The sequence below is a fragment of the Eretmochelys imbricata genome, chromosome 8, assembly GCF_965152235.1.
Source record: "Eretmochelys imbricata isolate rEreImb1 chromosome 8, rEreImb1.hap1, whole genome shotgun sequence".
NCBI lineage: Eukaryota > Metazoa > Chordata > Testudines > Cheloniidae > Eretmochelys > Eretmochelys imbricata.
This window is the reverse complement of record NC_135579.1, coordinates 31959204-32244958: the sequence shown is the minus strand read 5'-3', so window position 1 is coordinate 32244958 and position 285755 is coordinate 31959204. Positions and strand designations below refer to the sequence as shown.

The window sequence follows — 285755 nt, the reverse complement described above, 5'->3', positions numbered from 1 at the left end:
ACTCCCTATGTGGACAGTCTTAAACCAGTTTTTAAACTCCTTTAGTTAAATCAATGCAATATGTATTTAGACAAGATCTAATTGGGAATCTCAGGAAAAAAATGTAGGTCTTTGGCCTCTCTCTTCCTCCAGATGATGAATGAATGAAATCTTGATTTTTGACAACCAAAGCTGTGTTGTTTTCTCCATTAAAGATTTGTGAGAAATCTGCGTGAAATGAGGATCACTTTTAGAGTTCAAGATCACAAAGTGTCTTTCAAAAGGGTCTTCACATTTCAACTCCTAATTTTTTTTTTTATGTATTGAAATATTGACTTCCAAAATGCAAGCTATCTTGCGAAGATAAAATTCAGGATAGAGAAATAATCACACCATCCCATTTATTCCATCTGATAGTGTCAGGAATGTTTACGAAGGAGGTCCATCCAAGGATCACTTTCACTGTTTTGTCTCAGACAGAAAGAAGTTCCGTTCAAGACTGGCCCCAAGACAGACTCGCAAAAGGACAACAGTGAAGGAGCAAGGAGTCTTCCTTAGGGCTGTTTGGCACAAATAGCAAAACAGGCATTGATCCACTGTGTGGGTGCCGAGTGCTGTGGGAATACGTGATGATCAGGAGAACCTGCTCCTGCATTGACAGGAGTGCTGCTGCCTTGTACGCTTCTCTATGATGCTCATCTGCATAGTGTCTGGGCAACTCCCACGCAAATAATGGGGGTATCTTTGCAGCACCCTTGCGAGACAGGGCATATTGATATCCTCCTTTACAGAGTGGGAACAGAGGCACGGAAAGGGGAAATGACTTGCCCAAGGGCACACAGGCACTCTGAAGCAGAGCCAGCAGGTGAAGCCAGACTTCTCAAGGCCTAGTGCAGTGCTATAACTCCCAGGCCATCCATCCTCTCTGTAGCAGACAGAGCACTCTCTCCCACACTACATTATTGTACCCGGCACTGGAGATCGTTTCACTTCCATCCTAATCCACTGGGTGGTAATCAGGGATGGGGAGCAGCTGGCAGGGGTGAGGGAAGGAGGTGGCACACTCCCTGGGCAGCTCTGGGTCCCCTAATCCCTTCAAGTAACAGAGAGGTCTGAGAGGGAAGAAAAAGCTGCCCAGGAGCCAGTAGGAAATGTTGGATGGGGAGACCTGCAGCGGGGAGCCTGCAGGCTTGCATGACACCGTTTTTACAAGAGGAGTGTGGGCTCTGGTGGGAGCAGAGCTGCTGGGCTCCCTCTTCACTTTCTCCCCTCATCCCCCCCATGGTAGCTGCCCAGCCTGCTCCCTCTCTTCTCCCCGTCCATACCCTACCACCAGCTCCCTCGGGCCAGTTCTGTTCTTGCCCTGGTAGGCTTCTGCTCCTCAGGGACCCAAAACGGCCAGTGGAAGTACAGCCTCTGAGGCTATTCTAGGGTACTACTGTTGGGGGTGTGTGTGTGTAAGAAGGGGAAGCATTAAATTATATTTGGGGTCAGAAAAAATCTCCATTAATTGAAGAGATGGCTTTACATATAGTTATTATAAAGAATAATGGGAAAAAGGTATTCTGAAAAATGTGTTTAGGAGATTATCGCCTATGTACAGTAGTCTGATTTGGATTTCTATGCTCGCAAAGGATTTAAAAATGGAGGCATGTGTTATCAGTTCCGATCTAGCATTACAGCATCTTTGCAGTTTCAGCTCTGGCTCACAAAAAGAGAATTAATTGCCAGGCCAGACCATGCAGATAAAATCAGTTGGCTTCTACTGCATATATTTTTTGTAAGTACACTTTGTGCCAGGCAAACGCTCTGCTCCCAGCAACTACACAAGGGCATCAACTTCCACTCTTTCTTGCCATGAACAGCAGCAAAACTCAGACGATTGCCAAAATCCACCTACAGAAATCTTGTTTGATTCTTTTGTTCAGCCTGGGAGAATATACAGGTAAATCTCAGTCTAGACAGCTCAACACCTACAGGGGAGACTCAGATAACGACACAAGCACACGGGCATTTCTGAATCCTTCAGAGCTCCTTTCAAACCCGAGATATTGCTGCCCAGTTTTTGCATTTTCAAAGGCAACTGTCAAGCCAGTCCCACTGAATAATTTATCTTTCCAGGTTGTTTTTCTAGAAAATAGTTAAATAACCAACAGTAGGTTTTTCCATTGAGAGACTGAAAATATAGGCTCCAATCCTTTATATTTTGTTGAAAGGAAAGTCATTCTTTACTGTAAGGGCCAGCTAAGGCAAACTCCAGAGCCAAGCAAATGTCTCTAAAGCCGCAACCAAAATAACCATTGAATTGGATTGAATTAGATAACCATTACATTGTGTAAACTGGGCTCATAGTAGGAATGGGCAAACTGATAAAATAAGAACATATCTGAATCTCAGACCAGACCCATCAAGCCAGGCTGTAAAATGTTTGGGTCAAGGACTGTCTTTTTGTTCTATGTGTGTACAGCAACTAGAACGATGTTTGGAGTTCCTAGGAATAAATAAATACACATTCTGAAACCTTTTTTCAGGCTTGAATAAACCCAAATGAGCGCCACTTCCTCCACAATTTCCTTTGCTGCAGCCAATATATGGTCTCAACAGTTCTGGACATGGTTTGGTTCTTACATGGTCTGGTTCCTGTCTTCAAATGATCTGAATTCTGGGTTTTTCCCCATGCAACCCCTGTTCACCCAACCACCACTGGGCCACACGCCTTCCATATCCACCCTACCCCACCTTCCCCCAACCACAACTAGGCTAGACAGCCCTCCATCTCCATTCAGGCCCCATTCACCGACCCAGCATTAGGATACACAGTCCTCCATCCCCACACAACCCCTCTTTGCCCGAACACCACTAGGCCACACAGCCCTTTGCCCACACAATCCCCCTTCTGTTGTTTTCTTGTCTAGAAGGCCGATGATCTCCTACCCTTATCCCCATCCAGTGTCTGTGGTAAATGAACCAGTCTTCTGTATGGTTTCATCAGAGGGAGCCGTCAGATAGTACAGCTGCTTCCCTCACATCCTGGATACTCATCTAGGGGTGACGGCTGCAAGTGGAAACCCTGCTCTGTATACTGCAGGAGCAAGCAGCACAGAGTGGCTCATGGCTGGTTCAGAGAGAGCTCACAAAGCCCAGACACCGTCTTTATGGAAATGAGAGGACAAAATAGCTTCTACTAGTGCTTCATGACTGTAGCGGGGTGGACACCCACTTGGGCCCAGAGGGGTTTAGAACAGCCCTGAGAGAGGGCTGTTGCAGAAGGAAGGTAGTAGGGCTCATTGGGGAAGCAGCCTCAGCTGCGGTCCATGCCCCAATCAGGGCCCAGCTGGCTCTATAAAGGCTGTGAACCAGAAGCCCAGGGAGAGTCTCTCTCTACTTAGAGAGAGGGGCGGGGGCGGGAGCTCGAGCTCTGGCCTAGGAAAGCCCCAGGCTTAGGACCTGGTAAGGTCTATTAGGTACGGGGGTTGCAGGGGCAGCCACAGGTAGACAGAGGCAGCAGGTCCAAGACCAACCTTGTCGGTGATGAGTAGCTCATACTGCAGTCTGCCCCAAGGCGCGGGGGCTAGCTGGTGACTGGCAGGAGCCTATGACTGAGGCAAGGTAGGGATAGTGGGTGGGGGGTTCCCCTGGAAGGGGGAGACCCAGAACTGTGGGTACTGCCAGGGGGCAGCACCCAGTGAAAGGGGCACCGGGGTCCTGGGAGGGACACGGGAGCCAGCAGGAAGGTGAGACACCGGCCTGAAGAGGGTGCTCTGGAGGCTGGAATGCTAATTCCCAAGGATAACCAGTAGGAGGTGCTGTTGGTGAGTCTGTGCCTGGTTACAGTGACCATACGCAGTAGACTCAGCTTATCAAGGAGCTAGAACCAATACCATGTGATCAATCACAACCATCCAACCCTGCTTGAAATAAAAAAGTGAAAAATGGCTACCAAATGTTTGCAGCTCTTCAAATGTATTTCAAGGTCACACTGGGAATTTGTGGAAAAATGGAGTCAGACTCAGATCTCCTGAGTATTCAAGTTCTGGTGTATCACAGAGGAACAGTAGGCCTGTGGTTAAGATGTTAGTTTGTTGCGTGTTGCCAATTCTGCTAGACTCCCTGAGTGACTTTGAGAAAGTTACTTAACTTCTCTGGGCATCAGGCAAAATAACTATCCTCTGCATCCCCATGATCTTTAGAGATGAAGTGGTGATAAATTTAGCACCACTCTTGGTAACTGCCATTCTTGTCAAGAACTCAGGTCTTATGTAGAAAAAATTAACTTCAACTTCCAGCCATTGAATCTTGCTGTGCCTTTCTCTGATACCCAACAATAGGGAGCTTAGTCTATCTCCTCTACCTTTTGTAAAGTGCATTAAGATCTACAGATGAAATGTACGACGGTTAGGCAGTATTTATGGACACTACATGAAGGTTTGAATGACGCATTGCAAAAGTGATAGCTGAGATCCATTCACAATATGAAGCCTGTATGGTTTGTCTTGTATTTGGGTAAAACTATTACATGCACGGATACTTTATGAACTGGTGAAACAAATGGAGCACAGAAAACAGGGGTACTCAGGGTTGGCCTAACTCTTCTCCCATTGAATACACTGAAAGCCTACTTAGCTCATTGCTGAGCACTTTGGACAATCCCAGCCTAAATAATAAATTATCTAGGACATGGACTATGTCTGTGTTCTATGTGTCTGTAAAACACATTGCACATTCTGATCTATCAATAATCAGTGATAACAATAATGGGAAACACACATCACAGGTATTCTGTTGACCTATACAGTCTCATGCTTTAACATTTTTGTTGCATGATTATACTCCTACAGGTTCAAAAAACACCATAAATAGGAACAAAAATGCTTGATTTATATCAGATATGGTTTAACTGCTGCACTTGAAATGTCATTTAACTATTTCCCTGATGACCTTAATAATTACAACCTGAAGGGATTAGTTTATCTGTCTGCACATCGGTACTGAATGTTCGTGCCCAGATGCATATGGGATTTTCTAATTAAATTTTTGTTAATAAAGAAAGCACATTTTAAAACAACAATGGGTCAGTACAACCTGTTGCTAGAATAAGGCACAGCACATAGACAATGAATTGGTTAATCAGTATTAGGAGCACAATACTCTGTTGCCATCTCAAATCAATACACAATAGTTACTTAATCTTAGCTCCAAATCTTGAAAGGTATGAGCTATTTCCATTAGAGTTTCTCAAATTATATTACATATTGTTATTGAAATCAAGGGAGCTATGCTGACTTGCACCAGATGAGGATGTGCCCCATTATTCATTGGAAATCTTTACATGTCCTTATTAATAAAGGGTAGAATTCACTCCATGCAGAAGGCCTACACACCACGTAAACTGGTTTGCAGGGTTAAGTTGGATGTACTTTGTGCATCTGTTTTGTGCTGTCTCTTCACTGGGATGAATCTCTGGAATGAGAGGGAGGTAAAATCTATTGGTATTGGACTTTTTTAGGATCCACCCTGAAGACCAGCATGAGAAGATGAATTGTAACAAATCTTCATGCTTTCCCCCTCTCTTTTTTTAAAATTAAAGTAGGGACTACAGCCAGTTTGAAAATGTTGTTTTTTTCCTGTGAAAAATTATGATTTTTGGGGAGAAATGCAAATCCTGAAATTATTAATTTAGAATGTTGCCAATGTGCTTTATGGGAGTGGCATTTGTGTGCCTCATGTTCCCTCTGTCCTTTATAATCCACACTCACTGGTTGGATAGCATCTCCCATGATGCCCGATGGTAGCATTGGGAGGCAGTGCTTCATAGGAATCCCTGGCTGTCATGTGTCATGGGAGGTGTGGTCCAAATGGAAGCCTGACCCAGAGAGGAGACTAAGGATGAAAGGCAACCAAACTACAACTCCCAGGAGGCACTGGAGCCAGCATATGCAAATCAAAATGTTATGGTTTTGGAGCATTTGGCTTTTCAGTTTAAAAAAAAAAAATCCAAGTTTTCTGTGGAAAGTAGACACTTTTTGTGAAAAATTTCATGTAGTCAAAAACCTATTTTTCTGCCAAAAAACAAGTTAGATTTTTTTAAAATCAGCCCTATTAGGGGGATCATGGCTTGGCCATGTATTATCGTCAATTGCCTTTCTGATATAGCTTGTGTTACTGTACTACACCCACTTTACACATGAAGATATCTTCACTGAGCTCTGCCTGATGATGCCTATAACTTTTCCCTGAGTGATTATAGATAATTCAGAGCACTCCATGTTACAAGCTGTTTAAATTGCTCCTTCCTATGTGCACGGCTTTGCATTTGTTTATGATTAATTTGCTTTTGTCATCACAGTGCACATCTTCCTAGTTTTGTTAGATCTTTCTCGAGCGTCACACAGTCTTCCCTAACACACTAATCTAAATCATTTTGTGTCCTCAGTAAATGTTGCCACCTCACTCACCTGTAACTATGTAATAAATAAAAGGCATTGTTATTTGTTTTCTGTGTACTGCACTTTTAAACACATAAGAATCCATCTGTAATCAGCATAGACAGCTGCCATTTTGTGTCTTGGTTTGGTGTAGAATGCTACAGAATGAATCATGGTCTCTCTCATTCTCTCAGATGGAGAGGTAGGAGCAGAGTTTTTGTTAAGATTAAATAAAGGTGATCTAGACTGAAAATGTATGTTCTCACTGCATATGGATAATATATTTTGGAGGTAATACGAACCTAAGGTCCTGATGACTTGTGCATGCATTAAAAATCCCATAGCACTTCTAGCAAGAGCAGGCTTGTTGGTGTCTAGTTCATAGTCTATTTTCTGTAATTAACTACAGTCTACCTACATGACAGGTTCTTAATTTGAACTTGAAAAGGTAAATTTCATGTCTTGCCTTGAACTTTTGTATGGAGTTGCAGTGCTCTAGCTGCAGTGTTTTGCTCCTGAGACTGCTGCATTTTGGTGGTGGGTAAGAAGCTCCCTGTATATATCCTATGAAGTGAGCTGTAGCTCATGAAAGCTTACGCTCAAATAAATTGGTTAGTCTCTAAGGTGCCACAAGTACTCCTTTTCTTTTTGTGAATACAGACTAACATGGCTGCTACTCTGAAAGCTGTATATATTTTTGTTATCCCTACTGCAACTATGAAACTGTAATACTTTGCACAGCTGTAGCACCTTTTAGCTGAGGAGCTCAAAATGCATTATAAACGTGAATCTCAAAACACCATGTGGAATATGAAAATAGTATTATATCATATTTACAAAGCAAGGCACTGAGATGTTCAATGTCTTGCTGAAGGCTACTCAGTGGGTCATATATAGGCCTGAGTCCTGCAAACATTTATGCATGTAGATAGTTCTGATGGAGTTAATGAAACTACTTACATGTTAAAAGTTACTCATGTGCATAATGTTTGCAGGATCAAGGCGCAAGTTCATACATCTGTTACCTGTATAAAGCGTTTTATATTCTTTGGAGGAAAGGCTCATCTGAAGACAGAAGTAGCTGCCCTTCTTGGCTGGTTTTGGCAGTAGAGTTTACGTCTTGTGCCTCAATGAGCACCTGAGGAATGAGCTTGTCTCACAAAAGTTATGCTGTGACAGCTTGTTATCCATAAAGCATTCCCATTCAGTCCTTGGCCCAAACATCTTTTCCATTCTATAAGGCAATTGCTATAGTGATTTTTGGCCTAAAATCCTTGACTTGGGCATGCTCTTCTGCTCATGCACAACTTAAGCATATGGGGAGTGGATGCACACACTTCTGTGCATACACTTTTAAAAATGTAGGCCATACTCCACAGTCAACTGATGTTCTGGATATTTCACAAGAGGCAGCCTTTATGGATGTAGTTATGATTCAATGATCATCTTAAGCCACCTCTAGTAATTTGCTCTTTGTGTTCAGATCTTTAGGGCCAGATCCCCTCAGCTGAAGTAAATCAGAGTGGTACCGTTGACTTCAACTGAAGCTACACTGATTTACCTCAGCTGAGAATCTGTCCATATGTGGTAGGTTCTCTTTGTATGTTATAAATTCTATTTAAGTGTTGTCTACTGGTCAGAGAAGCATTCCGGGATTTTACTCTTGTCTCTGCCACTGAATTGCTCTGTGACCTTGCATAGTATTATGGTTAGCAGTTGTAGTAAATACATGGCTCTAGTAATTAAAAAAGCTTGAGGGGATGGGTGTGAGGAGGTTAAAGGGTTTACTACAGATCTTGCAAAACTTTAATTGTAGAGTATTTTAAATAGTTACTGGGATGAATTATGTGTCTTTCCCATGAACTAAATTTTTTTTATTTCCAAGAGAAACAAACGTAGGTGAAAAATTGGTGCTAGGAGATCACATAGGTTTGTTTTGGCATTAAATTAAGTAGCTGTAGTAGATGCAGCATGAAAAAAGGAGACTAGCTTATTAACTAGAATAGATGAAGTTTAATAATCTCAAAAATGTCTTGTCAGTATGACAGTGCACTAGAGAAACATGCTTTGTGTTTAACTATAGTTCCAACTGTTAAGAGGCATTAAGCAATACATTTGCCCTTATCAACATAGCATAGTGGTAAGGATAATGTGCAAAGGACTTGTCTATTGTCACAATATGAATGAGGAAGTATTGCTGTATCTAATTTACTGCATTCCAAGGTAAAACATTACCTTAATTTTGAAAGGCGACAGGATGTAAAATAGATTGGCTAAAATGTACAATGGGTTTTAGGGATGGGTGAACTGCAAAGAGCTTGAAGGTCAAATTCAGATACTGAGATTGTCACTAAATATGTATCATGCCAAGGTTTTTGATTTTATTGCTGTAGTTATGGTATAGCTTAAATATAAGAATAGGAAATACTGTGGTAAAATTGAATACCATGATGGTTTATTATCCCCACCCCAGGGGTGGGAGGAGACAGAAGGGGAGGAATTCTAATTGAATGGGGTTTCTCTGAGGCATAATGTCTCTTGGGGTTACTCCTAACAAACATTGTGGAAGGGACATAACACCTCCTCTTTCAGGATTTAAACCAATCTCTAGCTATTAGGGATCAAGAGGAGACCTCCGTGGGGGCAGATTATCCTACGCCGGCCACATGCAGGATTTCTGGCACCTTCTTCTGAAGCATCTGGTGTTGCCAGTTGGACTTGATAGACCACGGGTCTAATCCAATCTGGCAATTCCCATGTTCTAGGGGTAATGCTACTTTCACACCAGGCCTTCCGCAGGGCTGTGCCTAAAGGCACAATCTAACCTTTAACATTTGCCGTTTCCATGTACAGTTCTGCTAGTGAGCATGTACATGACAATACTTACACAGGAAACAGAAGAGTAGGAAATAACCAAAGAACAGCTGCAAAAAAAAAAAAAATCAGGTTAACAATGTTAGCCGACTTAGCTACTTTTGCTAAGATCTTCATTCGGCTCTAGTCTCAGAATTGTAGCTGCTTTTAATAAATTGATTCAAGTTTTGTGGTGAACAGTTGTGTGAACAAGTTGGAACTAGGGAGATTATGTGCATTTGCGTCACACCTGAGACCTATCTGATTCAGTCAGAGAAAATGTCTGGTATTTTTACAGGAACTATGGCCTGTTTACTGTTGAACCTGGAGACAGGTCAGATCACCACACAGGAACCTAAATCCTGAGGGAAATTATGTGTGATGTCTCAAAATATACCACAAAGTCAGTACAATGGAAACTATCAACGACCAAACGGAACCCTTGCAAAGGGAAGTTCTAAAAGAACTTCATTGTGAAAACATTGGTGATTAATGTTGTGTTGCTGAACATCATGTTCCAAGGCAGAAGGGATAGCACTGTCCTAGTGTAAAACTGACAAACCCTGGTCGTTGGTGGGCGGGATTGAATCTGGGGCCTCTGGCGCTTAGTGCATGAGCCTCTACTGCATGAGCTAAAAGCCATATAACTGTTAGCTAAGGCTGTAGAACAAATTCATTAATCTCTCTCTCTAAGTGGTCTCGGTGCCACTAGATGGACAGAACACCACATCCAGAAGGTGTGCGGGTTACACTAGCATTGAGTAAAAAGGGGGAAAAATTATTTGCAACCGTATTCAGTCACCTTCTTAATAGAATTTTATTTCTATTATGTTCGGAACAATTGTCATTTCAATGTTCATGAACACAAAGTTTTGTTCTTAAGCATGTACTTGAAAGGTAGATTTTGAGCCCTTTGCCAAATTTGGCAAAATGCTAAATCTATTCAAGGCTGTGATGAAATATGTATCTGGAAGGAAAACTTGATATGAAGGAAATAATCTTTCTGATGGCTGTAACTGATGTTTGACTGTTTTGAAGGACCAGAGCATGCTATTGCTCCATCTGGTAATGGTTGATACCTGATAGCTCTAAGACAAAAGATCATAATTTAGCCTATTAACTATGTAGTGCTGTACACAGGGGCAAAAATCCTTCCTAATTCCTGCAGGCTATGCCCCAAAATGACATTTGACTGCCCCCATCATTATCTTAGGTTTATGAGCTATAATATTATTAGTTGTCATAAAACTACCCAGCCCCTTTAAAAAAAGTCCAGCCATGGTATTTGAGTTTGAAAAAGTGAAACAAATTTTATAGGGTGCCATCTTTCATTAAAGGGAATACTCTTGAATTCATGGAAGTAAACTGGAAAATTAAGAGTGAGCAAATACTAACAGGTGTTGGGCTTAAAAACAGATAGGTCAGGAAACCCTGAAGACAATTTGATAACAGTGCAGTCAACATCTCCAAATCATGATTGGAACTCAAGAGTTCACTTTGCTGGTAGAGCATGGATGGCAGGCTAGAAACCTCATGGAGAAATGACCCATTTGATCTAGCTAGATTGGGTATTTCTACATATGTTACAATCATTTATAGATAGATTAAAGTTAACTCAAATAACAATAGCAGTGACACCATGGTAGCAACTGGGGAAGGTACCCAACATCCCAGGTGAGTTGGGGCAGGCTGTGCTGCTGTGTTCAGCCACAACTTCACTGCTATTGCTACTCAAGCTAACATTGATAGTTAGACTGCAGCCAGCTCAGGTATGTGTACACATGCTGCAATCACACCTACAAATTGCAGTGTAGACATACCCTGAGTATATGAAAGGACATTATTAATAACTACTACTGCATCACTAATATCTACTAACTAAGCATTACTAATAGAAATATGCCCAAGCCTTCACTCTACAGACAAACATTCCAACACTTATGAAAGTGAATCCAAAATGGGGCCTGGATCTGAATTTTCCGTGTGGCCTCTATCTAATCATGAGTGAAATAGAAATCCCAGAACCAAACTTCAGGGCAGTTGACATCCAGATCACCTTCAGCCTATCACTAATTAATGAAGTCAGCCTCACAATAACCCTGTGATGTAGGTTGGTATTAAAATCCCATATTTGAGAGCTCATAACACAGAGGCTCAGAGAGGTGAAATGATTTGCTCAAGGTCAGGGGGGCAGTGGCAGAGGAAATAGAACCCAGCTTTCTTGACTTTGAGCTGTGTGATTCAACCACTAATGTCATGTTTTCTAAGTGAACAACATTCCCAATCGAGTATGAATAAATGTCATCAAGCAGAGACCAGTCATTCTGGATGACACGGCATTTAACCTATGGACCTAAGTCACAAATAATAGTGACTTTGGTGGAGCAGGATCCTAGGCACCAGTGCAGTTTTTTTCCCAGGTCACAAAAAACACTCCACAGTTTAGCAAGGATGTGTTGGCAATATTTTAACAAGAAGTTTCAAAACAGCTCTCCCTTACTGTGTGTGTCCAGTGCTGCTGAGAAGAAAGCTAAAGGAACAGTGGAATCTAGTCAATGGCACCTGGATCTCAGATGTGGCCTCTAACCTCCACTATAATACAAATAATAATACACACACTTTATTTCTTGTCATTGGGCCAACATCTGTGACTTCCTTTTATTTTTCCTTTTCTGTTACTTCAGCCTTGATCCTGCAACTTGTGCCAATCAGCGATTCACCTGCATGGAACAACTTGCAGGCTCAGGATCTTAGTGTTAAAACATAAAAACAGAAAGGGTCTGTTCTGGTGTGGGAGTGCAAAGAGGTGAGAGATGACCCAGGGAGACTCATCCCATTCCCCTTGAGCAAGGTGCAAGGGCCATTTTGGTTCTTATGCTCCCCGCTTGCAAAGACCTGGGCACTTCAGTGCTGTCTTTGGTGGCAAAAATGCCATTGGGTGCAGAGAGGAGAGGGACCAGGGTGAGGCCATGTTCTCCCCCTTCCACACTGGGCCAGCAGGGGGAGTGTTGCTGCACCTTGTGAAAGGGCTTTGCAGAAGCTGATGATGACAGTAGCTTCAGTGCTTCTTAAGATGCCAGGCCCAGTTCAGATTCTACACCGGTGCATCACCCTTAACCTCAAGGACATCTAGGCCAGTGACCAGTGGCCAGACCCTCAGCTGGTGTCAATTGTCAGAGCTCTATTGAAATTGCGTATAAGGATTCAGGCCTAGCTCTAGTGAAATCAATGGTGCTAGGACGATTGAGACCGGCTGAGGATCTGGCCCCCATCATGTAGCTGCTGCTGCCAGACAAGCCCTCTTCAACCCCAAAGTGTGTAGTAACACAAAGGCAGCCTATCCCCTACACCTTGGCAAATCATAGGCATTAACTGTGGTACGTTCAACAGCCACAAATATGCACATACACATCTATGTAACTTATTAGCACTGTCACAAAAATGGCTTTGTAGCTTTTATTCCAGCTTGGCACCTTTGGGTGACTGAAAGCCTTAATACACAGCTCTTAGATTTCATTAAAGTGTGGGAACAACACATTGACAATGTGAGAGTCTCCGATCACTCATTTTAGCTGCTGAGATGCTGTAGAGGCTTGGGTTAGGTGTATCATTGCAAGTTTGAAGCAGTAATGTCCCTTGGGGCAAACTGATACCTGCTGTGGGAATATTGTTCACTATTTCATGTTATATGTTACATGAGAGTTTATGCTCATAATTGTCAATGCAGTAGACTGGCAATCAGGATTTCTGGGTTATATTACTGACCTTGCCACTGTCTTTCTTTGTAACCATGGGCTTCTCACTTACCCTTCCTGTACCGCTATATCTGAACTACAAAATGGGTATTATAGCAGGTGGTTGCTATTGCTTGCTATTGCTGAGATTTCAAAACATTTTCACTTATAAAACCCTGTTTTCAAATACAGCAGAATGCCTGTTTTACAAACTAATGGGGGAATTGATGAGTCCATAAAATCAAGATGTTCATAAAATTGAACATCTCAAAATTACAGGAGGTGAGGTGCATAAGTTGCAGTATGATGCACTGCATCACTTTCTTCTTGGCCGGCATACTGCTGCAAAGCTATTTTAATACACTGATGGTATCAAAATGTAAAGCGACATGGACTTGATCCTCATCGACATCAATGTGGTTGTGTGGTTTCTTTCTTTTTCATCAGGAAATACAGTTTGCACAACTGGTTGCTTGTAAGATTTGTGTTCGTAAACACTGAGATTCCATTGTACTCCTAGCACTCAGCTATCTTCTGCTTGGGGTGGGTGGTCTAAAATTTCCAATGCTTAGCCCGGGGGTGGCCAACCGGTGGCTCCGGAGCCACACGCGGCTCTTCAGAAGATAACATGCGGCTCCTTGTCTAGGCACCGACTCCGGGGCTGGAGCTACAGGCGCCAGCTTTCCAATGTGCTGCTGAGAGCTCACGGCTCAACCCCCGGCTCTGCCACAGGCCCTGCCCCCACTCCACCCCTTCCCGCCTCCTCCCCTGAGAGTACCTTGCCCTCGCTCCTCCCCCCCCACTCCGAGCCTCCTGCACGCCACGAAACAGCTGAACAGGAGGTGCAGGGCAGGAGGGGGAGATGCAGGTTGGCGGGGCTGCTAGTGGGTGGGAGGTGCTGGGAGCAGGGGTGGGGGGGGGAGCTGCTGGGGGGCTGCTGACGCATTACTGTGGCTCTTTGGCAATGTACATTGGTAAATTCTGGCTCCTTCTTAGGCTCGGGATGGCCACCCTGGCTAAGCCTATGCCCCAAGGTGAGGTTTTTTTGTGCAAAGTTTGAGCAAAAACTATTCAGCTATTTGTGAGTGGGGGAAAAAAACAAAAAAGAAAAAAATACACCCCCCCATTAGACAAATTCTTGCTGTGTTCCTTTTTTCAACAGGCCTATGCCCAAAACAGCAGTCATTTGAAAGTGGCTACATGGAACATAAATAATTGCGGAGCTCACTTGATTAAAATCTCATGTGGGAACCATGCCTCACACAATGTGGCCTACCATTACACCACTTTATTGTTTCTTTGCCTACAGGCCCCAGTTGAGATCATGGACCCATTGGGCTAGACACTTTAAAGCAGATATTAAGAGACAGTGCATGTCTCAAAGCACTTACAATTGAAACAGACATGAGAGACAAAGGTGGGAGAAGAACCAGATGTTTGCCTAAGGTTACACAGCAAGTCAGTGACCAAACTGGGACGAGAACCCAAGGCCTTTGACTTCCAATCCAGAGTTCTACCCACTCGGCCAATAATAATAAATCCAGCAAGGTGCACACAGCTCCTGAGGCTATACTGGCTGAGAACATAGTGGATCAGCTGGCTCATGCTAAGTAGATACCTGGCTCAGCCTCAAAGTGATAAATCACATGAGGAAATGAGACCCGTTTCATTCTGTAAAGTGATTTAAGATGTCATATGGTTTGGATATATGGTCATGACAGTAGGGTTCCCATCATCAATCACCGAAATCAACTCAACCATTTGTTGCTCAGTTGTACAGAGCAAGCCACTAAAGCCATCACAGATTCCACCCACAGATGCTCAGAAACCAACATTGTGTGTGTGTGTGAGAGAGAGAGAGAGAGAGAGAGAGAAACACACTCTGAAATTAGGGCATTTCCAGCACTTGAGTGTGCCCTTGGGTGGGCCAGTCTGGAATAAACGGTTAGCCATGGCCAGTTCCATTGTAGCCCTTTCATGGATTCATAGATTCCAAGGCTGGAAGGAACCATTATGATCCTCTCGCCTGACCACCTGTATAACACAGGCCATAAAACTTCCCCAAAATAATTCCTAGAGCAGATCTTTTAGAAGAAACATCAAGACTTTATTTAAAAATTGCCAGTGATGGGAAATCCCCATGACCATTCCTCTGATCAAGCCACTTGAAACATGGACAAAGAGAACTTGCTTGCTTACCGATAGCAGTGCTGGATTACAGTGCTTGACAGCTATTGAACTGAGCATGATCTACTGCAGAGGTTCTCAAACTGTGGTCTGCAGATCACCAGTGGTCCGCGAGCTCCATTCAGGTGGATAGTTCCCTCTAAAGTGCGCACCTGGGCAGCTGAATACAAGAGAATGAAGGGCCACCCACCTAATTAGTGGAGTCGCACAGATGTGGCTCCACTAATTAGGTGTCTGGACCCTGGACAAGATGCACATGTAAGGTGAGGTGGTGGCCTTGTAGGAAATAGATAGTAGGTGGGAAGGGGCAGTGGGGTAAGAAGAGTAGGTGGGGGGAATTTGGGACGTGCAGGGCTGCAGCGGCCAGAGAAAGAGGTGACTTTCCCCCGCTCCAGGGCTGCAGCTGTGAGGGAGAGATGGTCCTCCTTCCCAGCCCCAGGTCGGGGACTGCCACAGTGGGGGGGGGGGGGGGCACATCCATCGCATTAGAAAGGTAAGACTACTGATATTAAAATATGAGTTGCGTGCTTTTATTTGTAGAACAAAAAAAGTTAATTATTTTTTTTAAGATAGCGCTTTTATCCAAAGCACTTTACAATAGTTAGTTAACGGTACAAACGACATTTGGAAAAGATCATTAAGTGGTCCGCCGATACCCTCAGCAATTTTCAAGTGGTCTGCAAAAAAAAAAAAAGTTTGAGAACCACTGATCTACTGGACTAAGTATGGGATTCAGGTGACAGCAGTGTCAAGTACTTCAATGACTTATTTAATATTCACCCTGCCTGTCTGTAAGCCCAGGATACACATTAGTGACATGGTTTTACAATGTATAATTTGCATTTTCTTTTAGGTCTCAGGAACCTGTGCTTTTCCATCCCTAGCAACCAAAACCTAAAATCCAAATGAACCAATTCAGGGCTCTATTGCACTGCTGAGGGAGAGCCTGGCATTGGGAGTGGTGCAGAGATGCTTGCACGAGCAGTAGCTCAGGAAGGCATTGCACAGGAAGAAGATTCAGTGTCTCTGGGAGTTCTGAGGAGCATGGTCACAGAGCCATCCTTGAAAAGAAATGTGTTGAACTAGTTTGCAACCGCATGCAGCCATGAACTACGCTCTCTGCTGCCCGGCATTTCATTCTGCGGATTCTTCTACAGAACTATAGCACAATTGTGCAGCCACTAGCAAAATATTTTCCCCTTCCACTTTTAGCTTTGCCCTGGTACTCACCTTACTACCAAATACTAGGCACTCTCTGAATCCACTAACAGCCAACTCAGTCACTGAGGCTAGCCATGACGAGTCACCCTTTTTGCAAACAGGAGTTCCTACTGAAAATGACCTGAATGACTTCCTTGGGTGGATGCTGCTTGTCATACAGATAAATGAACTTTGGAGGCATAGCTGGAAAAAAAACGTAGAGCTGATGCTGAGGAGTGGGGGATTGGAGGGGAGACTGCTGTGTAAGGAATGAAAAACTTGGATGAAAACCTGGCTTCGTTGAATTAAATGGCAAAACTCCCATTCAATTTAGATGGGGCCAAGATTTTGCAACATCTCTTAGCATAGAAAGCACACTGTCAATTAACAGACCCAGCAATTGCTGTCATTATTTATTACAAGCAGAGCTGGGTTAAATTTTTTGACTCATTTTTTTTGGCAAAAATTGCAGATTGCAGAAATGTTTTGATATAAATATTTTGCAAATTTTTGTAGAGTTCAGAAAATTGTTTCTGTTGAGGAAAAAATCTAAACAAGTCAATGTTTTGTTTCAACATTTTAAAAGTGAAACATTTCACCTTTTTGTTTCAAAAATACTTTTAATTTTATTTTTTGATAAAAGGAAAAAAGCTCAAAATTGCTTCATTTTAATGTGTTCAGCTGAAAATGATTTTTTTGACTTTTGATTTTGCCAAACATTCTGAAAAATTGCATTTTAGGGTTGATCCAAAATGAATTTTTTTTTTAATTTTTCAGAACTGCCAGCAAACTAAAAAATCCATTAATCACTTAGCATCAGTCAAGCACCAGTCTGAAAATCTAGTCACTATGGAATACACACACTGGGTCAGCATGCAAGGAAAATGAGCTCCAAAAAACACCTGCCTTGAAATACAAGCCTCCCCTTCAAGCCACCAAAAATAATCTACCCAGTCAATGCCTAGCTGTCCTGGAAAAGAGAGACTCCTTGCAGCTAAGGATATCATAGACCTGGAGCAGAGCCAGGTGTCTGGGTGACAAGCATGTGACCAATCCTGAGGAAAAGAAGAAGAGCTGTGTTCCTGCTAATGCAGAGGGACACAAAGGGACTCAGGGTTTCTGAATGACAGATTTCAGCAGGCAGCAAAGAACCTATGATATATTATCCCATCTTCACCTGCTCCTTCCTGTGCATTCTCAGGAAACTCCACCCCTACCTGATAGCAGGTACTGAAAACAGAAATCTCCAGGTCATGCATTTCATGCCCATATAGTCTGCAAGTCATATTTCTGCTGAGTTTTCTTCTAGTGCACAGGTTACAGCTAGCCTGAACATTGGTACATTCGATAAAGCTGATTTGCACAACTTACCTCTGTGTCAAGAATCTATCAACATACTCTATTTCACTATCAGTGCATCACTAGTTCAGTAATGGAGAGACACACATGTTGGCTGGAGCTGCTGGAGGGAGCAGGCCCAAACACAGCTGGAACCTGGCACGAGGGGATTGGCCTAGGGATCAGGTAAGGGGCATGGACACAGCCAGGCTGCAGGAGCAGCCTAGACTCAGAACAGAAGTCATGACCAGCACGGTGATGGACACCACAGAGACTGGGATTCACCCCTCGAGCCTACCCTGCACCCAAGCACCCATGACCAGCAAGTGGTGGGATGGCCCCTGGCTGGGACTAACAGTATGGGGCTGGGGGCTGCATGGACTGGGTCACAGAGCATCCCTCTGCTTAGCTGGGCACTAGGAACTGTTCCTGCGGGGAGATATGTGTGACTACCCATAGCACCCCCCAGTGGTCCCTTGTTCTAACTGGGGGTTTGTCTCCACCCAGACACAGGTGCTGGTTTACAGCTGAGTGCAGGGCTAATCCCTGCCTTCTCAAAGACTGTGGAAGGGAAGCAGGGTGTTTGGGCCTTATGGGAGGCAACAGGGTTCTCTCAGGCATGTGACTTGGGAGTTGACAAACCCGGGAGGGCTCTCACCCAGCTTATGAGAACTCAACAGAGGCTCCGACACAAAATTCTCTCTAACCAAACCCCATCCTTTCCTAACCCCCATTTTGAGGATATGCCTCAGAAATGGCTGAGTTTCCAAAGGAATTGTGGGATTTTGACCCCTTCTCCCATAATTCCCTTGGACTCCACAAAGTGTTACAAGATGCCCCTTAAGCCATTGCTTCAAGAAGTTCTGCCAAAGAATGTAAGATCGATACCCAGAAAGCAGTGCAGCTACTACTATGGATTTGATTGCCATGTGTAGGCACCGGGTAGAACTGTACTTGAAAGAGCGTGTTTTGTGTGGATACCCTGTACTAATATGTTTCACTCCACTGCATTCCCACCAGCTCAGTTACCAATAGCATAGACACAGCATTACTCTCTACTAATCTCTGGGTACCTAGGGCCCAGATACCACCACGATGGGTGCATTATAAATACCTACCGAGAGAGGAGGAACATAGAAAAGGACAAGATAGATAACATTTATAATTTTTTTTCTCCCCTAAGTGCTAAATAAAATCGAAGGAGACAAGTCCCAGCAGCGGCACAGGGAGCGGGTTTGCTTCGTGTGTCTGTGTAAACACTGAGGCTGAGCCCAGGTATGGGGGCAGGGGGTTCTGACTCTTGATTTCCTCCTCTTTCTCTTGGACAAACTACATTTCACTTTTATTGAGCATCTTAAAACGCTTGCCAGGCATTAATCAATTAACTCTTGCCGCACCTCTGTAAAGTGGGCATTGAAAGGAAGGATGATTCAGCGGTTAGGGGGCTAGCCTAGAACATTGGAGAGGCCTCCTCGTCTATGAACTTCTGTGACCATGGGCAAGTCACTTAGCCACTCTGTGCCTCAGTTTCCCACCTGTAAAATAGGGCCAACAGCACTGCCCTTCCTCACAGGGATGTTCGGAAGATAAACACACTGAAGACTGTGAGGTGCTGTGGTGATGGGGGCTACATAAGTACCGTTGGTAGATCATTACCTCATTTCTCACCGCTTGTTAATTGGGCAAGCACAGTTTCCACTAGCACTATATCTATCCCCTGATTTTTACAAAGTCAAATCCATAACTTTGTTTTCACCTTGTTATCCATTAACTTGCTCTCTAATTAGTGCAACTCTTAGCTATTCAAGTCCATGTGACTTAGCTTTATTACCTAAATCTTTAATATAATGATCCAGGATGTCACCAGACAGCTGAATTTGGAATTGCCAGCAAACCAATAAAACCCTGTTACTCACCCAGCTCTTCTCTGGTCCTGACACATGTACAGCTGTGGAGGATTTCATACACACTTCAACTTCTCCTCAGTACTGCTTACTTCCAGAGAAAATGGGAAGTGTTGCAAACACCTTCATGAGATCATAGCCATGTTCATTTCCAGGTGAGTAGATGAATTTGCTCTTTTTTTTCTGGATGACAGCTTTTTTCGGATGCCATGTAAGAAAGGTGCAACAAACAGGAGTGTCACCAAGACACTGAAATTGATTTCCTGTGCCAGCCCCCTGTCATGGGTCAGGGATACAAAAGATTAACCATCCTGCCGCATGGAAGGGATGAGTATCCATTACAGCCATGTCACCAAAACAATTCTTTTCAGTAGAGCTGGCTGGAAAATGGAATTTCTGTCCAATGGGAAATTCCGAGATTTCAAAATTTGGTGTTGTCGCAAATCAGGCTGAAAAGCTGAAAGCTGCACATCTTTTGTGAAATGACACATTTTGAACTATTTCATTGTTATTACTTTTATAGTCTATTATGGCTTATAATATAACAAAAGTCCAACTATGTTGATTTTTACATTGTTTTATGTCATAAGTCAAAATAAACAAATTCCCATCAAAAATGTTGATGACATTGATATATTCCCACAAAACATTTCAGTGTAATCAAATCAGCTTTTTCTGACAGAAAACTGTGCCCTTGCTCTAAACATTTCAACAAGCTCTGCTTTAAATGGACTCAATTGAACATTTAAAAATGGGTGTATAGCACTGTTAGGTTTTCCTCATCCCTACTGCTTATTGCTTTCATGGCTAGTGAGGGGTCTTTATATCAATTTGAAGGCTGTTGTCACAAGGCAAAAGGCTAGAAACATGCTTTAAAAAAAGCAGAGCAGCAGAGATTCAGTTTTACTTTTCTAGATCACCTGCCCCAAGCCTGAGGAGCCCAAGGTCTGGCTTTGCCAGGAAGCAGCTGCTGGGGGAAGGACCTTCTGCATGGGGAGAGAATGTCTGGAGGGAAGAAGGGACGTCAAAGGATTTTGCAATGAGGATCTGGGCTGACCAGAATGATCTCATTCCCACAGTAACTTTCTACCAGGGTTCATGACCGTGAGCAAGTTTTGTCAGTACCTGGATGGATTTGCTATCCCAACAAAACTTGACAACAGGGCTGGTTTCTTAGGGTGGCCCTACTGCAAACCCAGTTTTGAGCTCACACCTGGTTGAGGGTCCAAATTCCACCACTTAGGGGTAAATTCCTGGACCCACTGAAGTCCATGGAGATTTTGCCACTGACTTCAAAAGGGCCAGGATTTCACATTGGCTGTTGAAGTATCTGAACTGCAAGTTTAATGGACCATAATATCTTAGGCTTGGTCTACACTACAAAGGTAGGTTGACATATGCCGCATTCATTGTCATAATCATGCTGCCATTATGCCTCTGGAGTTTAGGGCAGTGACAAAACTCCTCCACTCCTGTCTGTTTCTGGAAAGTCTTTCAATAGTTCCCCAGCTGTGCCCCAGGTTTTTCAGCTCAGCTTCCACAGCTCTTCGCCATGTTGTTTTTGAGTGGCCTCATTTTTGCTTGCCTTCAGGTGTCCATCTTATTGCTACTCTGGTGATGGAATCAGTTTCCATCCGAAGCACATGACCGATCCATTTCCTGCACCTCCTGACAATGATGGTGCTCAGATCCTCTTTGCTGCACTGTGTCAATAGACCTTGGTTTGAGATTGTTCTGGGCCAAAAGATAGGAGGATTTTTCTGAGGCAGGTTGTATGGAATGAAAACAGTTTGGACATGTCATATTTTCTCATTCCCCAGCATTCTGCACTATAAAGTGGTGTTGAAAGTACACAGCTCTGATAAAGCTTGAGTTTGGTTTTGGTGTTTTATTTTGATGATTTCCAGACTGTATTTAAGCTTCTGAAGGTGTTCCTGGTTTTATTGATTTTGTTCTGTATGTCCTGGCTTGTTCCACCATCCTGGCTGATGATTCTGCCCAAGTATGTGAATGTTTCTACATTAGTGAGAAATCCTTTATCTGTACTGGTGATGGTGAGGCAATATTAAAGGTCATGATATCTGTCTCATTGTGGTTGATTTTCAGTCCAAATATGCCGTGTTAGGTCAAGTTAATAATGTATGTGTCTACACTACCGAGTCCCTTCCGCCAACCTAAAGGGCTTCTAAAATCAACTTCTGTATTCCAGCTCTGTGAGAGGAGTAGCGCTTGAGTCGACATCCACATGTCTACATGGGGATAGTGTAGACACTGCATTGTGTAATTCTAATGAATTGGCTCCAGGAGGTGTCCCACAGTGCTCCGCTGTGACCACTCTGGAGAGCACTTTCAACTCCACTACACATCAGCCAGATACACAGGAAACTAGTTAAAGCCCTGGGAACGTTTGAATTTTCATTTCCTGTTTTGTTGGAGTGGAGAGCTCATCAGCACATCTGACCATGGATGCGTAAGGCCGCAAACGTGCTCCAGCATGGAGCAAACAGGAGGTGATGGATCTGATTACCGTGTGGGGAGAAGAGTCTGTTCAGGCACAGCTCTGACCTAGCAGAAGAAATGCTAACATCTATGCCAAAATCACGCAGGGCATGGAGGAGAAGGGCTACAGCAGGGACAGGCAGCAGTGCCGCGTGAAAATAAAGGAGCTTCGCCAAGTATAGCAGAAGAGAAGGGAGGCAAACAATCACTCTGGTTCTGAGCCACGGGCGTGCTGCTTCTATGAGGAGCTGCATGTGATTCTTGGTGGTGACCCCACCACTACCCCAAAACGATCCGTGGATACCTCCCAGGAGCCCTGGGTGACCTTAGGCAACAACGAGGAGGACATTGTTGATAAGGAAGAGGAGGAGGAGGAAGAGAATGCGACGCAGGCAAGTGGACGATCCATTCTCCCCCACAGCCAAGAACTGTTTTTAACTCTGGAGCCCATCCCCTCACAGGACCAACTGCTGGCGGAACGTGATGCCGGGGAAGGCACCTCTGGTGAGTACACGTTTTCAATCAAACTGTAGAGTTTACATGCTTTTATTTTTAATGTTGAATCTGAATACAAAAAATTGGGGTAGTGGTTATCATTGGCAACTCCAGCTACACAGAGAAGTTCCCTGAAAAAGACTGTTTATGGGCAATGGGGTGGCCCTGGAATCCTCCCTGGAGATCCTAGGAAGCTTTCATGGAGGTACTCTGCAATCCTTTGCAGAAGGTTTATGGGAAGGGCTGCCTTATTTTGTCCACCATGGTAGGACACTTTTCTGTGCCACTACAGTATTAACTCTTCTGGCATCATTGCGGCACACAACATTGCAACATAAGGACTGGATCTGTACCCAGACGCTTGCAGCATCTGCTCCCTTTCCGCCTCTGTTACCCTCAGGAGAGTGATATTGCATACGATCACCTAGGGGAAATGGGGGAAGTTTTAAATGCTAGCCCTTAAACCGCAAGCAATTCGACAAGTGAATTCTGGGTCACACAACCACACTTTCCCGAGCATGCCCTGGTTGTGCTGGGAAGGGATCATCACATATTGCATCCAGCATTTTAAAAAAGGGGGTGGGGCTTGCTTCCTGTTTGTCTCCTTTCCACCCCAACCCAGTGCCACTTTTGTAAGAATCAAACTATTTGTGGGGCTTTACGCTGGTGCCTGTCCTCAAGCACCATCAGGGTTGGTGTGGGAAAGGGGGCTATTCTGAGGTTGGAACCACTGATCCCTGTTGTCTTAACAAAAGCTACAGCACAAGACCATTCTCCCATGCCGCCTGGCCTTACTCACCATGGCTGGAGCAGCAAACCAATTCTTGCAGTAGCCAGCGGTTCTGCTTATATTGTGGCTTGCAGGGGAGTGCACCGAGGGGTGTTTCTTTTATAAAAAGATTTAACCTTGCACCAGAAACAATGTATGCACTGTCAATGCTACCCTTATGCTTTGTGTTCCTTGCAACTGGAACCTTGTCCGTCAGTACATCCTCCACACTGGGACAGGGACTTTCCCAGATTAGAAGAAGGAAAAAGAAGACTTGGGAGGACATGTTCAATGAGTTAATGCACACCTCCAAGAGTGACAAGATGGAGCTCAGAGTATGGAGGATTGCACTGTCTGACAGCCTGTACAACGACAGCGAGGAGAGGAGTGCATGCAGGGAACACGAGCCTGACACGCAGGATGAGATGGTGCGGATTATGAGGGAGCAAACAGACATGCTGAGGTGTCTGGTTGAGGTTCAAGAAAGGCAACTGGATGCTAGAGTCCCGCTGCAGCCAATGCTGAACCTGCTGCCATCATTGCCAACTTTCATATCCTCCTCCTGCAAACGTCCTAGGATGCACTCAACACCAGGGGAGGGTACAAGGACCAGAAGGCGCCCATTCCCACACCTGTGATTGCGGTGCAATTGTAAGCAAGCTGTCCTTCTCCCCCCTGCCGCCCCGGGTTATCAGCCCTTTTGCCCCAGGTTATCTTACTTTTTTTTGCTGTCTCTCATTGTTTGTGTGCATAATAAAACTTAAAAGGATTGAGGAGAAAAGGTTCTTTATTCATTCAGCACACTGTGGTCAGTAGGGATGTAGTTTACAGGGTAGTACTTGCAATGAAGGGACAGCTCGATAAGGAACAACACACATAAGTGTAACATCACTGTGGGTCACTGATGAAACTAGTTTTCAAAGCCTCACAGAGACACAGTACCCCTCAATATGCTGTTCTTATTGCCCTGGTGTCTCGCTGCTCAAAATTGGCTGCCAGGCGATCTGCCTCAATCTCCCACCCCACCGGAAGTTTTTCTCCCTTTGTTTCACAGATATTATGGAGCACACAGCAACAACAATGGGCATATTGCTTTCATTGAGGTCTAACCTAGTAAGCAAACTATGCCAGCAGGCTTTTAAAAGTCCAAAGGCACATTCCACCACCATTCTGCACTTGCTCAGTCTATGGTTGAACCGCTCCTTGCTGCTCTCCAGGCTGCTTGTGTATGGATGCATGAGCCATGGGAGCAAGGGGTAGGCTGGGTCTCCCAGGATCATGATTGGCATTTCAACATCACCAATGGTTATTTTGGAGTCTGGAAAGAAAGTTCCTGCTTGCAGCTTTCTGACCAGACTGGAGTTCCTAAAGATGTGAGCGTCATGCACTTTTCCTGACCATCACACTTTGATGTCAATGAAATGGCCCCTGTGATCCACGAGCACTTGCAACACCATTGAGAAGTACCCCTTTTGGTTTATGTACTTTTTGGCAAGGTGGTCTGGTGCCAAGATAGGGATATGCATTTCGTCTATCGCCCCACCGCAGTTAGGGAACCCCATCACGAGTAAACCATCCACTATGTCCTGCACGTTTCCCAGAGTCACTATCCTTCTCAGAAGAAATCTGATTGCCCTGACAACTTGGATCACAACAGAACCCACGGTAGATTTACCCACTCCAAAATGATTCCCCACTGACTGGTAGAAGACTGGCATTGCAAGCTTCCACAGAGCTATCGCCACTCGCTTCTCCGCTGTCAGATCAGCTCTTACTTTAGTATCGTTGTGATTCAGGGCTGGGGAAAGCTCTTCACACAGTTCCACCAAAGTGGCCTTACGCATTCGAAAGTTCTGTAGCCACTACCTCGTCATCTCATAGCTGCATAACTATGCATTCCCACCAGTCAGTGCTTGTTTCCCGGGCCCAGAAGCAATGCTCCACCATGTCAAGGTGATGCATGACTGTCACCAGCATCTGCAAATTGCTCTGTTCCATGGCTTCCAGCACGGCTGCTTGTGTGGCATCACAAATGCTGCAGAATAAGGCACGAGGTGTTTGTAATGCTCACAACAACAGGGTACAGCTGAGCGGGGTCCATGCTTGCCGTGCTATGGCATTTGCGTGTGTAACCCAGGCCTAGGAAAAAAAGGTGCGAAAAAGACTTGGTTTCTTTGCCATTGATTTCAGGGAGAGAAGGAGGGAGGGAGGGAGGTAAATGCATCATGGGACACTAACACCATGTTCCCATAACCACCCGCACAAATGCTTTGGTCCCATAAGGCATTGCAAGCCCAACCCATAATTCTACTCGGCTACATGCTCTGTGGAATAGCTACCCGCAGTGCAGCTACCCAAGTCCTGCCAGTGAGGATGCACTCCGCTGACACTATGAGCGTAGTGGCGACACGCAAAATCAACTTGCTTAAATTGGAGGCTCAATGTCAACTTAAATAAAATCTGTCTAAATTGGTAGTGTAGACATACCCTTAGTCAGCATGATGCAACTGAAGCCAAGGGGAAACCCCTCAAAACAGAGATAATCTCCTGTAGCTGGATAGATTCAGGAGGCTGCTGTTATTTCACAGGCCTCTGACTTTCCCTCTCCACCAATGCACCACCTAAAGTACTTTAGCTGCAGAATGTAGGGTGCCAGATACTCAGCAACACCAGTGTAAATCCAGATTGACTCCATTGACTTCAGAGGATTTACTGGAATTACACATGTGAAACTGAGATCGAAAGCTGGCCATGCAGTCAGATATTGTGGCTGGATTTGAAGTTTGAGGGTTTTCTGAGATTTGTGTTTGTAAAGAACCTCCCAAGTAAAGCTGTAGGAGTTGATTCATTGCCAGATTTTGCCACCAGAACCGGCACCCCAGATTCAACTTGTGCAGCTTCCATACACTGACTGCTGCAGAGTTCAGCTAGCCCTGCACATGGCACTAGAGGTGAACAAGGGAGCAGATTTTTGCTTCAGCTTAAAATCTGTGCACATAAAAAAAAATGCTTCCTAGTTCTTCACATTTTACCTGCTCCAGGTATCTGAATTTTAGACACATTCAATAATTATTTAATGGACATGCTAGTACAAATTATATGGTGTGATGATTTTTTAAAAATGACTTCTCAAATCCGGACATGCAAAATTTGTTTAAACATATATTTGTTAGCCACAATTTGACTTAGCTCTGCATGACACTTGGCGCTATCCCTCAAGTAATCAGATCAACTTCAGCAATGCAATCTGTTTGCTGGCTATTCAGTGAGGTTCCAGTGACATCTAGTGTTACAAATGAAAACTGTGCACAAAGTAGTATATACAAGTTTCAAGCGCAAATATTGGTGCTATTGTATAACCCGGTATATAGTTGTCAAGGTTCCTCCCCCACTCTGAACTCTAGGGTACAGATGTGGGGACCTGCATGAAAAAAACCTCCTAAGCTTATCTTTACCAGCTTAGGTCAAAACTTCCCCAAGGTACAAAATATTCCCCCCCGTTGTCCTTGGACTGGCCGCTACCACCACCAGACTAATACTGGTTACTGGGGAAGAGCTGTTTGGACGCGTCTTTCCCCCCAAAATACTTCCCAAAACCCTGCACCCCACTTCCTGGACAAGGTTTGGTAAAAAGCCTCACCAATTTGCCTAGGTGACTACAGACCCAGACCCTTGGATCTTAAGAACAATGAACAATCCTCCCAACACTTGCACCCCCCCTTTCCTGGGAAATGTTGGATAAAAAGCCTCACCAATTTGCATAGGTGACCACAGACCCAAACCCTTGGATCTGAGAACAATGAAAAAGCATTCAGTTTTTTACAAGAAGACTTTTAATAAAAAAAATAGAAGTAAATAGAAATAAAGAAATCCCCCCTGTAAAATCAGGATGGTAGATATCTTACAGGGTAATTAGATTCAAAAACATAGAGAACCCCTCTAGGCAAAACCTTAAGTTACAAAAAAGATACACAGACAGAAATAGTTATTCTATTCAGCACAATTCTTTTCCCAGCCATTTAAAGAAATCATAATCTAACACATACCTAGCTAGATTACTTACTAAAAGTTCTAAGACTCCATTCCTGGTCTATACCTGGCAAAGACCAGCATACAGACAGACACAGACCCACAGACCCTTTGTTTCTCTCCCTCCTCCCAGCTTTTGAAAGTATCTTGTCTCCTCATTGGTCATTTTGGTCAGGTGCCAGCGAGGTTACCTTTAGCTTCTTAACCCTTTACAGGTGAGAGGAGCTTTTCCCTGGCTTTACCCTTCCCTTTATATTTATGACAATAGTCATACTATTATTCACTGCTTGAACAAACATGGAATGAGCAAGATCAATATGAGTTCTCTGGGTTCACAAGATTAGTTAGTATTCCCATGTTTTTCTCCCTCCACAGGAAATTCATTTTACAGAAACCAAACCCGTTTGTCTAACTAAAGGGGAGTTGATGCTATGGGGAAGCCTGAGCTTTGTACTAAGGATACAAGAAGCTCTTAGCAGTAGTAATTAATGTTGTGTCAGTAGGATAAACGTGATGACCTGGAAACTATGGGTTGGTTAGCCTGAGATCAGTCCTGGGCAAAATCATGGAAAGGTTGATATGGGGAACAAATCAGTAAAGGATTAAAAGATGGGAGAATGATTAATGCCAAGCAACATGATTTTAAGGCACATATGACGTGTCAACCAAACTCGATGATTTTTTTTTTTTTTGAAATGGGAAGAAAAGTCTGGTTAGTAAAAACAATTGTATTGCCAGGCATTTGATTAGCCCTGCATGACATTCTGCTTTTAAAAAATGAGTAGTAGACAAAGTCAATGTAGCCCATATTAAATGGATGAACCCTAATTAACTGATAGCTCACAAAAAGTAATTGTAAGTGGGGAATTGACATTGAATGGGCATGTTTCTGGGGGGCTCCCACAGGACTCTGTTTTTAGTCCAATGCTATTCAATAACTTTATCAATGTTCTGTAAGAAAATATACAATCCTGGCTGGGAAAATTTGTTGATGACACAAAAATCAGTGCAGTAATAAATAATGGGGACAAATCAGTTATACAGACTGACTTGGTTTGCTTGGGAAGGTGGGCTCATTTGAACAACACGCATTTGAACTAGCCAAATGCAGGGTCATACATCTAGGAATATAGAATGTAGATCCCATTTATAAGATTGGGGATTGTGGGGAGACTATATCCTGGAAAGCAGTGACTCTGAAAAGACCTTAGGATTCTTGGTAGATAGCCAATTGAACATGAGCGCCGAGTGTAATGCTGTAGCTAAGCAGGAGAATGTGTCCTCAGAGGTATAAATATGGGAATATAAAGCAGGAATAGGAAGGTGAATGGGACACTGGTGAGACCATTACTGAACTACTGTGTCCAGTGCTGGGTCCACATTTCAAAAAGGATATTGAAAAATAGAAGGGGGTTCAGAAAAGAGGTACAAGAGTGATTTGAGGATTGGAATATGGTGAGAGACTAAAGCAGCTCAATTTATTTAGTTTATCCAAGAGCAAGTAAAGAGATGACTCGATCAGGGTCCCCTCTATTCGGCACTGGTGAGGCCACATCTGGAAAATTGCACCCAGCTTTGGTCCCCCCACTACAGAAAGGATGTGGACAAATTGGAGAGAGTCCAGCTGAGGGCAACAAAAATGATTAGGGGGCTGGGGCACATGACTTACGAGGAGAGGCTGAGGGAACTGGGCTTATTTAGTCTGCAGAAAAGAAGAGTGAGGGGGGATTTGACAGCAGCCTTCAACTACCTGAAGGGGGGTTCCAAAGAGGATGGAGTTAGGCTATTCTCAGTGGTGGCAGATGACAGAACAAGGAGTAATGGTCTCAAGCTGCAGTGGGGGAGGCTCAGGTTGGATATTAGGAAAAACTATTTCATGAGGAGGGTGGTGAAGCACTGGAATGGGTTACCTAGGCAGGTGGTGGAATCTCCATCCTTAGAAGTTTTTAAGGTCAGGCTTGACAAAGCCCTGGCTGGGATGATTTAGTTGGGGTTGGTCCTGCTTTGAGAAGGGGGTTGGACTAGATGACCTCCTGAGGTCCTTTCCAACTCTGTTATTCTATGATTCTATGATTCTATAAGTAATCTAGCACAAAGAGGCATAATGAGAGCTTATAGTTAAGAGTACAGGAGTACTTGTGGCACCTTAGAGACTAACCAATTTATTAGAACATAAGCTTTCGTGGTCTACAGCCCACTTCATTGGATGCATAGAATGGAACATATAGTAAGAAGATATATATATATATACATACAGATAAGTTGGAAGTTGCCATACAAACTGTGAGAGGCTAATTAGTTAAGTTGAGCTATTATCAGCAGGAGAAAAAAGCTTTTGTAGTGATAATCAAGATGGTGCATTCTATGCATCTGATGAAGTGAGCTATAGCCCACAAAAGCTTATGCTCTACTAAATTTATTAGTCTCTAAGGTGCCACAAGTACTCCTGTTTTTGCGGATACAGACTAACACGGCTGCTACTCTGAAACCTATAGTTAAGAGCTGCAACTAGATAAATTCAGACGAGAAATAAGCTACACATTTTTAACTGTGAGTGTAATTAACTATTGGAACAACTTACCTGGTGACATCGTGAATTCTCCATCACTTGGAGGTGGGGGGGGGGGGGAGAAAACCTTTTGTAGTGATAAACACCCATTTTTTCAGGGTCTGTGTGTATAAAAACATCTTCCGTATTTTCCACAGTATGCATCCGATGAATTGAGCTGTAGCTCATGAAAGCTTATGCTCAAATAAATTGGTTAGTCTCTAAGGTGCCACAAGTACTCCTTTTCTTTTTGCGAATACAGACTAACACGGCTGTTACTCTGAAACCCATCACTTGATGTCTGTGAATCAGGACTGGATGTCTTTCTAGATGCTATGCTATAGCTGTAGTTATGGGCTGGATGCAGAAATTACTGGGTGAGGTTCTGTCATGGACTCACAGGTCGTGCCTACTCTTGGCCCTGTGCGGTCCCTGGCGGGAACCCCCTTCAGTGTGACAGCCCTTCTCAGGGGTCCACTCTCTCTCGGGGGTTAAGCCCCTCCGCCTCCTGGAACCGCACCTTTCTGAGCCTTAGCATGCCCATCTCTCACCGTGGGCCCCCTCAGGGAGTCCACTCACTCTGGACCCCCAGGTCCTCCCATCCCAGAGGGAATAATGCAACCCTGTTCTCTGGACCGGAGTGACTCTCAGCCAGCATAAAACAGGAGGGAGTATAGAGCGTCTGAACACAGCATACGAAACTCTCAGGAACCTCAGGCCTGGCCTCCCACAGCACAGCACATCCAAGTCTCCCCTGCATCCAGATGGGCTCTGCCTGCTTTCTCTCTCTAGTCCCAAGCCCCACTGCTTCCCAGCTGGGCATCTGATATCACCTCCACTAAGTCTCGCCTCTGTCCGTTGTTTTCTACCCTGGTAAACAGGGTTGCCTGGGCCTCTTCTCCTCTCTTCCATCCTCTAGCCCACTCTGGCTGGAACTGGCTGGTCAGATCACCAGGATCCTCTCTTCCCAGCCCATTGTCCTCCCACTGGCCAGAACCGTCTGTGACTCCTGAGCTGGGCCTCCCGGTCACCAGGTCACCAGTTGCTGAGGTATCCATTCTCCAGGCCATTGGCTGGGGTCCCACGTTCCATTGCCTGTCCTCTGTAACAACAAACTCCCTCTCCCATCACCTTGTTAAACCAGTAACACCCAGGGAAACTGAGTCCCACCCCCTCTGCATGCAAACCATTGGAAAAAACAAAGACAAATCAAGAAAACCCCCCACTTCGTCACAGGTTCTTTGAACTGTGTTTTGGAAAAGGTCAGACTAGATGATCATGGTGGTCTCTTCTAGCCTATGAATCTAGTTATCCTAGCTCATTTTCACTCACGCTTCTAAGCAGAATGTGCGGCCAATAAAGTTTTAGTCAGAGTCAAATGATTTTACTCATGATGGTCAAGCAAGGCTGAATTTATTGCAAACAAGTTCCCTGTTCCTTGGAAGAATTATCCAAAGGCTGGTGCTGGTAAAAAAAAAAAAAAATCTCAGAAACTCACCAGAATCCAGTAATCCAGGGACAGATCTTCAGTGCTTCAGCCAAAGAGTAGTCAGCACAGCTATGAGGGTAGAAGGCAAAGGAAGCTTTTGGACACCTTTATCTTGGTCATGGAGCATCCTGGCAGCTAGGCTGGTCCAACGGGCATAAATTAGAGCAGTATCTAGACTGCTATAATTTACATTAGAAAGCAACAGTCCCATGGGGCCATTCTGAAAGGGACTCCCATAACCATGCCCCCTGCACAGGTAGATGGGAGAGGGTGGTGTAGGAGAGATTATGTTTGCTCCACATTGTCCAAGTGTGAGGGAATTAACATATATGAGAATATAGCCTTGGTATAAATTTATAATTATTTCTGGTTAAAATGGAATGAGTGGGCTTTAGCCCACGAAAGCTTTTGCTCAAATAAATTTGTTAGTCTCTAAGCTGCCATAGGTTCTTCTCGTTCTTTTAGTTATATTTGTATCTGTGTGGGAGGTGACAAGGGAAGGAAACAGATTGGCCACCACTGAATGAAATGTAAGTAGGAAATCTCCATTGCCCTTGAGACTGTGATCTAGATATAAATAATAATTTGGTATCAATCCTACAATATTTACCCACCTAAGAGTTGATGTCACTGCCATGGATAAAAATTCTCCATTGGTGGTTTGTAACTAAACAAGCAGCTACATCCTTGAACTTCCTGTTTTAGGATTTATAAGGATTTTCTCTGTTAATCTCATGCTTTGCCTGAATTGATGACTTTAAATTGTAAGGACAGACTTACCTACTGAGAGTTTCTCGAGAGGATCTGCCTTCACAATCCCAGCCTGGTTTTCTTGCGGGGAATTGGGCTCATTTGCTGCACAGCAGGAATTGAGCTTGCTTTCTACCTGGCCAGCATCAGGGTTCTGAGAAGATCCTGGCTTTCTGGAAAGAGGATTCCCGAGTTTGCTATAAATATGGAGTCTGTGTGCCATAATGAATGCATTGTGTGTATGCAAGTGTTTTCAAATCAATTTAACTTGACTTAATTTGGTTTAACCCCTCATGTAAACAAGCCCTTAACTGCAGTATTGCTGCTAATTTGTTTATTTGACATGACTTTGACCTCAATTTGATTATAGTTTAACCCTCAGTTAAAGAAGAGTTTTAAGTGGTGTAACCCTTCTGCCAGGTGGAACCAGCAGCAGCAAGCGCGGGGTTCAGTATCTAGGGGTTCCTTTTCAACAATACAACACAAAACTGGCTGCAGCCCCCACTCAGTGACCTGGGACAATTATACAGCACCCCCTGGGCACCTCGAAGAGGCAATACTTCCTCTCTCGCAAGCAGAGTCTGAGTGTAGCAAAACCTTTTAATAAAGGGAGGGAAGTAGCTCAGCATTAATTTGGGAAAACACCGCAACTAGGGTTCATAAAAACAAACCATGAGCAAAAGACCCACCCCTAAGTCCCCCTTTCCAGCAACCCAAAAGTCCCTTTAACGTGCCCATTCCTTCTCTGCACCCCACTCACAGTTGCTGTCCTTGGCCAGTGCAGCCCCAGAGTTCAGAGGCTCTGCAGAGTTCACCTCCCATCCTCTGTGTGGGGGCGGGGATGGAGGCACCTTCCACACTCTGCTGCTCGGGCACTCGCTCCTTGCCCCAATGGCTGATTGGCACGCCTCTCTGCAGCGCTCTGCTCTGGCTTTCTCCACCAGCCACCCTGATGGCCGCTTGCCACGCTTCTCTGCCAGCTGCCCTGCTGGACGCTTGCCGCACCTCTCTGCCAGCCGCCCGGCTGGCCACACACCAAAATGTCTTCAGCCCCACCCCCACTTAACACAACTCTCTGTGATTTCAGCTTGCAGTGATTTCAGCTGTTAGTGGGGGAGCCTCACTGCTGGTGCACGTTGGGAAGTCTCTTGCACTAGAGACACTGTCCCAAAGTAGGTCTAATACTTAGACCTAGGTATCAGTGATTTCAGCTCTGCAGCATGTAACAAGACTCTCAATTGAATCTAAATTAGCTCTTTTATTATACCATGGAGAGAGGAAGGGTATCTGGCTGGTGGATCTTGCCCACATGCTCAAGGTTCAGCTGATCACCATATTTGGGGTTGGGAAGGAATATTCCTCCAGTGCAGATTGGAAGAGGCCCTGGGGTTTTTTTGCCTTCTTCTGCAGCATGGGGCACGGGTCACTTGCTGGAGGATTCTCTGCACCTTGAAGTCTTTAAACCATGATTTGAGGACTTCAGTAGCTCAGACATAGATGAGAGGTTTATTGCAGGAGTAGGTGGGTGAGATTCGGTGGCCTGCATTGTGCAGGAGTGAAGGGTTCATGTAGCGTTCATGCACCTGGAAACAGTCAGGGCACACCCTGACTGTTGTGTAAAAGCAATGCACACATTGCTCTGTCCAAGGACATGGACCATGGGAACATGGACCATTAAAAAGTCAAAATAAGGACATCAACCGTGGAAAGCTTCCTTGGCCTAGGCTCAAAGCCTAAAAACAAAAATTGTAATAAATAAAGGCTAATAAATAAAAATATCAATCAAAATCATATTATTTCGTTCGTTTGTTAATGCCTTTTGCAATCAAAATATATAATGCGCAAAAAAAATAAATAAATAAAAAAACTAACAAAAGCAATCCCGTCAGCAAACCAGCCTGCTTACTTGCCTAAAGCCGTGTCCTGTCTTGTATTAAACCGCCACATAGGAGGTCAGACTAGATGATCATAATGGTCCCTTCTGACCTTAATATCTATGAATCAATGAATCTATAAATGGTGCCTAGGACCCTTAAACAGGGCCCACACCACCAGGTACAGATCCCTATCCCCACCCTCTCGCAACTCATTGGGCTTTGGAACCCATGTCCCCTGCCTAGCGAGTGCCATTCAGTTAAGGGGGAGTCCCTCCATTGGGATATCCCAGGTACAGTTCTGCTGCCCATGGTTCACACAAGAAGGATAACAACCCTTTATTTCTCTGTGACGTTCCCCTTGGGTGTTATCTGGACCGGTGATCTGCTAGGTCACTCCAATCCTTGACTCTGGGAGCCAGACTTACCCTGCTTTGCTGTAAGAACCCCCACTCCTGAGCTGTTCATGCACAGCCTCTGGCATATAAGCTGCTCCTTGGATTTTTGTAACCGAATGACACTAGGCAATATCTCCGGTCCCAGATGCAACTCTAGGAAACTCCATCTTGCAGTGTCCAGTTATGCCCGCTGGACACTGAAAGCTTATATGAGTTAGTACATATCAATTACTTTGTTAAATTGACAAAGCTTGTTCTCCCAAGGGGAGTTTCTGACACGCATCAAACCAAACACACTGCTTTAGGTAGAATAAACAAACAGATTTATTAGCTATAAAGATAGATTTTTAAGTGATTATAAGTCAAAGCATAACAAGCCAGATTTGGTCAAATGAAATAAAAGCAAAACGCATTCTGAGCTGATCTTAACACTTTCAACTCCCTTTCAAACTTAGATGCTTCTCACCACAGGCTGTCTGGTTGCTCTTCAGCCAGGCTCTCGCTTTTGATCAGAGCTTCAGTCACTTGGTGTAGTGTCTGTAGATGTACATGGAAGAGAGAGGACGAGCATGGCAAATGTCTCTCCCTTTCTTTCTTCTTGGCTTTGTCCTCCCGCACCACCCTGCTTCAGAGTCAGGTGAGCATTACCTCATCGCAGTCCCAAACTGACCAAATAATGTGGGGGGTGACTCACTGAGAGTCTAAGAAATCCTTTGTTACTGTCTAGGCCAGCGTTCTTTGTTCCTGTGAGGCTGGGCTGGGTTTGTCCCATACCTGCCCTGATGAGGTGTGAAGTGCCTCTCTGCTCTTGGAGAGTTTTTGTCTGGGCTTATTTTAAGCCATGAGGACACATTTTCGGCCTCATAACTATATACATGAAATTATAACATTACTGTAACAATTACTATAACGTCACTATAACAACGTTATGTGTGTATCATGAGCATTCCAAAGACACCCAACATGACAAATTTTGTATTGTATACTACACAATCATTTTACAAGGATGAACATGGGAGCGCTGGGTGTTCCCCTGAGGTAGAGAGTGTCACATACTTCTGCCCCAATAACAAGAAGACTGAATATCCAACACCAGTTACAAGTGATCATTTGGGCAAGCAATCCCATCATGCTGAGCACGTAGGCAGGGTGGGTGTGTCCATGCAGCCGGAATTAGCTTCTGAAGTCTTTTTCCACAGCTGACCACTAGATGTCAAGGGAGAGCTCATTCAGACTCTGCTTACAGTGGTTTTCGTTTTAGGGATAGGATTTATTGATATTATTTTTAATAACTTTTATATCAAGGAGTCATTTTTCTTTCCACTAGCAATCCAGGTTGGAACCACTGAAAATCTTTGTCCATAGTAATTGAGTCACCTAGGAGTCTAGTTAGTGTCTCTAAGTTAACCCTATGATGTGCACACAAGGATCGTCCCAGGCAGGATGTGTCTGGCTCCACTGGGTTTAGTTTTGCTTTGCAACATCAGAGTGGTGCAAAGAAGCTGAATGGTGCAGAACCAAGCTCATAAGATACTGACTGAAACTGGTAAAAGACTAAAATTGAGGAAATAAGTTAATTTAAGATAACAGTGGTCTCCAGGGGACAGTGTTATCTTCATAAAGAGCAAGATCACAGTGTTACCCTTGCTGATGGGGGTTGTGAGTGCTCAGTTGCACTCAGGCACCCATGTTGGTTGCTCCATGTACTCTTTTCTCCAGTTATAGCTATTTCAGCTGGGGTGCAACTTCAGGCTGCCCTTACATATGCTGCATGATGGATTGATCCTCAGCATCTCCAGAATCAGGCAGCTGCAAGCATAGGTGCTGGAACTAGACGATGCTGCCTCACCCCCTGGCTTGAAGTGGTTTCCATTATAGACAGGCTTCACAGTTTGGTTCAATGGCTCTCAGCACCCCCACTATAAAAATTGTTCCAGCACTCTGGCAGCAAGTCAATTCCCTGCTCTGCCTGCACTGGCCCTACGGCTGATGCAGGGAAGAATTAGGGCCTATGGCTCCTGACTGGAATTATCTCTGGCTCTGATTGGTCTGGTTGCTGAATATGGAGAGCAAAGGGAGAACATATCCTCTATTTTTTGTAGAGATTCCAGCTATTATGCTTGCCTCAACAACACATGTAATCATTACTAGTATAACACTTTGTAACATCTGCACTTGGTAAAGAAACTCAGCCCCTCACCCCCATCCCTGTGTGTCTGCCACTATCTTCCCCATTTCACAGCAGGGCAATCGGAGGTACAGAAAGGTAAAGTAAATTGCCTCACGTACCAGAGGGTGAAACCACACCACTGATGCCCCATATAAACCCTTAGCGCAATGATTAAATAGCCCTGCACATGGGTTGTCTAATCTTTGGCCAGATGTAGCCCAAGGATTTCTACCAGAGCGCATCAATGGTAGAAGCTGAATTGGCTCAGACTCTGTTTGTACCTACTAGCTCACAGCCCAGCTCAAGTTCCCCCTTCTAGTAGTGCCTAAACTACAGAGCCACCATCTTAGCGCGAAGGTACACTCTTTGGACAGTTCCCAGGCAGAACCTCAATCTCACCTCCAGGTGGTGTAGTGGGTGTCAACAAGCTTCCAACAGCACCCAGGCCTATCTCATGACACATCCAGCAATCCAGCCCCCTGGCTTTGGCCTTCCCGCCACCTTTGGGTAAGTTTCAATTACTGCTGATTTGGGGCGATCGGCTCTGCTGCTAATGACTGTAAGTGGGGATTTGGTAATTCCTCCTTTGCTGTTGTGGCCAGTTAGAAGAAGTAGGCCACATACTTCCAGGATGCACCCATCTGGCAAGGACTGCCTGGCTCCTTCACGGTCTTGCACAATGCTTTTCCCGCAGCTACTGAAGACAGACTAACACGTTTGATTTGATTGTCTATATAGATGCAATTGCTCTTTTTCGCTATCTGTGCCTAATTCTCACTTTCCTTGCCAGACTCACTGTCTGGGGATGAATGTATTGTAGACTACTCTGTGAATTACACATACAGATCAGGACAAGGGCAGGTGATGATTTTTGTTTGCTTCTTGAAGTGGAATTGTGTGTACAGAAATCCTGGCTGGGCCTGCTCCTGTTATACAAACCCCTCCCCTTTGATTTCAGTGTGACTGCACTATATGAGAATGGACTGCCAAGCCAGTCTCTCACTTAAGCAAAGCCACTGTTTATTCCAAGGCTAACTGCTCACATCTGCCACCGTGACCAAATCTGCCTCAGCTTTTAGCTATTGCTCCTTTTGCAGCAGCACCAATTTCATACAGAAGTTCTTGGGAACATGCTTTGCAGAGGTATATGGAAACATGTGGTTTTAGTTTGGCTACAGGGAGGGGCAGCTAAACAGCAGAATGAGCCTGATCTTCTGGTCTGAGTGGGAGGGGCTGAGGAATAAAATGAGAAAGACAGCATGGGCATGTGACTGTATGGTGCAAACTCCACTGTGCCTTGTCATTCCTACAGGCAGCCTCCTGGTAAAAGTTACTTCAATGCTAATGAAAAGTGCTGGATTAGCCCCAAACCCTTTTAAACCCAAGAACGGGTAGAAGGCAGGCAGCATAAGTGCAAATTTCTCCACAGTGACAGGCCAACGTACCTCACCCCGTCTATTGCAGACAAGAGAGTACTGCATTCTTCATGGCCACCCAGTGCCTGCCTAGTCTGCTGAGAATTGGCCAAAGGAGGGTGTCAATCAAGGTAGTGCAGCCACCGATCCATTTGGAAGTTGCATCAGACCAACAGCATATTTCACACAGCTAACTTCTGCATGTATGCAAGAGAACCCTTTCTCCTTTGCATGTCTGTATATATTTCAGGCCCTACAATATGTAGCTTAGCAAATATGTATAATGCAAAATGTTGTCTGCATTTATCTAAGTGTCAGAATAGCTATTTAGACTGTGGCTAAAGGGACATGGATGGGTCTTCTTTTTAGCCCAAGAAATAGATTGTTTAGATATTTTCTTGACATTATTTCAATGAAAACAGCCAAAATAGTCACAAGAAATAAGCCTTACAGTTTCACTAGCCCAAGGTGTTACAAATGATACAGGTGAAGGCATTGATTAGTATCTATATTTGGGGAGAAGAATTTCAAAGTTAGCTGCATGCCCCTGCACCCATACACTGATTCATCCCTAAGTTAGACACGCACATAACCCATGTGTAGGTAAATGTTATGCTCACAGTGCTGGTTCAGCAATACCACTTGGCACATACACAGGTATATGTGTTTGGAACAGGGGCCGGTCTTTAAAAAAAATCTGGTCCAGGATTTTTAACCCCCCAGTGCCCCTTCAAGACCTGAGCACCCGCAGGCTACAAAAAAGACTCCCTTCTGTACATCTTTTATTTTTATTATTAAACTCAAAATCTTTAAAACTGTTCAACAAAATATCATACAAATTGCCATTGGATAATAGCATTTGTGAAGCAATGCATTGCTGCTCCAGTAAAATGGCTTCAGTTAGCACAATTTATATTATTTGCCCATACTTCCTTAAGTCCATCATGGTCCTTCCACGATGAAGAAAAAAGTTACACTGCTGCACGCACATCGACAGAGTTCTTAGGCTGACACAATGGTGGTTTGTCGTTCAGCATGTGTCACAATCCAGGGATGCCAATATTCTGCCTAGAGCATCTGAACGTTGCCATTTCTCATATGATATCAGTATCATCATGGGTCACATTATTCATGATTACTCACAACATTGCAATGCTTTCAAAGTAACAGGAAAACTAACATCAAAAGTAGCAGACACATTACATTTGTTGCATCATTATTGACATTCTTATTTTCAATAGATTTGTTGCCTAATATGCATGTTATGTGCTTTAAAACTGCTGGCATGGTTATGTAGATTAACTAATGAATTAAGTCAGACAAATCATCTGGCCATTATTTAAACATTCACAATTTTGAGAAAACGTGTACAGCTGATAGCACTGATGGATATTCTAACTGCAACTGAGAAGCCAGCACAATAACTGCCTTCCAAATACTGGTAGTAGGTTTCATGATGGGATGAGATCAGACTGTCACAGTATGTTTTATTTAATAAGCTGTAGTAGTAAGTATTTGCCATAAATACTGCAGACCCCATTTATGAATCATGGAAGGGTTTGCAAGTTTACAAACTAACATTCATAGAGGATTTAAAACCAAAAGACATTTCTAAGCAGAATAAAATTCTCTCACAGTTACTGGCTCTTTTTCATCCATGCGTGCTTTGCACACAGTTCATAAAGAGAAGGCTTACTGTGCATCGATGCATACCAGCCTATGGATGAGACATTGCCAGATAAATTGTGGGATGAGATACAAGATACAATGGACAATACATGGGTTCTTAAAGAAAGTTACTCTGTCACCATTTGAATTTCCAACTAGAACTGTTCAGTAAGGGGGAATGACTTCTGATACTTTCTACAGTATACGTGAAGATACAGCTGTCAGATGTGCTAATCCTGCTATTTTAAGTATCAGTAACAGTAATTGGAACTGAAGTATTAACCCAGGGTGGAAACACTATCATGCTGTCATAGGGCCCAATCCTGTACCACTAAAATCAAAGTGAGTTTTACCATTGACTTCAGCAGGAGCACAATTAGGGCCATGATGTTCTGTGGCCACCCTACACATACAGAATCCATGGTTAATGGCAGTAACAGAATCAGGGCCTTTGGCTCCCAAAAAGAGAAGCTAAAGCAGCATTGCCACTAACTCAGGCCCTAATTCAGCAACATGCAATCATGAATGATCCCAGTGGAAGCCAATGGGACCTGTCATGTGCTTAAGGTTGTGTGTGTTGCTGAATGGAGGCCAAACTCAGCAGAAGGTACTTAAAAACATTAGAACAGTCTGGACAATAGTGCACCCTAGTACAGCAGTGACTCCGTACATGGATTAACAAACTAACACACTACAGTTTTGTCTCCAGCTAACAAGAAGGTAACCTGCATTATCAATACAGCAGTTCTGAAAGTTTATACCAAGAAAAACATCAGGGGCCGAACTCATCACTGATGTAATTCTACTGAAGTCAATAGTGTTACCCAAGAAATTAATTTGGCCTTAGGTATTGGGGTGTGGCCTCAGGTACTGTGCTTATAATGGTCTGAAAACAGTGGGTGGTTATCAAAGCTACTGGTCTAAGATTATGATAAGACAGTGCCTAAAATGCACCCCCTCTTTGTGAGCTGGCTTGATTTAGACTTTTTCCCCAGTCTGTGGCCCTCGTGACATCTCCCATTCCTCACACAAACACAAACACTTTGGGTGTATGTAACTGACAACTTTCATAAATAATCTTATTTTTGTATGCAGTTTGTTGTAGCTGCGTTGGTCCCAGAATATTAGAGACAAGGTGAGTGAGGCTGAAATAAAGGAGAGCTCTGTGTAAGCTTGTCTCTCTCACCAACAGAAGTTGGTCCAATAAAAGATATTACCTCACCCACCTCGTCTCTCTAGTAATCTTATTTTGCGTACTACACCTTTACATTTCTAGGAGTCCACAGGCTGCAACTGCCATTTTGTGAGCAGAGTTGATACAGCATGTTACAGAAAATACACACTGCCTGTCACTTTAAGTCACTTTTTTCCTTTTTTTATTTGGCTGTTTTCTCTTAAAATGAAATTAATAATTCGGATTGAAAACTTGTAGTTGCACTATGTGTAAATAAATTGGCCTTGTATTCAGAGCTGGCCTTACCATGAGGCGAACTGAGGCGGCTGCCTCAGGTGCCAGACTGTGCGGGGGGGCGCCACTAGGGCCCAGAGTTTCAAAGTTTTGGCCCAAGCAAGGGGGTATGGGGGTGTCATTTGAGCTCTCTGCCTCAGGTGCCAAAATGTTGTGGGCTGGCCCTGCTTGTATTAAATCTAAGCTTCTGTACCTAAGGTGGGATTGCAAGAAAAATGAAGAGGCAATAGGATACAATTTCTGATTTATTCCACCTTTGATTTACTACATACTTATTCATCAAGATAATAGCTAGATGGAGGAGACATAGTACAACTGGACTGTGCTACCCTCACAGCATCTCACCCCTTTGCAAGGCACAGCACACTGGTGGGAGTTGCCATGTCCTACATCTTTTGAAGGAACAAACTCATTGGTGGTGTTTGGTGTGAGGTAGCCAGAAAAGCAGAGTAAGGCTCCAGTCCTGCTGGCACTAAAACTTTCCTCACTTGAATAGCACTGCTAACTTCAGTGGGGCTCCTCACATGAGTCAAGCCCAACGCCTGTGTAAGCCTGTGCCAGGACGTGTTACAGGAGCATCCTCAGTGGTGGTGCAAGCACAGCATCGCACAGGTATTAATCGGATCTATGTCCACATCAGCAATACGTCTGTGGATCAATAGGTTTTATAAAATATAGGGCTATAGAAACAAGTGATTTATAATATGCAAAATATATGGGAAAGTTTCCACTTACCTAATATTTAAAATATAATTTCAGTGCTGACGGTATATTTGTAATATAGTCTCTAATAAAAATATAGGTGTTTCCTATATGGTAGGCGTATGGCAATCCTGGACTATGTTAGGTTGTTCTCTTTTTCCTTCTTGGTTCCTCTGCCTTTAGCTGCCTGCCTGTCACAACTGCTTTCTGCTGTACAAGTGCAATCAGCCTTCCCAGTGCCCTCTGTGAACCTGTGTGGAGACAGTTACTTGATCAGGGCCTTATTCTGGACTGTTGAGTACTAAGATTTAATTTGCCTCGCTACGTTTGGCCAAACATATGCCCTTACTCTCGCAGCCAAAAGGGGTCTCAGAAGAAAAATTTAAAAGTTCAAATAAATCCAAACATTGGGAAATACCTTGTTTTAAAACTATGTAAAACTACAAATGATGTATTTATTAAGGGTGTTCCAAACCATACAGAAAGGACCATGGTCCATTGTAGCTGTTCAGGTGGGAGATGCATACTGTATACTAGAGGCCCACTTTGTGGCTGGGAAAACTGGTGGGCATTTAATGGTAAAAGCATGCCCCGCACAGTTCCAGCCTGTTAAAATCATCTTGTCACACAGGAACTCAATGTTACTCAATGGGATTCATTCTGTAATGTAGAAATTGTATATGGAAAAGTATATTCTTCTCCTCTAATGTATATCGGCTTGATGCTCCTCTGGCTGGTGTATATTAGAAGCAACTCCATGAAATTCAATGGAGTAACACCAGTTTACGTAAGAGAAAAATCAGGAATGTTGAGTAAAGTGGGATATATGGTTTTTAAATGAATTGGACCCTCCATTTAATATAGTAAATAAATCTGGTGTTAGTTTTCAAAATCTAAACAGAGATGTCCTGGTAGATTAGGTTTCTGCCAAAGCAAAATAAAGAGGACATTTATAAAACACGTTGTTCTATGTTGGAATGGACTGAGCTTCCACTCACAATAAATGGCTTAGCAAGCTCTTGATATGGTGCTACCAGATGTAATCAAGTTTGATAGATTAAAAGCAGCAGAACTTGTGACTAGCAAACAGAAGGTTGTATATTATTCATTAACTTTAAGCAGCAGGTCTCACTCATCAGGTTTTATTAAAATATTAGCATGCTTCCAAAATGAAATAACTTCCAGTCAGTATCTCTTGGGGAGGAGAGATGGGAGTTTGTTGCATTCGGAAACGAAGCTCGGTTGGAGATGCCTTACACAATCCTTGTTCACGCAACATAGCAGAGTTGTAAAAAGCCTTCATCCAGAAAGAAGGCATTCATTACGTACAAAGTCTCCGGTTCCTATGCTGCATTCCAGATGCTGTTACATCACATTCTCAAAGAGCTGTAAGGACCTCATAATATTGTCATCCTGGAAGCAATGAGAAAAACATACACTTAAGAGTGGTATTGAAAAGCTGTGTTCTTAAAGCTTTCTATGGCACTTTGCAGCACAGCCAGTACCAAATATTTATTGCTGCAGGATGTGGTGGCTACATTTTTGTAGCATCCTAGGTGAGCCTGATTCAATGCTTACAAGCTTAGACCTGGATTCAGCACAGCACTTGGGCTCATTAGGCAGCATGCAGTGTGTCTCTGTACGACTTAGCATATGCTTGAAGTTAAACACAGGTTTAAATTCTTTGCTGAATAATGAGAGACTGAAGCACATGTTTCAGTCCTTTACTGAAGTGGGGCCTGTTCTTAGCTTCGTGTGGGCAGACTTTGCAGCCTGCATGGAGCCCCATTGACTTTGAACACTTACATGTGTGCTTAACTTTACACACCTGAACTGTCCAATTGAAGTCATAGGCCTTAAACTGATGTGCAAACTGTACCCAGGGTTTACTTGATCCACCACTAAAGTGCAGTTACTTTCTGATTGAAATACATGAAATCTCAAATGCCATTGATTTCCACCTCCTGAATCCAAATGACAAAATTAGGGTTATACCTGGGGAAAAACTGATTTAAAAAGTTTCTCATGAGGCAAATTTACTATAGAGCTTGATGTTTGATATACCCAAAACTGAGTCAAATGATAGAGCTTTATATTTCCGCCCACCTGTCTCTTTAAATCCGTGACTTTGGTCTGATCTACCATGCATTGTGAACTAGCTGAGCTGCAGTGCAAGATACCAGTGATCTTAGCCTTGGTTGGCAGCCATTTATCAACGACCCAGGGAAAGGTCTGTGAGGAGGTAGCAGAGCAGACTCAACCCTCTTTCCCCTCTTTCCCCTCTTCAGCAACAGAGGAATTTTTGCTTCTCAAACACACTCCTTTCTCTGCCAACTCATCCCCAAGTCCTTTCCTTGAATGCCTGGGCAAGGGGAAGGAGGCAGGAGTTGAACTGAGGTTGGTCCCTTGTTCTCCATGGACCAAGGAAGAGCCCCTGCATCCTACCACAGTTAAGTCAAATACTATTATACTATCAGATATTATCAATGTTTAGACAAGGGAAGCAGGTTTTACTAGTCAATGGTAATGTGACATATATTTAGTCTTCAGTTGAATTGCATGATAAAGCAGAGGTCTCTAATTTTCTCTATTCTGCCTTTAGAAGGCATGATCTCAATTTGTTCTTCTTTCAGATTAGGCCAGATTTACAAATAGAGGCTGTATATTTTGAAAAAAGAAAATAATATTTTGCTGTTAAATTAAAAACAGTTATAACACTATGCAAGTTGAATTACTGATGTTATAGCTGTGTAACGCCTAGACACACCACGATCAGGGTCTCAGTGTGAGAGGTGCTGTAGAGACACAAAGTAGAAGACAGTCCCTGCCTCAGAGGGCCTAAAATCTGAACAGGCAACTCCCACACAGCGTGGCTGGAAGGAAATATCTTCCTCATTTTACAGCTGGGGAACAGACATACTCCAATTAAATGACTTGCTCACAGTCACACAGGGAATCTGTGGCAGAGGTGGGAATTCAGTGCCGATCTCCCAAATCCCAGTTCAGTGATTTACCCACAAGATCATCTTTCTTCTTTGAATGATATGATACCTGAGGTTGGGCAATTGCTGCAATGGACACAGTCACAAACACCGATGGAATCATTCATGCCTATACAGATTTTGCAATATAAAACCTAGAGAAATCACCCACTGTTAATGAACATGGGAGAAACTCAGTACAAATTCCACATGGTCTCTGCAGCACAATCCTTTGCATCTGCAGGAAAGAATTGCTTTTGAATCTGGCCTAGAACAAGCAGTTCCTTTAGTCCCATGTAAATGCTAACTTTGTTTCCCACATCTGATCTCTCACCAGCAAACATCCATGCATGCATCTTCACTGGGCTAAGCACAGCCGGAGAGAGCAGTCATTCAGTGTCATCCAACCAGAGGATGGTAGCTTATCACTTTTCCATTTACAGTACTTCCAAATCAGGTGTGCAAGGGGTGACAGTCTTCAAAACCCAACATCTAAAGGTCCAGCAGATGCCAAACATTTTTGTTCCAATTTTTATCCATCATTTAAACCTGTGCAGTCTGATCTGGTAGCAATGTGCCCTCACTTTGCACAGGTATAAATGTTTACACAGGTACAATTCAGTGGAGAATCAGGGCCCCTGTTTTTAGGGCAACCACTGCTCGAATTCCCAAAAACAGAGCCTATGATAGGAACATACGCATTGCCAGACTGGATCAGGCCTAAGGTCCACCTAGTTCAGGATCTAGTCCATCCAGTCTCCAACAGAGGATAGAACCATATGATTCATAGGAAGGTGTAAGAACCCCCACAAACAGGCATATAATCTGGGATAACCTGTCTCCCTCCCTACCCCATACGTCTCATCCAGACCTCTAATAGTTAGAGATGGGTTTAAAGTTTGAAGTAAAAAGCTTGATAGCCCTGCCGAAATTTCTATTATCACTGATTATAACAACTCTGAATATTCTTGATATCCATATAAATATCTAATCCCCTTTTGAATCTTATTAAATTCCTGGTGTCAATGACTTCCTGTGGCATTGAGTTCCACAATTTAATTACAAGTTGTGTGAAAATGCATTTCCTTTTATTGGTTTTGAATTTCCACCTTTTAATTTATTTTAATGTCCCTTGCTCATGTCTTATGAGTCAGGGACAACAGAAGCTCCCAACCTATCTTCTCTAGACCACTCATTATTTTATACACCTTTATTGTGCCCTCTCTTATTTGTCCCCTTTTTAAGGTAAGCAACCCCAATCCTTTCAATCTCTCTGCATGGAGAGTTTTTGCAGGCTTATGACCATTCTTGCTGCTCTTTTCTGAACCTTCTGCAATGCTGAAATGTCCTTTCTGAGATGAGGTGACCCATACAGCGCACAGGATTCCAGGGGAGGCTGCACATTAATTTATATAAAAGGCTTCAGTTTTGGTATTATTCTCTATCCCATTCCTTATGCATCCTAACATCATTTTAGGGATTTTGACCACAGTTGACACTGAACACAGGATTTAACTGAGTTTTCTTCACTGACACCCAGGTCCCTTTCCTGAGTTGTTACACCTTATAGATATCTAAATTAACTACAAGAGTAGTTTAGTTTTTCCCCCTCCAGTGTGCCTTATTTTGCATCTGTCAGCATTAAATTTCATCCGCCATCATGCTGTCTATTGATCTAGACTGTTTAGTTCTCTAAAATTCTTCATAGTCTTCTCCGGTCCTGATTAACCCAAATAAATTTGTATCATCTGCAAATTTTGCTACCGCAGTACTCAGCTACATGGGACCTAGTACGAATCTTGAAGGTACCCAGCTGTTAACCATTTTGTCATGATAAAAATTGACCATTTAATCCTACTCTTTGCTTTTTGACTCCTACCCAGTTTTTAATCCAAGAAAATATTTCACATCTAACACCTTTTCAAAGGCTTTTGGAAGTCTAAATAAATTATGTTATCTGGTTGTCCTTTCTGCACCCATGTTACTGACATAGTCAAAGAATTCTAAGAAATTAGTGAAACATGATTTTCCTGTGCTGAATCCATGCTGGTTGGACTGTATCCAATGTGTTGTTACTCTATTTTTAATGTTTGATTCAACGAGTATGCCCAGTACAGATGTAAAATTTACAAGTCTATAACTCCCCAGATCATCCCATGAACCTTTTTATAAATATGCAGAAACATTTGCTACCTTCAAATACTCAGAAAAAGTGGCTATTATTAATGACAGGTTTCAGAGTAGCAGCCGTGTTAGTCTGTATACACAAAAAGAAAAGGAGTACTTGTGGCACCTTAGAGACTAACCAATTTATTTGAGCATAAGCTTTCATGAGCTACAGCATCCGATGCATCCGATGAAGTGAGCTGTAGCTCATGAAAGCTTATGCTCAAATAAATTGGTTAGTCTCTAAGGCGCTACAAGTACTCCTTTTCTTTTTATTATTAATGAGTGGTTATATTGTTTTGTTAGCAGCTCAGGTGCTTTATACTTCAACTCCTTCAGAACTCTTGGTGTATACCTTCTGGGCCTGGCAGCTTACTATATTTTAAATCAATTAATAATTTTCTCCAGCACAAATTCAACTGTCACCTCTATCTCTGAGTGTACCTCATCTTTGTTACCAGGAAAGATCAGGTCGGTCCAGTGCTGGTGGTGAAAACTGATGCAGAGATATCATTTTGCTTCTCACTAATGTTTTTTCTCACAATGTCCCTAATTGCTCCCTTTAACTCTTTACAATCCAGTGGACCCTTTGATTTTTACCACAGACTTCCTGCTTCAGAGAATCTTTTATTGTCATCCCATACTCATAGGGTAATTTAGATTTCCCCCCACAGTCACCAGAGGAACTGTTTAAGGTCCAATACAATCCAGTTTTTCTTCACCCCCATTTTTGCAAAGAAATAGGATTCTCTCTGCTGGATCCATTTCCCATCAGCAGCAGATCAGTCCTGTGGAGGCCTCCAACAATCCCGAACACTGACTCGATGAAACAGAGAGCTCTCACAAGATCAGTCTTCCACAGGTAGCAGATTAGAGGCCAGCATAATCCCACTCCCTCCCTACCACACACACTTTTAATAGGAGGAGCAGCATACCTCTGCACCAGCCCCAAATGAGCATAGGAGTAGACTCCAGCTACTGATGTGACTCAATTTAGTAGGGGATGGTGTGGTGAAGTGCAGTACGTGGCATGGGACGCCATATACACAAAAGATTAATGACTACAGATTTAACTGATGACAAAGCAAATCCTCAAAGACACCTGGCATCTGCAGTTCCCATTACAGGGTTATTTTTTAAATTAAAAAAAGATAAATCTAAATTTTGGAGTCTCCTATTTGAGAGGAAACCATCCTTGTATTGTATCAGTCTACAACATGCATTCCAACAGCAAGGTATTTAAGCACTGAACAGAAACCACAGTGCAGAGTATTTAAAAAAAATCTCAAAGGAAAGTGAAGCAGCTTAATTTTCTCGTATCAATGATCGTACACATCTAGCCCAAGGCAAACCTAGTAACCATAAGACAAGTCAATCACCAGTAAAAAGATTAATACTCCACTGGTACCAAAAATGGGGACTAAACCAACAGATAAAAAAAAAATGAAGGAGGGGGCCAAAACCCAAGCAAGGAAACAGAAGACATCAAAAATAAAGCAACCAAAATGAAAAGACATTGGATTAGTCATCTAATAATTAGGGATGAGTTGCACACTCCTGAGTAGAGCTGGATGAAATTTTTCATCTAAAATTTTTTTCACCAAAAAAATGCAGATTTGGGTGACCGAAACATTCTGCGAATCTGCCCAATTGCTTTGACTGAAAACTCCCTCTTCCCTCTCTACCCTGCCCCCACAAAAAATACCTGAAGAATTGAAACGTTTTGATTAGAGAACAAGGATTAGTTTCTAGGGAAAGCTTGATGCTTGGTAAATGATAATTAGTGCTGTTTTAAACTCTATACAAGGCACAGGCTTTTATTGCACGGATTAAATACTGGAAACATCCCTGACCAAACAGTCACACAGTTAACTGGAGTCCAAGAAAACAGATGTTGGGCTAATTGCATGTTAATGCAGATGCTGGTCTTTGTGTAGGCACTAAAAATAACAGTAAATAATTACCACAGCCAGTTTAATTTATGGAATTTGCCAAAGATGTTCATTTTGGAAACATCATCAGTTTGATTACAGCACTTGTTTTTAACATTTGACCTTGAACATCAATGAGTTTTCTGAGTCAGTGTTGTAACTGAAAGGTTCCTAGGCAGATTTTATGCTTTTGGACAGCACAGACATTGTGGTAGTCCCTGTTAATGTTATCCAGAAAAAAAAAAACACTTGTGTATTTTTCTGTTTTTGAGAGGCTGAAAATGTCTCTCTACATAAGTTAAAGGCTATGTGAGCTTCCCTAAGAGTTGTGTACAGTAACAAGAAATCAGGAATTCACATGGGAAAATAAAAGCACTGGCCATCAGCACTGGAAATAAACAGACTGTATTCAGTGACCAGTTTGCACCAAAACCATGTAGGTTCCAAGCACTCTGATCTTCAGGAAGATTCACAGATCAGAACCCAGAGCGGAATTTTTCAGCTGGCTTGAACATCTAATAGAATGAAACCTGGGATCCTGAGCACCCAGAGACTTGGAGTGGATTGAAATGCAGAACAGATATGAACTTTGTGGCATGAGACCATCTTCTCTGCTTTCATGGCAGCAATATGATTGTCCTTACCTCCTGACATGATTCAATAAACTCATCTAAAGTTACAACACCATCTTTGTTTTTATCCATTTTCTGCAAAACAAAACAAAGAAACATTTTTAGTTCTCATAACATGGATATATTTTTGCATATGTAGCATGTCATTTTATAACTTGCATAAAACTACAGTACCTTCCAAACTTAGACAGAGGCTACCACTGAAATTCAGAATGATTGTCATTGCTCAGGTTTTGCTGGTAGCTACGTGGCAAGAGAAACGCATTAGAAATCAACTAAGTACCTGGAAGAAAACTTCTACATGCAGTCTCGGAGCATCTTCCTTGAGAACAGGATACGTGTACTTGCCCATCATATCATAAATTGCCTTTACTATATCCATCATTTCCTGGAGTAGTGACATGCAAACATACAACAGGGAAATTAATACAAACAAGCCATACATTATTTTCTTTTACTGAATAAGGCCCAGTTCTTTGCTCTCTTCCTAATATTAAGGAAGGCCTAGGTCTTACCCTTAGCATTTCTATTATAGTTCCAGATAGCACAAACCTCTGTTGGTATACACATGGTCATCATCATACATATGCTAGTCTACAAATGGATCTCTCTTGCTCTGCTATCACTTGTCAATCAGTCTGCAAAGGCTCCTGTGAGGCCACTATAATTCCCCCAGTTTCACATCTTTAGATCTTGCTTGGGAGCACTGCAGCAAATGCCATCTCAGGCCTACGAAGAAGGCTGACTGTTCAGTTTGTGAGTCTCCTCACTCAGTGCAACGGTTACAGCTAGTGTTTAGTCTCAAACAATGTGCTCAGTCCTCAGCCCAATTACTATGACACAGTGATATTTTTGTACAACTTCCCTGGGCAAATCAGTCCCCTGAAGGCAGTGAATCTTCATCCAGTGATTGGGAAGAATCACCTCCAGCACTATCCACAGAGTCGGATCAGAACTGGCCCCACAACAGACCTTGTGGTCTTTTGACCATGTCTATTATGGTGGTGACTAAGGACCAACCAAGAATGGTGCTCCATTGTGCTAGGAACTGTACTGACACAAAGCAGCAGTCAGTCCTGTCCCAAACATCTTACAATCTTACTCCACCTTTCTCAGTTGTCTCAATGCGCTTATTATTGCTAAGCATTTTTGTAACACCACAGATGAACACAGTGCTTTAGATAATATAGATCAAGACATAATTCCTCTTGGAAAGAGCTCAAAACTGATCACAGACCAGCCAAAACACTGAACAACAGCACACTAAAAGGAGGGTGGGCAGAGACGGTCAGTGAGCACACTACAAAGAGTAGGAAATTAGCTACTGGCAGTCTTTCAGAACCTAGTGTAGACTATGGGCCTTCCTGAAATCTTTTGGATGCTGAGATTTGGTCTTATTTGCATATATGCCTTTATACAGCATTTGGACACATTAAGGTGAACATATTTCAAAGTAGGGCTTCCAGTAGGCAAAAGGAGCAGGGAATACACATTCAGTAATCTTATACACTCTTGGACAGCAGATCTGTGTCTGAGAGCGGCAATTTTGGCAGGATACCTGTGTTAAACCACAGTTTTTCAGTTGCATGATCATTAACTTGCATGCAGCTGCCAGAGCCATGCATAAGGAAGGGAAGTTTAACATGCCATCAGGAGGACATTAGGCAGGTGCACAGGCCTTATCTTAGGACTGGTACCAAATCAATTAACTAATTGCTCATCTGTCCTGCAGGTTGAAGCTGGGGTTAATGAGGCGGCCAAGTGGCTGAAGGCACAACCAGAAGTTAGATCAGAGCACTCTACATAAACAGCACCTTGGCAGTCAAAGGGGGGACAGCTTTAGATGAGGTAATTTGCTGCGACTGGCAGCTGAAGAACTGGCCAGTGGTGGAATCTGAGCTAGGCCCTTGTTTTTTCTTTTCTCTTTGAATACTTGTATCTTTCTGTTACAACCCACATTCCCAAAGTTTGAGGATAAAATATTTGGATGAAGCTCTTTTGAGCTGGGGAAAGGATTTTTCTTTGTTGCTGAACCACTATCAAATGTGACAAATCTTCTCTAATAAAGACTTGATTAAAGGGAAAGTTCAGGTTACTTTGAAGAAAATGATCAAAATTAAGCTTGGGATAATCTTCTTTATCTATAACCTGGATGTGCAAAGGCAAAAATAATCAAAAAATGAGGAGGGGTTGGGTTGCTACTTGACTACAAATACTTCCAAACCAAACTAACATGCAGAAAGAAGCAAAGGGCTGGAAGGAGGACTTTTATTTCAAAGTAGATGCAACCACTTCCAGCTAGTTTTGGGCTCGTCATGTGTTTGATCATCCTACTCTGAAAATGAGATTGTGCAAACAGCGTGCAGATGCATCCCATCCCATTTGTTTTGGTCTTCGTATCTATAAATCCAACCATGCTGCAGTAAAGCCATTACATTATTTGCTTGCTTAACTTTCATCGACAGAGATGCTTCAAAATAATTTAGACTGTCTTCTTTCGGTGATAGGAAAAACAAAGAATAATTTGACAAGGGCCCTCACTCTGGTGTGAACAGATGTAAATAACTAGTTCAGTTTCTAGCTGAGAGTGACAGCAGATGTCAAGGCCCTGTATATCACCTTTCTATTGGAGGAGGAATCAGTAACGTGGAGTCTGGGTATATTTTTAGTGTAACTTATTTTATTTATACACTATAGACATCATTAACCTCCTTCCTCTGATACAGTTTATGAGCCAAGTCTGTCTTTCCCCTTTGCAGTTCCCTAGTGCCAAATATTTGAAATCCAAGGATGTCAAAGTCTTTCATTAGATATTAAGAGCTAGAATTTGCCATCTTTACATTAAGTAGTACTATATTCTGTGGGCTGTCCTATTGAAATAAATTTGGTGCAATAATGTGGCATAATCTGGTTGATTTGATTAAGCCCCACCAAACATTGGAGAAGTAAACATTGTCACCCCTCTGAGAGTGACAGCAGGTGTCAAGGCCCTGTATATCACCTTTCTATTGGAGGGTGAATCAGTAACGTGGAGTCTGGATATATTTTTATTTTATTTATACACTGTAGACACCAGTCCTGGAACAGGTATGCTCACAAACAGCATGTAGGCAAATACCTCTTTCAGGGATATCAGCAAAACCTAAATGCCTGATTTCCAGAAGTTGACTAGTTAAGGAGATTAAGACAAGAGTAAAACATCCTGCTGCTTCCCACAGCTCCCCCAAAGATACTTACCAGGAGAAAGAACCCTCAAGACCAAGATTAAAAGCTTACTTGCACAAAGAAAAATGTGAAAGACTTCATGTAACAGCACCATCTGGTGGCAGCTGCCACAACAGTATCAGCCTCAATATTCAAATAAGGAAATTGAAGAAGAGAAAAATTAAGAGACAGATGTTACTAACCTGCTCTCTGGTTTTGTACCTGCAAGTAGTTGTGTAAATTAATGTGACCTGGATGACTAATCATTTGATTGTGCCCACACATTCAGATCAATAAATATCTAAGTGACATTATTTCTGTCTATATTTTCTAGGTGTAAAAAAATCTATTAAGGCCCTTATCTACCCTGAATTGCCTAAAGTTATCCAGGAAGCTTGAAGCAGAGCCAATAATAAAACCTAGGTCTATTGACTCCCACTTGTATGCTTTAGCCATTAAACCACCCTTCTTCAATTCTGCATGTATATGACTGCCATTGTAAACAGCGTACATGCATCAGGTGGAAGAATTCAGCAGCACTGTTCAATGCACATTCTCCAGAGAATATTTTGTTGTAGATCTAGTAAATCATTCGGGGGTCAAGCTTGTGGGGAGAGAAGGCACTGTGCTTTTTACAGAACGGGCAAACACTCAGCTTTTTCTAAGTATATCAAGGCTTCAGAAAATCTCTAGCTAACACTAGGCATGCTCAGGGACGTACAGGCATTAGCATAAAGAAAAGGAGTACTTGTGGCACCTTAGAGACTAACCAATTTATTTGAGCATGAGCTTTCGTGAGCTACAGCTCATAGTCACTCTCATACCAGTAATTTGATACCTATCCCAAGAGTTACCTTTGTGAATCAATAGATACCTTTATGAATGCAGAATTTGCTCCTGGCTAAATAATTTTTTTTAAAACACATCACAACATAGAAAAAATATAGGCTCTACAATTATGCAATAGAAAGTAACCATGCACTTTTTCTTGAATACTAATAAAAGGAAATGCTCAAACCCAGTGCTGACTGGCACTTAATTAGCTGCATGAAACATGAATTACACGGTACAACATGAGCCAGTCAGTCCTTTTAGAAATTAAACAGATGTCAATGCCATAAAATGCCTTACCTCCTTGTTTATATATCCATCTTTATTTATGTCATAAAGATTAAATGTCCATCTTAGCTTTTCATGAACTGTTCCTCTCAACAAAGTTGATAGTGCCATCACAAAACCCTGGTTCAATGAAGAAGAAATAATTTATTTTAAGCCTTTTAAAAAAAGGTAACTTCTTAAAACATCTTTACTTCCTGTTCGGAGAATATTGTCACCATAAAACTCTTTCCGCTAAATGTATAAGGGCTCTCTTCTCTCTCCCCACACCCTCCAGTAGCCGCTGGGCCACATAAAGAGGTTGATCAGATTGCTACAGCCTTGACTAACAGAAAAAGTTCTTTTTAGCTCAGGCAGCACAGGCTTATGCTTTAAGTTCTAGAGATCCCAGGTTCAATGCCCACTGGCCACGACCCCACAAAGGGCTTGGCATTACAGCAGCAGCCCGTAAGAAACTTCACTCCTTGGGCTCAGGGAGGAATTAGGATTTGCTGAGCTTTCGGAAAAGCTCAATAATGGGGACAAACTAATAAGCATTAAAGATAGAGAAGGTGTATCATTAACTATCTAAGCATTTAGTTTGGTCTGAGTTTATTTAGGTTTCTAAAAACATCTAATTCATAATGGACATGCTCAGAGGATAACTCAGATATTAGTATAATTTTTGCCATATGATTAACTTGATAGCTAACATTATATAGTCCACCTCACATCCACACAGGTGTTGTCACAGAGAACCACTCTACTCATGTGGTACCTTTTCCACCACACACATAATAAATGGAACAACATATTTCTGCCCCTTCTAGAACATACTAATATTCTTGGTCATATGGTAGAAGAGTACAGCTTTATGCTGGGACACACAATGAACTGTGCTCCAAACTCGTAAGTCCTTCCTGCTTAGATCTATCACTTCATGCCCATGTACCACAAATGCTTGTATACATAGAAGGGTGAATTTTAATAATAGAATTTTGTAGCTGGAGCACCAAATCAACTTTTGCTTAATGAATGGATGTTTTCTCCTTCAGCAGCCAGAGGCCTGAAGATGGCTGCTCAATTAGTTAGTTATACAAATAAGCTTATTTTTGAAAAAGGAATCCAGAAGACAATAAATCTAATTCTAACCTACATCTGCATGTTCAGCAGTAGCCTCAACCACTATTGAAGTCATAAGTATCACAGGCCCTTCTGTTCCATCCATGTCACTGACATCTACCACTCTGCATCTTCCTCCCCCACTCTTGTCCCTCTCCCACTGATTCTGCTGTCAAATCTCTCTACTGCTCTCTCTTCTTCACCTTCGACAACTAACTTTTCCTGTGGTGCTGATAACATTAAACATGAGAAAGAGAAAACACAACGCCACCTACAGAAAAGATCTGCTTGATTTTTGTCTAAAGACTCCAACAATTTATCCAGAAAATACTAATAGTTCATAGTGAAGAGAGGATGTGGAAGATGGTCTCAGAAAGATGACCAAAATATGATGTAAGTTAGTTACCTCAAACTTCACTGATCCAGTCTGTGCAGTGTCAAACGCATTGAAAAGATAATGGGCATACATACTAGCATCTGAAAAATACAAAGACATTGATTATCTTGAAACTTATTATGCACACACTTTCACTATTGACAATAGCAACATTCATGGCCTCATTTTCCTCCAGTAACCAATGTGGTTTCTTTGGAAATTGTTTCTGTAAACTGGTATAAAGAAGTGAAGAATTACAACTCAGGGCTCATTAACAGTACTTGGAAAAGACCCTTGAAATAAACAAGAATTTATCAGCATGGCAATGATCTAGATTTGAAGGCTGGGAAAATAAGAAAATAAGAATCACTGTCTGGAGGGAAAGGAAACCTAAGCCCATGGGGCAATTCAAGTATGGCAACAAAGAATTCAGCCCATATGTTGGCTTCACATCCATCTTTTTCTATATATAAAATGCACTGGAGGTATTCTAGAGTTGCAATACTCTAAAAGGCTGTATACTGATACCAAATTTTGGTGCTAGCCTTCACTGGGATGTGACTCGAAAGGAATTATGAAAACAAGAATATTCCACTAGCTCACAGATTGCTGGGCAGTCCATATAACCAACTGACCCACAGGTACTTTTTAAAAGCCTTTCACTATCTAATCCAGTTGTTCACTAAATCAGCAAATCCTATCTCTAATGGAGGCCCATTGTGCCATACAACAGAACAGGTGGTTGGCTAGAAAGGAAAAATACTAGGGACATCTGAACTCTGGATTTGTCCTGTTTACTGAGTATTTTGACACCAGTCACTCTAGTTTCATTTAAAGCAATAAGATAATGGCTGAAAAGCGGAACAGATTTTATTGAGACCTCGAGAAGTTCCAGAGGACTTCCACAGAGCCTGCACTGAACCTTAAACATTGTTAAAGATGGTTTTAGAAGTCCTTACATCTAAAGCAAGAACAGATTCTAAGGCCAGATGAAGGGCAGCTTTTAATAGCAGAAACCACAACAATATGAAGAAAAATGAAACATGTACGACATGATGACCTTCATTTGCTTGTGCTCTACTTTGAGAGGTGATTTATATTTCCTTCCAGAATTCCTACAGGCCACCTTTAGGAGGTGGAACCATTTGGAATGAAAAAGGTGTTACAATTTCTAAAGCAACACTCAATTACTACCATTCACATAGTAAAACAAGTAAGAGTGCAATACAAAACTGGCTGCTGCATCTTTAAGCTAAAAGTTGTATAAGTAAATACTTCCATAAGAATAAAAGAATTATCAGTAATGCACCCTTATGAAAAGACCTTATTACACAATGTTAAACTAAAAGGTTTTGTTTCAATGGCATATAACATACATCGAGAAATACTAGACCACTAGTACTGTTTGATAGATGGCAAACCGTATACGTGAAGTCTTGTGAAGAACAGAAGCTTTTAGTGTTTAGTAACAGAGAGAATAGGCTGTGATGATAAAATCACACAAATGCAAAATGTTTGTAATTCATAGAAGTTTTATTATACCCAGGATGTACAATTTCATATGTAAAGAGTTGTAAAAAATAAGAGAAATCTGAAACATCACACTGTATGGGATTGTAAAATGACACACACACTCTGAAAATCAAGTGAGGAGAAAAAAATATGGGCAATGTCAAAACACACTTTTAACCCTAATGCTGTGTTACTAATGCGTGTAAAAGGAGTCTTCCCAGGCCTAACTTTAGTAGAGAACCATGTATCCAGGGAATGGGTCATCAATTAAAACCATAATAGAGAGCTTGCATCAACCTCAATAGAAAGAGCAAGTGATGGAACAGATTTCAATATGCCTTCTCCAAGACACTGATACTGCAAGTCTGTAAAGGAGCTGGGCACATAGATGAGCTTTTCAACTACTAGAACAGTTCATTGAAATATATCTATTAAACTCAAGTACTCTGTAATCCTGAAAAACACACACACATAGACATTAATGCATATATATTAACACAGGTGCATACGTAATCCACATATAGACATATACAATGTTGTGAGATTTGTTTCTGCTATGTTACTGATATTCACAAACACATGCATGCACACTAACATACACATGCTACTAGGAGAAGGAAATCTACTTCTACTAGCATTCTAACATCATTCCCTGATGAAGAGCTTCAGACAAATACTATAGGACAGCAGCGGTACCAGTTGGGGTCTCAAGAAGGGAAGGTGAAATCAGAAATTTATTGAACATTTCTGAAAATTCTCCCAAACACTGTCAGTGGCAGAGATGGGAGATTGGGGTAGATTCCCTGGTTGGGAGGGGGTGAGGATTTGGGACTGGAGTTGGGTGGGTCAAAGGAGTGGGGGACAGACCTTACCAGATCTGATCCTTAGCCATGAAGTTGAATTGTTGGGTGAGGTTGGTGCTTTTCTTCACCATCCCCCAACCCTGTGCTAGGGCTCCCTGGTGGCCAGGCTGGGACCTTTGCTCTGGGCTGACACCTGGGACTGAGCCAGCCTGATCCTGCACCATTGCTAGAAGAAAGTGATGGAGTTGGGGTCCTGGGTGGTCCCCTGCAGTGAAAAAAGTCTGGCAGTGGCAACACCATTCTCTGGGCCACCATCCCCCTCCCTGGAACCAGCATCCCCAAAGCCAGATCCTCAGAACCTCTCTCCCACACAGCCCCCCCAGGAGCAGTTCCAAGTCCTCAGCATTCACCCTCCCCCTTGGGCAGCATGCAGGGACCCTAGAGTGGCACCTGTGCTCCCACCAGCTGGCAGCAGTAGTGACCTGAGCTCCTCTGCCACTGCTGTTCTCTAGGGGGAAGGGATCTGTGGCTCCATGTTGCACAGCCTCCCAGGCTGCCAGGGCAGCAGCCCTACCAGCTGGGGGAGTGGGGTGGGGGAGGCCTCTGCCCCTCCCCCACGTGGCACCCATGCAGGGCAGCATGTGTTTAGTTAAAGGGAAGGTAGCTTAAAATATTTTAAATGGCCATCATAAGAACAGGCGTACTGGGTCAGACCAAGGTCCATCTAGCCCAGTATCCTTTCTTCTGACAGTGGCCAATGCCATGCCCCAGAGGGAATGAACAGAACAGGTAATCATCAAGTGGCCCATTCCAGCTTCTGGCAAACAGAGACTAGGGACACCATCCCTGCCCATCCTAGCTAATAGCCATTGATAGACCTATCCTCCATAAAAATTTATCTAGTTCTGTTTTTGTACCCTGTTATATTCTTGGCCTTCACAACATCCCCTGGCAAGGAGTTCCACAGGTTGACTGTGCATTGCATGAAGAAATACTTCCTTTTGTTTGTTTTAAACCTGCTGCCTATTAATTTCATTTGGTGACCTCTAGTTCTTGTGTTATGAGAAGAAGTAAATAACACTTCCTTATTTACTTTCTCCACATGAGTCATGATTTTATAGACCTCTATCGTATCCCCCCTTAGTCTCTTTTCCAAGCTGAAAAGTCCCAGTTTTATTAATCTCTCCTCATATGGACATCACTTGTTAAAAATATTTAGAGTTATAACATCTGATTTTCAAATATGAAATAATTCTTGTATCAAAACCTATGAGTTAGAATGGTTAGATTCCTGTTATTGCTGGAAAGGCCATGGAAGCCTTATTCTATTTGTGAGTTTAAGAGGCAATATGTACTCCTGGATTATGCTATTATATTCAGTGTAATCCATCTTAAATATTTGGTGACGCAAGGAACTAGTGAAAATTGATTATGTAATTAGGTTGATCTGTCCATGTCAAACTGTGCGGCACTAGAAATGTTGGGAGGGCTTTAAACTTGTCTCTGGTATCATTTGTGTGATAGGGAGCTCGGAGAGCTGGATAGCATAGTGGGATGCAACACTGGCAGGGTCCTCCCTGCAGTGAGTCTAAGTTGCTTCCCTGAGCTACTTCCTACTTATAGATCCCTTCAGTTTGGGGCCTGGCCCCTGTTGTCCAAACAGGCAATCCCCTCCGAACAATAGTCCAAAGGAGAAGCACTCTACAGGTTCTCATAGGGGTGGGTGGGTAGAGAAGGCTCTGCCCAAAGGTCTTACCCACTTTGTGGTCCCCTCTCAGGTTCATTCTTCTGTCTGGCTTCCTGGAGAAGGATTCTTCTCTCCTGAAGCCTGTCCAACACCCTTTGCCTGGGCTTCTGAGGTCCCTGTTAACCTGCTCCTCCAGTCAGTGCATGCTTGGCAGGTCTGGTGAGTGGGGCTACCTGGGTCCAGTATTGCCTTTTACACCGTTCAGTCACAGTATGGGGTTTGTATACCCCATCACGGTTTTCATTACAGTAACACCTAGGCTCAAATCAAGATTGAGACTGTGACGTTGCACTCCATATGTTTATGGAAATAAGCTTTTGAGTGTGAATATAATGTAACTGGAATATGCTTTATGCAAAAGGTCTCTTGTAAGGTATCATTAGAAAGCTTATAATCTACTGAGTGTGTTCATCCTATTTGTACGCGTGTATCACTGTTCTATCTGAAACTAGAAATTTAAAGTATTACTCTGAGGTCCTATTGTAATTATGCAAAGTGTGGGCCATTAATGGTGGCTTAGAATCTTGATAGCTCCCATTGACTAGGACAATTGACTGTAGATGGTTTATTTACCTGCAAGCCTTCTTGTGGACGTGGGGGCCAGCCTGTGGATGAAGAATGAGGTCTACAGTGACATGTGGCCATGTCACCTGATACTGGAATCCATCTTAAACCTGGTACTTTTCCATTTAGAAGGAAGGGTGGGAACCCAGAGAGAGAAGGAGGCCTGCCTTGCTATAAAAGGGGATGGAATAGAACAAGGGTGGTAGCAGTCATGAGAAATCCCCAAGTTACCACCTGAGCTGGAACTAACAGGAACTGTACCGGGGAAAGTATTGGACCGAGACTAAGAAGGAGTCTAGTCTGTGAAAGAAGCTTATTGGAACATTTCTGAGGGTGAGGTTTACCTGTATTCAGTTTCTTAATGTATTAGGCTTTGAATTGCATGTTTTGTTTTATTTTGCTTGGTAACTTACTTTGTTATTACTTGGAATCACTTAAATCCTACTTTTTATTCTTAATAAAACCACTTTTGTTTATTATTGAACCAGAGTAAGTGATTAATACCTGGGAGCAAACAGCTGTGCATATCTCTCTATCAGTGTTATAGAGGGTGAATAATTTATGAGTTTACCCTATATAAGCTTTATACAGAGTAAAACAAATTTATGTGGGGTTTGGATCCCATTGGGAGCTGGGTGTCTGGGTCCTGGAGACAGGAGTACCTGCTGAGTGGTTTTCACTTAAAACCGGCAGCTTTGGGGACATGGTTCAGATCCTGGGTCTGTGTTGCAGCAGCCTTGCAGGTCTGGCTCAACAAGACAGGGTTCCCAAGCTGACAGAGAAAATGGGCTCAGAGGTAGTTTCAGCATGTCAGGTGACTGTCCCAAGGGGGTCTCTGTGACCAAACCCGTCACAGAGACTCCACTGTACTAGGTGCTGTAAAGACAATTGTAAGAGAAGTCTGTGCCCCAAAGCGTTGATATTCTATACAGAGTGGAGAGATTGTGTGTGGTACAGGAAAGAGGCACAGAAAAGGGAAATGACTTGTTCAAGGTGATGCAGGAGCTGGGAGGCAGAGCAGGGATGAAACCTAGGTTTCCTAACTCCCAGTCAAATGCCCTAACCACTGTACCAGTGTTCATCTTAAAAAAGGAGGTTGACCCTGGTAATGATCTTTAGTGCAGGCTTACCTGTATTTCCATGCAATAGGTATTCTAGGGGGTCTATATTTATTTTCTTATTCATTTGTATTTTCATATTTAAAAAAAACTCAGTAAAACTTAAAAAATTGATTCAAAGTTACAGTATGCATTAGCTGAAATAGTTTTGCTGCTAGCTGGCAGACATGAATTTTAAGACATGCTTCAATAAGTCTGACAGTCACAAAGCACTTTACTCACCTCCATGTGGAAAAAACTGTGCATAGATCTGTTTGAACGTTTCTTCATTAACAACCCCACTAGGGCATTCCTGTTGGAAAACCAAGAAAAACCCTGTCAAGATTCATTTGCAGAGAACTACATGCCCAAAGAGAGCATTTACACAATTACATTCCTGTTCCTGCAGCATACTGTATGCATGGTTTGTGCAGCTGAAGAAATTAAAAGACTTAAGGCTAGAATTCTCTAGCTCCCATAAGCTTGGCTCACAATTTAAAAGAAAACCAACAACCCCCCGCACAGTTCAATCCCCATTTTGTCGGACAACCTTGGAAGTTGACTCATGTCTTTTGCCATGTAAGGCCTTCATAGAATGATAATAAACAAGATTAATACCAAGTAATATTTCATCTTCAATGTCCTATAGAAACATTAACTCACTAATCTTCAAAGTAACACTGGTGGTAAGTTAGTGATGTTAGCCTTGTATGGGGTTAATAGTAAGTATTATTAAGTCCTTGTAAATAATAACGCCCCTGTGGGTCTGGGGACAGAATAGCCCCACTGCTCCTCCTGCATGTTTCATTGAACAACTGTATGCCAAGGCCAGCCGTGCAGTTCTTGTCAATGGCACAATAGGAGAGTGGTTTCGCACCACTGTTGGAGTCTGGCAAGGTGCCTTCTTTCGCCCACACTGTTCAACATCTACTGGAGCGCATAATGACTGATGCCCTAGAAGATCACATATGTAGAGTCAGCATTGGGGGGCGAACAATCTCAAATCTTCAGTTCGATGATGACATTGATGGCCTGGCAGGCAGCGAAGATGAACTTGCCAACCTTGTGAAACGATTGGATGTAACCTCCGCAAAATATGGCATGGAAATCAGTGCAGAGAAAACCAAGCTGATGACAAACAAACATGATGGGACCAACTCAGATATCACTGTCAGTGGACAATTGCTGGAGACAGTGAAACAGTTCAAATATTTGGGGGCAATCATCACTGATGAAGGATCCAAGGCAGAAATTCAGGCAAGAACTGTGCAAACAGAAGCAGCAGTGGCAATGCTAAAACCAATTTGGAGGAATAAGAACATCTCCCTGGAATCCAAACTGAAAGTGCTGCACACATTGGTCATCTCCATTTTTCGGTACGTGTGCTAGACATAGACCCTTACAGCAGAACTTGAATGGAAAATGCAGGTACTAGAGATGAGATGCTTCTGTAAAATTCTGGGCATCTCCTACTTTGACCATGTCATTCATGAAGAGGTCTTCAACATCAACACCCAATGCGCTGTGTCATTTGAAGACCTTCTGACAACTGTGAAGAAGCGCAAGCAGAAGTGGTTCAGCTATGTAACAAGATCCTCTGGCCTATCCAAGATCATCTCCAAGGGATAGTACAGGGGAAGAGAAGAAGAGGTAGACAGGAGAAGAGATGGATTGACAACATAAAAGAGTAGACAGGAATGGACTTCGTGGAGACTCAAGCACTGACTCACAATCATTAGGGGGACAATTGGTTGACTGCTCATCAGTGATGGTTTCCCAATGACCAGTGAGGTTTTGGGAGTGATGGTGATAAATAGTAACCACTATTAGACCCAAAAAGGTTAAGTAACTTTCACCCAAGGCTACTTCATTGAGAATCTTTCCGTTGACTTCTGTGGGAACTGGGTCACACCCATAGAGAGATATTGCCAGAGCCAGGATGAAAACACAACTGGTTCTGACTTCTGGTCTGTATTCAGCCCACAGCCCCTCTAACTTCTGCAGTTACAGCTGCTGTTTTCTAATATGGGTCCCAGTGCTCTGACAAACTATAAATTGATGGTATTTCCTAGGTTTTACAACTGAATTGTAGACAGAATTATTTGTCCTATCTACCCAATAAACCACAGTTAGATTTGTATGAAATCAACAAAAAAGATACAAGTCACTTGTCTGATCTATGTCCTAGTAAGATTTTGTTTACATTCCAGGATCATAGCACTGGTTCGAATTTGGGTAATGCAAACTTTCAGAATGAAGCCTGAAAATATGTAGGTTTTTCTTAGTTCAGGAATTGAACGAACACTCAAACTTGGTATAGGTTTGCAAACCTGCACTGAGTTTTGAGAAAATGTATAGGCTGCAGGGGTTTTTTGGGTGCCCTGTTAAAGAAAACTAATGTAGAAAATAAGACGAAAGTTTCTAGTATTTTGGGTTGTGAAGGCACCTTTCACTCGTACTTCAGTCTCCTTTAAGTCAATGCACTGCTATTATGCTTCCTCTGCAGAAAGACAGAAAAATCTTGCCCTTTCATTTTAATGGATTGTGAACTTCAAAGCCTACTTCCGGCCATTATAGTCAAACCCTTTTAAAGAAGTTTGTTTAAAAAAGGTCACCCAGCTTGTGGCAAAATAAAATGTTCTGGAATTCAATTATAATGCTTTTTATGTTAACATACAATACAGTTAGCAATTCTTTGTATTTTGAAGTGAAATGTATTGCATTTTTAGCCAGTTAAATTACTGCCTAAGTACTTCAGTGAGATTCAATAACATTTTGAACCATGATTTAGCAATCCAACATTCCCAGACATTTCAAATGTTTCCTGATTCATTTTCCTTCCCACAATTCTGGCAGTTCAACCAATTTTGAAATGGTTCATCTGAAAATATTGGATATCAATATTGCTATTATCTGTGGCATTAACCTGTTTTCACGAGGCAGGGGGTAACATTTTAGATATGGAAAAGCCAAAGTAAACAATTGCTTATGTCTCATATTAACAGTGCAGTTCCACCCTTGGATATGCACACACAAATCTCAGAGGATCAAATTCTGTGCTGACCTATATGTGACATACAATCCCATGGAAGTCAGCAGAAAACTTGACTTCCATGAACACCTCACATATATCTGAAGATGAGAACTGACTAAAATCATGTATAAGATATTGATGTCCACACACTGTACAGACGTCTAGGTAACAGAAAAGCTGCCATTGGCAAGTGTTTATCAAATTCAAAGCATGTAGAAACAATAATTTTATATTATAACAACCTGGGTTCAAGGCTCTGCCAGAGGCATCCTGGGTACCTTGGGCAAGCCCATTCAACCTCTCTTTGCTTCAGCTCCCCATCTGTTCAATGGGTTTAATATTTCCTTACATCATAGGGGTGTAGTGAGGCTAAATACAATACAGATTGTGACATCCTCAGATACAATGACAATAAGTACCTTTGACAGATAAAATACGATAGCCTTACTATGATGAAGTTAGCAATATCCATCATGAAGTTGTGAACCATTTATGGCCTGATTGCACATTTGTCAACTCAACAACAGCAAAGCATTCCACCTTGATTATGGTACAATGTATACTAGATCTTTCCACCTGGATGAATAGGTAGTCTCCTCCCCATCCAAACAGCACTGCTTATTTTTATTTTACAGTTGTGCCTAGAGGCTACAACCACCAAGATCAGGCAGGTGCTATAAATACATAGTCAGAAAGTGAAAGAATTGTCAGTCTAAATAGACGATATAAAGGGTGGGAGAAAAGAGATACCAATCCCCATTTTACAGATGGAAAACTGAGGCACAGCTAGATCAGTTCAGAAGGTGGCGATGAGTGGGTGATCTAGGGTTATGATGACAACATCCCACCTGGGTACTGTCCTAACAAAGGGCCCTTTTTAGAATTCCTTGCATACTCAACCCCACCACTGTAGTCAGTGAAGGATCATGCCTGGTTTTGATTGAAAAGTTTAATTCTGCAGAAAGCCAGATGGCAGGCCCTGCAAAGCTCAAGGCCACAAGTCTTCTGATTTGCAGGATCTAGAAATGCCACCTCAATTTTCAATTTAAAAAAATGTCCAGCCCTTTTTTGCATGACAACAGCCCGGGAAAATCAGTCACCAAGACTGTAAGGAACAGCAGGAGGACTCTAGGCTGCTGGTGAGGGACTTCATATCCTGGCCAAGTCAACCTTAAAAGAGTCAGTTAAGTTTGGAGTTATGAAAATTGTTTTGCAGGCCCTCCCAAAAATGTTTCGGCCAGCCCATCTATGGACAAAGCTTGGCTGGTTCCACACAACGGGAAAAAAATCCATTGTGTTTTCATCCTATACTTGTCTTTGACCCAAAAGGAAAGACATTCATAGAATCATAGAATATCAAGGTTGGAAGAAACCTCAGGAGGTCATCTAGTCCTATCGCCTGCTCAAAGCAGGACCAACCCCAACTACATTTATTTATGAATGCATTCCTATATGCCAATACATCCAAGAAGGTTAATTCTCAAAGACAGCCAGATGCATTCTCAAGCAGCATAAGAGTGCCTAATTAGGGATGGATAATATTTAGAGATCTGGGATCAAATCCATTTTACTTGCAACCACAAAAAAAGCTGGGTGGGATAGCCAGGTCCGTGATTTACTTATCTTTGAGTTCTTTAGTTATCTTTAAAGAACATAAAGTTCTTTGACATAACATTCCTGCATAAAGCACAGAATATGAAGGAAAGAAAATGCATGAAAGGGAGAATTTTAAAAGCTCTCATTTGCTGACACCACATGCTGACAATGTGCATGTATAAACCAAAGAGTAGAGGGCATCTGAACAAGTGGACTGAATTAATCATCTCAAATCACCTTGCCTGTGTAAACCACTGAAGATAATGTCAAAGGGGAGAAAGGAGGAGATTTGTATTGGATGTTGCCAATGGACAGATACGACTCACATACAAGTTCATATCCCTCGTCAACTGAAACTAGTGCAAGAAGATCCCAGTCTCTTAGACCATCTTCCTCCTGTACATAAAGAAATCTAAAACTGGTCCACCTACTATCTGGATGTCAGTAATTTAGGACAGATTTCAATGAAATAAAAAGAAACCAGCCTTTCAATGACCCTGAATTAATATTTAATTGTGTCTGCATGTCATGACATTTGTCCTCTCCTTACTCTAGCTCAAGTGCCACAAAAATCAACCCTCAAACTCAGCATGAGATCTCATCCTTTCACGTGCTGAATGCCCCCAACAGGAGTCTTCAGCACCTTACAGAATTAGGCTTTCAGCAAAGAATAAAAAGCCATCTTGTATCTCACTTCATTTTGGCAGCAGGATCACGGCCTTGTTTTTTCCTTTTTGCCGAGACTGAATGCTGAATGATGATTGCTAAATACAGCAACTGTATGGCAAACTTCCAAGTTAGACCACCATCTTCTAAGTGAGAAGCTCCTAATAAAACATCTACTCATGATGTCTTTTGAAGTGGGCTATTGTATGTTTCTTTCTCCCATTTTTGTGTCTTTCAAAACTCTAGAAGGCACTTGAAGTGACCTAAATATTTGGTTACAGCAACAATTCTTCACCGCTCTCATATTTTCCTGCTCTGCAACAAAGAAAGAGGGGTGTCATTCTAAGCCCCAAATCCATAAGCCCATCTACATTTGAAAACCAGATTTGAAAACCAGCCCATCTCTATTGAAAAGCAATGATTCAAAAGAGAAATTTTCTAGTGGGTGCCTTATGACAGTGACGGCAAAAGTCTTAAAACATGGCTTCTAAACCTGCACCTGATTTTACACACACATCCATTGGCACACTCAACTCTCTCCCCGACCCCAGCACACACACCTAGCACTTGCTCACATATGGCCTGGCTGAAAAGCATTTAGCACTTTGGTATTTAAAGGCTAATCCAGAAAACTCAGGTCATTTTGACTTTGGTTCCAACTATGAACATAAGAAGAACATAAGAACGGCTATACTGTGTCAGACCAAAGGTTCATCTAGCCCAGTATCCTGTCTTCCAACAGTGGCCAATGCCAGTTTCCCCAGAGGGAATGAACAGAACAGGTAATCATCAAGTGATCCATCTCCTATCGCTCATTTCCAGCTTCTGGCAAACAGAGGCTAGGGACACCATCCCTGCCCATCCTGGCTAATAGCCATTGATAGACCTATCCTCTGTGAATTTATCTAGTTCTGTTTTTGTACCCTGTTATATTCTTGGCCTTCACAACATCCTCTGACAAGGAGTTCCACAGGTTGACCGTGCGTTGCATGAAAAAATACTTCTTTTTGTTTGTTTTAAACCTGCTGCCTATTAATTTCATTTGGTGACCCCTAGTTCTTGTGTTATGAGAAGGAATAAATAACACTTCCTTATTTACTTTCTCCACACCAGTCATGATTTTATAGACCTCTATCATATCCCCCCTTAGCTGTCTTTTTTCCAAGCTGCTATTCCAAGTCTTGTTAATCTTTCCTCATATGGCAGACACTCCATGTCCCTAATCATTTTTGTTGCCCTTTTCTGAAGGCCCAGCTCTTTATTGTGACAGTGAATAGGTTGAAGGGCCTCCCGGTGTCCTGACAGAGGATCACCACCTGCATTCAGATCTGTTATGATCTGGCTCAGGCTGAGCCGCTGCCTATAGTGAAGGCCCGCTCAACCAGGGCTCAAGCATCCTCAGCGGCCTTCTTTGCATATGTCCCTATTCAGGACATCTGCAGGGCCGCGACATGGTCTTTGATACACACATTCATGACCCATTATGCCATCACCCAGCAAGCGAGAGATGACACTGGCTTAGGAAGAGCTGTGTTGCAACTGACACATCCATGAACTCCTACCCACCTCCAGTGGTACTTCTTCGGAGTCACCTACAATGGAATGGACATGAGCAATCACTCGAAGAAGAAAAGACAATTACTTCTTTTTTTTGTAACTGGTGTTCTTCGATATGTGTTGCTCATGTCCATTCCATGACCCGCCCTCCTTCCCCACTGTCGGAGTTTCCAGCAAGAAAGAACTGAGGATGGGAGGACCGTCAATGCTCCCTACACTACGGCATTCGCGTGCCACTCAAGAGAGCACCAGAGCCAGTCCCCCACGGATACCACTGAGGGAAAGACTTCTGGCACCGGTGCATGTGGCGAGCACACCCACCCACAATGGAATGGGCATTAGCAACACATCTCAAAGAGCGCCAGTTACAAAAAAAGGTAACTGTCTTATCTGTGTCTTTTGTGATGACAGATAAAACAGTCTGTGACTCAGTTTGAACAGCAGCATTTAAGCAGAAGTATAGGATCAGTGTTGTTATGCTCTGCATTTTATCTTGTTCCTGTTACGGGGCCGATTTGTACTGGCTCTCTTGCGCATTTATCGTTTCTGTGCCTATGGAGAAATATTTGTTTCTTCGCACAGTTTTAACTGATTTGCACAGTAGAATGTATCTACTTTTTTGTTCCCCTGTAAGATCCTAATTTTATATACACAGAGCTACTGAATCTATTCACAATAACATGTGGCCCAGACCATCAATGACATAAATTGTGTTCAGATACAGCATAAGATAGAAGCATAACTTGGTTTTTAGTTTCCCAAGCATTTTCTTTCTAATTCTTATTAAAATAGGCTTTTGCCTTTTGTTTGGAACTTCCCAAACAGGTGACAGATACCTGCAAGTGGATCTGATTTAAATGTTTCTGTAATGCTTGCAGATAGGTTTATAGTTTGATTTCCTCTAGCTGTGTGCCACACGAACTATTGCAATGTCCATTAGTGGTAGATTTAAACACATAACAGAAGCACTGATGATAATGTGTTCATTCCTTACTAAAATGCTACGTTATTATAGAGAGAGAGCCAAAAGTCTGCAGGGCATTATTCGATTATAATTTTGGACTGTTCTTGTAGAATAACATGGCAATTAGTAGAAGGGATAGGTTAACACAGGGGTACAATATTTTCCCAAAAGTGCTAATGGTAGCTTGCAGTGGAATATAGGGGCATAGGATCTGATCAGTCAAATCTAGTTTCCACCAATAGTTATTCCAGGGAAATAAATTCTTTCCTGACCCCTAAAACGATAAATTTATGCCTTGAAGAAGCTAATTGCCTTTACTGTTGGCAATAAACATATCTTCAAACATATTGATAATTAAATTAACCATTCTTTCTCAACTTCAACCACTTTACAGTATGTGGCTATGCCTCCTACAGTACTGAGTTCTGCAGGTTGGATATATTATGTGAAGATTTCTTTCTTTTTTTTTTGTTCAAAAATGTACCTGCCATTATTTTCATCCAGCAAATATAACTTTAAAACAGCTTAAAATGTAGGAACTGATCAGTTGTCACTCTACCTTTCATAATTGTAAATGCTTCTCTGAAGAGTCTCCTCTAACCTCTTCCTTTTCCATGATAAATTAACAATCCTGGCTTGATAAAAGCCCCATCCTGCCACTAGCCCCCTTTGTGATCGACATGCTGCTGTGAAAGCCTGAAAAGACTAGAAACTGCTGCTGTGGGTGCTTACTATGTCAACTCTTCTATAAGAAGCGGCTCGTGTTGTGACAGCAGTTCTGGCCTGCATGCATGATTACACTTCTTGAATTCCCACATGATTATTTTTTGCTTCTGACACTCCATCTGGAAGCTGAGTGAGGCCTTGAATCAAACCTTGAGGAATGCTTCAGAAAGGCAATGCTGCCATTGATCATCCTGTTTCAGCTTTCTGTAACTGGATTGTGTTCCGATGTGTATGCTAGTTCCAATTCATTTGCACTTAGTTGATCACAATTTTGTTTTATAAGAGCCAAATAATGCTCAAGAGTCCTCATTAGTGCTTCAACATGACATAATCAAGCTGACTCAAAAGATGTAGCTCTTGTGAAACAAAGCAGGTATGCTCCATGCTCAGTTTAAATTCCATGGTAGGCAGAAAACGTTTACCTACTCAAGAATAGTTTCAGCACTTTGGTTCACACTGAAAGGAATTGGTGTTCCAGATGTTCTGCTATATCGGGTGCATGATATTTACACTGGTACTGGTGCGAGAGTACATGTGGGTTCATGACTTTTGCCACATTTCTACACAACCTGTGGTGTGCAGCAAGGATACATTCTCACCCCAGCACTATTCTGTCAACCATCAACTGGATATTAGGACTTGCCACTCCACACATTGGAATCAAGGTTGGTCGAGAAGCATTCACTGACCAAGACTATGCCAATGACACTGCTTTGCTTGTGGAGAAGTCAGATAATTTCAGCCCCATCCTCCAAGGTCTGAAGTACACCACCTACATTATGGGTTGAATGTCTCATGGCAGTAGACCAAGGTCCAGAACCTTGGAACTGGGCCACCAGAAGCCCTGCTGCAGGTGGGGTCGAGTACTGTGGAGATCACTGATGAGTTAATCTACTTAGGCTACAAGCATAGTTCAAATGGTCACAGCAAACTGGACTTTCTTTGATGAATAGGTCTCAACACCTCCTGCACAAAGTCCATGTCTCACTTATGGATACAAAAACATCTTTGCAATGAGACAAAGTTCAGGATTGGTCAGATCTGTGTACCACAATGCATTGCTATATGGGTCAGAAACTTGGACCCACTTACACACAGAGTTGGGGTGGATAGAGGCATTCCATATGTGCTGTCAGTGCCAACTGGGGAGACCAGAAAGCAAGTGTGAAAAATCAAGATGGGGTGTTGGGGGGTAATAGGCGTCTATATAAGAAAAAGCCCCGAATATCAGGACTGCCCCTGTAAAATTGGGACATCTGGTCACCCATGTGCCAAATCCTTAGCATGAAGTGGGTTGACTTTGTACTAAATGTTACAATCGCCCAGAGATCTGGCCTTCCTTCAGTCACTCATTATATTCAAAAGTGGCATTGCAGGCTCTACAGCCATATCTCCAGGATGGATACAAACACCCCAGAACACTGTGCTCTTCAACTCTCCATTGACACACAAAGGAGTGCATGCCCTGACCCTTCCTGGCGCCACCCAGATGGCGGCCCCAAAGATTCACAGATTTACAGGATTCAGGAACTTCACTGCACAATGCCTGGTGTGATGCCATCAACAGTGGTCATTATTATTGGTACAATAGTCCTCAGGACATTGTGTGTGTTTGATGTTTGCAAGGCTAAGATTTTATCACAGTTATTTTTAGTAAAATGTTATGGACAGGTAACAGGCAATAAACAAAAATTCACGGAGCCTGTGACCTGTCTGTGACTTTACTAAAAATAACCTGGAGGCAGGGCTAGGCAGGGTGGAGGAATGGAGTCTCATGGGGGGGGGATTGACAGGCCAAGCTCCCTGCCAGCAGCTGCAGTGGGGGGGATGCAGCCACAGGGGGCACACAGTCCCTGCTCCAGAGTTGGCCGTAGCTGTGGGACAGGGGTGTGTGGCTTTGGCTGCGGCCTCCGCCAAGCCTGGCACAGCCGGCGGGCCAAGGGGTGCATGGCCCTGGGAAGCCGTGGGCAGGGGGGCACACAGCCCCTGGTGCTGCCACTGTGGAAAGCTGAGGGGCTGGGGATCACAGCCCTGGCTGCAGCCTCTGCCAACCCTGGGACACCACGGGGCTGAGGTGTCCGGCCCCAGCTGCAGACCCCCGCCAAGCCCAAGGACACCACAAGACTAGGGCACGTGGCCCCAGCTGCAGCCCCTGTCAACCCTGTGACACCACAAGGCTGGGGCACACAGTTCAAGCCAGCCCCAGTTGCAAAGTAGGGACACACAGTCCCGCCTCCGCCTCCTGAGGCCCTAGATGTCACAGAGGTCCGGTAAATTCACGGAATCCATGACTGCCATGACCACCATGACTAAATTGTAGCCTTAATGAGTTGATCATTTGGATAGTTTCTTGGCAGTATTAATGCACATCTAGTAAGGAGTTACAATACTATTTGCAGGGCTGAATGCTGCACTATTTAAGACATTGGGAACATTACCCTTGACTTGAATGACAATGGATTATTTTTTTAGCTGAACGTTGCTTCTTTTTTTATTTGCACTCTTCTTACATATCTAACAAGGTGTCTAAATCCATAGAAGAATGAGAAAAGTGACCACTAGCGGCTTTGCTTTTTAAGGTGCTGAAACCAAATGCACTTTTTCCAGAAACCCACTAACTACTGAACATAAACAATACCACAGGGCAGGTATGCAAATCCAGCATCTTGCACTGATTTTGAAATGCTAAACTAAAGAGCTGAGTCCACATAAAGAGAATCAGTTGCAATTCTTTTTGCTGTTTGAATAAGAAATCAACATTACCCATTACTTTCAAGGACAGTCAAGTGATGTCAAAAGATGACTAGCAAGTGCTTAGAGTGGATGAAAAGAAAAAAAAACACCTAGCAGTGTTCAAAAGTAAGTGTACACCGGGACTATGTACATACCAAGGAGCACTAAGAAGTCAACACTTATCTCCACTGAAATGGAAGACACTCATTGCTATCATCTCAGTTATCTAAAAATGGGTAACAACAGCTCTGGATTGTATTGTCTTGTCTCTTTCAATACAGCTTTGGAATTTACGTTAAAATTGGTAAACCCTCAGATTTTGCTACCTTCGCTTTTGTTTCCAGGGGCTAAAATTTATTGTAGGGATTATATTCTATTGGAACACCAGCTTTTCATATGGCTCTTCATTTCAGTCTTCAAAGATGTGATTTTCCGGACGACACTAAAGCATTGCTTTGACTTTATACCAGATCTGTTAGCCATCACCACTACGACTGTACTGACATTCCCACTGAAAGGAAGACCAGAACATTTGGAATAGGGGCTGATGGTTCTGTAGTTTTGTTTTTTGGTTATTTAACATTAAAGAAAATACTTTTTGCAGTCAACAACTGGTTTCCTTAACTACCCAGAACCCTTCACAAATCAGTAGATCAACTATAAAAGGCCCAGCCATTTTAGATTCATACAATCAATCCCCAAAGAAGTAAGACTTTAAAAGAGTTTCTGAAGGGCCTTGTTTCCCCTAGGGGAGCAGTCCACTACCCTGGGTCCTACCTTTCTCTTTATGCAGGCTGCTGACTGCAAATTCAACACAACTGGAATCAGACCAGTTGTGTACAGTTTAATCTTGCCCCTTGTTTATACCCATTATGAAAGCTGGCTAACTCTAGGGGTGTAAATAGACTACTCTGAACATGAGAAAGACAAGGTGGGTGAGGTAATATCTTTTATTGGATCAACTTCTGTTGGTGAAAGAGACAAGCTTTTGAGCTACACAGAGCTCTTCTTCAAGTCTGGGAAATGTACTCAGAGGGTATGTACACACTGCAGTTAAAAACCCATGGCTGGCCTGTGCCAGCTGACTTGGGATGGGACTGCAGGGCTGTTTAATTGCTGCCAGGCTGTTTCAGTACATTGTAGACTTCGGGGCTGGGCTGCAGCCTGAGCTCTGGAACCCTCCCACCTCGCAGGTTCCTGGAGCCCAGGCTCCTGCCCAAGCCTGGAAGCCTACACTGCAATTAGGCAGCCCTTTACCCGTGCCCTGTGAGCCCAAGTCAGCCAGCACAGGCCAGCCTTGGGCATCTAATTGCAGGGTAGACATATCCAGACTGTCACAGCTAAATAAAAGGTGGAACAGGTTGTTCAGCATAAATAGTGAACACATTTCAAGGGACCATTGAAGGTGAAGTGGCCCGTTAAAAGTTCTCCAGTCAGGTGGTGTAGGGACGCAGGAAGGATAAGGGGCGGGGCGGGGGGGGGAAGCAGAGAAAAAGGCGTAAGTGATTGTTGTCATAAATCTGGTGTCTCTATTCAGTCCATGATTTTTAGTACCTTGCAAATTATGAATATAAGCGCCCAGATTTGTGTTTTGACAGTGTTGTGCAGGTTTTCTTTCAGGATGAGGACCAGGGTCAGGTATAGAGTGATCGTTTTGTGAAAAGTGTTCACCCACAGGTGATATGGCATTTTGGCTTTTATCATTCTTCTGTGTGAGTTCATTCAGGAGCGTAGGGAGTGTCATGTTTCACCCACATAGTTGTTATGGGGGCATTTAAGTCACCGAATGAGGTACATTACATGTTGTAATAGCATGTAAAGGACACCTGGATCTTGAAAGGTGTGTTATGGGGGTGCTGAATATCATAGGAGTGGAGATATGTCTGCAGGGTTTGTATCTGTTGTTCTGGCAGTGTCTGGTGTTGCTTTGAGTTGGTGTCTCCTAGGCTGTGGAGATTTTACTTCTGATAATGAGCTTGGAAAGGTTGGGGGTAGTAAACTGGCTCAGGTTAGAGCAGCCTCCAGGATGCTCTAATCTGGATTTAGGGCCAAGCAGAGTGTCAGTGAGCCACTCCTTGATAGACCTTTACTCCCATTTACTTCACCCAGTTTAAATTGGATGTAGCAGACAATCTGGCCCATTATATGCACTTGTAAAGTGTCCATCATTGTAACAACTAGGTGCCATCATGTAAATTAAGCAGGACCACCACAATCATCCAAGGAAAGGAAATAAGTAGAAGCAAGATATAGAAAAGCGACCATATATCCACTGGGAATTTGAATCTCCAGATGGCACTGTAACACCATCACAAAAAACAGATGGCTAAAAGCTATAGGAAATAGGGGAACAGCTAAGTCAGTGCGGCCGCCATGTATAATTACTCATCCCATCTCAATAATGATTTATTGAAAAACTCTAAAGCTGCCCTTTTGTTTTGTCTGAAACACAACATATTAATACTTTAAGCATACTGAGTGCTTAGCAGAAGAAAAGGATAGCATTAATATTGCTTTGTCCTAACAATCTGGAGCAAAACAGGATTGTGGTGGCGATGTGAATTAATACCAATACCTTCAACGATGCCGAATTTAGAAAATGGGCAAAGTCACTGACTAAATGAACTTGCTAATAATTATTCTTGCTGAGTAGTAATTTCTCCATATTGCAAAACAATAGCACATTTACTCTCTGAACAGAAGTGGTAGGGGCCAAGAATCAGATGCATTGAGAGCGCTGCCATGCTGAAATTTGCAGTACCTGTCCATTTTACAGTGCACATGGCTGAATCATTCACACTGATGAGCAATGAAATTCAGCAAAGTTGAACACACACAGATTTCGCCACCAATATAACAAGGTATTTCAGAGACCTTAGAAACATACAACAATTCCTGATCTCCTGTGGCTAATGCGGGGAAAAGTGTTTTGTAATGTGCTTAGAACAAAGTAAAACAAACATTTAATGGGGAAAAATTACACAGAGAAATTGAAGGCTAGGTTCTGTCCTTGGCTTACTCAGCTGAGCAAGGAAATATGGGTTTACCTTACACCTTATCACTCAGCTCTTGGGTCTGTTGAAAAGTACACCTGTCCACCCAATCTTTAATATTCTCCCTAGAAGTAAATGGGCAGGAACTGGTGTTGTTTTGGCCACACCCACCCTACACATGCTGGGAGATGTGAACGGCATCCTTTCAAGTAACAGTGTAGTAACTTGCTTCCCCACCCTACGGAGCAACTGTGGCTCAGACTGGTTTGTCAGGCACACACGCCTCTTAGGGCAAGTGCTGAGGTGAGGCAGCTTGCACAGGACCCCGTGCTCAGGTCACAATCTAGCCCAGGGTAATTGGTTTGATTTCAGCAGAATTCACAAGTTAGAATGCAGCCAGTGTGCTATGGACAGACAGATTCCACCCACAAGCAGCATTCTGCAGTTGTAGGGTGTGGTTAAGTTCTTCCTCAAAATGGGGGCTGCCTCTGCAGACTGATTCCACAAACCCTTGCTCCTGAGAGTAATACTTAGCAGTGGAGTAGTGCTTGACTTCTATGGGATTACCTTTGGTAAAAAGAATCTAACACAGTGGTACTCAGATTGAGGCTTGTGAGGTGCAAGTGGCTCTTAAATGTGTTTCCTGCAGCTCTTTTCCACACATGATATTAAAATACTGTGTGATTTAAATGATTAACCAGCCTAAGTTATTAACCAATCAGGATGCTTTTACTATGTTATTAACCAATTATAGCTCACAAAATAATACTTGGTCAGTCATTTTGCTGTGAGAATTATATATATATATATATATATATATATATATATATACACATACACACCCACATGCACATACACAAACACACTAAATATTTCCTGTCATACTGTCTAAATATGAATATATAATACTACAGTAAATGAAACAATGAATTCACACTGCTGTGCCTCTTTTGGGTAATGTTGATCAGTAATTTGGCTCCTGAACCACTGTAATCTGAGTTTCACTGGTCTACGAGATCGGGCTGAGTCCCACAGAGCTTTCATGGGCCAGCAGCCAGGGCTTGCAAACTGGAATTTCCATGGGACAGGCAGGTCAGGAGATACTACTGACACTGAGCCAGATTTGCCACTTAAATCAATTAGAATGGGCAGAGTGTAAATTACCATAGCATATGGCCCATTGTGTATATGCTGCATGTAAAATTTATGAAGAGCTATAATTTTTTCTTTGAAAACTCAACTAAATGAAAGAACTAATAATTCAGTCCAACTCTGTCCCAGCAAATCAACATATTAAGAAGGTATTCTATGTATTTAAAAAAGTACCAATGCATGGATAGATAAGCAGGAAATACACATGCAAAATACATATACTTCCTGTGGCATATATATGGCAAAATACTCTATGAAAGGAGAAATGTTAATGAAAATATATGATCAGTGCAGAGTGAAATTTAATTTATATTATAAAGAACATATCTGTTTGGCAGAGACATTTGATGTACTTTATCATAAGTGAATCTGCTTGCATCCTGAATCAAATGAGCAGAGAAAGTGTGATATTTTTTGGGCATGTATGTGAGTAGAGGAGAGCAGAGACAACAGGAATGGGGCACAGAGAGAGACAAAGCAATCATCTTTTATATTAAGGTGAAGGTCCCATTTACAGTTAATAAATGAATAATAGATGTGTTAATACATAAATTAATAATTATTAGAGAGTCCAAAAGTTTGCTTACCAGCCGTGGCTTATAACCATCTACAATACCTTCTACTAATATGCTTATAACAATCTATAAAACAACCTAGTCATGTATGTAACATGCTAACCACATCTACCATTGATTAACCTTTCATATGTAGAATCTTAGTGTGAAGTATGATTGCTGTATTTAAGGGTTCTGGGGATCTGCTCCGGTTCTAGGGTGACCAGACAGCAAGTGTGAAAAATCAGGATGAGGGTGGGAGGTAATAGCAGCCTATATAAAAAAAAGACCCCAAAATCTGGACTGTCCCTATAAAATTGGGACATCTGGTCACCCTATCCAGTTCCAGCCACTGATGTAACTTTACCCATCAACACTATGGATTTACCATGCTAAAGCTGCAATTTGGGGTAAATATCGACAGTGCAAATAACACTAAGCCACATGAAGGGGGTATACCAGTGCAGATATGCAGATGGCTGGAATCAGGGGAGATCTATGTGTAGACAAAGTTTTCTCACAGAGCTGTGGTGGCATTATGTCATAAAAAGCTCAGAGTATTCATTTGAATTTAAAAATTCATTTTCTCCTAGGCCTGCACATCTTGTTTTTACTGCCTGTGAGTACTCCGGTAACAAAGTGTTACTCCAATGAATACTTGTGGAAAAGGATTATCAAGCTTGCATGTGTGATCTCCTAGCACTGGACAGGATATTTGTAATGAGATAGGGCAGTATTTGACACAGCACAGGGTGGGAGGGGTGCCTGGCACACCCGTCACAGTTATGACCTATCCAAGAGAAATGTTGATATATATTCAAATAGTTAATAATGTGTTAGTATATGGGTAGGGCCTACCAAATTCATGACCATGAAAAATGCGTCACAGATAGTGAAATCTGGTCTCCCTCCATGCAATCTGGTCTATGCTATACAGATTTCTCGGGGAAGAACAGCATTTCTCAAATTGGGGGTCCTGACCCAAAAGGGAGTTGCGGGGGGGTTGCAAGGTTATTTTAGGGGGTTCATGGTATTGCCACCCTTACTTCTGCGCTGCCTTCAGAGCTGGGCGGCCGGAGACTGGCGGTTGCTGACTGCGGGCCCAGCTCTGCAGGCAGCAGCACAGAAGTAAGGGTGGCAATGCCATACCATGCCATCCTTACTTCTACTACTACTGCTGCTGGCAGCGGCTCTGCCTTTGGAGCTGAGATCCTGGCCAGCATCCACCACTTTCCAGTTGCACAGGAAAGGCTGGGCCGCTACCATCAGCAGTGCAGAAGTAAGGGTAGCAGTACCACACTCCCCCCCGCCCCCTCATAACCTTGTGATCCCCCCCCCACAACTCGTTTTTGTGTCAGGATCCCTATAATCACAACACTGTGAAATTACATATTTAAATAGCTGAAATCATGATATTTACAATTAAAAAAACCTATGACCGTGAAATTGACCAAATGGACCGTGAATTTGGTAGGGTCCTATATATGGCATTCCAGCATATTTAGCAACTAACCAAGAGAGCTCAGTTTTTAATACCAAGAACCAATTACTCACAGAAAACTCTGTGATCTATCCAAAGAGTTAAAAAAAATCAGAAAATAATATTGTGAGTTAATTTCAACCTACAAATGCATTTGAGGAAATTGCTATGTGATTGCAAATATTTGGGAATAAGGGCAAACCACCTAAATTTGCTGAGTAAATCACATGATAGATATTCATTCAGTTCTAGTTTTAAGCAGATCATGATGCCAAGAAAAAATATTTATAAGGCTTTTCTCATGTATATTTCACTGTGGTTGGAGGGTTAGAACTCAGATCCTTCTGCTTCAAAAAGCCCAGGCCTCCAAAATGAAATCTCTGTGTCATTGTTACCAGGATAAAAGCTATGGAACACAGGTGAGTAGTTTGGATACCATGCAGCAGAGGGATGGTGATGACATATACATTAGCCAATTCATTGCAATGCTTTGGTTCTTACATTTTTAAATCCTCTGTAAAGCACTTGAAGTTCCCTCTTTGTGAAATTGGTTTGTGTTTCAAGCTGTTCCAGTCCTTCCGGCCGATAGCACACCGTGGTCATTTCCAGTTCATCTTCAATTTTATCTAAAAGAAAAGACATGGAAATATTTACTTTGATTGCTACCTTTGCTATATTAAAGAGACAGACAGGTCAAATAACTGGAATATTAATGTATCTCGAGAACAAAAAGAAGAGAGAAAAGCTAACACGGAGTTTCTCTATACAACTGGTTTCAATCCTTTAAAAGCAAAATTAAAACTAAAGAGTAGAGAAATACCCCAAATTCCTTATTGGGGGTAAATATTTAGTATTCTGCTCCCAGGGCAGAAATTGAGGACATGAAGAGGAGGACAAGTAGCTAATCACAGTTCCACTAAAGAAATGGTAGAAGTTACCTGTTTAAATACTTGCACAGTGCAAAGGAGTAATCCTAGGGTGCTAGTCACGAAAGCTTATGCTCAGATAAATTGGTTAGTCCCTAAGGTGCCACAAATACTCCTTTTCTTTTTGCGAATACAGACTAACACGGCTGTTACTCTGAAACCAGTCTTAAAGAAGAGCATGCAAGCATCAGTGGTAAGTGACAGAGCAGACATGCTTAAACGTATTATACTAAGACATGACATTACACTGAGTGGAAACAGAAAGAAACTCTCTCTCTTGTACATTATCAAAAGAGCTTGAAGTGTTAAGGACATTATGGATCACATTCATCCCAGGTGTAATTCAGGTTAAGTCCAATGGAGTTGCATCCAGGAGGAATTTGGCCCTCTGCTTACATGGCCTTCTGGGTGAAATAGGTAAGCCGTGAAGTGCCCATGTGGATTTGGTGTAAAAGTTTTTTTCTTATGAAAGTACATGGATTTGGACACATGCATACATGCTTCCACCCAAATCCTCCCATGTGACTTGTAGGTTATAGAAATCTCATTTCGCTAGCAGTGCCCAAAAAAGCATAGATCTGAACAGATGGTTACTGTATGCCAGTCTGAGATTATCAATAATACTCCTGAAGCCAGATGTGACTATTCATCACAGCTGTCCCAAAAGCACCAATCCTCCCTAAGCCATGAACCCTCACCACCTCTATGGTATAAAGGTCAGTGAGCACTTCCAGGATGAACTCACCTTCAGAAAAATTTCATTTTTTCTAGACCTTCAATGACTGTAGTACACGCTTATGGCAAAACTACTCCGTTCATATCCTGTAAAAATCATTTGGGTTCCTATGGTGAATTACGGTTGATTCCCGCCCAAATGCACAGAGAAATGATAAACTAATTGTCAATATGAGTTTGAGAAGGAAAATTCTCCTGGTCTACATTGGAGCTTTGAGCAGAGATCAGCCCTTTAAACCTTGCTGGTCATTGATCCTATGTGCTAGATTTCTTGTGAATTTAAACTGGCCTCAGAGCATGGGGGGAATCTTTCCATCCTCTATGTCTGTGTTCTTCAGAAGTCAGAATCTGTGGGTGCTGAATTTTAAAATATTCAAATCCAGGTCCAAATTTTGTCATCTCCAATCTAAGCTATCAACAGCAGATCATTACAGAAAATATAAAGTAGGGTGATCCAATGCTTTTAACTATGCTTTTCATGGCTTTCCCACTATAATAGTATGTACACATAGTTTTAATGGCTGGGTTAATGACATCTACGGAAAAGATCAAGTAAGCTTTGACTATTTGTTTTTAACCTAATTTCCTCTTGGACCATGAGTCTTAGGGTACATCTATACTGGAATTATCGGGCGTGATGGCAATTTGCATAGACATACCCAAGCTAGCTTTAATCTAGTGAGCTCATGTCATAGAATAGAGAAGCTGCAGTGGCACACACTTCAGTGCCAGCTAGCCCCATGAGTAATTACCCAAGAAGAGGTAATTACTCATTCTACAGAGGCTTGTGTAGCCCCGGTTCAACGCATGCTGCCACAGCTTCACTGCTCTGGGACCCAACCAGCAAGATTAAAGCTAGCTCTGGTATGTCTACCTGAGCTGCAATCACACCCTGTGATTCTAGTAGAGACATACACATACTCCTAGTCAATAAAAACAGGGCAATAAGGAATAGGCTTACGGTACAGAAAAGAAAATTTAGCCTAAACTTTGGTATATGTATAACTCTTCAAATAGCTCGGTAGTGGAATGAACTGATGTGGGGAGTTTTTAAATGCTATCAGACTTGACACTCACCCACTCATCAGCAATAGTAAAATCAGTCCTGCCAAGATGAGAGGGCATGGACTTGAATGAACTTTGAAAAGCCATGTCAAAGAGACTGTGCATTTTGATATAGGAAGCACTACAAGACTCTCCCTGTCACTAAGTATTTCTACAGGACACTAGATGCCACAACCTAGAATATTCTTATTCCTGACTGGAAAAGAGAAATTTGAATATCTCTGCTGTGTTTTCCTCTTTCCCCCTTATCACAGTTAACTCAGTATTCAATCTGCATGGATCTAGTAGTAATTTGAAGACTGACAATCACATTACCAGTCCGTGTCATTATGAAATATGTATAATCAATAGCCGTATACGTCCCCTCACCCCCACAGCACCCCCACAATGTGTGTTCAGCAGAAGAAATTTCAGGCTGGTCACCAGTATGCTTCCAAATATGATAATCATTTTATGGGATTGTGTAGATTAATTAAGATGAATGCCACTGCACATAATTGCAACATTTGTCTAATGGGGATGTTTAGCACTCAGCTTCAGATAATTTTAATTGAAACACTACAGCAGAGGGAGACATCTTGTCAAAGGGATCCTCAGAGACTGACAGGGAGTAGAGGCATAGGGAATTTTTTATAAGGTTAGTTACATCGAGAAGAGCATATCTGAGAGGCAGTAGCAGAAAGGAAATTGTGAGCAGAGCGCAATGGTCTGCAGAAGTGGATGAAACGGTGAAGGGGAAAGAAGGGTTGGGACCATCAGCAGAGGGAGCCAGAGTCCTGGAAAGGAGAAGAACGAAGAGACACCACTAAAGACCACGGAGAGGAGAGAGTCTGGAAGAGATACTGTTAGAAGGAAGAGTAGGGGGATGGAGAAGAAAGGAAAAAAGAAGAGGCTGTGAGATGAGAAGAAAGACAGAGGTCATTGAAAAAAAGGATGGGTGGGGAAGAAGATGTCCTAAGATGAAAGGTTTCAGAGTAGCTGCCATGTTAGTCTGTATCCGCAAAAAGAAAAGGAGGACTTGTGGCACCTTAGAGACTAACAAATTTATTTGAGCATAAGCTTTCGTGAGCTACAGCTCACTTCATCGGATGCATTCAGTGGAAAATACAGTGGGGAGATTACCCATTATTTCATGTTCTCTATGTATATAAATCTCCTTTTCTTTTTAAGATGAAAGGGTGGAATATGGGGGAGGAAGGAGGGGAAAAAAAGAGTGCGGTGGAGAAAAAGGTCTTAAAGTGGGAAGGAGACAATAAATGGGAAAAAGAAAGAAAGAGAATATCAGTCATCAATGGATCCAACCTAGGGAGACCCACCTCTAGTCTGAACATGATTTTTCATGAGTGCCTTGAAATAAATTAATTAAAAACTTTACATTTTCAATCTGCCCAAACATGTCTGGGTTCTCTTCTGCTATGTACAATCAGCCAGTTTGTACCTGTCACAGTCAGTTGTATATCCCACTCCCTTCTCATGTTTTAATAAACTGTGCAGCACAAAGGCAATATTTAGGATTAAGCATTACTCACTCTCTCTCCCCCTCCCCCTTACTGAGTTCACATTCTCTGAACTTATCTCCTTTAGTACTGCTCAGCTTCCACACCCTTTTCTGTGACTTCTCATGGGTCAACATTCTAGTAGTATTGCCTATTGGTTTGATCTAATCTAAGGTATTTATAGAGTGTCAATCACTGTGGAAGCTAGGTGAAAAATGCAGGTGGAATATAAGCACAAACAATTAATTTGACTCGACTTTTGCCCAACAAGGATTTGGCTATTTAAACTTGACTTTTTAAAAAATAATTTTTCCTGCATCTCCCAGATCTTGCATATCTTACTTGGTGACAGACAGCGCTGCAATCCAATGAGGTATTTGAACTCAGGTCCTTTGATTTAAATGAGAGGCTGTAGGTATTTTCCTACAGGGGGCTCTCACCTGTGGAATATGCTTGTCCCACCTTGGTTCTCCAGAGTCTGCTTTAAGGTTACTGACAATTCAGAAGGACAGAAGCTGGAATGCTTATGGATCAAAATACTAACTGATAAATCACAAGATGGGGTACCAGTAGGGATGTGCTATAGACCACTAGATCAGACAAAGGAACAGGATGAACAGCTCTATAAACAGTATGTGCTCTTTTAAATATTATTTGAAAATATACAAATTAATTGTTGTGCATCCTAGCATATTAGAGAACTGTATACATAAAATTACTGTACTCTAAATTATTTTTCAAAACTAATGGAGACCTAGGAATGTACCAGAAAATTATAAAAACTAAATCTAGTGCCAATCTTCCTCAAAAATAAAACTAAAAAATCCTACACTTAATATCATTTGAAAATCTCATTTTGATTCCCAATAAAATAATAAAAGAAATACTGAAAGAGAAAAGTTACAACAATGTTTAGAAATCAGAGGAATGATAACTTTTCTGGCAACAGATTAGACTCACTGGATCCAACTCCCTGCTGTTTCACACCTTGTGTTGTCATTTACATCTTTGCAAAAGAAGTTAAAAAATGCTATGAAGTCAGGATGGTAGCCTTTTACAACTCCTTGGCACAGCTGTAAGTGACTTCAGCAAGATTTAAGGCAGGCTCATTGGAAAGCAATTGTCAGGTTGATTCATTATTTTTGGAAGACTGATACCATTTATAAAATTATGTATTCACATTATCACTGGTTTCTCCATTGTTAGGCGATCAGTTTCCTAAATTAGTATTTGGTATTTATATTCTAAAAACAAACAATAATTAAAGGGAAAGATCTGGGAGACTTTACCTATGCAAAACTTCATTTGCAGCCCCATGTTTGTTTTAAATGAATAAGGTCTAACGGCCTGGGGATTAAAAAACTTATTTCTTTTGCTTATGAAGCCATATTTTGCATGAACTGAAGAATGAATACCAGCATCCCAGCTATTAAAAATATTCCCATATCAAAGAATACTTGGTAAACACAATATTTCAGTAGTGACATGCTACATTTTGATAAATCCCAGCCTCATTCAATGGGAATATCATTGTCGTTCATCTATTTCAGCCTCTCCTGAATGCACAGATTCTTTCCAATTCACAACCTTTGGTCCCAGAGGACAGATATTTTCTTATTAAAAGTCAGGCAGATTTTTGCTGTATATAATGACTTTCTCCACTCCCTACGCTAAGAAATCATAGAACTGGACGGGACCTCGAGAGGTCATCTAGTCCATTCCCCTGCACTTATGTTGCTCAACTTCTCTAAACTTTTTTCTTTTTAAAAAATTCCAGGACTAAGGTTAGGGAAAATAAGAATCCATTCTTTTAAAAAACACATTCCTTTCTACATTCAGGAATCAGTATCTATCACTCAAGTCTATGATGAAGACTGTATGAGCTATCCCTTTCACATTCTACTGACTCATCCTGCACTAGATGACCTCTTGAGATCCATTTCAGCCCTCTATTTCTATAATTTCCATGATCCTTTCCTTCAAGAGGCATTTAAAAACGTTACCAAAACAAACGTGACCACACTGAAATAGAATCAACTATTTTCAAACCCATACATTCTGAAAATGGCAGACAGTAATTCTCATAGTAAAATCAATCCAGAGTATGTGGTATATCCTAATAATAATAATCCACTTCTCCTTTGGTGAGGATTTGAACATTTGGGTTCATCCTACTACTACACACCAACAAGATGTCATTCTGACAGGACAACAAGCGTCATTTCACGGAATCACACTGTATACAGCAGAGACAGAAAAGGCCTACTGCGTTATTTTGTCTTCCCTTTGTCACTTCAAAGCTGTTTCATGATCACTTTGTCCAGTCTGGTTTTTAAAGGACCAAAATGATGTGGCCTCCAAATGCTCCCGTGTGAGTAACTATTCCCCATTATTCCAATGGTTCTCACAAATAGTATTTTTTTTATATATACATCTGATATTTACATTTGAACTTTGCTCAGTTGGATCCCATTTTTTATAGTTATTTCCACCGGTGGCTTTATAAACTCCTCCTCTCCCTTTTTAAAGATGAACTCTGTAGGGGTGTTGTGCACCTATATGCAGGCAGCCAATGAGAGCTGTGTTAGTGATGGTAATATTTATATTTATTTATTTATGCATTGTGACAAAGTTCCTGCTCTACCTTGGTGGGTCTTGCGCTTACTGGAGGATTTGCTCGCCTTGGAGCTTCACGGCAGCCCTCAGCTTGGCCGTTTTTCTGAACCCACAGTCCAGGTCGACTCCTCCTGTGTCTGACCAGGAGTTGGGAGGATTTAGGGGGAACCCGGACCCGCCCTCTACTCCGGGTTCCAGCCCAGGGCCCTGTGGAATGCAGCTGTCTAGAGTGCCTCCTGGAACAGCTGTGCAACAGCTGCAACTCCCTGGGCTATTTCCCCATGGCCTCCTCCCAACACCTTCTTTATCCTCACCATAGGACCTTCCTCCTGGTGTCTGATAATGCTTGTACACCTCAGTCCTCCAACAGTCCACGTTCTCACTCTCAGCTCCTAGTGCCTCTTGCTCCCAGCTTCTCACATGCATGCCACAAACTGAAGTGAGCTCCTTTTTAAAACCCAGATGCCCTGATTAGCGTGCCTTAATTGATTCTAGCAGTTTCTCGATTGGCTGCAGATGTTCTAATCAGCCTGTCTTAATAGTCTCCAGAAGGTTCCTGATTGTTCTGGAACCTTCCCTGTTACCTTACCCAGGGAAAAGGGACCTACTTAGCCTGGGGCTTGTATATCTGCCTTCTGTTACTCTCCTATAGCCATTCTGCCCGACCTTGTCACAGTATTTAGGCCTGTTTATTTGCCAGAGAGAGAATTTTGACGTTTTTCAAATATACTTGTTTGTGCCTTATGTCCTTATCAACATATGTGAACAAGGAAGAAAGAAGTGTGTTGGTTCTGCCTACAACAAGATGGTTTTTTTAGTATAATAAAAAAAGATAAGAAATAGAGCTAAAATGTTGCTGGATATGGTTGGAGATTAATATACAACTGCCTTGACTCCTTTCCCAAGACAAGGTCAAGCAACCAGTTGGGAGGGGCAAGGTATGAGAAACACAAAAAGCCAAAGAAAAAGTAGCCTTGGCCAGGACACAACCTCACTCTTCTGGTACTGAAGCATCCAGACTCAAGACCCTCCAAAACGGAACATGACCATAAATTGTAAGGGGTGGGACCAGGGACGGGCACTACCAATATAATTAAGCCTGCTAAGAAGGAGGAGGGGAAAAGGAAAAGCTCTACTGGTGTACAGAGCTATGGTTATGCTTCCTTGTTAACTCCAACAGGCATTGCATTGCCTGCACTTTGGACTCTGGCCTTCTGCTTTCTGTCTGCGTGACAAGAACTCAGGGAGGGCAGCGGAGCCCTAATAAGCTGCACGTGAGTATTCAAGGACAGAATTTGGCCTTCATTGTTTAGACTCTTCAAAATTCTTACAGTGTTTTCACAGCATTTTTTAGTCATTGCTTAGTTTTTTTCATTCATTTCTAGGTCAGTTTCTCCAGGCCTTTATTCCTTCATTTCTCGCTGGGTTAATCAACGTTTTCCTGAATCTGATCACGGTAATCTCAATATTCTTATTTTTGATACAATGCTCCTGCATATCGTCTAAAAATCACATTGTCTTTATTAAATATATTGCATTAAATCACATTGTCTTTATTATATGTACACCTCCAATTTGCTATCCACTATCACACATCAGCTCAGTCTTTTCCAGACTCTCAGCTTTTCAAGTACGTCTCTGTGTATAGAAATTGGGTGTGTTTGACCCTCAGAGGTACAAAGCTGCATTTTTCCTACACTGAATCTCACTTTTTAGTGATGTGTGAACATAAGAGTGTCTCACAAGGTTTTCTCTCAATATTTATTCCATCGTGTTACTGGAGACTAAATGCCAGGAGTGATTTTTTTTTAAAGAAAAATTTCAGTAACACAGTTGCTCTTTTCCAATCCTCGAGTGTATCATTGGTTCTTCAGCACTTTTAAATAAATAATTGCCAGTGGTTTAATAATGTCATTAGCTAATTATTTTGTTAGCCCAGAGATATCTATCATGCAGACTTGATGATTTATTCATCTTTCCCACTCTTTCCCATACCTTATTTTTAGAACAGTAGCTATATCGACTAAGTTTTCCTTTCTTCCTAATTTCCTATACATCTTTTTTATTTTTTCTGGTTAAAATAAGATTTTTAACAAGCAGGTAGTTCATCCATTTTGGACGTGTCACTGGTGTGGTCTCTCTCCTCACTGTGCCTACTTTCCCTCCAAATGAAGTTGTAAAAGCCTTACTTGTTCTCCTTATTTCATTTGGTTAGCATTAACTAAATGTGCTTCTTTTTTAGTCCTTATGTTTTCCACGCAAGCCTTGATTAACTAACTAACCTTGTCTGGTTCCTTCCAACTTTGTCCCTTTGTAGTACAGCTTTTTTTGTAGTTCCAGGTCTTTCAATAAATTGCTCATGAAGCCATACTGGCCAGTTTTGGTTTCCTGTTTTTCAGTGGTAACAAAATTTCTTGCAATTTAATTCTCATGTTTGTTTGAACATCCTCCAGTCATCTACCACACTCATGGAATTTAATATGTCCTTTTATAGAACCTTACTGCTTCATTTTTGTACCTACACATGTTCTTAGCTTCAGGGATACACACACATATAAGTATTTGTTGAGGACCTCGGTTTCTGATATCTTAGAATAGTCAACTGAATTCTTACACTTTGAAGTGCCCAATGAATCTATTTCTTAATACAGTTTGTCGACAGGAATTTGTGGTCACTGTGTACTCTCAAATTCTCCATCAGTTCCTCTCTATGGGTAAGAATATATCCTGGATGGGTTCTCCTCTGGGTGGATTTTCTATTTCCTGGCTCATAGTTCTCCTCTACTTCCTGTTCCTGACATATCTATTTGAGAATCCATATTTAGCTGTATGTGTCACCCCAAGTAGGAATACTCAAAGTACTGTTCCCTATAACTCTGAATGTCATGGTTGGTCATGACACTCTAAAGTATTTGAAACTGAAACCTGGCGCTTTTTCTTTGTTTTCCATTGATACCATTTCCTACTGCTTTCGTTATCACCTCTTTCCTTTTATGTTTCACCCATGAAAACTTACTGCACTCACCATTATGAACATTCCACCAGTAAGAATCATTATAGAGATGTTGTCCTTGAACAGACAGTTTTACTTAATTACTCAACGTGGAGTTCTTGTTGGGGCCCTCAGCAGCTGCTGGAGATGCAGACAACCATAGTAACTAAGCAGTATGTTTCCCCATGTGTGCATAGTGATTAATGTTGCTAACTTTTTCTTTTGGATCTAGATCTTGCAGCAGTGATCTGTGCCTTTGACACTTCTACAGTGGACTCTATGTGGAGCTATTTCTAAAGACAAGCGGGAAACTCCACCAAGTGTACAATGTGATTATCCATTTGCTTAGCAGTCCTTCTTGCAGAGAATAGACATTACAACTGTTCTCTCTGATCAGCATTTATTCCTTTATCGAATCATAGACGTGTAGGACTGGAAGGGACCTTGAGGGAGTCATCTAGTCGAGTCCCTGGCACTCAAGGCAGGAGTAAGTAATAACTAGACTATTCCTGACAGGTGTTTATCTAGCCTGTTCTTAAAAACCTCCAATGATGGAGATTCCACAACTTCCCTAGGCAATTTGTTCTAATGCTTAACCACTCTTACAGTTAGGAGGTTTTTCCTAATGTCCAACCTAAACCAACTCTGCTGCAATTTAAGCCCATTGCTTCTTGCCCTATCCCCAGAGATTAAAGAGAACAATTTTCTCCCTTCTCCTTGTAGCAACCTTGTATGTACTTGAAAACTTATCTCTCTTTCCCCCCAGTCGTCCCCCCCATCCTGTCTTCTCTTCTCCAGACTGAGCAAACCCAATTTTGTCCATCTTTCCTCATAAGTCATGTTTTCTAGATCTTTTATTATTTGTGTTGCTCTCCTCTGGACTTTCTCCAATTTGTCCACATCTTTCCTGAAATGTGGCACCCAGAAGTGGACACAATACTCCAGCTGAGGCCTTGTTAGCACAGAGTAGAGCAGAATAATTACTTCTCATGTCTTGCTTACAACACTCCTGTTAATATATCTCAGAAAGACATCTGCATTTCTTGCAACTGTGTTACACTGTTGACTCATATTTAGCCTGTGGTCCACTATGACCCCCAGATCCCTTTCTGCAGTACTCCTTCCTAGGCAGTCATTTCCCATTTTGTATGTGTATGACTGATTGTTCCTAAACAGAGTACTTTGCATTTGTCCTTATTGAATTTTGTCCTGTTTACTTCAGAACATTTCTCCAATTTGTCCAGATCATTTTGAATTATCCTCCAAAGCACTTGCAACCCCTTCCAGGTTGGTATTGTCCGCAAACTTTATAAGTGTAGTCTCTACGCTATTATCTAAATCATTGATGAAGATATTGAGTAGAACCGGACCCAGAACTGATCCCTGTGGGACCCCTTTTGTTATGCCCTTCCAGCTTGACTGTGAACCACTGATAACTACTCTCTGGGAGTAGTTTTCCAAACAGTTATGCACCTGCATTATAGTAGCTCTATCTAGGTTATGTTTTCTTTGTTATGTTTCTGGATGTAATTCGTTAGTGTTTTTTATGAATACAGATCAAATTGGTCAGACTCCTGTAACCTTGAAAGATCCTCATGCCATGCCATAGCTTCAGCACCTTAACTTAATTGTTACTTGCTACGATCAAACTGGTTTAAACAGGTGGAATTGGCAGCAGTACCTTCCACTCTGGAATTTGCTTTCCTCTTAATGGAAAGGAGCCAGAGCCTACTGACCTTAAGGGCATATTGGAAAACTTATCTTTCTTTTTCAGGCCTTTGCCTGTAAGAGACAGAAGAGGACATTATTAGCCTGGTGGATGGGGTAAGAGGAGATTTTCTTACTGGTCAAGACTGTAATTTTTGGTATATGTATTTTTTTCATAAATCAAACTGAATAAATAGTGTCTTTACTTTACAAAGAATAAAAACCCTGACACTGTTACATAAGCATGAATGTTTTATGGATTGCTGCTGGTGAAGATTATTGCATTCTATTGCTTTTGCTGTTTGCTTGAGAATGGAGATGGAGTTTTCCTTAAAATAGATCAAACATGATATTTTAACTACACACACAGTTTGGAAATTATTTAACAGGGTTTGTTTTTCAGATCTGATTTATAATCCCCTATATTTATTCTAATTATACCTTTGTTACCTTTAAAATTTGAGCATTTCCTTACCTAGATCCCCTTGAAAATGAGTCTCTCAAAGTGAATTTCACCATTGTAAACTACACTGAATGGAATTTACATTTTTGTAAATCTCCAGTACCAGAAGAGAATAATTTAAGCCTCTTTCTGTAAGAGCCAAAATAACATCAAATTGTCAACCTATGTACACATCCACACACATCCTGACAAAATATATAATTTCATCATGAGGGAAAAAGATTTTTTCAAGCACAAATGGAACTCGCTATTTATACACAAGATCTGACAGAAGGGTACAATCCTGCTCCCACTGACACCAAAGGAAAAAAATTCCATTGATTTCCAAGTGAGCAGGAGTGGGTCCAATATTTCATCTTTCCACACAAATCTTTCAGTGCCACTAGAATTAAGGCTTCTATATCGTGTCCTTCAAGAAAAGAAAAATGTTTAACTGTCATATTAGACAAAAAGCCGTTTATTGAATTTCCTTGGTTAATTAATTTTAATTTCTAAAAAATGTAATGCATATCAGACATTTGCCTACATATTTCCAGGTCAAACAGAACAGTCAGTTACCATGGCAGGCGGTATCCATGAAATAGAAAAACATTAATTAATTCACTACTTCTACCACTAGAGGGCAGATAATATACCACCAGTCTGAAAATAAGATACCGCTGCTTTCAAAAACTTTGTTGGGATTAAATATTCAGGTATATTTATTTACTTATTTTGCAAACTATGAAAGAATGCCTAATCAATGTTCTGGGTTAAGATACACTTAATAAATAAATAGACCCATCAGTCTCCTCAGATGAAATCAGCAACAACATCACCTGGGCATGTGGCAGATGTTAGACTCAGATATAGCGTCACAACAGGTTGTATAAACAGCCCCCTGCCATGGTCACTGTAACCAACCAAAATAAGTGACTGAGTGGTTGTCCCTAATAGGGCAAAATCTTGAATAAAGATGTTTCAAGCCATGCCACAGTCAGTAAACTCTTGTGAAGCAGTACTCTCTTGATCATCAAACACCGCTCTACTGCTGATCTGGGTACATAACCTATGTCAAGACATGTCACCTTAGTTTCCCCATCAGAAAAATGGTGATAATGATATGTTCCTTTGTCAAGAACTTTGAAATGTATGGTTTCAGAACCCCAATGAGTGGTCTCACTGAAGTTAAGTGAGGTTCCAACATTAATAAGCTATACACCCAGTAGTAAGTGTTTGCATAAATAGAAGTGAGCCTTGGGGCTTGTCTACATGGCAAGTTAGTCGTAGCAAGCAAGGGTGATAGTCTACAGCGCATTAGCTTGCTGCACAGAAACTCACTCTGTGGACCCTGCTTCAGGCACACTAACAGTTCTGTAGTCCACTTTGAGTTACTCCCATTTCAAAGAGCAGTACATCAAAGTGCACTACAGACTTTCTGTATGTGGTAGCAGGGACTGCATGGCAAGCTAGTATGCTGTAGATTCACACCCTGGCTTATAGAATCATAGAATCATAGAATATCAGGATTGGAAGGGACCTCAGGAGGTCATCTAGTCCAACCCCCTGCTCAAAGCAGGACCAATCCCCAATTAAATCATCCCAGCCAGGGCTTTGTCAAGCCTGACCTTAAAAACTTCTAAGGAAGGAGATTCTACCACCTCCCTAGGTAACACATTCCAGTGTTTCACCACCCTCTTTGCTGCACACTGACTTGTTGTGTGGTCAACCCTCAGTTTTTGGCCTGATCCGGCAAACACGTAAAATTGGGTATGCTTGCAGAACTAGATTGGGAGTCAGCTATGGGCTCGATCCTACTCCCATGGAAGTCAACAAACTATGATGTTTTCCAGACTTCCAGTTTAGGTGACGGATTAGGAAGTCATATTGATGTATCACACAACCTGGAAAGGGTTAAGTAGGATTTCCTTATGGTAAATGTTAATTAAAAAATTGCATCAAGTACCCACTAAAATATAAATTTAATATGAAACATATTTAATTAAAGTTGAACTATAATTTATTAATAACTCATTATTATTGCCTGGTTGGAGAGATTAATTTCTATACCAAAGAGACTCTAATTCCTTTTTGTTTCTACATTGGCCTCTCAATATCCACCCCGTTTCTTGGAAACATCAAAGATCATTTCAGCTTAATTTTCCCCATTAAATCAACAGCACTGAAATTAATTACACAAACAGTTAAGCTTAATGAACATATGATGCCTGTAAGAGGCTTGGTGAAAACCAACTGTGGAGAAAGGTTGTATTAAAATGTGACATAGAACATAGGAAAATACAGTCTGGGAATCCTTTTGCTAATACTTGCAATGACTCATGTAAACTTATCTTATTCACAAACACTTTGCCTTCTGTTTCCTTTTGGTACATTTAATTCTTTTATATGCAGGAGAGCTGGAATGATTCAGACACTTGTTCTCTCCACACTTTGAACTGTGGAAGGTGCTCTGAAATTATTTTATACACTTTCCGTATTCACTCTATGCATTCCCAAGGTCATCGAGATCACTATGAGTCCTCCCATTGATTCCAGCGGGTTTTGGATCAAGACCTTATGTTCTTCTCTGCCTTTCTTCTAAATTCCCAGCTTTTTTCCACAGGGTGAATTATAAGTGAAAGTCAGAGTAAGTCTGAATGAAAGGGGGCAGGGAGAAGAATTAGTCTACACATTTGTAGGTGGTTTCCACTTGTACCAAACGAAGCCCTAAATAAATGAGCTAACCTGCTGCATCTAACGCTGCACAGCATATCAAAGAATAAATCATGGAACAGAAAGAAGAATGGATGACTGCAGATTATGGCTACACACAGGACACTTCTTACCCAGGTACGGGGAATTGCGCAACCTGAAAATATACCCTGGGAGGTAGGTAATCTTCAACCACCTTTACTTCATTTGCTAACAAACATGTGAAGGGGGAGCAGAGCTGATCAAGTAGTACCTTGCTCTTGCTTAGGAAACTGCTTCCTTTGAAAGTTAAATGACCAAGATAGTCAAATTGGTTTAAATTTTACCTCTCTGAGACAGGTAAGACCATCGGGCGAAGTCTAGGAAAAAGTAAGAAAACAATTTAACAAAAATAAAATTAAAACCATATACACTATTGTCTTGTTTTTTATTTTTGTTTTTTTAAGTGAAGCTGGATGGGCCCTTAAAGAGATCCGGGATCTTCTGGTTCTTATTTGGATGTGCCATATCTCAGTCCGTTGCTTCTCTCTCTTATGCAGAAGGCCAGTTAAGGAAGTCAGGGTTCCCTCTCCCCTGTATGACAATGAAACACAGGAAGTTGCATGAAGGAAGATGTGCAATGGTCATGCAACCATGCGATCAGTGGCAGAGATCAATGAGGTGGGGATGCAACATGACACCGAAGGAGCAATACGTTCTGATACTGAGCGCTTCTGAGAACAAATCCTCTCCCTCATGCAATCTTAAAAGTTTGGACAGAAGGGCTCCCTTTTTCCAATGGTGGGAGCCTTGCATCTTCTTCTTCCTCATCCTGGTCAGAATACTTCTTTGGCTGTAGAAATGAAAATCGGTTAGTGGAGGAATAACAAAGTCCATGGGGCTGGTGGCCTGTTCAGAGTCACCACACTTGCAGCACAGTAATTTGATACAATTCTCATGCACCTTGGGAGGAAGTGTTATTAGTAAATTAGGTTTAAACAAAAAGAGTTAGGTTGGCTTTTTTTGTTTGTTTTAGAACTGTATTTAGTTCCACTTTGTCTCACTCTCTTTACCTTAGATTTGGTCTGCAACCATTTATGAAGAGTCACGTAGATCTTTAGAGCATTTCTCAGTATATCAATGTACACAAGTTTCCCGGCCTTCATTCCATGCTGTGAAGCTCCTACCTCTGGATCAGTTCAGCTTCCATTTGTTTTCTTAGCTTCCATTTAGTTAGTGCCACACAAAAATACCTAAATTGTATGCAATGCTTTCCTATGTTCCCCTTCATCACATTCTTCAGTTCCGAATACCTGATCTCTTCCTGGCCAATCACTGTGCACCACCAGAAAGATCTCTGGTGGACTAACAGAACACACAAACGAGCACAACTTGCTCAGCAGCTGCTGATAGGTGAATGTGTCACCATCTGAATTATATCTGAGTTAGGTAGGAATTCCCTTGCCAGTTTGAGGCCAAAGATCAAATGGGCCATAGACACCAAACCACACAAGCTCATCCCTATGGGAGCAGCCCTGCAGGTAAGCTGTATGGGCAAGGAAGTGTGTGTGAAGGAAGCCGGTGCTGCTACGGCACATCTGTGCCTGCCCTTACTGTTCTCATAGCTCCATTGATGAACTTACACGAGCTGAAGGTCTGCCCCCTAAAATCCTTAGGCCACGCTGAATTTCATGGAATAACATTGAATTCTTGTAAAAAACACAAGCAGACATCCCCTCCCTTACAAAAGGACAAATGGAATTATAAGGACCCATGACAAGGCAAAGGTGAGCTTACATTTTTATTCATATTGCCCAAATATATTATTCAGTTGTTGAACCGTTACAGGAAAGGGGCTGAGAGCTAGGCAATCATCACAAGCTTTCCTATTTCACTCTCCCCTGAGCCCAACTTGATGGATGGGGTTTCAGCTAATTCTAGACTCGGGTGCAGACAACATGATTAGATGACAAAGCCTTTAGAATTATAGTTGTGATTGCATATTTAATACTTGCAGGAATGGAAATAATTTAGTATCTGGCCCTAGACCTAATTGATTCATTTAAACACAAATTATTATTTTTAATACTTTTACATATTTTTCTGCAATTGTATAATAGCTTTCTCTTCAGAAAAAAACTGCCAAAGTCCAGCTCATTCTCAATTATTCTCTGTGCTATACCCTTCAAGAAATAAAGTGAGGGCTACTGAACAAACCAACCACACACCAAGATGAAAAATGAATCTGATGCTAACTGAGTCTGTAACGTCACATGCTCCCTCCTCCCCCCCCCCCCCCCCCGTATATATTTCATTGTGTAGCATACATAGGCACTGAATCAAGTTCTGGGAATAGATGTAAAAACACATACAGTTTTGAAAAGGACCTTCAGAAAAACAGCAGAGGTGCAGACAATGTCCATGAAAGTTTTCATAAGAACATGAAAAGAAAGCAGTGGTGTAAAGTAACAACCCTAAAACCCAAAGACAAAGACAATACATCACCCAACAAGGAGAAGGTTCCTCAGAAACCCAAATGCAAATAGCTGAATGTGAAATATCAGAATCCATTTCTTATCCCTTGGGACACACCCAACTGAGTTACATGAATGCTTCTACCAGCCACGAATGAACCCACAATAGAGAGGCTCCAGCCAATTCCCCCAATTCCCCTGTCTTGCACACCGGAACTGTACCATCTTGCCCTGGTTAGAGGCCTGGCCAGTGTAAGCTCATTACCTAGTTCACCACTTCTTCATAGGAAAGTAGACATGCACAAGCATTTGTAACCTGTACTGAGATTTGCTAAGCACTTTAGACAAACTGACTGGTAAGGCTAAAACATTAAAATAAGTTTATTAACTATAGAAAGATCAATTTTAAGTGATTATAAGTGATAGGCATAAAGGCCAGAATAGTTACCTTAAGAAAATAAAAAGTAAACATTCATTCTAAAGCCTAAACTTTTAGTCTAAGCAACAGTTGAATCAAACAGCTTTTCTCACCCTGACAGATGATACAAGCAAGTAGGTTACAGTTCCTCAATACACAGGCTGGGACTACCTTTCAGCCTGGGACCAAAGTTCCTCAGTTCAAAGTCTTTGTCCTCCAGATGTTGTTCCCAGTGTTGAGTTGGGGGGAGGGGGGAGAGGCCAAGTTATGATGTCATTATCTCTCTTTTTATGCCTTCTTCCAGCTTACTAGAAAGATCCTTGTTGTGAATTCCCAATCCTGAACTTCCATTCTGCAACACCACCTGTGAGCTACAGCAGTTCATTCTAACAGTAACAAGGTGCCACTGAAAGACTAGCTAATACATGTGTTTACTTCGTCTCCTGTGGAGGATGCCTCTATGCATCTCCTGAATAACTGCAAAGATTTTCAATTTATCTTTGCTCATTTTGTATAACAGCACTTTGGAGATCCAAACACATGGAACCCCCATACAAAAGCCTCCAGGGCACAGCTGTACTGTGGAAGTTACAGCACAACATAAAATATCAGATAACTTCATTACTTGTGATACAGTAGCTTTCAAAGATAGTTGGAAACCATGCTATGTGATGCATTTTGCTGCTTCTCTGAGCAGGAATAATACATGCATACATACACCATTTGCCTACCATCTCTAGCTGATTTTCTGGGGATGCACACTAGCTGATTTAGTGGGGACTGGACAAACCCTCGGTTAGCAACCCACCTTTTGTAGATGCTATGGACAGTTCCTGCCCTGTTGCTTGCACAAGTGATTAAAGGGAACCTACATACTCTGTTGAACAAAATAAGGTAGGATTTTAACTTGATTAATTTACATCTAGTGAGGGGACACAACTGATTGGAGATATACAATTATATGAGGGTCTCACCTTACTTTTGGCAATTACAATCTCTAAGCCACTGCCCCATCCCATCCTGCACTAGAAACATATCTGTGGGTGAACAATTCTTTACAAGTGCTCCCGCCTTTCCAGTCCTATTTAGTTTTGAAGTATCTTGAGAATGGGGTAGAATGAAAATGTCCCATTTCTCAGTGTTTCCCTGTATTATTTAAATACGTTTGACTTTGCCTGCAGAGTCACAACAGTATCAGTTTACACTATTAATGATAATAGAAGCCCTAAACTCTTTTGATTGTGTCTGTCAAGGTTCCTCCCCAACTCTGAACTCTAGGGTACAGATGTGGGGACCTGCATGAAAACCTCCTAAGCTTACTTTTACCAGCTTAGGTTAAAACTTCCCCAAGGTACAAATTAATTTTATCCTTTGTCCTTGGAATAACCACTGCCGCCACCAAACTCTAACTGGGTTTACTGGGAAACGTAGTTTGGACACGTCTTTCCCCCCAAAATCCTCCCAACCCTTGCACCCCACTTCCTGGGAAAGGTTTGGTAAAAATCCTCACCAATTTGCATAGGTGACCACAGACCCAAACCCTTGGATCTGAGAACAATGAAAAAGCATTCAGTTTTCTTACATGAAGACTTTTAATAGAAATAGAAGTAAATAGGAATAAAGGAATCACCCCTGTAAAATCAGGATGGTAGGTACCTTACAGGGTAATTAGATTCAAAACATAGAGAATCCCTCTAGGCAAAACCTTAAGCTACAAAAAAGACATACAGACAGAAATAGTCATTCTATTCAGCACAATTCTTTTCTCAGCCATTTAAAGAAATCATAATCTAATGCATACCTAGCTACATTACTTACTAAAAGTTCTAAGACTCCATTCCTGTTCTATCCCCGGCAAAGCAACATACCAACAGACACACAGACCCTTTGTTTCTCTCCCTCCTCCCAGCTTTTGAAAGTATCTTGTCTCCTCATTGGTCATTTTGGTCAGGTGCCAGTGAGGTTACCTTTAGCTTCTTAACCCTTTACAGGTAAGAGGATTTTTCCTCTGGCCAGGAGGGATTTTAAAGGGGTTTACCCTTCCCATTACATTTATGACAGTTAAACAGGGACAGCACACTTTGTATTTTGTATGACAGTTAAACAGGGACAGCACACTCTTTTAAACAGGGACAGCACACTTTGTATTTTGAAACAAAATGATGCAATGCCATTTGGCACCACACCAGTCTCAGTAAAAATGAAATAAAAATGAACAACATTTACATCGCAGCTCTCTACACAGTTGAATAATTTTTGCATGGTTTATTAAGCTAATGTATTTCCTACAATATCCGTATTTCACAGACCACAGAATCTAGCAGCACCTTTAGTTTCAGTCTGTTAAAGTGAAAAGCTGAATACGTTCTGCATCACATCTTCAATTCAATTTTATGCATCTCTCTGCACCGAAGGTAGCTCAGATTGACACAGGGTAGCATTAAGAAAATAATTCAACATTGTGCTTTTTACCTAGATCTTAAAGGATAATTTCCCCAAGTTTATATTGTTTTAGCATGGTACAAGTTTATACCTTAGGGCGCCATATGGAGTCCCTAGCAAAAATAAAAATCTGTGTAATAATATAAAGCTCTTAAGCACTGCCATCTCCAAGACAATGTTCTTATTAGGATGTAGATTGGTGTAAGTAGAAACCTTTTCACAACTGGGGTACTTGCTGGCTCTGGGAGGCTGCAATTTGTCTCTAATTTACCAAGTCCAGCCCAGCTAGGTAATTGCTGTAAGCCAACTATTAGTGAGTGATGTGAAATGGGGTCTGACTTTCAAGAACACCACTTCACATGTTATTTCTACCTGAAAGAAACCACTAAGTCTCAGTGATCTGATGAAGTAATGGGTGAAAAACAAGAGAATCTAACAGTTCTTTTTTATGAGAGTTATGGTATCCACAAGTTAATAGAACATTAGGTCTGATTTAACATTCCCACCAGTTTCAGATTGGTGTAGCCCCAGTGACTCCAGTAGATTTATATCATAATCAAACCTACTGGGCCTGGTTCTGGAATCACTGGCCCCTTTACAGTGGCTCAGCCATCCAAAAGAGGCCACAGAGCTAGCGTGGTACTGGGAACTCTCCCAGTGCAAGAACAGCGTAACGGCAGCCCTGCATAACCCAAAGTCTATGGACATGCTGAGAAAGTGGTCAAGGAGGAGGAGGTACTGTTGGGGGAAGTGGCCAAAGTGCTTTATGCTTCCAACTATTTTGTGCTGTGGATTAGTCCGTTGATGGCCATGCCAAACTGCTGTAAATTACAGCAGTCTCTGCAGTTGCTCTAACTTCATTCTAGTAGTTGCCATGACCATGGGCATAACTGTTGGTATGACTGAGTAGTAAGACCTCCTTCCAAAAGGTAGGTAATAGAATAACAAACCCAAAAATGTACGAAAATACTTATTAATATTTATCTTATGGGACTTAATTGTCATTGTCATTCAGAAACATTACTAATAGTTTTGCAGATACAGTGTCTTTCAGTGGGTTTCCTGGCTAAGACAAACTCAAGGGAAGTTCTGATCCCTGGGCGCTTCATGTATTGCAATCCAGCAAAACTGACCATTGTGGGAAAATTTCTGCATATGTAGTCTGGATCCTTTCTTGATTACAGCAATGGGGTGTAAAAATTATCCCCAACAAGTGACTCTGGGGATCTGTTTATCATTGCAAGCCATCTTTTGAACCAAAGGGTTTGATTATTTGTTCATCTACCCATCCATGGTTTACTTTTTGAAATATCCCCCATGGCTTAGAAAGACAATTAGGCAAATGAAGCAAAGACTAAATGAACATCAAAGAGCAATAAGAAAGAAGGCAGTTAAATTATCCTGCTGTTGATCCCCATTTGTACGCAGCAGGACAGTCAATCTCTGCTCTTAGATATTGAAGCACAAAGTATATTTGATTACTAAAATTTCGTAATTTAGACCATGAAAGGGAAAGAGAATAAAATAAAGACACTGAATTCTAGTGGGTTAAATGGAGAGCTTCAAACTGTCTCAAAATGAAGAGACTGTCTAGAGCCTAGGAAGACTTCAAATTAATTGTCTGATGGCTAATATTTGTGGTGAGGATTCTTGTGTGGATTTACTAATGTTCTGAGATGGTTCTCTCTTCTCTCAGATATTGATGGGCTAACCTATGTCTCTCCTCCAAATGTTAATCAATCACTAAGCTGGATGCTCTACAGAGATCAACAGAAAGGTCCATATGGGACTCTGAAGAACACACTCCATTTTGGGCTAGATCCAACACCTGATGCTCATTAGGTGTTCCATTTCAGTAAGCAATGTGAGAGTGGGTCCATAATAAGCATTAGTTTCTCCAACTTTTGCCTCAGCTGCAGACCTTATGAGTGTTGTTCTTTCTACAGACTACAGGACCCTCTAACATGTGAGAAAGAGCAGCATCCTTACAGAACCATCATGGAGTAAATACCACACACAGCCCCTTATTACCCATCCTCAAATCATTCAAAGGGCATCTGATCAGAGGTTTTGTGCTTCCATACCAACTCCATGAGCCCCATTCCCTGGAAGAGTAGCCTCAGCAGCCTTAAACTTCCTTTTAAAGGTGGCTCTGTGGAAAAGCAATATACAGATCCTGGGCACGCATTTGCCAAAGCCACTAGGGATTTTGGGTCTCCAAACTTGCAATACCTTAAAGGGGGCCTGATCTTTAGAGGGTAGGTGGCTCAGTGCTTTCTAAAAATCAAAGCCCTTTTAAAGTCTTCTCAAGTTGGGCACCCAAATTCATTAGTTTGAAAATCTTGCTCTCAAGCTCGATAATTTCTACAGGGTTGGTGTGAGGGATGGTGTACCCAGTCCCAGGATGTGGGTGAAGAAACAGAGACACATTTCATCCATTCAGGAGTGCCCACTTTACAGTATCTGATGGGTATTCAGTTTATAATCCAGCTAGGCCATAACAACTTTTTCTATACTATTGTGAAGGAGGCTATCTTCCCAATGGCTACATTTCTGTCCAGACCATACTGATGTTCACCAGCCTGAACAGTGACATCCTCCAAGTTCAGAACATGACTTATAGAGCTGAGAATCCTTTTGTTCCAGAGAGACTGCTGAGAATGACAGGGAGGAGATGGGATAAGGAGTGGTTTCATATAGTCTCTGTCAAGCCAGTCTCAGTAGGGCATGCCTATATTATCTTTATCCCAGTACAGGCTGTATGCCATTGTGATTAGGTACTGATATAGCTTCAAAGTGGGATTCAAAATACTCTCTTTTTTGAATGGGGAGACATTTTCACAAAGGAAATTCTAGATCTTTTGACCTACCTCTAATAAAATTCTGCAGCATGTTATTTATCTTTGAAATACAATACTTGGGAATGTATATTAGAATTGAATTGAAGATGAATATTAACCCAAAAATAACGTTGATGTATTCATTCATCTTTATCAACATTAGCTTTCTTGGTAAAATCAATGTACAATTGCTATATCGTTTTCCCCTAAAATATTATGCATCAGTGTGCCTTTTTATTAACAGTGTTAAGTTTTAAATAAACCTCTTGTGTTATTTTATCTGAAGTGCAGTTTTAACTAATCAAATTATTTATGTGACTTGAAGTCTTTTTCTGGGTAGTCAATGGATATTTGGCAATTATAATCATGTTTGGTGGTGTTAATGTTTTACAGCTTGATTTTAGGAGTTCTGTGTGTACTATGATGAATATTTGCTATATATTTTTCAAACTAAAGCGGGTTCTTTTTTAAGTAATTCTCTCTGCCTCCCCCCAATAAAAAATATAAAAAAAAAGAACTGTCTTCATTTTATACTGTCTGTAGAATATACTGTCCTTCACTAAGAGTTTTGCAAAACCTCACAGGAAACACAAAATATTTTATGTAAATAAGCTCTTCAGATGTGAAAAAGCATCTCTGGAATACACAAAGGGGAATTCATCTAGCAGGACATGAACCACAGATCTCAAAATCCAAAAAAAGGCAGGCTAACCCTTGCACAATAACAGAATACCCTGCAGGGGCCATGTTTGATAGCACTGATAGCTTCTTCCATGCCTCTAGTCACCACAGCAATATTATCCTAGGGCCATGTCTATGCTATCGTGGCATAGTCATGGCATCGCAGATGTGCTGCTGTGGCACAGTAGCGTAGATGCGTCCTACATTGACAGAAGGGGTTTTTCGTTTTATATAGTTAATCCATCTCTCTGAGAGGCGGATTCCAGGTCAACAAAAGAGTTATTCTCTCAACCTAGCCAAGTCAACATTCTATGTTAGGTTGATCTAACTACAGTGATCAGTGCACAAAATCTTTCACAGCCTTGAGTGACATAGCTAGGATAATGTAATTTTTAAGTGTAGATCAGGTGTGACCCTAGGCATTCCTGTATTCACACCTTATGCACTACTGCAATGACTTCTTTGTACAAAATATGGCTTGTGAGGTATTTGAAAACTAATAGTCAATAATATCATTGTAAAATATATATAACAATGCTACAAGTGAAATTATGGATACTCACTAATATTATGCTTTAAAGTCTGTGACTAAAAGATGTTTAAGCCAGGCATGCCAAGGGGAGTTGATAAACAGGTTTTCTCCAAACAAAGGAAAGAGGCGGACACTTCAAACCAGGTGTGTCCAAATTCAATGTGCTATTCATTTGTATCACAGATTGCAGCAGACGGAGATAATTGGCATAGTAACAACCACTAGAGGGTAAAGAACCAGTAGGGAGCCTTATCTTCCAGACCTCCTGGCTCTTTAACTCAGCATGAACTAATGAACTTTCTCTGGGGGAAACCTTCAGAACAATCCATTTGAAAGGTTCACTGGACTGTAAAAGAGAAGGGCAAAAAAACCCAAATCATCTTTCACCCAAGAAGACAAAGAAACCAAGCACTTTGGACTTTGTGGGAGATCCTGACCAAGGGTGTAACCAGCCATCTAGCTGGAAGGAGGTCGGTAAGAATATAACATTTATTTCCAGATGTTTATTTTCCAAACTAAAGCTGCTGCTTTTTAAGTAACCCCTCCCCACAAAGAACTGGCCTTCATTTTGTAGTTTTGTTAAGTCAGTCTCTAGAAATCCTTTTCACTTTTATTTGCTTGTAACCATTTCTGACTTTATCCTTTATACTTCAACTCACTTAAAACCCCTCTCTTGTTAATAAACTTGTTATTCTTTTAATCTAAACCAACTTGTGCTGTGCTTGCTCCAGTTAAAGAAACAAACTGCTGTGTATTTGTCTCTTGAAAGGAACCATGGACCTTATTACTTCTCTAAATGTTTCAGGAGAGGGCTGCACATTTCAGAGCAGATGGTTTTGGGGAAATTCAGGCCTGGGTTGTGTGTTGGGGTCACTTGACTAGTAGTAACTCCAAGGCTGGTGAAGACCAGAATGTGGTTGTCCTGTAACAAACAGACTACTGGAGTCAAAGTTGTTGAACCGAAGTTGCTTAACACACAGACATTCAGTGCATGATTGTATGATGGCTGGGAGCATCCAGACAGGCAACTACAGCAGGAGAGCATTTTAGGGCACTCGGGGTTACAGGACAAGCCATGACACTACCTCTTACTGGTTTGGGTTGCACCCCAAAAACATAACACCAGATCTGACTGATTTCTCAAAGTAACATTAAGTCTAAACAGAGCTATTTCAAGATATCCAAAGTCTGGTGGAGTCCCTTTCAACACAGCTGTGAATGAACTATCTCCGCAGCACTTCAACAGATCAGGAACTGATCAAAGGACATTTTGTAAATCTTCATTGGTTTAATGAAAATAATAATGCTTACACACTTTGAGATGCATCAGAGCTTCACCAGCCTTAACCGACCTCATACGTACATTCAGAGCTGTCCCATAGAAATCCCCTACAGCTTTGCTGGCACTCACACAACCAGTGCAAATAAATCTTTCCTCATTCCAAATGGGTAATTCTGTACCTTAGTTACCACTTTGTAGGACAAAGCACCATCCATTACAGCAAGGCTTCCCGTGATATGCATTTTTTCAAAACCTAAATTGGAATGTAGAAATCAATTCAGTGCTTAAAACACATGCTAGTTTCTCCTAATCAGCTCTTGGATTGCTGTTTGCAGTACATTTAGGAACTGATCTAATAATACTAATGAATGAGGTGGGAATCAGATGACTAATTAATAGTGCTGAAGCCAAGTATGGATTTGATTAAACTAAAATAACCATGGTGACCCAGTTTGAAGAGCTGCAGTAGATTCTTTTTTCACATTTCAGAATCCATTGCTTAGGAGTCATAGTACACTGGCTGCGATTGTTCTTTGAAAGAAATCTCTTTTGAATCTAATATTAGCATAACACAAACTTTTGATCAGACTTACTTAGGTTATTTGGAGATATACCACCCTCTATTTCCATGTAAATGTAGTAGGAATACTTACATGTATCCATTCACTTATCTAGACATTTCCAGTGTGCCCAGCAGTCTGATATCGACTCCTGGAGGAATTCTGCACCACTGCACAACTCAGAATTTTGCAGAAATTAATGTTATATGCACAGAATTTCCTTCCCCCCGCCAGAAATGGGCTGTAGAGACGTTGGTCTCCACTAAGGGCCGCTGGACTCGACAGATCCCAGCTCGCAAGTAGAAGACACTGCAGCGGGAAGCTGAGGGAGCTGGAGGGTTCCCAGAAGCTGCAGTTCCCAGTACGCCCTGAGGGAAGGAGGTGGTGGTACCCAGGAAACTCCATGCAAGCCCGGGACCCAGCATCAGGTTGTTTCTCCCTCTGGATCTCTGGACTGTAGGAGGGTTGGAGTGTGAGTGTCTGGGCTGGGGGTGGGGGACAGAGGAGGGTCCGCAGCTGGGTTCTAGGGTTAGGAGGGGGTGTGTCTGCCCCCCCAGCTGGGCTTTAGGGGGGTGAGGGCAGAAACAGGAATTCGGTTGTCCTAGGGCTTTCTTTAACTCTCTGCTCCTGAGGGAATTTTTGTGTGTGCCTGTATTGTTACAGAAATACTGGCTGACAGGTATTCTGAATTAAAAAAATAAATATTTGAAACTGGCTTTTATAGGCTTTTATACTGGATTTTATAGTGTTATTTTGACAAAATTTGCAGAATTTTGCAGAATTTTAAAATATTGTGTGCGGAATTTTAATTTTTTGATGCAGAATTCCCCTCGGCATATATGACAAATGATGTTCAGACCTGTGTCCCCCTCCATCTGAAAACATGTAACATTGAACATTTACTGAGATGGTGCTTACAGGATGTGGTTAGTTTTCATCATTTACATGAGGTCTAACTGCACACAGCATGCCTGGTCAAGGCACAAACAATGCTGGTCCCTGCGGAGGTACAAATGCCCTACGACATGCATTGTAGTTGACAATTACTATAGGAGTCTATTTTTTTCTGCACTTCTCAGTGTCTGGGCAGGAGATATAGCAAAAAGTAATACTGAGAAATAGCTCGATTCTGTTTCACGCATTATAGCTAACAGCTGCACACTCCTGGCCCCAGTATAGCTTGCAAGCCTCTTCCACTCCTGCCATGCTTCTGGTGAACAAATTCAGCATGCATCTCAATGGCCTGCCCATTGCCTTTTTGAATGACCATTATCTACCTCAGGGATTCTCAAACTTCGTTGTGCCGCAACCTCCTTCTGACAATAAAAATTACTACAAGACCCCAGGATAGGGGACTGAAGCCTAAGCTCACCCAAGCCCTGACACCCCGAGCCAGTGGGCCAAAGCCGAAGCCTGATCCCTGCCGCCCTGGGTTGGGGGACCAAAGCCAAACCCCAAGGGCTTCAGCCCTGGGGGAGAGGAGGCTGTAACCTGAGCCCTGCCACCCCGGCTAAGTCTTTGGCTTCAACCCTGGGCTCCAGCAAGTCCCACTTTGGGGTCCTGACCCACAGTTTGAGAACCGCTGCTCTACCTCCTATTCACCCAACTCAGTGTACTGTCATCAACAGAGACGATGGTCTAAAGAGGATGTAGAAGGGATTACTATCCAGATTGCCCTCCATAATCCCCCCCTTTACACTTCTGACACCACAATAGAACCTCCAGGGCACAAACAAAACTGCAGAACCAAACCTGGATCATAGCTCCAACCACTCCACCTCCTTCCAGAAGCATAAAAGCATTTACAGCAAACTGAAAGGCAAATGCACCAAGCACGCTCTGCACATGCAGACCACTTAACATTTCTGAGGTTCCCCCAAGAATGAGAATGAGTTTTGGGGAGGTAAGGTCACATATACTACTAAAGAAAGCTATTATGACCTGTCTGGAGTATGAACAATAAGTCACTGTTTTTCCCCCCCCTCTGCTCCCACAGATACAGCACCTTCAATAGCTAGACCAACAAAGACAGGGCTTCTGTGTACTGCTGACAAGCTCGCTATCCTGAGGAGGAGCAAAAGGAAGACTCGGGACAAGATGTTTGCAGAAGTCATGGCAGATAATAGAGGAAAAGCAAGTTGGCTGAGAAGTGGAGGCTATACATGAGCATCCAGATGAAGAAAGAAATAGAGCTGTCCAGGAGATCATGGTAGATCAGAGACAGAACCCAGGGAAAGCGTGGCTTTGGCCAAGGACAGCACAATCATGGTGAAGAAGAGCATGGAAAAAGACAGAGATGCAGAGGCAATGCATGGATGCTACCCTGAACTAGAATGTCCTCCCACAAAACATGCCCCTGCGAGGCCAGCAGTCCCTGCAGGCCCATAATTTGAGACCCAGACATGTTCTACAGCCTTGGACAATGCTGCCTAATGGGACCAGCAGGAACCCCTAGCTTCCGCATCCAGCAGCACTGCTCACAGAGGCTCCCATTTACCATCAGATCCAACCTCTGGACACTTTCATTTGGGAGTCAGCTCTTTGGAGCCCAGCAATGCCCCTAAGAATTTTGAACCAAGGCACTCAACCCCAGAACTTATGTGGACAAGAAGAGATTGAGCCAAGACGTATACTTGCCTTTAACTTTATGCATGCTCTCCAAATTGTTATATTTGAAATGTTCTTACCGTTGCACTTTGAGTTTTGATTGCACTGTTGCCGTAATTAAAGGTTTGTGTAAAGTTCATTACTTAAGAAGAGTGGTTAGTTAAATGTATTTCCAATTACATAGAATTTATTTTCTATTAGTTTCATTTAAACTCTGTTATTGGGTATTCTTCTTTCATAACAAAGCCATTACAATATATCCATTATGAGTCATCTTTGTATTAAACACAGAAAATCTTTTAAATAAAGCTACAATAATTCATAGGGTTTACCAAAGCACATAGGGAATGTTAAACTTCAGCCACCCACACTCAATGTCCCAGTGCTGGCAACGTCTCCATCCCAGCCCCCCATCATCCTGATGGACTAACATGCTCAAGCATGTGACTCAAAACACAAACAGCAGGCATCCTTGACAACATTCTCAAGGGTGTTTGTGTTCTCTCTAGGATGCCTTGCTAGCTGCTTGAACCTCTGATCAAGTCTCTGCACCTCAGTTATGCTTTCCCCCCTTGCTCTCACAAATACAGCACAAAACACAACGTGCAGTTATAATGGTTAGGAACTCTTTCTGCTGCTTCAAACCTATTCCATAAACAGTATCACCTGCCTTTCAAATGGCCAAATGCACACGGGACTACTATTGTGCAACTACTCAGGCAACAGTTAAAATGTTCCTTCTGTGCATGTGACCTCTATATGGTTTCATTAGTTACAGCATTGGGAATAAGACAGGTCCCCCAGAATAACTGGACCAACCTCCACACTACTAATGTCCACTGTTCTCCGGGGGGCAAAAAGTCCTGTCTCCATTAATTTAAATATTACCAAATTCTGAAAGTCCCTAGCCTCATGGACTCTCCTGACCACCCCGGATTCAGGTCTGTAAACCTGCCACATTGGTCCACCGGTCCTTGGAGCACCATGTAGAAATAAATTCTGCACCCTGTTGGTGTGTGTGTGTGAAAATGATGGCACATGTTCCATCAATTGCCCCATTAGATTCTGGGAAACTCATGCATGTAAAGCCATCAATAATCTCCTGAGCATTACCCAGCTTCACGGTCTGGTTACATAGCACCTTATCAATGCCCTGATAGGCCTGCATGAAAATGGCCCCAAGAAGTTGATCACCCCAAGCCAAATTGTTTGGCTGCAGACTGGTAACATTCTGGGGTGACCAGCTTCCAGATGACAATGACGACCCATTGCTCCATGAGTATGGAGCACTGCAAATTGGTATGCTGTTTCTCAAGCTCTGGGATACCTCCAGAGAATGCTACATCAGTTCTGCATACATCGCAAGAAAGGTAGCCCATCCTATCCTGAAGTTCTCTGAATGCTGCTGGTCATCCCAGCTCTGCCCCACCACAGTCCATACTGGTTTCCCAGGTGTAGAAATGGCAGTGAATGCTTTGTAGCTAATCCAGGAACTCGTCCTCTTGTTCCAACACATCAGTGTCCTCTTGTTCTTCTGCCTCATCCTGCTGTCACCTCTGCAGAGTATCCTCCTGTTGCTGCCATAGAATAATCTCCTGTTCCCACATCATCTTGTCAGTGGTGTGATGGGCAAGGTCCACTGCAGAGTCTATCTAGCTCTGAGTGCTGTAGTATAGGCCAAGCAGCCTGTGCATGATTGCTCTTGTAACCATAGTGGCCTGGAGAATGGTATGAGCCAGCACAGAAAAGAAGTATAGGGTGGAGACAGTAGAAACGTATTTTTAAAAAAACTGAACCTGCTTGGCTTCCCACAATTCACAGTGAAAACAATCCCAGGATGCATGCTTCTCAGTAGCTAAAGCAAAAGACCATGGGACACCTCCCAGGATGCTATATATTCAGTTTGCAACAAACAGCTGCCACGTGTTTACACAATGCAAATTGAAAATGGAACAGGTGTTGCGTACACACTCATGTACGATGACTTACCTGATGCATATCAAAAAGCTTCTGCTTACCCTGTATCACTGTTTAGCTGGACAGCTTACCAACTGAAATAACATAACACACATTGCTAGCAATTGCCACCAAAGTGACCTTGTTCCAGACTATTGATGTGGGTTTGTTCTGCTCATCAGAAGATTGATTCAGGAACAAGTTCTTCTGTTAACATTTTGATTTAAGGTGAAAAAGGTAAGCGAGTGCATGGAACCACTTCAGTATTTCTATGCAAGTGCCAATGCAGTGTAGTTACAGGAGTTGGGCTTTATAAGTCAATAAATGTGTTAATAAATATCTTTCCCTGTGGAGTAAAAACAGGAAAGTAAAAGTGAAGATGGTAGAACACAGTTAGACTGATGGATGGGGTTTGATATACCAGCACCGTACCAGGGCCTGCTCCTGCAAAGTGCTTGGCACCTCACTGGAGTGGCGGTGCCCCTCACCCAAATTCTGACTGGCTGCAGGATTGGGCAGGACAGTCATCTATACACTATTCATTGTAATAATGAACATAAGCTCCTTTGGGTGGAGGCCTGCATATAAAGCAAGTTGCATCCCTACGTGCTTTATAAATAAAGTGATAGGAATAATGTAAGTCACTAAAGTGAGGACACACAAGGTTTGTGCTGGTTGGAAAGAAATTAACATCTGAAACTTGACATGATTCTCATAAGGAGGTTAGTTTGGGAGATGCATAGATATCATTTGTGTAATCCTCATTGAGTTTACCAGGGTTCCTGGGTTTGTGTGCACTTGTAACGCAGGGAAAGTCTGCTAGGAAACCAAGAGGGAGAAAGGAGAGACACTGGTTCTATGAATGGGCATTCCTGCAGCTCAGGGGAGTGATAGGAGGCATTCCTGGATGACCACTAGCATATCTGTTCAAGGGAGGAGCAGTGTCTGAGAGAAGGGGGAGAGTTCAAATGATTGACAAGAAAAAGCCCAGGAACGTAGAGCTAGCCTGACCAATAAGGAAGGTCCTCAGTGAGATGCCCATGCCCAGGAGTACTGTGAGAGGAGAAAAATGGAGAACTGGCCTTTGGGCACCTGGAAGCAATATCCCCAAACTTGGTTGTTTCCTGTTCAAGCTGACTCCCAGTTTATACAATTGGGTTGGGAAAACTCCCCATCCCATCAGGCTAGGCTAGTCCTTCAGCTCCCTAGGTAAATTAGTCACCACATGGCAAGTACTGCTCTGGCTGCTAGTTCAGGGCTGCCCACCTGCTGTGACTGTATCAAAGCTCCAGGGCTGGAGATTAGGAGTTAGGATTTTTAGTATACATTATTATAATCTGCACCCAATCCCTGCATCCCTTTATGGGGAGGGGCTGTCTCGGGAGCAGAAACAGCCTGACTCCTGTATGAAGAAGACACCTGCCAACTGAGACTGTCAGTCCCTCTGCAACAGCTGAGGACTCAAGATTCAGCTCTGAACTGGAGGATCATTCACAGAGTTGTGAGCGCACCATCTTTTAGATAGACTGTCAGGGAAATTGTTTGGGACACCCCCTCCTCCCTGAACTGTATCCTCAAGCCATGGGGATTTCATCGTCTACTGTCTATTAAATTTATGGAGTGACTTCCCATCTTAGCCCCACTGAGAGTCCTTTGGGCTGCACTGAACCCAGTCAGCCAAGTTGCTTATTGCTGCTACAAAAGATATTGTCATCACAGGTCATCAAGGGCACCTATGAAGTATTGGTATCAACAGAACACTAAATTTTAGTCTTGTTATATCAGGTCATGTGAGTGAGGAAATTCATGGGTATTATCAGAACAGGGAGGATACCAGTGACTCTTTACCCTATTATGTTACATTTACTTCCTTTTTAATACAATTACTCTTGTGAATATATTGTGTATATTTGCATTATTCCCTGGGAGTCTTCAGTTATCTGCCAAGAAACTCAGGGTCACCCCGTGCTTAGAATTTTCCTTCCAAGCTTCCCTGGTGATCTTCCCAGGAAGAGGTAAGAGGCGGGTGGAGGTACTGCCAAGTAAATACATCTGGGAAGAGAAGAAGGAAGTTACACCCTGCTGTGCTGGAATCCCAATGAACCCAGGCCCATCCATCCAAACCCATAAGGAAACTGGCATTAAAGGAGGTAACTGGGTGGATAGGGGTGTTACATTTATATTACAGTAGTACTTACAGGCCCTTATATGGAGATCAGGGCCTAATGGTGCTGCATGCTGTAAAAATACACAAATACATAATAAGGGACAATCCTACAATGTCTACAACGTCTACTCTGCAATGAATAACCCATGGCACCGAGTCTCAGAGCCCTGGTTAGATGAGTGAGACTTGCAGGCTTGGACTGCAGGGCTCTAAACTAGCAGTGTAGACATTTGGGCTCAGGCTGGAGCCTGGGCTTTGAGACTCTCCCCTCTCATGGGGTCTTGGTGCCCAGACTCCACCCTGAGCCTGAACATCTACACTGCTGTTTTATAGTTAGTCTGAGCCAACTGAACTGGGCCAGCTGCGGGTTTTATTGCAGTGTCAAGATGCCCATGGACACACAGGGAGCCTGTAGCAGAGCTAGGAACTGAATCCAGGTGTCCTGGATCCTGATCCAGAGCTTTAAGCACATGACCATCCTGCTGCTAGGATAAATCTTAGACTGGGATTCACTACCTTAAAGAACAGTTTCTAAAGGGCTTGTCTTCACTACGGGGGTAAGCTGATCTAAGTTACACTACTCCAGCTATGTGAATAAAGTAGCTGGAGTAGACGTAGCTTAGGTCAACTTATCCCGGTGTCTTCATGGCACTGAGTCAAGGGGAGATGCTCTCTGGTCAACTTCCCTTACTCTTCTTGGGGCAGGTCCACACTATGGGGATAAGTCGACCTAAGTTACGAAACTCCAGCTACGTGAATAATGAAGCTGGAGTCGATATACCTTTAGGTCGACTTATTGCTGCGTCTTCACCAGGCTGGGTCAAAGGGAGAAACTCTTTCATTGACTTACCTTATGCTTCTCGTTCCGGTGGAGTACCAGAGTCTATGGGAGGGTGATCGGCAGTTGATTTAAAGGGTCTTCACTGGACCCACTAAATCGACCCCCCAGGGATCTGTCACCACACGTTGATCCCCAGGTAAGTGGAGACAACCCCTTGGAGAGCTAGAGTCCCAGGGTCAACCGGAGTGTACTCTGCCATCTATTTAGCAGGTCTTCACTAGAGGCAGACGCTTTCTTAATGTAGAAAAAAATAAAAAATGAAATAAGGAGGCCAATTTCTCCACTGAGCCTTCACTTGTTGCTGAATAAACAGCTGGCTTTTGAAGGGACCTTCTTCTAGAGGCGCTTTCAAGTAACTGATGCAGGGTTAAGCTCAGACCATGAGTAAAATAAAACAACCACCACCTCCTGCAATTCCAATTTTAAAACAGCACCAAAAAGTGAGGCAAGGAAGAATATGTCAAGCTACAAAACTGCTCGCTTTTGAGAACTAAGCCTGGGAAACTCTCCACAATGCACTTATTAAATGAAACCCTCGCAGAAGCACTCTGAATTATAAATGAAATAATTCAACTTTAATTGTTTTTTTTCCCTCTCTTGGAAAGGTTATTCATCAACTACCTATGATGAGCCTAGGCAATCTATTACAAATGGACTTTCTCTCTCTCTCTGCAAAACTTCAGCAGCGATAATAGTTCTACTTCACTGAAAAGCAAATCAGACATTCTGAGTTTCCTGATTTATTAATGCATTGATTTCTATAAATGTCAGCATGTTTTAAGCTTTCAGGCAGAGAACTGGGGGATGGGGGGGGAAACAATCAATGGATGGTAAATACCATGTAGGATGAATCAAGCTACCAGAAGAAATAATTAAAGCCTTGCCTAATTCAAGGACGTATAGCCCTTGGGTTATCAGTGCTCCTGGAATGGAAGAAAAAATATATAAAAATTGATACATGCACTCAGAGAGGTTTTAACTTGAGTTTTAAAGATAAGTCACTTCACCTCAGACCTTGGTGCTTTCATACATTTCATTGCACTATAACAGAGGTTGAAGGAAAACTGAAGAGCAGAGCTTGAGCGCTGGAGACTGAACCAGCAATGGAAAGTCACTGGTTGCTGAACATCTAATTCATTAGGTCCCTTTGAAAATCTCAGTCTTGAGGTCCAATTCACCATAGCCCTGTGTCATGTGCATGGCTTTACATCTGGGCCAAGTGGGTGTAAAACACTGCCAAGTCAGAATGGTAACACCCTGCACTTGTATAAGGTGACGACACGAGGTGGAGGACAGTGGTGAACGTTGCCCTTCCCAACCAGGACTTCGGTGAAGTTTAGATGAGTCCATCTCTTTAAAGGCCTGGCACCCTGAATCTGATCATCAGTCAACTGTAGGGAAGTCCGGGTCTGATCTGGATCCAGTCTTTGCAGCTCAGATCCATCTCTACTGAAAAATCTTCAGTTGCTGGAGCGTGTGTCTATAGAATAGTTCAGGAGTTCCCAAACCAAGGTAGGAACATAGGAGGAGTTTGGAGTTAGTCTTTGAATGTGTGTGTAAAGAGGACTGGTAGAAGTACCGTTAGGTGCTTTGACCCCAAGACAGGGCCAGACAATTACAGGACCAGTCCCTCCCATGAGGGCCTTCATCGTCACCTGTATTTTTGGAAGGTGCATCAAACATGGGGGTCATGATCCCACCGCCTCCAGTGGCTAGAAGTGAGAGAAGAATTTTTTGGACTAAATTTTGAATTATTGGCGTATTGGCAAGATAACAACCTACTGAAACAAAACAGGTACCTCTGCATGCAAAATATGCAATTGTGCATCCAAAGTAAGTAATTGCACATGTAAATGAACAAATTCCATGGGGAACTATTTATACAGCAACAGTTCTCTGCTGCTATTAGACTGTGGAGTTCTCCAGTTGCATGATTTTTTGATTTTGAAACTGTGGAAGTAGGCAGTGAAATCGGCAGGGAGACTCTTTTTATTAAAAGTGATACACAACTTTAAGCAGCAGTATCATGTATTTACATTATCCCACAGTCATGTAAAATAATATAACTGCTCTTAGTGGAGATTAATGCTGCATGTGTGGAAAACTATTTTTGCCATCACTTGTACTACTCACTATCGAGGAATTTTCAGCTTGTAAAGTTTATCTTTTTTTGAATTATGTGGGTGAAAAAATACCTTAATCTTCACAACAGAAACAAGATTTTTTTCCCCAACCCCATAAACTAGACTGCTCAAATTTACAAAATCATCTTTGGGTTGAGGATTAGCATGAAAAAGTTCAGCCAATAAGGATTTTTTCCCCTAGAAGGCCCTGAGCATATGAAAGTAAGGACTTAACATGTGATTTTCAAAATAACTGTAGCAGGATTCAGGTTTTAGGACCATGCACAGAGAGAGAGAGAATTGCTGGCTCACCCTGGAATCAGAGCATGAGGGTCCTGTGAACTCCAATCCAAAATCATTAAAGTGTTTTTAGATGTTTCTGAGGCAGAGGGGACTAAGGGAAGAGATATAGTTGTCAATTTATGGACAGCCAAACCCCAGAAAAAGGTTGGTGTTTTGTTGTTTCTTTAGTCAAAACCCCAGAAGGCATAAGTCTGGATCCAAACCCATGCACTTGCTCTGTTAGGAGATGGTATAGATTACCCTCTGCTTACACTAACTGGAATAACAACAGTGAGTATCAGCCACAGAAAAGTAGAAAAGGAAAATTATTCTGGTAAAACATGGCTCTGTTTTGTTATTTATTGAGCACCTCGAGTATTAACAGTGCTGAATAAAACACAGAAGACAACCTAGTTGGCTGAGAATTTCAAAGGTTCCTAGAGTGTTTAAATGAACAACTCTCATTAATTTCAATGGGAACTGTGCAGCTAACTGTGCTTACATAGCTCTGAAAACCTCAGCCATTGTCTACTAGCCAAAAAAAAAAAAAAAGAGGGAACCATTCTCCCCTCTCTGGAAATAACCCGCATTGGAGAATGGAATACACAAGTTTTAATTTGCAGGTCTTGTGAAATCTGCACTTGTCCCTCTATATCACACCCCAAACTCAGATTTCCATGGAAACTCTGTGGGTAAGGGTCCTCTGCATTGCTGCTTGGTCCTCATGTTGAGACCTCATGGAAGGGCTTCTGTGTAGTCAGGGACAAGAGAGCAACATACTGCTGAGGTGGCACTCCCCTTGAGTACCCTGACAGCCTCAATCCATGAGAGAGGGAGCACAGGATAAATACTGCAAATCAAATAATACAGCATATGTCACATAAAAATGAGACAACATCCTCCAAAAGATTATTTCCTTCCATTCAGCAAAGCTGGTGTTTAAGTTAAGCAGATTGTACCAAAGCTGTTCCAAAACATGGAGTCTAATTAAATGGAGCATAAGTACCAATTAAGCTCTGTTCGCCCACAGAGAAACTGCTTGGAAAATACTGTCCTAATTTTCCATCCTGCCAGAAGCTTTTGAAGGGCCATGAAGAATTCTGACAAAGATATATATGCATACACAATACATATATATGCTGTACACATACAGACAACACAATCACCGGCTGAACTGTATCGGTTCAGGGACAGAACATCATAACTCCACTGACTTCAGTAATGTCAACTTCATTAAAGTCAGTGGAGCTGTGACAATTCAGACCTGCTGAGGATCTTTCCCTTGGCACAAAAGAACTGTCACCGACTGGAGCAGCAGTGGGGTGCACTGTCTGTAAACCAGGGCAGTACCATGTGCATTAGAGCGGTTAGATCCCAGCCAGCAGATGGCAGCGGTAAACACTGGTCAGTAGTAGGTAAGGAACGCTTGTACCAAACGCTTTTGCTTGTACCAAATAGGAGTGCCCTACTTTGACTCAAGAAGCAAATCAACACAAAGGAGGTTTGATGGCAAAACCTGCAGAACAACCCCATAAATCAACATATGTAGCGTATTTGGAGCTGTGTCGGTTCAAGGCAATTAGAGACAAGGTGAGTGAGTAATATCTTTTATTGGACCAAGACCTGAAGAAGAGCTCTGTGGTTCGAAACCTTGTCTCTCTCACCTACAGAAGTTGGTCCAATAAAAGATATTTCCTCACCAACCTTGTCCCCCCATAAATTAACAAATCAGTTTCATTCACAGTCTTATATCAACTGTGATTTTTAACATGTATTTCATAATCTGCATTAATTCAGCAAATTATTTGTATTATCACATGCATATTCACATGAAATAAAGAGACATTAGACAAGCATTTAACTGTTTTGGTAAAAAATTCCAAAAAAGTTAGGCATCAAAATCTGTATTTTGGTATCTAAAGGGCAGTTCACCCAACTTTGAAATTCTCAGTCCAAATAAATGTCATTTTCTATTATTAATTACAAAAAATCATTCTAGAGTCGTTGTTGATCGGTATGGCTTCAGCTTGAAAGAAATAACATATTGCAATTCACTTGAGGGGAATTTTATTTACTGTACAATGAAGTACTTTTATCCTTTCACCAGGTCCATACTTTGTCCATTGTAACATTCCTAGAGTTAGTCATTTCAGATGCAGTTATCGGTTTAATATTTAATATTTCACAGTTCAGATATGCTTACTGACAATGGCTTTCCTACCTTATCTAGCCACAAGCATGCAAAACAGCAGCCTGCTCTGAACACAACTGCAGAGCAATCACATTTTAAAAAAATCTGGGGTGGGACAGACCAATAGTGGGTCAGAATGCTTTGCTTCTCCACTCACATGGATGAGGACAAACAGGATTGTAAGAATATTATGGGAAATATGTCCCCTTATTATCCAAAGTGATTGTACCTATGAACAGTGACAAAAGAGACAAGTCTCAGGCAGTGAAGGATACCTGGCTTACGTGATTACTCTCTCTCTATTCTGCTTCCTAATGCTCCTCTGTACAAAGAAAGCAACAATTTTCAGACAAATGTAATACAAAAGTTCCTCTAAAGCTCAACAACAAATAATGTAATGTGTTGCAAAGGGCCTAGAAGTTGTGCTAGTCAATAAGCAGCTGAATGTATCAAAGAATCTTTGAAATTTCATATGGAGGCAAGAATGAATCTCATGGGAGCTTTTCCATCTAGTTCTAAGAGTTCTGAAGAGTGATTGAAAGAGGATGAGACAGATCCCCTAAGAATTAAGGTGGGTTTTACTAAGCGTTACTAAACAGTATTCGGTACAAATAAGGACCCAGGGAGCTAACGGCTTGTAGCTATGCTCTCTTTCACAGATTGAAGATTTCACATCTCCATCACTTGGGATAGCTTGTTTTGCAAAGCTCAAGTGTTCAGCCAGAATCCCGGAGTGATGTGTTGTATGGCGGAAAGCATAAGGCAAATGCAAACACTATGCATTTATGAAGGTGTCCTTGGCCAAAACAAAAGCTTTCTTCGGTCTTAAACAAAAAAATAAGCTACATTATTGAGAAGAATGGAAACTTTTTGCCACGTTTTCACACCCCACTGAGATGTTTGCCCCCAAAATCTAGGAAATATTATGAAGATTTGAAAGCAAGAATTACTTTGGTTTGAATGCACTGCTAATTGTTAACTTCTGCTTGCTGGACAAGACTAATTTCTACTGAACAAAAAAGTAATGTTTAAAACAAAAGTGACAAAAATCATCCACTGATATAGTAACGGAAGAAGCAGGATGAGGGGTCTGATTCTGAGCTTACTGAAGTCAATGGCAAAACTCCCATATACTTCAATAATCAGAATCAGGCCTGACGTGTTTTTATTTCCCTATGGTGTCACTAGACCTTTGCAAACCACGAGCCAAATTCTGCCTTGACTCACACCACGGCCACAGTGTTCAGAAGGCCCTATCTCCCACAGTTGGCATCAGCTTTTCTAATTGCTCAGCTCCCATTTAGGCTCCAAAATCCATGGCCAGATTGCCAGAAAGGCCCAGCAGGTTGCGCACTGAGCTTGAATGAAAATTTGGTCAACGGTTTTGCAATGGAATCTGCTGGGTGCTGAACACTTTTGAAAATCTGGTCCTATGTCGGTGCCTCACTGAGAGAAGAGCTCTTGAAAACCTGGCCTAGTGGTGGGTGGTAAGCACTTGGAAACCTGGTCCCACGTGCTGCTTTAATGCCTTCAGCAAAGGATGTCCAGGGTCAACACAGAATTTGATCCCATTTGCCCAGCTGGGCTTTTGCTTGGGGGGAATCACACGGGTAAGAGCTAAGATTCCAGCTTAGTGATGAGTGCTTTATGGCAAAAGCCATGCTGAGATATGAACATAACTAACCATTCGGCTTGATGAACCACAATGGGGCTAAATGAATGATTTAAAAAAAATTTATTAGGTTAAATGAGGCCAGAATTAATTAGTCCAGATAGTTGGGGAACACATTAGAGAGCCTTCAACTCTCTGAAACCTATTAATCTTGAGATGAGCAGGAGGTGGATTGTGTTTGTGGGGTTTACTGAGCCGCTAAACCACTGATGTGACTTCCCAGTGTGGAGCTTGGCCTCTGGTGTCAAAGCTTAATGATCAGAATCTGTCAGAAGTAATGTAATTTGAGGTCTGGACAGTTTAAGATGCTTTATGGAGAGGGTGAGGTCACTGAAGCCAAACACCACATATGTTTGGTGTCTCTGAATGAATTTAGCTTCTACTGATGACATTTTGCATCCAGCTCAGCACCCAATCCTGTCAGATGACCCCAGTACAAGTGAATGGGAGTCCATTTAGATGCAAAGGTCTGATTGTATGAATCCAATTGTAAAAATGGGTTCCAAAATGTACAGGAAATATCAAGATTTATTACAATTTTCTGGAGAGTGGGTTCTATTAAATTAGCAGTAATTTATTTATACTTGTGACAGTGCTCACAAGTAGCTAAAGAAAATGGCTTTTTAATTAGTAGAGTCGATCAAATGTTTCAACTCAAAAAATTTCCTCCCAAAAAACTGGAGTTTTCTGAAAAAGGACTTTTTTGTGGGAAAAAGAGATTTCTAAATGAAATGAAACGGAAAATTTTCTTTAGTTTTGAAATGAAATCTTTTTTGTTTTCAAAAATGAAATTTATGATGTTTCCCCTCATTTCTTCTCCCTTATTGCCATTAGATATAATTAAAATAGAAAGCGTACCTCCTTTCCCCCACACTTTTTCTCATTTTTCCTTTGTCAGCTAACTTCAAAACTCCCTTAACTTTGGAAAAGTTACCCAGTGGAAAAGGAAAATTGCAACTTTGTAACTTTGCCCCACACTATTGCAAAAGTTGAGGAAGTTTGAAAAATTAGAACTGAAAGTGAAAAACCAGGGCATTCATTTCATTACATGCAGTAGCAAAAAGGGGAAGACACATGCAATTTTGAAAGTCCAATATTTTATGGAAAAACAAATCACAAAATTAAAAATTGTTCTGTTTCAAACCCTACAAAATAGACAACTTAAAAAATTTGTCATGACACTTTCTTCAATTTTCAACCAGTACTAGTGATTAATTATATCCTCAGTAAACTTCAGGTATGCCCCATTCACACAAAGAAGAGCTCTGTGTAAGCTGTCCCTCTCTCACCAACAGAAGTTGGTCCAATTAAAGATATTACCTCACCACTATCTCTCTCTAATACCCTGGGACCAACAAGGCGAAAACAACATTGCAGTCATTCACACAAAGTAAGTTATCAGTGTTTCTGTGGGGATTTCCATGGAGCTAAAGTGGGAAGACTAAATTTACCTCTCGAGAACCATAGGCAGGCTGTGAATCTGCAGTTCAGCCCCACTGAAGCTGGAATAACAGCCCCGATACTCTGCAATCTCTCTGGAAGGGTCTGCACCAATGAACATGTGTAATCATGGCTCCAGCAAATCCCCCCGATCCCAAGTCCCTTATGCATAGCCTATTCATACCTCTTGCATGGCCCTTTCTACCCCTCCATGGCTTACGGGAAGCCCTCTGCACAATAAGTGAACTGCATGCATCCGATGATGTGAGCTGTAGTTCACGAAAGCTTATGCTCAAATAAATTTGTTAGTCTTAAGGTGCCACAAGTACTCCTTTTCTTTTTGCGGATACAGACTAACATTGCTGCTACTCTTAATTCTTTCCTTTATGTATCAGTTATATGCTTAGGTAGGTTTCTTTGTACTTAGTGTATCCTGGCTTTGCTGTAGCTCTCAGACTTACAGTTCTTTAAGATTCCACTGCTGTTCTGCAACAGAAAAAGGAGGCCTGTCTAATCATCTGAGGGCAACATTCAGAGAGCTTTGGAGGTAACCAGTGGGGATGGAAACATGGGACACACTTGGAAGAGCAAAATGTACAGAAATATTAAAGGAATACTGTCAGCATAAAACTCTTGGAGAAATATATTCCTAGTTGAAATCAGGAAACAATATCTTAAATTATTCAAACTGCAAACTCAGGCTCATTTTGCACTGCTTTGAAAAAAACACTGAAATTGCCATTTTTGCTGTTACTTTTAAATATCACAGCTCAGGCAAAGAATATAGACAGGCTGGTTTCACTTTTGTCCTAATCAGTTTCACATTTAGCACCTCATGAACAAGCACAGGCGTTCTCAAACTTTGATCCATGGACAGATCATCCACAGAGAGACTTCTGTTATAATGGTTAGCACATGTCAGTCTTTGAGCAAGGATACTTCTTAACCATAGCTCAATCAGGAACGTGTTGTATCAACCAGGCAAGGTACTAACAAGCTTCAACAGGACTTTACTTTCAAAATGGAAATCTCTTTACCAAGCTGCTACTGCACCCTCTGTAGCTTTCTCACAGCCTCTCAACTCCTCCCCCCTCCTTCCTGTTTCCTGTCCTTTCAGACTCCCAACAGCCAGTGCTCCCAATTCTAATAATTACAAGCAACATCTAAACACCACATTCCCTCCTCTCTTAAGAAACTCTCCCAATTAAGATAAACATTATTGCTTTAACCACAGGAACAAATATGAAACAAGACACTATACTGTTAGCAGAAATATTACACTGAAAACACTGTAGATGCTACATAACATAGTCTCTAGTCCAGACAGGTGGTCGTCTGGGTCTGACAGGCCATCTCTCAAGCCCCGGTTCCAGTGCAATGTCTTGTTGTGTTGATACTATGGTGAAGTCATCCAATGCAGACTGGGTGTTGGCATAATCTCCTCTTGGTGCATAGGCAGGTGCAAGATAAGAAGCATTCCATACCCACCCATCAGAAAGTCGATAGGCTTCTTCTCTATGATTTTAAGAGGAGCTGTGAATTTATGGTCCCCTTTGCGTAAAATTCCAGGTTTTTGTATTCTAACGAAGGAACCACACTCAAACTTTGGTTCCTTAGCAGGCCGCCGCTAGTCTGTGAAAGCCTTAGTCTTAGCTTGGTTCTGTTCAACTGTTTTTCTCACATCATCCTCAGTTGGGGCATCAGGTCATGCCTTTAACAAACCAGCAATGTTCAGTTTAGTATTCATTTGTTTCCCATGCAATAACTCTGCGGGTGATCTTTGCATTGTGGCATGTTGTGTAGCTTGATATGTTTGCAAGAAATCAGTAGTGAAGGGTATCCACAATCGCCCTTCCAGTTTATCTGTTTGCAAACTCTCTTTCAAACTTCTGTTAAACCGTTCAATTTCCCCATTGGCTTGAGGGTAATAAAGGGATGACGGTCTATGTAAAATGTTCCTCTGTGCTAGAAAAGTTTCAAACTCCAGGGAAGTAAATTGACTACCATTATCTGAAACCAGTCCTTTGGGGTTACCTTCCCTGCTAAAAACTGAAGAGAGGAACTTAATTACCATAGCAGAAGAGATTTGTGATGTAAACGCTACCTCAGGCCATTTACTGAAATAGTCTATTAAAGTGATGGCATAACGGCAGTCACTTGCAGCAGTATCAAAGGATCCTACAATGTCAATCACCACTTTTTCCCATAAAGATTCAGGAAGAGGAACAGGCTGTAATGGAGGGGTACATGTCACTGCTGTCTTATCATGCATTTGGCAAGTTACACAGGATTTTATGCTTGAGAGTCCATCCCTGGCCACCAATACAGATCCCATAGTCATTGTTTGGTTCGGACAATTCCTTGATGAGTATCGTGTGCCAGGTGTATGAGTTTTGACTGTACTTCTTCTGGCACAAGGAGCCAGTGTGTACCTCGTAGCACACAGCCATCAAGCAAAGAAAGTTCATCCTGAACTCTAAAATAAGGCAGCAAAACTGGGTCAAGGTTTTTAGGGTGACTGGGCCATCTCTTTGTCAGAAATTCCCATAGTTTTTGTTGAATTGGACATGCTGAACAAGAAGCTTGAAATCGTTCTCTTGTAACTGCAGTGAGAGTGCCTGTAATAAGTGCAACCTCCACATCCTCATCCTCCAGTGGACCATCTGGTGAAGGCAAAGCAGGTGAAAAAGGCAATCAGTGACCACATTTTGGTTTCCAGGTTTATATTCCAGTTCATAATTGAAAGGCAATCAGCGACCACATTTTGGTTTCCAGGTTTATATTCCAGTTCATAATTGAAAGAGAGTAGTCTTGCAGACCATCCTGCTTTTCCCAGTCCTTTCATGGTGAGCAATGTTGTTAAAGGGCTGCGGTCTGTGCGCAACTTGAATGTGCGGCCCCACAGGTAAGTTCTCCATTTTTCAGTAGCCCAGACACAAGCAAGTGCTTCTTTTTCGACTGTAGAATATTTTCTCTCAGCATTACTTAGTGTCCTTGAAGCAAATGCAACAGTCCTCTCTGTGCTGTCCTCATGCAGTTGTGTGAGAACAGCCCCAAGTCCACAATCAGAAGCATCAGTAGTTACAATTGTGGGCAACCCAGGACTGAACAGTGCAAGTACTGGACCATGTACAATCAAGTCTTTTACTGTTTTGAAACTAGCTTGTGCATCCGTTGTCCACACTAAGGTTGAACTTCTCTGTAGTAAGTCCCGTAATGGTTCAGTGACAGAAGCATAATTGGGAATGAATTTTGCATACCAGGAGGCAAGACCCAAGAAGGAACGTAAGGTTTGCAAATCTGTTGGAGGAGGAGCATTTGAAATTGCCAGGATATGATCTGGATCAGGTTTTAGTCCAGCCTGTGAAATTGTATGCCCCAGAAAGGAGAGTTCAGTTTGTCTAAATTTGCATTTGGACCTATTGAGCTGGAGACCTGCTGTGCTGATGCAGTTTAGTACAGACTGCAGGTTATTGTCATGCTCCTCAGAAGTATTTCCAAACATGATAATATCATCCAGATAGCACTGAACTCCACGTTGATTCTTCAGAATCAATGACATCATTTTTTGAAAGGCACTTGGGGCAGATGCGAGACTGTATGCAACACGTTTAAAATTAAATAGACCCTCATGTGTAATAAATGCTGTGAGGTCTCTGCTATCTTCATGCAACATAACCTGATGGTATGCACTCTGCAAATCAAGACTAGAAAACATCTTTGCTCCATGGAGTTCTGCAAACACTTTTTCTTTGTGAGGAAGAGGATGGCTGTCAATCACAAAGACAAATGCCTCCACCCTACTTCTGTGTCACTACTATAAGTGAAACCCATTCTGTCGATATCTTCAATAATGTCCTTTTGAAGAAGTTTTCTAAGTTCCTCTGAAACAGCTTCCCTGACTGAAAATGGTAAGTGCCGTAACTTCTGTCATACAGGCATCACATTATTCCGCATTTTAACTTTATGCAGAAACCCATAAGCATAGCTGAGTTTCTCCTCAACCTGGTATTGGGTCCCAGCTGAAACTGGTGTGTGTACCACAAGAGTGCTTTGCTGAGGAAGATCAATTTGTCCATTAACTACCCTGAGATTTAAAGCAACCAATAAATCTCTGCAAAGGAAAGGAGTGCCTTTGTGGACAATGTAGAACTCCGCAGTAACACAGCAATCACCAAAAGTAACTATTGCTGGCAGGCAGCCATGTACTGGAATATGTTTTTTCAAGTAGCACACCAAGTCAAGTTTGGGTTCAGTAAGAGGCACATCTTTAAAGTAATGCAGATAGATGGAATCAGGTAGTATAGATACTGCTGAGTCAATGTCCAACATTAACTGAATAGACTGTGGTTTGCCTGAGGGTATGGCAGAAACATTTACAGTGTACTTTATCTGTTCTGGAATATGTGCAGTAGTGATTTCGTCCATGCTCAGAACATAAACATCTGGTATTGTAACAGCATGCACCTGTTGATTGAACTGGCTACTGCGACATACTTTAGATTGAAAATGTCCAATCTTTTTGCAGTGATTGCACTGCGCTACTTTTGTCACACATCCTGTGTAGCTTGCAAGGCGTTGTGGGGATCCACAGTGAAAGCATGCTTTTACTGTATTTTGAATTTGCTGATTTGGTGGTTTTTCATTACTTTTCCTCTTGCAATTGTGTGTCTACAGTGGTAGTGAACTTTTCTGCAAAGGAGTGACAGCCTGGACTGTGCCTCCTGTATCCATGCTCATTATTTTGGCTTCAACTGTAGCTGACTCAATCTGAGTAGCAATGGTTATTGCTTTTTCTAGTGTAAGGTTCTCGAAGTAAGCGTTCTCTTACACGAAGCATAGTTGTTTTCTCAATGAGCTGGTCTCTAATCATCTCATCTGCCATATTCCCAAAGTCACAAATTACAATCAGACTCCTCAGGGAAGCAATATACTGCATTATAGTTTCCCCTGGTTTCTGCTCACACTGGTGAAATCTGCAGCGATTAGCTACTACATTCACTTTTGGCACAAAAAAATTCATTAATGCAGCGAGTGAAGTCTCATATTTATCATCTGCAAGGGGAAAAGTGTAAAATATACACTGCCCTTCTGCTCCAAGGCAGTGGATTAGCAGAGCATGCTTTCTTACTTCAGAAATCTCTGTAGCAGTGACTGCAAGCAGATAAGTCTCAGACATATGGATCCAGGTAGTAAACGCAATTGGAGGCTCACCTGGGCTTTGCAGAAGGGTGCAGGGGGGTTCAGAGGCAGAAGATCCATCCTCATCGCCAAAATGTTGTATCAACCAGGCAAGGTACAAACAAGCTTCAGCAGGACTTTATTTTCAAAGTGGAAACCTCTTTACCAAGCTGCTGCTGCATCCTCTGTAGCTTTCTCCCAGCCTCTCAGCTCCTCCCTCCTCTTTCCTGTTTCCTGTTCTTTCAGACTCCCGACAGCCAGTGCTCCCAATTCTAATAATTACAAGCAACCTCTAAACACCACAGAACGTTAGTTAGGGTGTTCAACGCATTTTTTCACCAGCTAAACTAAGCAGTTCCTGTATATCCTGAGCAGCTGCTTCATATTTTTCTCAGGTATCCTATGGTTTGAATTCAACCTTGATTGAAAAAAACCCAAAACTTGCAGATGACAAAACTGGAATAGCAGTAGCAGACACACAAGGAAATCAAATTAAACTGCAAATTGACCTAAGGAGAATAGATCAGTGGAGGAACACAAACACTCCAGGCACTTCTAAATACTAAATTCTTGTTTGGCCAGAAAACAAGAATTCTGTTTCATGAAAAATGTTGAGGTTTTAACACTTGTTTTCATTCCACACTAAAAGGAAAATTACATCTTTCAAAAATTTTCACATAAACCAAGAGAGAGACTCTATAGCCCTGCTGTGCCAGATTTGGTGTAGGGATGTGAACCTGGATCTCCCACAACCCGGAGCAACCAGTGTCTGTTGCGCTCTCCCCTGTTTTGACCAGAGATTCCATCCTGGATGTGAGAACCCTTCCATGACATTTTCCTTGAAACCAGTACGTTTCCACAAAACGTTTCAGTTTTCCAAGTAAAAACATTTGATCAATAAATTCCAAACCAGCTCTACTGACAACTGTCAAATCTTACAGTCAATGAATCTACACCAGTTTACACCACTTGAGGATCTGGTCTGGGAAAGGAAATAAACAGCATTTATGATGTAGACATGACCAAATAACTGACCCCATCACATTAAATACAGTTTATTTTCACATTGCCTCCTGTTACTTTTCATGTAATCAAGCACTTAGCAGGAAAGGTGTGGAATTCAGATTTAGGAGCAAAAGGACTCACAAGACAGTCTCTATTTTAGGGAAACAGGAACTCCAAGTGGTTCTTTTCCTGAATCTTTGCCTAACTCACTTGGTGGTGGCAGCAGTACCCATCCAAGGACAAGAAAGGATTTGTGCCTTGGGGAAGTTTTTAACCTAAGCTGGTAGAAATAAGCTTAGGGGGTCTTTCATGTGGGTCCCCACATCTGTACCCTAGAGTTCAGAGTCGGGAGGGAACTCTGACATGGTGGCAGAGCGGTGGGATCATTTTGAACCAGAAGCACAAACCTCAGGATATTAAAAGGACATTTTTTTTCTTTTGGCTACTTGGAAAGCAGGGAGGCTTTTGTTGTTGTTGTTTTGTTTTTTAAAGGACTTTTTTTTTCTTTTAGCTGAGAGCAGCTGGAGTTTTTTTTCCCCTCTGCCTCAGGGCAGAGTTGTTAAATCCTGCAAGGGAATTCACAAGCTGTGTTTTTTTTTTTTTCTTTTTAGCTCTTGGGTTAAGCTAGGCTAAGTGCAGAAAGACTAGGATGACAGAAAGTGACGCCCAGAAAAAACTGGAATTAACCAGATTTGAAGCTGAGGAAAGACAGAAGGAACATGAAAGACAGCTGGAACTCAGATAGATGGAGATTGATGCACAAGTGGCCAGAGGAAAAATCTGCTAGGGAGGCAGAAACAGCCAGAGAAGAGGCTGCCCATGAGAGAGCTATGGAGGCCCAGAAGCATGCTCAGGAGGAGAGGGAATGAGAGAGGAAGCATGAACTGGAGTTAGAGATGGCAAGGGCTAAGCAAAATATACCAGACAAACCTAGCAATCCTTCTCCAGGTACAGCTTCCCCTCCCAAAGTGTTCCCCATCTACAAGGTAGGTGATGATACAGAGGCCTTCTTAGAAAATTGAGTACAGCATCAGACCAGTACGTGGTAGAGCTGAGGCCGCAGCTCAGTGGACCCTTAGCAGAGGTGGCAGCTGAAATGCCTAAGGAACACAAGAACAGGTATGAACTTTTTAAAAAATAGGCCAGAATCAGAATGGGGCTAACACCCGAGCAGGCCTGTCGGCAGTTCAGAGCCCTAAAGTGGAAACCGGGCGTGGCATTTTCCCAACATGCCTACAACATTGTGAAAAATTGGGATGCCTGGATATCAGGAGCAAGCGTTAAATCTCTGGAAGATCTGTCTCTCCTAATGCAAATGGAGCAGTTCTTCGAGGGTGTTCCTGAGGAAACAGAAAGGTACATCCTAGATGGTAATCGAGGTGGGGGAGATTGGAACCAAATGGATGGAGGTGGCAGAAAAGAAAAAAACTAATAGCAGTTGGAGCGGCTATCAGAAGGGGCAACCCGAGACAACACCCTATCACCGGGGGCAGCCCAAGGCCCCACCTACATCCCAAGGAAAAACCCAAACACCTTATCGTCACCCCACACCAGTCTCCAGCAACCCACTTTGCCCTAGTGACCAGTCAGCTGGGTGATGTTTTAAATGTAATGAGCTGGGGCATGTGAAGGCCAACTGCCCCAGGAACCCCAACAGACTTCAGTTCATTGCACCGGAGTCACACCAAAGGTCCTCAGGCCCAGATGCCTCCCAGGTACCCTCAGAGCGAAGGGAAACCGTGAGTGTGGGCAGGAAGAAGATTACAGCATGGAGGGACACTGGAGAACAGGTGTCAGCTATCCACCAATCCTTAGTGGACCCCAAATTCATCAACCAGAGGCCCACGTGACGATTCAACCCTTCATGTCAAAATCTTTAAATTTGCCTACAGCTGAATTGCCTGTCCAGTACAAGGGTTGGTCAGGAATGTGGACTTTTGCAGTCTATGATGATTATCCAATTCCCATGCTGCTGGGGGAAGACTTGGCCAACCATGTGAAGCTATCTCAGAGGGTGGGAATGGTCACCTGCAGCCGGGTTAAGCAAGCTTTTACACCTATCCCTGTTCCTGAGCCTTCCATCAGGGCCCCGTCAGTGTTACCAGAGACCCCGATGGAGGTGATGGAACTGGATCCCCTGCCAACAACTGCAACAGCCGTAGTCGATCCAGTCCCAGAGACCCAGCCAAAGCCAGTCCCAGAACCGGAACTGGCAAAGCAACCAGCACTAGAACCATTGCCAGGACTGAGTCCAGCACTTGCAACCCCATCTACAGCTCCAACACCAGAGGGCCCCACTGAGCCTGCACTGGCAGCAGCAGCTTAAACCTGTGCAAGAGGTTCAGCCAGAGCCTGAACCCCAACATAGTGCACCAGCGGAGAGTGGTTCACAGTCAACAGAACCAGCCCCACCACCTGCATCGCTTCCAGAGGGACCAAGCCCAGGTCCACAATCCAATGAGGAACTGATGTCTCCAGCATCAAGGGAACAGTTCCAGGCCAAGTAGGAAGCAGATGAAAGCCTCCAGGGAGCTTGGACAGCGGCACAGAGCAACCCACTGCCTCTCAGCCCTTCTAATCGATCTCGGTTTGTTGTAGAAAGAGGAGTTTTATACAAGGAAACTCTTTCTAGTGGACACCAGGAAGACTGGCATCCTCAAAGACAATTGGTAGTTCCAACTAAGTACCGGGTAAAGCTCTTGAGCTTAGCCCATGATCATCCTAGTGGTCATGCTGGGGTGAACAGGATCAAAGACTGTTTGGAGAGGTCATTCCATTGGGAGGGAATGGGCAAGGATGTTTCTACTTATGTCCAGTCTTGTGAGGTGTGCCAAAGAGTGGGAAAACCCCAAGACCAGTCAAAGCCCCTCTCCAGCCACTCCCCATAACTGAGTTCCCTTTCAGCGAGTAGCTGTGGATATTCTGTGTCCTGTCCCAAAAAAGACACCCAGAGGAAAGCAGTACATACTGACTTTCATGGATTTTGCCACCCGATGGCTGGAAGCAGTAGCTCTAAGCAACACCAGGGCTAAAAGTGTGTGCCAGGCATTAACAGACATTTTTTGCCAGGGTAGGTTGGCCCTCTGACATCCTTATGGATTCAGGAACTAATTTCCTGGCAGGGACCATGAAAAGCCTGTGGGAAGCTCATGGGGTGAACCACTTGGTTGCCACCCCTTACCACCATCAAACAAATGGCCTAGTGGAGAGGTTTAATGGAACTTTGAGGGCCATGATACGTAAATTCGTAAATAAGCACTCCAATGATTGGGACCTAGTGTTGCAGCAGTTGCTCTTTGCCTACAGGGCTGTGCCACACCCCAGTTTAGGGTTTTCACCGTTTGAACTTGTGTATGGCCACGAGGTTAAGGGGCCATTACAGTTGATGAAACAGCAATGGGAGAGTTCTAAGTCTTCTCCAGGTACTAACATTCTGGACTTTGTAAACAACCTACAAAACACCCTCCGAACCTCTTTAGCTCTTGCTAGAGAATTACCTAAAAGATGCCAGAAAGCATTCCTTCAAAGTAGGGGACCAGGTCATGGTCTTGAAGGAGCTCCAGGCCCATAAGATGGAAGCGTCATGGGAAGGGCCTTTCATGGTCCAAGAGCGCCTTGGAGCTGTTAACTATCTCATAGCATCCTCCACCTCAAACCTAAAACCTAAGGTGTACCATGTTAATTCTCTAAAGCCCTTTTATTCCAGAGAATTAAAGGTTTGTCAGTTTACAGCCCAGGGAGCAGATGATGCTGAGTAGCCTGAAGGTGTCTACTATGAAGGAAAAAGTGACGGTGGCGTGGAAGAGGTGAACCTCTCAATGACCCTCAGACATATGCAGATCAAGGTGTTGTGCACTAGCTTCACACCAATGTTCTCAGCCACCCCAGGACTGACCGAACAGGCATACCACTCCATTGACACAGGTAATGCTCGCCCAATTAGAGCCCAACCTTACTGAGTGGCTCCTCAAGCCAAAACTGCTATAGTATGGGAGATTGAGGACACGCTACAGATGGGTATAATCCACGCCTCCAACAGTGCGTGGGCATCTCCAGGGTTCTAGTTCCCAAATCAGATGGGGAAATATGCATTTGCGTGGACTACCGTAAGCTAAATGCGGTGACTTGCCCAGACAACTATCCAATGCCTCGCACTTAGGAGCTATTGGAGAAACTGGGACATGCCCAGTTCATCTCTACCTTGGACTTAAACAAGGGGTACTGGCAGGTCCCGCTAGATGAATCCGCCAAGGAAAGATCAGCCTTCATCACACATATAGGGCTGTATGAATTTAATGTGCTCCCTTTCGGGCTGTGAAATGCACCTGCCACCTTCCAGAAACTTGTAGATAGTCTCCTAGTGGGATTGGGAGAATCTGCAGTTGCCTATCTTGATGATGTGGCCATATTTTCTGACTCATGCAACCACACACCACACAACAAAAACGCTAACCCAGGAACCTATCCTTGCAACAAAGCCGGTTGCCAACTCTGTCCACATACCTATTCAGGGGACACCATCATAGGACCTAATCACATCAGCCACATTATCAGAGGCTCGTTCACCTGCACATCTACCAATGTGATATATGCCATCATGTGCCAGCAATGCCCCTCTGTCGTGTACATTGGCCAAACCGGACAGTATCTACGTAAAAGAATAAATGGACACAAATCAGACATCAAGAATTATAACATTCAAAAACCAGTCAGAGAACACTTCAATCTCCCTGGTCACTCGATTACAGAGCTAAAAGTCACAATATTACAACAAAAAAAAATCAAAAACACACTCCAATGAGAGACTGCTGAATTGGAATTAATTTGCAAACTGGACACCACTAAATTGGGCTTGAATAAAGACTGGGTGGATGGGTCATTACACAAAGTAAAACTATTTCCCCATGCTTATTCCCCCCCACACACACACACTGTTACTCTCACCTTCTTGTCAACTGTTGGAAATGGGCCATCCTGATTATCACTACAAAAGGTTTTTTCTCCTGCTGATAATAGCTCACCTTAGTTGATCACTCTCGTTATAATGTGTATCGCAACACCCATGTTTTCATGTTCTCTGTGTATGTATATATCTTCCTATTGTATTTTCTACTGCATGCATCCAGTGAAGTGGGTTTTAGCCCAAGAAAGCTTATGCTCAAATAAATTTGTTAGTCTCTAAGGTGCCACAAATACTCCTCGTTCTTTCTATTTTAGGAAGTGGTTGACAACGTGAATGAGTTTGGAAAGCAATAAATGTTGCTGTTACAGCTCTCTAAGTTCACAACAGTGCAGGAACTTGTTTAGATGTTTGAACAGCTGGTGTCAATTATTTAAGTAAAGAGCCATGGGAACATTTCTGTCATGTTAGGTTTTGTAATTCCCCATCCTCAATCCTTATTTTAAGGAAACTACATATTAGGCCACAAACTAAGATGGATATCCTTTTAAAAAGCGAAAAAAAGGTGAGCAGTTAAAGAAGTGAAGAGGTAGGGGAGAATAAAAATGTAATCATTGCAAAGAACAATAACAAAAATTAGGCAAAGGAAAAAACCATGCATGTTTAAACTAAAATATTGTCTCAGGGTCTGATGTGCCAATGGTATTATACACCCGGCTGTTCTCATCTAGTTTGTCATTCACATCAGCAAAACTCTGTAACAGATCAAGGACTGAGGAAATAGGGGTTGTTGATGGACAAGAAAGAGATCACGGTGACATGCTAAGGACAAACTCTTCAGCATGCTATCCCTGAGACATCCTCAAACACTGAACTCTTAGAGTACATGAGCCCTTTGGTGGTCTCTCATTTCACACTGAGCTCTGACATCTATCTGTCATATTATCACATTTAAAATGGGAGAAAACCCAGATCCACAATTCATAGTGCTGGTGATAAAGTGATATTTAATATTTATCTGGAGAAGTCTGATTAAAGTATCCATAAGATGAAATCAGAAGCACTCAAAATGAGAGTTTTCCTTTTTTTAATTCTCTCATCCCCCCCAAAATATTAAAAGTCAAGATGTGTTTTGCCATACAGTGCCTCATGGCCCTTGGTATTTTCCATTCTCTCTCTCTCTCCTTTCTAATAGTCATGCTGAGCCTCTCAATCTTAGAAGACGTGAAAAAAGACCACTGGCTGTATAATCTAGCAAAGTGGGATCACGGACACTTAGTGCAGTTGTACCTAGGTAACATGTACTGCTGTATAAAATGGGCAAACTGTACTTCTGTTCAATTAAAAGGACAAAGGGTATTTGCAGTAAAAATGATCAAAATAAATAAAGCCAATTAAAACAAACTTGGATCTGCCTTCTCTGTTCAGAGCTCCCATATGGGGGTTTAAAAACTATAGGAGGGGCATTTAGTGCTAATTTAATCCAATTTAAGCAGACAATGTCAATGATCCAGTTTTGAACCTCCTTATCTCAATTTCCTCAATAAAAGTTGTTTTATGCTGAAGTTTCCATTTGCTATAAAGCCCTTCCCATCGCACTCCCTGCCCTCCCAGGTTAAAGACATTTGGACTACGCATACTGGATATGTCAGATCCTGAAAACGTGTGACGTTATATTAGAACAGTTTTGGCCCTGTGGCCTTGAGACTCCAGTACGTTTAGAAAAAAATGGATACGCTTTTTACTCTCCTGACTGTGCAGGTAGGTTGAGTCAGGATTTTGAAGCCTCACCATAGTACAACTGAAAGGAGATTGAGGACCTCACTAGATCCTAGCAGAAGAAGCTGGGCCCCAGTGTCCATTAAGAGAGAAATCAAAGGCACGGGAAGGCCTTGGAAATCAGCAGGTGAATGGGGAAGAGCAAAAAGGAGACCAAGTGAAATGGAGCATAAGGAGACAGAACCACTAGGAGGATTGTGGGAAGAGACAGTTAACGGCCAAATGAGGGAGAGCAGCCTTTTGTCAGCCAGCCATGATTCTGGCTGTCTCCCTTCCTTCCCAGTCATTCCACAGCAGGCATCCTCCTTTCTGTTCTGGAGCTGTGTTTCTCAATTTTTTCCATAGCATAATCCCATGTTACAAGAGAAAAAGGTTGCACGCCCTTTCCGTCCCCCATTTAGCCCTAAAGGAAGGAAGGAAGGGTGATTGTTGGAAGACCTGTTCACTACCTCCAGCTCGAGAAGCCATGTGCTAGATCAATTCACCACCTCCTCTTTTCACTCTTCTGGAAGTGTTACCCTTTCAGAGCTGGAGTAAAGCACCAACCCCACCGCTCCCCATCAGGTGCAACGCTTTCAGTGCCAGAGATCATGCACTTAGTCTTAACAGGTACAATCCCTTCATACCCATTCCCTTGCCTAACACCTCCCTACACCACAGTCTTTTATCTGGGAATACCTACCTGTAAGATCACTTAGTTATTACACTGAAAACGGAAGCTGAAATGGACAAACTTATTTTCTATAAAGGTATTTCTTACAGAGAGTATGTAGCTTACAGAGGATGGTTCCAATTACATTAACTGTAACTTAAATGGAGGATCTCAGCCTATACTACTCTGCCTTTCCTATCCTTTATGAGTAATGAGGTTTGTTACCACTCTGAGGGCACAGTGGTCTTATCCAACACATTTTTTCATCTTGGCTGATTAAATTGTAATTGAAGCAGATCTGAAGCTATCCAGTTAAGAGAAAAATACCACAAGCTGCAAAGATGTGGTCGCCACATTTCAAAAAAGATATATTAGAATTGGAAAAGGTTCAGAAAAGGGCAACAAAAAAAGATTAAGGGCATGGAATGGCTGCCATATGAGGAGAGATTAATAAGACTGGGACTTATCCGGTTGGAAATAAAAGATGACTAAGGGGGAATATGATAGAGGTCTACAAAATCATGACTGGTATGGAGGAAATAAATAAGGAAGTGTTATTTACTCCTTCTCATAACACAAGAACTAGGGGTCACCAAATGAAATTAATAGGCAGATTTAAAACAAACAAAAAGAAGTATTTTTTCACACAACGCACAGTCAAGCTTTAGAACTCCTTGCCAGAGGATGTTGTGAAGGCCAACAACTATGACAGGGTTCAAAAAAGAACTAGATAAATTCATGGAGGATAGGTCCATCAATGGCTATTAGCCAGGATGGGCGGGGATGGTGTCCCTAGCCTCTGTTTGCCAGAAGCTGGGAATGGGCGACAGGGGATGGATCACTTGATGATACCTGTTCTGTTCATTCCCTCTGGGGCATCTGGCACTGGCCACTGTCAGAAGACAGGATACTGGACTAAATGGACCTTCGGTCTGACCCAGTATGGCCATTCTTATGTTCTTTAATCTCTACTGCCCTTCCACAGCTGCAGCCCTCCACATTTTCCTCCTCCTAGAAGAAACTATTTATAGAGGGAAGAACTGGTTCTGCAAAGTTTTGAGCATTCTCATTGACATTAATGGAAGCTGAGGGTAACTGGCATCTCACATGATGGGCCTCACACATCTTTCAACTGCTATTTTCCCACTAACAAAATGTCAAAAAGCCAGTTAAAAAAAGTGCAGATTTCAACATTCCAGCAACATAGGGTTAGTGCATGAGAGCCAAATGTCAGAATGTGACTACAAACATAAATGAATCTATATTTCTATGGTCTATATTGGAACAAAAAATAAAGTGCCTAACAGATGAAATGCAAATGAGATCTTTAAAAAATCCTTTCATCTGTAATAATCTAAGGTGTTACTGATGGCACAAGATTTTTTTAAACAATGGTTTTTAACCTGACAGCATCCCTTTAAAACTCACCTACACTTCTCCATATTAAAGTAAGAGTTTCTGTCCTGTCATACAGAGACATTAAAAAAACAAACCAAACATTCGGCATTATATTCCTCTCTGCTGCAAGGACAGGACATATTTCTTTCATAAATTAAATCTACCACCATTATTTATAAGCAGACAAAGAGCTTCTGGGTGGAATTGGAATTTGCTACCTGAAGCTCCAGCTGTATGGGGAGGGGGAAAAAATCCTGGCGGTAGTGAAATTGGTGTTTGAATACCATGATGACAGGCACCTTCAAAATACCAGAAGGAAGGGGGCAAGGGGAACAGGACAGAGGCAGATAATTTGTCGGATTCACAGAAAAGTATTTCTCTTCTTTGCTCCAACTTTTGTGGAAAAACTAAAGTCAGATTTTCTTTTTCTCACATTTACAGTCTGTAGAGAACACCCTTCACTGATGGGTGCTAGGAAGCTTGTGCAGTATCTGCCCTATGATAGAGGGCTTTATTCTCTAGGGATGTTAATCTGGCAGCTTTAACAAGCACTAAATGTTTTGTCTTTTCTTCCTTCTTTGAAAGCAGTGATGTTTTTCTCAGCTTGGCAGTTTTATTGTTCCTAGTGAACAGATTTTTGCCATTCTAAATTGGTGACTACCTGTGAAGCAGAGATGAACAGGTTCATAGATCTACAGAACTGATGAACTAATAGCAAAGATATATAATGGTCTTTAATTCCAACCATTTTAAATAACACAATGACTATGCTTTTCTTTTTAAATGGAAGCGGAAAACAAACCAATTTAGGTGCATTCAGCCATGTGATCTTTATTAACCCTTCTCTATTTGTCTACTGCTTCCACTGTGATTTTCAAACTCACTCATGTCATGTTGCTCAAGATTGGATTTTGCATCCCTTACTCATTCAGTTGCTACCACTTAAATCACAGAATCAGGCCTTTAGATCATAAACTCTTCAGGGCAGGTACTGTGTCTTTTTTGTCTGTAAATCCCCACACACAGCCAAGGTGCTGTTCAACTCAGGGGTTCTCAACCTTCTCTTTCTTTCTTTCTGAGGCTCACCCAACATGCTATAAAAACTCCAGGGCCCAGTGGGGCGGGGAGCAGGCTCAGGACTTCAGCCACAGGCGACGGGGCTGGAGCCTTGCGTCTTTAGCCGCAGGGCTCAGGACTCAGGGCTTTAGCCCTGTGGGGTGCTGGGGCTCCAGCCACTGGGTGCTGGAACTCATGGCTCTGGGCTTCTCCCCTGCAGGGCACAGGACTTCTGCCCTACGGGGCGCCAGGACTCTGGGCTTTAGCCCCACAAGTGTGTGTGTGGGGGTCCAGGCTTCTACCCTGATGGGTGCCAGGGCTCGGGCCTCTGGGCTTTAGCCTGGTGGGGCAGGAGGCTCAAGGCTTCTGCCCCACAGGATGGCAGAGCTCGGGGCTTTAGCAACCCAATCCCGATATTGAGAAAGAGAAGGTGGGTGAGGTAATATCTTTTATTGGACCAAATTCTGGTTGTGAAAGAGACAAGCTTTGGAGCTAGAAAGAGCTCTTCTTCAGGTCTCGAAAAGATACTCAGTGTCACAGCTAAATACAAACCAATGGGACAGATTGTTTAGCATAAGGGGGAAATATGTCCCAAGAGACCATTTAAGATGAAGTGGGCAATTAATACTTCAGGACCAGACAGCACCATAACAATGACAACTGCAAAACCTGCAGACATATCTCCACTGGTAAAATGATCAATACCCCCCACAACACACGTTTCAAGATCCCAGAGTCCTATATGTCTATTTCAACATGTGGTGTACTTCACCCAGTGCATCAAATGCCCCACAACCATTAAGTGGGTGAAACCAGACAAAGCACTATGCTCTCAAATGAACTCACACAGAAAATGTCTAAAAGACAAAGACACCCTATCACCTGGGAGTTAACATTTTTCACAAAGCAATCACTCCATATGGGATCTCTCATCCTCAAAGAAAACCTGTACTACACCTTCAAAAGATGAGCCTGGGAGCTTAAATTCATAACTTTGCTTATTAACTCTAAAAGTCATTGACTCAACAGAGTTACTGGTTTTACAACATTCTGTAACCCACTAACCCTCCCTTGTCCTAAGACTGCAGATGTGTTAATTTCCCTTCATAGTAAATGGTCTCTTGCAACATGTATTTCCCCTTCTGCTAAACAATCTGTTTCTCTCTGTATTTAGCAGTGACACTGAGTGCTTTTTCCAGACCTGAAGAAGAGCTCTGTGTAGTTCCAAAGCTTGTCTCTTTCACCAACAGAAGTTGGTCCAATGTAAGACAATACTTCACCTACCTTGTCTCACTCATATCCTGGGACCAACAGGACTACAACAGCACTACAAATAATCCTAATATTGTTAATAGCAATTAGATCAGGGATGGCCCATAAAATATTAATATACATTGTAGCCTATTTTATTTAAAGCAAATTTAGTAATGTGGTATTACACCACCACGAGTTCTGCTCTACAGTGGCCACAGTTTCAAGCTTACCAGAGTGAAAGTCATGTCTGCTACTTGCTTTTAAGTTAAAGTCTCTATGAACACATACAGATCAAGGATAGTGACCACACATACATTCACAAATACAAGGTCTAGTTTGTTTCACAAGTTTTATTGAAGTTGCAATTAAAATTATGATTACCTAAGCATATATTCTATAAAGAGCTATTCCAAAGTTTCAAATATAGTTATACTCACATCCTTAACAACAGTATTAGTGTCTGATGGGTCTCTCATAGATTGATCATCAGTAGAGGGATGGTTCCTGCTAGCATTTCCTGTAGGGAGCTCAATTTTCTCCTGCTAACTACTGACCAATCTTATACTTCTGTAATCCTACAACTTAATTCTATTTAGCATACAATGATTATATATGATGTAACATACTAGTTAATCATAACATCACACAATAAATGATCAACTAAAATCATTGGGTATAATATGAAGTAGTTAGTTGGGTGAGCAACCCGAAGTCCCACTCCTTTCCAAAACAGAAGATCTAAACCTGCAAAATCTCACTCATGAGAATAAGTCCAATAGCTTTCAGTAAGAATTATGTGAGGGGATGCAGGCCCTGACTCTGAGAAACAAATTATATGAGTCAGTAAATATTTAAAGCCAGAATGGATCATTAGATCATCTAGTCCGACTGGGTGAAAGCTAACGGCCTGTGATATAAAAAGTCAGGCTCGATGATCTAATGATTACCTGTACTGAGCCCAATAACTTCTCTGACTAAAGGGTAACTCTGTTTGGTGAAAGCATATCTTCATGGAGGATACACAATCTTGACCTAAAGACATCAAGAGATAGAGAATCCATCACTTCTCTTGCTAATTTTTTGCAATGGTTAATCACGCTTGCTGTTAAACATTTGTGCTTAGTTTCTGATTTGAATTTGTCTGGCTCCAGCTTCCAGCTATGGGCCCGTTATTCCTTTCTCCCCTAGACTAAAGAGCCCTTCAGTACTTTCTCCCTGTGAAGGTACTTATACGTATCCATCAAGCCATCTCTCAATCTTTTGTTTTGATAAGCTAAACAGATTAAGATCTTTAAATCTATTAAAACGAAGAATTCACAGTTAACAAGAGTCTATACTATGGTGCTCAGATGGCACAGTGATTTGACCACACAACCGCCAAGATAGATATGTGACTGTATGTCTCCCATTGTTTTGGCATAATGCAGCTCATTATGGAAGTCATTAATGTGCCATTTCATTGTACTTGCATATTACAAGATTCACATGTCCCTCTAACTTTGAATTTTCATGCTTTAATCCATTTTTGTATGCATTGTAGTTACCTGTTGGCCTACTTTCAGTGGTCTGTGTATTGTCATGTTTTGTTGTAATCATTTTAAGTACATAGGATAGAACTCAACACCTCTTTAATGGCCATGCAATTAGATTAAATGGAAGAATTAAGATCTATTATATAATTCAAATCCATAGAAATGTAATATATGAAAAAAATCTTTGTACCTATGTTGTATAAGAGAAGCCTTTCATAACTTCTGAAACTTCATCAGACATGTATTAATCATAAAAAGAACACAATCTTTACCTTAGCCATTTTAGTGTACAAAAACCAAGTTACACAATTGTATGACACCAAGAAACAATGATCCAATGTAACTGAACACAAAGTACTCTTTCAAAAAATTTAAATGTGATCATGCAATTGTGATCATGAAGCAAAATGCTAATCTCTACTTCGGCCACTCCAGTTTGGCTAAACAGAGTTTGCTTTATTAAACTTTCGTCAGAGATATGCCCTCTGAGAATGAAATCTAAACTGCCAAACTTCAGACCTGAGTACATTTGTGCAGCTGAGTTATGAATTACTATGAAGAGGCATGGAAAAGAATCTCTATTTTTACATTTTACTTCCAAAACAGCCTTTCTCCTTTACTCTCCAACTTCAGGCTTCTCAGGTTATGACAAATAAACTGAAAATAAAGCTCAGGTTTGGCTCCTATAAATCCATCTCAGCAAGCTCATATCATACAGGTGATAAAACCAACCTTGGTGATGGATTGCTGGGCTTGAAAAATAGTCATTTGATGATGCACCTTCGCTTTGTGACAACAATACCAGCCTACAATACAATACAGTATATTATCTGAAAAACTGTGCTTAGATTAGTGCTGCAAATGTCATCCATTTATTATGAAAGACAGTATGGTGGTTAGTGTGTGAGTCCTAATGGGCTCGGTGCTGAGTTGGACTTGTTCTTATGACTGTTAACTAGACAACTTTATTTCAGAATGCAGCTCAGATGTTTATATGAGACACAGAGGAATGACCAGAACTACCACAAGATTGTAGTATGTTACCATGCACGATTGTTGCACTTTTGCCAGTACAGAGATGCAAGTTAAGATTTAAGGGGAAGTCATGTGTGGAAGTTTTGGATAGATATTTTTTTCCCACATGTGGGCCTGTAATCTTGCACTTTGCCAGAAGCTGGGAATGGGCAACAGGGGATAGATCACTTGATGATTACCTGTTCTGATCATTCCCTCTGGGGCACCTGGCATTGGCCACTGTTGGAGGACAGAATACTGGGCTAGATGGACCTTTGGTCTGACCCAGTATGGCTGTTCTTATGTTCTTAAGGCTACTCCAGATGAATAATAATACCACCTACTATACATGAGAGTGTGTTTTAATTTAACATTCTCTTTGCAACATCTAAATTGATTAAATTGGTTCTCAGATGCTTTGTACCATCCAGGTATGATCCTGGCACTTTTGCTGGTCTTAGGTCAAAATCCCTTGGTGGTTTAGTACAGCCTTGCCGGCCCAAGGTCAGATTTGCTTCAACTGCTTTGACACGTGCAGTGTGTTGCAAAATTGCTTCCTCGGTCTCTTCTTTGCAGCTGGAGGTGTTAAGAGCTCCATATAAGGAGCTACACACAAAAAGATATTTGCTGTGAACAACCCCTATTGTTGGGTCTATAAAACCCAGGAACTGTGCTGCATATTACCCAGGACCAAGTATGGGCATCTTACCTATTAAACTATGTATATACAGACATCTTTCACATATAAAGAACTCTCACAAGAAGAGCCAGCTAAAAGTTCTCTTGTGGCCAAGTATGGCATCATTCTGGTGGCTGACTACCTGGAGAGATCTGCAGTGTGCCTCTCAAGTTACTGCAGGAAGAGACTTCATACTCAACCAACACCAGTTAAATAAGCATTTAAATTGAGATGTTTGATTCCAAAGGCAGGCCTAGCAGATTCCTAAGTGTTCTTGTTGCTTCCCTCCAGGGCAGCTGCTGGCAAAAACACAACCCTAGGAATCCACTGTAACCTTGTACTTTGTGTAATGACCATTCAAATGCAACACTTCCTCTTTGTGGTAACATTTCCATGGGCTGCCGTGGGAAGGGATGCCGAGGCACCATCAAGCCTTAGCTGTTATATATCGTGTTTCATATATCAAGTTTTCATTCCTTTCAAGGAGGAGACTAAGCCCCCCAGCTCTGCTCTTCTTTGGCAAAAGGCATGGGAATGTTATGATGGGCTCAAACAAGCATGCAATTCTCCTCCAAGAGCCTGATATTATAGATGTTACAAATATATAATAAATACATAATAAAAAATAAATGGTGCCTGAATTTTTCCAAACAGGGACATTGTGCAGCCATGCCATCTTTCCTCACTGTGACATCACTGTAAAGATGTGGCCTCAGTCTTGACCAGCAAAAGCCCAGATGATTCAGGTAGGAAATGGGAATTATGAAATGTAAATGGGAAATGGGAATTATGCAACAGATAAATGGACGCTGAAGGCCTGATTCTCCTCTTAGTTACACTAGTGTAAATCAGGAATAACTCCATTGACGACAGTGGAGTTAAACAAGTGGGAAACCAGTGTAAATGAAAAGAGAATCAAGATTAAGATGAGGCCAATTTTTTATATATTTAAGCCCTTCACCATATTTCATCCTGGGTTCACAGAAATGAAAAGCTAGTAATCCACCAGTGTAATTTCACTCCATAGTTTTTTCAAGGCTACATATTATTCACTTTCTGCCCTAAACATCTGTGCACCTTAAATTCCATAGTGTTTATAGACTTGAAAAAATTCTAGCGTAGGCACTCTAAAACATACAATATTGCATTGTGACAGTCCCATGGATTCCAGATGAGTGGAAGGCTGTGTCATCCCTGCAACCTTGGTTGCCTTACAATGCCTTGCTGCAGTAGCTCCCACCTGGGTTGCTCGCAAACAGCCTTCCAGCATGCAAGCCACATCCTCAGTGAGTGAGTGAGTGTGTATAACTTCAGGCTGCCAGCCACATGTGGGTCATACTCCAGCTTTTACCAGCCTCGATTACTGCTGCAGGGTAACCTCAACACACTCCCAGTCCTGGGTTTTCCCCCCAAAATATATTTTCTGTACTGTCCAGCCCTTTCCTGAACAGTCCAGAAACATTAAGCCTATTGTTCCTTTAAAGGGAACAATTCACAACAACTTGCCACCTTAAATGGAGTTACCCAGGCAATTTAACTTACCAATACACAGATTAATTTCAATTAAAGAATCAAACAAGTTGAACTATAAAGAGATAGATTTTAGGTGAGTACAAGTAGTGAGGCATAAGTATTAGAAATGGCTATATGAAAAATAAAGATAAAATGCTTCCTAGCGCCTAACTTAAACTATACTTGATTCAAAGTTCTTATGACATCCTTCTAACATTACTGACCAATCTTTTCAGGTCAGGACTCCTCATCCAAAATCCAATGGTTGTTTCTTTTGTCTTCTTAGATGCAACGAGGGGGATAGACAGGGAGAGAGATCCCTTCGGGTGTTTGCCCCTCACTTTTATAGTTCAGTCCCCACTATAAAGTTCTATCCAGCTGAGCAGAAGACCTGGTGTCTAGTAGGAAAGATGCTTCATGCTGTTTTCTTTCACCTGTGTGTGCTGAGATGCAGATTTTCTTTGTCTCCATTCTTTTCTCTCACACTGTGTGAGGACTCTTTATAGCTTATATGGAAACTAAGGTAAACATACATCCCTTTGTTTAGGACTTGCTTGATTAGGTATGCCTAATTGGGGCTATGTGAGTTTGAAGAGGTCCTTTTAACATTATATGCAGGGGTGGGATTTCATAACTTTACATACGACACGGCGACATAAATTTCACAATGATATTATGGACCAGTGAGTTATTTATTTTCAAATGACGCTTTCCAGTGTGTAGGGTGTGAATACAGGGGTGCATTCTGTCACATACTTACAGAAAGATAACTCTCCTAAGGCTTTTAAAGCCATCCTGTAGAATTCTATAGCAGAAATAGATTTTTTCATTGAATTCTATAGAACTTTCCCATAAACCTATTGTTGTGTGCTGTGATCTTCATCCAGAGGTGATACATGTTAGGGGTAGGTGAACTGTAGAGACGCTTACAAAATACTTTGGTATCTTTCAGGCAGATAAATATATTAAAAAAAATTGCATCATGATAGTGTCCAAAGTCCCAAGTGTTCTAGATACTGAATGGAGTAAAAGAAGGACCCTGCTCCAAAAGCTTGCAGAATAAAGTCAAGACAAGACCCCAAAACATGTGTAACAAACAAACTGAAGGAATGAGGGGAAGAATGAGAAACTGTGCTGAGAATATGTTCACACTGACCCAACAAGTTACATATCAGGACTCCCTACTGGGCATTTACCTAGCTGTTATTAGCAGTTCCCTGTAGGCAACTCAGTATTGATGGCTCTTGAGAGGGATTAAAGCAGGTCAGGCTTTGCTGCATTGTGCAAGAATAGTGTTCCACGTATAAGAGGCAAAACTGAAGTAAAGACAAAAGTGTTCACGGAAACCATGGCAAAACAGACGATGGAGACTGGCATCATTGTGGGGATGGAGGTGCAATGCAGGAATGGATTAGTAGGGAGGGATTCAGCTATAAAGGGCCTCAAAAGGAAAGAACAAGAAGCTCATGTTGCATTGTGGAGAAGAGTCAGTGGAGGGATTTAAAGGGGTGTCATAAATATAAAGGGAAGGGTAACCACCTTTCTGTACACAGTGCTATAAAATCCCTCCTGGCCAGAGGCAAAATCCTTTCGCCTGTAAAGAGTTAAAAAGCTAAGGTAACCTCGCTGGCACCTGACCCAAAATGACCAATAAGGGGACAAGATACTTTCAAATCTGGAGGGGGGACAAAGGGTTTGGTCTGTCTGTGTGATACCTTTGCCAGAAACAGATCAAGAATGCAAGCCTTCCAACTCCTGTAAAGTTAGTAAGTAATCTAGCTAGAAAATGTGTTAGATTTTCTTTTGGTTTCTTGTTGGCTTGTGAAATTCGCTGTGCTGGAGGGAATGTGTATTCCTGTTTTTGTGTCTTTTTGTAACTTAAGGTTTTGCCTCGAGGGATTCTCTATGTTTTGAATCTAATTACCCTGTAAAGTATTTACCGTCCTGATTTTACAGAGGTGATTCTTTTACCTTTTCTTTAAATAAAATTCTTCTTTTAAGAACCTGATTGATTTTTCATCGTTCTTAAGATCCAAGGGTTTGGGTCTGTGTTCACCTGTACCAATTGGTGAGGATATTATTATCAAGCCTTCCCCAGGAAAGGGGGTGTAGGGCTTGGGTGGATATTTTGGGGGAAAATGTCTCCAAGTGGTCTCTTTCCCTGTTTTTTGTTTAAATCGCTTGGTGGTGGCACCACATCAGGTTTTTAACCTAAGCTGGTTCCAAAGGCAAGAAAAAAAATCTGTGCCTTGGAGAAGTTTTAACCTAAGCTGGTAAGAATAAGCTTAGGGGGTCTTTCATGCAGGTCCCCACATCTGTACCCTAGAGTTCAGAGTGGGGAAGGAACCTTGACAAGGGGCCTATGTATAGAGTGACATGGCTAGAATTACTAGAGCTAGCCAAGACATTTTTAACTAAAAATGTTTTTTCATTGGAAAATGTTGATTCATCAAAACCAAAACTTTCGGCAGAAACATATCCCTTTTGACAAACTTTATCAGGAAAGAAAAAGAGAGAGACACCACACAGTAGTTAAAAGCCCAGTGGCTAGGGCATCTATTCATCTGTAGTATGGGGAGATGGTTCAAGTTCCCACTCTGTGATTTAGAACAGGGACTTGAACCTGCATTTCCCAAATACCAGGTGCATGGCCTAACCACTGAGCTATTCTGGAGCTAGGGTCAGTTTCTCTGCCTCTTCCTTGCATGACAAATCTCAGGTCTTGTTTTCATTCCATATTGGAAGGAATACAAATTTGGAAACCTTAAAATTTTTCGCAAGATGGAATTCTGCTTTTCCAGGTAACTCTAAGAATGCTGGTTCAGAAACATGACCTTGGCAGCAGTATTTGGGACATACCTGATGGAAGAGAGGAGAATGTTAGGGAAAAATTGGTTGGAGCAGTCAAGGCAGGAAGTGATGAGGGCTTGGATTCTAGGGGTGCAGACAGAGAGAAAAGGCCCATCATAGAAATCTTATGGATGAAGAAATGGCAAGAGTTGGACATGGCCTGGATGTTCTAGAGAGGGCATAGTCAAAGAGGATAACCATGCTTCAGGCCTGAGTGATGGGATTAGGGCTGAGTTTTCAACCATGATGGAGAAAGAAAGAAAGAACGGAGTGGGTTCAGAAGGGAAGACACAGAATGCAGTTGTGGACATGTTAAGCTTAAAATGATAGCCTGTCTGACATTTCCTACAGGATGTCATGCTTAGATTTTTTATTATGGGTGTACTAACCTACAAACACATTTCTAGTTCTCTGTTGTATTATGTGCCTAATCTGCATATCATTTATGCCTACCCAGAAAGTCCATTATTCATTAGTTATTCCATCTCCATGGAAGGAGGAAGTAGCCCAGTATAGACAGCGTTTAGGTCACTATAATATGCATTGCTCAGGGGGGCGTCTGTTTCACAACCTTGATTGATATAAGTTAGATCAACTTAGGTGGTAGTGTAGACCTGCCATAGGTTTCAAACCAGAGCAACAAAGTAGGCAAACACCCTAATTCAGGGGTCCATAGATAATTTGATATTTTGTCAGCCTGCTCCCTTGACCATCATTACTTCAGTATTCCCTCAGCTGAGCGAGCTCTCATCCATACCCCAGTCTTCTTTGGATGGGGTAAATTATTTCACTGCTCCAAATGGACTGGAACAGATGAAAACACAGAGCTCAGTGTTGTCATGTCATCAGCACACTGTAACACCACACCCTATATTTCCACACTAACCCACTGAATAATCTTGTTGAGTAGTTAAAAGTAAGGGAACCCAAACAAGAGTCCTCAGGATACCATTCTACCCTTTGCAGTCTTGACCTTCCAGAAGGAGGGATTGTTGTGTGGCTAAAACACAAGACTAGGGGCCAGGAAATATGAACTCTATACCTAGCTCCGCCACGGATTTCTTTCAGGGAAGTTCTACGGCCTGTGTTATGCAAAAGGTCAGACCAAATGATCATAGTGGTCCCTTCAGTCAGTCTGCAGGGAAAAGGAATGGAGCCACTCAAGCTGGCTCTATCTACTCCTTTGGGTGTACACATGTATGTCAACATCACATGGTCAAAAGGTATCCAAGGTAGTTGACAGAGCTAAAAGAATCAGCAAGGACATTCCATGTCCCTCCTACACCCCATATAGTCTCCATATTGTACTAGGCCTCAAACCTGACAGGGCATCAGAGATCTGATGGTTCCAGGCACTTCTCACCAGTCTTTTGCACATAAAAAAGGGTTAGCGGCAGGGTGATGTTTGGAAATACTTTCAGTGCCAAGGGTCTAACAATCACTTCCTTAAAATGCTGACATCTTGCCCTCCCCTATAGGTGTGGACAATTGACTCCACTAATGGCCCCCAAACCTTCCTGCTGACTGTCAACAGCCAAGTGAGGCACGAATCTCACTCAGGTATAATAGCTCTCACTTCCCCACTGTTCCAGACCTCAAAAATGAGATCCTGCTACCACAATACAAACAACAATAATAAACAACAAACAGCAACACCAGCAGATACGAAGTCAGAGAACATCCCATTAGTCTTAGTTTGTGTTTAGCAATTTTTAAAATTCGTGTTCCTCACCTGCTAATTAATTAGGATTAAATTTGTCGGTGAAGGTATGTTGCACAGAATATTGTACATAACCCATGAGGATTAATAGATAAAAACAAGAATGTGAAGTCCAATCTCTCACCTATGTTGATGCCATGCAATTGTGCTTCTCCAAACTATCTGAAAGAAAAACTTCCTGGAAAAAATAATAAAATTTCTTGAAACACTTCCGGTTATATTTACAATCCCTTTTAACTGAGGGGAGCAATTTTTTGGTTAAGTTGTTCAGAAACAACTCCTACTGAAACTCGAAGTAAATGTAACTCATGAAATTGATGTACTGTACAGTATGACTCACTCACCATGAAATAGGACAGTTGGCCAAAATACATGTTGGGATGAAAGTCTCAAAGAGGGGCAATAAATGACATGGGAGGGAAGGCTGAGCAATAAATAAGAAGTTTACCGAGGTTAATTGACCACAGCACAAATTTAGAACATCCTATGAAAAAGTCCAGTCCCCACTTCAGTTGCATTAAGGAATGTTTAACTAAGTCGTCTAGTTCTTCTAAAGCTGATATATGCAGACTAATTTTGGCAGCTTTTCAGGCATAGGTTTGCACTTTTCTTCAACAATATTCTTGATATTCCCCCAAAGAACTGAGTGAATAATTGATTTTTCAGTTTGGTGAACAAACTCAAAAACAAAATGCTTTATTTGGAACCAAAACACTAATTTTTTCCAGTGTTTTGTTTCAGTGACGCTCCAAGAAAGAACACTTTTTAAGTGACTACCACATTAAGCAGCAGCACATACTCATCTTAGGTCCAATAATTTATTTGGGTGCTTTGATATGCTGACAATGGTTCTCATCTGTACCAAGTTATGACAACCTGTGTCTGTTGAAACTTTCACTGAAAAACCCAACAAAGATTAGGGATGGATTGTGGCTAGCCCAGCATGGGTGCGCAAGTAGAGGGAACGTGAGGAGAACGCTCAGGGTACATCTACACCGAGAAAAAAAAACCACTGCAGAGAGTCTCAGAGCGTGGGTCAAGTGAGGTGGGCTTGTGAGGCTAACTGTATGGGGCTAAAAATAGCAGTGTAGATGTTCCCTCTTGGGCTGGAGCCTGGGCCTGAAACCCAGTGAGGGAGGTGGGTCTAGGCTAGACTCCAGCCTGAGCTTAAAACATTTACACTGCTATTTTTATCCCCATAGCATGAGCCCTGACAGCCCGAGTCAGTGGACCTGGGCTCTGAGACTTGCTGACATGGTTTTCGTATTTTTTGTAGTGTAGACATACCTGCAAAGCCTTCTGCCCCCATGTGTTTGAGCAAAGGGTGCCCACAGACTCAGTCCCTTTACTCCCCAATATGCAAGGACTAGAAGTATCTAGAGTGTTAACACTGGTGCTAGACATTCTGCAGTGAACACAGCACACAAGCCAATGGATGAGGACAAGGTGAGAGCACCCTATAAAAAGGTGCCACAGCTCTTACTCTGGCTAACGGCTAGCTGAAAAACAAACTAACTCATTAAATTACGTTTTTCCCCAACATCATTTTCATTTTGAAGGATTCAAAAGTCTTTTTTGGCCTTTCAATTTTTTTGAACTCTTATGAATATAAAAAAAGATTACCAACATTTTGTTTAACAAAAGCCTAGCATTCAGTAATTGAAAAGTGACAATAACATTGTTTCAATTAAAATTTGAACAATTTTCACAAGACACTTCATTTTCTAAAAAGGCCATTTGACAAAAATATTTTGTATCAAACATTTTGACCCTACCCACTGCCCACATCCTCCATAAAGCATCTGTCTGTAATAAGTCAGAATAAATCCCTAAATATTCTTCTTACTATGAGAGTTACACCATATAATCTTTTGCAAATCACCAGAAGAAAATAAATCCCCCAGTGATCACAGGGCATTAAGAAAAAAAATAACCTTGCTTTGAAATATGGATTTTTAAATTGAATACAAGAACATAACTTTTCAGCAAGCTTGTGCTCATTTTAGTTTTGAATTAATGCAGGTAATATTTACTTTTTATTTAGTGAATTTCCTTCTTTATTAGTTATTTCTGATTGCTGGTTGTATTTATACAGAAACTGATTCTGCCAAGTTTTGCACAGGTCTATATGCTACTAAATCAGAACAGAGTTTCTTTACGAAAGTTACAAATCTCTTTTCAAGTCCTACCACCTAACAGAAACAGAGGGCCAGATTTCTGTTTTAAATGTAGACATGACAATATGGGTAAAATCCATTTGCAATTACAGGCCTTATTTGAATTTGCATTTACCACAATTATGGATATAAATCTGGGAATTGTGTGAGATATTTAATACTTCGTGCATACAATAGTATGTGTTCTTTGCGTACATAATTTGAAAACAAGCATCTCAGGAGTTTCTTGTTCCAAGCTATGTTCAGTGAAATAACTAAGACACTTATGTCAGCTGATGCATCAATATCTCACATGTAACCCACTGCATTATTCTAACCATTAACAAACTTCTGAGTCAGCTCAAAACTTAAATTTTTCAAACAGCTCATGTGTATGGCACAATAAGCACTTCTAATTAACAGAGTAATTAGTCTTTTACCTCCCTCTTTAGCACTTTATTAGTCACTCTGGAAATAGGTCCATTTATTTTTCTGGTCAACATTCAGAAGATCCAGGGAGGTTCCTTAAAGACTTTGGGGCATGGCAACACCTCTGAAATGTTATGCTGAGTCTGTTGTACTCGACCTTTATGTTGATGGCCCATGTTACATTTGTTAATGAGTAATTTGCTCTTTCAAAAGCAAGTTCTTCCTCATCTGTAATTTCCAGGTAGCTCTGTTTGACTTACGCATCTTTCTCCACTGCATACTGGTGATTAGTTCTGTCTACCAGAATACAGTGAAAAATCAAAGTATTATATGGTCCCTAGGTGCTACCACAATATAAATATTAAAATAACTACCATTTTGTTCCTATAGTGCTTTCACTTAAATGGTATAAGCATAAATGAACAGTGGTCTCTTAATGTGTAGGTCTCAAGATACTTTACTTTTCACAGATGGAGCAATTGAGGCACAGGGTGGTCATGTGACTTCCCCAAGGTCCCTGTCAGTGTGAAGTTCAGTTGGGAACAGAATCCAGATTTACTGAATCCCAGTTCTGTATGGAGAGAAAACATTCTGCTGCCTCAGTGGATGTGTTATGGACATGTACCTCTACAGTACTTATTAAATTGCATGAAAATCTGACTTACAGGACCACATACAAGCATAGCTTGTTTCTCAGACAAGAATCTTAGAATACACAATGAATATTTCTTCTTCTCATAATAAACGAGAACAGTGGTTCTCAACCTTTTCCACAACAGGGCCATCTCAAGACTCCCCTCCCACCTAGCAATATGGGACGGGCTGAGCAATTGCAACCCTCAGGTTGAGATCTGATGGACGAGAACTAGAAATTATACAGTGCAGCTATCTGGGCAGTTACTCAGTTCAAGAAAGAAGCCAAAGTTTCAGTGGGAATGGAGAGTGAACTCTCCACTTGCTTCTAGGACAATGCAGTTAAGAAGGAAATCCAGTGCTGTTCTTGAATACACATAAAGGAGAATCACAGGTTAATGTGCTACCTAACATACCTTTGGTAAACAGTGTGGCAATTCTGGATATTGTAGTTTAGAAAGGATATAGAAAATCTAGAGGACAATGAAAGTGATAGAAGACAAGATAGTTAAGACACATGGGGAGTTATTGAAAAAGCCAGGCTTATTTAGTTTAAAAGAATTCAGGGGTTGCATATGCACAGCCAATAAATATCTTTAATTTAACAATATCAGTGAAGAAAGAGTTACTCAGTCTCAGCGATGGCAGAACAAGGTACTACAGCGGGCACCTAAAGAAGGAAAAAGCTTAGGATAGATATTAATAAAAAGTTAAGAGTAAAAGCTTGTGCAATTAGTCAGAATAGACTCCCAAGTCGGGTGGTCAAGGAATGGTTGCAAAAGATTCAAGACCACAACCTCCACTAGGGAATATCAGCATAGTTCCATTGGCTCTATACAGAGGTAAAAGGATCTGACAATCTCATTGTCTTCCTTCAAATCTCTTTTTAAAACAAGGACTTATAGATACAAGCTATTTATTAACTAATTGCCACTACAGCTATTTTCATTATTGTAGCATTTGGGACCCTATTTTGCTAGGCACTGTACAAAACATAACAAAGACACGGTCTCTGCTCAAAAGAGCTTACAAACTAAGTATAAATCAAGACACAACAGGTGGATGCAGACAGATGAGAGGATTATAAGGAAATAATGAATCAATGCTGTAAGCATGAAAAAGCAGCAATCACAGTAGGCCAGCTCCCTTGTCACTGTGGAGTATTTTACAGGCATCACAACAGAAGAGAGTTTCTAGAGATGGTCGCTTCAAGATAGAGATGAAACAATGTTGTCAAGGAAGTTTACCCTGTCATTGCTTATGCTTTACACATTTGTCCTTCCTGGGGTTAAACAGAGGAATACAGTTTCTAGTGTTATACGTATGATACTATTTACAGGCAGTAAAATGACTTTTAGAAGTTTCCCATTTGACAGTATGATGATCAGTCAACCTGTGGTGATACTCGAGCCTATGAACTGATGGCTCTGAGCTGGTCAGTGAATCAAAGAACAATGTGACTGTGGCACATCCTGGGCTACATACTGCCTTTGCCAGATCATTGGGATACACACATGAATCAAAGGTGGTACATGGCCCACAGTGCATTGTTGCTGCAGTGCTGGGAATAATATCAGTTAAAAGTGTGTTATACACTTTCATAATATCATTCACTACAGATAGGTTTACCAAAAACCAGGGAACAAAGATAAAGCCAAAACATGGGAGGAAAACATGGCACAAAGCCAACGAAACAGGATTTACATCTAGAGAAACAGAAAATAAATTTTAAGTTAAATAGGAGTCAGAAAGGGATGTAGTTACACCTTGTAGTAATAACACATGTCATCAGAATTATTAAGTTTGAGTGTTCAGACCAGAAGCTACTAACCCCATAAAGATAAATTGAACAAAAGTATGACCTTAAATGGGTCAGGAAGATCAATGCACTATATGTCCCAAGTAACTGAAATGGATGCAATTTAAAAATTACCAGTTTTGTCTATTTAGTTTGCATTAGTGCTGCCTAAGAATAAGAATTCAAAACACGAAGTGAGAAAGGCAAAGCTGTGCTTGGGGAGAGAGAATAATCAAGGAAGAAAAACTGGAAATCCGACTGTAACATTTTCAAAAGCATTGAAACCTCTGCAGTTAAGAGCTCTGATTTCCATATGTTTGATAGAAAGAAGAGACATACAATTATGAATTGGCACACAGAATGAGAAGTGGTAAGGCAATGTCACATTTCTAGAAGATGGAGCAAACCAATAGCTCATGTCAATGAGCTCAGATGGAAATAACACCTTGTTATCTGGGCATCAGGTGTGAAAGAGCTATAGAACCCTGATTTTATTGGACATGGTGGGAAAAAGCAGTAGCAGGTGATTTGCAAGCTAGAATGGAGGCAAAATAGCAACTGGCTGTATGCGAAGGAAAACAGCAAGATTGCACTGACTAGCAGATTTGAAACCACAGGATGTGTGCACACACACGTACACACAGAGAGAGAACATAAAGGTGCTGAAAAGGCAGTTTTGGGGTAGTAACATTGTAAATGAACAGAAAATTACTGTTTTAATAGAAAGGTTAACAGCAGTGCAATTATGAGAGATTGAAGTATAATCATGACTGTAGCTCTACATGAATCATTTTGTAAGCAAGCACTAATGAGTTACTGCTACACTTAACTGAATTAGTATAGATTCCTACAATAGAAGCAGAACCAGATCAGTCTAAGAAACTCAAGAGTAAAAAAGCTGGACTTCCTTCCCTGAAAGAATGCCAAATGCCTCAGGGTTAAACAAAACACAAAATAAAAGGTATGAACAATTCAAATGAAGTTCCCAAAATGTGGTCTGTGACTCTGCAGTTAATCCACAAAGTCAGATCCCTCCCTATATCTTTGGCATAGCTGAAACTGAGAGAAAAGTCATTAAACACCAGAAGCGACCTTCGAAAGATAATCTGGAAAGACTTCTCAAGTGCTAACAAATGTCACCAGGACTGGGAAATCAGGAAATGATGTGCAACATATAGAATTCCCTTCCATTCACTGATCAGCAGGCAACAGGCAATGCTGGGTATAAGCCAATCAATCCTTGGCAGTTTCTGCAATAGACTGTCTAATGAAGTCTAGCAGCCAGAGAATTATATGAGAGATAAAATATTGAAAGTTGAGAACACTGAGAGAAATCCAGATATTTCATTAAAGGAACCCAGCAGTGATTAGCTAGAATAACTAACAGCTAAATAATAGAATATAATTCATAAGTGCATATATACTGTGCTGGGGCAAGGCCAGATGGCTATAGAAAAGTAGTGGGAGATAGATATATTAGCTCCAGGCTAAACAAATCCCTGGTACCAGAATAAGTGAAATGGCAGCTGCTCCAGGTCAATTAAGACACCTGGGGCCAATTAAGAACTTTCCAGAAGGCAGGGAGAAGGCTAGGTTGATTGGGACATCTGAAGCCAATCAAGGGCTGGTTGAAACTACTTAAAAGCCTCCCAGTTAGTCAGGTGGGTGTGCATGTCAGGAGCTGTGGGAGGAAGTTGTGCTGTTGGAGAGGCTGAGTCGTACACACCATATCAGGCACAAGGAAGGAGGCCCTGAGGTAAGGGTGAAGTGGAGCTTGAGGAAGTGAGGGCTGCTGTGGGGAAAGTAACCCAGGGAATTGTACATGTCATGTTTCTAAAAGGTCAGCTACCATAGCTGATACTATTAGGGTCCCTGGGCTGGAGCCCGGAGTAGAGGGTGGGCCTGGGCTCCCCCACCACCTTTGCCCCCTGATTAATCACGGAGACTGGGAGACAACAGAGACTGTGCAAGGAAGGATAACTTCTCCTCACCTCCCTCGCTGGCTTATGATGAAAATGGCTCAGTAGACTGTGACCCTTGTCTCTAGAAAGAGAAGGGTTATGTGCAGGGTCTTGGTGAGCCTCTGAGGCTAGTGAAATCTGCCAGGAAACGCGGGACGCACGGAGGCAAGGACAGAGCTTTGTCACAATACACACACCAGCTACTCATACAGAACACCTATCTATGTAGAAAGAATGTCAAGGTTGAACATATGAGAAATCAAAGATTAGGAAATGCCAAAATTAAGGTTGCCTGCACAACCTTAGCTCTTCTCCCTGATTTGTATACTTTACAATATTGTATTTTAATCATGAGTAAACCATATCGTAATGAGGACAACATGCACAAAGAGTTAAGATTGTACAGGTGACCCTAATTCTGGCATTTCCTGACACGAGTGCTTCACTTATCTTAATATATTTTTTTCTGGACAGTTAAGGAGCCTCCATTAGAACTGAGTTATTATGTATATACATATGTGTGCGCACACACACACAGAGAACCACTTACACTGACATTTCCTGCACACTTAGATGCACTGTCAAATATTATTTTCTAAGATACTTGTCACTGGTGCATCTCAATTACAGTCACTATTTCACTGATACTTTCCTGAAGGAAGTCCAGCCTGCTGCTGAAGCTAGAGGCACAGGATTTGAATGCATGAGAAAGGAGAATTTCATAACTGTTGTAAGGTATGTGGCTTTATTTTTTAGAAAAGCCTCCTGGCTAATTTAACTTTAAAAAACTTAGATTACCTCACCCCACTCTGGCATTCCGTAAAAACATTGAGGTCCAGAGAAGCTGCTGGGATGTAATAGTCACAATAAGAGTTTTAGACTATGTTCCTTATGGACTGAATTGATGTATCCCCCCTATAAGCAGGGAGAGAACCATATCAATTCACCAAGAATGATACACTGTAGAGCAAAATAATGAAAAACAACAAAAATAAAATCTCCATCGTATAGCACAGTTTGCATCTCTTCTGCAACACTTTACACTGAATAAAAAATGGCTGCCCATCACAGCAGACAGCAGAGTCCTTAAAAATATAGAGGTTTATTACACGGAAAATAAAGTTAGGACAATTACCTAGCTAAATAGACCAGTTTTTTAAAATTGTCATTTCAAAGGTATTTTACAATAAAGTTTCCATATTTTACCATTGGTTAAGTTCTCAAATGGGTAGTTTAACAGTGTTTATACTTCAATTAACTCCCCCCACCCCAAGAAATAAGTAAACTTTTACCTTAAAAAAGTTTTAGAGTCTCCTGCCTGTCTTCTATTGTGAAATACTGAGCTGCATTTCATGTGCCTCAAACTACTGTGTGTCAAACTGCCATGATAGCAGGTTCCTGCATGAATGAACGCTATTTTTCACTTAAAAACCCAAAACTTGTTATTCATTTACTCCCCTTTGTTCTCAAAGACAGAGACCAGAAGGAGATTTTTTTGTATTGTGAATTGTAGTTTTCCTTTCACCTGTTGAAGCAGGTTCAGAAAAAAGAAGGTCCAGATAGAAAAATGAAGTTCAAGAAAAACAAGATGCAGAAATACCCAGGAAACCCAAAGTGTTGCAATAAGCATTAGCCAGCAAGAGAATGTCAACAGGTACATCAAAGTTTATTTCTACCTCCTACTAACTAAACAACTATAGGGGTGAGGCAGGGGGAGAGACTATAGCAAGCGATCATCATAAACATGATTCTGTAGTAAAAGCAACTGAGAACCAGATTACACACTGCACCAGGTCATCTAAGCAGCTACCCCTGATCACCACCACCCTCAACCTCAGAGAGGATTTGTTGTAATAATACATTGCACTTTTACAGCATCTTTCATTTCAGACTCTCAAAGAGCTTTATGAACATTAATTAAAATTAAGCTTCTTAACTTCCATTTGAGGTAAACAGCATTGCGCTGATTTAACAGACAGGGAAACTAACGTAGTGGGACACAGAACCAGAGCAGAGCTAAGTGAATAACTGATTTTTTGGTTGGTGGCTGAATGGAATAATTCGCTTAGTTTCTAACTGAATTTTTTCAGTTTGTTTCACCAAAATGAAAAACCAGAAAAATTTTGTTGGTTCAGTTTGGAATGACTTTTTCTAAAGGAAATGTTGCTTTGAGATGACATTTTTGAAAATGGTTATATCTCAAGAAGAAGTTGAAATGGTTCATTTAGAAAACGTTGAAATGAACTGGTTTGGACTTTTTTGATTTTTTTTTTCTTTTTTATTCAGTCAAAACTATTCACTGAATTAAACCTGAATTTCTTAAATCACTTCAGTCACTCTGAAACTGCAGTTTTTGGCAAATTTACTACTCCTCCAAAAATTTTGTGCAGCTCTAAACCCAGAGTCCTGTCTCCATGTGCTGCTCAGCCCACTACTAGCACTAGATTGTCCTTAAATATTATGGTGATTGGTACCTTAGAAAGAATCTAACAAAGCCTTCTTTGTATGAATGTGGTGAGCCTAAGTTCATCCCCAGTTTCTTGCAAGGGCCCACTTGGGTTCTCAGTATGCTAGGATAACACAAAGTGGAGGCACTGTTCCTTTCTCACATTGAGGGGTGGGCTTACAATAGGCCAACAAAGATGGAAAAATGAGCTGCTGGGGAGGGCACGTGGTCAGAGTAGTTGGGGGATGGACTGATTCAGTACATCTATGACAGTGGTGGGCAACCTGTGGCCCATCAGGGTAATCCACCAGTGGATAGCCAGAGAGTTTGTTTACATTTGCATGGCCACCCATAGCTCTCAATGGCCGCCGTTTGCCTTTCCCGGCCAATGGGAGCTGCTGCTGCTGCTTCCTGCAGCTCCCATTGGCCGGGAACGGTGAACCGCAGTCACTGGGAGCTGCAGACAGCCGTGCAAATGGAAACAAACTGTCTGGCGGCCTGCCAGTGGATTACCCTAACTGGCCACGTGCGGCCCTTGGGCCACAGGTTGCCCACCACTGATCTATGACATAGCCTTTTTCAGCAGGCCGCTGTGCAGCCTCATACACTGCTGTCCCTAGGCAGAATCCCCAGAAGGAGGGCAGCAACAGAAACTGCACTTGCCCTATCCAGGGCAGAAAGCCCTAGGGAGGGGTTTCCCATGGTGAAGTTTGTACAAACCAGCACTAGCTCAGAGTCTGTTAGGTGTGCTACAAAGGGTTCCCGCATGTCTCACTTAAAAAAAAACAAAACACACGGGGGAGGAGAAATAATGGGGTCACAGAAACACAAAGCTCCAGTTCACTGGATTACACTTCCTTTCTTTCACTCTTTTCCCTTTGGTCTCTCTAAAGCTCTTTGAAATAACACATGCAGAAGTGGGGGTTGGAGTTCAGTCTAGGCTCCCATTTCCTCTCTTGTGGCTCTTATCTTTATGCACTGTGTGTTGCATGCATAAAAATTCCCTATACATCCAGTGAAGAATAGACATTCTCTGACAATCACCTGGAGCTTGTGTCTAACCAACAACCCCAGAGAAAATAACTTGAGTTCTAAAGGACTTCAGGAGCCAACAATCTGATTCTGAATTGTGACATACCCATGGTTCCTTTGGATCCCAACTGTGGTGATGTTTGAATTTGCAGGAAGGGCCATGGCATAATTCCTGCTTGTGTTTTTTGTTTTAGACTCTTTCCATCACAAAAAAAGGCACATCGATATGCTTTCTGAAGAGCAAGTTGCCCTTGTCCATGGACCATAAGCTCTGAGGGAATTTGCTAGTTGGCAGTAGGAATGAAAAAGATTTTTGCATTTCTGCACGTAATGTAGGCTTAGAGCAGAGTAAACTGCAATACGCCATAGGGGAGACAGCGAGGTGTGCATCACCACACAGCAAGCCAGGCCTGTAACTGTCGATTCCTACTGCCTTATTTGGAAATTACTTTACAGTTGTTACAAAAAGGAATTCAGTCATACCCAAACAGACCCTCTAATCTAGCATTCTGTCTCCTTCAATGGCTAATGCCGGATGCTTCAAAGGAAGGATTAAGCCTCCTATAATATATCTAATAATACAGCTGGTTAAAGATTTGCAACCTGAAATCTAAGAATTCATGATGGAGGTCAGCAAGTCTGGCAGGGTTCCTTAACTGGGGACACACACAAGCCAGATGCCACGGGGTCAATGAGCAAAATCCTCAAGATTGTGATGTTCCCCTCTGGTGTTACCTGGACGGGTGATCTGATAGGCCACTGAAATCCTCAACTCTGGGAGCCAGCCTTACCCTGCTCTGCTGTGAGAACCCCCACTCCTGGGCTGTTCATACACAGCCTCTGGCATGTAAGCTGCTCCTTGGATTGTGCAACCAAATGACACTAGCCAATATCTCTGGTCCCAGATACAACCCTAGTGGTCCATCTTCCACTGTTCAGTTATGCCTGGTGGATGCTGCAAGCTTGTATGAGTTCATAAATTTAACAAAGAAATGGATATGTACCAGGCTTGTTATCCGAAGGGGAGACTCTGACATGCTTCAAACCAAACACACTGCTTCAGGTAGAATAAACAAACAAATTTATTAACTACAAAGATAAATTTTAAGTGATTATAAGTCTGATTTGGTCAGATGAAATAAAAGCAAAACACATTCTAAGTTGATCTTAACACCTTCAGTACCCTTAGAAACTTAGCTGCTTCTCACCACAGGCTGGCTAGTTGTCCTTCAGCCAGGCTCTCCCCTTTGATCAGAGCTTCAGTCGCTTTATGGTTATATCTGTAGATGGAGGTGGAAGAGAGAGGAAGAGCATGGCAAACGTCTCTCCCTTTTATCATGTTCTTTCTTAGCTTTGCTCCCTCCCCTTCAGAGTCAGGTGAGCATTACCTCATTGAAGTCCCAAACTGACCAAGGGAAGGGGGGTGAGTCACTCGAAAGTTGAACAGATCCTTTGTTGTTGCCTAGGCCAGTGTTCTTTGTTCCTGTGAGGCTGGGCTGGGTTTGTCCCATACATGCCCTGATGAGGTATGAACTGCCCCTCTGCTCTTGGAGAGCTTTTGCCTGGGCTTGCTTTAAGCCATGAGGACACATTCTCAGCCTCATAACTATATACATGAAATTACAACCTATAACATTACTATAATATTACTATAACAATGATTACTATAACAACAAAGCTCAGTGCATCATGAGCCTTCCAAAAACAGCCTACATCAGTGGTTCTCAAAGCCAGTCCGCCGCTTGTTCAGGGAAAGACCCTGGTGGGCCAGACCGGTTTGTTTACCTGCTGCATCTGCAGGTTCAGCCGATCGTGGCTCCCGCTGGCTGCAGTGTGCCGCTCCAGGCCAATGGGGGCTGCGGGAAGCGGCGCGGGCCAAGGGACATGCTGGCCGCCCTTCCCACAGCCCCCATTGTCCTGGAGCGGCGAACCACAGCCAGTGGGAGCCATGATCAGCCGAACCTGCAGATGTGGCAGATAAACAAACTGGTCCGGCCCGCCTGGGGCTTTCCCTGAACAAGTGGTGGACCGGCTTTGAGAACCACTGCCCTACATGACAAACTTTGCATTGGATACCACACAATAATATTATAAGGATGAACATGGGGGTGTAGGGTGTTTCCCCTGAGATACAGAACATCACAGATTTCACTTGGAGGTTCAGGTTATACAGAACTGAAATCTGTAGGGGTACACCCACATCCCCTCACCTCCCAGAGTTCCCTGCACTGTCCTCTACTACCCCACTTTTCATCCAGGTACTGGGACCCTACCAACTCTTGCCTCTGCTGCCTCTCGGACGTGGACAAGGAGCTTGGTAATCCCTTGATGAAATAAAGTGGTAGAAAAGTTTTCTAGTGCTCTCTGAAGACCCTTAGTATCTAGTACCAGGGCCAACAGAGATGGCAGGAATGGTGGCCAATATCTAGTCATTCTCTCCACGGACAGTAATGGTGAGGTCTGTTGGGTCCCAGGTTTGGTGGAGCAGGTCACTGAGTGGGGGGCCAAGGCTGGGAATGAGGACTGTACAAATTGAAACAGTACTGGTCTGCAACAGTTCACAGACCTAGGCCTAGACCCGAATGTCTCCTGAAACATGGTGACTTCACATTTCCAAATGAACTTTTGGACAGCCCTAGCGAATGGTCATATTGTTGCCCTATTCTAATGTAACAGGATACGCTATTCCTAGTGACATACTTCAGGTGCCTAATTCTTTTCAGGGTTTTACTAAACTATTTGTCTCCACAACATCATGAAACAATAGAGTTCCACCGGTTGATTATACATTATTTACAGATTGCTGAATCATGCACCAGGGTAGAGTAGCTGCTATCCTTTTACACTGAGACAGTTTTAGAGAGCAAAATCCACAACCCATTTAACTGAGAAGAAATCTGTCACCAGTATAGTTTTCTCCTGTGAAGTAACTGAAAACAGCCAAGAAGACAGCCCTACCAGACAGAAACACACATATCGTGGGGCTCACAACAAATTTTGCTGCATTAAAAGTTAAATCTCTGATTCGCAATATTCAAGTGGTATCTTTAAACAGTACTTAGTTCTCAGAATTTTAAACCCTGGTGGTGGTATTATGTAATCAATGTTGATAGCTGTCCAGAAAACACACATCATATTTGATCTGGATCCCTCGCTATTCAGAAGAAATAAAATTTATCAGCAGTACAAGGATATCCAAATGATTGATGGATGGAACAAAGTAAGAAGAGTTAGAGCCAAACTCATAAAACAGTTCTAGAATAGTCAACACTTGTTCTTATGAGGAGAGTTCTTGATCCTTTGAAACCAAGTATTACCATAACATTCACAAAATGTTTTCTTGAATGCCATTTAATGTGAATCATTAATTATGACTGCATCCCCACACTTGCTAGGAAACTAATCGTTGACTCTTGCCTCATTCTTTTTGAATTTGGTTGTCTCCTGCAAGCAAGTCTGGTATTACCAACATGAAATTATGAATGAGATGGAAGCACAGGAGAGGCTGCACAACAGGAAACAGTGAAACCTGTAACGTGAAATGCTGTGAAATGAACATCATGCATTTGGCAAGCTCTGATCACGCGAGGGGTTCCTCTTTACAGGGGAGTTTATTGGGTTCCAGTTATGTGATTATCACACCACTTCAGTTTCAGGTTGAAAGGAATGCAGAACCCCAAAGCCAATCTCTGACGAAACTGTTGCCTTCCCCCTGGTTTAGGGTTTCGTTAGAGAGTTTTATGCAGGTCTAAGTCTTGCTCAGATTTCCAACTGGATTCTTACGCTGCAATCCCGTAACAAAGCTCAGTGTGGGTAGACCTCTGCACTTGTGCCAAACGCCATTGGATGCAATGAATCGGAGCTTGGACCCACCTGCACAACACTAACTGCAGGATCCAGACCTTACTTATGAAATATAATTTGGAAACAGAAGCTGAAAGTCAAGATACTGAGCATTATGTATATTGAACTGCAGGAAATTCTAAGAAGTGTTTTATACTTATTGAACTGCCAATCACACAGTAGTTACTACTCCATCAATCCAGCTTCTCATATTACCCTAATGCAGAATTGGTATCCAATCACTTCTTGTGAAAAAGCAACACAAATGAGTAGTTTCTAAATAAGAATGTTTTACCTGCAGGAGTTGGCATAATACAAATTCTAAAAGGAAATAACAGCGTGACCAATTTCAGGCAATTGGGAGCCAGTTTGCTTAAATAGTGCAGTGTTTAATTTTAGGGCTATTACACGCAGTGATGGAACTGCACATGGAATCACTTGCCTCTAGATAAACAAAAGCAGTGATCATCTACACTGAATGTAAAGACAAGCTAGAAATAATTACGCTGCAACCCCATGACCAGGGCCCTAACATGCTATGGGAATACAAATCATAATAATAATGTTCCACACTTACCCACTGTTACCTAGCAGGTCAAATAAAAAGTTTCATGCTGAACTTAAAGATTTCCAAGGGCCTGATCTTTGCAATACTTACTCATGTGATATCTATACAACTACCTGCAAGTGTTACTCAGCATAAGTAAGGGATCAAAGAATTCAGGCCCCAAAGGGAGGGAAAGCTCCTATAACTTGTGAACAGTAACTATACATTTCTCAGACTCCTGCAGAATCCTAAGTGGACAATTCCAAAGTCAGGAAGGAAAAAAAAAGCAACAATCAAAGCTGGAGAAGAAAGGGGTTTATTTTATGGTGCACCTATACTTTGTCAGATAGTCCATTAGTACTGTGAGATGTTCTAACTAGTGTGCTTACTGCAAAGATTTATGAGGCACAACAATGCTATGTTCTGCACCTGAATGGGCTGAATGATGCTGTTACACATTGGTTAGAAATCTGCATCCAGGACTGTTTAGTGAAAGCAATTCATTAAGGATTAATTTCTCACTAAAATACCAATATACTGTAGGATACAGCTGGGCTAGAGGACTGGCACTGCTCTACAACAGGGCTACTTTTAACAATTATTACTTCCCTTTACCCTTGACATCTTTCTCACCTGTCCCTTATTTGATTTTCCTGGGGAAACATTGCGGAGACTGGTCTGGGTAAGTAATCTAGTTTAAAAGTGGATTTAACGTCAGTCGCTCTGGAAAGAATATACAGAAATGTCCTTGCACTTAAACAGATAGCACTGCAACTGTCTCCGCATTTCATTTTAAACTTCCTCCCAACACGCTTTATGAAGGTGAGTGTATCTTTTGAAATTGATAGTTACTGTTAGGTGCTTTTTTTTGGGGAGGAGGGGAACAGACCTTATTGGAGTTCCATTCATGTAAGGGTAGACTAAAGCTGTTGTGTTTCACTCCTGTTATAGGGAAAACCCAAACATGTATGTATTGACAATACATGTAACTTAAATTTTCTACTCTAATACTCTAAATAAAAAAATCTTTTCTATAGGTCACAATTTATTTTTGTATTTTGTTAACCATCCATGAACACTATCTACCCATCAGGTATCTTACAGCACAGTGATTTTTACAATGACTGAGTTAAAATTAATATGCTGCTTTTCCTCCCACCATCATTCAGTAAATGATAAAACTTGTACTTAAGGAGAATACTAAATACTAATTGATGTATTTATTTCTTTAATTTCTCACTAAATAGTCTGACAGTTTTACATAACCCATATTTCAAAGGAAACCTCTGTCAAGAAACTGCTGTCTTTGTTATGATTTCAGCTCATTCTGCTCCTCTGTTAGGAAAACTTGGCAGTGTTAATCATCTATGGATGAGTGAACTCGTAAAGATCTGCCAAGGACTACTGGCTTCCCTCTTTTTTTTTTTTTTAATTCTTATTTGTTTCATACCAATGGTTGTTTTTTCAGGAATTTCACCGCTGGGGTGAGTGTCACTGTGTGATTAGAAAACACTCTGCTATTGCCTAAATTTACTTAAATAATTCAAATACATATGCTTTGCCTGTTCCTATCAAATATCATAGAAAAAATATTGCTTTACTAAATCTGACAGAGAGAGACCAATCCCCTCAAAATAGTTCTTCAAATGAGAAACATTATTTTTTTACTTAATTTATTTTATCTCTGGTTTCTCTTATTCTGAAGAATCTAGAATAAGAAATACTCACACACAAAAAAGTTTCCTTTGTACTACATACATTCAACCGGTTTTTATTTTCTTTGGGTCACAAGATTCACAGGAGTACTGTGTCTAGTAAAACATACCAAACTAATGAATTAATTATTAGTAGTGCTTCCACTACCCAAAAAGAGACTATCGTTCCCAAGGAGAGGGTGAAACAAAAATAATACTTAGATAAAAGAAAAGTAGCGTGTGTGGCAAAAATCACAACATAAAACTCCCCCCAGCTATGGTAACATTCCAAAAGCTAACACAAGCCCTTGAAATAAAGCACAAAGCCTAATTCCAGCACTAAAGACCATATGACTTACAAGGCATGAAGATGAGGATGAAAAATAAGTGCACTGAAAAGCTGATGCTTTATTTCCCTTAACCTGCTACTCACAGTGATTTTGTTGAAATACACTTAAATAAAGGTAAATAGGAGCTGGAAAGCTTGGAGGTTCTTACCATCTGACAAGTCAATTAGCCCGAGGTAGTGCAAAAGTTTCAGAGAAGAACACACCACCATCACAATCCCTAAAGTCTGGAGTCCCTCTGACTCTCCTTTATTCCACATCCTTTAAGGCACCACACAGATACCCACTGGTGTGCTAGCCAAACAACTGGCAGACATCTAATGCTGGGAAATCGTCTGTTTGAAGCTTTTCTTCCTGCTGCTCAGTAAGTATCTGGCTCATTTTCTCTCTTCGTGTGTGTGTGTGTGTGTGTGTGTGTGTCTCTATCTTTGCGTTTCTCATCCTCTCCCCCTATTTCCATTTCTTCTCTGTCTCTCACGTGCAAGCAATTTCTGCATTTAACAGTAATCTATGGTTTTACTTTCTCTCCCACCTCAGGGCAATTCTCCCATGAGTTTTCTATGCCCCTGAACAACTTAGCATTATATTGACTACCTCAGCAACGTTACATGTGATTTTTTTTAAATCTGTGCAAACAATTATTTTCTGTTCTGTTTTGGGCTTTTTTATAACCCTACCAATGCAGGTTTCAGAGTAGCAGCCGTGTTAGTCTGTATCCGCAAAAAGAAAAGGAGGACTTGTGGCACCTTAGAGACTAACAAATTTATTTGAGCATAAGCTTTCATGAACTACAGCTCACTTCATCGGATGCATGCAGTGGAAAATACAGTGGGGAGATTTATATACACAGAGAACATGAAACAATGGGTGTTAACATATACACTATAATGAGAGTGATCAGGTAAGGTGAACTATTACCAGCAGGAGAGTGGGGGTGGGGGGGCAGGGGGAGGAACCTTTTGTAGTGATAATCAAGGTGGGCCATTTCCAGCAGTTGACAAGAACACGTGAGGAACAGTGTGTGTGTGGGGGGGAAATAAGCATGGGGAAATAGTTTTACTTTGTGTAATGACCCATCCACTCCCAGTCTTTATTCAAGCCCAATTTAATGGTGTCCAGTTTGCAAATTAATTTCAATTCAGCAGTCTCTCATTGGAGTCTGTTTTTGAATTTTTTGTTGTTGTAATATTGCGACTGTGACCAGGGAGATTGAAGTGTTCTCCGACTGGTTTATGAATGTTATAATTCTTGACGTCTGATTTGTGTCCATTTATTCTTTTATGTAGAGATTGTCCAGTTTGGCCAATGTACATGGCAGAGGGGCACTGCTGGCACATAATGGCATATATCACATTGGTAGATGTGCAGGTGAATGAGCCAATGCTTTTTGAAAATGCTTCTGCTGTACTGCGTGGAAAGTAAAGGCAAAGCTTGGGGAAAACATGAAAAAGGTTGTCTTCCTCTCTTACTTTCCTTCCTTCTGAATCCTGCTTTTAAGACATTCAGCAGGAAAAATTCCAAGTATCACAGTGACAGGTCAGGATATATTCAATGAGACCCACTCCCCCCACCACCACTCGTAAATCAGCATAGGAACCAGGACTTCAAAACATCACTACCACTTGAGCTAAAGGAACCATTTGCTGATAGCTGTAGTAGGCTCTGAGACTCTGTGGATTATCTATTAGAGAGGAACACAGTGAACTTAGCCATTCTGTAACATATGCACAGAAGTCTCAATAGACCAAAATCTGGCCTGACATGGGCACCAATTGCAGGCAGGCAAACAAGACTAATAATGTTGCTGTTTGTTATAGCTTATTCTTCCAAAATTTTATTGGGCTGGCTACTTCGGGTAAATTGCCCCCCACTAATGAGTAGAGATGTCACATATTTTTTCCATCACCACCACGGGAGAATTTTGTGACTGGGATGGTAATTTTCAGGACTATTATTGCAGGGCTCCAATAACACTGAGTGCTTTTCTTCTTTAAAGCACTTTATAAACATCAAGTGAGTCTCATAACAAATCTACGGATAGATTTTATTATCCCCATATTACCGGAGTAGAGACTCGAAGAATGAGTCAGGAGCAGAATTAGAACATTGGGTCCCATATTTATGCTCAGGGAATTACCTCATACGTCTCTCTAATCATATTCCTCACCGCTGCTACCTTTGCTCATTCATTGCTTCTCCAAAAATTGACTTGTCTCTGTTTAAAAACAACACTTTAGGGACACAGCTGATATGTCAATGGTCCAAAGCAGCATGTTCATGTCCAGCTAATAGAGCCTCACAGTGTTACTATGGTGCTTGACTGCAGGGCTTCTACCTTCTTTATGATATTTGTATAGGTACTTAATAACACTGGAAAAAATGTAGAACGGAGCAAGACAGTATTTCTCCAGAAGTAATAGTCTGGAACAATGAATATTCAGTAAGGCCAAAGGAGTCTTTAATTAAAGCACCTGAGCAGAAACAGAACAAAGGGTAGTTTGTGCTGCAACCAGAGGTATGATTGCTGAATCATACCTGAACTGACTTTAATTTAATTAGCTCAGGTTCCAATATCAGTGAAGATGTGGCAGAATGGACTTCTGTGCAGACTAGCCACCTGAGCAAATACCCAGGATCCTGGTCAGTATTATACAACCTATACTTAAACTAGTGCTTGTGCATCTTCACTGCTACTGGTACTTACGTTAACTAGCTTTGCTACGGCTACATATGATGTTGTCACACCTCCAACTGCAGGGTAAACACACCCATTAACTGGTTTCATCTTTAAACACTACCTCTGGAACAAAAGAGACCTCTGATGCTAACTATGTTATAGAAGAGAAAAGGGGGTAGCTTTTTCTCTCCATGAAGAATGGTCTGCGGGGCAAAAGCACTGACTTGTGTTTTGGGAGTTCTGGGTCTATTCACAGCTCTGCTAAAGACTTTCTTCTTCTTCACATGAACTCTCTGGACCTCAGTTTTCCTTTGATATGACAGGAAAAATATGTGCTACCAGAACCCCACAGGGATGTTGGGAGGGTTGGTCTTTAAAGAACTTTGAGATCCTCCGAAAGAAGCCATCTTAAAAGTATTATTATTAAATATTAGAGGTGGTCATGCTATTAGTTGTGAACAATTTATCTTTTCCCATACACAGATGGCCCATGAATAGATTGGGATTTTGCAAAATTTATTAGTATTCATAAGTGTTCAGTCAATAGTATTCATCTATCCAGGTTCTTACACAGTGCTCATCAGCGTGGTATACAAGCCATTCCTATTTAAGAATGTAGTTACTCTAAAGAGGTTTTGTGCACTGTTTGTAGCATCCACCCCATTAGATATTCAATATTCTGTCTGAATGACTGGTCATTATGTCACATGCTATAGTTTCTGTTCCCTGATTGTGTGACCAAAATTTTAAAAGAGGAGCAACACCTGGAGAAATCAATAAGCTACTGAGTCTCTCAGGAGAAATACATAATAAACAAGACTAGACATTCTTAGTGTATTTAAAATTTTATCCTGTCCTGTTTTGCACAAAAATATTGTTATATTTGATTATGAATGTGAACCACAGATTTTAAAATAGCTGGGTTCCTTTCTGCCAGAGGAAAGGAGAAAGATGTAGGGCAGATTTATTGGCAGTCTAGCAGACTGCATTCAGTAGTCTCATGTCACTTCCTACAAGTAATTGAATGTACACTGTACACAGCAGTCAAGAAAGTACTTCTGGTATGAATGTGTTCACTGACAACAGATATGCTAATTTGCCCACTAATACATTTATCCACAAAGAAATACCTATATTAGCACAAAAAAGATTCTTCCCAATCATACAAACAAAAGCTAATCATACTAACATTCACAGAATAATCTAGTGGTTAGGGCACTCTCACTTTGGATGTGGTGGGAAACCCAGATTGAAGTCCTTGCCTGATGTGGAGCAGAGATTTAAACCGAGGTCTCTCTCATCCTCAGTGAGTGCCCTAAACGCCAGTCTATCAGCTTACCCTGGGTTGCTGTGTGTGTGTATGCGTCTCTCCCCCTGCCCCCACTCCAGGCAGGGCAGGAAAGTTTTCAAAATCTAAAAAAGTTTTGGGTAACAGGAAAACAGTTTCCCACCCACCTCTAAATTAGAGTTTTCACTAAATGCAACCATGAGTACTTACGTACAGCAGAAACCCAATTTTAAGAGTTATGCACATCCATTTGGGGAGCCAAACCATAACATGGGGTCTACACATCCAGTGAAATCAACTCCACTTTTGAATATCAAATGCACACAACAAAACGATGATGAATGAGCTACCACCCAAGAATTACTCACAGAAAGGGCATGGTGAGTAATTCTGCACAATATATTCAAGAAAATTGCCATCTTTTTATAGACAACATGCAAAGAGAGGTGAAATTTGTTGTATAAATTGCTCCTTACAATTTATTCACCTTTCTCTAAATATTATGCACTGTCCACCTGCAGTTCTCTGGGATCATTATTTAATCTTTTTTTTCTCTCTTTCTTCTAGTCAGTATCTGTCATAAATATAAAGGGAAGGGAAAACACCTTTAAATCCCTCCTGGCCAGAGGAAAAAACACTTTCACCTGTAAAGGGTTAAGAAGCTAAGATAACCTCGCTGGCACCTGACCAAAATGACCAATAAGGAGACAAGATACTTTCAAAGCTGGGGTGGGGGTGGGCGGGGAGAGAGAAACAAAGATTCTCTCTGTGTGATGCTTTTGCCGGGACCAGAGCAGGAATGCAGGTCAGAACTCCTGTAAAAAGTCAGTAACCAATCTAGTTAGATATGCGTTAGATTCTGTTTTGTTTAAATGGCTGATAAAATAAGTTGTGCTGAATGGAATGTATATTCCTGGTTTTGTATCTTTTTGTAACTTAAGGTTTAGCCTAGAATGTTTTGAATATGTTTTGAATATGATTACCCTGTAAGGTATTTATCATCCTGATTTTACAGAGGTGATTCTTTTACTATTTCTTTCATTAAAATTCTTCTTTTAAGAACCTGATTGCTTTTCGTTGTTCTTAAGATCCAAGCGTTTGGGTCTGTGTTCACCTATGCAAATTGGTGAGGATTTTTATCAAGCCTTCCCCAGGAAAGGGGGTGTAGTGCTTGGGGGGATATTTTGTGGGGGAGACGTTTCCAAGTGGGCACTTCCGCTGTTCTTTGTGTAACACTTTGGTGGTGGCAGTGTTTAACCTAAGCTGGTAAGAATAAGCTTAGGGGATCTTTCATGCAGGTCCCCACATCTATACCCTAGAGTTCAGAGTGGAGAAGGAACCTTGACAGTATCTTTATTGCTTCTGATCACAATTTGAACCAGCTTTACCTACACCTCAATCTGGAACATGGATAACTGGGATACAGATCACTAGAGAAAGGAGTGGGAAACTCTGAGGTTCCCAGAATTTCCATCTACCACAATTCTGTCACGAATTTCATGACATTTGACGCATTTCTTAAAGCCCCACTCCCACAAGATGTGTGATGACAAGAGAATCTCAGATTTCATTTTTTAAAAAGTTTTCAGCCCTCATGGTTGCAGAGGAAAACTTGAAATTGTGACCCTTGTGCATCCTAAGAGTTTAAAAGCCAGAAAGAAAGTAAAAAAAAATGATTTTTTTTACTCTCATAATTTGTAAACTGGTCTTGTGATTTTGGGGGGCATTACTCATGGTTCTTCAACATTTGGGGTTATCAGTAGTGGGTTCCATCAGAGTTTCCTCTATATTGTTCTATTGTGGGAGGGAGACAACTCCCACAACCCAAGGATCTTGGAGCTTACCTGAAGCCAGCACCATGCCTGTGGAGGCTTCACACTGCATAAGCTCCTTACCCTGATAACACAGCCCAATTTCAGCCATCCTGCCTGAGATTCACACATTCACCACATCATCTTAGCCCCAACAATGGGGGTTTCACAGTTCTGAGGTGCTCCATTCCATTCAGTATAGCCTCAAGCTGAATTCCCTGCTGGTTGCTAAGGGAGAAAATATGCACCATGCAACTGTCCTATCCAACCCGTACTGAACTTTCCACTGGAGGTTACTGGGGTAGAGAAGGATGGGGAAGCAGCTTCCCCCACGACAACAACTCTGCACGGACAGCTGTCAGCATGCAGCTCCTCACACAGTACTCGGGCCCTCCGCTGTAACTAACTGAAAAGATGAGCTTTCTGTTTCTACTTAACATTCACACGGTCAGGAATAATTGAGCAGGAAGTTGGCTGTGTTCTTACTGAGATATACTTGTGCTGGGATTTAAACAAGATGAAGAGGTGCTGCTCAGCTTTGCTCCCTATAGGACCTTGCACAGAAGCACACTGTCAGATCTTCTTCAGAAGATGAAAAAATATTGATCAGCTGTAGAGGTGAGGAATGTATAGCTCATCTACACATAGATGTTTTATCTGAGCTTCTCATGGGGCCTCAAGTAAAACCCAACATTCAATGAGCCTCGAACTTGACTTGGATTCCAAACTTATGGAGCTCTCTGGCATTAATTACATTCTATAACAATAAGACTTTCTGAACTTCTATAACAGCTTTCAAATATTCAGTAACTATGCCTGTAAGATATGTACTAACATTCCCATTTTACAGACAGTTAAACTGAGGAACAGAACAAATAAGCAATTTATCCAAGTTGACACAGAAAATAATCAGCAGAGCAGGGATTAGAACCTATGAGCAGCAATTACTGGTCCTATGTTCTACCCATAGCATCACACTTCCTGCAGAACAGCATTCAAAAACTACACAGATATTTTCAATTACATATGAAAGTGTTAAACTCTCTGAAGACTCAACAGAAAAAGCTGTATGTTTGTCAGCAACTGAAAATTAAAACAAAGACACTGCGAGTAAAAAACAAATCACGAACACATTCAAAATGATAGATCTCTTGATGATAGATACACTTGCTGGTGCCTGGCATACAATAGCTCCTGCAGGCAATAAACATTTAGAATCTTGCAATTAATTGCAATAAAGGTTTTCACTGTGTGTGTGAAACATGTACTTCCTGGAAACATATGTTGGTTTTACATAAAGATCATTCAAAATAATGTACTATGAAAAGGAGTTTGTAGGAAAAAAAGGAATTGCTATAGTGGATCAGACCAATAGTCTATTTAGTCCTTAAAATAAGCCAGGTCAAAATGCATCATAAAATTCAGGAACCCCTGCAATGGACAAATGCAGAACAACCTTCCCACAGAGGAAGTTTGTTTCTGTGCCCAAGAAGTTAGTAATTGATTTATGTTCTGTAGAATTGGGGTTTTACACTCCTTATTTTGTTTTAAATGTATCAAAGATAACAGTGGATGCTCTTATTATCCACATATATATTTAAAAGACTTCACTGTATCTTGTGGCAATGATTTTCACAGGTTAATTACATGTGGTGTAGAAAAGTATTTTTTTTAATCAACCCTTAAGTTATTAAATGTTCCCCTGTTCTTGCATTATGACAACGGACAAACAGGATCATCTGAATGATTTTTTCTATAAGATTCATTATTTCATATACCTCTAGCACATCCCCCATCATTAGTCTCCTTTCTACACTGTACAGTCAGGGGTGTGGATCAGCATTCATGTAATGCTCCCGATGATCCAACCAGCAGACCAAATTCGGTGATGAATTCTGGTAACATGCCACCTGAGGCACGTTGCATGTATGCAGATACGACTGTACTGTCCAAATCATTTCATTTCTTCAAATGAAAATATTTCTGTAGCTCTAATGATTTTAATTAACTATCCCCCACCCCACTCCCTGACACCCTATTTCTGCTGTACTTTTTGAGATGGGGTAATGAGATCATTTTCAGTATTCCAGGTGAGGACATAACATCAGATTATATAAAATACTGAAAATATAACAATATTATTTTCCATGTAGTTTATCCATCCTAACGTTTGGTTTTCTTTTATTACTGCCAGTGTGCATGAAACAGAGGATTTCATGGCCAAAATGATGCCCAGTTCTTTTGCATGAGTGATTATAATCCATCTAGAACCTAGGTGTGTGTATCAATAGGTTTTTTTTCCTTTTAATATGTACCACCCTGCATTTCTCAACAATGAATTTCATTTGTCATCATGCTACCTATTCATCTAGCTTGGGTAAGTTCTTTTAGAGTTTCTCAATTCTCACTAGCTCCAACTATTCTAAATAATTTTGTGCCACCATCTGCAAAGTTTGAGGATAAAAAGCTATCAATTGACACCTGCTGACAGCTGCAAAATTACAAGGATTTTAGCAGATCTGGTGTTTTAGGGTACTAGTTTAAAGTATTAGCAATCACTAGCTATTTAGGGACAATGGGCAACATTTCATTCTCATTTGTGTCAGTGCAAATCCACAGCAACTCCACAGATACAAATTAATTTGGTTTGAAAGCTGCAAGCCAATTAGGCAGGACTATCACATTTTTGTTTTCCAGCACAGTCCTGAGTGTTTTGGGAAGTAATGCCTAATTACTAGTTATTCTCGTCACTTGAGGATCCATTCTGCATAGTGATAAGTGAACCACGATTGTTTCATTGGTTTGGGTCAAATAAAACACAGAAATTTGGATACTTCTCTGGCTGTGCTGTGCAGAGAGCTAGGAATCAGGAGTTCATTCTTATGCTCCTTACTGTACCATTGCCACCATGTGTGATCACGGGCAAATCACCAACAGCTAGACAGTGTCTTGAACCACATAGTTGTCCTGCCCCAGGGAAAACTCCTGGGAAACAATTATAAGGCAACTGAGCCGGAAGGAAGAATTTAATCAGAAAAATGTAAATGATAATTGGCAAATGTTTAAGACCACTTAACTAAAAGCCCCAAAAGTCACAATCTAGGAAGAAGGCTGTATTGATTAAAAAAACAAACCTGGTTTAAAGGGGAAGTGAAGGTAGCTATAAAAAAAAATAACAAATGGAAGAAAGTGAAAGTTGATGAATATAAAATAGGAAGCTAGGAGTTGTATTAAATAGATAAGGGAAGCAAAGGGAAATAAGGAGAGATCTATGGTCAGCAGAGTTAAGAAGGAGTTTTCAAATATATTAGGAATAAAACAAAAAAATGCTGCCAACGGTATTGGTCCATTACCTAGATGGAAATTGTAGAACTACCAATAATAATACAGAAAAGGAAGACGTGCAATAAATATTTCTGTTTTGTATTTGGGAGAAAACAAATTATTTCCTAGAAACTTCCTGAAAAAGTACAAGAGCAAATCCGCACAGACACACCCCTAGAACTCCGAGCCGAGGTATTCTATCTGCTACTCAAGATCCATAAACCTGGAAATCCTGGATACCCCATCGTCTCAGGCATTGGCACCCTAACAGCAGGATTGTCTGGCTGTGTGGACTCTCTCCTCAGGCCCTACGCTACCAGCACTCCCAGGTATCTTCGAGACACCACTGACTTCCTGAGGAAACTACAATCTATTGGTGATCTTCCTGAAAACACCATCCTAGCCACTATAGATGAAGAAGCCCTCTATACCAACATTCCACACAAAGATGGACTACAAGCCATCAGGAACAGTATCCCTGATAATGTCACGGCAAACCTGGTGGCTGAACTTTGTGACTTTGTCCTCATCCATAACTATTTCACTTTTGGGGACAATGTATACCTTCAATTCAGCAGCAAGGCTATGGGTATCCTCATGGCCCCACAGTATGCCAACATTTTTATGGATGACTTAGAACAACACTTCTTCAGCTCTTGTCCCCTAATGCCCCTACTCTACTTGCACTACAGTGATGACATCTTCATCATCTGGACCCATGGAAAAGAAGCCCTTGAGGAATTCCACCATGATTTCAACAATTTCCATCCCACCATCAACGTCAACTTGGACCAGTCCATACAAGAGATCCACTTCCTGGACACTACAGTGCTAATAAGCAATGGTCACATAAACACAACCCTATACCAAAACCTACTGACCGCCGTACTTACCTTTCATCCAGACCACACCACACGATCCATTGTCTACAGCCAAGCTCTACGATACAACCACATTTGCTCCAACCCCTCAGACAGAGACAAACACCTACAGGATCTCTATCAAGCATTCTTACAACTACAATACCCACCTGCTGAAGTGAAGAAACAGATTGACAGAGCCAGAAGAGTACCCAGAAGTCACCTACTACAGGACAGGCCCAAAAAAGAATATAACAGAACGCCACTAGCCGTCACCTTCAGCCCCCAACTAAAACCTCTCCAGCACATCATCAAGGACCTACAACCTATCCTGAAGGACAACGCATCACTCTCACAGATCTTGGGAGACAGACCAGTCCTTGCTTACAGACAGACCCCCAACCTGAAGCAAATACTCACCAGCAACCACATAGCACACAACAAAAACACTAACCCAGGAACCTATTCTTGCAACAAAGCCCATTGCCAACTGTGTCCACATATCTATTCAGGGGACACCATCATAGGGACTAATCACACCAGCCACACTATCAGAGGCTCGTTCACCTGCACATCTACCAATGTGATATATGCCATCATGTGCCAGCAATGCCCCTCTGTCATGTACATTGGCCAAACCGGACAGTCTCTACGTAAAAGAATAAATGGACACAAATCAGATGTCAAGAATTATAACATTGAAAAGCCAGTCGGAGAACACTTCAATCTCTCTGGTCACTCAATTACAGAGCTCAAAGTCGCAATATTACAACAAAAAAACTTCAAAAACAGACTCCAACAAGAGACTGCTGAATTGGAACTAATTTGCAAACTGGACACCATTAAATTAGGCTTGAATAAAGACTGGGAGTGGATGTGTCATTACACAAAATAAAACTATTTCCCCATGTTTATTTTTCCCCCCTACTGTTCCTCACACGTTCTTGTCAACTGCTGGAAATAGCCTACCTTGATTATCACTACAAAAGGTTGTTTTTTTTTCCTCTCCTGCTGGTAATAGCTCACCTTACCTGATCACTCTCCTTACAGTGTGTATAGTAACACCCATTGTTTCATTTTCTCTGTGTATATAAAATCCCCCTACTGTATTTTCTACTGCATGCATCTGATGAAGTGAGCTGTAGCTCATGAAAGCTTATGCTCAAATAAATTTGTTAGTCTCTAAGGTGCCACAAGTCCTCCTTTTCTTTTTGCGGCTACAGACTAACATGGCTGCTACTCTGAAACCTGAAATTATGTACTTGTATCACATAAGAACACTCTTTCCATTCCACTGGTATCTCAGGAGGATGTAAAACAGCAGCTACTGAAGTTAGATATTATTAAAATTAGCAGATCAGGATACCTTGTATTCAAGAGTTTTTTAAAAAGCTATATGAGGAGCTTGCTGGACCATTAATGTTGATTTTCAATAAGTCTTAGGACACTGGGGAATTTTCAGAAGACTGTAAGAAATAGATGCTGTGCCAATATTTAAAAAAGGTAAACCCGATGACCTGGGTAATTATAGGCCTGTCAGTCTGACATCAATCCTGGACATGATAAGGGAACAGTTGATCTGGGTCTTGATTAATAAAGAATTAAAGGAGGATAGTATAGTTAATGACAATCAAAACGGGTTTATGGAAAATAGATCCTGTCCAACTACCTTCTTTTGATGAGATTATAAATTTGGTTGATACAGGTAAAACTGTTGATGTAATATACTTAGATTTCTGCATGGTGTTTGACTTTGTACCGCACCACATTTTGATTAAAAAACTGGAATGATATAAAAATAACATGGCCCAATAAAAAACAGATATTACCTCACCCACCTTGTCTCTCTAATATCCTGGGAGCACCATGGCAACAATAAGAACATTGCATACATAAAATTAACATGGCATACATTAAATGGATTAAAAACTGGCTAGCTGTCAGGTCTCAAAATGTAACTGTATTTCTAGGGGAGATGTATTTCTAGTGGAGTCCCACAGGGTTTGATTCTTGGACTTATGCTATTTAACACTTTTATCAATGACCTGGAAGATTCATAGATACTAAGGTCAGAAGGGACCATTATGACCATCTAGTCCGACCTCCTGCTCAACACAGGCCACAGAATCTCACCTACCCACTCCTGCGAAAAACCTCTCACCTACGTCTGAGCTATTGAAGTCCTCAAATCGTGGTTTAAAGACTTCAGGGAGCAGAGAATCCTCCAGCAAGTCACCCATGCCGCATGCTACAGAGGAAGGCGAAAAACCTCCAGGGCTTCTTCCAATCTGCCATGGATGAAAATTCCTTCCCGACCCAAATATGGCGATCAGCTAAACCCTGAGCATATGGGCAAGATTCACCAGCCAGATACCCAGGAAAGAATTTTCTGTAGTAACTCAGATCCCACCCTATCTAACATCCCATCACAAGCCATTGGGCCTATTTACCATGAATATTTACAGATCAATTAATTACCATTAAGGTGGGTGCTAGCAAATTAAGATGGGTGCAAGCAAACAATACGTGTTTCAATACAGCTACATGTAAATGTATCCATCTAGAAAGAAAGGATTTAGACCATACTTACAGGATGGGGGACTCTACCTTGGGAAGCAGTGACTTTGATAAAGATTTGGGGGTTGTAGTGCATAATCAGCAGAATGTGAGTTCTGAATGCAAGGCTATGGCCAAAAGGGCTAATGCAGTCCTTGTATACATACATAGAGAAATCTCAAGTAGGAGTAGAAAACTATTTGTTCCCCATGTAGCTATTTATAGATTGTCGTCAAATCACCCCTTAACATCCTCTTTGTTAGGTTCCAGGAACTCAATCTATTTAGCTATCACTGTACGGCATGTTTTCTAATCCTTTAATCCGGGGGTGGCCAACCTGTGGCTCTTGAGCCACATGCGGCTCTTCAGAAGTTAATATGCAGCTCCTTGTATAGGCACCCCTGACTGCGGGGCTGGAGCTACAGGTGCCAACTATCCAATGTGCTGGGGTATGCTCAACCCCTGGCTCTGCCACAGGCCCTGTCCCCACTCCACCCCTTCCCGTCCCCTCCCCTGAGCCTGCAGCGTCCTCACTCCTCCCCCCAGAGCCTTCTGCACTCCATGAAATAGCTGATCAGGAGGTGCTGGGAGGGAGGGGAAGGTGCTGTCTGGCAGGGCTGCTGGTGGGTGGGAGACGCTAGGACCAGGTGGGAGGAGCTGCTGAGGGGCTGCTGACATATTACTGTGGCTTTTTGGCAAAGTACGTTGATAAATTTTGGCTCCTTCTCAGGCTCAGGTTGGCCACCCTTGCTTTAATCATTTGTGTGTCTCTTCTTTAAGCCCTCTCCAATTTATCTATGTTCTCCTTGAATTGTGGACAGCAGAACCTAATAGAGAATTTCAGCAGCAGTCACAGATAAAATAACTTTATAATGGTCCCTTCAGTCAAGCAGACAAAGGTATAACATGATCCAATGGCTGAAAGTTGAAGCTAAACAAATTCAGATTAGAAATAAGGTGTACGTTTTTAACAATGAGCGTGGAACAATTTATTAAGATTCATGGTGGATTCTCCATCACTGGCAATTTTTAAATCAAGATTAATGTTTTTCTAAAAGATCTGCTCTAGGAATTATTTTGGCGAAGTTCTATGGCGAGTGCTGTACAGGAGGTCAGACTAGATTGTCACAATGGTCTCTTCTGGCTTTGGAATCTATGAAACTATAAAAACCTGTGACTTAGTCACTACTTTCCCTGCTGCCCCCTTACTGCCAGGGGAATAACTTGCAACAACCCTTTGCCAAGTATAGCACTCCCTTGTCCAAGAGCTGGAGAGGGCAGTCAAGGCTCTGTCCACTCCCCACTCACCTGCTTCCATCGAGTCCCTGCTCAACCAACATAGCTGAGGCAAGATGTAGACAGGTCTTGCATTAAAGCAGAGGCTAGCCACAGGGCTTGCCACCATCAGGCATCTCTGTGCTTGCCTCTTTATCTGTAAAATGGGATTATTAATACTTCTCCATCTTTACAAAGTGCTTGAAGAGCTTTGGAGGAAAGGTGCTATAAATTCAAGCTATTAGTGACTTGTTTCAGGCCCCAGAATTAGTCAGCCTGAGCTAGGAACAGAACCAAGGAGTCCTGTCTTGTAGTCACGAGAAAAAACTCCTTGAGCAATATTAGATGTACTACCCAAGGCTGAAATGAAGTCTTGGTATATGTTTGGAATAACACATTGGTGTTTCAATGCCAACCCATTAGACATCGCTTATTAAAGTACCCTTTTTCTAAGGGGGCTTTCTTATCTCTGATCCATAGTGAACGTTTTTCTTCCATATTCTACACTCTGCCTCTAAAAAGGAGAGACCACAGTAAGAAGCAGAGGCCAAGAGGAGAATTCTGATTACAAACCATTGAGAATAAACTACTCAAGCTCTTCCGGCACAATTGCCATACTGTTTGAAAGTGTTTATTTTCCTTTTATCTTTCTTCCATCTTCAGCTATACTCTATTATCTTTTCCCCCCATCTCTTAGTATTTTACCCACAGCCTATGCTATAATTCTGTCCAAACTCTCTGCATCATGTCGTCTTCCTGCAACAATTCAGATTCAGTAAGATTTCATCTTGAGTCTTGCCTTCATTCCTAGGAGGTCCCTAATTTCTCTTTGCCTTAAATATAGAGCACCTCATTATACACACATACTAGGGTGCACACAAAACAAAAGGTGCAAATCCAAAAATTAACCAAAGACAGCATTGTAAAAGCATAGTATGTGACAGAACCATAGCACTGGAAGGAACCTTGAGAGGTCATCTAGTCCAGTCCCCTGCCTCATGGCAGGACTAAGCATTATTTAGACCATTCCTGACAGGTGTTTGTCTAACCTGCTCTTAAAAATCTCCAATGATGGAGATTCCACAACCTTCCTAGGCAATTTATTCCAGGGCTTAACCACCCTGACAGTTAGGAAGTTTTTCCTAATGTCCAACCTAAACCTCCCTTGCTGCAATTTAATCCCATTGCTGCTTGTCCAATCCTCAGAGGTTAAGAAAAACAATCTTTCTCCCTCCTTCTTGTAACAACCTTTTATGTACTTGAACACTATTATGTCCCCCCTCAGACCTCTCTTTTCCAGACTGAACAAATCCAATTTTTTCAATCTTCCCTCATAGGTCATGTTTTCTAGACTTTTAATATTTTTTGTCGCTCTTCTCTGGACTCTCTCCAATTTGTCCACATCATTCCTGAAATGTGGCACCCAGAACTGGACACAATACTCCAGTTGAGGCCTAATCAGCATGGTGCAAAGCAGAAGAATTACTTCTCGTGTCTTGCTTACAATACACCTGCTAATCCCAGAATGATGTTTGGTTTTTTTGCAACAGCATTACACTGTTGACTCATATTTAGCTTGTGGTCCGCTATGACCCCCAGATCCCTGTCTGCAGTACTCCTTCCAAGGCAGTCATTTCCAATTTTGTATGTGTGCGACTGATTGTTCCTTCCTAAATGGAGTACTTTGCACTTGTCCTTATCACATTTTATCCTATTTACTTCAGACCATTTCTCTAGTTTATCCAGATTACTTTGAAGGTTAATCCTATCCTCCAAAACACTTGCAACCTCTCCCAGCTTGGTATCGTCCTCAAACTTTATAAATATACTCTCTATACCATTGTGTAAATTATTGATGAAGATATTGAGCCGAACTGGACCCAGAACTGATCCCTTTGGGACCCCACTTGTTATGTCCTTCCAGCATGACTGTGAAGCACTGATAACTACTCTGATAACGGTTTTCCAACCAGTTTTGCACCCACCTTGTAGTAGCTATATCTAGGTTACATTTCCCTAGTTTGTTTATGAGAAGAAGGTCATGCAAGATAGTATCAAAAGCTTTAGTAAAGTCAAGATATACCATGCCTACTGCTTCCCCCCTATCCACAAGGCTTGTTACCCTGTCAAAGAAAGCTATCAGGTTGGTTTGACACAATTTGTTTTTGACAAATCCAAGCTGACTGTTACCTATCACCTTATTATCTTCTCATGTTTGCAAATTGATTGCTTAATTATTTGCTCCTTTATCTTTCTGGGTACAGAAGTTAAGCTTCCTGGTCTGTAATTCCCTGGGTAGTCCTTATTTCCCTTTTTATAGATGGGCACAATATTTGTCTTTTTCCAGTCTTCTGGAATCTTTCCCGTCTTCCATGACTTTTCAAAGATAATCGCTAATGGCTCAGATATCTTCTCAGTCAGCTCCTTGAGTATTCTAGGATGCATTTAATCAGAGCCTGGTGACTTGAAGACTCTAATTTGTCAAAGCAATTTTTAACTTGTTCTTTCCCTATTTTAGCCTCTTCTGATCCTACCTCAGTTTCACTGGTATTCAGTATGTTAGACATCCAATCACCACCAACCTTCTTGGTGAAAACCAAAACAAAGAAGTCATTAAGCACCTCTGCCATTTCTACATTTTCTGGTATTATTCCCCCCACTGACCCCCGATTGAGTAACAGGCCTACCCTATCCTTGGTCTTCCTCTTGCTCACTTGTGATGCACAGCATGAGAGTGTTCCATGGGCATGAAGTAGTTAACTAACTGCTAGGAACTGGATCAAAGGAGATATATAATTCAAATGTAAAGCAATGAACTTTGTATATTGCAAAACCTGGATTCTGTGCCAATAATCAAGTATCCTTAGTGGAAATTCCATTAGAATCTGTCTACTGGTCACTAGCTTTCTTTGGTTACTCCTGACCTCTACTGGTAGAGCAGTATTGTCCCAAGAACCAGTAATCCAGAGTTCCCCTAAACCATGGCTATGAACCTGCTGGCACACCCCTGGCAGCTGAATTCCTGCTGTACAGGGAAGCTGCTTTCAGATACCATCTTGGGGAGCAATCCAGAGTTCCAGTCTCCACTTCCAGCACTGCTGGTATGCGATGGAGGAACTCCAGGACTCTTCATTTGGTGGGTCATTCCCACTACTGGTCAGGGAGAGTGAAATGGGGGAAAAAGGCCTCCTACACTCTGTTGTCCTCTCTTCCTCCACTCTAGCATGTGCACACACAGACATTTGATGAGATGGGAAAAGGAAGAGTGGAAGAGAGGGATTGGAAAGTGAAGGGGAGATTGTGTGATGGAGAGAAAGTAAGAAATGGGAGGAAAGGAATGAATAAGGATCGAGGGAGGAGTACACTGAATGAGAGAGGGGATAAGGTGTAAAGAGAGAATGGGAGTTTGGAGCGGCTGTGTTCATAGCTTTTAAACTTCAGCTCAGGTGGTTATTCATTCCACACGCAAAAAAAAAAAAACTTAAAAAAAATTATTCCACTGCAACATTCCATCTAGATGACCTGTTCTTTGGCTCCAAACCTTAGAGGTCAACAGGAACCAGACAAACATTTTCTATTAGAACTTCCACTTGAGATCAGAAAAATTCTTTGATTGTGATTTTTAAAGAAGTACAGATGGATGCAGTAAGCAGCAGCCAAAAGAAGCTGGTACAAAGTGGAACTCACCAGAGGATAGAGGAGGATAGAGTTGCTGCTCCGTGATGTCACCTCTTCCATCTGTGGTTTTACTAAGTGGTGATTAGTAACACATAACCCCCTGCTCCCAGACATCTCTTTAACAGGACGTGCTTTCACAACCTTAAGACACATTGAATTCGATGCTTGAGGGTGATAATGAACATGGTGCTTTTGGGGAGTTTGCAGCACACTTTAAAAGATGTTCTGAGATTTTCTTTCTACCAAGTAAAGACTGGCACGAGATTGTTGTTCATAAAATGCTTTCTCTGTATCAGTTCTAAGATATGATAAATATGGATACAGAAGTAGTTTGTTATTTACAGATACTGCTGTGACAGGTATCCTACCTTTCTAAATGCACTTAATAGTTTCTAACTGAAAACTCCTAAGTAAATAACCACTAGGAATTTATATAGTTTAGCCACTTGTCTCTCTTGTAGGTTCAAAAAAATCAGTCAAAGAAATAAAATGGATTAAACCATCTTGTGCTGTGCTCACAGCTCATCTATCATTCCACGTTTCCTACAACTCCCCATACTCATCTGCATTTCGCTGTTCCGTACAACTCTTTGACATTCTATGACAAGACACAAGTGGGATACTTATTTGAGGCAGGGACTGTTTCAACACCCCCCAACACTACGTGGAACTGATCATATTTGGCCCTTCCAGAATATAGATAATAAATAAATAATAATAATAAAGCAGTTGTGTTTGTGCATGTACAGGACCACCTGTAGGCTACATATTGCATCCCTACTTGTCCTGCTTTTACCCATGGACAAAAAAAAAATCACAAGCTGCTTTTTTTCAAAGGATGTATTTAGCACTTACCATTTTGAATGCTTCCTCTGAGCGTAGTATCCACAAGCCTGTGCTCTTTAGAGCTGCCTGAATAATCTTTGCTGCAGTGCATCCTGCTCAGTGGTTTGAGCATTGGCCTGCTAAACCCAGGGTTGTGAGTTCAATCCTTGAGGGGGCCATTTAGGGATCTGGGGCAAAAATTGGGGATTGGTCCTGCTTTGAGCAGGGGGTTGGACTAGATGACCTCCTGAGGTCCCTTCCAACCCTGATATTCTATGATTCTATGACTATCGTGTGAAACCCTTCATTTACTCACAGAGCAGTGGCAGTGTAAGGAGCAGCAGCACAAGGAACAGCAACACAGACTGCCCTGCCAAAGCTCTTGATGTCCTATTCTGAAGGTGCTTCCTCTAGCTCTGAGTTTCATATGTAATTGCACCTTTTATAAATGGATATATTAGAAAAGAATTATATACATAGAAGGCCATTTCTGACTGTGTCCAATGCCTTTCCTGTAAGAAGAATGATTTACTATATAGAAGTTTTCTATATCTGTCACTAAAAGTAATTAATTTTATGTAGCTGCCATTGATTTTAGTACTATCCCTGAATCCATTTAAAACGTTCTAAAAATCTGGTGCTAGAAAAATGTACTATATTAAGAAAACCCTACATTTAAGGACAGTAATTTTTTCTCCTTATTTGATAAAACAGCAGCTTATTAATTGCAAAGACATGTTCTTGTGAAAGTAGAACATTGCTTAATTTCCATTATTAAACTAAATATTGGTTTGGATAAGCCAGAGTATGCTTTACTTATGTACCAATGGATCACAGCTCAGGCCTGCAGGGAATGTGCTTTGAGGAAATGAAAGGCTGTTTCAGTTCGCAGTACTGATGCAGTTCTGAGCTTTAGAAGGCATAGGAAAAAAAACCCACAGTGGCGGTGCCAAATTATGTCCGGAGGTACTGGAGATGATCATTTAGCTAATCAAAATTCAAAACACTCTGCAAACACATAGTAAAGTTCTTGGCTAGCATTTTCTTGATCCTTAACCACTTTACATTCATAATGGGGAGCTAATTTTGATTAGCTCCTTTGTTAAATCACTGATAAAACATGTGCTACAGTGAACTCATTTGATATGAGATTTATCCCCTAGTCAGATCTCCACAAAAAGTTCATCTGAATTCTAGCAACTATTTACCACTTTTCCTCAGCTTCCAAAGAGAAGAAAGTTGATGGAATCAGCTCTCCCAGCTCCCATAACTAATTGCCTAGTTTTATTTACTGAAAAAGTAACTTTTCAAGTCAATTTAATGTTGGTCAAAGGTGCTAGATTTGCACCTGGCTCTGCAAACTGAAGTTTATTATTTTATCTGTGGACTGGTTACTAGCCATGCAAGCCTTACCTTAGCTTCTCAATTAATATTAGAGCTGGGTGACAGGTTTCAGAGTAAGAGCCATGTTAGTCTGTATTCGCAAAAAAAAAAGGAGTACTTGGGGCACCTTAGAGACTAACCAATATATTTGAGCATAAGCTTTTGTGAGCTACAGCTCACTTCATCGGATGCATACTGTGGAAAGTACAGATCTTTTTATACATACAAACCATGAAAAAATGGGTGTTTACCACTACAAAAGGTTTTCTCTCCCCCCACCCCACTCTCCTGATGGTAATAGCTTATCTAAAGTGATCACTCTCCTTACAATGTACACATGTACACAAATAGCCAGGTGTGGCCCAGCCCCCGCCTCCTATCCGACTCCCCTGCTTCTTGCCCCCTGACGGCTCCCCCAGGACTCCTACCCCATCCACAAGCCCCTGTCCACCCCCGGGCCCCCCACCCCTGACTGCCCCCTGCTGCCCCATCCAACCCCCCCCCCCCACATTCCTGACCTCCCCCCCGGAACCCCTGCCCCATCCAAACCCCCGTTCCTCACCCTCTGACCGCCTTGACCCCTATCCACACCCCTGACACCTGACCACACCCCTGAACTCCCCTGCACTCTATCCAACCCCTCCGGCCCCCTTATCACGCTGCCTGGAGCACCGGTGGCTGGCAGCGCTACAAAGCACCAGGTCAGGCCGCGGCTCTGCGACTGCGCAGCCTGGCTGCCCAGAGCATTGTGCCAGCGGAGCAGCATGCTGAGGCTGCGGGGGAGGGGGAACAGCAGATATTTATGTGATATTTACGTGCCAGATACGCTAAAGATTCATATGTTCCTTCATGCTTCAGCCACCATTCCAGAGGACATGCGTCCATGCCGATGACGGGTTCTGCTCGATAACAATCCAAAGTAGTGTGGACTGACTCGCATGTTCATTTTCATCATCTGAGTCAGATGCCAACAGCAGAAGGTTCATTTTGGTTTTTGGTGGTTTGGGTTCTGTAGTTTCTACATCAGAGTGTTGCTCTTTTAAGGCTTCTGAAAGCATGCGCCACACCTCTCAGATTTTGGAAGGCACTTCAGATTCTTAAACCTTCAGTCAAGTGCTGTAGCTATCTTTAGAGATCTCATATTGGTACCTTCTTTCAGCTTTGTCAAATCTGCAGTGAAAGTATTCTTAAAACAAATATAATGTACTAGATCATCATCTGAGGGCAGCTATAACATGAAATGTATGGCAGAATGCGGGTAAAACACAGAGCAGGAGACACATAATTCTCCCCCAAGGAGTTCAGTCAAAAATTTAATTAACACATTATTTTTAACGAGTGTCATCAGCATGGAAGCATGTCATCTGGAATGGTGGCTGAAGCAGGAAGGGGCATACAAATGTTTATCATATCTGGCACGTAAATACCTTGCAATGACGGCTACAGAAGTGCTATGCAAATGCCTGTTCTCACTTTCAGGTGACATTGTAAATAAGAAATCGGCAGCATTATGTCCTGTAAATGTAAACAAACTTATTTGTCTTAGTGATTGGCTGAACAAGAAGTAGGATTGAGTGGACTTGTAGGCTCTAAAGCTTTACATTGTTTTGTTTTTTTGAGTGCAGTTATGTAACAAAAAAAATCTACATTTGTAAGTTGCACTTTCACTATAAAGAGATTGCACTACAGCACTAGTATGAGGTGAATTGAAAAACACTATTTATTTTGGTTATCATTTTTACAGTTCAAATATTTGTAATAAAAATAATATAAAGTGAGCACTGTACACTTTGTATTCTGTGTTATAATTGAAATCAATACATTTGAAAATGTAGAAAAACATCTAAAAATATTTAATAAATTTAAATTGGTAATCTATTGTTTAACAGTGTGATTGTGATTAATTTTTTGAATTGTGATTAATTTTTTTGACTTAATCACGTGAGTTAACTGATTGACAGCCTTAGTATTTTCCCATTTTGTTAAGTTTATACTATAAAGAATATGTAGCAAAGTAGCATCTGCTTCAATTACAGAAGGGTATGTCTTCATCTCAACTGGGTATGGCGTAGAGCTGCTCAAAAATTCTGCTGAAAACTTTTTATGGAAATCGCTTTTTTTGTCAAAAGGGAAATTTCTGCTAAAAGTGTCTGACGTGATTTTTTGGGCGGTGAGGGGGAGGAGATTATTGAAAACCAAAATGTAAATATTGCAGTTTTCAGTGACGAAAAAGGTCCCAAATCATTAAGAAAAGTTTTGACAAACATGAACATATTTTTCATTTTCATCAAAATTTGAAATGGAGGGAAAAAAACATTTCCCAACCAGCTGTAGTGTAGTACACAGCCACTGAAAGAACCACCATGATGCTCTCAGTAATTGCAATACAGAAGAAAGCCTTAATTTAAAATCAGTGTGAATTCTACATCAACAGCCATCCCCAATTTCAACTCACAAGCAAAAAGTTCAAATTAAGGGCCTATTCTTGCAACCTTAACCTCACACCAGCAGTCCTTAATTAGGCCATAATTAGGTCCAGTGACATATGGCAATGCTTGGATAAGTAAGCACTGCCGAAACAGGTGTAATTCTAATTAACTTTCGTCCAATGCTGATTATATGATATTTGTGCTGTGCATGCAGCAAATTAACCTGGAGACCTCAGTATTTGGATCTATGTCCATGTTTTTTTCTCTGCAACGGGTTCACTGAGAAATACAAAGTCAGGTCAGGAGTTGGGTCATGGGGATTGTTTAGAGAGAAAGGATGGATATTAGGTGAGAATGGCTAAAGAACTTTCAACACAATTGCCACATTTTCCCTGCTGTGCAATCATCCTTTCTTAGTTTCACAGGAACAGATTCCTTCAGACCAGTTTGATAGGGTTTGTGGCATGGTGTGAATATTTTGCACATCTAATGTTCTCTACATTTGAAACCACTATCTGCAGACCACACTGTAATGTTGTCACCTGCTTTTCATCCACAGCTCAGACCTATTAAGGTGAAGAGGACTCCAATCCTGATCCAGCAAGACACTTAAGCATATTCTTAACTTTAAGCCTGCTAATAGCCCCACTGAAGTCAATGTGACTAGTCACATTCTAAAAGTTAAGCTATCTGTGCATGTTAGGTATAATTATTTAATTCTCTGTGTATTACTGGTTCTCACCTTCAACATTTGGTAAATATCTGATAACTCATTTGGCACCCTTGCCAATTTCTGTGTATATTTGCAAACAAAATCTTAGCCCAATATAAATTGCTAAGTGCATGTGAAATATGCTAATTTTGAAACTCCTCTTTTTCCATAAAAAGAACAGGAGTACTTGTGGCACCTTAGAGACTAACAAATTTATTAGAGCATAAGCTTTCGTGGCCTACAGCCCACTTCATCGGATGCATAGAATGGAACATATAGTAAGAAGATATATATATACATACAGAGAAGTTAGAAGTTGCCATACAAACTGTGAGAGGCTAATTAGTTAAGAGGAGCTATTATCAGCAGGAGAAAAAAAAACTTTTGTAGTGATAATCAAGATGTCTCATTTAGACAGTTGACAAGAAGGTGTGAGGATACTTAACTTAGGGAAATCGATTCAATATGTGTAATGACCCAGCCACTCCCAGTCTCTATTCAAACCCAAGTTAATGGTATCTAGGTGGCATATTAATTCAAGCTCAGCAGTTTCTCCTTGGAGTCTGATTTTGATGCTTTTCTGTTGCAAAATTGCCATCCTTAAATCTTTTACTGAGTGGCCAGAGAGGTTGAAGTGTTCTCTTACCGGTTTTTGAATGTTATGATTCCTGATGTCAGATTTGTATCCATTTATTCTTTTGCAATAGAGACTGTCTGGTTTGGCCACTGTACATGGCAGAGGGCCATTGTTGGCACATGATGGCATATATCACATTGGTAGATGTGCAGATGAACGAGCCCCTGATGGCATGGCTAGTGTGATTAGGTCCTATGATGGTGTCACTTGAATAAATATGTGGACAGAGTTGGCATTAGGCTTTGTTGCAAGGATAGGTTCCTGGGTTAGTGTTTTTGTTGTGAGGTGTGTGGTTGCTGGTGAGTATTTGCTTCAGGTTGGGGGGCTCTCTGTAAGTGAGGACTGGTCTGTCTCCCAAGATCTGTGAGAGAGAGGGATCATTTTTCAGGATATGTTGTAAATCTTTGATGATGCGCTGGAGAGGTTTTAGTTGGGGGTGGAAGATGACAGCTAGTGGCGTTCTGTTATTTTCTTTGTTGGGCCTGTCCTGTAGTAGGTGACTTCTGGATACTCTTCTGGCTCTGTGAATCTGTTTTTTCACTTCAGCAGGTGGGTATTGTCATTTTAAGAATGCTCGATAGAGATCTTGTAGGTGCTTGTCTCTGTCTGAGGGATTGGAGCAAATGCGGTTGTATCGCAGAGCTTGGCTGTAGACAATGGATCGTGTGGTGTGTCCTGGATGGAAGCTGGAGGCATGTAGGTAGGAATAGGGGTCAGTAGGTTTCCGGTATAGGGTGGTGTTTATGTGACCATTGCTTATTAGCACAGTAGTGTCCAGGAAATGGACCACTTGTGTGGACTGGTCCAGGCTGAGGTTGATGTTGGGATGGAAATTGTTGAAATCATGGTGGAATTCCTCAAGGACTTCTTTTCCATGGGTCCAGATGATGCAGATGTCATCAATGTAGTGCAAGTAGAGTAGTAGGGTATGAGAGCTGAAGAAGCGTTGTTCTAAGTCAGCCATAAAAATGTTAGCATACTGTGGGGCCATGCGGGTACCCATAGCATTGCTGCTGGTTTGAAGGTATACATTGTCCCCAAATGTGAAATAGTTATGGGTGAGGACAAAGTCACAAAGTTCAGCCACCAGGTTTGCCGTGACATTATCGAGGATACTGTTCCTGACAGCTTGTAGTCCATCTTTCTGTGGAATGTTGGTGTAGAGGGCTTCTACATCCATAGTGGCCAGGATGGTGTTTTCTGGAAGATCACCAATGGATTGTAGTTTCCTCAGGAAGTCAGTGGTGTCTCAAAGATAGCTGGGAGTGCTGATAGCATAGGGCCTGAGGAAAGAGTCCACACAGCCAGACAATCCTGCTGTTAGGGTGCCAATGCCTGAGATGATGGGGCATCCAGGATTTCCAGGTTTATGGATCTTGGGTAGCAAATAGAATACCTCTGGTCAGGCATGTGTTCCTGTGCTTTTTCAGGGAGTTTCTTGAGCAGATGGTGTAGTTTCTTTTGGTAATCCTCAGTGGGATCAGAGGAAAATGGACTGTAGAATGTGGAGTTAGAGAGCTGCCTAGCAGCCTCTCGTTCATATTCCAACTTATTCATGATGATGACAAGCACCTCCTTTGTCAGCCTTTTTGATTATGATGTCAGAGTTTTTCTTGAGGCTGTTGCTGGCATTGTGTTCAGCACGGCTGAGGTTATGGGGCAAGTGATGCTGCTTTTCCACAATTTCAGCTGATGCACGTCGACGGAAGTAATCTATGTAGAAGTCCAGTCTGTTGTTTCGACCTTCAGGAGGAGTCCACACAGAATCCTTCTTTTTGTAGTGTTGGTAGGAAGGATTCTGTGGGTTAGTATGTTGTTCAGAGGTGTGTTGAAAATATTCTTTGAGTCGGAGACATTGAAAGTAGGATTCTTTCCTACTTTCCAGAACTGTATCATGTTCATGGACCTAGAGGTACAAAAGGAGAGGCCCCGAGATAGGACAGACTCTTCTGCCAGGCTAAGAGTATAGATGGAAAGATTAACAATATTGTTGGGTGGGTTAAGGGAACTATTGTTGTGGCTTCTGGTGGCATGTAGCAGTTTAGATAGTTTAGTGTCCTTTTTCCTTTGTAGAGAAGCAAAGTTTGTGTTGTAAATGGCTTATCTAGTTTTTGTAAAATCTATCCATGAGGAAGTTTGTGTGGAAGGTTGTTTTTTTATGAGAGTATCCAGTTTTGAGAGCTCATTCTTAATCGTTCCCTGTTTGCTGTATAGGATGTTGATCAGGTCGTTCCACATGCCATCAGGAATCATAACATTCAAAAACCGGTAGGAGAACACTTCAACCTCACTTTCAACTGGTCACTCAGTGAAAGATTTAAGGGTGGCAATTTTGCAACAGAGAAGCTTCAAAAACAGACTCCAGGGAGAAACTGTTGAGCTTGAATTAATATGCAAACTAGATACCATTAACTTGGGTTTGAATAGAGACTGGGAGTGGCTGGGTCATTACACATATTGAATCGATTTCCCTAAGTTAAGTATCCTCACACCTTCTTATCAACTGTCTAAATGGGCCATCTTGATTATCACTACAAAAGTTTTTTTTTCCTGCTGATAATAGCTCACCTTAACTAATTAGCCTCTTACCGTTTGTATGGAAACTTCCAACTTCTCTGTATGTATATGTCTTCTTACTATATGTTCCATTCTATGCATCCGATGAAGTGGGCTGTAGGCCACGAAAGCTTATGCTCTAATAAATTTGTTAGTCTCTAAGGTGCCACAAGTACTCCTGTTCTTTTTGCGGATACAGACTAACATGGCTGCTACTCTGGAACCTCTTTTTCAGTATGCATATTGGCAAAGAAATCTGGCTTTCAGAATATGGTTCCACACAACAGAAATCAGTCTGTATCTGTATACACTCAACATTTTCCCACCAGTTAAAAACAACCTTACACCACCCTGACCCAAGGATCCAGGTCTTCCGGGGCATAAAATTTTCCCAGACTGGGATTCACAGCAGATATCCACAACACGGGGAGCAGACTAGCAGAAGCCAGGAAATAGGTGGAACTAAGAGGGAAAGGGGTCTGCTCAGAGCATCCAGATAATGGCCTGAAACAATCCTCTAAGCAAGTTCCATATGTGAGGCTGCTATGAAGTGCCAGCTATACCTTAAAGTAGTTCTTCTGTGCTGAAACACGCAGAAGTGAATCCCCTGGGGCCCAGTCTTCTTCTACTAGTGAAAAACCTGCCCTGCTAAAGACAGTGGAATTTTAGAGATCTTTAGTTGGCTATCAAATACTCCAAATGGCTGTCACCAGGACTGTGCATGATGTTGGTACAGAGATGCTTTAGAATACTAATGAATGTGGGTCCAGCCCATGGTGGCAAAGACCTCTGGCAAAGGAGAGTCCACTCAGAAGGAGGTGGTTGACAGCACTCTCTCTTCCAGTGGGGTGGCACTATTAGGGCCACAAGGATCACAAGGCAACAAGGAGATGTGCTAATTCAGCACATTTTCCCACAGCAGCCTCTATTGCAAGGGCTCTTAAGAAGCACTAGGTGTAACTTATACCTCTCCCAGCAAAAAGCCCTGTCGACACCACTATCAGCCCTGCCTCATGCTAACTGCCCTGGGGGATCGGGTTGGGGACTAGGCTGCTGCTCAGGTATGAGATTCACACTCTTCTGTGCCAGCTTCACTGAAGGTGGAGCCAGCTATTAAAGGGTGGGCTTTTTGCAGGGGTTTCTGGGAGTTGTTAGTCATATTCCAGTAGCACCTAGGAGCCCTAGTCACATAACAGGACCCCACTGCGCTAGGTGCTATACAAACAGAACAAAAAGACGGTCTCTGCCCCAAAGGGCTTACAGTCTAATTTAGACTGACTTCCATTTAAAGTCAATGGGAAGCAGGCACCAAGTTCTCTTTCATATCTGCTCACTCTGTGTTATCAATGCAGCTCTCTGCCTCCTTCTCCTTCCCTCCCAAAAGATACATTAGCTGTTACTGCGTCTATCTGTCTGCTTGTAACTCAATACCAGCAAAATCTGTCTGACCGTTGCCCTCTTAACCAGGGAAAACACAGAATGGATTTATTCCAACAGACACCACAATTATGATTTTTTCCCCAGTTTTAGGGTTGTTTTGCAAGAAATGAAACTGACACAAAGCTCTCCACTTCCCCACAGCTATACTGAATTAAAAAGGAGTCCTGAGAACTCCTCTCATTCGTGGTGAATCAGTGGATTTGATTTCCTGAGATCTAATGTGATTTATAGAAAACATGGCATAAATGACTTTGTGGTGTTAAAACTTACTGTGGTGTAAAGAAACAAGACAAAATTGTCCTATATGCCTGGCAGGCCACTGGTGATGCTTTAGTATATTTCATATTGCAAATGGGCAAACTCTGAGTGAAGAGTGAAGGTTTATTAATTATTATTATAGCAATACATAGCTCTTGCATAGTAATTTTCCTCTATAAAACTCAAATTGCTTCACAAAGGAGTAAAGGATCATTATTCCCATTTTACAGATGGGGAAACTGAGGCACGGGGGAGTGAAATAACTTGCCCAAGGTCACCTAGCAAACTAGTGGCAGAGCTAGGAACAGAATTCAGGTCTTCTGAGGCCCAGTCCAGTACTCTGTCTACTGGACAACACTGCCTCCTCTCTATGCCCTTAAGTACATTCTGTTGGATCCCTAAACAGGACTGAATCTTACCCATTGTGCCGAAGTTCTGAAACTTTAAATAAAGGTCAGTGGGCTGATTTAGAGGCTGATCTGTCATACATTTGGTTCAACCCCACATGTTATTTTTATGCTACTGTGGAGGTTCTGAATGGGTTATGTTCATTAGGGGAGGTTTCCCCTTAGTTTCTGAATGTATTCTGTAATTGTGGAGTTACAAGTTTTACTACAATTTGAATGCTGTTGGATGTGGTTTCCCCTATGGAAAGACTCGAAAGAAAAAAGAAAAAGAAGAAACCAGCATGAAAAATAGATAAACAAAGCCTGAAGCAAACAACAGAGAAAGAGAAAAATCTGAGGAAAGACAAATTTTTGCCAAAGTGCTACCCTCGCTTATTTTGATTATTCTTCTAACACTAAATCCATGGCATAAAATTTCTCTATAGTTAGAGAAACAATGCATTTGAAAAAAAATCACACAGGAAGAAGTTCAACGTTAGACAAAATGTGATTGTTTGTCCCTGCTTCAAAGAGCAGCTCAAAAATCAATCTATCCTATCGGAACCTATCCACATACAAGTGCATTCTTGATTAGGGAGCCAGATTCTGATCTCAGTTACCCTGGTTTAAAATCCAAAGTAAATCCATTGACATCAAGTCTGTTAGTTCACTGGCATCACACTGCTATAAACTTAAACCAGTATCTGGCACTCCTATTAAGAAATGAATTCATACAATTGCATCTGTTTTATAACCATGTTTGAAATTCTTTTGAACTGAGATTTCTCTTGGACTCAGAGCTTCTAGCACAGGAGCTCATTAAAGGCAACTTCAGAGGCCCTGAGCTCATAGACAGGACAACACCCTCTGAAGCCATTAGAACCCCTGAGGCAGAGCAAGACAAGCCTATTTTGAAGAAAAGTAGAGGCACTGATGCTAAAGAGTGCTGACAGTGAAATAAAGACTATGGAGCAGAAAGTGGTATTACTTGTGTCTCAGGGCTGAGTGCTTTGTTTGAGAAGCTAATGCAAAATACACACATTTCTTTCCCAACAATAAAAGGGCTTAACTGTGTTTGGAAGCAGTTAGTTTTAATGGAAAATTAAATTGTATTTGCAAATTCTACTATCCCTTTAAAGACCCTTTTGGAGATAACTCTGGCATAATACAGAAAACTCACAAAATAACTAGATTAACAGAAAAGCATTTAGCTGTAAAGACAAACAAATACTGTATTCCTATTACAGGATTTTACCAACATATACCATCCAGAGAGAGGGAAGAAATCTCACTCTATGCCACACTAAGATGAAGAGCTAATACTCCATCCTTTGATAGTTAGGACTCAGTAGGCAAGAGGGGTTGTCTGAAGGAGACATGGCTTTGTATGAACTCTGCGGGCATACTAAATCTATATTATTTGTTTTCTTTTCTCTCGTATACCACTGTACTGAAAATGGTAATGATCCAGAACCAATATCCATACTGAAATAAATATCTGAGATGGGAACATGCTGAAGGGGGTTAATAGTCAGTCCCCGAAGATATACCTAGCTTAGTATCAAGTTGGGTTAGTTAGGAAGATCAAGAAATGCCTGTGAACTTCATGGGCTGTTAACACAGTCATTTAAACATGTGGGCCAGCACCCTCAGCTGGCATAAATCAGCATGACTCCATTAAGTCATTTGGAAGAGTTGTCCCCTTGTTTTTATGAGACAGGGTCAATATATTCAAATAAGCTTCCTTTAGCATGTCAAGCAATTAAGACCCACTCTCCCAGTGTCGAACTCAGCCTTTTCAGCCCCAATCTGAAGGGGCAGTTTTCACTGACAAGAAAGGTAGGTGGTGAGATTAATTGTAGCTACAGTGGCGCCAATGGGATTGTTTATGTACAATTCCCTAGCAGAGACAGCACTCTGAGATGATGTCACCATAGCAAAAGCCAGAGTTGATTAAAAAAAATATGATTTTCCCCCTCCAAAGACTTGTCTGAAAATGTCTTTAAAAGATATAGGGCAACTTGGATGTTGTATGGGAGAAATGACCTGAATAGGAACCTGCGCACACAGCTGTTTTCTGGAGTTCTAACAGCTATATTATTCAGAAGCCAATGTTGACGACTTTGGTACTGAAAGTTAGGTACCTCAATCCATGTTTAGGTACCAAAAAAAGCAAGCTCACTTTCAAAAGCATCAAACCCCCTTCACCTCCCACTGAGGACTGCTTGGTAGGAGTCACACTGGGTGCCAAGTTGAGGTGGTTGGGAATTTTCCATCACAATGATTTCCTGATGGAAAGTGTCCTTTTCACAAAAATCAAAATTTCACAGGAAAAAATTCAATTTTGTTGAAAATTTTCCTTTGGGAACATCAAAATGGCACCTCCCCAGATCCCTGTCTGGAAAGTGTGGTCTGAATTTCACTTTCTGCCACTTATTTAAGAAAGTGGCTTATTTTACAAACTCAGCTGTCCTTCAGACACCATCTCAATCGTTTTGTGCCTCACAATCTGTTAAAAGAAAAGGAGTACTTGTGGCACCTTAGAGACTAACCAATTTATTTGAGCATGAGCTTTCGTGAGCTACAGCTCACTTCATCGGATGCATACCGTGGAAACTGCAGCAGACTTTATATATACACAGAGAATATGAAACAATACCTCCTCCCACCCCACTGTCCTGCTGGTAATAGCTTATCTAAAGTGATCATCAGGTTAGGCCATTTCCAGCACAAATCCAGGTTTTCTCACCCTCCACCCCCCGCCCCCACATTCACTCTCCTGCTGGTGATAGCCCATCCAAAGTGACAACTCTTCACTTTGGATGGGCTATCACCAGCAGGAGAGTGAATTTGTGTGGGGGGTGGAGGGTGAGAAAACCTGGATTTGTGCTGGAAATGGCCTAACCTGATGATCACTTTAGATAAGCTATTACCAGCAGGACAGTGGGGTGGGAGGAGGTATTGTTTCATATTCTCTGTGTATATATAAAGTCTGCTGCAGTTTCCACGGTATGCATCCGATGAAGTGAGCTGTAGCTCACGAAAGCTCATGCTCAAATAAATTGGTTAGTCTCTAAGGTGCCACAAGTACTCCTTTTCTTTTTGCGAATACAGACTAACACGGCTGTTACTCTGAAAACAATCTGTTAAATTATTTATCCTCACAAAACCCCTGTGAGGTAGGGAAATACATCCGTTTAGCGAGAGGCACAGAATGGAGGCACAGAGAGACTGAGTGACCTGCCCAATGTCATGCAGGAAGTCTGTGGTAAATGAGGGAATTGAACCCAAATCTGGTAAACTCTAGGCCAGGGCTTAAATTCTCACAGAATATTTCCCAGAGCCCCAGGCTTCAGCCCCGGGGGATGCATGCCGGGGCTTTTGTGGGTTTGAAAGTATTCACCAGAGCTCTGCTCTGGATGGCGCCAGCTGAATTTAAGCCCTGCTCTAGGCTAACAGCCTGTCACTGACTTATCTTTCCCATCAGTGAGGACTTAGAAGCCTAGTTTTAGGCTCTTATTTCTGAAAGCTTCGAACTGGAGTACTCCCCGCACGCAGCTCCCAATCAGCATGGCCAATTTCCTCAACCAACTTTCAGTTTCCAAATTTGTACATTTTCACCGCAGTATACCAGATGGGACCCCTTCTGAGGTGATCTTACCATAGGGCTTCCAACAGTAGGGTTGAGGCCTAACGGGATCAGAGAAGACCTGTTAGGCTCAGCTAGAGTACTGCCAGTGCAAAGACTAACAGCAAAAGGGTGCCTCCTGTGCATACCATCAGTGGTTTTAGTGTTAGAGAGATCCGTTAGAACTTAATATTAAATTTACAGGTAAAAACAACCTAATTAGGTGTTCACACAGCTCTGCTATAATTTGTCAATCAGAAGTTGCTCATTTCATTTGCATTGCTTCAGAGTGCCCTGCTTCCCAGCCTATCAACACAGCCTGGGATTCAACAATTATTGTTACCCCATTTGATGTCAAACGCAGATGTTACCCTGCAGATAGTCAAAGTTTGGTGCCCTGGGGGTGTTCCTGGGGGAGCAGAAATTGGTGGTAATCAGATTTCTTTGATGCAGTTTTTTTATTTACACAAACGTACAAAGTCCTGTGTCTCTGAACACAGAAGGACCCAGATAACAGTGAACAGCTTCTTTTGCTCACTACACCAAAACCCCTTCTTTCAGCCTATACCCCAACCCAAAAAACCCTCCCCAGCTTTCTTCCAGGGTCAGCCACTGTGCCTTCAGCTGCTGCTGGTGGCTGACTTTCTCTTCAGTCTTTCTTGTATGTTCTCAGTTTCTGTGTGCATTGCCTCCCCCAAATACCCACCCCAAAACAATATTCAGCAAAAGCTGCTGTGTAGATTCACACATTCCTTTTGTCTGAACTGGAAGCATAAATGCCACCTATGTGACCTCTAAGGTCAGTTCAGATTTATCAGTCTCAATCCCATAACAAGGTTTCACCCTGCTCATAATATTATTTTCTCTCTCAGATTGAGTATGCCTCTGCAATGCCAATGAGTTCAGCAATTGATTCCAGACAGAATAAGTGTCACTTATGACAAAAAGAATCAACCTTTAATGTCTCAGTGGTTGAAATTTTTTTTAGGCACTATTCCAAATCAAAGCCCAGAAAAGTTGTGCATGATATAATTAACAGATATTGCCAATACATATAGAACCCTAGATATTTTGGCCAACGGAACTTATTCTGAGAGTCAGCACAAATCAGTGAAACCTTCACAATAAGTCTTAATTGTTCACAGGTCTTTTGCTGGCCCTCTGGACAGCAGCGAATGGTAGACTTTGAAAGTAATGAGAATTGTGCATTCAGTGCTGCCAACTCATGATTTTTCTGCAAGTCACAGGATATGTGGTGCTCTTTGTAAACTCCCAGCTGCTGGAATCAAGGGATTGCATGTGCATTTCAGCTTCCATTTAAAATGAAAAAAGATCTACATTTCTAGCCCTCATGGCTGCAGAGAAAAGTTTGAAAATCCCAGGAAACCAAACTGCTCAGAAACCAGAAAAAAAAAAGAAAAGAACCCAATAGGTTTTGCTTTGTCTTAAAAATAGTGAGGTTTATCATCATGTGATTGGGCAGGACGGGATGGGGATTCCGACTATGATTTTTGCACTTTTGGGGTGACAAAACTTGCACATGACTTGAATGGGTTCATTTTAAATACATCTGAATCCATAAATGAGTGAGTGCAGATCCTGGCCTGGAAAGATTCACTCTTACCCCACCAAAAGCTCTTATTTAATTAAAAGCACCCTGGACCTGATTCTCAGCTGCTTCTGTAAATCAGTGTAACTCAATGATGGACTTCAATGGAGCTACACCAGATGACATGAGCTGAGAATCCACTCCAGACCATTGAGTTATAACCAGAAGGAGCATTACCAGAGCAGACCACCATTAGACAAAGGGCTAATGGATTGGAAGTAATCAACCACCAGAAAACTTGTTGTTTAAAATCGTTAAAGGACTAGGGGAAGTGATGATACAAAACAGATACTGAACCAGGCAATCTGTATTAAAAAAAAGAAGAGGGGCGGGGGGGGGGGGGCAGCTACTTTCAACAGTCTTTCCAAAATACCAGTCAAGGGCAAGTGCTTTATAGGCAAGATTCATGAATAATGTCTGATGTCAACATAAATGGATAATTAATTAACATGTATTTGGAAAGCACCACTGTCCCTGCTGTACTGAGAATTTTTGAAGTTCTCCTGTGCTTGAAAAAGCTGTAAATTTGAAAGCCCAGCATGGCAGATTTAATAACTTTCAATAAGGTACATTATAAAACTATTAAATGTCTTCCATTCAGGTAATTATTGGAGTTTTGCCATATCTTTTACTGCCTCCCAGACCAAGATACTGGGGAGGGGGGAAAAGGGAGAAGCTTAATGGATCCAGCCAGAGAGCTTTTCCTCAGTAATTATGTCTGATTGGAAAATTGCCTGCTTCAGAGAACAGAAACCTGAAGCTCTCTTAGCAGTGAGACATCTTAAGTTTCTAATTAACAGAAAACAGAAGTGTTGCACATTTCACATTGTACATTTCTGTCACATATTAGCTCCCTTTTCAGCAATATTCACAGAAGAACTAATTTGCCTGTGCCGTGTGATCGGGGGAAAAAAAACCCTCTTTAAAAAAATAAGGGAAGAAAAAATAAATTGGGACTGTGTGTTAAATAGGCTGCTTGTCCACTTAATTCCTATTCGTTATCTAATCTCTACAAGCCAGCGTGAACTCCCGGGAAGATGAATATTACTTTTTATATCCATTTTTCTTAGAGATGGGGAGTGATTCTAGGCCTGTTCTGAGAAATACACTAGTTGCTTTTTATGAATAAAAAATTGAGAAGCCAGTAAGACAATGTCATTTGTACATTATTAGTGCTATACCTGTAAATGAGCTTGTAGAATAAGATGGAACTATACACAAATATGGAGATAATGTACTTCTTGTCAGAGAGGTGGTTACACTGCTGGCTATTTTCATATGAGCCCAGAGATCACCTCTGGGGGGGGGTTGGGGGGGGAAAGCAGCAACCACAGGGTGAAATTCTGTTCTTCAACCTGCACTCCAATTTCCTCATTGACACCAATGAACAGTGTGCAGAGTTAGAGTTGTTATACAATAGGTATTACTGTATTCGAGGTGCTAGAGTTCCCAGTCAAGATCTGTGCCCCACAAGGCCTGACGCTGTACAAACTAATAAGAGGCCTTCTGCCGCCCAAAATTTGCAACACTCTGCTCATGCCCAGACACGTAAGCACGTACTTACCTTCAGGTACTGTGAGCAGTACCACTGACCAACAGGACTACTCAGAGTGCATAGAGTTAAGCACACGTGTAAGTCTTTACAGGATCATTATCTAAATCAAGTGCTCAAACACAAGAGAGAGCGGGCAGTGTGACTCTCTCTCTCTCTCTCTCTCAGAGCCAGGCCAGAAACTAAACACTGATTCTGACCACTCTTACTCTTAGAGGAAGTTTGGATATGAATTTGAATTGAATACCTGTTATTTAAGTGCGATTTTAACCTTTTAATTTTTCTGAACTCCATGAAGTCTTCCAAGTTTGGTATGGAAAAGGCAGGCAATTTTTTGTGCCAAGTTTGAACTCAAAAGACCTGGCGTTCAGAAACATTTGAAACTGAAGAAACCTGATCTCCTCTTGGTTGAAATCTTATTACAAACCTAATCTTCTGTTCAGACCCTAGAGGTTCATGCCCATTCACATCAATTTGCTAGAACCTGAAGAGGCTCACAGGCTTCAGGTGTGACACAAAGACAAAATACCTGGATCTTAAATTGCTCCATGTGTAATGGGGATATAATCACCATTTGAGCCAAATTATAAAATGATAATGAAACCATGGGGGAATTACAGAAGATTATAAAATATACTGGCACACAGGAATTTCCATACCAGAGAAAATAGTGGTCCATCAACTCCAGTATCCTTCCTCTCTCTCTGAGAACGGTTGGCATCAGATGTTTCTGAGGAAGGTGCAAGAAATTCCTCAGCACACAATTATGGAATAATTGTCTTGACAAAAGTTTAACCGTTAGTTAGTGAGTGGAGTATGTCCTGGAACAAGGACATTATCCATGTAATCAGTTTTCATTGCTGCCAAAATCTCTCTCTCATCGATATCTTGTGACAATGAGTTCCACAGGTTGTTCAATTTTAAACGCAACAATTTAATTTCATCCAATAGAATATTGTTCTTTTATGAGAGGATAACTGGGAGCACCTGATTTACATTCTAAATACCATTCATTATTTTGTATACCCCCTAACATTTCCCTTCTCTAAAGAGTCCCAATCTTTTAAAATCTTATTCAATGGAACTCTTTCCATGCTTCTGATCATTCCGGTCACCCATCTCTGAGCACTTTATATTTTTATGTTTGAAATGAAAACCCGCACACAAGAGGCAGCTGGAAAACCCATTGTTATTCCCCACAAAAAAAATTCACCAAAACCAATTTTGACTTTTCAGTTTAGGTACAAAAACTTTTCTATTTCAAAAAAGGTGGATGAAAGATTTTCAGTTTTCCAAACAATTTAGAAGTTTGAGGAACGCAGACACTTTAAAAAAAAAATTGCAAACCCATTTTCCATCAAAAAAACTTGACTGAAAATTGACCAACCCAACTAAACAGCATTCTATATGAGTGTGTATTATTGATGTGCATAATGGTGTTATATCCCGTTTTCGTAGAGCACCACAATACTGCCTGACAGAGGACAGAAGGAAAGATTTGAGTATTTTTCTATCTTGATCAGGGTTCAATTGGAAAGTAACCTGACTTTAAAACACACAAACAATTGCAGGCATGTAGAGGGAGGGGAAGTCCTACTGAGTTGGGCTTTTAATCTTATGGGACAGTTCAGTCCATCTGGAGTACAGGAGAAAAACCATGTAACTCCCAATATGTGACCTAGCCTAAGGAGCTGGGTGTAGACTTTAGATTCCCAAGGTCAGGACTGTTGCCAGCCCCTCCTTGGATGGGCAAGCACAGGAGCCCTCCTGTCCCCTGCAACTTGCATCACAATAAAAATGCATGCTCTCTACTGACAAAGGAACTGCTCCCTGCTTAGGACAATGAAATAAGCTCCCCCAAGAGGGATGGGGCTATGGACTAGCCCCACCCACACCAGCTAGCAGAGCTGACTGGTCACCCAAAGGAGAGTGTACAGCATTCCTTACAAGCCTAACAACGGCTGTGCCTCCCCATGCATACCTGGTAGCTTGGAGAGGCTCTGCACTGCTTCCAGGTCTGCAGCAGCTGCACACTGCCATGGATGCAACAGAGCTCACAGTGAATGGTGCTCTGAGAGATCATGGGATTTGACAAAGTAAAAATGTTTGAAAAAGTTTCTGAGAATAGTAGGTAGAAACAAAGAAACTGAGCAAACGGGTGGTTCACACACAGTTCAGATTTCAAGACAGGCAGATTTCAAGCCAGATCATGCATAGTGCCTTGCTTACTTTATTTAATATTAAATGTAGTTTTAAATTTAGTTTAATATTTAAAATTAAAGTTATTAATCAAAACATAGCTTTTTAAAAATTCTATGCTTTTGTATCCAGTTGCATCTATCATGACCAATTTTTAATCAAGTCTTATCTCCATGCACTTCTGGTAAATTGCATGTCAACTTATGCACACAAGCTTTCAAGCATAGTGAAAGTAAATGAAAACGCAGTTCTGAAAGTGTGTCATTAGATAATATAGCAATCAAGCAATCTGAAAAAGGTGCATGGAGACAGATGGGAGAATAGCACACGAGGCCCAGGTTTCTAAAAAAAAAAATAAGTGGTGGGAACCACTTTGCTTCTTGAAAGAAGTACTTGTGAAGTCAACTCTACGTTTTAATTTCTCACTTAATGAAAATATTTTGACGTCTGTAAATTAATATTCTTCTGGGACTGAAATGAAGCGAGTGTCAGGGTAATACAGAGCTTGTATATCCACTTTAGATTTAACCTCACTTTGGATTTAACATACATATCTAATTAGCATTCTTTACACACACACACACTCACACCCCTCTGGAGGTGGGAAAAGGTAATTATAGTGTATTAACTTCTTTTGACACATAAGCGGCAGACATTAATAAATGGCAAGAAGCCCTCAAAAATACGCTCTTTGTGATGCTTTTAACAGGGCTCAGCTAAGAGCAGTCTGGCCAGGGAGTCAGAAAACTGTGTATGTGTGTTGCATAGATTCATTTTTCTCTCGGGTATTTCCTATCCAAGTACTGACCAGAGCCAAATTTTTATTAACTCATGGACTACGATAACATAATACTTTTGGGTGGGTTTGAATCCTATATTAATACTAACATGCAGCCTTGATGCTGCAATGCAAGGGAATGTTGACAACCTCAGGCACAAACTTCAGGTGAGTTGTTCGACTAAAGACTTGTGCTATAGCAGGGTGAAATTCTGCAGTTTTGCTCTGTAGAAATAAAGTATTTGTGAAACTTTGGGCTTGAAACTTCTTTCTTCTCTACTCCTGACCCCAAAAAAAGGTAATAGTTCCAATAGGCCAGGCCTGAATAACAATAGTGAAGATCAGTGCCCTCATAATTTCATATCCATAGAGTGTTGGTATCTTAACTTCCCCTTTGTTTTTTTGTTATTGGTTTGACAGGGCCTCAGCTTGGTGTACTATACTGGATCATCTCAGATATTTCGCAGTCAGTGATAGTTCTAGAAGGGGGCTGTGTTGGTCTAAACTCAATTACTTTTAATTTAGTACTATGGTGTCTAAAGTTAGGCACCTTAATCTATATTTAGGCAGAGTTTTCATATGTATTTAATTTGTCAGGATTCTTGCAAACCACAACACCCATACCATGCTCTGGACACCTTTAGGCATCTTTTAAAAACCCACTAATAAACAGACCCATCAGTTCTCCCAAAACAGACCAAATAGCCCAGTGACAGCATAAATATAACTGAAATTGATCAATTTCACACACAGCCCCCTCTCTGACCACCACTACCTAGCTCTATTCAGACCCCATCTCCACATGATGAAGGGGGAAAAGAAGTATCTTATAATGTTAATAATAACTGCTGACAGACTCTGGCTGTTACAACCTGAGGAGCAAGAGAGTGCCAGAGGTCTGGGGCCCTAACAGAGCATGCTCTGCCAGTTACCCCTTCTCTCAAACAACAGAACTTCTGCTCATGGGTCTCTGCTGACCACAGTTACAGCAGTATATCATGGGGAGAAAGGTCTGAGGTCATTTAGGGCTTTATAGATCAAAGACAACATCTTAAAGTCTATCCAGAAGCCAACAGGCAGCCAGTATGGATCATACTGCATGGGTATGATATGCTTACAAAAACAAAATACCCCACTCGTCACAGTTTCAGTGTAATTGCACCTTTTCCCCCCACCTCTGCGGTCCATTCCAGGAGTTCCTAGTCAGATCCCAGGTGTGCACCAATCTCCTGTATCTGGGCAGGGATCCTTGAGTAAGCGGGGAAATAGTCCCGCTATTGTGGGGAACTTTCCTGGCTTCTGCACTACCCCAGTGAAGTGGGCTAGCGAAAGGATCTGAGTCCTTGCTCCCACTTCCTTTACCCAGTGGCCTCCCTGCTCTTGAGGACTCCCCTTCCACTCTCCTGTCTGGCAGAGTCCTCGTAACCCCAACAAGGCTGGGCCCAGGATTCCTTGGGGGCTCAATCCCCAACCCTGCTGTGGTCACCTAGGACAGGGGCTAGGGTGTCTCCTCTCCGGGGTACTCTCCCTGCACTGGGCACTTCTCTGACCCACTGACCATTACATATAAGTTAAAGCAAATGCAAGTTATTTAATCAACAATTAATTTTAAAAAGAATAAGGAAAAATGGGAAAGGTTAAAGGAAACACATCAACCCGCTCTGTAGCAGGGAACATCACAAACAGTGTCTCTGGAACGTCAGGGCAGTTCACAGTCTGTTCCTTGTAAGTCCCAGGCCTTCTTCTCAGGCCCTGGCTTTGCTGCAGGAATGCTGTGGGTTGGACACTTGCTCTGGTGGTGGCCACACACTCTCAGGCTCTAAGTGGTAGGATGCTTCTTCTCAGTGTCGCCCCCACCCTGTCGGGGTTACGATCCAAGCCTGGCCTGCAGAGCCTCTTGGCTGAGACATCTCCCTGTGCTGGGCCTGCTGCCCAGGTTCCTCCTCGGTCTCCACAGCTGCTCACCGTACCCAGCTCCGGACTGCTCCGGCCCCAGCTGCACCACTGTCTCTGCACTGCTGCTCTGCCTCCAGCTCCCTGGTCTGCTTCTTTGGCTCCTCTGGCTCTGGTTGCTGCAGATCTGCTCCCAGAACAGGTCTGCTCTGCAGGCTGCTTCTGTGACTCTGCTCCCAGCACTGACCTGCTTCCTGGGCTGCTTTTCTGGTCCCTCTGGATCTGGCACAGCTCTGCTCCCCAGCTCAGCTTGAGCCCCTGCTTTTGCCTTAGTTCGGCCCCACTCTGTCTGACCCTGGCAAATCCTGCTCACACTGGAGGACGGGACCTGATTGCCTGGCCTCCTGACTCCCTGATTAGCCTGCCCGCCCTGTCATTCAGGCTGACCTGAAGCATTGGCCTCTCCCCATTGTTCCTGGGGGCTGTCAGTCTCAGGGTCCTGATTCCCCATCGACCCTTCCCCCTTTTTAGTACTGGGAGCTAGCAACTAAAACACCCCCACTGAATGTTAGTAAGGGGGCAACAGTCCCCTTACACTTGTTTCACTCCTTTCTGACAGGGTTTGTTTAAGGCTACACAGCTCACTGCCTTACACTGAGACCTCTCTGGAGTGTTTATTATCTGAGTGATTCACCTTAATCACCTCCCCCTGTTTCTATTTCCTGGGGCTGTGGTAACCTTCCTGGGAGGTGCATACAATCCCTGGCCCACAGTGATGCATAGACTTAATATAATATGTTCCTCAAAAGATACTGCATTCAGTTGCCATATTTGTTACACCGTTTAGCAGGCAAGGCACCAAATTCTGCACCCAGCAGCTGTTTCTGAATAAATTTAAGATGATCACCCCAAAATTGAGGAACCTGTAGTGAGTGAACACTTTTAAAATTTGAGACCTATCTTATTTGCCCATGGTTGCTGATCAATTCTTACCGGCAGACCCAGAAAATAGAACTCAGGTCTCTTGAATTTGAGTGCTACAATCTCATTTATTAGACCATGCTCTTAATTTGTTTAGTGGGTGAGGTCTTCTATTTGATGAAGAAAACTCCGAAGAGCTTCTCTGAACCTCAGTAGACCTCTTTAGAAGAGTTTAGTGCTATCTTCCCCCACAATCTCACTAGTGTTTCTCGGAGATTGTTAGGGGTATAAATAAAAGCGAGAAGGTCAAGAAAGGAACATTGTGGAGTGGACAGACAAATTCACAGGGACACATTTGAAAATTCCAGAAATTAGAGAAAGAAGTTGTGTTTCTCTCTCCCCATCATTGCCCACAGAGCTGCTCCTGGCTGAACATTCACCGGGCTGTTGTGTTTGGGGCCCACCTCGCTGGGCCTGTGTACTCTATGCCTCCTTAGTATGAACAGAGCCTAGGGTTTGCCTCAGCTTTGGATCTCTAGGGGATGCTCTCTGGGTGAAGATCCTGTGTCTAGAAGCCCCTCCTGAGAGCTGTGGTCCAACTGCCTAATCCCTGGGACCAGTGCTGCTCACCCACCCCTAGACTCCATTGTAACTTAAGCACAATCTTTCCTAGAATTCCACACTGTGGGTTCTCTGGGTTTACAGTTTATCTCTTCAGGGACACATGACAGTGAAAGCAAACAGACACACAGGCTTTGCACAGAATTTTAAACACAAGTACTGAACTTAGCTAGCACAAGGAAGATAAAAATCTAGACAAAACAGTAAACATACCTATATTCATTTCTATCCTCAGTTTCCTCACCACTCTGGTTCCCCTCTTGCACATGGCTTCTCTTCAGAATCATGGTGTCTCTCTCTAAGACCTCTGCACTAGTGCCCTTTTGCTTGCCTGCCCAAAGTTTCTCTGCTTCTGCTCTCCTCCAAATAACTGCTGAGGGACCCTCTCTTTTATAACCGTCAGCCCCTTTGTAAGATGTCCTTCTGTTCAGTCTCATCAGGTTATTAGAGTCCCTTCACCATGTGACCCACTGTTTAGTTATTAGCCCACCTGGGCAGACTGATTCCTCTGGGTGTCAGTCAATTCTTTGTCCAAGCATGCTTCTATGTGAAGAGAGAACCATCAAGGTTTAACCACCCTCCATTATTCTCCCTCTGCCACCATCCTTTGGAATTTCAGTACAGGAGGGAGGTGGAAGGACAACAGAAAAGCCTGCAAACTCTACAATCAATATGGAATTTGCAGCCTGGCACAAAACACACTTAAAGAGCCTCTAATATCAAACAGAATTCACAAACTGTAAATAGATTCTCCAGATCATCGCACAAGTGATTCCACCTTCCCAGACAAATTATGACTACTCACTCTTACAGGACTTGTTTCCTGTCCCATCAGAGATCATCCTCTGCATCAAAACCATCCTCTGCATCGAAACCACAAGCCATCATGTCTACTTATAAACAGCGGTTGTCTGAGGCCATTTAGCCTTTGAACAGGGCCGGCTTCAGGCACCAGCATTCCAAGCAGGTGCTTGGGGCGGCAGTGGGAAAGGGGCGGCAGTGTTTCCGCAGCCGCAGCAATTCGGTGGGAGCTTCTCAGTTCAGCCAAATTGGCGGCAGCAAAAACTGTAGAGCCGGCCCTGCCTTTGAACGAGGCACACCTTTTTTAGTAACAGTGTTTCTTTAAACTTCTCATCCAGGAGATCTTGAGGGGACTATAAATCATACCAATACTTGAGCTTCAATTCAAATTTTACTAGGCACATAACAGTGAAGAGGTGTCTTTCTTACTTCCTGTCATTACACTGTTAGGCTTTTAAAAAGCCTAGATTAAATGTTTAGCAAAGTCTGTGTATGGCTATTTCAGTCCTTGGCCTCTTTGCTGAGACTTTCAACAGTGATGTGAATTAGCTCCAGCTATGGGAGCAGACTGAGATGAGTTAGTGTGACCAGATGTCCTGATTTTACAGGGACAGTCCCGATATTTGGGGCTTGTCTTTTGTAGGTGCCTTTTACCCTCCACCCAGTACTGATTTTTCACACTTGCTATCTGGTCACCCTAAGATGAGTACATGTGTTCATTGGTAATTGGCGTCAGACCATCTTATGACCCTGTCTGAAGTGGTGGGTCTTGCTTTAATAAAAGCAAGTCACAGTTGCCTCCATCTCTCAAGTTTAATTCAAGTTTTATGCATCCTTTCTCAATCTGGGAAAGGACATGTACAACACATCCCAAATGCTAACACCCAGCATCAAAATTCAGGTTTCTGGCCTGCAGTCCCCAACGCATAGAAGCCCCAGCACGTGACGCTGAACTAGCCCAGCATTCAGGGTCAGGATGCTTGTAGGTGTTAAATTGGCCACCTCAAAACTCAAGAAAGCTGTTTTTATATGACTATTTTTCTCTCCTGATTGGCCCCAGACTGGTTTCTTCAACAACCTAACCTGGCCTTTCAGGATTGAATCAGGGCAATTAGCCTCTGGGGTTTTTTTCTGGCTAGTTGTCAGTAAAACAACCCAACTGATTCCCATGTGTCAGCACACTGTCTGGTGCTCATTTGATTCCCAAAATAAATTGAAAAGGATACTGGAACAGAGAAGTGCTGCAGCATAGATAGACATAAAGCAGAGAGGGAAGTAAATCAAGACAAGATGATCTTTCATACTCCGTTCATATCACATTCAGTGTAAGGGTTTTATAGACTACAGAAACTTCTGAAAGAAAGGAGGAAAAAACCCTCCCTTTACATACACAATCCCACAAAGCATTGGGCCACTCTGTCACATTCATACCCAGTAAACTAAACAGTCATAGATGGTAATGCCTGTTACTCATGAATGACCAGCATCTACTACAGTATGGGACCTATGATAACATGCTTGGTTAACAAAATCTGGATGTGTAACTGTACTGCACTTACAATAACAGCTACAAGATAATGTCGGGGAGGAGGAATGTTGTTTATTAACTGTAGCATCACATGGTGCAGAAGTTTGCAAACTGTCTCTCCCCAATATTGGAAGAATGCTTATATGAGCTTTACACTTTTCAGTAATGTTCATTTAATGGGAATAAGACAAACAAGCAGAACTAATTCATTCCTTAGTGAATATAGCATTCACTTTAAAAGCTCCAAGTTCTTTTCTTTCCTTTATTAAAAGGAAATTTTGCAATGATTCATCTCCTCATTCTTCTAGCATGAGGTCCCGGTACATTATCTATCACTTGTTTTTTCACTTACAGAAAGCACACTCTCAGAATGAAGCATCCCCTCAGAATACTAAATTGGCATTATGTGAGACTTCATAAGAAGAGTCAAAAATGTCAACCTAGAATGGGAATACTAGCTTTGAGGAAGGGTTCATTAGCATTCAGTTAAATTGCCTTGAATGTCAGCTGCTGAATATGAGAAATCTTTCAATAAGTTATTTTACTGAACATTTAAGAAAATGCTTCTCTCTCTCTCTCTCCCCCGCCCCAAAAAAGGAGTATAAATCTGTAGCCTGTCTCAAAGTAAGTCAACCAGAAAATAGCCACTGTTACATTACGTATGTAAAATTTGTCTAGATAAATGTATAGACCTGTTACAATTCACGTAATTTGTCAATTAATTTGAGTTGACATGATTGTAAATGCCAGTCTAGATACCTCACAAGCATTTGTGACTTATCCTAGGACTCAGCATGGGTAATAAATGTTTATGGAGTGTCTAGATTAGCATTTACACTCATGTCAATTTGCTTGGGTTAATTGGCAATCCATTAACTCAAGTTAAAAGAGGACCACAAACTCTAGTTTAGATGTACCAATGGTCCTGTTTGTAGGGGAAACACCTACTTTTTTCAATCAAATTAGCTTAACCCCCATCCCTACGTCCACCCCACACCCTTAAACACCCATGTAGACACAGTTTAAAACATTTAGACTGAGCTAACTTGATCAGAACAAGCACCATTTCCTCCTGAGCAGATGGGGCCTGGGTGACTGATCGGGACGTGGGATAGCGTGATATTTCGGTTTTTATTTTGTTTAAAATGTCCCAGGAATGTATCTGTGTTTGTTACAAAAATTTAAAAATGGGTTAAAAATCAGTGCAAAAAATTAACTTCAGTTTTCGGGGTAAATATCAGGGCTAATATTGGGAGACAGGAGGGCCGAAAGAACAAATAGAGAAAAGTAAGAGTATTGAAAGTAAAAACTTAAGTCTGTGGTTTATTTCATGAACTGTATTTTAACAGTACATAAATGTATGCTCATACATGTGTGTGTTAGAGTAAGGCCATATAGTGGAAGACAGACTAATTTATAATTAACATGTCTACCTAATGTAACATATTTGATTTTCTTAACAAAATCAGTAATTTCTTATACTTGAGTGGTCCAAAATTCAGAAGAAAATCAGTAATTAAAAAAAAAACTTTTGTAAAACTGAATATATATATATGTAAAAAAAACAACAGTAAAAACTGAAAATGAAGGGCCTTAGATATAACACACCAAAGACAAACATTTCATGCCCTATTTACTGGACAATGAGGAAAATATTTTCTGGCACCCTAAAATACCCATCTATAGCATATCCTTAATAGGCAGCCAGACTGGGACAAACCCTTCAGAAGTTGAGTATTTGTAAGTTACTTATTGAAAAGAGTCCTTTATGTCTGTAATGTATATGTCTGAGTTTAAATGCAGTTTTATTTTGCTGAACATTAAGAAGAGGGCTGTGATGAAGTGGGAATGTTCTTAATGTTTTCTCTGAATACTGTGTGGGTGCCTCAATTTCCCCTATGCATTTCTTAAGTATCTGGTGGTGGGATAAGGGTGTGTGCTTGTTGCAGAGCCCTAGAGGGCCAGTGTGATGCTGTCTGCACAGAGAATGGTCGACACCCTGTCTCCTGGCAACTGATGGCCTGGGCCCCTCCCCTGCAAGGTGCCAACTGAAGGTGTTGGAGAACAAAGAGATCAGGTGGCCTCCTTGCCTGGAAAAGAGACAAATGACAGAAGAGGGGCTGGAGGGAGTTTCCATTTGGAGCTGGCTGGGGAAACGGAGGGAGGCACAGTACCGGGGTCAGGGCTTCCTACCCCGCCCAAGATGGACCTGACTGAGGGGTCCTGTTTTCTGTACCTACAAGCTCTGTTTTGGACTGTGTTCCTGTTGTCTAATAAACCACCTGTTTTACTGGCTGGCTAAGAGTCATGGTGAATCATAGGAAGTGGGAGGTGCAGGGCCCTGACTCCTGCACAGTCCGTGACAACTGGTGGGAAGAGTGGGATCTACTGCACCCTGTGGATGGCACTTCCTGCAGTGAGTGACTGGGGAGAAGTAAAATGAAGGGGGATTAACGATGACCAGGCGTGCTGAAGGCTCAGATAGGAGCAGTTTCAGGAGGCGAAGGAGCTATGCTTAACCCCTTGGAGTGTGTGACCAGCGAGAAGGATTGTTGCAGTAACAGGGTCCCCGTGGGGACTGCAGCGAGCGGTCCCAGGGGTGGAGGAGTCTGCAGCTTCATCCTGGAAGAGAGGTGGTGACCAGGAGAAGGGCTGGCACAGTAGGGGTTCTTCCTGGAAACTGTGGGGAGCAGAGAGCACACAGGCCTGCGAGTCCACAACAACTTGGGAATAGCAAAGTGATGGCCTATCACCATCTCCTTAAGAAGGACGTTGTAAACCTGTGCAAAAAGAGAGGGTTACACATTGGAAAGTTCCTGTCATCCTGTGTTCCTGTCGTCTAATAAACCTTCTGTTTTACTGGCTGGTTGAGAGTCATGGTGAATCGCAAGAAGTAGGGGGCGCAGGGCCCTGACTCCCCCACACTCCATGACAAGGGTAAACAAGGATTTCTGGGATGTTTTATGAGGCAACAGAAGCCATGTAAAGATTTTAAGCCAGACTTCAATGGGGGTATAAAAACGTGGGTTAGCTTTGAATTTGGGAGCATGCCACACTGTAATAAAATGCTCTGCCAGCAAAGCACAGGTGTCGCTCTCCTGGGCATGTGGAAATACAATTGAGATGCTTGTGGAGGTTGCTTTGAATCCATTATATATTTACCCTGAGGTGTGTTTTTTGCAATCTGTTATATATCTAGGTTTTTATCTGCTTTCATGTATCTTTAAAAATATTTACACAAGTCAGCATCCCTGCTTAACACACTGTGAAAGGAGAAGGTTAGAAAGGGGTATGACAAAGGTTGGGTGACAATGGTCTGTGGCCCTGATCCAAGGCCCATTGAAGTCAGGGGGAGTTCATCCATTGACTTAAATTAGTGTTGAGTCTGGGCATGTATATCATTCAATACTTGCACTCACAAATACTATAGAAAGAGCTTGGAGTCTGTCTGTAGTTAATTCATCTTGGTCTTTGCTTCAGAGGTACTCACCTATTTCTCTACAAACCAGTTTTGCTCAGTGGTATATACACAGTATATCAATCATTCAGCACAAAGGGGCTTCAAATACTTGAGTTACTGCACAAAATCTGCTTATCTATTAATTCTTTGTGTTTCATTTGAAGATCAAAATGCAATGTAAATCTCTCAGATATACTCTACTAATCTGCAGTTTAAAGAATGAGGATCTCATTCCCTTCTTTGGTTCACAATTTGTCTAGATGCCTTTGCTTTTAGGACACAATGCCTTCAATTAAAAATGTCTTGCACTTAACATATTCCTTCTTTGAAGAAACAACAGTATGAAGAGATTTCATTTACTATGGACATTAGCTGACTGACTCAAATTGTGCTAGACGAAAAGAATGGCTTAGCAGAAGATCCACCTCTATAATTAAATAACATCCCCTCCCCATGTAAGCAGATAATTGGAACAACTAACTCTTTAAAAACTGATGCACATTTTTCATTAGTTGAAATAGAAGCCTAAAAGGGATGTTGACAGCAGGAAGCCACCATTTTATAGAAAGGGGTGATACAAAAGAAAGTCATAGAACCAGTAATCAAGGGCCAACATTAATTAAATCCATAAAGTTAGGGACCTAATTAAGTGTGGTCTACCTTTCAGAAGTGCCCCAGCTCCCACTGACCAATGCATTGGTCAAGTTTAGCACTCAAGTTTGAAAATGTTATTTATATTCCATGAGGTTTTGAAGAGATAGAGGGGAAGTGGAATGGAAATAGCTTTCAGACCCTTTCACCCATGCTGATGAATTCAAATTAAGCATGGTCAACAGCAGCTCATAATCATTTCTAGCTGATGGCTGGTGATCTACAGTGGTTACACTTGAAGTGTTTTGCATTTTAAAAAAATTCTATTGTTTGAAGGATATTCCTTATACTTAAAGTGGGGATAACCGGTAATTTCTCAAAAAATGGGGGAAAAATAAATAATATTACCAAAGATAAAATGATTTGGTAACTCTTTGACTATTCGCTATTACAGAAAAATCAGCACTTAACTCCCTTGTTGGCAGCATCAATGAAATGACCAAGGATCTAACAGAGATCCCTTTTGTCCTTAGCAATTACCACTGGAAGACAGCATTCACAGCTACAGGGGAAACGTGTACTACTGCTTTCTGTGTTCTACTTGCTTGTATGGCCTCAGTTCAGTGTGGCAAGTAAGTATGTGCATGAAAAAAGAAAGGGCGTTCTCCAGATATATCTTTTCAAACCCACTATATTCATTCCAACTCTTACTATAAAAAGAGGTAATAAAGAGGGGACGTGGGAATGAAAAAAATCTCTTCCATCACAGTATGATTAATATACCTCATCAACAAGAAAACTACCACATATGTGCAACTTTTATGGAATAATGAAGAAAAAAGGTTAAAAAAAAAAAAAACCCAGCAAGGCTCCAACAGTCGATTTGTACAGTTCTCTGATTTGTTTTGCTTCCTGCATGTGCCGAACAGCTCGTAACATTATTTCTGTTCTTAATTACAGACCAAATGAAAGCGGATTCTAATAGAGTGCTGATACTTTTAATTAAAGTAAAGCACTTCATAACCAAGACGCAACTGAAAGATGACGTGATTGCACTGATCCCTGGAAAAGGAAGATGAAAAGAGTGGTATATCCATGTGGCTGGAAGGCACCTGCGCTTGGAGTCTTTCAGCAAAATTTTATTACTGCAGTTTGTCAATTTATATCCTTCAACAAGACAAACTAGTTCACTCAGCAATTATGAAGATTACAGAGGACAACAATAAACTTGTCTTTCCAGCGGAGGTGACTATTTCATTGTGCTGTCTTCCTAATGGTTTGTAAATAATTCTAATAAATACACTCAGTGTATTAAGTCTTTCTCTAAAAAGTGTTCTATCCCAGTATGTTCCACCTAATTACTCCATAACAGTCACGGTTCTGAGGAAAACATTCTGGTAGTCGCATAATTAAAAGTCAACATGACAACAGTGTCCTGCACATTGTACTGTTTAATTGGATTGATCGTGGTTGGCTAATGCGGATCTGGTTAGCTGAGGCCTAGGGGGCAGGGAAGAGGGGGACAAGATGGCTGAGGAGCAGAATTGATACATATAGGGAAGGCAGTGCAGTCTAGAAATTAGAATGGGAGGCAGGAACTCAAGCTTCATGAGTTCTATTCCCAGTTTGGCCAATGATCTAATGTGTGACACTGGGCAAGTTACCTAAGCCAAATATCCAAGAGCTGCTTCTGACTTCCAAAGGTGATTAGACAAATCCAGATTCTGATCACTATTAGGTCATACTGCAATACATTACTCTTTAACAAAGCATTTGCACTATAATCAGAATATATTTTAAAATATAACAACTGTCCATGGCCATTCAAAAACCAAACTCACTCTAGTCCAAGCAGCGCCTCCCATTACCAAAGAGGAAAGAAAAAGACACCATGATGTTCACTAGGCACCATGATATGCACATCTAAGCCAACGGTTTACTCAGACACCACAATGATGGGCGTCAGTACAAAAATCTAACGGCAGATAAATTGAGGCGGTGCCTCTTTTGGTACCAACTTTAAAGAGTTGATACAGGACCTTCTCTTCAGAAAAAAATGCTTACAACTCCAGTTTGAAGTCAGTTGTATTTCATGCGTAATTGTATTATTGATTACTCTGAGGAGTATGAATAGTAGGAATACAATATTATCTGATAGCATTGAAAATTAGACAGTTTAATAATATTCTGGGTTTTATTGTACACTTTGGTGACAGACAAATTGCAATTTTTGATTTAGATCCTTTCCCTCAAGTACTGGCTAAACTTATCCCAACCTAGGAAACTCAGTTTTTTCATAAAATGCTCCTTCTGAACCAAAGGAACTGTCACTTCGACCCTTTGAAGAGACAGGGAAAGCAAATGAACTGAACCAGATTGAAATCCCTAAAGACTGAATGGCTTCTATTTGTCCGATTTCAGCAGAACAGGCTTCCTTCCACTGCACCAACATGCCTCAGTCCTGATGCTACTGTCAGAAAATTATTATGTGACTGAGGGAAGAAGCTTTAACTATTTATGTATTAACGGAACTTACAAATTAAAAGTGGGAGTATTACAGTGACATATGGAATAAATTTATTAAAGTGTATTCAAAACTTCAGTCAGATCTCTGAAATCTGTCTCTTTTCATGAGGAGCCATGGGTTACAGCAGTTGGGTTCCTTCCTTTTATAACCCCGTTTGTTTCATGTCATTGCCTTAGTGATGAGCCCTGAGTGCTCTTCTTCCCCCACCACTATATTCACTGATGTCTTTTGACTATTAACTAGTCTGACACAATAAATTGACACAAACTACTAAACAGCCATGGGATAGTTCTTTGCAACTTATGAATCAGAATTTATCGCTGCCTATCAGTCACAGTCCATTTTAAAAACAGTATTTACTAAACATATCTACAAATATACATGTCAATATCAACTCTGTTCCCAGACTTAGAGCTTTAGCAGTTCCAAATAAATAATTAGAAAACAAGAATAAATGATCGCACTCACCAGCTCTGTTATATTATTGAGCAGCGGTTACTTTGCAGTTCAAAAAATATAGTAAACACGCTGTTGTATATGATCACATTTTAACAACTAAAGCAAGCTTTTCTTCTTCCATAACCCAGACCTTGTTTCCTACTGAAGCTACTGCGGGGTATTGTACCTCTGTCTTATCCACTGCTAAGTATTATTAAATCAGATTTACTGTTTACTCTGTGTACCTCAGTTTCCTCATCTGTAAAATGGGGACAATGCTACTGACTCCTTTATAAAGGATCTTGTGATATGATGAAAAGTGCTATGTAAGAATCAGTTTTTACTGTACACAATAAGTTAACTATTGCTCAGCTATCAACCTTTCCTTCTTGCTTCTTAAAAATGATGTATATCCTCCACAGAGCGTAAACAGTATTCACTAAGTAGGAGTGGTAACATCTCTACTTTATTTTCTTCCTATAGGTTTTAGTTTGTATTGCACTAAATCAAAAACTATAGCATAGTCGTGGTTACTGTTTTCTGTTGGTGCACCAGGAAGAGTGACTACTGTCTACAGAGTTAACTTTGCTTATTTTGATAACTGAAATAAAGAGAATCAGATGACTGCATTGTCTTATCCATAAAGTGAAGACTTGGGTGTCCAAGACAAGAAGTCTGAGCACGGAGAGAGGATGAGAGAGAGACAGAATGAGGAAGGATCCACCATGCAATAAAAAGTACACATTTCCATCAGCTGAGTAAAAGGGGATCATCCTCTGCAATCCTTACTCCCCATGAAACTCCTGCTGAAGTCAACTGGATTTTTACTGGCATAAAGAGAGCAGTATTGAAGCCAACATTTCAGCATGAATAGCCATGTTTTCTGTTCCTCCTCTACACACAAAACTCTTATCTGACATCAGCAGAGATTTGACTGCCAGATCAAGGCCAAACAGATGGGGTCAAAGTATGGACATATCAAACCTATCTATTCTAGCTCCATTACTTTTAAAATTGTATCTTTAAATTCCCCTCTTCTTGTCATTTGCTGGCTTCTGCTCTCTACTTCCCCATCTTTTTATAGGGACTCTAGTGAGTACAACGTACTAAGAATTGAGAGACATGTGATCAATCCTCTTTATGTCACAGTTATTAGAGTGCTCAAAGTTAACCCAGTGGGGGCACTGGTCTCCCCTAATTGTGCAAAATGCCTCCTATTCTATCATAGTAATGTAGGGCAAATCTGGGGGTGGCAGGAGAGGGAGGGATGGTTTGTTGCTGGAATGAATAAGGATCAGGTTGAGAATCGTGACAGATACAGTCTTCTCTGCCACTCCCCCACATTCCCATCTGTTTGAAGTTATTTCTCCTGGTTACTCATCTGACTGGATCAAATTTCTCCTGCCCAAAATTACTAATAATTTTCCCCCAAACTGGCTTTGCTTACCAGGTACTGAGACTCCTCAATGAGACTCATTCAAATGGTTACGTACTAGAAGGGAAAAGCTTCTCCTTTCACATGCACTGACTGACTGATGTGCTTGTTTCCTTCAATGTTTTTGGGAACCTTCTAGACCAGGGGTTCTCAAACTGTGGGCCACAATCCCGTTTTAATGGGGTCACCAGGGCTGGCTTAGACTTGCTGGAGCCCAGGACCGAAGCCTAAACCCCACTGCTCGGGCCAAAGCCAACGCCTGAGAGCTTCAGCCTGGGAGCCAGGGCTCAGGTTACAGGCCCCTTGTCTGGGGATGAAGCCCTTGGTCTTCATCTTTGACCAGCCCAACCGGGGCAGCGGGGCTCAGGCAGTCTCAGGCTTCCGCCCCCCTCCTGGAGTCATGTAATAATTTTTGTTCTCAGAAGGGGGTCACAGTGCAATGAAGTTTGAGAACCCCTGTTCTAGACACTTTCCCCCTCCCAGAACTGCTCTGCCTTTTTATCCTCTCCCACTTTCTCTTCCTATCATCTTGTCATTCAGTGAAGTGTGTGTGTGTGTGTGTGTGCACATATGTATATTATGTATTATATATAATATACATTTATATATATAAAATTCAATTAAATTGCTCTGCTTAGAGAAACTTCAAGAGGAACTCAACACCTCACTCCACTAATAGACTTTATTACTCTTTCAGACTCTCTCTGAATCATTAAATAAATCACTAATTTCTTTCGTTCTTCATTTTACGGCTATATTTTATAAACAGTCTTTTTATATGAATCATCTCATTCTAGCCTGAACTTCCCTGTGCTGTGTGCAATGAACATGCCAGGATGCTGAGAGATGAATCAGAATAAGCAAGATGAATGGTCCCTGCTAGGCAGTCGTTTTGGATGCACTTTCATTAGGGAATAATGGTGCTTTTAAACCTAGCTCAACAGATATTTTGGATGTCTGAGGGCTTTCAGACAGGGCCTAACCAAGGCCCAGCCTTTAACCTTATTTTCTGGCAATTTTTCACTAAGTGGCAGAATCTGGCTGAGAATTCTCCTGGTATAAAGCATCTCTCAGCAAGCATAAAGTGGCATAGCCAGGTCCTACATTAATGGTCTGCCCACAGCTTGAAGCAGAGGGGATGTTGATCATGGGGGCATACTTTCACTGTGCCAATTCACAAATGGAGGATAGTCCCACAGAGACCATAAATAGGTGGTGTAAGTTAGAGCAGCCCAACGTTGCTCTAAGTCAAGCCAGTTGCCAGAGCTGGCACAAATTCATCATGGGAATCAGGGAAGTGTCTTTCATCTCCTGTGCCAATCATGGATCTGAGCAGGAGAGCATGTGGGCCTGTGGTTTTAAGCCCCTGATGGCACTGGGAGGCTGAGAGGGCTGAGGAGGGGAAGAGAGTGGGAAAGCTTGATGGTGCTATTGAGCAGCAGTTTGGCATCTCGAGAGGAATTTTGTCTCAGACAGAATTCTCGAGAGCACTACAGAGGAGCATGTCGGAGTGGGAGCGCTGCTACCCATTTACAGATTGCTGCACGCACTCCTTCCTAATATCAGCTCAGCTCCTCTGGCTAGTCCAGAGCAGAAGTGGATCTGGGGCCTGCCCTAAACCCACCCTCTCCGTGCAGCAGCATATGGATGCACAGGGCTGTAGTAAAGAGTGTAGTGAGGAAGGGTCCCTGAATACTCCCCTCTAGCACACTCATGAAGAGAGAGTCTGATCCATAATACACAGTTGTGTTCTGAAAATGAACATGGAATTACAATAATTTCTTGCCATTTACTCCATTAGATTGACATCACTTACTATTTAATGTAAATAAGAGTTTATTATATAATTTCTCTCCCTTTCATTTAGAGTGAAGTTACTGCTTGTGAAAGGCATTGGACTGACAACCCTGGATTTCAATACGGTTGCTTCATATTTATACGAGTGGTACTAATCGGAATCTGGACCTTTGAGCACTACAATTCCTATCATAGATCAGTAAATAAGTGTATCAAGACAATTGCACTCTATGTTGCATCTGCTTCTGCCAATATCAAAGTGGCCCACTTTGTTGTATTGTAATTTATGCTACATTCCTGCTGGAATAACTAGCTTTCAGGAACTCAGCCAGTTGAGTGATCCCAATGCAAAATTCACCTTTCCAGATCATAATGGGGATTTGTCGCACCTCTGGAAGAATTTTAGATCCATCAGTCAAGAAAGGAGTTTACTTGGAGATGTAATGATAATTCCACACCAATGTTTGACATATCATATAAAGGCCAACTCCACGCATTTTGCTCAGGCCAGGAGTCCAGGGACCAGAGTCCCTGGTGATGCAACTCCAGCAGGGAATTTGGTATTGAGAATTCTTTGCAGCAGGGAAAATTAAGAATAAACTTTTGTTTTATGTGCCAATTGTTGGTTAAAAACTTCTTTAAAAACTTTTTTCAGTTCAGTAGTTTGAAAATTCAAGAGATAAGTAGCAGGAATAAACAGAGATATTTGAAAGGGAAGTTTGGTTTTTTTGATGTAAATTGTCATCAAAAGCTTCATTCTCAAATACATTTCACAGTTGATTCATGCTGAGAAGTGCCTATCTTTTGAAGCTCCATGCTGTTGGACTGGGGAAAAAAAATGTGTACAGTTTGCTGTTAACTGTTTCAGAACGCTGAATGTAGAAGAGAACGCAACAGAGTGGGAAACTCCCCACCCACATATCACGCTGGCTCTTGAGCTTTGGTTTAGAGAGTCAAGGAGGATGTGCATGACTTCACTGAAAGGCAGGCCTCATGCTAGGAAATACTCCAACCCCAACTGCAACAGTATATTCTCGAAGAGTGAACTCACTGCTGGTGTGTCCCAATATACTAGTCATAGTATAGCATTCTCTCCTCCTCTGGCACCCCCTGCTGACAGCCATTCCAGCCCTCCATTGCTCTGCCTCTTCTCGTGACATGGCCCTCTGGGCAGGTCATTTATACTCCCCCCGCTGCCTGCCTCCTTCCAGAGTTACAGAGTTACAGAGTCCCACCAGTCTAATGGCCTTGTGTCAGGTCTTTGACACTGACTCTAGGTCCAGTGGCCCTTACACCCCTTGCCTCAGGGCTTACAATAGACCTCACCCTTTTGTATCAGGTGGTTTCACCATGGGTGGCCACACTGTCCCCTAGGTTCCTGTCAAGCTCTTGGCTGCTCCCTCAGCCCCTTTGCTGCTTCCCTAGATGTCTTCCTACCTTAGCTTGCCTCAAGGTGCTTTTCCTCAGACCGTCTCCAGGCTCCACAGAGTCCTTTCCAACTCTGACTGTGAGCAATACCTCTCAGGGCTCACCCCACAGGAGATCCGGTTCCTGTCCTTTCATCAACACTCACTCCAACCCTGTGCCTCTTAGCGTCTCTCCTAGCCCATTGCCAGAATTCCCTTCTCAGGATAGGAACCCAAAGCCTTCTCTCCCCAGACTTTCTTTCTTCCAGCTCTCCCATCCTGCTCTGAGCTCCTCCCTCTCCCTCTCCTCCCTCCAACTCCTCTGCAGCTGGGTCTAACAACAAATTGGTTGTCCACACCTTCCAGGTGGGCTAGCTTCAGGCTCCTGTTAACCTTTCTGCTGCCAATGTAGGGTGTACACCTCATCCCATATACGATACACTAAACTGGGTATATGCGAGAAAGGAGGGGCTGGGGTAGGTGTGAGGCAAAACTCTATAGAGAAACAGAGAGGAAGTAGTGTTAGAGATTTTTCTTATTCTAATAAAATTTCTTGTCCTTTCTTAGAGAAAAGCATCCTATTGTGATTTACATTTGTCTACATAACAATTACCAGAGAGTCCATCACACTTCCTGTGTGCTGTACAGAAACAACTGTTATCACCTGAAACTGTCAAACTAACAGCTCCATATTTAAATGGAAAAGACTGGGGCCAAGCCACACTAAGTAAGGAATCTGAGTCCTTTTAGTCCAACAGTTCAGATTTCTTGATTTCCAAGTTACGCTGGAAGACTTCTTATCCCAGGGCTAAGGTGGAGAAGGATCAGTTTTGGTCTGAATGGGTTGGAAGTACGCCAGGAAATTATTTTGGTCACTACTGATCAAATTTTCATTTTGTACATGATTTTATAGTACAGCCTCCAGGTGCTTTTTGATAAATTGATATTATAATACTCTAAGTTCAAGTTACTCAAAGTTTAAGAGTAAGATGCAGGAGTTTCTGATTTATCTCGCATTTCTTGGTCACATCCACATTGGCTAAAACTGAGTGCTTCAGTTTCAGCCAAAACATTGATATAGAAACTGTAGCCCTACTAATGTGTGTACTTATTACTCTGTCACATCAGCTGGTGCTTATATTACTTCACACAGCAGCTTTAATAGACTTTATTGCTTCTAGAAATCCATATTTCCAAAGATGGGCTATTTATCAAATGAAACTAAAAGATTGGTCTTTGTGGTTCTGTATCTTGCCCCCAAATCTCAATGGTTCTAGTTGCTTCAGAGGAAGGGGTAAAATACTCATATTGGATACTTAGGCAATAGACAGGCCATTGGAAAAGGTTTCTGCTAACCCTAGGCAGTTGGCTTATGACCTGATACTTAAGTGCTTATGTCTCCTATACTTTTTTATCATAACTATATGTCATTGTTTTTCTTTTTTTTTTTTAAACCTGCATAGTTATTTTCCTCAATAATATACTGGGACAATAAGTTCCACAAGTCAAATATATCCTTTTATCAGTTTTAAATTTGGAATATTCAGTTTAATTGGATATTCTCCTGTTCTGGCATTAATGGAAAGGGCAAATAGGTGTGCCTGATTGACTTTCTCTGTACCATTTGTTATTTTTAACATGTCCCTCACGTTCCCTTTCAATTAATCTCTTTTCTAAACCAAGCAGCACTCACATTTTCACTTACTCTTCATACAGAAGTCTCTCCATGCCATTAAATTTTCATTGCCTTTCTCTGGTCCCTTCTGAATCCTTTTTGGATGGTGACTGGAGTAAAATAGAATATTCAAGGTGAGGGTGAACTATTGATTTATATAATGGAATTTTCTACCATTTTCTCAGTCTCTGATGTAGCTTAACTTTTAATGCTACTGCATTGAGCAGAGGTTTTTTATTAAGATGTCCAGAGTGACACCTAGTTTTTTGGTTACAGTTAATTAAGAAATCATGAACACATGAGTAATTCAAGTAGTTCCTTGCAATGTGCACCACCTGGCACTTGGTGACAGATGAAATGTAATCTAGACAAGTTAGCGAGGTCCTTCTGAAGTTCAGAAACATGATAGGAGGAATACTAGTTAGTGTTTGTAAAGCACTTTGAAGAAGAGGAGTGTGCTAACTAATCCTATCTTCAAGTTTCATTTAAACCAGATCAGGACTCAAGCCAAGCTATCATTAATCTGTCTTGCAACACTAGGAATCACATCTTCCAGCTGCAGTGTAGACATACCCTAAGTGCTTAAGTCCCATTTGAAAATCTAGGTCACTTAGGCCTTGTGACATGAAGTTTCTTTATCAGTTTTGCTGATAAAGCAAATGAAGGATACTTAGTATTTTGCAGGATTGGACCCTAAATCATATTGAACAGTCTATTGTAAAACACCAAGTAGCAAGTTAGCAAATTATTTACATATTCATTTGAACAATTAAACAAACACATGGGTATAAATGGCATACATCCCAGATCAGGATCAAAACCAAACAAGCCTTCAGTAAAGAAAACATACACAAAAATTAAAAAGGAACACAGTCTTGAACTTTGCCCTTCGGAATTCTGCAGGTGCAGATGTGCACACAAAAGAACAAAACAAACAAAAAAGCCCCCTTAATAGTTTTACATTTGGTTCTTACAGTGGGCAAATGTTCCAAGGACCCTGGTTTTTATTTCTATTAGGATCATCAGAATTTCTCAAGCATCCAAACAAAGGTTATAAAAGCTTCTGAGGATGTTTGTTTTTTTTTTTAAACCAGGTTCCCAGTCTAATCAGGGTTGTTACTATCATTTTTTTCTTAGATTCTTTGGAGACAACTATGACAAAAGGGGGACTTATAGTAAGCCCAGGGGATGGCAAATATGTGACTCTGATTTCTTCTGGGATGTTGTTTGTTCCAGAACACAAGACCAGCCCAAAACCCAACCCCAGAATACCCAGTAACCTTGAAGTTAGGTCACTCACTTGCCATGCAGGAGACCAAAGTTCAAGTCCCTGCTCTGGCACAGGGATCTGAACCTTGGACCCTCATACCCCGGGTGAGTGCCTTCACTACTGGATGACTGGGCATAAAGGGGAAGCACCACCACTTCCACCTTCTCAGTTTTGTGAATAGCATCTAAGTCCTCTTGCAAACCTATCCAGAAAAAACATGGCTGAAACTACTGGGTGAATTTGACAAAAGAAGTGACTAGTTTCAGGTTGACCAAAGCTGCTTTTTTCGGCCAATTAATTATTCATATGAACATTTTCATCCAGCTCCACAGATGGTGGCACCAGAGCCTTGCAATGATGTCATAGTACTGAAAAGTCTGAACATACAAATTGTATGTGAGGTCAGCATTCCTAGAGGTTAAAAATAATAGTTGAAGGACAAAGAGGAAATGAATGATTGGCAATAGCAGATATTGCCTTACTGAAAAACTGAAGAGGGTTCAGAGCAGAGCTATGAGAGTGATTAAAGGCTAAGAAAACCTGCCTTATAGTGATAGATTCAGAAACCTTAATCTATGTAGCTTAACAAAGAGAAGGTTAAGGAGTGACTTGATTACAGTCTGTAAGTACCTACATGGGGGAAAATATTTAATAGTGGGTTCCTGAATCTAGCAGTGAAAGGTGTAACACGATCCAATGGCTGGAAATTAAAGCTAGACAAATTCACTCTGGAAATAAGGCATACATTTTTTAACAGTAAGAGTAATTAACCATGGAAAAATTTACCAAGGGTTGGATTGATTCTCCATCACTGGCAGTTTTAAATCAAGATTAGATGTTTTCCTGATAGATCTGCTCTCAGAATTATTTTGGGGAAATTCTATGGCCTGCATTATACAGAAGGTCAGACTAGATTGTCACAATGGTCCTTTCCTGCCCTTGGAATATAAGAATCTATAAGAAAGATCAATTGATAAAAACACAGGATAGCTTAGAAAGTTATGAATGTGCATGAAGATCCTTCCTCAATGTATTAAAAATCAGAAGTAGAACATTTGTTTACAAGTAATCCTGAATCAATAAGGAAGTATAAATTAGATATTAGATAAAGAATATCAACATTATAGTAACTGGTACTATATTATTCTGGATCGATACATTTTACTGTGTAGCTTATATATGAAATTTTAGGAAATGTATAAGACTTTGAGACAAGCAAAATGTATTCTACAATGACTATTGTTATTTCCTCGATGCAATAGTTATCACTATATTTATATTTTTTCATACATCAAAAATGATAGAACAATTGCAGACTTATGGGCCCACAATGGAAAAGGCACTGCTTCCTATCATCCCACATTGTGTCTCAGGAAAATCAGCATTTCCACTTGCACCATTCTTAGCTGCTATAGCGAAAGATAGTCCCTCAAATAGCCAAACTGATAGTAAGGAATTAAATACCAGTGGTAAGATAGTGAAGCAGTGCAGATCTGAAGATTGTGCACTGCTGAATCATGGGCTTGAAAGCCATTGAGCTGCCATACCACCATGTCACTGGATAGCTGCAATCTGCTATCTTTTTTTCAAGGAAAGCCTCAAATAGAACTCATTACAATGATGCAGTCTTGAGGATATAAACCTATGGCCTATACAGGCAAGAACACCTGTAACTTCTGACTGTTTGAGAGACTGGAAAAAAAAAAAAAAAGAGGACACTCCTGATCATCACTAAAACCTGGGTCTCCAGCTTCAGCTATGTGTCAAAAGTGATCCCTAGGTTGGGTACCTGATCAGCCCACTTAGAGTTGATATCTATCGGCATAAACAATTTATCGTCACAGGAAAGTGTCCAAGTATGAAACTATGCATAGGATGCACAATGGTATAGCTGTGTGATAGACAGAAAATTACCCACAAAAATCAAACTTAAAAGAAGGTTGCCAAGTCAATGAAGTGACCACATACTATTTTCCCCCACAGCATCCCTGCCTCATTCACTGCATGCGATTGATTATGCTGTGGGAATGAATCAGGGTTGCATAGTGGAAACTTTCATTTCCTGCAGAAGCTGGAAGATGTGTAGTGAATAAGGCGGGGGGTTGCAGGAAGAGAACAGACAGTCTCTTGGGTAAGATAGTTGAATGCCATCCTGGAGATCGGGATTCTATTCCTGCCTCTACCACAGAGTTCCTATGTGATGCTCATCAAATCATTTAAACCAAGCATTTGCAGATGGTCACTATTTGTGTGTTCTTCATTTTCTGAGTGGCCGACTTCAGACCCTAGGATCTGATTTGCTATAACAACAACTGCAAATGTAATCTCATGCTCTGTGTACACACTCTGGGGCTGGTCCATATATACAGATATATGATGATGCTTCAGCTGCCAGGTAGGAGACATATGGCCTGAACTAATGTCTATTGTAGTTAATGGAAAGCCTCCCAAGGACTGAATCAGAATTTTAAGTCCTTTAGTTCAGGCAGCATATGTTCACTATTTCAGAACTGAAGGTCCAGGTTCACCCCCTACTTTTGACCAAGGTAAGGGTCAGTTAAACAAGGCATCTTCCTTTCTAGGAGCTAGGACAGGTATCTCTACAGTTATCTGCCCAACCCTTTCAGGTAATTCCTTCGGATCTATGACAGGGATGCTCAATAGAAACTTGGGGAGACCTTCATTCTACTGTGACCAGAAGGAAGCCGTGGTGGTGCTGATAGCTTCTGTAGACAGCTATAGCTGATAGCAAGTTGATACCAGGGGTAAAAGAAGACAGTAGTAGAAGGGGAGCATGGACCTCAGTCTGCTTTTAGCAGAAGGACAGTTCCTTCCCTTCTTCCTGGTTCAGGTAATTAGCACCCCCAACATCTCCGTTTAGTTCTCCATAGATAAGGAGAGTAGAACTGGGCAACATTTTCCAGACACAACTTTTTTTTTCACCAGAGAAAGCAGATTTGGGTTGACTGAAACATTTGTCAAATTCATGTACAATTCACAGAATTGTTTGGGTGCCCCCTTGCCCTTCACCCCACCCCCACCCCCACCAATTAAAACAGTTAGCTTAGGCCACAGCATCACATGAGCAGCTCATGTCATTCTTTGTACCTAGGTGTGTAACTTTACATCTAACCAAATTCAAATACATATTGTTTGCTTGCACCCAGTACCCCAACCCAGACTGCTCTTATCAGTGACTTTTTACTCTTGATTCTTTACCACTTCTCCAATCTTTGTGTCATCTGCAAACTTTATCAGTGATGATTTTACATTTTCTTCCAGGTCACTGATAAAAATATCAAATAGTGTAGGGCCAAAACTGCAGGGGCCCCCTATAAACAAGTGAGCTGTAGCTCACAAAAGCTTATGCTCAAATAAATTGGTTAGTCTCTAAGGTGCCACAAGTACTCCTTTTCTTTTTGCTCAGAGGTGATTCCCTGCTTACAATTACATTTTGAAACCTATTAGCCATTTAATGTGTGTACAGGTGATGTTTACCAAAGGGTAGATTGAATAAGTATGAATCTCCATGCTCAGTTATTTTAGTAAAAAATTGTTCAAAGATGGCAAGAGGTAGAAGAAATAAAGGCATACAGATGAACTCTGGTTCTTAGGTTTTCGTTCATAACAATATTTTATTATGTCATTTAAAGTACAGTTGGTCTAATTTTCTAAATTTTGAAATTTCAGTGCAGTTTCAAGACTCAAATGTGGTTTGAGAATTTGTGTTAAATCCACCTCTGGTAATCTATCCACTCTAATTTTTTTTATCCATTCATGGATCTGTGCTCTGTAGTGTTTGAGGAGTAACATATACCCTTACTTAGGATTCCCAAATCCTTCCTCGGATGGAAGTAGTGGCCAAGATTCGCTCCTTAAACAGGACAGCTGCTCAATCAAGACAGTTGGACATGCACTGGGTGTTCCAGTAGAGAGGAGTCTATTGTATATTATACAAGATTTTTATTATAGCTTGTGCCCTCTATCCCAGTACCATCTGGCCTAGCCAGCCTTATATATCTGCTTGCATTTCCCCTATAATATGGGAATTGCAGTGCTCTGACAGCTCTCTTGTGGAATATACCATTTTTATTGTGACAATTCAGGCCTGCTGAGGATTTGAATATTGCAGCCATCTCTCTCTACCCAATGGGGATAAAAGAAGCTTGTGCATTGCTGCAGCTGACTTAAGTATGAAAGGAAATTATATTTTTTTATAAATCTCCACTACATCAATCTTAACATTTATTTCTAATCATTACTAATTCATTTAGTATGCTCTACAATGTAATAATGAGTCCATTCAGTATTCATGAGGGTAGTAGATGTGGCATGGAGTGCTTACATTCTCTGAGAAGCACAAAAATGTCAAGCTTCACTTTCTCTAATACAACGAGTTGGCTTTCTGTCTTTATAGCTAAAGACAGAAGTGTTCTGCATGCAACGACACACACAATTTCTACATCTGCTTGTGCTTCTAGTCCATAGGCAACCATGACCCGAAGACCCGTATGAAGTGCTGGAGCTTTCAAATCCTTCCTTACCTGCTATAGCTTGGTTAGCTGTCTTGAATGTTATTCAGCAGAATTTGCCTAGCTGTACAAGAAATCCTCTGAACAGGCTAAGTTGGATTGTAAGGATCCCAGTCTGTATATACTACCCCAACAATATGCTTGTTGACATGGATATAGCAATACTAAGTGTCTCTGTACCCAAGACTTTTTCCCCCATCTCTGTCGGTGAACTGGAATCTTTCTCTACAGGAGAGTACAGTTAAAGACCCTCTCCCGCACTTTTCCTTTGAATTGTGAGATGCTTATCTGAGCTACACAAATTCTCAATTACAACAGTTACCTAGGGCCAAATCCTGCTCCCCTAAACAAAGCCTGAATAAATGGGGCTTGCACTGAGGGTGGGAGGGGGACGAATCCTCCCTCTGTAGGCCATTCACAGACCCCAGGACTGATTTTAGGGAGGTTAACACACTGACCACTGGCCTTCCTCCCCTTTCCTTAATACAGAACAGCCAACGAGAAGAATCTCTCTTTCCAAGGAATAAGCAAATCCACAAAAGTGCAGGTTCAACCTAAACATGAACCAAAGTAAAAACCCAGGACACAGACAGCCTCCAGAGATTTTGGATTTGGGTGCAAACTGTGTTTCCATGACAGGCCAAACCAAGACTGAAATCCAAACATCCATTAACTTTGGTGACTTTGGGACCACCTCTGATTCTGACCCTAATGTTCAGCAATGTCAAAGCTAGACTCCCCCTTGTGCTCTGGAGGAGGAGTCCGGAAGAGCAGAGACATCCTGGGCTGGAAGTGGCATGCAATATTTGTGACACAACATCAAAAGTTCAGCAATTTAAGTAAATGTATAACCCCTCAGTTCCAGAATGACACATTCTGTGCTACCATGGACCCATCCTCCAGCTCTCTGTTCTTTCTTTTTTACACTAGAGTTTGAGCATTCCTTGTTAAAATGTTGGTATAATTTCATTAACAAAAGAAAAAAAATTGCACAGCCATACAAAATGGAGTGAAAAGGTTCATACTGCTCTCGGCAGAAGCCATGTTATTATACCTGACAGGTACATAATGTACTGAAGCTTTCGTTCCTAAGAATCCCATACCAGTAACTCATTACAAACGTTATTGACCAGTAGCTTGCAGCTACCTACAGGGGGAAACCTGGAAGGTGTTTTACCGTGCACAGCAATGCAATACCCCAGTTTAGAGCGAGAAAGTAAGAACAATGCTGAATCCATCTGAAAAATGCATGGGGAAATTAGTTGGGGAGAAAGAAATTACAGGACTGGAATGTGGCCAAGATTCCTGTGCTACCACTCTTGTAAAATATAGCAATTTTAATAACCAGAAATGGTCAGGTGTCCCCTAGTTCATGTCTCCTTCAATGCACAGCACTCCAAGTAGCACAGTGCCCCCTAGTAATATAGAATCATAGAATATTAGGGTTGGAAGAGACCTCAGGAGGTCATCTAGTCCAATCCCCTGCTCAAAGCAGGACCAACACCAACTAAATCATCCCAGCCAGGGTTTTGTCAAGCCGGGCTTTAAAAACCTCTAAGGATGGAGATTCCACCACCTCCCTAGGTAACCACTTCAGTGCTTCACCACCCTCCTAGTGAAATAGTTTTTCCTAATATCCAACCTAGACCTCACCCACTGAAACTTGAGACCACTGCTCCTTGTTCTGTCATCTGCCACCACTGAGAACAGTCTAGCTCTATCCTCTTTGGAACCTCCCTTCAGGTAGTTGAAGGCTGCTATCAAATCCCCCCCACCGCCACTGTTGTCTTCTGCAGACTAAATAAGCCCAGTTCCCTCAGCCTCTCCTCATAAGTCATGTGCCCCAGCCCCCTAATCATTTTTGTTGCCCTCTGCTGGACTCTCTCCAATTTGTCCAGATCCCTTCTGTAGTGGGGGGCCCAAAACTGGGTGCAGTATTCAGGTGTGACCTCACGAGTACTGAATAGAGGGGAATAATCACTTCCCTCAATCTGCTGGCAATGCTCCTACAGCCCAATACAGCCCAACATGCCATTGGCCTTCTTGGCAACAAAGGCACACTGCTGATTCATATCCAACTTCTCATCCACTGTAATCCCCTGGTCCTTTTCTGCAGAACTGCCGTTTAACCAGTCGGCACTGGGGCCAACTGGTGCAATACCAGCTTGAAGGAAGAGCACCAATTCATCTTTTACCTTGGAGGTTTACCATCCAAATAGTAAGCAGATCCAAACTTGTTTAACAAACAAACTAGTCAGAGGTATAAGGATGCCATGTTCATTCATAAAAGTTTCCAGTTCTGTAACAACACTGTCAAAGAGTGAAATAGATGCATTACCCAGCTCTGAGTCCAAGCCAGCACCTCATTTGTCAAAGTGGAAGAGATAAACTGAGTAATGAAACTCTGAGTATATTTGCTTCTCAACACACTATTAGCGTTAATGGGAAATGCAGTCAGAGAGGATAGAATATACCCCCTGTGTGTTTAATGATCAAATTCCCAGGTCCCCATTAAATCTTGCACAATTTTCTATGCCCTTCAGTGTCTTGTTTTCACACTGTAATTTAAACAGTGGTAAATTATCTTGCTGACCTTTGTTAATTGCTGTCAATGAAGCATATTACAGCCAGAAGGGGACTGTTTATGGAGAGCGTCATAATGCATTTAAACAGAATTGTTATTTTCTTAAAAGTGAGTAAAAGGATATTCTGGACATTTTTTAAAAAATACAGCAGGATCCCTCTCATACAGTGTTTTGAAAGAAGATAATGAATGATCAGTTCACCTAACCTTGCTCGAGCAACATTTGTTTTCTACCAAATGCAAAAGACTCCCTGTTTACCTCGTTTTCCTTAGGGAGGCGTGAGTTCTCCCCTTGATGTTTCATATCACTAATAGAAGCTAGGTCCTCTCCTGAGAACCTACTAGACTGTCACTACAACCTACTCTTACTAGTCTGTGATCCTGCTTTGAGTTAGTAGTTACCTACATAAGACACGGATGATGAACTACTCCCATCAAGACAATTTCAAAACTTTGGACCAAGTTTGGACACCTGAGGCACTTTACAAGACAAAGAACTATATCTCTCTCCATTGGTTATGACATGCACTGACGGCCAAATCCTGCACCAAGCCCGAACAGACGGAGACTTGCTTTGGGACTAGAAATCCTTCCCCTATGGGGCATCTTCACATCAGCAGGAGCCATCTCTCACCTCCAGCACCAGGAGCACTAGACTCTTCAGGACCAGTGCAAGGAACGGAGGAACTGACTAAGGATGGGAGTTGCTAAGTGATACTTAGGGGCCATGCCTTCCTCCCCTACGCCCACCTCCCCATATCAGCACATCACTAGGACTGGCTGGATTTGCTGGGGGAGGAGCTTGTACCATTCTCATGAGCTGTGGGGGATAGAGTAGGGTGCAAGTCCAAGTCCAAAACAGATTGTGCTTCCTGAAAGTGCGCTACCCCACAGCAAGTCAGCATCTCAAAAGCACAATCTACACCTTTGGCATACTGCAATTGAATCCACTGTGGCAAAAGCACGCAAACAAAATTTGCAATGTGTATGCAAAATAATTGTCACAAGCCCTCCTGGTTACTAAATGGCATGGATTTGTGCCTCAGTATTTCAATATACATGAGGCTGAAACCCTTTGCACAGCTCCACAGATTTAGGCCATTACTCATTGTTCCAAGTTAATGCCGCACCTAGTGCAATGTAGCACATTTTGGTGCCAAATTTTGATTTAGTAGTGAATCTGACTATTTATATACTATACACACACATATATGGCTACTAAGAATCAAGCAGAAAAAAGTAGAAGCATCAAACAAAAAACCAATAATAAGGCTGATCAAAACTAATTGATAATGTGAAGAGGACTAGATAATCACAGTGGGCCCTTCTGGAATCTGCAGTACTACAGGAGATTTCAAAAGTGTCTATAGGTTTTAGGTGCACAGGTTCCTTTTGTTTTTAAAGGCTAGAGTTTGGAGAAATAGATGGAATACTAAATACACTATTTTCCCTGGTAAAATAAGTATTCCTGAAATATCCCTACCCCTTCCGCCCCCTCCTCTTCTAAGTGAAACTAGTTTTGCACACCCCCCAAAGTATCAGAATCCATGGAAGTTATACTACTTAAACAAGAAAAAGTGTGGCTAGGTGGTAAAGTTCCTTTGTCATTTGTGTCATTGCTCAGTTTGGCCCAGGCACTTGCATGGCAGATGCACTAGCTTTCACTATGTATGAACTTGGCCTATAGGTGTCACCTTTTGCACAATAACATGCATCCTCCAACTGGAGAAGTTTCAAAAAGAAGTTATAATACAAAACCCACAACAACAATATTTGTACTGAGTGTACCCCTTTCATTTAGCAGACAAATGACTCCAACCCTGCAAGAATATTCTAAATTGAGACATACTTGAGGCACAGGTGTGCGTTAAAAGGGGAGTTGTGATGAATCTGGGTTTATTCAAATACGTTTGAGCAGGAGCAGCTACAAATAAACTGTGTGAGAGTGATGGGTGGAGTTCTGTAGGTGTGCCAGCTAGCTTCAGTTTGTGGGTTTAGAACTTTGTGAATTATGGTGACTCTAGTTACTGCACCTTTAATACCTGCAACATTTTAGGCTGGAGCTGGCTGGAGACTGTATCTAGGAATGAAACTGAGCATAACTTGAAAACAAGGGACCTCTCACTGTTCTAGCTTTATTATTTTTCTTTGTGCAGTATTCTGATCCAATTAAGTTTCCTGCTGTTAAATTAAAATATGTAATTGGCTGATTGGCTTTTCAAAGACCTAGCAGGTGTATATGGCTAAATGGTGCTATTTTGGGCCTTATTTTGTAGAGAGCAGAGGTTCCCTGGTGATTTTAATGCACATAAAAATTGGGGATCTTGCACTTTGAGCAGTTTTTTTTAATTTACACCAATATAAATCTATAATATCTTCATTGACTGAATGTTGTCCACACTATATACCGTAGTGTACACACAACTCTAATTTACACATGCAGTAAATTAATGAAGAATGAATAAATAAATAACTGGGAAGCAAAAATAAGTGAAGACCATTAATTTCATTTTTATAAAACTCAAACCTTTCACCTCATTCTGCAGAGCAATATTCTGTACATATGTACATGTAGTAAAGAGCAGCAAAGTAGAATAATTTGTTAACTCTCTCACCATTCATTTCTCTCCCAAAATGGAAATGTGGTGCATACACAACCCCCTTTCATTTCAGTGGGACTAGCAGTAGTTCATCGAAGGGAAAATCTGTTGAAAGCTTGGTAGTTGCCTAGATTACACTTGTAAAGTTTCTGTTACATACAATAAAAAGCATTAAAAAGTTAACAGTGGTCATCTGTTACCGCACAGTTATACAGATTTTTTTTACTCTAAAACTAAGGAAAAAATAATGCAGCTGCGGATACCACCATGTGGTAACCGTTGGAAAATGCTAACTTACTAGTGGAAGCCTCTGCCCATCAAAAGTGGGTTAATATTATGTAATTGCATGATAGTTAACAGGTGTCGGCTGGACTTGAGGGTCTAGATTAAAAAAAAGTGGGAGAAACTAACATTAGGCTTTTAATTAAGGAAGCTGATTTTCAGAAGTTTTGAACATTATGCAGTTTTCCCAGTGAAATCAATGGGCGCTGCAGTTCAGCACTTTTCAGAATCAGGTCACTTATATTTAGGGGTCTAACTATGGACTTAAGAACCAACTTTAAAACAAAATATTGGCTGAGATGCCCTGGCAGACATTTCGGGGAAAGCTGGAGGGTGCATCTCTGCATTATGACTGATTCAAAGCAATGTTAAGTTCCTCATTTTCATGAGCATAAAGTTCACCCAAAATTGAAAAGAAAAAAAAAGATGTAAAGTTTATATCATGGTGTGTTTGTATCACTGTAAATCACTGCTCTGATTTCTGATACAGCACATGTAGAGGAGGTAAACTGGAAACTTTTAAATATTCAGTATTCTGTCCTAGAACAACATCATTCTCCTGGGAGGAGAAAATTAGATCAGGAAAAAGTGGCTAGATGCATGATACAATATTTTTCATAGTAAAGAAATTAAAAATCCTACTATATTTAAGACATAAGCATTGATATTCAAAGCAGATCGTCAGAACAGTGTGAGTTTTTAATCACAAGGTCACGCACACACACAAAAATATTTGCTCTCATAATGAATAGTAAAAAGTGTACTAAAACAGAAGGTTACATGATAATTGCTATTGCCATTTCTAGTCAATTACTGACTACACTAAGCTGTCACACATTAGAGGCAAGTGAAAGAGGAATACCAGCATTAACGGTGAATTGCCTGGCTTCTGTCAGTGTATCAAAACATTAACGTTCTGTAATCACAGCCTTCATATTGAGCAATTGAAAAGGCAGCACAAACTCAATTCAAACACATTTTTAACATATCAGCCTATCATTATTTATTAGACATATAACATGTTGGACAATATAAGTGCAATGTAAAAGTCTTATAGCTTTCTGATACCTAAATGCTTGTATGGTTTACAAAGTTATTTCCTGTTCGCATTTTTTTAATCACAATTTAAAACTTCGAACATGGTCATGTAAAATGAGAATTAACCTGTCCTAATTATCAGAGAAAAAGATTATTTGAAGGAGGACATGGGAAAACATGTGTGATTTATAAAGAAATGTTTTGATGATAAGCATACACAAGCAGTTGACTATTAAAAGCAGTGGCATGGTGTTATGGTGATAGGAACACATACAAAATCTTAAAATAGGTAACCAAAGTACCTAGGCATAAAGCACACTTCTTAGATTAAGGCATGCTTCCCAGGTATAGGGAGCTAATACTGCAAGAGCCTTCTCAGAACAATGACTTTGTAAAAGGACTGAGACAAGGAGGACCTCAGCAGTACATTAAGTGACAGAGGAAAGAGAGATGGCAGTTACCAAAATCTGCACAAAGAGGTATACTACAATGCTTTCTGAGTGTGACCACACTCAAACATAGGTGTTCTCTCGGAGTCAGTTCTAGAGAAGATCATCAGCTATTGAAAATGCCCTGCACATTCAAGCCATACCTTTGGGGTTATTCTTAAGCATTCCAAATCATCACAGAGAGTGGCAGTTCCTTACTGCTCGCTCTCTGCCAATAATAGGTCCAGACCGTCCGTTCTCATCCACAAAGGACACGGATCCAGTTGGCATGCAGCTGAGTGAAGTTCTGCAGTGCATTTAGGACCTCTGGTTGAAACCATTAGTGAAATCTAGTCAGGTCAGGGAAGATGTAGCGGTATAAAGGCAAGAAGGAATAATTGCACCAAACAGTTTCAGGGAGACAAAGCCATATCCAACTGGTCTTCTCTGCCATGTAATTTGAAAACTCCACACACAGCAAGAGTAGACTCATACCAGATGGTGATAACATGGATTAAACAGATGATCCCATCCCACCCAGAGTAATTCAACTGGATAGGACTTCACAGGTGCAGTGTAGTAGGGCTAAAGGAGCCTGCATCTCCACTACACAGGTACACCATACTCTAGGACCACAAACTCCTTATGGCACAAGTCATCACTAGACTGCCACTACTGATGCACAATTCTCCTCCGCTCCCTTCAACACAGGTCATCTGTGAAATGAAATGATCTGCATGGAGAATGCAAAGGGATGATGCACCACAGCATTAATGGTTCAGCAGATATCTAGCGTCAAGGTTCCTTCCCCACTCTGAACTCTAGGGTACAGCTGTGGGGACCTGCATGAAAAACCCCCTAAGCTTATTTTTACCAGCTTAGGTTAAAACTTCCCCAAGGTACAAACTATTTGACCTTTTGTCCCTGGACTTTATTGCTGCACCACCAAGCGTCTAACAAATATAACAGGGAAAGAGCCCACTTGGAAATGTCTTTCCCTCCAAAATCCCCCCAAGCCCTACACTCCCTTTCCTGGGGAAGGCTTGATGAAAATCGTCACCAATTTGCATAGGTGAACACAGACCCAAACCCTTGGATCTTAAGAACAAGGAAAAAGCAATCAGGTTCTTAAAAGAAGAATTTTAATGAAAGAAAAAGAAAAAGAATCACCTCTGTAAAATCAGGATGGTAAATACCTTACAGGGTAATCAGATTCAAAACATAGAGAATCCCTCTAGGCTAAAGCTTAAGTTACAAAAAGACACAAAAATGGGAATATACATTCCATTCAGCACAACTTATTTTATCAGCCATTTAAACAATTTCCCCTTGTCCCCCCCCCCTCCCCCCCGACGTTCATGTTAAACCCTGGATTTGTGCTGGAAATGGCCCACCTTGATTATCATACACATTGTAAGGAGAGTGGTCACTTTTGATAAGCTATTATCAGTAGGAGGGTGGGTTTGTGTGTGTGTCGGGGGGGGAGGGTGAGAAAACCTGGATTTGTGCTGGAAATGGCCCAACTTGATTATCATACACATTGTAAGGAGAGTGATCACTTCAGATAAGTTATTACCAGCAGGAGAGTGGGGTGGGGGGAGGTATTTTTTCATGCTTTGTGTGTATAAAAAGATCTTCTATACTTTCCACAGTATGCATCCGATGAAGTGAGCTGTAGCTCACGAAAGCTTATGCTCAAATAAATTGGTTAGTCTCTAAGGTGCCACAAGTACTCCTTTTCTTTTTGCGAATACAGACTAACACGGCTGTTACTCTGAAACCTTAAACAAAACAGAATCTAACGCATATCTAACTAGATTGCTTACTGACTTTTTACAGGAGTTCTGACCTGCATTCCTGCTCTAGTTCTGGCAAAAGCAACACACAAACAGAGAGAACCCTTTGTTTCCCCCACCTCCAGCTTTGAAAGTATCTTGTCTCCTCATTGGTCATTTTGGTCAGGTGCCAGCGAGGTTGTCTTAGCTTCTTAACCCTTTACAGGTTAAAGGGTTTTTCCTCTGGCCAGGAGGGATTTAAAGGTGTTTACCCTTCCCTTTATATTTATGACATCTAGTGATACACCAGGCTGCCCGCATCCCTGTGCAAAAGGTAGGATTAGTTACACCTGGCTCAAAATATCTAGTCTGAAAAACTCACAGCTGGATTCAGAAAGCACAATTTTCAAGTGCAGACATTAGATGGTAAGCAGATCCAATATTGGATGCACAAGTAACCTTACTTGACCATATTTGTGCCTATGTGAAGCCTTCAGTTGCATTGTTATACAACCCACCTTGTACTCCTTGCTGCACAGCACAAAAGGACCTTTGTATGACCGACATATTTGTATTGTTTTTTTCTTGACAAAACCCCACTGCTTACTTTGGAATTTCCTTGAGTAACTGGCCCTTTTCTGAGTAGCAATGTTTGTTAGATTTCATCCGATGAAGTGAGCTGTAGCTCACGAAAGCTTATGCTCAAATAAATTGGTTAGTCTCTCAGGTGCCACAAGTACTCCTTTTCTTTTTTGCGAACGTTTGTTAGAGAAGTTGATGTTGCTCACCAGCTCTCTCAACACCCCCCCTCCCCGGCCCCCGGAAGTCAAACATGTTCTCCCCACTGGAGATGAAGGAGGAAAGAATTAGAAGCAATTCACATTTTGATGAGTGCATTTCCCTAAGTGTTCTGATCCAAATTACTGGGAGTGTTATGAAGACACAAAAATCTCATTTACAAATTAGGTTGTTATGCTGCTTGGACCCAAAGAGATGCATCTGTGTTCTCTCAATTACAAATACTCATGTTGTATAGCCTAAAACTATTCTCCTCCTTGGATGCTGGGATGATATTAATACATAATGAGTTTTTTAAATTTCTTTTAACTAAAAAAGAAAAAAGGCCAGCCATTTAGATGTACTGGCTTATTCTGTTCCTGAAATGTGCAGTGAATATCACTGGGTTAAAACTGAAGCCCTTGCCACATTTTTTGTCAGGCAGTATACTCCCTCGTGAGTAAAGCTAGAGCAAAACATAGTACGGAATTGACGACGAATGGCCTAATCCTGATTAGTTTTGCATTGAACTCAAATGGGACCCTCCCCTCACAATCTACACAGACACATGTATGTTCAAATACAGGCTCCTTCCCAATCCAAGATATGCCACCACTGCTCTGTGAGCAGTACTGCCACTTTTCAGATACTTAATATTGCAGCACAGAAAAAAAATGAAGCCTAAAAAACTAAAAATAAAATGATGGATGCCATGCATTAACTGTAAGAAATTATGGAAATCCAAATAAGGAACAGACCATCAATCCTTATATTTATGGAAGCACTCATCCAGGGCTTTGGATGTTTTACCAATATTGGCTTTGCAAATCTCAACCAATTAGAGGATTTAGCCTCACATCTCATTAAAATTAACGGCAATTATCTTTGTCTGCTTTGGAAATCTCAACCACTGTGTTTACACTAAGCTATTGTTCCTCATGTCTCAACAAGCATTCAGCAGCCCCAACGTTTTTTCTTACATTTTTTAACACTGAACATCAGATTTTGTTGCCAATGCCATGTTTATTTTATGTTTTGACAAATTGAATAATTGAAATCAATTTTATTGTACATACTTGGAATCTCATTTGCACTAATTTCTGGAGTAATGAATAATTTACATAATTGCGTTACCAATAATATGGGCAAGATCCTCCAGAACTGGCTCAGATGAAACATCTATTAAAGACAACAGGTATTTTACTTGAGTAATGGAAGACAATTTGAGTCCAGTGTGCATTCTTTAAAGCTCTGGTTCAGCAAGGTACTTCAGCATGTGAGGTGTGCCATTGACTTTTATGGGACAATGCACCTGCTTAAAAGTTAGGTACATGAGTAAATACCTTGCTGAACCAGAGCCTATATGCAGAGATTCAGAACTACCATATCTAACTGCATTGGCAATATTGTATGTAAATTCTGAAAAAGAAAAATAATGGACAGCACTGGCTTGTGTTACAAGGTCAGAACACTGCATTTAAATTGCTGATTAGTGAGAAAAATGGCAGGTAGCTGATTGTTGAAGCACTAATCTTCTAATGGCCTCAGTATTCATTCTTTGTTTTTAAACAGATTTCTAGCAGTTATCCTCCAAATTAGGCCCATCTCCCTTGGGTATAATCTGAGCAGTTCCAAATTGTTAGGATACCTTGTCCATCAAAATAAAGGAACACACAGTTACTTACACTATACTTTGCCCATTAACTATAATTTGCCAGTTTGAAGAGAACTACAAGGCAATTGATCTCATGTGCTAGGAACCAAATCCAGTCCTTACCTCCATGGGACTTAAAGGCACCCTAACTGCAGGAATGCTAAATGAAATATCTGAATTGGTTCAGGGCTGGGGCATCGAGGTCTGCATGGATCCTCCAGTCCTTCCCTCCTCATGGACGTTTTGTATTAGGGTTGTGGTGTCTCTTCCTTTAGTGGCTTGGCTTGGATTCCTCATCCCCACCCTTCTCCAGATCCAGGGACCACCTAAGATTCTTGAGCCGTGCACCAGGAAACTGGATTTGCCCGTGGGAGCCAAAACCTGCAGTCCTTACTCAAGCAAAACTCCACTGAAAACAGATCAGTCAACTAATTATTATCCAAGAAGTCTGCCAGACTCCTGCCTAGAATTGTTTGAGCATCTTGTAGGTGAGAGACTTGTATTTTTATTAATCTTTCTCAGCTTTTAACAGGGCCAAAGATATTGGCATGTTTTGGGGTACCAGAGTGAACGGCAGGGACAATAATCTTTGTGAACATAATTGGAATAAGATGTTTCAAATCAGAGAAAGATTTTTTATGTGGCTGATAAATTTTCCCCTGGGTAATGAACAAAAAGACTTGGACATGCACTTAAAGACTGTTCTTTCCTGACATTTGACTAGGGCAGGGCTGACCTTACCATGAGGCGAACTGAGGCAGCTGCCTCAGGTGCCAGAATGTGGGGAGGGATTGCCACTAGGACCCAGAGTGTAGAAAATTGTGTCTGTTGCTGGTGCATATGTATTCTCTCTGCTCTAGATGCACAGAGATGGTGGAGTGCTGTGCTGGAGGAAGGAGGGCACAAGAGACGTAACAGGCAGGCAGGAGAAACGGTGAGAGGGAATAAGAGAAAGCAGCAGGAGCTGCAGGGAGAGAGAGGAGGAGGAGCCTCTTATGTACCTCTCTAGCACCCCCAAGAGCCTGGACTGATTGACACCAGCTTCTCAGGGAGCTTCCTGTTTCCTGCTGCTTCCCTGAACCCACTTGAGGAGAACAGGCAGTCAACTGAAGTTGTAGCAGCCAGTTAGGCCCTTGAGACGCTGATATCTCCCCTCACTCAGACCCTGCGACCAGCCTGCTTATTTGTTCCCTTCAACTGAGTATTGAGAACCACGATAGCTGGCACAGAACAGCAGTCATGAATGAAAGAAGAAAACGCCCCTCTGGGGCAGCATTCAGAAAAAAAAAAAAAAAAGAAAGCAAAGGAAGCTTTTCTATCTAAGCAGGAAGGAGCTCTCCTGAGATACACAGACACAAATGTTCATGGTGAGCCTTCCGGCCCCAGTGAGGATGTGAGTGGTGAGGAGATGCCTGATCTTCCAGTTAGTCAGAGTGCAGGTGACCAGGCAGCGACTACAGCATCCATATCTCCATCTCAAATGGATGTAACCATGCACATTCCTGAAGAAAAGGGTAGATCAGAGAAGAGTGTGGTGGAGGTGCAAGAAACAGCTGCTGCTGAGTTTAGTTCCTTAAATCTAGATGATCCAGGACTGTGGACCCACTTGAGCAGTAGCCTGAGGGACTTCCTTGTACTGCATGGGCCACAGTAAGTGAAAAACTTCATGTTCCCCAAAGACAATGAAATAGAAGTTTCCATCCAACACATTACTGGCATGAAATCCCCAATGGTGACAAAGTGGAGAGGCCAGAGCTTATGTACTCAGAAACCCAGAATGCTGCATACTGTTTTTGTTGCAAACTCTTTCAGTCTAATGTTCCAGCCACATTGTGTTCTACAGGATCAAAGGACTGGAAAAAGGTGGCTAGAAATCTGGCATGCCATGAGAAGGCAGCAAATCCCCAGAGAGCATTCCATAGGTGGAAAGAGCTTGAGATGAGACTAAGGTTAAAGGCCACCATAGATGATCAGCATCAAGAGAAGATTGCATCAGCATAGGCGGCGAGTTATATGACCCCGTGGTGCCCAAGCTCCAGCAATATTCAGACCCCGGGGGCCAGCTCCACCAATGTTCGGGTCCAGGTCTCTCCCCTGGCCTCGGGCTGCTCTTTCTGCAAGCAGTGGACAAAGCAGGCGGCTCCCAAACAACACTATAAGGGAGCATTGGGCAACTTTAAACAAGCATGTTCTGTAATTCAGAGGTTCTCAAATTGTGGTCTGCGGACCACCAGTGGTCCACGAGCTCCATTCAGGTGGTCCGCAGATAGTTCCCTCTAAGGTGCACTCCTGGGTGACCGCACATGAGAGAATGAAGGGCCACCCACCTAAATAGTGGAGCTGCACAGGTGTGGCTCCTCTAATTAGGTGCCTGGATCCTGGACAAGATGCACATGTAAGGGGAGGTGGTGGGCTCGGGGGGAATAGAGGGTAGGTAGGAGGTGGCAGTGATGTGAGAAGAGGGGATGGGGGGAATTTGGGATGTGCAGGGCTATGGTGGCCAGAGAAAGAGGCTGAGGCTGCTGAAAGGACCCCCTTCCTTCCCAGTTTCAGCTCTGTGGCTGCTGTGGCAGGGGAGAGACTCCCCGCCCTCCTTTCCAGCCACAGCTCAGGGGCTGCTGCAGTGGGGGAGAGAGGGAGAGACCCCCCTACTTCCCAGTCCCAGCTTGGGGGCTGCTGCGGCAGGGGAGAGAGGGAGAGACCCCCCCCCACTCCTTCCCAGCCCCAGCTTGGGGGCTACTGCAGTGGGGGAGAGAGGGCACATCCATCACATTAGAAAGGTTAAGGTTACTGATATTAAAATATGAGTTGTGTGCTTTTATGTGTAAAACAAAAAAAGTTTATTATTATTTAGGGTTTTTTTTTAATATAGCACTTTTATCCAAAGTGCTTTACAATAGTCAGCTAACGGTACAAACAACATTTGGAAAGATCATTAAGTGGTCCGCCAAGACCCTCAGCAATTTTCAAGTGGTCCGTGGAAAAAAAAGTTTGAGAGCTACTGCTCTAATTGATCAGCAACATAACAACAAAACAACATTAACCGGGACAACTTTAAGTGAGGAGTTACTGTATATTGGCTTACAAGGCAGGTGCCGGGGGGAGAGCAGGACTTGGACCTGTTCTGGGCACCACCAAAAATTAAACAAACCTGCCGCCCCTGTGCATCAGAGCCTCTTTACTGGCAAAAAGTTCTGAAAAGGCTCATTGCCATTGTGAGAAGGCTTGCTACCCAAACCCTAGCACTGCGTGGCACTTCAGATCAGCTGTATGTGCCAAACAATGGAAACTTCCTTAAAATTTTGTGGAGCTGCTGGCTGAGTTTGATGCTGTACTCCAGGTGCATCTAAGAAGAGTCACCACCCAAGAAATGTACACACACCACTACATTGGAAAAACAATTCAAAATGAGATCATACAGTTACTGACAACAAAAGTCAAACAGGAGATTGTGGCAGATCTGAAGTCAGCAAGATATTACTCTGTTATTCTGGACTGCACACCTGACATCCGCTATGTGGAACAAATGATTTTAATGGTGCATTTTGAAACAACAACAGAACCTAGTGAAAATGTCCCTGCAATGGTGACTGTCAGAGAGCATTTTCTAGAATTTATTGACATTGACGATACTACAGGAGCTGGTATGACAAATGTGCTTCTTAAAAAGCTGGAAGATATGGGAATTGTGATAGCTGACATGAGAGGTCAGGGCTACGATAACGGTGCCAACATGAGAGGAAAGAACAGAGGAGTGCAGACACGGATCCGAGAGTTAAGCCCTCGAGGTTTTTTTGTCCCATGCAGTTCTCATTTATTGAACTTGGTGGTCAGTGATGCAGCATCAGCTTCTAGTGAGGCTACTGAATTTTTTAATGTAATTCAAAGCATCTATGTATTTTTCTCTGCATCAACTCATCGATGGCAAATTTTGAAGCAACATCTGGGAACATCCTCTCTGACACTGAAACCACTGAGTGCCACACAATGGGAAAGTCGAGTGGAGACGATAAAGCCTATCAAACACCAAATTGGGAAGATAGATGTTGCCATTATGGAGGATAATGCTATGACAAGAACTGTTCGTGGGAGAGCAGTGGCAGAGGGAAATGGAATCACCAGAAACATACATAACTTCAAATTTCTGCGTGGCTTAGTGTTGTGGCATGACATACTGTTTGAAATAAATGTTGTAAGCAAGAGACTCCAAGGTGTTGACCTTGATATATCTGGAGCAATGGAACAACTGGACAAAGCAAAGTCATACCTACAGTCTTACTGGTCAGATGAGGGATTTCAAAACATTCTGAAGAGTGCACAGAAGTTGGCAGGGGAACTTCACACTGAAGCTATTTTCCCACCCATTCAAGAATACAAGAGTCACCGAAGAAGAAGACATTTTGATTACGAGACACGGGATAATCCCATGAGCGACTCCAAACAACAATTGAAAGTTGAATTCTTTAACCAGGTGCTAGATTGTGCAATACAGTCAGTTGAAGAACGTTTCATGGAGCTCAAGGAACACAGCAGTATATTTGGGATGTTGTATGATATTCCAGAACTCCTCACTATACCTGAAGAAGACCTACACCAGCAATGCAGGGCACTAGAGACAGTGCTGACACATGATGACATGCACAATATTGATGCGAGTGATTTAGGTGATGAACTGAAAGCCCTTTCAAGATACATTTCAGCAGGATCAACTCCAAAGGCTGTTCTGGAATATATGTGCACAAATAAGATGACCACCCTCTTTCCAAATGCTTTTGTTGCTCAGCGCATACTTCTAACACTTCCTGTAGCAGTTGCTAGTGGAGAACACAGCATCTCCAAGATGAATTTAATAAAAACACGTCTACGCTCCACAATGACACAGGAGAGGCTGGTCGGCCTTGCAACCATCTCAATAGAGTATGAGCTGGCCCAGACTGTGGACCTTCAGGAAGCAGTTCAAACCTTTGCAACCAAGAAGGCACGGAAAGCACCACTTTGATTATTCGAACAGATAAAAATGCCAGTGTTTACTATGCAGACAAGAAAAGTTACATTTGCTGTTCAGGCGTTTGAAAGTTAAGTGTTAAAATTTTTGAACAAAACATTTTAAGTTGTTAGTTCTCCTTTATTGGGGTAGGTAGCAGAGCAGTACCATGAGTAGAACAGGAAGAAGGCAGAATTGAGACCTTTCAAAGTTTTGGCCCAAGCAAGGGGGTATGGGGGCATCATTTGAGCTCCCCGCCTCAGGTGCCAAAAGGTTGTGGGCCAGCTCTGGACTAGGGTGACCAGATGTCCCGATTTTAGAGGGACAGTCCTGATATTTGGGGCTGTTTCTTATGTAGAGGCCTATTACCCCCCCACGCCCATCCCGATTTTTCACACTTGCTATCTGGTCACCCTACATTTGACACCCACTAGGCTGTTTCTGTTCCCTCAAGTGCTGACTACACTGCTCCACAGTTTGGACTACAGGCATGTGAAAAGCAGTGCACACCAAAGTGCTGCGCGGTAACTCCCCTGTGTGAACGCTGCGGGCATGAACTAAAAGGTTCCCACTTCAAACAGAACTACATTAATGAAAAGCAAGAGCCTTTTAGTGCCTGCCTGCAGTGTCCACATGGGGAAATTACAATGCAGCCCTTTCGTGCAAACTGCTATTCACATCCTGACAGTCCAAACTGTGGAGAAGTGTAGACATGCCTTAAGTCTCCCGTTTCAAGGTGGTGGCTGTGTTTCTGGTGCCTTTTTTTTTTAATCTGTGCAGACAAGAATGAGTTAAGCTTCCACTTTTCCTGTCTGTTTTGCACAACATTGCCATGCTGACAATGCTTTCTGTTCTTGTTGAAGTCTTTGTCATGAAACTGAGAGATTGCCAATGCACTGCCTAAGCCAGGTATAGTGGCCCATGATTCATAAGCGCCTACTATCCTACTTTAACCTTTTAAATATTCTGCCTTTAATTAGCAGGCTCATCTCTCTTGCACACACTTTGCAATGAGTGTAAAAAGGAAGAACAGGAAATGCCAGCCAAGCACATTAAAGAACATTGAAAAGGTCAAAGTAGTCCATAGTGCTACCTTAATTAGACCACTTGTGGGATTTGAAAGCTACATTTTTGAGACCAAGCCTGTAGCAAAACCATAGAATGGCACAAACTACTTTTGTGAGAATTTTTTACAAAAAATAAACGTGTTTTTGTCTAAAGACAAACTGCAGTCTTCACTTGAGACATCTCTCCACACCTACACCACTTCAAATCAGCTGGCAGGGAGGAGATAAAGTTTCTACTTGGTCAGTAGTTTCAGTTCTTAGATCATTACCATCTGGAGTTCATTGTCAAATCAACATTAGATGTTGGTCATCAGTTTCATCTTGGTTCACAGAGGAAACAAGTGCAGCTTAAGTGAAGGAGGCACCAGGCAGACACGGGGCCAAATTACACTCAAATGCTGTCATAAATATAAAGGGAAGGGTAAACCCATTTGAAATCCCTCCTGGCCAGGGGAAAACTCCTCTCACCTGTAAAGAGTTAAGAAGCTAAAGGTAACCTCGCTGGCACCTGACCAAAATGACCAATGAGGAGACAAGATACTTTCAAAAGCTGGGAGGAGGGAGAGAAACAAAGGGTCTCTGCCTGCCTGCCTGCCTGCTTGCTTGCTGGCTGTCTTTGCTGGGGATAGACCAGGAATGGAGTCTTAGAACTTTTAGTAAGTAATCTAGCTAGGTATGCGTTAGATTATGATTTCTTTAAATGGCTGAGAAAAGAATTATGCTGAATAGAATAACTATTTCTGTTTGTGTATCTTTTTTGTAACTTAAGGTTTTGCCTAGAGGGGTTCTCTATGTTTTGAATCTAATTACCCTGTAAGGGATCTACCATCCTGATTTTACAGAGGTGATTTCTTTACTTCTATTTCTATTAAAAGTCTTCTTGTAAGAAAACTGAATGCTTTTGCATTGTCCTCAGATCCAAGGGTCTGGGTCTGTAGTCACCTAGGCAAATTGGTGAGGCTTTTTACCAAACCTTGTCCAGAAAGTGGGGTGCAAGGTTTTTGGAAGTATTTTGGGGGGAAAGATGTTTCCAAACAGCTCTTCCCCAGTAACCAGTATTTGTCTGGTGGTGGTAGCGGCCAATCCAAGGACAAAGGGTGGAATATTTTGTGCCTTGGGGAAGTTTTGACCTAAGCTGGTAAAGATAAGCTTAGGAGGTTTTTCATGCAGGTCCCCACATCTGTACCCTAGCGTTCAGAGTGGAGAAGGAACCTTGACATGGTGGCAGAGTGGTGGGATTAACCTGAAATCATTTTGAGATCCAGTTGAGATTTTTTGAACTAGAAATACAGATTTTAAAAAGAAATTATTTGTTCCTTTGGAAAGGAAGTCCAGAAAGCAGTTGAAACTGAAAGCAGATTGTTTTTTCTCTGCTTTGTGGCCAAGCAGAGACAAAAGGGGATTATCTTGTGAATTGCAGGTTTTCTTTGCCTGGAGGCAGGGTACTTAACTCCTGCAGGGAAATTCACAGTCTTCCAACCCAGAGTTTTTTTTTTTCCCTAAAACTAAATGGGGGGAGGGGTGTTCTACCCATTTGCCTGGAGACAAAAGTGGCAGGGGCTTTTTTTTTTTTGGATTTTGATTTTTTACAAGGAGCACAAGTTTGAAAAGGAATTTTTTTTTTCCTTTGGGCTGCTGGTAAGCAGGTTTCCAAGTAGTTGCAGGTTTTTTGCTTTGATTTGGGGCCAGAGCAGAGACAAGGGAATTGTCTTTTTCTGTAGGCTGACAATCACTATCAGAGAATAGGTATTCTATTCCAGCACTGCAAAATTTTACAGCCAAGTTTTGTTGGTTTATTTCTAAACCTCGGGTGTAAAGTTAGTTAAAAACAGAGAGGTAAAGATGTCAGGCACCAAGGCACTAAACAAATTGGAGTTAGCCAAACTGGAGACATTGAAAGAAACCGAAAAAGTTCTAGAAGCTGCTCACAGGAGAGCAATGGAGGCAAAGGAGAAAAAAAGGGAGGCAGCGAAAGAGGCAGAACAACACCAAGTGGCTGCTCACAGGAGAGCTATGGAAGCAAAGGACAAAGAAATGGAGAAGGAAAAAGAGGAAACATGTGGAGGAGATGGAGAAGATAAAGGCTCCGCAGAATATCCCAACGAACCCTAGCAATCCTTCTCCAAGTACCACTTCCCATCCCAGAAAGTTCCCCACCTACAAGGCAGATGATGATGATACTGAGGCCTTCTTAGAAAACTTTGAAAGGGCCTGTCTTGGGTACAACATCTCTATTGACCAATACATGGAAGAGCTGAGGCCGCAGCTCAGTGGACCCTTAGCTGAGGTGGCAGCTGAAATGCCTAAAGAACACATGAACAAGTATGAACTGTTTAAATCCAAGGCAAGAGTCAGAATGGGGATAACCCCCGAGCAGTCTCGTCGGAGGTTCAGAGCCCTAAGATGGAAACCAGACATGTCATTTACCCAACATGCCTACCACATTGTGAAACATTGGGATGCCTGGATATCAGGAGCAACTGCTGAATCTCCAGTAAATTTGCCCTTCCTAATGCAAATGGAACAATTCTTAGAGGGTGTTCCTGAGGAAATAGAAAGATACATCCTAGATGGGAAACCCAAAACTGTAATCGAGGCAGGAGAGATTGGAGCCAGATGGGTGGAGGTGGCAGAGAAGAAGAAAACTGGTCGCAGTTGGAGCGGAGACCAGAAGGGACAACCCCAGACCACACTCTATTACCGGGGGCCGCCCAAGGCCCCACCTACCTCCCAAAGAACCCTCCAGACACCTTATCATCCCACCACCCCATTCTCCAGCAACCCTCCTCGCCCCAGTGACCCGTCAGCTGGACGATGTTTTAAATGTAACGAGCTGGGGCATGTAAAGGCCAACTGCCCCAAGAACCCCAACAGATTACAGTTCATTGCACCGGAATCACACCAGAGGTCCACAGGCCCAGATACCTCCCAGATACCCTTGGAGCAGAGGGAAACTGAGTGTGGGCGGGAAGAAGGTCACCGCGTGGAGAGACATTGGAGCACAAGTGTCAGCTATCTATGCTTCCTTAGTGGACCCCAATTTAATCAACCCAGAGATCCAAGTGACGATTCAACCCTTCAAGTCCAACTCTTTCAATTTGCCTACAGCCAAGTTGCCTGTCCAGTACAAGGGCTGGTCAGGAATGTGGACTTTTGCAGTCTATGATGATTATCCCATCCCCATGCTGTTGGGGGAAGACTTGGCCAATCATGTGAAGCAGGCCAAGAGGGTGGGAATGGTCATCCGCAGCCAGGCTAAACAAGCCGTGAGGCCTAGCTCTGTTCCAGAAACTTCTATCAGGACCCGGTCAGAGGTGATGGACCCAGACCCCAGGCCAATGTCCGCAACAGCAGTAGTAGATCCAGTCTCAGAGACCCAGACAGAACCAGTCCCAGAACCGGAACCAGCCAAACAACAAACACCAGACCCATTGCCAGCACTGAATCCAGTACTTGCAACCTCAACACCAAAGGGCCCCACCGAACCTGAACTGGCAGCAGCCGATAACCCTACACAAGAGGCTCAGCCGGAGCCTGAATCCCAACATAGTGCACCCGCGGAGAGCGGTTCACCGTCAACAGAAACAGCTCCATCCCCTACATCGCTTCCAGAGGGACCAAGCATAGGTCCACAATCCCATGAGGAACTGATCCCGACCAAACAGGAAGCAGATGAAAGCCTCCAGAGAGCTTGGACGGCAGCACGGAGCAACCCACCGCCTCTCAGCTCTTCTAATCGATCCAGGTTTGTTGTAGAAAGAGGACTTTTATACAAGGAAACTCTTTCTGGTGGACACCAGGAAGACTGGCATCCTCAGAGACAGTTGGTAGTTCCAACTAAAGACCGGGCCAAGCTCTTGAGCTTAGCCCATGATCACCCTAGTGGCCATGCTGGGGTGAACAGGACCAAAGACCGTTTGGGGGGGTCATTCCACTGGGAGGGAATGGGCAAGGATGTTTCTACCTATGTCCAGTCTTGTGAGGTGTGCCAAAGAGTGGGAAAACCCCAAGACCAGGTCAAAGCCCCTCTCCAGCCATCCCCATCACTTCACTCCCCATCATTGAAGTTCCATTTCAGCGAGTAGCTGTGGATATTCTGGGTCCTTTTCCGAAAAAGACACCCAGAGGAAAGTGGTACATACTGACTTTCATGGATTTTGCCACCCCATGGCCGGAAGCAGTAACTCTAAGCAACACCAGGGCTAAAAGTATGTGCCAGTCACTAGCAGACATTTTTGCCAGGGTAGGTTGGCCCTCCGACATCCTCACAGATGCAGGGACTAATTTCCTGGCAGGAACTATGGAAAACCTTTGGGAAGCTCATGGAGTAAATCACTTGGTTGCCACTCCTTACCACCATCAAACAAATGGCATGGTGGAGAAGTTTAATGGGACTTTGGGGGCCATGATAGTAAATTCGTAAATGAGCACTCCAATGATTGGGACCTAGTGTTGCAGCAGTTGCTCTTTGCCTACAGAGCTGTACCACACCCGAGTTTAGGGTTTTCCCCATTTGAACTTGTATATAGCTGTCATAAATATAAAGGGAAGGGTAAACCCCTTTGAAATCCCTCCTGGCCAGGGGAAAGCTCCTCTCACCTGTAAAGGGTTAAGAAGCTAAAGGTAACCTTGCTGGCACCTGACCAAAATGACCAATGAGGAGACAAGATACTTTCAAAAGCTGGGAGGAGGGAGAGAAACAAAGGGTCTGTGTCTGTCTGTATGCTGGTCTTGGCCGGGGATAGACCAGGAATGGAGTCTTAGAACTTTTAGTAAGTAATCTAGCTAGGTATGTGTTAGATTATGATTTCTTTAAATGGCTGAGAAAAGAATTGTGCTGAATAGAATAACTATTTCTGTTTGTGTATCTTTTTTGTAACTTAAGGTTTTGCCTAGAGGGGTTCTCTATGTTTTTGAATCTAATTACCCTGTAAGATATCTACCATCCTGATTTTACAGGGGGGATTTCTTTATTTCTATTTACTTCTATTTTTTTATTAAAAGTCTTCTTGTAAGAAAACTGAATGCTTTTTCATTGTTCTCAGATCCAAGGGTTTGGGTCTGTGGTCACCTATGCAAATTGGTGAGGCTTTTTATCCAACATTTCCCAGGAAAGGGGGGGTGCAAGTGTTGGGAGGATTGTTCATTGTTCTTAAGATCCAAGGGTCTGGGTCTGTAGTCACCTAGGCAAATTGGTGAGGCTTTTTACCAAACCTTGTCCAGGAAGTGGGGTGCAGGGTTTTGGGAAGTATTTTGGGGGGAAAGACGCGTCCAAACAGCTCTTCCCCAGTAACCAGTATTAGTTTGGTGGTGGTAGCGGCCATTCCAAGGACCACGGGTGGAATACTTTGTACCTTGGGGAAGTTTTGACCTAAGCTGGTAAAGATAAGCTTAGGAGGTTTTTCATGCAGGTCCCCACATCTGTACCCTAGAGTTCAGAGTGGGGGAGGAACCTTGACATGGTGGCATAGTGGTGGGATTAACCTGAAATCATTTTGAGATCCAGTTGAGATTTTTTGAACTAGAAATACAGATTTTAAAAAGGAATTATTTGTTCCTTTGGAAAGGAAGTCCAGAAAGCAGTTGAAACGGAAAGCAGATTGTTTTTTCTCTGCTTTGTGGCCAAGCAGAGACAAAAGGGGATTATCTTGTGAATTGCAGGTTTTCTTTGCCTGGAGGCAGGGTACTTAACTCCTGCAGGGAAATTCACAGTCTTCCAACCCAGAGGTTTTTTTTTTCTTTTCTTCCTAAAAGTAAATAGGGGGTGTGTGTTCTACCCATTTGCTTTTTCTTTGGGCTGGGTAAGCAGGTTTCCAAGTAGTTGGAGGTTTTTTGCTTTAATTTGGGCCCAGAGCAGAGACAAGGGAATTGTCTTTTTCTGTAGGCTGACAATCACTATCAGAGAATAGGTATTCTATTCCAGCACAGCAAAATTTTACAGCCAAGTTTTGTTTGTTTATTTCTAAACCTCGGGTGTAAAGTTAGTTAAAAACAGAGAGGTTAGAATGACCAAATCCTCAGCTCGACTACAGCTGGAATTAGCCAAATTTCAGGCTGAGGAAAGACAAAGGGAACATGAAAGACAGATAGAACTCATGCGGCTGGAGAAGGAGGCACAGGAGGCTGCCCACAAGAGGGAAATGGAGGCAAGGAAGCATGTGGAGGAGGAGAAGGAAAAAGAGAGGAAGCATGTGGAGGAGGTGGAGAGGATAAAGGCCCAGCAGAATATACCAACAAACCCTAGCAATCCTTCTCCAGGTACCACTTCCCATCCCAGAAAGTTCCCCACCTACAAGGCAGGTGATGATACTGAGGCCTTCTTACAAAACTTTGAAAGGGCCTGCCTTGGGTACAACATCTCTACTGACCAATACATGGTAGAGCTGAGGCCGCAGCTCAGTGGACCCTTAGCTGAGGTGGCAGCTGAAATGCCTAAAGAACACATGAACAAGTATGAACTGTTTAAATCCAAGGCGAGAGTCAGAATGGGGATAACCCCCGAGCAGTCTCGTCGGAGGTTCAGAGCCCTAAGGTGGAAACCAGACATGTCATTTACCCGACATGCCTACCACATTGTGAAACATTGGGATGCCTGGATATCAGGAGCAAGTGTTGAATCTCCAGTAAATTTGCCCTTCCTAATGCAAATGGAACAATTCTTAGAGGGTGTTCCTGAGGAAATAGAAAGATACATCCTAGATGGGAAACCCAAAACTGTAATCGAGGCAGGAGAGATTGGAGCCAGATGGGTGGAGGTGGCAGAGAAGAAGAAAACTGGTCGCAGTTGGAGCAGAGACCAGAAGGGACCACCCCAGACCACACCCTATTACCGGGGGCCGCCCAAGGCCCCACCTACCTCCCAAAGAACCCTCCAGACCCCTTATTGTCCTGCCACCCCGTTCTCCAGCAACCCTCCTCGCCCCAGTGACCCGTCAGCTGGACGATGTTTTAAATGTAACGAGCTGGGGCATGTAAAGGCCAACTGCCCCAAGAACCCCAACAGATTACAGTTCATTGCACCGGAATCACACCAGAGGTCCACAGGCCCAGATACTTCCCAGATACCCTTGGAGCGGAGGGAAACTGTGAGTGTGGGCGGGAAGAAGGTCACCGCGTGGAGGGACACCGGAGCACAAGTGTCAGCTATCCATGCTTCCTTAGTGGACCCCAATTTAATCAACCCAGAGATCCAAGTGACGATTCAACCCTTCAAGTCCAACTCTTTCAATTTGCCTACAGCCAAGTTGCCTGTCCAGTACAAGGGCTGGTCAGGAATGTGGACTTTTGCAGTCTATGATGATTATCCCATCCCCATGCTGTTGGGGGAAGACTTGGCCAAACATGTGAAGCAGGCCAAGAGGGTGGGAATGGTCACCCGCAGTCAGGCTAAACAAGCCATGAGGCCTAGCTCTGTTCCAGAAACTGCTATCAGGACCCAGTCAGAGGTGATGGACCTGGACCTCAGGCCAATGTCTGCAACAGCAGTAGTGGATCCAGTCCCAGAGACCCAGACGGAACCAGTCCCAGAACCGGAACCAGCCAAACAACCAACACCAGACCCTGTGCCAGCACTGAATCCAGTACTTGCAACCTCAACACCAGAGGGCCCCACTGAACCTGAACTGGCAGCAGCCGATAACCCTACACAAGAGGCTCAGCCGGAGCCTGAATCCCAACATAGTGCACCAGCGGAGAGCGGTTCACAGTCAACAGAAACAGCTCCATCCCCTATATCGCTTCCAGAGGGACCAAGCCTAGGTCCACAATCCAATGAGGAACTGATGTCCCCAGCATCAAGGGCACAGTTCCAGACCAAACAGGAAGCAGATGAAAGGCTCCAGAGAGCTTGGACGGCGGCACGGAGCAACCCACCGCCTCTCAGCTCTTCTAATCGATCCAGGTTTGTTGTAGAAAGAGGACTTTTATACAAGGAAACTCTTTCTGGTGGACACCAGGAAGACTGGCATCCTCAGAGACAGTTGGTAGTTCCAACTAAAGACCGGGCCAAGCTCTTGAGCTTAGCCCATGATCACCCTAGTGGCCATGCTGGGGTGAACAGGACCAAAGACCGTTTGGGGGGATCATTCCACTGGGAGGGAATGGGCAAGGATGTTTCTACCTATGTCCAGTCTTGTGAGGTGTGCCAAAGAGTGGGAAAACCCCAAGACCAGGTCAAAGCCCCTCTACAACCACTCCCCATCATTGAAGTTCCATTTCAGCGAGTAGCTGTGGATATTCTGGGTCCTTTTCCGAAAAAGACACCCAGAGGAAAGCAGTACATACTGACTTTCATGGATTTTGCCACCCCATGGCCGGAAGCAGTAGCTCTAAGCAACACCAGGGCTAAAAGTGTGTGCCAGGCACTAGCAGATATTTTTGCCAGGGTAGGTTGGCCCTCCGACATCCTCACCGATGCAGGGACTAATTTCCTGGCAGGAACTATGAAAAACCTTTGGGAAGCTCATGGGGTAAATCACTTGGTTGCCACTCCTTACCACCATCAAACAAATGGCATGGTGGAGAAGTTTAATGCAACTTTGGGGGCCATGATACATAAATTCGTAAATGAGCACTCCAATGATTAGGACCTAGTGTTGCAGCAGTTGCTCTTTGCCTACAGAGCTGTACCACATCCCAGTTTAGGGTTTTCCCCATTTGAACTTGTATATGGCCGTGAGGTTAAGGGGCCATTGCAGTTGGTGAAGCAGCAATGGGAGGGATTTACACCTTCTCCAGGGACTAACATTCTGGACTTTGTAACCAACCTACAGAACACCCTCCAAACCTCTTTAGCCCTTGCTAGAGAAAACTTATAGGGTGCTCAAAAAGAGCAAAAAGCCTGGTATGATAAACATGCCAGAGAGCGTTCCTTCAAAGTAGGAGACCAGATCATGGTCTTAAAGGCGCTCCAGGCCCATAAAATGGAAGCATCGTGGGAAGGGCCATTCACGGTCCAGGAGCACCTGGGAGCTGTTAATTATCTCATAGCATTCCCCACCTCCAACCGAAAGCCTAAGGTGTACCATATTAATTCTCTAAAGCCCTTTTATTCCAGAGAATTAAAGGTTTGTCAGTTTACAGCCCAGGAAGGAGACGACACTGAGTGGCCTGAAGGTGTCTACTACGAAGGGAAATGTGCTGGTGGTGTGGAAGAGGTGAACCTCTCCATGACCCTTGGGCATATGCAGCGACAGCAGATCAAGGAGCTGTGCACTAGGTATGCGCCAACGTTTTCAGCCACCCCAGGACTGACTGAACGGGCATACCACTCCATTGACACAGGTAATGCTCACCCAATTAGAGTCCAACCTTACTAGGTGTCTCCTCAAGCTAAAACTGCTATAGAATGGGAGATCCAGAATACGTTACAGATGGGTGTAATCCGCCCCTCTGGAAGTGCATGGGCATCTCCAGTGGTTCTAGTTCCCAAACCAGATGGGGAAATACGTTTTTGCATGGACTACCATAAGCTAAATGCTGTAACTCGCCCAGACAACTATCCAATGCCACGCACAGATGAACTATTAGAGAAACTGGGACGGGCCCAGTTCATCTCTACCTTGGACTTAACCAAGGGGTACTGGCAGGTACCGCTAGATGAATCTGCCAAGGAAAGGTCAGCCTTCATCACACATCTCGGGCTGTATGAATTTAATGTACTCCCTTTCGGGCTGCGAAATGCACCCGCCACTTTCCAAAGACTTGTAGATGGTCTCCTAGCGGGATTAGGAGAATATGCAGTTGCCTACCTTGACGATGTGGCCATATTTTCGGATTCCTGGGCAGACCACCTGGAACATCTACAAAAAGTCCTTGAGCGCATAAGGGAGGCAGGACTAACTGTTAAGGCTAAGAAGTGTCAAATAGGCCTAAACAGAGTGACTTACCTTGGACACCAGGTGGGTCAAGTAACTATCAGCCCCCTACAGGCCAAAGTGGATGCTATCCAAAAGTGGCCTGTCCCAAAGTCAAAGAAACAGGTTCAATCCTTCTTAGGCTTGGCCGGTTATTACAGACGATTTGTACCCCAATGCAGCCAAATCGCCACCACACTGGCAGACCTAACCAAAAAGAAACAGCCAAATGCTGTTCAGTGGACCGACAAGTGTCAGAAGGCCTTTAACAAGCTTAAAGCGACACTCATGTCTGACCCTGTACTAAGGGCCCCGGACTTTGACAAACCGTTCCTAGTAACCACAGATGCGTCCAAGCGTAGGGTGGGAGCAGTTTTAAAGCAGAAAGGACCTGATCAAGAATTCCACCCTGTAGTGTTTCTCAGCAAAAAACTGTCTGAGAGGGAAAGCAACTGGTCAGTCACTGAAAAAGAATGTTACGCCATTGTCTAAGCTCTGGAAAAGCTACGCCCATATGTTTGGGGATGGCGTTTCCACCTGCAAACCGACCATGCTGCACTGAAGTGGCTTCACACTGTCAAAGAAACTAACAAAAAACTTCTTTGGAGTTTAGCTCTCCAAGATTTTGATTTTGACATCCAACACATCTCAGGAGCTTCTAACAAAGTGACTGATGCACTCTCCCGTGAAAGTTTCCCAGAATCAACTGGTTAAAATCGTCCCTGAGATGTGGAAAATATTGTTAGTCTTTATGTACTTGGTAGTATATTTAGAGATGCATGTGTCTTATTAACTCTCTTTCCTAGAGCTCCAGGAAGAAATCCCAGCCAGTGCTTCACCCTAGCTGAGATTTGGGGGGCGTGTCATAAATATAAAGGGAAGGGTAAACCCCTTTGAAATCCCTCCTGGCCAGGGGAAAACACCTTTAGCTTCTTAACCCTTTACAGGCGAGAGGAAACCTCGCTGGCACCTGACCAAAATGACCAATGAGGAGACAAGATACTTTCAAAAGCTGGGAGGAGGGAGAGAAACAAAGGGTCTCTGTCTATATGCTGTCTTTGCTGGGGATAGACCAGGAATGGAGTCCTAGACCTTTTAGTAAGTAATCTAGCTAGGTATGTGTTGGATTATGATTTCTTTAAATGGCTGAGAAAAGAATTGTGCTGAATAGAATAACTATTTCTGTCTGTGTATCTTTTTTGTAACTTAAGGTTTTGCCTAGAGGGGTTCTCTATGTTTTGAATCTAATTACCCTGTAAGGGATCTACCATCCTGATTTTACAGAGGTGATTTCTTTACTTCTATTTCTATTAAAAGTCTTCTTGTAAGAAAACTGAATGCTTTTGCATTGTCCTCAGATCCAAGGGTTTGGGTCTGTAGTCACCTATGCAAATTGGTGAGGCTTTTTACCAAACCTTGTCCAGGAAGTGGGGTGCAAGGTTTTGGGAAATATTTTGGGGGGGGAAAGACGTTTCCAAACAGCTCTTCCCCAGTAACCAGTATTTGTTTGGTGGTAGCGGCCAATCCAAGGACAAAGGGTGGAATATTTTGTGCCTTGGGGAAGTTTTGACCTAAGCTGGTAAAGATAAGCTTAGGAGGTTTTTCATGCAGGTCCCCACATCTGTACCCTAGCATTCAGAGTGGGGAAGGAACTTTGACAAATGCATATACAGCTTCATATAAATTTAAGTTAACATATCTGAGAGTCAAATTTGGTCAATGTAGTTAAAGTAGACCAATTTGTTGAAAAGAGCTCCCAGCCTGAGCTGGGCGAATAACACATTTTTTGGTTCATTGGCAATTGTAAAAAATTGAAATAAAATTGTGTTAGGAGAATGTCATTATCGAAAATGACAAACTGAAAGGTAAAAACATAGTTTGTGGTTGCCCAAAAGTTTTCATTTTAAATTAAAAAAATAAAATTAAAGAAATTGCTAAAGAAAAGTCATTTCAAAATTTGTGTTTTAACATTTTGAAACAAGAGCAAGTAAAACTTCATTTTGAAGTGTTCTTTCGAAACAAAGCTAAATGAGAATTCCTGAAAACACAAAGTTTTGTTGGAAAATTTCAAAAGGGGATTTTTCTGGTGCATATTTGGGTTATTTTATCGGCTCTACTCCCTAACCATCTATAAGTGCAGTGAAGGTAACTATGGAGCTTCTGTCTCCTTTCCCAGACAGAAATGGTAAAAATGGGCATTACATTTGCCTGCTTTACAAGTGTGTTGTAAAGCTTAATTCATTTCATTCCTATTTTGAAGTCACTTAGTTGACCTTCAGACAAAGGTATTCTATGCATAGCACATCGAAGGAAAATAGAAACATCAGGACTGGGAGCTGGCTGAAATTCAGATTTCCACATGGACTGCCCTAGGGCCAGGGACCCTAGTGCTTCCAAACTCCCAGGCCAGCTGGCTCCCAGAGCTACTCGACTCCTGTAGCTTGTCGAGTCAGCTGACCAGGGACTCCAGCAACCCTGAGAGTGGTGCTGGGCACCTAGACCCTAAAAACACCATAACAGAGGCTCTAATTCAATGTACCTCCTAAATTTAAAGAGACATAGTAAGAGGGCCAAAAAAGTGCCATCATGGCTAAATAACAAAGTAAAAAGTGGTTAGAAGCAAAAAGGCAACCAACAAAAATTGGAAATCAAATCCTACCGAGGAAAATAGAAAGGAGCATAAACTCAGGCAAGTTAAAGTATAATTAGGCAGACCAACAAAAAAAACTGGAAGAGCAACTAGACAAAGACTCAAACTAACTGCAAAAATTAACAACCAGTCGGGCCAATCAACAATCAAGGTGCTGAAGGAGCACTCAAGGAAGACAAGGTCATTGAGGAAAAGCTAAAGGAATTTTTTGCATTCACTTCAGAGGATGTGTGGGAGGTTCCCACACCTGAGCCTTTCTTTTTAGGTGACAGATATGAGGAAGTGTCCCAGACTGATGTGTCAGTAGAGGAAGTTTTGGAACAAACTGATAAATAAAACAGGAATGAGTCACCAGAATTGGATGGTATTCATCCAAGAGTTCTGAAAACGCAAATATGAAATTGCAGAACTACTAACGCTGTTATGTAACCTATCACTTAAATCAGCTTCTGTACCAGATGACTGGAGGATAGCTAATGTGACATAATTTTTTTTTTAAAAAGGATCCAGAGGTGATCCTAGCAATTACAAGCTGGTAAGCCTAACTTCAGTACAAGGCAAATTGGTTGCAACCTAATTTTCAACTGCTTGACTTTGCAACTTAAATGTTTTTAAATATTGTGTGTATAACTTCCAAAGTTTGTTTTTGAAAAAGCAAACTGAACCCCCCACCCGAGAAATCCCATCATGTGGACCCCTATTGATTCCCACATATTTGATTAACAGGGTTGGAAACTTTAGATCCACCACACAAATCTCTGCCACTTGAGCTAATGGAATAACTGAAAGCAATAGTAGGTTGTCATTCTCTATGTGAGCCAGCTAATAGAAGGGGATGAGACACACATTGAGCCAGCAGAATTTCAGTTATATGCTGACAGCAGAGGAATACAGAGACTCAGACCTCCTGGATTCTATTCTGTGTTCTGAGATGGGTGTACACTCTGGTGGTAACAGACCCTTCTGCCCCATATCCCAAGCCTGAGCTCTTCTGCTCCTGACGTGTCCAACTTGCTCTTCTCCCAGTTTCTCGCCTTCTCACCACCAGACTGTTTAATCACACTCCCCGTTTCCTCCCACTGTTCCATGTCCCAATGCCACCCCTGAACACTTCATTTCACTTCTCCCCTCCTTGTCCCAATGTCCTGCCTTGCTACCTTTCCAGGCCTGGATCCTCACTGTTCTGCCTTCCAGTCAGATAGCTTCCCATCTCCTTGCTGCCTGGCAGCGTCAGCAGAAGCAACTGAGACAGGCTCCATGTTTTCAGTTCCTTTGCCTGGCATCACAACAACCCACAGCAGCCAGGAGTAATTGCAACGGAAGTCCTGCTCAATACTTGCAGCCCTGGGATGGAGCATACTCAGGGCAGACAGAATCTTGGGAAAGTTTAGCAACCCAATTCTAAGCAACCTCTACTGAGCATGTGCAAACTGATATTCAGAGGTTCATAAATTGGCCAAATTTGGGGATTTTTTTTCTCAGGATGTTAACATAATAATACCTAGCACTTACTTAGTGCTCTTCATTAGTACATATGAAAGTACTTTCCTAAGAGTGCGATGTATGATTATCCCCATTTTACAGGTGGGGAAACTGAGGCACTGAAGTGACTTGCCCAATGTCGCTTAGCAGGCCAATGGCAGAGCTGGGAATAGAACCCAATCCAGTCCCAATCCAGTGTTCTGTATTTCAGGCCACCGGGTGAATGCCCGGCCAAATTTCAAATCCCTGTTCCATAGGATGGAGGCACTAGAGCTTCTAAACAAAGTGGGTTGTAAGAAATTTTTAACATGGGCAAAACATATTTTATCCTTACCCTGTACTGAATTGCTGACATTTTCTGGAAGTGTTCAGACTGAGGCAGGCATAGACCATGGGAAACTTCAGCCCATATGCTTAAAAGTTTGCCAAACTATAAGCAACTGAAAATGGTCTCATAATGATATGTGTCAGGCACCTTGAACTATAGGCATAGCTACCAGCACTGGAAAATTGTGGCCGATTAGAATAATGAAACATCCACTAGTAAATTATACCCAACATATTTATTTCATGGAGGCTTAGACATTTCATCACTTCACAATTAAATGCCAAATGACTTACATAGGTAATTAATTAGATAAAGAGCATTACATTTAATAGCACCTTAAGCATGGCTGTCCAAGAGATATAATCTGAAAGATCCAACAGCATCAGTAGAAATACTAGTATCCTGCCCAAGTTTAAATCATGTGTAACCAAGCCTAATTATCTCATTTCAAAAGTTGCCAACTCAATTTTTAGGAGCTCTCACCTGCTAAACATATGCTGGGATTTAGGATTTTGGGTTCACCTCTCCCACTTCCTTCTATCTTATTGCTATACCTGATTTCCTATTTTCCTGGCACTGCAAGGTCAGGCTAGTGACTTGAGAAACTCTTGAGTGTCTATGGATATTATGTGAGGCTGATTTTTGTTTTATTTGTTTTGATCAGTACCCCATACCGAATCCGCCCTTGCTTTCATGTTAGATCACTGGCATGATCTTAAATGTTTGGTCTCAAAGCTCAATGCTGTTTTTTCATGCACAAAGAGCAAGTCATACTTTCAAGTCTAAAATTATTCTAAATGATATTTAATTTAAAGAAAAAAGACTAGAGAACAAAAGGAAGTGTCATGACATATCTGCCAAGTTTTGTGCAGTTCTAGGACTGACATTTAATGGCAATTAATTTGAGATAATTTGCATATTTGCAAATAATTTGCATATAACCATACATTCCTGCCTTCAAAAAATGTGTAGATTTAATACTGATGAAAGGTATAAAATTTGTGATGTGATAGTGGGAATGAAAGCTCAAACTCATCTCACAACCACCAAACACCCAGTAAATGGAATAGTTTTTAATCTCTACTGGTCTGAGCTGGTTTCAAACAGGTGACAGACTGAAGTTCATTAGCAACCGTCTATGGCATCCAATCTCCTAACAAGTGCTAACTGCTAATTTCTTAGGATAAATTGCCATTGCTATACACATATTATAGATGGAGCTAGCAGTACCATCTGTTAAAGTTGTCCGATACATCTGTTTTCAGTGGTTTATAACTTTGTCAAACTTTAACTGTTCTGGCTGAAGGTTTCCATGGTGGATGCCTGCCTCTGACTGATTTCTGTTTGGAAAAAGTTTCAAATGAAACAGTTCAGCTGTTTCTGAGAATAAAGTTAGGAGAAATGCTTCTGCCATGCTAAAAAATTCCAGTGACATTTTCTCTGAGACGCTCTAGAGACCCCCATTCTTTGAATGAGGGACTTGATATTGGGCAGGGGCTGGCCTTTGTATCAGAGATGTGCGTTTGGTTGTTCCTGTGAAAGTCTCACATGAACACTGTGAAGATAAATCAATTAATGTTTGTGAAGCCGTCAGATACGATAGCAGTGAGCGCCATGGAAAAGCCCATAAGGTAAGTTAATAATTCTGTCTTCAGAGCAGGGTTTGAATCGTGGGCAGTAAATAAGGCCTAGGGCCACCCATTGTTAAATGAGGCTAAAACAAGATATTGACTTGCTGCTCATTGAGTGAGCACGGTTTACTCTGGGCTCTGATCAGGTAATTAAAGCCTGTATTGTAATGCATATCCACAAGGGGGGCAAGGTTAAAGTTAAAAAAATTGTGTATAATACAGATATAACTCACACAGAGACAGAAATTATTATTAAGGTTACACAGTCAAACACTCAAAAGTTACAAAATGCCTGAATTACGGTGGCCTGTGAAAGCTTAACTCTGCCCTCTTGCGAGTATACCTACATTTTGTGTCACATGATCTTAAGTGGTTTTTGTTTGCCTTTCCCTCTGCTTCCCTCAGGTGACTCTTTCTTTTCCACACTATCTTGGCCTTTGTAATCCTTTCCCACTCAACCCCCCCTCCCACACACATACATCAAGTCAAGTTTGCAAATGCTTCTTCCTCTTTGCATCACACCAGGCTTCCCTTCCTCCCACAGCCTGCTGCGTAACAAAAAAGAATACAGACTAAAGCTTTTCACAGTTGTCCACATTTTCCACGTGGGTCAGCTTTGTGGTTCCCAAAGGGACTGTACGAGTCCTCAGCCTCTCGAAAAAGCAAGTCCCGAATGTCTCAAGTTGGGCACCCCAAAAGTGAGGCATCCAAAGTCAGTGGCTACTTCTGAAAATGTGGCTGATAACATACAAAGAAGAAAGCAGTATAAGGATTTCAACCCCTTCTTGCTACCTCACTTAATTTCTAATTTCCTATCCCAAGGCATCGCATTATTCAGTGAATGAAGTGAGTGATTGGTTTTACAAAGAATTCTAGTTCTGAAATACTGTTTTTTCCAATGGTTAGAACAAGGTAATTACACTTTAATATAGTTGAGAAAACAAATGATCCCAAAGCAGAAAGCGTATTTTCAGCTTGCAATGTAAACAAATAAACAAACAACAAAAAACGCATAAGAATGATGGAAATAACATGGGGATTGAAATAATTCAAGATGCTGTTTCTGCTTATATTTATTTTTGCACAGTTGCCTAATAGGAAATAGATTAAAAATGAAGTGCTGTCACAAATTGATAGACAGCCTGCATCTCATCCTCCCTGCAAAGTTAGTAGGACTGCAAAAGCCTTAAATACTGTAGGCTGCTGAAACAATTAAAAAAGAAAGTAACCATTATCTAATAATAATGAAAAACAAACAACAAATAGCTATTACATAGGATGTTTTATCAGTAGATCTCAAAGTGCTTTACAAAGGGGGGGGGGTTCAGTATCATTATCCCCATTTTACAGGTGGGGAAACTGAGGCACAGAGCAGTGAAGTGATTTGCCCAAGGTCATCCAGCAGGCCAGTGGCAGAACCAGCTATCACGGCTAAGTCTACTGAGTCCCATCCCAGTGCTCTAACCACTAGCCAACAATCCCTTCCCTCTGTGAAAGTCAGGTTTTGCTGTTTCCAATGCATGAGCAGATGTTAACATCACACTATGACAGAGTTAGTTGCCAAAAAACCAGCTCTCTAAACCCAATGTGTAATGAACCCATGGCCAAATGACTCCATTGTAATCAACAGGGATAAAACCTGTAACCTTTAGCACCAAAAGCCCCTACTACTTGAGCTAAAGATTAACCTCCCCCGCTGTCCGTAAGCAGCAGACTCTTACAGTATGTCTACACTGCAATAAAAAACCATGGCACCAAGTCTCTGAGCCCAGGTCAGCTGATTCGACCTTGTGAGACTTGAGCTGTGGGGCTAAAAATTGCCATGTAGACATATGGGCTTGGGCTGGAGCCCAGGCTCCGAGACCTTTTCCCCCACCCCCTTACAGGGTCTCAGAGTCAGCTGACATACACCAGCTGCAGACGTGTCATGGGTCTTTTGCACAGTGTAGAGGTACCCTTAGGTAACTCTACACTTGAGCTGGGAGGTGGAATTCCCAGCTCACGTAGACGTACCCTGTACTAGTGCTGCCTGAACTAGCACCAAAAAATAGCAGCCTGGTCAGGGTGGCACAGGTGGCAGCTTGGGCTATCCGTCTGGACTAGCCGGATCCCGTGGGTACATAGCTGGGAGGCTAGCCTGAGTCACCACCGAGCTATCCCAGATACACTGCTATTCTTAGCGCACTAGTTTGAGCAGAGCTAACACAGGTACTTTGATCTAAATGGCGAGGAAACATACCTCTCAGCTCAAACAGATGCAGTCTAACTCTCACAAAGTCAGGAGACATGCACTAAGTCAGTGTGCTACAAATGGTATTGAAGACTTTTTTTAAAAAAAAACTTTCCATAAGAAGATAAGATCAAATTGTTAGGGCCCAATTCCGTAAGGTGCAAAGTGCCCTCAAGTTCTCTTAACTTCAGTGGATCCACCTCTTGGGGATTCTGTTTGATAGAAGAACAGTGTAACCCCAAGTCAAAACCTCCCAGCCTTCTTCCCCAAGCTTACTAATCCCTTAAGCCTTTCCCATGGCTCAACAGTCCTTTCAGTCCTTACCGCTACTTCACTGTGCTCTCAGTCCTTACAAGAGCTTCCCCCTACTTCCAGGGCTTCCCCATCCTATATAGTCTCTCTCAGCTGAGCAGTCTTCCTCTCTGACGCCGCTCCCCCACATCTCTACAGGCCTCTGCCGAGGCTTCCCCACGGCCCTTTGCTCTAGGACTCTTTCCTTAAGACTTCTGCCTAGGAACTGTGGCAAATAATCTCCAGCTTGGCCTCTTCTCCGGAGTCCCTTCCTAACTCAACTACTGGTTTGTCCTTGTACCTTATCCTGCTACTTGGCCACCTGGTTTCTGTCACCTGGAAAACAATTCCCTTATACAGCCAGTCTTGGAATGGGCACAGTGGGATGTGCATGCATCCCAGGCCAAAGTAATGTTACATCCTCTGTATACGAAGGGGCCACCACTGACATCAGTGTGTAAAGGGGAATATTCAAAGGCTCACTTCTGAGTACCTCCTGCAGGGATGGAGGGCCCATTTTGATGCCTGAAGTAGTAAAGAGGTCTGCTGGGTTGGAACTAAGAGGAGACTGATCATACTCCAAGATCAGAATTCTTTGCTGTTGCTTATTGTGCCTGTCAAATAGCCCCAGAGCAAGTGAAGTGAACACTGCAAGGGTTAATATTATATGTTTCAATTTGCTGGAGGAGACAATCTTCAAGCTGGAAAAATAAAAAAACAAACCTGGAACCTGCATTATCAACATTTCTCTTCCACGGAGATGTGATTTTTAACACCAAACTTTTTGTTCAACCCCCGGGCAAGAGATTTGTCTGTTTCCAAAGTTACACACACTGCACTGAATCTGAGTGAAAGATAGCGCTTCAGTCTTTGTATTAGACATTAGTGTCAGCCATTTTTAGGATTAATGACCTGAGAAATGGCGATGATGAGACAAATCAGCTGGTGAGCATTCTTTCACACAAAGTTCAATATAAATTTCAGAGCAGAAAGTTTCATCAGAAGCACTCTTGTACCGCGCAACAAAGCTGCTGGATATAGCATTTGAATGGTGGTGGCTCATAGGATGTTATTGCAAAACAAATGAAAGAAGACACTCTGCCAATTAAATCATGGGAATTTAATTGTGATACTTATATTTCTTTTCACTTTAAGTAGGAGTGTGTTGTTACAGCTGATGTGGTGCAGATCTAGCATTAGATGCTGGTGCTGTAATCTATTTTATCTGCATACACAATTAGCATTCACTCTCCTATCACTGGGCTTTGTTATTTATACCTTCAAAAAATAGTAAATAATTTGTACATTTGTAAAACCTTCCATACAGTAACAGGCTTTCAAGACTCCATCCAGTGGAAGCAGCTTCAGCCATAACAGGGACTGCTGCACTGGGGAGGAAGTAAAACAGGGACCAGTCAGGACCACCCCTTCCCTCAGCACCCTCCTGTGTAGGGGAGACCTTGCACACATTTTCTGGAGGCACTAGGACCCAGGTGGGGTCTTCCCCTCCCTCCATTTATCATTGGGGAAAAACTGCAGAGAGGAGCCAGCCAGAGAGTCCAGCTGGCAGGGATAGAGACAGCCAGAGCAGGGACCTCTGGAAAGGCAGAGAACTTGCTATAGTTTTGACACGACTTTCTCTGCCCTGTGCTGACTGGCTTTTTGTGACAACCCTAACCCACCATCTTCTTCCTCCAGCTTCATTCCACACCTGCCCCTCCTTTTCTCTTCTGCCCTACCCCCCCCCCACCAACTTTCCTCTCCCTTTTCTTTCCATTTAGCTGATCCCCTCCTAAGTAACCCACCCCAAAAAGAATCGTGGAACTAACATGAAAAAAACCTAACTGGCTTCAAGACTGAGCTTGATACGGTTATGGAGGGGATGGTATGATGAGACTGCCTATGATGGCATGTAGACAATCTGCGATTGCTAGCAGCAAATATATCCAATGGCTGGTGATGGGACACTAGATGGGGAAGGCTCTGAGTTACTACGGAGAATTCTTTCCCAGGTGTCTGCCTGGTGGGTCTTGCCCACATGCTCAGAGTCTAACTGATCCTTCTATTTGGGGTCAGAAAGGAATTTTCCCTTGGGTCAGATTGGCAGAGACCCTGAGGAGGGAGGGGGGGTGGTTCTCCTTCCTCTGCAGCATGGGGCACCAATCACTTGCAGGTTTAAACCCATGTAAATGGTAGATTATCTGTAACTTGAAGTTTTTAAATCATGGTTTGAGGACTTCAATAACTCAGCCAGAGGTTAGGGGTCTATTACAGGAGTGGGTGGGTGAGGTTCTGTGCCCTGTAGTGTGCAGGAGGTGAGACTAGATGATCATGGTGGTCTCTTCTGGCCTTAAAGTCTTTGTTTGCTGCCGTCCCATTGGTCACAGTGCTGGTGTGTTCTACCCCTTCCCGCATCCTGAGTCTGTCTAATATGTTTAGACTGTAAGCTCTTCAGGGTAGGGCACATCAACTACCCTGTGTTCATACAGCACCTAGAACCATGGTGCCTCATTCTTGACTGGCCCTTAGCCACTACTGTAATAAACATGATTAAAAGTGATTTACAAATATTAATTCATTAACCCTAAACACTTCTTTGAGGTATGTATTATCCTCCCCCATTTTACAGATGGATAAAATGATGCACAACGAGGTTAACTGACTTTACCAGGGTCACAAAGGAAATTGAAAAAGTCCAAACAAGGCCAGTGTAAATGATCAGAGGCCTGGAAAGATGATATATGGAGAGATTGAACAATAGGGCTATTTAGATTAGAGAGGGCATGAATGAGAGACATGATAGGTGATCAGTTATAGAAGTCTCTTGCCAGTGCCTATTTTCTCTTTATCATAATAAAACAAGCGAACATCTGTTAAAATTAAAATGCGAGAAATTTTAAAAGTGAAAAATGGATACAGTTTTACACAAGGCGTGTCCAGCCTGTGGAACTCATTGCCACAGGGTCTCATGGGGGCCAAGTGTTTAGCAGGATTCAAAAGAGAGAGATGAATAGTATAAAAATCCATAAGTACACTACAAAGGATTAAAATAAAAGGATCATCTCCTCTCTTTTGCTTTAGGACATAAGCCAACAACTAAGGGCATGGGGTTAGGAAGGTGCTTCCCTCATGGGAATATTATAATATTTAATAAAGGTTAAACAGGCTTTTAGGCTGAGTAGGGATCTGAGAATCTCACTGTCAGCCATAGATAAAATATAATATCCAGTTGCTGTATCTATGCATAACAAGAACAATCCCACTACAGAACAGGCCAGATCCTTTTAATAGTGTGTGTGGGGAGGAGGTGGGGGGGGAGATTTGCTGGAGGGCTAGTGTCTAGTTTATCTCCATTTTTGTTGCCTCGTGTCAGTAGCACAGTGGATTATGGCAGCTGAGACTGTGTTTAGTATCATGTTTATTCTGATTTCTGAAACTTTTAAAGAAAAATTCATGGACCATTCTGGCACTTCAAAAAGCTGTGGGTTTTCCTTTCCCTTTTACTCATTCCAATTGATAGTGGTTTTTAAAAAACAAACAATCATTCCAGAGGCTGCCATCACAATTTTAATTTTTGCATCTGCATCCATGAGTAACACAGGGTCAATGCACATAAGGGACCACCCAGGCTGCCCTATATCCCATTATTGTATTGGGACCAGACCACCCCGACATATATGCTATTGTAACATATGATCTACCGCTGTGGTTTTCTCCCCATGTAGTGGCCGGACTAAGGTTTTAAGATTAAGAGGTTTAAGAATCTGCTATTCTCTCCACATTAACAGCTCTGGTCACTTAGTTCAAGCTGTTCAGCCTCTCATGCTTTTAGATGCAGAGTTTGCACGTTTAGTCCCCACAGATACACCAACCAAGGGCAACATAGTTGTGACTAGCCCCTTATGGGTGGGTGAGAGGGATTAAGCAGCTTTTCCCCCCAATCCCTTTGCAGGGGCATGTCACAGTAGTAGTTGCTGGGTCACTGAGCACCTGTTAAGACTCATACCAAGAGCAGTGCTCTATTATAGCTAGGCCAGCATGGAGCTTGCTGTACCTGTTCAAAGGGAGCTGCAGGAGCTGCTCTGGCCTATGCTTCCCATAATCCTGAACCTCAGCCATAATGCCTCTTGGAGCTGCTATTGTGGTGGAGTGTCTCCATAGCTACCCTGTCACAAGACTGTAGACTGATGCCCACAATCCAGCCACGCATCTGGAGCAGGGGCAGAAGAAATTTGGAAAATAAGATTAGATGACAGGAGACAAAAGAAAATCTTAGAAAATGCAAACAATGGCCAGATGCTGAACAGAACTGCCCTCAAACTTTCCTGGTGTCTGCCATTACAGAATGATTCTGCCCTTGGTTGCAGGGCTCTACTGACTTCAGTGGTATCAATACCCTAGTAACATAGGGCAGAATTGTTCTGGATTTTGGATAAGAATTTCCACCATGCAAAGGGCGATGCTATACACACATGGCTATAAGTTATAATACTTTGTACTTCTATAGTCTGTATCCTCTAAGGGTCTCAAAGCACTTAAACCCTTAAATATCACAACCTCTGTGAGCTGGTTAATTATTATCTAACTCATTTTATGGATAGGAAAAAATGTAGCACAGGTCATACAGCAGGTTAGGGACCGAGCAAAGAATGTAATCCATTTCATTTGATCTCCATTCCCTTACTCTAACCTCTTGATTACTCTCCCCCTCAAAAAGTATTTGAGCATTGTAGTACAATATTCATTAACCTCTCTCAATAGACCAGAGAGCAGAAACTCAAGTTCATATTTTCTTGGCTCCTTGGATAATTACTAATATTTTTTTCATGCGTCAATTCAAAACTAATTTATTTTGTGGACAGCAAATGGCTCTTCTTGGAGTTTAGGTAGGGGATAGATTTTGATTAGTGGCTGTTTTATTTTACTCCACTTGCATATTCAGTGTCCTGTTTTACGAGGGGAGTCTCTTGTCATAGTTCACTTTACTCTGCAGTTCCTTTATAATTTGTGTGTGTGTGTGTGTCTGGCTAATGGCGCGCTGCAGGGTTCAAAGATGTTTTCTTGCTTTCAAAGAGTAGTCTTTGTGTGCAAGTTGTCCCAAGTCTGATATGCAGCAGCGTTATGGTTTTGCTCTTGATTGAGCGCTGCTGCCCTGAGTTTCTTTTAAAGCTCTAGCTATTCTGGGAGATGTGTATAATTTAATATGTTCAATAGATTTCTTGTCAGGCATTCATGTACGACTTCCTTCATCTCTCACTAGGATGTTTGATTTTCCACAGTAATTGGTTTTTGCTGCATTTGTGTTTCCTTCTATGACCTGTGGTAAATCCATGATTTTCTAGCTGAGGGCTGGTTAAGCATTTGCTGATACCTACAATACTGTGTTAGTTTTTAGGCAACTCTAAGTCCTTTTGTGTATGGTTTCAACACACACCTTAATATAGCCTATATGCAGTGTTGGGTAAAAGCACCCCCACCTGTACTGAAACCAAGTTAGAGAGGGTGCCATGAGCATGCAATTTAAGTCCATTGAGGTACTATAGGGACTATGATTTAGCTATGGGCCAACCCTGAGAATCCAAGAAAAGCACAAATCAGAGGGCTTTCCTTGAAGGAAAATAGCCTGAAGCATAGCAGGGCTCAGGGAAGGAATCCTCAGTACTAACATTTGTTTCAATGGCGAACGTGCAACCCATTAAAACAAAATGGGAGGCAGAGGGAATGAGAAAGCGTTAAACCTGCAATTCATTCAGAGGGGCAATGACTGGAGAGTACAGAGTTAGGGAGATGCCCAAATCTTCCCTGCAGTGATGGCACCCATGCTGCAGGCACATAAAACCCAGGAAACTGGTCTCTGGCTGGCAATGGAAGGTGATGTGAAGGATCAGCTGAGATAGTTCACTGCTCCTCTTCAAAATGGGATTTGGCCCACTGCAGGCAAATCCAGTGGCATCAGCCTCAACATCCTCCTTTCCACATGCCAGTCCTTCCTCCATAGAGCATAGGCAGGAGCGAAGTCCCTTTGGATCAGCTCTCTGCTGCTTAACCAACAACAAGATAGTGAGCAAGGCATTTGGCCCTTATGCTGACAGGCACGCAAGGAATTCAGGACGATATTTTCACAGAAACAATATTTCCCTGGATAACTTTTCCAAAAGCCTCTAGATAATTTTGGCACATAAGTTCCATTGACTTTCAATGAGAAATATGCTCAGTGCTCAATGCTTAAGCCACTTCGGAAAATGGCACTTAAGAACTTTTGAAAAATGTACATCCTGTCCATATTCAAACAAAAAAGTCAAATTAAAGTTAGCTGTGAAACTGAAGATTTTCCATTACATTTAGACATGGCTCAGGGAATACTGACATGCCATTATCTAGCTGAAAAATTTAAGAGTGACCACTGTTCGTATTCTAGAAAACACATTTTCTCTTTACCATTACATTTTGATTTTTTTTCTTAATGAAATAAATAAATACATTAAAATTGTGTTTTATTTTTCAAATCACAGAGTGCATGTGCAGACCTTAAAATGACAAGGCTCAACATGGCTCCCAAGAGTGAAACATCATCCCCACTAAAACAGTAGAAGTGAACTGGTCTTTCATCTCTGCTTCAATTTATTATACCACCAAATGGGAAGAATACTCATCTACTTCAAAGTTCTTTCTAGGTACTTAAATGGCTCCCCAACACCAAGGCATCTGAATTCCTCACAATCTTCAGTGAATTTATCTTCCCAACACCCCTGTTAGGCAGGGAAACGGCAGTGTCACCATTTTACAGATGGGGACTGAGGTACAGAGAGACTAAGTGACTTGACCAAGGTCACCCAGAAAGTCAGTGACAGAGCAACAAATTGGACCCAGGGTTTCTGAATTCCAACCCGATGCCCTAACTATAGGACAATCCTTCCTCACGTTTGTAAGGATTCAGTTGTAGTTTGCAAAATAAGTATGATAACTGTGAAGAGGGAATGGGGGGAGAAAAAGGCAGTATTGTTAGCACAGTGGACCTGATACCAAGCCTGCTGAAGTCATTGGAAAGGGTCTCTCTGGCTTTCGTAGGCTTTGGATCAGGCACATTGTGAATACGTTACTAAATGAAGAAACAGTCTGCCACTCTTACTAACAATGAGTAGTCTCAATCCCTACTCAACATGACTGGCAAAATCAGACCCGGAGGGATAAAGAGCAAAGAGGACAAAGTGTATTAATTGTTTAAAGTATGTGGCTCAGTGCAGAAAGCCACAGCATGTTCTTTTTAAATTTTTGCATGCAAAGCTTGTGTTGTCTGACACTGAACGAGTACTGGCTATGAACTCCTCTCCTCTCTCATTTGTTTCCTCTCTTTTTTCCCCATAAGTACATTATTTCTGGGGCTGCTGGCAGCGCTCAGCGCTAGTGGCAGCAGCTTTCAGCCTTTTCATTCTGCACTTAAAAAGCTCAGTTGGGAGTTTTAAACAGCTGAGCCCAAAATGAAGCTTTTGAAATTAAAAAGCAAAAGTGCAAACAACTGCAGGGAGTGCTTCTGAAACTGTTGGACGATGGGCAGAAGTATCAGCTCTCAAGGACAAACAGCTGATTCCCCACCAAATAATGTATTCATACAAGACTGCATACTTGCCAACAGCGATTGGTTTCTGCACTGTATTACAGGTCAGTCTGTTCTGGGCAAATGGGACAGAAGAAAATGGATTCAAGACACACTTCAGCCCTAGAGGTTGCCAAGTGGGACTGCTATTTCCTGTATTCACCATTGCTCTCACCTTCCCCTCTCCTGAGCTAGCATTCCCGAGTGCATGGATATTTCCTCCCACCCCTTAGGAAGCATTGTCAGTTCCCCTTGGGGAGGGCATGGGGTGTGTGTGAGAGAATCAGGGGAGGAACTAGAAGAAGGTAGACATCTGGTGCTGGGATTTAGTAAGAGAAATCTCAAGATGGGGCAGGGAGAGAGAACATGCTGGGGCTACCGATTCAACATGGTTAAACAAAGCAAGATGCCCACACAAAAGACTTGTAAGCTAACCCAGATCTAATTAATTTTGGAAATAATGATATTCAAATTGCAATGTACAGCATCTTCCATCTGAAATCACTTTTAATTAGCGTAACTTCCCAACAGCCCTGTAAGGGGCTGCACTTGCTTTAAGGTTGGGGAACTAATGCATAGAGTTAAATGACTTGCCCAAGCTCAGAGAGGAAGCCTGGAGCAAAACTGGGAACAGAACCCAGGTCTCCTGAGTTCCAGTCCTGTGGCTCAGACAAGACCACCCTACTTTGGGATCTGCACCTTTATCCTAGGAAACTTTTGTAACATTGCGTCAAACCAGTTGACTGCTCTCTTAGGCCTGCTCCTGGTCCCACATAAACTGTGAAACCCCAAAATAGCAACCACACTATCAAAACAAAGAACATTTGGCCACGTGGGAATCTAACACTTGATTGTTTCATGCAAAAAAGATGGAGAGGGTAAGAAATACTAGAAAGATAGTGAAGAATTGGGTGAAAAAATTCTAAAATGGACAATTTTTTTGCAAATATTGTCAATTTCAACAATGGAGTTTTTAATGACACTTTCATTGCAAATTGTTCTTGAAATTTTCTAGTAACAAAATTAGAACACAACTAATTACTAATGGTCACAGTTACCTTTCTGGTCTAGACAGGTTCCACGCCGTTGACCTCACATAGTCTTACGAATGAGCAGGATTCACTGCATTAGAAAGTATATTCTGTAAAGCATCACTTCCGTGAGCTATGTGAACAAATGAAGAATAATATGCATCATAGCCTCTTGGAATATTTATTCCCCTTCCCTCTTTCTTTAGATTTGTATGTTGCATAATTTCTGTCTGTTTTCACTACTTAAAACTAATAGAAGCATGAACTGGGTGGGGGTGGGAGGTGTGGGGTGGGAGGGCTTTTGAAAATATTTACAATTAGGTCAAAAAAACAGTCTGTTTTTGCCAAGATATATGTTCAGTTCATTTTTTTCCTACCTCACCACATGATACAGCAGAAGAAATTCAAATTAATCAAGAATAGTAACAATTCAAAGGACAGGACAAAAAGCAAAAAAGGGACAATTTGGACTACTGGTAAAATCCTTTGCATGCAGAGGACTGAATTTGAAGCAATTTTAAGCACAGCAGCATCAACTTTGGACAAAAGTGGGTCAGGTGTTTAATGAAAAAGCACTCAGTGAAGCAAAAAAAGTTTTTTCCACTTTGCGGAACAGCAAACCTCAGGTAAGTAACAAGCCCAATGCCAGGGATTTCTGGAGATCAAAATAATTGAGATACTGTCAGTATGAAGTCAGTAATAGTTAGTGAGCTCTGTCCCTATGAGGTCTCTGCCTGAAGGATATTCAGAAAAATACTACCACTGTTCTCATCACATGCGTTTCACATGTGGGCCAGATTCATACTTGGTATAATGCCATTAAAGACAATGAAATTGCACGACTGTTGAGTCTGGCCCCATGCTTGAAGGATGAAGAATAAAGTCATGAAAGCAATCTACCCTTTCTTAAATATCTTCCAGACTGACAACAGTCAGTCAGTTGTGAAGAAGTGATAGACATATATAGCATCTCATCACATTTTGGACCTCACCATCACCAATGTATAGCTGAATTGTCTGAGGCCAAGAATTTTCCAACAATGCAGATGTATATTTTATCCACGAAATCAACTGTCCACAAGTAACAATGCACCTTAAACTTGAATTGTAATCGCTGGAAAAAGATTTGGAAGTCAATAAACAGTTCAAATCAAAGAGTTCCACATTTGAAGACAAATCAGGACAACATAGCCCAGGCTGTTCCACTTCTGGGCTTCGCCAGAGTTCCCTCACTTCCCCTCTGAGTTGTAATATGTTGGGGCAAGAATTGGTCAGGGTCTGACTCCTTACTGCAGCTCTCCTTAGTGCCAAACCCCAATGCTCTCTGGCCCAATGCTCAGTTCTACCAGAGCTCTACTCAGTGCAGAAACTGAGGTTTTATGGGTGCTTCAGGTACCTTTATGCCTCCCCTAGTCTGTGCAGAACAAAGGATCGCTAGGCACCCAGTGTAAGTTCAAATAGTCGTAGGGCTCCTTTAACTTACACTCAATTTTCAACTACCCCCACCCCCGGGCCAGTGTGGCAGCCAAGAATAGAACACAGCAACACTCCAAGCGTGCCCCCTCCTTCCCATCTACCCCAGTGACTCAGAAACAGTTAAGCGCCAGTACAGTGGCTCTGTGTCCCCCAGGGAATCCCCAAACACTGGCGTTATGGCCTCTTCATGTCACCAGAGTGGCACAAAAGCAGCTATAGGACTAAAAACAACAATATACAACTGTACGGAAACACAAATAGTGTTTTTGCCATCCTCTTCCTCCATTTATATTGCTTCTCTCATCCTCAAACTGCATGAACAGTGATCTAGTTCAATAATGCTGAAGTAAACATTTTAAAACAGAAAAAGAATTTTAAAAGTTAACTACCATCACAGCAGGTTGAAATTGGATTTTCCACAGAAAAAAAATTCCATGTTAATTAAAATTTGAGTTAACAACAACATTTTTTTTTAAAAAAAGTCAATGGTATACTTAAATGAAAAATTCTCACAAAAATTTGGTTCAGTCAAAAGCCTTTTTTCATTGCAAAGTTTGGATGAAAATAATTGGCCAGCTGTAATAGCCATATAGAAGTCCTAGATCATAAACATAACTAACCCATGACAACAGTACATTTTCACAAGCCCCCAAGCGCCGTCTAGTGACAGTGGGAGAGCCACGCTAAAAATCAAGCCTTTGGAACTTGCACAGGAACTGTTAAAATGTCTTCCTATAAAACGGTACCTGGGATAGTTAGACACACTATAAGAAACACGCACAGCAGGCACTTTGCATTTCAGCAAACACTTCTGCAGTCCACCTACAAGTATGCCTACACGAAGCCATGCTACAGTAAAATTCAAGTTGGTTCATCTTCCTATGAGGAAGGTGATAAGGAGTGGTTTAATTTGTAAGCTAAAGTATTTTCTAGGGGGTTGTTGTCACACAACATTCTTTACATTAGTTTTCCTAAACTTATAATGCATCACTGAGTTAAATATTTATTAAACTGCTCCATAAACCCTCCTCCATGCTTCTTTCTTTGTCCTTTAAGAGGATGGAGCTATACTTCTGAAACCAGACAAATAGCCTTCATACATAAGGGCCGAGCTGACTTCCAAGTACTGCATTTATACCAGGGCTGATCAGTTGAATCAAAGTGAGGAAACAAGCAGCTCCTGGGCACACACCATCTCTGGAACCTTTATCAAGGGCACATTTACAGTGAAGCAGGGCCATAATAAAATGTTCTTGCTGACAGTGAGAAATTAAGCTACAGACCACAGAAGAAAACCCAGGTTATGGGATGCATGTGCAAATATCTTCACACCCAGGCACAATGAATTCCACTACTGTTCACATATCTGAAATCTTAGGAAAATTATATGTAATCAATTAAGTTTGGTATTGTGATTAAGGTACTGGACGTAGACTCAAAGAAACCTGGGTTTGATTTCTGACTCTGCCACAGCCTTTCCGCATGACTCTGGGTAAGTTATTTAATTTCCATGCCTCTGTTCCCCCTCTCTAAAAGGGGGATAACACTACTTCCTTTTTTTGCATTTGTTTGTCTTGTCTGTTTCGATGGTCATCTCTTGGGGCATGAACTGTCTCCAGGTGTATGTGCAGCACCTAGCACAGTGGAGCACTGATCTTGGCTTGGACCAGAATCAGAAATAATAATCAGCGACCTGTTGGAAGAAAAATGCCAATATTTTGACATGACATCATCTTTCTAGGAAGTCAGCACTCTGGAGATCCACAATTGGAGAATTAATTTTACACACAAGTCTGCATGACAGAGCTAGCACTGAGCATGACCTTGGTATGCCAACCACAATGCACATGAATTTTCAAGTGCAAAAGGTTTGCACATGTTACCCTTTTGAAAACAGGGCATTTATGCTTCCTGTTTAAATGTCTACTTATCCCTTTGTACTGCCAAGGGTCTATATTACTCTGTCTCATCTACTGTATTTAGTCTTCCATTTAAATGCACTTCCCCCTAGATCTTCCCTGTAATATTTGAAACAGTTTAACCCCATTCAGATCTTTCCTCCTTATGTACTAGGAACTGTCACCTATTGTGAAGTATGTGTCTAGACTATGCTTAAGGAGGAAACTTCTCTCTCATCAAAAGAGTAAAGAAGTCAATCACATTCCTATCAAACTTATCTGACCTTCTTGTTGTCCTTGCTGATGTCCCAGGTTTAGGATGTTTATCCTTATGTCAGCTGCTTTTTCAATTTAATAGGCTGCCTGCCAGAGTGAAAATTAACTTTCTCCTTGATATGAAGGAAGAATGGGATGATAGTACAGTGGCAGCGAGTGAAATCAATTCCATTCAGTCCATGTGGAATGGGAAGATACGGAAAATGCATTTTAAAAGAAACAACACCGAATTTCAGTCATTTTTTTTAAAGTGCTCTCAATTTATGTCACAGTAGAAGACAGGGACTGACCAGAAAAGATACATCTTTAGAGGGGATTGCAAGAGAAATGATAAGCCTTGTATGGCTTGGGTTGAAGACACTACAGACTAGAGAGAACCTGTTATTTGTACAGTTATATTTTTAGTGCCCTCTCCTCAAACCTCAACTGAGCGCCTAACAAAAGAGGGGCATATTCTTTCTCTCCATACCATTTTTCCTCTTTTCTTCCCATCCACTCAGGGAAGCTAAACTATATGTAAAAGCCTTTATTTATTTGAGTAGTATCAGTTTAACATCTGAAGGGCAGAGGCCGTGCCTCAGGAGTGACACCAGTTTTCACCAGCTGAGCATTTAGCCCTGTCTCTCTGTATTTCATGCTGTACTCCCACACTGACAGAGCACAGCAAAATATGGAGGTAGAGAATCTCAGAGTGCAGGAAAACACAATATGACCGCAAGGAGAGGTGGCGGGCTGAAGTTGGTAGGTGGTGTCAGTTTGCTGAAAGAAGGCAGGAGTCATGCTCAGGCTGCCAGAGGATAAAACTCATATGCTCCAGCGTATGGTTGAGCTGCAGGAAAGGCAGCAGGAGCACAGAACGCCACTACAGCCCCTGTGTAACCATCCGCCCTCCTCCCAAGTTCCTTAGCCTCATCACCCAGACGCTCAAGAACACAGTGAGGGGGCCTCTGGCCACCCAGCCACTCCACCCCAGAGGACTGCCTAAGCAACAGAAGGCTGGCATTCAATAAGTTTTAAAGTTTTAAAGTGCTGTGTGGCCTTGTCATAGATTCATAGAATATCAGGGTTGGAAGGGACCTCAGGAGGTCATCTAGTCCAACCCCCTGCTCAAAGCAGGACCAATCCCCAATTTTTGCCCCAGATCCCTAAATGGCCCCCTCAAAGATTGAACTCACAACCCTGGGTTTAGCAGGCCAGTGCTCAAACCACTGAGCTATCCCTCCCCCCACCCCACCACTTGCTTCCCTCCTCCACCACCCCTCCCGGGCTACCTTGGCAGTTATCCCCCTATTTGTGTGATGAATAAATAAACAATGCATGAATGTGAAGCAACAATGACTTTATTGCCTCTGAAAGCGGTGATCGAAGTGGGGAGGGGAGGGTGCTTAGCTTACAGGAAAGTAAAGTGAAACCGGGGGGTGGGGAGGGGGGGTTCCATCAAGGTGAAACAAACAGAACTTTCACACCATAGCCTGGCCATTCCTGAAACTGGTTCTCAAAGCTTCTCTGATGCGCACCGCACCCTCCTATACTCTTCTAACCGTCCTGGTGTCTGGCTGCGTGTAATCAGCAGCCAGGCGATTTGCCTTAACCTCCCGCCCCACCATAAACGTCTCCCCCTTACTCTCACAGATATTGTGGAGCGCACAGCAAGAAGTAATAACAATGGGAATATTGGTTTTGCTGAGGTCTAACCGAGTCAGTAAACTGCGCCAGCGCGCTTTTATATGCCCAAATGCACATTCTACCACCATTCTGCACTTGCTCAGCCTATAGTTGAACAGGTCCTGACTACTGTCCAAGATGCCTGTGTATGGCTTCATGAGCCATGGCATTAAGGGGTAGGCTGGGTCCCCAAGGATAACTATAGGCATTTCAACATCCCTAACAGTTATTTTCTGGTCTGGGAAGTAAGTCCCTTCCTGCAGCAGTTGAAACAGACCAGAGTTCCTGAAGATGCGAGCGCCATGTACCTTTCCCAGCCATCCCATGTTGATGTTGGTGAAATGTCCCTTGTGATCCACCAGTGCTTGCAGCACCATTGAAAAGTACCCCTTTCGGTTTAGGTACTTGCTGCCTTGGTGCTCCGGTCCCAAAATAGGGATATGGGTTCCATCTACCGCCCCACCACAATTAGGGAATGCCATTGCAGCAAAACCATCCACTATGACCTGCACATTTCCCAGAGTCACTACCCTTGATAGCAGCAGCTCAGTGATAGCACTGGCTACTTGCATCACAGCAGCCCCAACAGTAGATTTGCCCACTCCAAATTGATTCCAGACTGACCGGTAGCTGTCTGGTGTTGCAAGCATCCAGAGGGCTATTGCCACTCGCTTGTGAACTGTGAGGGCTGCTCTCATCTTGATATTCTTGCACTTCAGGGCAGGGGAAAGCAAGTCACAAAGTTCCATGAAAGTGCCCTTACGTATGCGAAAGTTTTGCAGCCACTGGGAATTGTCCCAGACCTGCAACACTATGTGGTCCCATGACTCTGTGCTTGTTTCCCGGGCCCAGAATCGGCGTTCCACGCCATGAACCTACCCAATTGACACCATGATGTGCATATTGCAGGGGCCCGTACTTTGTGAGAAGTCAATGTCCGTGTCCTCATCTCTCTCATCACCGCGCTGCAGTCGCCTCCTCCTCGCCTGGTTTTGCTTTTCTTGCAGGTTATGGTTCTGCATATCCTATTGGATAATGCGCGCAGTGTTTATAGTGCTCATAATTGCCGGTGATCTGGGCTGGTGATCTGGGCTGGTCCATGTTCCCAGTGCTATGGCATCTGCGCTGAAAAAAGGGGCGAAATGATTGTCTGCCGTTGCTCTGATGGAGGGAGGGGTGACTGACAACATGGCTTACAGGGTTGGCTTACAGGGAATTAAAATCAACAAAGGGGGTGGCTTTGCATCAAGGAGAAACAGAATGGCCCCCTGAAGGATAGAACTCAAAACCCTGGGTTTAGTAGGCCATTGATTTCATGGAGGGAGGGAGGAAGGGAGGAGAAAATGAATACAAAACAAATCTGGTCTACTTCTTGTTTTGATCCACTTCATCTATCTTTATACATCTTGCTGGCAGCAGACAGTGCAGTATGACTGCTAGCCATTGTCATCTCCTGGGTGCTCGGCAGAAGACGGTGCAATATGACTGCTGGTCATCGTTGTCTCCTGGCTGCTCATTAGAAGACGGTGCAGTAGGGCTGCCAACAGGACTGAATCACCACGAGACAAAACTTAAAAGGGAAATGACCTGGCTGAGTCACTCCCATCTTTGCTCAGGCATCCCTGACCGACCTCACCGAGGTCAGCTAAAAGAGCACCCTGGAGTATGGCGACGATGGCTATCACCAGGCTACTGCACTGTCTGCTGCCAAAAGGCAATGAGCTGCTGCTGTGTAGCAATGCAGTACCGTGTCTGCCAGCACCCAGGAGACATACGGTGATGGTGAGCTGAGTGGGCTCCATGCTTGCCATGGTATGGCGTCTGCTCGCGTAACCCAAGAAAAAAGGCCCTAAACGATTGTCTGCTGTTGCTTTCACAGAGGGAGGGAGGGAAGGGTGTGCCTGACGATATGTACCCTACCCAGAAGCACCCGTGACAATGTTTTTGCCCCATCAGGCATTGGGATTTCTACCCAGAATTCAAATGGGCGGCAGAGACTGCAGGAACTGTGGGATAGCTACCCACAGTTCAACACTCCGGAAGTCGACAGTTGCCTCGGTACTGTGGACACACTCCGCCGACTAAATGCTGACTAAATGCACTTAGAGCATTTGTGTGGGGAAACACACAATCGACTGTATAAAAACGCATTCTACAAAACCGACTTCTATAAATTTAACCTAATTTTGTAGTGTAGACATAGCCTTAGATGAGTCAAAAGTGCCCTTGCAAGTAGATGCAATCAACAAGAAGGTATTCTCTATCGTGAACTATTCCAATCCAAAATTAATACAAATTCTGTGATGAGTAGAAAGGAATTTATGTCCCTAGTCTTGTGTTTCACATACAGTGACCAGAAATCTCATGACACTTGCTTTCCTGGTCACTACAGTATAAATAATTAGTTGATCATGTAAATGTTCTGTCACTAGAATCAGGAAAGCTTTATATTATACATGTTTAGTCTCTGTGTTACCAACTTCTATAATTTTAGAATTTAATAATTTTGCTCCTTTCATTCAAGGATCTCAAAATGCTTTATGAACAAAATTAAGCCTCCTAGTGCGCCTGAGAGTCGGGTAAGAATTTTTATCCCCATTTTACACATGAATAAATTGGGGCATAGAGATTAAAAGGCTTGCCATGGGACACAGGGTGGAGGGACCAGAACTTTGTTCAAAGTCCTTTGTGTTGACAGCCAGATCTCACAAGACACTCAGGTTTAGGGGCCTAGAAATGTCAATCAGTTGTAAAAAACCTTTTTTAGTAAATCCTTTAACAAATTAGCAACTTGCTTTCTATTCTGCATGTTCACACCCTTTTATTATTCATTGTTCATGAACATTTGTACAACTTCTGTTTAATTTCTATGGATGTTCAGAAGCAGTGCATTTCCAGATATGACTCGATTCTTTTGGGTGTAAGTAGTTTAAAGGTTAGGTCAGCCAACCAGGAAACAAACAATTCCCCGTAACAAAGTAAGTGACCAATCATAAAGCCTGAACAGCAAATTGATGGAGCATTTGCTACAAACAGTTCGTGTAGAATCCAAAGCTCAAATATATATTCTTAAAGTCTATTCATTTAACTACTTGGGGTAATGAACAAATTCCTAAAAATCATCAGTATTGCATGGTCAGTTTCATGAATAGGAAAAAAATAATACAATTTTTCAAATAAATTGTTTGTGATGAATAGTTCAACCAACTCTGTTTACACAACTGCGGCTAAACCTAACAGCCAGAGGCCTTTCTTTAGAGCAGTTTCTGTAAGCAAAAAATTGAAGGCAAAGACACAATGTGTATCTTCCACCTTCTAACATATAGAGAAAACAGACTGCAAATAGTCATGCTACGGACATTATAAAGAAACTAGTACGACTCTGACCATCATTTTCCTTCATATGGTTATGGATAGCAACTAAGAGAACATGGGACATTGGGCAGTACTAAATCAGGCCTTTCCATTTATTTGTGAACACGAGTTTCTAACACTACTGACATTATGTTTCCTTGGATGCACAACGTCTCTGACTTCTGATAACCCTACTGGTGCTAATCTGAGTTCTCTTGTTCACATTGACCTCATTACGCCAGTCAGCCAAACTCTCTGCTCTGCATGTAGCAGTACTGTCATGTGTGTCCCTGGATCAAGAGCCTACTGGCATTCCCGTTGCAACCATATTAATTTAAAAAGTTATCACTCAAACATATGGGTCTGAGCTGCAGCATCTGCATCTGAATCTCAACTTCCCCAACATATGGGCAGGCTCAGAGCTATGGTTTCATCTCATAAAATCCTGGTTCCAAGTTTCCCTACTACAACCTTGGGGTGAACATTTCCACAAAGGGCCAGATTCTGTGACCCTCTCTTATGTTCAGTAGTACCTGGTTAGTCCTATTGATTTCAGTGGAGCTACTTCATGAGTAAAAGATTGCTCAAAAGACATGAAGGTGACAGAATTGAGCCCTAAAATTACAGGTGAAGGGAGGAGTCATCCAGTCACACTTCCTAAAGAAAATAAATAGAAGCCTGATTAATGTATGTACCCTGACAAATCTACAGGGGGAGTGGCTCTGAGTGTTCCCATGGAGATTTGAATTCTATGAAATCCAGCTGCCAAGAGGAACAACTCTCCGGCCGCCCCTCCCACAGGTTCCCTCAACAACCCCTCCCCTGAATTTACTTGCAAAGTGCTTGGGTATTCCAAGGGAACCACCTCTCTTGTAGTCATGGGAACCCTTCTCCTATTAGATTGCCAGTGAGTGCTCTGGGCTCTGTGGCATCACTCTCCATTTACACTGATGTAACAAAGCAGAATCTGAGCTATTTAAATATGCAAATTTACACTGTACTAACCTTAGTCTATTGCCACCAGAATTGGCAGTTCTGAAAATTAAATAAATTAAAAAAAAATCTGTTCAGGTTGAATCAAATCCAAAAATAGCAAAAAAAAAAAAAAAAATTGGTGAACTGAAAAAAATCTGTTTTGGGTCTGTCAAGGTTCCCTCCCCACTCTGAACTCTAGGGTACAGATGTGGGGACCCGCATGAAAGACCCCCTAAGCTTATTTCTACCAGCTTAGGTTAAAAACTTTCCCAAGGTACAAATCCTTCCTTGTCCTTGGATGGGTACTGCTGCCACCACCAAGTGAGTTAGACAAAGATTCAGGAAAAGGACCACTTTGAGTTCCTGTTTCCTAAAATATCCCCCCCAAGCCCCTTCACCCTCTTTCTTGGGGATGCTTGAGAATAATCTACAAACCAAACAGGTAAATCAGGTTAGCACAGACCAGACCCTTGGGTTTCTAGGACACTAAAAAACAATCAGATTCTTAAGAAACAGAACTTTATTATAAAGAGAAAAAAAAGTAAAAGAAACACCTCTGTAAAATCAGGATGGAAGGTAATTTTACAGGGCAATAAGATTCAAAACACAGAGTATTCCCCTCTAGGCAAAACTTTAAAGTTACAAAAAACAGGGATAAACCCTCTCTCTTAGCACAGGGAAAATTCACAAGCTAAAAGAGAAGATACTCGAACACATTTCCTTGCTATTACTTGCTACCCTTAGCTGTATGTTTATGACAGAGTCAAATGAAAGATTACTCTTCATAATGGCAATACACAGACATTCGTGATGAGAATGATGAGTCATTGGGCCAGGGACAAAGAATGAGAATGTCTCTGTAGCATGGTGGTTGGGGCACTCACCTAGGAGGTGGGGACTCAAATTTGAGTCCCAACACCAATGATGATTTAATTATTTATAAAGAGTGGAACAGCTTCAAACAGCAGAGATTGAGAGACCTGCCACAGAAGACCCCATATCTCAGTGGGGGGCCCAAGTTCAAAGCCCTTCTCCAATTCAAGCAGAGTGGGAAATTCAAGGCAGGTCTTCCACAGTCCAGGGGAATTTACTAACCACTGGAATAAAGACGGTCCGGGAGTCCTCCTCCAGAATTGTTTTGGACAAAAGTATTTGGCAAATTTCTGTCAAATTGACACATGGTTTTGGCAAATAAACCATTTGTCCCAAAATCATCACCCAATTCTAATTGTCACCTAGTGTGTGCATATGGCCATGTATAATGTAATTTTGTGTCTGTTCACCTGATGTACCTCTGCCCAACACACGGCAGGTATTTGTGCTTATGACTGAATGGCAGAATCTGCACAGTAGCTCTCTTTTTTTGGAGTTTGCTAGGGTGCTGTCTATTTCTCTACCATTAATGCACTTTGCAGCCATCTAGCATCATGCAGGGAAGCTACTAGCTACAGACAACTCATTATACAGTATAAATATATGTTTGATATAATGTTACAACCCGCAGGGAGCAGTTTGTAAGATATTTAGACTCTAGCAACAAATTTCTTCCAAGCTCATTGAGTTACTGCTGCTGTCCCATTAGATTCCTGTCTGAATGAGAGGCTGTGGCAGCTGCTCCTGCTCACCAACAGAGATTTATGAAATGTTCCTGAAAGTGAGACTGTCACGCAGTAATTCCCTCTGTTAGTTCCTGCATGTTTGTGCTACTGTGGTGCCATTAAGAAGACTATTCTCAGTAGCTGGGGATCTCCTTTCCCATATGCCTTTTACTCTCCAGCTTTCCAGTTACTTACTGTCAATAAAACATTACAAACAATTAAAAAAACAAAAACAATGAGCACTCTCAGTGCTGAAGCAGCTACTTGAAATCAGCATGACGGGATGGCTGCCAGCCAGGCAGAAATCCTACAAGTGGCTAAGATTCCATATTTGAAATAATTATGCAAAATGGTACAGAAATAGTGATTAGGGTGGTAATCTCAAGATAGGAGGCAGACAGCAAGTTAAAGAAGAGCAGGACATGGTATTTTAGACCTGCCATTTAACAGTGCACACAGATTTTTTGGGTGAGTAGTCCAGATTTTAGAGTGCCCCAGATTGATCTTACTTTGTTTTAAACAGTTTGTTCACTACTCAACACCCATCCGACTGGAACCATTGTGGTTCCACTGTACAGGAAATGGACAGCTGCAAAAAAGTGTGCTTGGAGTTGTTAATACTTCCCCCTGCTCCCGCTTGCAGCAAGGTGTGATCCAGCTCTGCCTAGGCCAGCACAGAGTGCAAGTTTAGGGTTTGGGGGGGGGGATCCATAATAATGCAAATCCAATGCATATAATCCTTTGTGCAGGGATAGTTACCCCTTTTCCATACTAGTCACAGAGAAGCTGGGGGGCTGCCACAGGGCCTGCATGTGGGGGATTCCAATTCCTCCAATGCCCATCTAGTTCTGCCACACAGAGCCCATTCACTGAAGCTAGAGAAGGCAGTTTCATCCAGGGGAAATTTTCAAAGTGCTGAGCTCTATTAGCAGGCTAGATCGTTGGGCTCAATGGGTAGTGATCAATGGCTCAATGTCTAGTTGGCAGCCAGAGCGGAGTGCCCCAGGGGTCAGTCCTGGAGCCGGTTTTGTTCAACATCTTCATTAATTATCTGGATGATGGGATGGATTGCACCCTCAGCAAGTTTGCAGATGACACTAACCTGGAGGGAGAGGGTCCAGAGTGACCTAGATAAATTGGAGGATTGGGCTACAAGAAATCTGATGAGGTTCAACAAGGACAAGTGCAGAGTCCTGTACTTAGGACAGAAGAATCCCATTCACTGCTACAGGCTGGGGACTGACTGGCAAAGCAGCTGTTCTTCAGAAAAGGACCTGGGGATTACAGTGGATGAGAAGCTGGATATGAGTCAACAGTGTGCCCTTGTTACCAAAAAGGCTAATAGCATATGGGGCTGCATCAGTAGAAGCATTGCCAGCAGATCGAGAGAAGTGATTATTCCCCTCTATTCAGCACTGGTGAGGCTACATCTGGAGTATTGCGTCCAGTTTTGTGTCCCCCACTACAGAAAGGATGTGGACAAATTGGAGAGAGTCCAGCGGAGGGCAATGAAAATGACTAGGGGGCTGAGGCACATGATTTATGAGGAGAGGCTGATGGAACTGGGCTTATTTAGTCTGCAGAAGACAAGGGGGGGGGGATTTGATAGCAGCCTGCAACACCTGAAGGGGGGTGGGGTTCCAAAGAGGATGGAGCTAGGCTGTTCTCAATGGTGGCAGATGACAGAACAAGGAGCAATGGTCTCAAGTTGCAGTGGGGGAGGTCTAGATTGGATATTAGGAAAAACTATTTCACTAGGAGGGTGGTGAAGCACTGGAGTGGTTACCTAGGAAGGTGGTGGAATCTCCATCCTTAGAGGCTTTTAAGACCAGTCTTGACAAAACCCTGGCTGGAATGATTTAGTTGGTGTTGGTCCTGCTTTGAGCAGGGGCTTGGATTAGATGACCTCCTGAGGTCTCTTCCAACCCTAATCTTCTATAATTCTATGATTAGAATGTCAATTTGTTTAGTAAACTGGTGGCATAAACTTTCACCAGTACTTTTTTAATACGCATTTGCAGTCAGGGATGAGCTTTGAGGGTTTTATTTGATATAAATGTTTTCTGAGTTTTCTGAACAAGTGTTAAAACTTCAAGGAAATTTTTTTTTACACTATGCTCATTATTCTCTGGTTTAAGTCAAATAAAACAAACCTGACTGAAGGGGAATTTCCCTGAGTAAGGACCTCAAGATGGAGCACAGAAAGTCAAGTGAATTACAGCTACTGGTTCTTTCTCAACAAAAGTCACACCCTTTGAATACACAGAGACAGCATGGAAAAGCGGAACTAACATGGGACTGGGAACCAGGAGCTCTCAAATTCTTATCAGCTCTGCCAGTGAAACTTTATGTTTATATTGCAATTAAAAACCTGGCCTGTGTCAGCTGATTTAAGGAGCTTGGGCTAAAGAGCTGTTTAACTGCAGTGTAGACATGCAGGCTCAGCCAGAAGCCCAGTTTCTGGGACCTCTTGAGCGGGGAGGGTCCCAGAGACAGGGCTCCAGCCTGAGCCTGAACATCTACTTTGCAGTTAAACAGCCCCTTAGCCTGAGCCCAAGTCAGCTGACCTGGCCCAACAGTGGATGTTTAATTGCAATGTAAACATAGCCTAAATGGCTTAGACTAAAATGTCCGAAGTTGCCTCTAACTTTGGGAGCTCCACTTAACACTACTAAGGACACAATTTCATAAAAGCACAGAGCACCCACAGCTACCCTGGGTTTCAGCTGCAGTTGGGAACACCCAGTTGTTCTGAACTCCAGATGTGGAAGGGCTGCTGGAATTGAGAACTCAAAAAAGGCACACAAATTCAGTGGCCACTTTTGGAAAAGTTGACCTTAATTTCTGAAAGGCAATACCATTTCTTACAAAAGTGGGAGTTCCACAGAGCTCTCTACCTGCTTATACCAATGGCAGATCTGAGCCTCAGCCTCAAATTTACTGGTATGTACAGACATTGGGGATAATACTTACCCACTTCAATGTACGGTGCTAATAAGAAATAAATATTAACAAAAAGTCTTTGTCTGTGTACAACATAGTCTAATACGTGTTTTCAGTGCAAATTACATTTTTGTCTATTTGCTAGTTAGGCATCTAATTTAACAAGCAAACCACATACATATTTGAGTTTTAGTGCACACATTTCTGCTGCCTGGTGCATTAGACATACATTTTGTTCTTGCCTAATTAAGGGTATCCACCTACGTTTGTTTTTCTCTATTCTTCCCTTGATGAAGTGCTTCCAGCATACCTGGGTTTCAAGCACTTCATAAATTTTAATCATAGAATATCAAGGTTGGAAGGGACCTCAGAGATCATCTAGTCCAACCCCCTGCCTACAGCAGGACCAATCCCCACTTTTGCCCCAGATCCCCAAATGGCCCCCTCAAGGATAGAACTCACAGCCCTAGGTTTAGCAGGCCAATGCTCAAACCACTGAGCTATCCCTCCCCAATTTAATACATTGTGCCTTCAAAGTTAAATATATGGGACTAGATTACTATATCATAACACATGGTGAATAGCAGTTTATTCTACAGAAATCCCATTGACTTGAATGGGACCAGAAATAGAGGTATCAGCATCTTGTCCAATAGAACAGCAATCACTTAATCTGAATGAAATGCAATGCTTTTCTGTACTAACACAGTACACAAGATTTGAGAGCCAATGCATTGTAATGGAGATTTCAATATCCTCTGCTGTGCAACAACTCATTTAAGTAGACGTGGCGTTTCTCCATGTTATCTCTAAGATACCACAATGCTAAAAGGCGTATTAAAACCACAGAAATATAGGGTACACATATATGCTTGTGTTGGAGGGAGTGTTTATGTACTTCTACACCCATCTGGAGAAACAGTATCTGTTTAAGTACATAAAAATAACTGTTTATTTCCTGAAATTAAGATAAATACGGACTCTGATTCAAACTAATTATTATTCTGGGAGGTCATTTGATGTTATAGTATCAAACAAAATTTACCATATGCTATTTTCAGCATAATACACAAAATAACTCTGACATACTGACTAACCTGCTTCAGAAAACAATCACATCCAATTATATTTTCCTGTAAGAAATGTAAATATGCAAAGCAACCACCCCTTAAAAGTTAATGGTACCAAATGTGCAATTCCCCGCTGATAATATCAGCATTCCTTGAAACTATCTGAGGTGGTCAGACATGTGCCCACCTAATGCCAACAAATCAATAGCATTTTCTTCTTAAATTTCCTTCAATTCTCATTGCTTACGAAGATGCAAAATAGCATTTCCTTTTTATATTTATTCAGACA

At 42.1% G+C, this 285755-nt stretch overlaps 1 protein-coding gene across 2 annotated transcripts; it reads right to left on the bottom strand.

Annotated features, from left to right (window-relative positions):
• Nucleotides 1-43259: 43259 nt before the first annotated feature.
• KCNIP1 (potassium voltage-gated channel interacting protein 1) lies at nt 43260-163435 on the bottom strand. 2 transcript variants are annotated; one of them, XM_077824073.1, is made up of 8 exons: nt 163327-163435; nt 79081-79205; nt 61368-61437; nt 55432-55502; nt 53940-54047; nt 49888-49992; nt 49617-49679; nt 43260-43307 (listed from the first exon to the last, which is right to left on the bottom strand). In XM_077824073.1, the coding sequence occupies exons 1-8, from the start codon at nt 163433-163435 to the stop codon at nt 43260-43262; spliced, it is 699 nt and encodes a 232-aa protein (XP_077680199.1). The 2 variants fall into 2 exon arrangements, with proteins under 2 accessions (XP_077680199.1, XP_077680200.1); XM_077824074.1 differs by lacking the exon at nt 163327-163435 and adding an exon at nt 69558-69576 and having other exon boundaries at nt 61368-61439; nt 79081-79194.
• Between the last annotated feature and the right edge of the window lie 122320 nt (nt 163436-285755).

What these genes read in the sequence shown, in the direction of transcription:
- KCNIP1 (XM_077824073.1), bottom strand. Translation starts at nt 163,435, where the DNA reads ATGTGGAATAAAGGAGAGTCAGAGGGACTCCAGACTTTAGGGATTGTG. An exon ending in ACAGTTTTTTCCACATGGAG is followed by an intron (nt 55,503 to 61,367) that starts GTGAGTAAAGTG and finishes TGTATTTTTCAG; the next exon opens with ATGCTAGTATGTATGCCCAT. An exon ending in ATGGATATATAAACAAGGAG is followed by an intron (nt 49,993 to 53,939) that starts GTAAGGCATTTT and finishes TCACTACTCCAG; the next exon opens with GAAATGATGGATATAGTAAA.